Raw genomic sequence first — 222,339 nt, forward strand, 5'->3', positions numbered from 1 at the left:
GACAAAACTAGTTACTAATAAAAATATTGTACTGTTGCCAATAACACAAATCACTTTCAATTCAAGTTCACTGGCACCGTAGACTGCAATGACGTATCATAGGCTAGACAGTGTTCTGGGTTTGTTATGTCGGGACAGGAGGGGATAGTGTTAGCAAGCTTGTGAATCCTTGCAATTCATGTTTGTTTTATCAGTGCACTGCTGCTGCCAGTTGAATCCAATGTAACCAGATACAGAGAGGTTTTCCAAAGCATTGAATATATGGCCGTTTTTAATAAGGCTGGCAGGAATTTTAAATAAAGTGCTGGATATATGTATATTAATTTAGAGTATAAGATTCACCTGAATTTAAGGGGGAAATTTTAAAAGGAAAAAAGTGTGATTTATAGCCCATAAAATATGGTAGATATTCCGTTATCGTTCATTGTGTTCTTTCGATTGTTCCATTCGTTTGTGGACAGTACACAAAAGACTAAATCTTCTTGATTTCATAAATGATAAACCCTCTTTACAATGTCACTTAGAGTGTTTGGTTTCTTGGGCACTCAATAATACTGATGTTATTCTATAATTGCAAATTATTCTCTGTACGAAGACTCTCACTATTGTGTCCACATCCTGTTGTGCTATAAGCTCTGCTACAATAAATTTCATGTGGGCATTCTGAAACATTGGGATGTATCTATTCCCTTTCTCTGTTACCTGCTGCGGTCTGACTTTGTCGATATCACAACGAGCGACTACCTGATTACTTATTTTGGTCAGGACTAAGGGCATCTTCAGCTTATTCTGCATAGTCTTGTTCTTCTGACAGCTCTCAGAACTTTGAATGTACTCTCCTACAGCCCTCTTCAGACCCTCCATGATTAATACAGCCATATGTGTGACTGATTCCTTGGTGCTCCTGTATCGATGAATTATTTCCCCACCTCACTATTTGATGGCTGCTGGTTGTTTTATTCCTCCTCATTGACCACGTTCCTAATAACTGCAGCTGCGTCTCCTGGTATACACAACAGTTCATCTGCTGCTATGTTTTGCGATACGTATTTGTATATTCAATTCAAGTTCATGGACCTTGCCGTTGGTGGGGAGGCTTGCGTGCCTCAGCAATACAGATGGCCGTACCGTAGGTGCAACCACAACGGAGGGGTATCTGTTGAGAGGCCAGACAAACATGTGGTTCCTGAAGAGGGGCAGCAGCCTTTCCACTAATTGCAGGGGCAACAGTCTGGATGATTGACTGATCTGGCCTTGTAACATTAACCAAAACGGCCTTGCTGTGCTGGTACTGCGAACGGCTGAAAGCAAGGGGAAACTGCAGCCGTATTTTTTCCCGAGGACATGCAGCTTTACTGTATGATTAAATGATGATGGCGTCCTCTTGGGTAAAATATTCCGGAGGTAAAATATTCCCCCATTTGGATCTCCGGGCGGGGACTACTCAGGAGGATGTCGTTATCAGGAGAAAGAAAACTGGCGTTCTACAGATCGAAGCGTGGAATGTCAGATCCCTTAATCGGGCAGGTAGATTAGAAAATTTGAAGAGGGAAATGGATAGGTTAAAGTTAGATATAGAGGGAATTAGTGAAGTTCGGTGGCAGGAGGAACAAGACTTTTGGTCTGGTGATTACAGGGTTATAAATACAAAATCAAATAGGGGGAATGCAGGAGTAAGTTTAATAACGAATCAAAAAATAGGAGTCCGGGTTAGCTACTACAAACAGCATAGTGAACGCATTATTGTGGCCAAGTTGGACACGAAGCCCACGCCCACTACAGTAGTACAAGTTTATATGCCAACTAGCTCTGCAGATGATGAAGAAATAGATGAAATGTATGACGAGATAAAAGAAATTATTCAGGTAGTGAAGGGAGATGAAAATTTAATAGTCATGGGTGACTGGAATTCGTCAGTAGGAAAAGGGAGAGAAGGAAACATAGTAGGTGAATATGGATTGCGGGGAAGAAATGAAAGAGGAAGCCGCCTTGTAGAATTTTGCACAGAGCATAACTTAATCATAACTAACACTTGATTCAAGAATCATAAAAGAAGGTTGTATACCTGGAAGAATCCTGGAGATACTAAAAGGTATCAGATAGATTATATAATGGTAAGACAGAGATTTAGGAACCAGGTTTTAAATTGTAAGACATTTCCAGGGGCAGATGTGGATTCTGACCACAATCTATTGGTTATGAACTGCAGATTGAAACTGAAGAAACTGCAAAGAGGTGGGAATTTAAGGAGATGGGACCTGGATAAACTGAAAGAACCAGAGGTTGTAGAGAGTTTCAGGGAGAGCATAAGGGAACAATTGACAGGAATGGGGGAAAGAAATACAGTAGAAGAAGAATGGGTAGCTCTGAGGGATGAAGTAGTGAAGGCAGCAGACGATCAAGTAGGTAAAAAGACGAGGGCTAATAGAAATCCTTGGGTAACAAAAGAAATATTGAATTTAATTGATGAAAGGAGAAAATATAAAAATGCAGTAAATGAAGCAGGCAAAAAGGAATACAAACATCTCAAAAATGAGATCGACAGGAAGTGCAAAATGGCCAAGCAGGGATGGCTAGAGGACAATGTAAGGATGTAGAGGCTTGTCTCACTAGGGGTAAGATAGATACTGCCTACAGGAAAATTAAAGAGACCTTTGGAGAGAAGAGAACCACTTGTATGAATATCAAGAGCTCAGATGGCAACCCAGTTCTAAGCAAAGAAGGGAAGGCAGAAAGGTGGAAGGAGTATATAGAGGGCCTCTACAAGGGCAATGTACTTGAGGACAATATTATGGAAATGGAAGAAAATGTAGATGAAGACGAAATGGGAGATACGATACTGCGTGAAGAGTTTGACAGAGCACTGAAAGATCTGAGTCGAAACAAGGCCCCAGGAGTAGACAACCTTCCATTAGAACTACTGATGGCCTTGGGAGAGCCAGTCATGGCAAAACTCTACCATCTGGTGAGCAAGATGCATGAGACAGGCGAAATACCCTCAGACTTCAAGAAGAACATAATAATTCCAATCCCAAAGAAAGCAGGTGTTGACAGATGTGAAAATTACCGAACTATCAGTTTAATAAGTCACGGCTGCAAAATACTAACGCAAATTCTTTACAGACGAATGGAAAAACTGGTAGAAGCGGACCTCGGTGAAGATCAGTTTGGATTCCGTAGAAATGTTGGAACACGTGAGGCAATACTAACCTTACGACTTATCTTAGAAGAAAGATTAAGAAAAGGCAAACCTACGTTTCTAGCATTTGTAGAGTTAGAGAAAGCTTTTGACAATGTTAACTGGAATACTCTCTTTCAAATTCTGCAGGTGGCAGGGGTAAAATACAGGAAGTGAAAGGCTATTTACAATTTTTACGGGAACCAGATGGCAGTTATAAGAGTCGAGGGGCATGAAAGGGAAGCAGTGGTTGGGAAAGGAGTGAGACAGGGTTGTAGCCTCTCCCCGATGTTATTCAATCTGTATATTGAGCAAGCAGTAAAGGAAACAAAAGAAAAATTCAGAGTAGGTATTAAAATCCATGCAAAAGAAATAAAAACGTTGAGGTTCGCCGATGACATTGTAATTCTGTCAGAGACAGCAAAGGACTTGGAAGAGCAGTTGAACGGAATGGATAGCGTCTTGAAAGGAGGATATAAGTTGAACATCAACAAAAGCAAAACGAGGATAATGGAATGTAGTCGTATTAAGTCGGGAGATGCTGAGGGTATTAGATTAGGAAATGAGACACTTAAAGTGGTAAAGGAGTTTTGCTATTGGGGGAGCAAAATAACTGATGATGGTCGAAGTAGAGAGGATATAAAATGTAGACTGGCAATGGCAAGGAAATCGTTTCTGAAGAAGAAAAATTTGTTAACATCGAGTATAGATTTAAGTGTCAGGAAGTCGTTTCTGAAAGTATTTGTATGGAGTGTAGCCATGTATGGAAGTGAAACATGGACGATAAATAGTTCGGACAGGAGGAGAATAGAAGCTTTCGAAATGTGGTGCTACAGAAGAATGCTGAAGATTAGATGGGTAGATCACATAACTAATGAGGAGGTATTGAATAGGCTTGGGGAGAAGAGGAGTTTGTGGCACAACTTGATGAGAAGAAGGGACCGGTTGGTAGGACATGTTCTGAGGCATCAAGGGATCACAAATTTAGCATTGGAGGGCAGCGTGGAGGGTAAAAATCATAGAGGGAGACCAAGAGATGAATACACTAAGCAGATTCAGAAGGATGTAGGTTGCAGTAGGTACTGGGAGATGAAGAAGCTTGCACAGGATAGAGTAGCACGGAGAGCTGCATCAAACCAGTCTCAGGACTGAAGACCACAACAACAACATTATGTTTCCAGGAGAGTCAGCCAGCATATCGCTTCTTCCAACACGGTAGTGGTAACTGTACCATACACCATAAGATGGCATGTAGAGTAAAGATGTTGTTGTAGATATACTGGGAGATTTTTTGCAAGGTCTGCCCAGACTCCAGTTAACCCAAAATGTGACCCCCCCCCCCCCTCCGGCCGCCCTTGGGCATTCAGTTAAGTGCTTCATTTGTGCTCATCATTATCACCTCATCCCATCATATGTACAAATGTACAATGTTTATGTATGCAGAGAACAACAATGATCCTATCATACTTCCCTGGGGCACTTTTGATGATGCCCTCGTCTCTGATGAACGCTCACCAGGGCAACATACTGGGTCTGACACTTAAAAAGTCTTTGAGTCACTCACATATCTACACCTACATCTACCTCCACATCTACATCTACATCTGTACATTGCAAACCACTGCAAGGTACATGGCAGACAGTACATCCCACTGCACCAGTTATTAGGGTTTCTTTGCATTCCATTCACGTAAGGAGCATGGGAAGATGATTGTTTGAATACCTCTATGCTTGCAGTAATTATGTTAATCTTATCCTCACGATCCCTATGCGAGCGATATGTAAGGGATTGTAGTATATTCCTAACATCATCATTGAAAGCTAGCTATTGAAACTTTGTTAATAGACTTGCTCAGTATATTTTACATCTATCTTCAAAAGTCTGCCAATGGAGTTTCTTCAGTATCTCTGTGACAGTCTTCCACAGATCTAACAAACCTATGACTATTCATGTTGCCCTTCTCTGTATACATTCAATATCCCCTGTTAGTCCTATTTGGTACAGATCCCACACACTTAGCCAATACTCTACAACTAGTAGCATGAGTGATTTGTAGGCAATCTCCTTTGTAAACTGTTCACACTTCCCCAGTGTTCTACCAATAAATTGATGGCTACCACTTGCTTTACCCATGACTGAACATATGTGACCATTTCATTTCATATTCCTTGCAGAATGCTACACCCAGGTATTGGTATGAGTTGGCTGAGTCCAGCAATGACTTATTGGTGTTACCTGAGAACCTATTCCATATGCTTGGACCTTTATTAACAGTCTGCAGTAGGGAACTATGTCAAAAGTTTTCTGGAAATATAGGAATATGGAATTTGTCTGTTGCCCCTTAAAATGTAAGCAGCTTATGCTGGTACATTATGATTACTTAATTTGCTGAGTGGTGAAGAAGTGTTGGTGGTGTAACTCAGTTCAAATGCAGTTCCTCCATTTAAAATATTGACAGAGCTCAATTATTTTGTATTTACAGGCACTCTGTGACATGTTCACCAAAAAATAATGTAGTCAAAATGCATAAAATTACTTTTAAAATATGTTTATTACAGTACATCACAGACCAAACTGACATGGATTTACTGTTCGTAAAACTGATTCGAGACTGGTGCACTATGGCCTTTGCCACATGTGTATTTATACTTTACAGCTATGTCAACAGTTATTTTCAATATTATTAAAGCAATAGATAATTAAATATACAAATGGATTATATCAATTTTATTGCTTCTGATTACTGAATTTTTCTTTTATGTAATTTAGTAACAAGTTTGAAATAAGGCTGGAAGCTGAAGTAATGAATTAAAATTAATGTCAAGGCCGGGAGCTGAGCCCAAGCCTCCTTATTATTTGGCAGATAGGCTAACCACTACATCATCATGGAATGGTGGCTCACACAGCTGCACAAACTACCCTAGTATAATGCCCTTCCTAACACAAACTTCAGTTCACACCTTCAGCCCATTTCCACCTTCTCAAATCGTCAGTGTCACCGAGGCTCTCTGATATTGGAAACACCCCGGCTTTGTATATAATGGGGAAATCATACCTCTACATCGGGCATAGGTGATCTAGTGATCTGATGGAATTACATTTTCCCGGAGACATATGAGTCTCAACTTTATCTTTGATAATGACAGATGTTGGCACAAATTTTAATTCATTACCTCATTTCTATCTTTATTGAAGACAAAGTTGAGACTCATACACCTCCTGGAAAATGTAATTCCACAAGATCAAGTTTGAAATAATCAATCCAATCAAATAAATCAGTTTCCACATCGAAATTTTATAAAATATAGCCACTGTAAACAACTGAGTAATTACATTCCTTAATAGCTTTGTAATTACAGTATAACTTTTGATACTAAATCTTTTAGTGTTCTGACGGAGTATTATGATTATTACTACTGACTTTTTATATCCTACTGTCACAAATAATAATCTCATTGTATATTTACAGTTGGTCTAACATAATTTGAATTTACAGTGGAACGTTTGCATAAGTTAATTAAATTAGGACATTAAGTGCCTAATCTCATCACAAGCTTATCAACTATCATAGATACGGCAACTGTAGGACAGAACAATTAAAAGTTTTATACATATATAACATTGTGTAATGGTATCACAATCTCCAAAATATTTGGTATTGATCTGTTCGTTACGTGTTGACCCATTCTGCTACATTACATACCTCACTGACAGATTATTGCACATAGGAATTATGGGAAAGACTATACCACAGTATGCATCTACCAGGGCAGAAAAAGTAACCGTAGTTGTGTATCTCTTTGTGAGATGGAGTTGTAACAAATACTAATCTGTCAATCATATTACATATTATATGAAATATTAGTTTATTTAACACTAGTGCATGTATTCATTACAAATTAAACAATTCCTTAAGTTCATGTTGAAACACATTCTTGTTAATATAACTCCTCAAAGTCCAGACATAAAAATTTATTTTGCTTCACAGAAATGATTGAAATCTATTTTTCTTATAAATGTTTCATAAAATGTCCTTTCACTCAATGAACTGCCATACAAGTCTCAAATACAAGTATGTGAAGGACCACCATTCATTTTTTATGTGGATTGTAAGTGCATAGATGTATGGTGATTCGTTATGATTGCTTGGTAATTTCACCAAATAGTGTTCACAATATGATGGCACAAGTGGTGTCTCTATCTTTGATATGAATTTTCAGAATTATATTAAGTTAATATAAGAGATGGGAGGGACATTTTTATTAGAGCACATGCTTGTCTCAAAGATTAAGTCATGCATGTCTCAGTGCAAGTCACATTAAAGTGAAACTGTGAATGACTCATCCAGTCATTTATGGTTCCTTAAATTGTACCCATGTTACTTGAAAAAATAAAATCCATTAGTCTCTACTTCTTCATCCTCCATTCAATTCAGTGTATTGTTGTATTATCAGAATTTACAGGTTTCTCTCAACTTAGATTGCAAGTGATAAAAAAAGTATAAATTGTTTTCTTTTCCTCCTCACATTGAATGCCACAGAGTGGTAACCTCAGAAGTAATAATTACATAAATATTCAAAATCTTAGATACTCATTATACGATGTATTATTTAGCAATGATAAGAATTTTCTTCTTTGAACACAGTGCTTTGGAATATGATCTTAGACTTCAGGATTCTCTGTTGACATAATCTTTCTTTTTTCATTTTTAATAAACGTAAATTTTTAATAAATGTAAATAGTAAAGAGCATGGTACTTGATTCAAGCAACAACATTACATTAGGTTCAATATACATAGCTGATGCAGGTTAACATCCTTTAATAACAATCTCTTCTCATTATTTGTTGTGCAATTAGACTATATGACATAAATCACCTTCTTTAAATAGCCAAGCATGTGTACATGTAACTTTCCTATAAGTAGTGTGTAATCAATTCTGTTTCGTTAGGTTATGACATCTGTAAATTTTCGTTTTACAATAATATAACACTATGATGCTGACAATACATCTGCTTATGCTTCTTACAGTTTCATGAATGTAATGGTGTTGTTGAATATTAGCAAGGAGTACTTCAAGTTTATTTCATATGAGTATATTGGAATTGGCAAGGACTAACAAGGGAAAACTTCTACAGTACCCCTGACACACTAAGAAATGGCGTTTACTAACTGCCATTTTTTATTCTCAAGGACATTTGATGTAAGATACAATGCATTTGACAGTAAGTATGTACATTTATTAATGTGATTTGAAGTTATAATGATATAATTAGCATTGTTAACAGGACAAGTGGGATAATATTCGTTCTAACACTAGGTCGATATTTGTATAAAGATAGGAACAGCCAAGAAGACCAGAAATAACAAAAGACATCCCTTCTAAATAAGAATATCCATATTTGCTATACCTTTACACATAAAAAATTGATTCACACATAGGCCAATTCCCAGGCTGTGAAATCTATAGCTGAATAATCTTCTTGCATTCCGTATAAAAGTTGTCTTAAACAAATTGTCACTAGATAAATAGGATCTGTATGTATTTTCTCAACGTAACAGTGATATAGCAATTTGATAATAGTGTGTGTCATTCATAATGCAAACAATAAGTGTAGTGATGATCAAAGTATTAGTATAGCACATCATGTGATTACATATTTGCATACAAATCTGTATATTCAACTTCCATACATTTGTGTAACTGTAGGATATTAAATGGCAAAATACTAATAGTGTCATATGTGTTCCTACATGTGTTTACAGATAATGAGTATGGTTGTTAACTATGTATCCAGTTGATCTTTGCACAGCTTGAGGTATCTTTGTGTATTTGTTGTCATAAGGGGTACTTTATGATTTTAAATGTATTATACTTGTTTATGTAATGTTGATACCAAGACTACAAGTGTGTGTGTGTGTGTGTGTGTGTGTGTGTGTGTGTGTGTGTGTTCTCCAACAGTAGTAATGTGAACCATCTATGAGTAAGAAGAATAAATTCAAATTAAGTTCTTAAGGTCTAAGGTTTCTGTGCGCGCGCGCGCGCGCACACACACACACACACACACACACACACACACACACACACACACACACACACACACACACACACACTAGTCATTGAAGCATGTATTTGTAGTTTGCAATTTTATATCTTGAATGAAATGTAAGTTTAGTGTGATTCAGTATTTATTCTATACCTTGAATTGCTCAAACATGGTATCATCTCCATACTAGATCAGTATTTAATACCATGATAATGTGTTTGTACTTATGAGTTCGTTAAGTGTTCATTGCATACTCATATGTATGTATGTGGTTTAACATATGTGTATAGTAGTGATGTAATGATTGTATATACGAGTGAGTTTAGAGCACTATGCTGCAGTTAATTAGGTAACATTCATTTTTACTGGAAATTAGAATGACTGCTTCATTTAAGGTAGACATGTTTACAGGTTCTTGCTCAAATGGTACATGGCTGGACAAAAAATTTTTGACTGGTTACAAACTTTTACTTATTCAAGTAGTTTGACATGATAGTAGGTACAGTTTGATGTTTCATTCACAAAATAGAATATCATATTTAGCCCCAGTTAATATATCCATAAGTGTGAGACTTATGGATATACACTTATACATAATCAGCTGCCAGTTGCTGAATAATCTTGTGTTATGTTGATGGCTTCAGATACTGTTTTATTTTGTAGTAACTTCTGTATTTGTAGTTTTACTAATAAGCATTAATGCCTTTATTGTGAACATCCATTTTCTTGAAACTTCCTGGCAGATTAAAACTGTGTGCCCGACCGAGACTCGAACTCGGGACCTTTGCCTTTCGCGGGCAAGTGCTCTACCATCTGAGCTACCCAAGCACGACTCACGCCCCGTCCTCACAGCTTTACTTCTGCCAGTATCTCGTCTCCTACTTTCCAAACTTTACAGAAGCTCTCCTGCGAACCTTGCAGAACTAGCACTCGTGAAAGAAAGGATATTGCGGAGACATGGCTTACTCACAGCCTGGGGGATGTTTCCAGAATGAGATTTTCACTCTGCAGCAGGGTGTGTGCTGCTATGAAACTTCCTGGCAGATTAAAACTGTGTGCCCAACTGAGACTCGAACTCGGGACCTTTGCCTTTCGCGGGCAAGTGCTCTACCATCTGAGCCACCCAAGCACGACTCACGCCCCGTCCTCACAGCTTTACTTCTGCCTGTATCTCATCTCCTACCTTCCAAACTTTACAGAAGCTCTCCTGTGAACCTTGCAGAACTAGCACTCCTGAAAGAAAGGATATTGCAGAGACATGGCTTACCCACAGCCCGGGGGATGTTTCCAGAATGAGATTTTCACTCTGCAGTGGAGTGTGCTCTCATATGTAACTTCCTGGCAGATTAAAACTGTGTGCCCGACCAAGACTCAAACCCGGGACCTTTGCCTTTCGCAGGCAAGTGCTCTACCATCTGAGCTACCGAAGCATGACCCACGCCCGGTCCTCACAGCTTTACTTCTGCCAGTATCTCATCTCCTACCTTCCAAACTTTACAGAAGCTCTCCTGTGAACCTTGCAGAACTAGCACTCCTGAAAGAAAAGATATTGCGGAGACATGGCTTACCCACAGACTGGGGGATGTTTCCAGAATGAGATTTTCACTCTGCAGCAGAGTGTGTGCTGATATGAAACTTCCTGGCAGATTAAAACTGTGTGCCCGACTGAGACTCGAACTCGGGACCTTTGTCTTTCGCGGGCAAGTGCTCTACCATCTGAGCTACCGAAGCACGACTCACGCCTGGTCCTCACAGCTTTACTTCTGCCTGTATCTCATCTCCTACCTTCCAAACTTTACCGAAGCTCTCCTGCGAACCTTGCAGAACTAGCACTCCTGAAAGAAAGGATATTGCGGAGACATTGCTTACCCACAGCCTGGGGGATGTTTCCAGAATGAGATTTTCACTCTGCTGTGGAGTGTGCGCTGGAAGGTAGGAGACGAGATACTGGCAGAAGTAAAGGTGTGAGGATGGGCCGTGAGTCGTGTTTTGGTAGCTCGGATGGTAGAGCACTTGCCCGCAAAAGGCAAAGGTCCCGAGTTCGAGTCTTGGTTGGGCACACAGTTTTAATCTGCCAGGAAGTTTCATATCAGCGCACCCTCCGCTGCAAAGTGAAAATTTCATTCTGGATTCATTTTCTTGATGCTAATAGTTACAATGAGCATTATGTATCTCAGATAAGTGGCTTAGTAATGCTGAGCCTTGAAGACATGTTAAACAAACACATAGCATGATAATATGGTAATCCTATCACATTCAGCATGATATTACATTGACATTGCAATTCATAGCTACGTGTGTAAGGACAAGTAACATGTGTGCAATGTAATATAATGGAGAGTAACTAAGATTATTGGTTGTAATTGCAGTAGGCACAGACACATTTGCAAACAATAAATGGTAGGTAGTACATATGGTTTTCATTAAGTTGACTCCTTCACCATTTCCGCACTTATACATAATCAGCTGTTAGTAGCTGAATACTCTTTTTTTATGTTGATAGCTTCAAATACTGTTTTACTTTGTAGTAACTTCTGTATTTGTAGTTTTACTAATAAGCATTTATGCATTTATTCTGAACATTCCTTTTCTTGATGCTAATAGTTTCCACATATCATTGTAAGAGGGATTGAATTACGGTGCAATTATTCATATGAAATAAATACTTGAGTGTGACATAAGTCAAACAGATATTTTTGTGAATCAGAAAACAGATACATTTTAGAATATATGAGACACACTTCATAACACAATGTTATAATTACATTATTTCCTGTTCCATACATAATGTTGACGTAATGAAGTAAACCCAACATGACAAAGTGTATAATCACTGTATAAAGAATCTAAGAAGTGTGAACTGTACAGAATAGAATGAAAGATAAAGTAAAGAAGAATGTGGCTCTGGAAACTGAAATTCTTGAAATAATAACCACATGGCTAATGTTTGCCACAAGCTGGATGCATAAAGATGATGCCTCCTCCTGAAGGTATACTTTAATTCTAGAAAGGCACACAAAATTATTTGTATCTAATTAATATTAGTTTACCATACTTTTCAGGTTTGCCACAGGTTCTTGAAATCAGAGAAATCTGGGAATTTCAAACACATCAGGGAAATATCTATACTCTGCAAACAACTGTTAGGTGTATGACAGAGGGTACATCCCATTGTACCAGTTATTAGAGTTTCTTCCCGTTTCATTCCTAGAGGGAGCATGAGGAGAGTTTGAATGCCTCTCTGCGTGCAGCAATTATTTTAATCTTTTCCTCACAATCCTTGTGTGAGCATTACATAGTATATCCCTAGGGTCATCATTTAAAGTCAATTCTTGAAACTTTGTTAACAGACTTTCTTGGGATAGTTTGTGTGTGTCTTCAAGAGTCTGCCATTTCAGTTCCTTCAACATCTCTGTGACACTCTCCCATGGATTAAAGAAACTTGTGACTATTCTTGCTGCCGTTCTCTGTATACATTCAATATCCCCTGTTAGTCCTATCTGGTATTGGTTCCACATATTTGAGCAATATTCTAGAACTGGTTGAATGAGTGATTTTTAAGCAATCTCTTTTGCAGACTGATTGCACTTTCCCAGTATTCTACCAATAAACTGGAGTTTACCACCTTCTTCACCAATGACTGAACCTATGTGATCACTCCACTTCATATCCCTACAAAGTGTTACACCCAGGTACTTGTATGAGTTGGCAAATTCCAACAGTGACTCATTGATATCATAGTCATAGGACACTACTTTTTTTTCATTTTGTGAAATGCAAAATTTTACATTTCTCAACATTTAGACAAGTTGCCAATCCCTGCACCATGTTGAAATCTTATCAAGATCTCACTGAACATTTATACAACTTCTCTCAGATAGTACTTCATTATAGATAACTGCATCATCTGCAAAAATACTGATTTTACTATTAATATTGTCTACAATGTCATTAACATAAGCCAAACGGCAAGGCTCCCAACACACTTCCAGGGTGCACACCCGAAGTTACTTCTACATCTGACAAAGACTCTCCACCCAAGATAACAAGTTACGTCCTCACTATCAAAATGTCCTCAATCCACTCACAAATTTCATTTGATACCCCATATGATCATACTTTTGACAATAAGCATAGGTGAGGTAATGAGTCAAATGCTTTTCAAAAACCAGGAAACACTGCATCTACCTGCTTGCCTTGATCGAAAGCTTGTAGTATGTCATGTGAGAGAAGTGCAATCTATGTTTCACGTGATTAATGTTTCCAAAATCCATGCTGGTTGGCGCTGAGGAGGTCATTCTGTTCAAGATACCTCGTTATGTTTGAGCTCAGCATACGTTCATCAAAGATTCTACAACAAATCGATGTTAAGGATATTGGATGGTGGTTTTGTGGATCACTTCTACTAACCTACTTGTAGACGGGTGTGACCTGTGCCTTTTTCCAAGAACTGGGAATGGTTTTTTATTAAACAGATCTATGATACATGACAGTGAGAAAAGTGGCAAACTCAGTCACAAATTCAGTGTAGAATCTCACAGAGATTCCATTAGGGCCTGGAGCTTTGTTCAATTTTAACAATTTCAGCTGTTTCTCAACACCACTGACAATAATACGTATTTCATTCATCTTTTCAGTGGTACAAGGATTAAATTGGGGCAATTCTCCTGGATTTTCCTTTGTAAAGGAACATTTGAAAATGGAGCTAAGTATTTCAGCTTTTGCTTTGCTATCCTAAATTTCAGTTCCTGTGTCAGTTGCTAGGGACTGGACACTAACTTTGGAGCCACTGACACCCTTTACATATGACCAGAATTTCTTTGGATATTGTAAAATATCATTTGACAATATTCTGCTATGGTGAACATTGAAGGCATCACACATTGCTCTCTTCACAGCTGTCTATTTCTAACCCTACACTTTGTTTTACACTTATTATGCAGTAATCTCTGTTTCTATAGAAGTTTCTTTACAGTGACTGTATACCATGGAGGTTCAAGTGGCTCTGAGCACTATGGGACTTAACTGCTGTGGTCATCAGTCCCCTAGAACTTAGAACTACTTAAACCTAACCAACCTAAGGACATCACATACATCCATGCCTGAAGCAGGATTCGAACCTGCGACCGTAGCGGTCGCGCGGTTCCAGACTGTAGCGCCTAGAACCGCTCGGCCACCCCGGCCGGCCATGGAGGTTCCCTTGCATTATGAAATGTTCTACTGGGTACATATCTATCCAGTGCATGGTAAACTATTCTTTTAATCTTGATCCACAGTTCCTGTACATGCCTCTGCCCTGTGCTGAAAGTTTCAGGTTCCTCACTGAGATATGACACTACTGATATTTTATCCAGTTTACTGAATATATATATCTTTCTGCTTGCATTAGTTGTCCCTTGTACTTTGGTAATCACTGTTGCCACAACCACATCATGGTCACTGACAGTAATTTTGATGTGGACATACTCAAAGAGGTCAGGTCTATTTGTTGTCATTAAGTCCAATATACTTCCATCATGAGTCGTGTTCCTAACTATCTGTTCTAGGTAGTTAGTAATGTTTTATCACACCCACCACTAACAAAGCTGTAATTTTCCCAGTTAACTGTTGGATGACTAAAGTCTCCACTGATGATTACAATATGACAATGTGTGACTGAGGAAATGAGGTTTTCTCTAAAGTTATCGGTTACATCAGGAGATGAGTCTGGTGGGTGTTGTTGTTGTTGTTGTTGTTGTTGTTGTTGTTGTGGTCTTCAGTCCTGAGACTGGTTTGATGCAGCTCTCCGTGCTACTCTATCCTGTGCAAGCTTCTTCATCTCCCAGTACCTACTGCAACCTACATCCTTCTGAATCTGCTTAGTGTATTCATCTCTTGGTCTCCATCTAGGATTTTTACCCTCCACGCTGCCCTCCAATACTAAATTGGTGATCCCTTGATGCTTCAGAACAAGCCCTACCAATCGATCCCTTCTTCTAGTCAAGTTGTGCCACAAGCTCCTCTTCTCCCCAATCCTATTCAATACCTCCTTATTAGTTATGTGATCTACCCATCTAATCTTCAGCATTCTTCTATAGCACCACATTTCGAAAGCTTCTATTCTCTTCTTGTCTAAACTATTTATCATCCACGTTTCACTTCCATACATGGCTACACTCCATACAAATACTTTCAGAAATGACTTCCTGACACTTAAATCTATACTCGATGTTAACAAGTTTCTCTTCTTCAGAAACTCTTTCCTTGCCATTGCCAGTCTACATTTTATATCCTCTCTACTTCGACCATCATCAGTTATTTTGCTCCCCCAATAGCAAAACTCCTTTACCACTTTAAGTGTCTCATTTCCTAATCTAATACCCTCAGCATCTCCCGACTTAATACGACTACATTCCATTATCCTCGTTTTGCTTTTGTTGATGTTCAACTTATATCCTCCTTTCAAGACGCTATCCATTCCGTTCAACTGCTCTTCCAAGTCCTTTGCTGTCTCTGACAGAATTACAATGTCATTGGCGAACCTCAACGTTTTTATTTCTTTTCCATGGATTTTAATACCTACTCTGAATTTTTCTTTTGTTTCCTTCACTGCTTGCTCAATATACAGATTGAATAACATCGGGGAGAGGCTATAACCCTGTCTCACTCCCTTCCCAACCACTGCTTTCCTTTCATGCCCCTCACCTCTTATAACTGCCATTTGGTTTCTGTACAAATTGTAAATAGCCTTTTGCTCCCTGTATTTTACCCCTGCCACCTTCAGAATCTGAAAGAGAGTATTCCAGTCAACACTGTCAAAAGCTTTCTCTAAGTCTACAAATGTTAGAAATGTAGGTTTGCCTTTCCTTAATCTAACTTCCAAGATAAATCGTAGGGTCAGTATTGCCTCACATGTTCCAATATTTCTATGGAATCCAAACTGATCTTCCCCAAGGTCGGCTTCTACTAGTTTTTCCATTCATCCGTAAAGAATTCGCATTAGTATTTTGCAGCCGTGACTTATTAAACTGATAGTTCGGTAATTTTCACTTTTGTCAACACCTGCTTTCTTTGGGATTGGAATAATTATATTTTTCTTGAAGTCTGAGGGTATTTAACCTGTCTCATACATCTTGCTCACCAGATGGTAGAGTTCTGTCAGGACTGGCTCTCCCAAGGCCGTCAGTAGTTCTAATGGAATGTTATCTACTCCCGGGGCCTTGTTTCGACTCAGGTCTTTTGGTGCTCTGTCAAACTCTTCACGCAGTATCATATCTCCCATTTCATCTTCATCTACATTCTCTTCCACTTCCATAATATTTTCCTCAAGTACATCGCCCTTGTAGAGGCCGTCTATATACTCCTTCCACCTTTCTGCTTTCCCTTCTTTGCTTAGAACTGGGTTTCCATCTGAGCTCTTGATATTCATACAAGTGGTTCTCTTTTCTCCAAAGGTCTCTTTAATTTTCCTGTAGGCAGTATCTATCTTACCCCTAGTGAGATAAGCCTCTACATCCTTACATTTGTCCTCTAGCCATCCCTGCTTAGCCATTTTGCACTTCCTGTCGATCTCATTTTTGAGATGCTTGTATTCCCTTTTGCCTGCTTCATTTACTGCATTTTTATATTTTCTCCTTTCATCAATTAAATTCAGTATTTCTTCTGTTATCCAAGGATTTCTACTTGGCCTCGTCTTTGGGTGGCCCGGTGGGTGTTAGAAGGGTGCAATTATCATTTTACACCCGCCCCTGACACTGAGTCTTGCCCAAACAATCTCACCACGTTCACCTTAAATTTTTATCTCAGTGGATTTAAGTTTCTTGTCTACTGCGACAAATACACACCTCCATTTCCCATTATCCTATACTGTTGATATACACTTAAATTTTCCCCAAAAATCTCACTGCTATCAATTTCCAGTTTTAACCAGCTTTCTGTAAGAAGTATTATGTGAGCTTCACTGCTTTTCATGACTGCTTCAATTTCTGGCACTTTCATGTGAATGCTTTAGCAGTTTACCATTAGGATTTTAATGCCCTCACCTATGGGAGGCATTTCTTTCGATCTTACACTGACACTTCTGGGTTTCCTACAGCTATCATTACCTGGGTTGAATGGAGAGTTGCCTAACCTATAAAACCCTTGTGTGCACCTCACACAGTCAGCTATATGAGTAGCAGCCTCTGATTTGTAGTGCATTTATGGGATGCTGCAGCTCTCAACCCTATAGCACAAGTCCAGTAAGTCACAGCCTAGCTTATCACAGAACTTTCGAACTCTCTGGTTCAGTTGTTCCACTTGACTCAGAACCAAAGGGCCAAAGTCAGTTCTGGGGGCAATGCTGCAAATTGTGAGTTTCATTGAAACTCCATGCACAAGGCTGGTCTTCTCAACCTTCTCTGCCAGTCACTGGAATGATCCAAGAATGTCCTGGGAACCCAGATGACAGGCATCATTTGTTCCAACATGCACCACGATCTGCAGTTGGTTGCACCCTGTTTCCTCAATGGCTGCTGGAATAGCCTCTTCAACATGTTGAATGAGGCCCTCAGGCATAAACACTGAGTGAGCGTACCTGGTAGCAAATATGCAAATCATTCCTGATTATTCTGTTGTGATAGGGGAATAATTCAATTTTGCAGATTTAGAATGAGGGAGTCATGCAACTGAAACTGGTGCCAGATACAAGGATTCATGTGAGATCATTCTAAACGGCTTGTCTGAAAATAATTTTGAGCAGATAGATAGATCCACATTTTAGGCCACATAGTAGCTAAGGCATTTTGGAACAGTTAACATAGAGGCTGGGTGTTCTGGCACCAATGATAAGGCTTTACAAGGAATATTAAGAAAGATAGAAAGACATTTTTGCCTAGCAAGTGTGACAGGAAACAAACTGCAGAGTGTTTCAGTAGTGAATATCAAATATTCATTTCTGAGAATAGGATAAAATTTTAAAAAAAGTTCACAGTATGCCCTACACTATTATGTGCCCAACAAGGATGAGAGAAAAGGATGGGCACAGGGGTCACAGCTAACCTTTCCACTAATGACATCTGTGATGCCATAGTGGATATTTAGGATAAGGATTCAACGTCACTTCACTTTATAAATTCATCCCAAAAGAGAACAATCACTGAATGTGTGGAAGCTTCACTATATTGTCTACGCAGAACTGCAGGATAAATATACAGTTCAAACATGTGCTACGTGGACAAATGCAAGCATATTAAAGAAAACACAGCTAGTGTCTTCCAACTAAACAGTGAAGTCTTATGAATGGAAAAGATTAACTTTTCATATCCTGTCAGGAAAATGAAAAGGTAGATGAGATTTCAGCAGACTTGTTCTGCATATCATTTGGAAATCACTGAAACTGAATAGATACATCTTGATGGATACTAGCTACTATCGTACTACTGTAGAACCAATAAAAAGGAAGGGGCAGTGTCTAACATGCAAAAAGTGGAGTTAAATCCCAGGTTCCTCTGGTTAAAGACATGGTTTACTGAGATACCACACAAGAAGAGTTTTTGACATTTGGTACCAGAGGTAATGCTGACATCTGTTTGCAGCAGCAACATCATTGTGTGCAAATCAATCAAGTGCCCAGTGAGAATCATGCCTCTCTGGAGCGGCAGCACTACCAGGAAGAGAGACAAAATCTTAAATAACCATGCACAAGGAGAATATGTGAGCTGCAAGTTGAAAGCCCATCCAAGTTTTGCTAGGGAGCTCCTGTAGAATGTTTGTCATGTCCTCATGTTCAAGTCATTGAGTGAGATAGAAACAGTGGTTGATAGACAGTGGTTATTCTTCAGTAGAAACAGAACAATGAATAGAATTATCATGTATGGACAGACATCACCAGCCTAGAGATTTAACCAAGTGTTGTTAGCTTGGAACTGTTCTTCAAATCCACGCGCACGTGTGCACTGCCCTAGAACCTGTGCACCTATCCTACCAGAACATCTTTATTAGTGTTTTTCAGCAGCAGTGAAATTTTCATCAAATTGAATGCCACCAGTCCACAACAAAAGTACATTTTGTTGAACTGCTCTCTAAATGCTGAGTCACAATAGTGAATCAGGAAACACACAAGCTTGTAGTGCTGCCTGTTTACAGATCACTGGCAGGAAGTATTTTAAGGTTCACAAAGCAACTTGGAATGATTGTAATAGGATTATGTGGACTTAACTGGAAAATAATTGTTTGTGGAGGCTTTAACATTGACTTTCTGCCAGACAGTGCCAATCGAGGGTACCTACAGACGTAAAATTCCACTTTGTTTATTTTCCACAGTAACAGTCCCTCTGAGTACTGATGGAGACAGTGCAGAGCTGTTGGCAGTTTGTTTTTACACCCAAAAATCCATAGTGGTTTAGCTGGAAAAGCAGTAGTCAGTGGTTTATCAGACTACAGCAGTCAGATGGTAACAATGAACTTAACTGACCAGTTAAGTACAGATCATAGAAAAAAATAGAATCATGAACTATGACTCAATCACAGTGTTTGAAGATAAATTATCAGACAAAGACTGGAGAAAATGTATAGGGCAGTATTGATGGAAAATGAAACACACTCCTAAATATATTCCTACAACACTTTAGTCTTGTTTTCCCTTTAAAAAATTAATGGTAAGACTGAACAGAAGCAGGGATAAGAGTTGAATAATTCTTGGAATTAAAATATCTTGTGCTGGGAAGACAAAATTATATTTAATTCAGAGGACAGGCAGTAGTCAAGAATTGAAACTCCATTATCACCAGTGTTATTGACTCATCCACTTTGTCAATAAAAAAGCAAAACTCATCACCTATGTACAAAGAATAAAACACTTCATGAATAAGGCAACAACTATCTGGAACATAACTAAACAAGAAACAAACAAATATAATAAATCAAAAAATAACTCTGTCAGAAATGGTGACACTTCCAAATCAGTGGACACCAAATTCAGTGATTACTTCTTTGCAGTGGCTACAAAAATTGCACCCAGTAATCAACAACCAAGTACAGATGCATTAGATTTACTTTGCAGACACTGCATGCACTGCTAACAGACATTAGTTTCAAAAATGCAAAACCTCAAGGCAGTGTTCATCACACTGCAGCCTGTGGGTTGCATGTGGCTCATATCAAGTAATTGTGTCACCTGTGGTTCTCAGCCATATTTTATCAGATCATGCATCTAACACTTAACAAATGACTCCAAAAATGTCAGCTAACATTAAGAGCTTAAGGGTATAGTTTTGGAGGAACACGGAGGTGATTAGTGTTTAATGTCCCATCAACAACAAGGCCATTAGAGATGGAGCACAAGCTCAGATTAGGGGGAGGATGGCAAAGGAAATCAGCCATGCACTTTCAGACGAACTGTCCTTGCATATGCCTAAAGCAATTTAGGGAAATCTTGGAAAACCTAAATCAGGATAGCCAGACGTCGGTTTGAAGCATCGTCCTCCTGAATCAGAGTCAAGTGTGCTAACCTCTGTGCCACCTTACTCAGTAAAAGTGTCGTTCCTCTGCTTAAAAACAAGTAAAAAATACTTACATAGACAGTATAATTTTAAGAAGTGCCTAATTTTAATTGCCACTGCTGAATTTGCCCATGATTAAGTGGCTGCTTACCCTAGGAACAGATGGGTAAGTAGTAAGACCACTGCAGTGCTAGAATATGTGAGAAGGGGAATGTTTTATTGTTTACCTTCCCCTACTGACAACTCACAGGGAATGTGCAACTCATACCAATCAGCTGCTGTAGTATAAATTTTGACCTGGAAGTAATATGGAATCATAAATGTGCATTACAGAGATGGTCATTTTCAAATGTGGTACTTATTTGTAGGAAGGAATACGAAATTAAATTAAGGGTGTTCAAATACAATGTAATGAGTAGATAAAAAAATAACATTAGTACACATTTTTGGTCGTCTCATATTGCATAATTCATTTAAATATAAATATAGTTACTGTTTTAATCAATTAATCATCTGCGCACACAAACAACACATAACACTTTATCATGTAAGTACAGTGTCACAACTTTGAGGTCATTGAGGGTGGCAGCAATCAAAAACACGGTAGCCAATTTATTGCACCCCTTACTATAGCTAGTCCACTGGAGGCTCATAACATACTAATTTATGTAGGTTGTCAATTATTAAAAAGGTCGGTACATATGCGGCCCAAAGTGCAACCCCACAATGTGACTATTGGTTCTTGTGCACAAAAGTCTGATGACCACAACCCTAAGGAGATTACAAAACTCATCAGGCCACTGCAAATCAGTAATTCTGCTGGCTGTTACGGTGTTTTTGGCAGAATATTAAAATTTGTGCTGACTTGATATGAATACCCTTAAGTTGTCTTTGTAATCAACCAGTGAAGTGGGGTATATTCATTGACTGACTGAAATATGATGTAGTAACACCCATCGACAAAACTGAAGATATGTGAACCACCTCTAATTGCAGACCTATTTGACTATTTAAGACAGAGGCAGATGATAAAATACTGACTTATTTAATTGAGCAGAACTTGTTGACTGCCTCTCAGTTTCGTTTCTGGACTGGGTTCTTCACAGGGGAAGTAATACAAGATTTCATGAATGAAGTGCTAGCAGAGAAAAACAAGTATGAGTGCGGATCAAATATAAACGAGATTTTATTTTTTATTTAAATTCATTTATTTAAAAATGCAAGGCAATTATAATTTACTTTTCTGCATAGGCTCCTGCTTTGGAAATGCATTTGATCCAGCATATGAGTAGATTTTTTATGCCCTCATCATAAATAGAACTGAGTTGTGTCACCAGCCAATTACACACAAAGTCTTGCACACTCTCGTCATCTTCATATCGTCACCCTCTTTAAGCAGTCTGAATAAATGGAAATTGCAGGGCGATAAGTTTGGACTGTAAGTAGGATGATCAAGTGTAGTCCAGTACATTTCCTGTAACTTAGATACAGTTAGAGCTGCAGTTTGTGGTTGTGCATTGTCATTGAGGAGGATGACCTGTCGAATTGATTGGTCTCGTCTTTTGCGGTGATATGCAGCTCTCGCCTTGTCCAACAGTTTGCAGTAGTAAGTAGCATTGATTGTGCGTCACTCATACAAAAAAACAACCAGCAAAATGCCTCGCTGATCGAAAAAAATGGTTGAAAGTACCTTGCCAGCTGACAGTCGAATCTTGGCTTTCACTGGTGCTGCCTCCCCTTTCCTCCTCCACTCATTACCAGCTTGTTTGGATTCTGGAATGTAGTGGTGAACCCACATTTCGTTGCAGGTGAGCATCCAACTCAAAAATGCATCACCTTCATCCACAAATCTTGCTGTAAGCCTCTGACAGACTTCCAAACATCTCAACTTCAGATTTTCGATCAATAGTTTAAGGACCCATCTGGAACACACTTTATGGAACTGTAGGTCATTTGTGATGATTGCTTGACAGTTCCCATAACTGATTCCAACTTTTTGTGCAATTTCTGATACTATCGCCCATTGATCGTTGTCAATAAAGTCTTTAACCACACAAATGTTTTTGTCTGTAATGCTGGTCCAAGGATGGCTATCGTGTGACTGATTTTCCACATGTTCTTGTCCTTCCTTGAAGTTTTTATGCCAGGCAAACACACGTGTCCTTGACAATATTTTATCACTAAACTGTGCAGTCAATCTTCTTCAAATTTCTGCCACTGTAACTCCTTCACAAGCAAGAAATTTGATAATTATGCATTGGGCAATGGAGGGGTGCACCTGTTACTGAGACATCACGATCGTTACCGACAAAACAGTGGGAAATATCTAACAGCATACTCTCCTCACTTCTAACAGTCCTGCCTAAGCATAGTAGAAGTGCGGGGCCAGTCCTACCAACAAAAATCCCGTTTATATTTTATCCCCCCCCCTCATAAATTCTTCTGTTAATATATTACATGCCTTTTGATTGTGTGAATCGCAAAATTCTACTTAGCCAACTCAAGTGTTATGGCATTAATGGCATCTCTTTTGCACAGATGGAATTTCACCTCAATAACAGAAGGCAAAGGATCTCATTAGCAGACTGGATTGTGAGCATGTAAATAACCTCATAACAGGGGAACATAACATGTGAAGTACAATGGCAGTAAGTCTTATTTTCATATGAAGATTTTTTGCTTCAAGTGATTGTTCCCGTCACGTGCCTCAACATTTACCATTTCTCCTGGAAAAACACTAGCCCTGAGGAAGCAGTAGCTATTTTTTCCCCTCTTTTCATAGAAGCAGCGTCCTTACTAATTCACTTAATTAAACTCAGATGGCATGACCTTGAATAGATTTATACTGTATAGTAAAGAGTTTATTGGTAATACAGTATACAGATTAAGCTTCTATGATGACCCCATCTTACGTTATCAGATACCTGCAAAAAGCAGAAGTAAGTCCCATGCCATTCCGTTTAAAAAATATTGTGTTAAAGACTTCTTGATTGTTGTGCACAATAGTGGGGTTCACCAATGGTGCATTTGATATACCTCTCTCTCTCTCTCTCTCTCTCTCTCTCACTCACACACACACACACACACACACACACACAAATTGCAGCCCTAAATACTCACACTGAATTTATGACACCATTCAGTGGAAGTGATATTTGTAATCTCAAAACCAAAATTCTCATACTTTCCATAAGCAGAATGTTAATAGAAATAGCAGATATATTATTAAATTAAAATTGTAATTATGATTTGAAACTATTGTCATTATTCATATTTGTATAATTTACTCTGAAAAAAGCATTTGACCAGAAGTTGTTAATTGTATTGGAGTCTTTGGGTGTAAAGATCAATGTTGTGGTAACATTGCGCAGTTACATAGTGTTGTATCATGCGTGTCAATGCGTTTGTTTAGAAACAATTGTGCCATCAAACATTTTGTGTCAGCCACCAGACACACTGTGTTTTATACAATTGGAGGGTGTTCTGTTATTCTTTGATTACAATTTTTATTTTTATGCATCCACCATGCTGGTAGTTAGTTTATGCATAGTTATGAGATGGCTTTGATGTTTTGTTCCCTGCATGTTAAGTTATTTTCAATTGCAAGCATGGAGCCATCAAACAAGCCACATATTCTTTGTCCTCTCCTGTGGCTGTGATCAATAAAGCTAACTTAAATATTAATTGAGGGAGCTTTTGTGTAGAGTGGTTCCCTTGTATTAAGTGCACACAGGTTCTAATGCGAATGTGTGTGAAATCTTATGGGACGCAACTGTTAAGGTCATCAGTCCCTAAGCTTACACACTACTTAACCTAAATTATCCTTAGGACAAACACACACACCCATGCCCGAGGGAGGACTCGAACCTCTGCCGGGACCAGCCGCACAGTCCATGACTGCAGCACCTTAGACCGCTCGGCTAACCCCGCGCGGCCTGGTTCTAATGGTCAAGCAACAGTTTTCTCAGCTTGTACCAACAAAGTGGTGCCCTGACATGATTTACCTGCATAGTATAGTTGGATTAATGAGCTCTTACGGAAGTGATTTGCAAAATGAATTGTGTGAATTGTCTGTAAGACTACCACCTTTCTGGCCACACAATCCAGCTTTGTGGTTTCCACAAGTGGAGGCCAGTTTATTCTATTCTGGAATTTCGGCAGACACTACTAAGTTTGCACTGGTAGTAAGCCAATTAGACCACCAATACACTGTGTAAGTGCATGAAAGATATAACTACCTTGCCACCAGAGGCTAACTCCTATGACCGGCTGAAAGCAGAATTGATCCAGCAAGTGTCAACATCACAGGAAGAGTGAATCCATCAGGTTCTCACTTGGGAAGATACTGAAGACAGAAAGTCTTCGCAGTACTTGGAGCACCTAAGAAGCAAAGTAGACGTGGGAACCGTTCTGGACAGCTTACTGCACACAATATGGACCAGTCATTTGTCACTGCCAGTCAAAGCAATTATAGTGTCACAGTCTTACACACCCTTGTACATACATAGTAGTGGAGTTGACGGATACAATCCAGGACGCAATGACACTGGTTCCTGTCAGCGCAATCCCTGCGCAGTGCACTGTCAAGTGTTTCATGTGCAGATTACAATGCCTTGGCAGCCAAGGTAGATCTGTTGATGCAGAAGATTGGCAAACTGTCATCTCGACGTGATCCAAGCAATGACAGAAGCCCGAATCGATACTGCCAATACTCACACTGTAGGTCATCAATGGCCTCTTCTGCAACTGAGCCTGAGTGGCCAGGTATCTGCCGGTCTCACTGGAAATTCAGGGAGCAACCACACAGATGCACAATCGCGTGCACTTACCAAAATGGCAAATGCAGTCTTAAGTAGAACCCTCCTCCGACTGCCAATCAGTGTCTCCGCACCTGTTTGTTAGTGATCGGTGGTCCAGCTGAAGATATTTAATAGACACTGTGTCTGATTTGTTAATTTACCCATGGACTATGTTGCACAGAAAGTGACCACCCATGTATTCTGTCTGACCACTCAAACAACTCAGTCATAGCAATGTATAGCAAACTGCGCTTGGAACTAGATCTGGGTTTACAACAAGCCTTCGTATGAGATTTTACCATTGCTGACATTGTTGAACATATCACCAGAGCTGACTTCCTTGCCCATTATAATCTACTGTTGGACATGAGGACCCACGCCTAGTTGACAACACCAGGTTTAACGACATCTGGATTTCGGCAGAATACAACTATTCATACTACCAAAGTAATAAAGGTGGCAGACAGCAAGTACATGGAGCTGCTGAATGGACTTCCAGCTCTGACACGATCCCCTGGAGTGCCTAAGGAGGTAAGGCACAACACTGTCCACTACATAGAGATGACCGACGGTCCCCCTATGTCTTGCAGATGATGACGTTTGGCTCAAGATCATCCTAAAATTGTGAAAGCAGCATTCGAAACTATAATTTGTGTATGAGTAAGTGGTAATGCAGCCTTACAACTGCCTCTGGTCCTCACCGTTACATTTGGTCCCGAAAACGAAAGACGCACGATGGCCTTGTGGTGACTACAGAGTCCTGAATACCAGAAGAATACTGGACAGATACCCATTGCCATAGTTACAAGACTATAACAATGTGGGCTGAATGGTGCAGTTATTTTTAGCATCCTGAATGTTCCGTCAAGCATCAGCACACTGTTGGGAACGTTAGAGCAGAGAGGGCTGTAAAGAAGACATCAGCCAATTGCACGCAGACCGACTCCTCTCTAGGACAAGAGCCAGATGTCAGCGCCCTCAACACGGAGAGGACATATGCACTGCACTGCCTGACCGTGGCCCAGTTGAAGATTAACCAGCTCTATTAGTTCTACAGCAGCAAGTTCAAGAACAGCATCCAGACTAGCCATTCTGCTTCTGCTACGTAACATTATCTATACTGAAGAGATTTTTTATTTTATCTGTCGCCCTTTGCTTGTGATACATCTGTTAAACACAAAGTTAAGTATTGTAATCATTTTCTTTTGTAATAAACTTCATTAATACTTTTTGCTTGAATTTTTGTCTAGTGATCCGAGAAAGCAGGTTTCCTAGGCATCCCATATATGACGAGTAGGCAGGAAACAACATTGGTGACAAGGTGTAAAAACAACCCCAGAGCTTACAGCCTTTATCTTACATTCACTTTTCTTTGCAGGGATGTGTTTACTTGCTTTAATAGTGTCTCTTATAGTGCTTTTGCTAATCAGTGTTTTCAGGTGTGCATTGCAGAAATTTTCTTTGCTTTCCTACTTATTTTTATTGCTTGCCTTGTCTGTATATTGCCTTTGTATCTTCTGATAAGAGCAACCCACCTCACCCACCCCCTGCACAGGCACCTCAGCTGCATGTGATGAATGCAGCACAGCTAATGAAAATGTTTCAGTTTCAGAGCCAATGAATATCAACCCTGCTAAACACAGTGCAGCAGCTACTGGCCAATGCTGCATACTCGACAGAACAACAAACCACACCTACAGTGGCTCCGAGTGCCATACCGCCTTTTTGCCAGTTTCATGAAGAAGAAGAGGAATGGCTCGAGTGGTTGCAACAGTCTGAAGCCCACATAATTGCTCACAACGTTCCAGGTACTGTGAAAGTCCATTATTTTTTGTCCATGGAAGGAAGTGCAGTGTTTTGCCTCATTTGAAAACTCTTCCCTCATACCACTCCAAGTGAACTTTCCTATGAGCAGGTTGTAGATTCGCTAACTAACTATTATGACTAACAAGTGAATGTGGTAGCAGCTAGATACCAATTCTTTAATTGCAAAAAACGATCAGAACAAACTTATCGTGGGTGGGTAACAGATTTACAGGGTATGACAGGGAAATGCAAATTCAACTGTGCTTGTGCTGCTTTATATTCAGATGTTATGTTGTGTGATGCAATTGTGAACAATATAACTGATGTCAAAGTTAGAGAACAGATTTTGAAACAGTCTGATCCATCATTTCAGCATTAGTGCAAATACTGGATCAGTACAACTCAGCTGCCGTGTCGGCTGATAAATTTGAGCAGCCACAAATTTGTCAGGTTGAGTCGCCACCTGCTCGCGACCAGCCCATTAGTCAGCAGCAGCTTGCATGTACCATGCCATGTAAACAGTTCTCTATGCCACGTAAACAGCTCTCTAAACAGGTGGACACAATTAAGTCACATCCTCAGTGCTATTCATGGCACAAACACCAAGACTGCCTGTCCAGACAAGCACATCGTTATGCTTTTGGCATGAATGGTCATGTACAATCCGTATTTTTGCAACGGAACAAACATAAGAATTCTGTCCACTCACAAAAATCTAGTCTCAAGGCCAGTGTAATCAATGCAGTGTATTCAAAGCCTACTGCAGGCATTAGCAAAACTAGCAGGCGAACTGTTTCTTCAGTGCTATGGCCATCCAAAAAACTTTTTGTTAATTTACATATTATTGGAAAACATGAAATTTCAGTTAGACATGCGTACCTCTGTTATATTGCTGAATCATAACACATATCAACTGTTAGGCTCCCCAGGCCTGTCTAAAACTGGCACACACCTGATGGTTTATAAGAAATGAGACATTCCCATTCTCGGAACACGTACTTTGCCTGCGATGTATCACTCGCATATGTGAACTGTAGCTTTCACTGTGCTACAATCACATGATTGTGAGAACATATTTAGCCTTGTTTCGTTTAATTTGTTTGGCTTTAAAATTCAGGACACTGTGTTGTCAGTGTCTGCATTAAATGCAAGAAAGAATTCCTTGATTTTTTTCTGAAGGTTTAGGCAAAGCTAAAAATTTTGTTGCACATATTACTATGAAAGACAATGCTCAGCTGAAATTTTGCAGGGCCAGAATTGTTCCCATTGCATTCCAGGACAAAGTCGCTGCTTAACGTCAAGAATTGCAAGATAGCAGAGTTATTTTGCCCATAGCAGCTAGTCAATGGGCAAGTCCACTGCGTTTGCTCCCCAAAACTTCAGGTTGCATGCACCTCTGTGTTGACTTTATGTCTACAGTCAATCCACAGACTGTGATTAAGACTTATCCATTGCCACACCCAGAGGATCTCATGGACAGATTAGGCACTGCTCGTTACTTTTCAAAAATTGATTTGCGTGACGCACATCTTCAAATACCATTACATGAAGACTCTCAAAAAGTGTGTGTTGTAGGCTTGTTTAAATATCTGCATTTGCCTTTTGGCATTGCTTCTGCTCCCACAATTTTCCAACAGTATTTGGAAAAGCTGGCTACTCATGCACCAAACTGTTCAAACTGTTTGGACAATATTGTCATAGCAGGTCGTTCAACTGAAAAACACACTGCCAATTTGTGAGCTGTGTTTTCATATGTTATCTCATGCGGAACTAAAGTGTAGATTAGACAAGTGCAATTTAAAAAAAAAAAATTTGAGTTGCAGTATCTTGGTCATGTCATAAACAGTCAAGGTGTACGTACATCCTCTTCAGTCGCATTTGTTAGCCATATGTGACCTGCCCATTCCTTGCAATGTCACAGAATTGCAGTCAGTTTTAGGGAAAATGAACTATTGTATTTGGTTTATACTGAATGCAGCACAAATCGCAGCTCCATTGCATCGCTTGCAGTGCAAGAATGTCGCCTTTGTCTGGGCAGACGAGTGCCAAGAAGCTTTTCGAAAACTTAAACATGCATTGCTCAGTGATTGATGCTTGGTTCACTTTGATCCTGACAAACCAGTTGTGTTGCAAGTTGACACTTCCTCTTATGGAATCAGTGCAATGCTTTCACATTGATTTGGTGATAAAGACAGGCCTATTGCTTTTACATCAAAGATGTTGTCCAAAGCTCAGTGTAACTACTCAAAAATAGAGAACGAGGCGTTGCCTGTTATGTACAGTGTCACCAAATTCCACCACTATTTGTAGGGCAGAAAATTCTACTTACTAACAGATCACAAGCCATTGCAGTCCTTGTTTCATCCGCCAAAGCCAGTTCCGGTATGAACTGCCCAAGAATTGCAAACATGGGATTGGTTGTTGTCCCAATACCAATATGAGATTGTGTATTGTCTGATGGCTCAACATGGTAATTCAGATGCACTTTCACGTCTTCCGATCGCGCCTGATAGACCGCAATGCTTCTGTAGTATCTCGTTGTCACATTGATGCTCAGGATTCTGAATTGCTTCAATCCTTTCCTCTGAACTGTAGGAAAATTGCACAGGCTATGGAAGTGGATTCAAATTTGACCATTTTGCTAAAATACATGCACACATCTTGGCCTCGCGCTCATTGCTTAACATAAAGAACTCTGTAGTGCACCAATACTTTGCACGTTAGCAAAGCCTAGCTGCATAGAAAGGTGTGATTCTTGTTCAAAATGACAATGGACAGTCATGTGTGTTGATCACTAAAGTTTTGCAAAAAGAAGTGTTGCACTTACTTTACCAAGGACACTGGGGGATTGTTCATATGAAAGAGTTAGCGTGTCAACGCTGTACTTGGTAGAGAACAGACAACCAAATAGAACAGATGACGTCTCAGTGTCACGCATGTGCGGAAAATCAGTCTGTTCTGTCTACCAAAAATTCTCTGCTTGGCCTAAGTCACAATCACCATGGCAATTTGGAACATCCATTGGTTGATTGTGGTTGACTCATATAGCAAGTTTCCTTTGGCTATGTCAATGAATTTGACAATGTCATGTAGCACAATTCAGGTGTTGTCCTCTATTTTTTGCCTTGAAGGTGTGCCTGAAGTCATAGTGTCAGACAACAGCCCTCAGTTCACATCAGAGGAGTTAGAAATGTTCTGTGAATGCAATGGCATACAGCATCTAACTAGCGCACTGTTCCATACACAGTCAAATGGCGAAGCAGAGCATTTTTTCAGAATCTTCAAGCAGCATGTGATGAAGCAAGCTGGGATATTTTTACTTCCCCTCTTGTTTAAATTAGTTTTTTTTACTTTTAACTAATTACTATTAACATATGTGAGTATAATCTGCATTTTCATAAAAAGAGAGAGGTTGGCCTTCAGTTTTAAAGAATATAACACCAAATCTAATTTTGTGCTTAGTTTTATGTATGTAATTGATTTTCTAATTTATTTTGGTTATTCCTAGTTAGTATCTTTTGTTATAGGGTGAAATCAGTAATTGTTCTGCAACTTAAATTTTATTGTTGACTTATAAATAAATATAAATTCAGTACTAATTGTAAACATTTGGAGGAACAACTAATAGTATTATTAAAGGATCTATTTGGCTCTATTCGAAAACATGTTAGCAAAGCCAGCTCTTAATTAACTCCAAAGTAATTAACAGTTTTGTCAAAAGTATTGTTTGCCTAATGATACCTGTTAATTCCATCATTTAAACCAATAATTCGGCCTAACTCTTGTAGTAGAAGAAACTGTTAACAAGATGGAGTTTTTTGATGTATTCAGTAAATTTAATGAGTTAAGGTTTAATTGTAATTTCTGTAAATTAAACATCAAACAATGTGTAGTTTCAGTGCCTATTATTGTGAGGATATATAAGGGCCCGACAGTCAGTCCACGGCTGTGTTTCAGACAAGAAACCTGTGTTGGTTAGAACAACAACAATGCAATAAGTGTAACACAATTAGGCTGTGTGTTAAAAGAAAGATAACGTCTGTTCCAAATGTATCTTCTTATTCTTCAAGAACTGTGAACTATGTGGTTAGGCTTTTACTGCTCATAGACGTTCAACAGTAAACTATTGTAGCAGTATGTGGATGTTTGCGTGTAACCTATTAATGAGGCTTATCAAAAGTTAAACAATAGTGCACTGGCCATATAACTGTGTATTATTGGGGGGTTGTGAACAGTGAAAGTAAAGAACTGTAAAACACAACTGTGCACCTGTCAGCTACATCATTTAAAGTAGTCAGTGTTGGGCTTCACATCCCCCCTCCCCCCCCTTCCCCCCTCCCCCATTTTTCAGTCAGTATCACAACACAGTACATCGCCACTGAGGACAAAAAATGGCGAAATATAGCAGATGAACGTCACGAGTAGATAATCAAACTTCGCTCCGCACACACGAGGGATCGAGCATTGCACCTGTTTGTCATCTCCTATTGTTTGCATCCACAAGATGGACCATCGCCAGCCAAAGTGCTTCAAGGTCACCGCCATCAGACACTGCTCCATCCTTCTCAGCATCCAGCACCGAAGGAAGGCCGCAAGTATTGGTTTTTCACCACATGATATTGTATTTTTCAGGGTTTTTAGCAGCAGCAGACAGTGGGCGCGAGGCGAGATCCTTCATTGAATTGGTGTAGGCATGTATCTCATTTCAGGCCCCAACGAATTGCAGTGCCAACATCACAATCAAATTCGCCACTCTCATGTGCATGGTGATCCTTCTGTCTCTCTTGCCTCAGATTCACGGATCCCGAGGACAGCGTGGCCACAGCAGCTGCCAGGGGTTGTCATCACGACACCGCAGTACAACCCAATGGAGATGCAGCCTTCGTCTCCTCCGCCTCCTCTTGTACTACCAATGGAGTTGGACCCATCCACGTCACAGCACCCAACACATCCTACATCTGGTTATGGGTCTCAGGAAGTGGACGTACACCCTTCTGGTCGTTTTCCAGGGGTGTTTCTGCCAGAGCGAAGGCCGGATGGTGGGGTACAACCGGAAGCCTGACATCCCTTGCAACCACAGCTTCCGGTCCAGCACAGCATCCACAATCCTACCTCCCCTCCTGTTGTCGAGCTCCCTATATGACGACAGTCTGTCACTTGGGGGGGGGGGGGGGGGGGGAATGTTCTGGCGTAAAGTAAAGCGGGAATATTAGACCACAGAAGGCTGTGAAGAAGGCATCAGCCAATTGCACATGGACCGACCCCTCTATAGGACAACAGCCTGATGGCAGCGCCCTCAGCACGAAGAGGACGTAAGTGCCTCACCACCCGGCTGCAGCCCAGTTGAAGATTAGCCAGTTCTACGAGTTCTATGGCAGTGAGTTCAAGAATAGCATCCAGACTAGTCAGTTTGCTTCTGCTATGTAGCATTGTCTATACTGAAGAGATTTCTTATTTCTCTGTCACCCTTTGCTTACGACACATCTGTTTAATATGGAGTTAAGTATTGTAATCATTTTCTTTTGTAATAAACTTCATTGATACGATTTGCTCGAATTGTTGTCTAGCAATCTGGGAAAGCAGGTTTCTAGGCATACCATATTTAATGAGTAGGCAGGATACAACACTGGGCTGTGCAAAAGTGTACATGCAGATCCCTTAGCTGTACGAGACATTCCCAAGACAGCGATAATCACTCCTTCTGGCCTGTCTGACAGCAAATTTTTGACCTTTGGACGCAGGAATGCTGCTCAAACATGGCAACGCTTCATAAACTCTGTGCCAGAGTGCCTAACTTTTGCTTTCACTTACCTGGCCAATATTTTAACTTTTTCGCCATTGGCAGATCAACATCGGCAGCATTTAACAGAAGAGTTTAATTGGTTGGAGCACTATTAAGTCATTCTGAACACCACCAAAGGTGTCTTTGACAAGCCCCAAATTGATTTCCTAGGGCAGCATGATGGCTACCACAGCCAGAGAAGGTGGAAGCCGTCTTACGGATTTCACGTCCAAATACGACGAGAAATTGTGTCAGTTTCTAGGTATGTTACATTTTTATCGCCATCATGTGCCACACTCTGCTGAGTTCCAGAAACTGTTAATTGCAGTGCTCACAGGCCCAAAGAACAAGGGCAACTCGTCCATAACAAGGACTGACAGCATGTGTGTGGAGTTTGAAGTGGCCAAAAAGAGCATTGCAGACACCGCACTGCTGACACACCCTGAGTCTACTGCACCTTTGGTACTAGTGGTTGACGATAGCCTGATGGAAATCGGTGCAACACTGCAACAATGTAGTGAAACATGGCAATCACTCGTGTTTTTCTCGCGCAAGCTACCGCCCTCACAAAAGCTGTGGAGCACCTATGACATGCAACTTCTGGCTGTTAATGAGTCCATCAGATACTTAAGATCTCAGCTGGAAGCTAGAACTTTATTACCTATACCACCCACAAACTGCTAATTTACACCTTTTGCCAAAACACCTAGGCAACACAGTCAGCTAATGTTCATCTCACAATTCAGCATGGCCATTCAGTACATCTCTGGCATTGACAGTGTGGTAGCCGATCTTTGTCTCAGATCCGAAGCATTACTAGCACAATTAATTTTGCCAAACTCGCCACTGCTCAACAATCAAATCAAGTACTAAATAAATGTCATGTGACTAGGGCCTCCCGTTGGGTAGACCATAAGTACTACAAGGATTTTTGTCAGCTGTAACATCCGCATTGGATCTACAACTTATCCAAATTCCAGGGAGTGGTGTCAAGCTGTGTTGTGACATGACCACATCAAAATTGCGGCTGTCCTACCGACTGCTTTCAGAAGGTTGGTTGGTTTGGGGAAGGAGACCAGACAGCGTGGTCATCGGTCTCATCGGATTAGGGAAGGATTGGGAAGGAAGTCGGCCGTGCCCTTTCAGAGGAACCATCCCGGCATTTGCCTGGAGTGATTTAGGGAAATCACGGAAAACCTAAATCAGGATGGCCGGACGCGGGATTGAACCGTCGTCCTCCCGAATGCGAGTCCAGTGTCTAACCACTGCGCCACCCCGCTCGGTGCTTTCAGAAGGGACATCTTCAATTTGCTAGGTGACTTGTGCCACCCTGGAATTTGATCAACAACCCACATAGCGATGAATCATTACATGTGGATGGGTATACAGAAAGACTGGTGTGAATGCGTGAGGTGTTGTCTTAAAAGCCAACGCAACAAGATACACAGCCACATGAGTGCACCAAGAAGGAACTTTCTAACCACGATGGCCCATTCGAGTCATGTCCACATCAATGCAGCTGGTCCATTTTTATTGTCCGACATCCAACGTTACATACTTATGGTGACAAATTGTTACACCTGCTGGCCGGAAGCTGCACCGATGGACAACCTTACAGCAGAAGCCCTGGCTTTCACTTTCGTGTCATATTGGGTGCCACACTTTCACTGCCCATTGCACATCACAACAGACAGAGGACTACAATTTGAAACCGACCTGTTCACACAACTTGCAAAAGTTTGCGGCACAACTTACCACAAAATGATGAGCTACCATCCAGTCAGTAATGGGATGATTGAGAGATGGCATCATTCAATTAAGGCACCACTAATGTGCCATGATCCTGAGTGGACCAAGGCCCTTTCCATGGTACTACTCAGCCTCAGAAACACTTTCAAACCAGATCTAGAAGCTTCTTCGGCAGAACTGGTGTACGGCAAGATGTTGAGGTTTCCAGGAGAATTTGTGGGAACAAATGCTCTGTCACAACCAAGGGATGATCAACCAGAATTCCTACACCATCTGTGAGAACACATGGCCTGAATCCACCAACACAAGCCTCACAGACATGGTGCGGCTATCACCTTCATGCATCAATATTTGAAAACCTGTTTACGCACCATGTACGCACAGAAGGCATCAAACCATCACTGCATCCGCCATACTCAGAACCCTCCCTTGTATTTGCAAGGAGAGATGAGACAACTGACATTTCAGTTAGTGGAAAGGTGACCACTGTTTCTATAGATAGGGTTAAACTGAATTACGTCTTCCAAGAATGAACAATGCCAGAGTTTCAAACACTACAACCTCACACAACAGCCAGCTCACCATGACCTTCACAGCCACCAGCACAGATTATAACAGAATGGACCTACTAACAAGTACATCAAGATCCCATTGCCAAATCCACTTTTTAGTCTGCTATTTGGAATAATGCTCCACTTCCACCATGGGGGCTGATGTGGCGATAGTGCGCATTTATGTAGTGTTGTATCGCGTGCGTCATGTGCATGTGGACAGAAACAATTGTGCCATCAAGTATTTTGTGCCAGCTGCCAGAATCACTGTTTTTTGTATATGTGTGGTGTTTTTGTTTTGTTACTCTTTGATTATGCTTTTATTTTTTAGTATCTTCCATGCTGGTACTTAGTTCGTGCATGGTTACGGGATAACTCTGATTTTTATTCCCTGCGTGTTATTTTCAATTGCAAGCTCAGAACAATCGAACAAGCCATGTATTCTTTGCCATCTCCTGTGGCTGTTATCAATAAAGCTAACATTAATGTTGTTCAAGGGAGATTTTGTGCATATGGTTCTGTCGTGTTAAGTACACACAGGTTCTAATGGTTGAACGATAGTCTACCCACCTTGTGCTGACAATGTATTCAAATATCTCTGAGCTGCATGCTAGGGTGTCTTTGTTGCTGATTTTTTGTGTGTCTGTTAGTTATGGAGTATGCGGCAGTAGATGTTGCAAGGTGTCTGTGTAATAAGTCAGAAGTCTGGAATGGTGTGAGATGTTATAAAGTAACTATCATGAAATTGTGACATTGAAGAATGGAAAACCAAATTGTGACACTGCACTGAAACACGATATGAAGAAAATAAAAAGGATGGATAAAAATGCATTATGCAGCAAAGACTATTTGTCTAGAACTGAACTCATCATGCCTACTAAACAATGACTACTGAACAAGCCACAACTGCAATGAAGATCTACAAGAACCGGATGAGTACATTTTTTAGTTTTTAAGTGTTATTTTGAACTTCCTTCTCCCTTAAAATGGATGCACGCACTTAGCATTACTACACCTAAAAATGTCCATGAGAACAATTGATCACTTATTAGTAACAGAGGAGGCCTTCGTGATACAATAGTGGGGTCACCTAAGGTCTCTATGATATGCTATGTATACCAGCTGTTTACAAAGTCAGCTGTGAATGTGGATTACTTTGGATAGGAGAGATAAGAGGACCTATACCAACACTTCTACAATGGCATGTGCGTTACATGTGACATTTGGTTGTCCAAAGGAAGATACATAACCATTCAATGACAACTGAAGCAGAATCTTGTCAGAAGACCTCTCACAAAATTCTACTCATATTTGAAAACTAAAGACAGTTTCTTCTTTAATAAGAATAAACAGTATTGAAAAGAAAATCTCTTCTCGAGTATGGAAATAAGAGCAACATTTAACGGAAGACCTACAGCCTGAACGAAACAGTAATTTCTTGTTCTCGGTCGATGGAATGTGACTGCATTCGGCCCCTGGCGCAGGAAGCCCACTCGGGGTGAACTATTCGTTGTGGCTCGAGCACCAGCCTAAATAGACGATACCACCAGGATACTGTAAGAATTACTTTCAGTCATGTGGCTCACAGAGGAGAGTTGATCCATGGGGTCAGTGTTTTGAATCGGCGCCCAGGCTTCCATCCAGTGGGCAAACAGATTGTGGCCCTGTTGTAACAGTCTGAAGCCCACATAATTGCTCACAATGTTTCAGGTACTGTGAAAGTCCATTATTTTTTGTCCATGGAAGGAAGTGCAGTGTTTTGCCTCATTTGAAAACTCTTCCCTCATACCACTCCAAGTGAACTTTCCTATGAGCAGGTTGTAGATTCGCTAACTAACTATTATGACTAACAAGTGAATGTGGTAGCAGCTAGATACCAATTCTTTAATTGCAAAAAACGATCAGAACAAACTTATCGTGGGTGGGTAACAGATTTACAGGGTATGACAGGGAAATGCAAATTCAACTGTGCTTGTGCTGCTTTATATTCAGATGTTATGTTGTGTGATGCAATTGTGAACAATATAACTGATGTCAAAGTTAGAGAACAGATTTTGAAACAGTCTGATCCATCATTTCAGCATTAGTGCAAATACTGGATCAGTACAACTCAGCTGCCGTGTCGGCTGATAAATTTGAGCAGCCACAAATTTGTCAGGTTGAGTCGCCACCTGCTCGCGACCAGCCCATTAGTCAGCAGCAGCTTGCATGTACCATGCCATGTAAACAGTTCTCTATGCCACGTAAACAGCTCTCTAAACAGGTGGACACAATTAAGTCACATCCTCAGTGCTATTCATGGCACAAACACCAAGACTGCCTGTCCAGACAAGCACATCGTTATGCTTTTGGCATGAATGGTCATGTACAATCCGTATTTTTGCAACAGAACAAACATAAGAATTCTGTCCACTCACAAAAATCTAGTCTCAAGGCCAGTGTAATCAATGCAGTGTATTCAAAGCCTACTGCAGGCATTAGCAAAACTAGCAGGCGAACTGTTTCTTCAGTGCTATGGCCATCCAAAAAACTTTTTGTTAATTTACATATTATTGGAAAACATGAAATTTCAGTTAGACATGCGTACCTCTGTTATATTGCTGAATCATAACACATATCAACTGTTAGGCTCCCCAGGCCTGTCTAAAACTGGCACACACCTGATGGTTTATAAGAAATGAGACATTCCCATTCTCGGAACACGTACTTTGCCTGCGATGTATCACTCGCATATGTGAACTGTAGCTTTCACTGTGCTACAATCACATGATTGTGAGAACATATTTAGCCTTGTTTCGTTTAATTTGTTTGGCTTTAAAATTCAGGACACTGTGTTGTCAGTGTCTGCATTAAATGCAAGAAAGAATTCCTTGATTTTTTTCTGAAGGTTTAGGCAAAGCTAAAAATTTTGTTGCACATATTACTATGAAAGACAATGCTCAGCTGAAATTTTGCAGGGCCAGAATTGTTCCCATTGCATTCCAGGACAAAGTCGCTGCTTAACGTCAAGAATTGCAAGATAGCAGAGTTATTTTGCCCATAGCAGCTAGTCAATGGGCAAGTCCACTGCGTTTGCTCCCCAAAACTTCAGGTTGCATGCACCTCTGTGTTGACTTTATGTCTACAGTCAATCCACAGACTGTGATTAAGACTTATCCATTGCCACACCCAGAGGATCTCATGGACAGATTAGGCACTGCTCGTTACTTTTCAAAAATTGATTTGCGTGACGCACATCTTCAAATACCATTACATGAAGACTCTCAAAAAGTGTGTGTTGTAGGCTTGTTTAAATATCTGCATTTGCCTTTTGGCATTGCTTCTGCTCCCACAATTTTCCAACAGTATTTGGAAAAGCTGGCTACTCATGCACCAAACTGTTCAAACTGTTTGGACAATATTGTCATAGCAGGTCGTTCAACTGAAAAACACACTGCCAATTTGTGAGCTGTGTTTTCATATGTTATCTCATGCGGAACTAAAGTGTAGATTAGACAAGTGCAATTTAAAAAAAAAAAATTTGAGTTGCAGTATCTTGGTCATGTCATAAACAGTCAAGGTGTACGTACATCCTCTTCAGTCGCATTTGTTAGCCATATGTGACCTGCCCATTCCTTGCAATGTCACAGAATTGCAGTCAGTTTTAGGGAAAATGAACTATTGTATTTGGTTTATACTGAATGCAGCACAAATCGCAGCTCCATTGCATCGCTTGCAGTGCAAGAATGTCGCCTTTGTCTGGGCAGACGAGTGCCAAGAAGCTTTTCGAAAACTTAAACATGCATTGCTCAGTGATTGATGCTTGGTTCACTTTGATCCTGACAAACCAGTTGTGTTGCAAGTTGACACTTCCTCTTATGGAATCAGTGCAATGCTTTCACATTGATTTGGTGATAAAGACAGGCCTATTGCTTTTACATCAAAGATGTTGTCCAAAGCTCAGTGTAACTACTAAAAAATAGAGAACGAGGCGTTGCCTGTTATGTACAGTGTCACCAAATTCCACCACTATTTGTAGGGCAGAAAATTCTACTTACTAACAGATCACAAGCCATTGCAGTCCTTGTTTCATCCGCCAAAGCCAGTTCCGGTATGAACTGCCCAAGAATTGCAAACATGGGATTGGTTGTTGTCCCAATACCAATATGAGATTGTGTATTGTCTGATGGCTCAACATGGTAATTCAGATGCACTTTCACGTCTTCCGATCGCGCCTGATAGACCGCAATGCTTCTGTAGTATCTCGTTGTCACATTGATGCTCAGGATTCTGAATTGCTTCAATCCTTTCCTCTGAACTGTAGGAAAATTGCACAGGCTATGGAAGTGGATTCAAATTTGACCATTTTGCTAAAATACATGCACACATCTTGGCCTCGCGCTCATTGCTTAACATAAAGAACTCTGTAGTGCACCAATACTTTGCACGTTAGCAAAGCCTAGCTGCATAGAAAGGTGTGATTCTTGTTCAAAATGACAATGGACAGTCATGTGTGTTGATCACTAAAGTTTTGCAAAAAGAAGTGTTGCACTTACTTTACCAAGGACACTGGGGGATTGTTCATATGAAAGAGTTAGCGTGTCAACGCTGTACTTGGTAGAGAACAGACAACCAAATAGAACAGATGACGTCTCAGTGTCACGCATGTGCGGAAAATCAGTCTGTTCTGTCTACCAAAAATTCTCTGCTTGGCCTAAGTCACAATCACCATGGCAATTTGGAACATCCATTGGTTGATTGTGGTTGACTCATATAGCAAGTTTCCTTTGGCTATGTCAATGAATTTGACAATGTCATGTAGCACAATTCAGGTGTTGTCCTCTATTTTTTGCCTTGAAGGTGTGCCTGAAGTCATAGTGTCAGACAACAGCCCTCAGTTCACATCAGAGGAGTTAGAAATGTTCTGTGAATGCAATGGCATACAGCATCTAACTAGCGCACTGTTCCATACACAGTCAAATGGCGAAGCAGAGCATTTTTTCAGAATCTTCAAGCAGCATGTGATGAAGCAAGCTGGGATATTTTTACTTCCCCTCTTGTTTTGCCATCTCCCACCTTAAATTAGTTTTTTTTTTTACTTTTAACTAATTACTATTAACATATGTGAGTATAATCTGCATTTTCATAAAAAGAGAGAGGTTGGCCTTCAGTTTTAAAGAATATAACACCAAATCTAATTTTGTGCTTAGTTTTATGTATGTAATTGATTTTCTAATTTATTTTGGTTATTCCTAGTTAGTATCTTTTGTTGTAGGGTGAAATCAGTAATTGTTCTGCAACTTAAATTTTATTGTTGACTTATAAATAAATATAAATTCAGTACTAATTGTAAACATTTGGAGGAACAACTAATAGTATTATTAAAGGATCTATTTGGCTCTATTCGAAAACATGTTAGCAAAGCCAGCTCTTAATTAATTCCAAAGTAATTAACAGTTTTGTCAAAAGTATTGTTTGCCTAATGATACCTGTTAATTCCATCATTTAAACCAATAATTCGGCCTAACTCTTGTAGTAGAAGAAACTGTTAACAAGATGGAGTTTTTTGATGTATTCAGTAAATTTAATGAGTTAAGGTTTAATTGTAATTTCTGTAAATTAAACATCAAACAATGTGTAGTTTCAGTGCCTATTATTGTGAGGATATATAAGGGCCCGACAGTCAGTCCACGGCTGTGTTTCAGACAAGAAACCTGTGTTGGTTAGAACAACAACAATGCAATAAGTGTAACACAATTAGGCTGTGTGTTAAAAGAAAGATAACGTCTGTTCCAAATGTATCTTCTTATTCTTCAAGAACTGTGAACTATGTGGTTAGGCTTTTACTGCTCATAGACGTTCAACAGTAAACTATTGTAGCAGTATGTGGATGTTTGCGTGTAACCTATTAATGAGGCTTATCAAAAGTTAAACAATAGTGCACTGGCCATATAACTGTGTATTATTGGGGGGTTGTGAACAGTGAAAGTAAAGAACTGTAAAACACAACTGTGCACCTGTCAGCTACATCATTTAAAGTAGTCAGTGTTGGGCTTCACATCCCCCCTCCCCCCCCTTCCCCCCTCCCCCATTTTTCAGTCAGTATCACAACACAGTACATCGCCACTGAGGACAAAAAATGGCGAAATATAGCAGATGAACGTCACGAGTAGATAATCAAACTTCGCTCCGCACACACGAGGGATCGAGCATTGCACCTGTTTGTCATCTCCTATTGTTTGCATCCACAAGATGGACCATGTCTGCCTGAAGGCTGCACCTATGAGTTATGCAATTGCTTCCCTAGGATATATTGTCGGTTGCTGGTCGGGCACGTGCAAGGCCCACTCACAGCAAACAGCAACTTAAAGCTGCAGTACCTATATGGATCCATATTTGTATAGATGATACACTATTCAATTGTATTAAGTGATACTGCTGTCTACTGTAAGTAAAAGTAGGTATATTGATGTATTTGATACTTACAACTACATGAATTCTATGCATCGTATTTCATGTTACTTACCTTCAGACATGTTAAATGTTATCTAACAGTATTTAAAGTAATGTAATGACATATACCGGGTGATCAAAAAGTCAGTATAGATTTGAAAACTTAATAAACCACGGAATAATGTAGATAGAGAGGTAAAAATTGACACACGTGCCTGGAAAGACATGGGGTTTTATTAGAACAAAAAAAAAAAAAGGAAAAAAGGTATTGCTAGATGCAGGAAAGATCTCTTGCACGCATCGTTTGGTGATGATCGTGTGCTCAGCCGTCACTTTCATCATGCTTGGCCTCCCAGGTTCCCAGACCTCAGTCCGTGCGATTATTGGCTTTGGGGCTACCTGAAGTCGCAAGTGTATCGTGATCCATCGACAGCTCTAGGGATGTTGAAAGACAACATCTGACGCCAATGCCTCACCATTACAGTGCTGTTCACAACATTATTCCTCAACTACAGCTATTGTTGAGGAATGATGGTGGACATATTGAGCATTTCCTGTATAGAACATCATCTTTGCTTTGTCTTACTTTGTTATGCTAATTATTGCTATTCTGATCAGACATTTCTGATCGGACATTTTTTGAACTTTTGTATTATGTTTTGGTTCTAATAAAACCCCATGTCATTCCAAGCATGTGTGTCAATTTGTACCTCTCTATCTACATTATTCCATGATTCCATGATTTATTCAGTTTTCAAATTTATACTGAATTTTTGATCACCCGGTATTTAACAAAGTTCATCATCTCATTTCATATTCTGAATTATGCAAATGTAGAGATCAAAACTTCAGTTTGATTTATTTACTCATTTCTTATGCAACTCAGTTATTTAATATAGGTGTTTTGCTGACAATTAGTAAATTTGTATCCACAAACTTACTGGAAAGTAATATGAAACAAAATGGTCATTTGTCCAGTATTCAAACATTTCAAATGTTCCCAGAATGAGATTTTCACTCTGCAGAGGAGTGTGCACTGATATGAAACTTCCTGGCAAATTAAAACTGTGTGCCGGACCGAGACTCGAATTCAGGACCTTTGCCTTTCGCGGGCAAGTGCTCTACCAACTGAACTACCCAAGCACGACTCACGCCCCATCCTCACAGCTTTACTTCTGCCAGTACCTCGTCTCCTACCTTCCAAACTTTACAGAAGCTCTCCTGCGAACCTTGCAGAACTAGCACTCCTGAAAGAAAGGATATTGTGGTGACATGGCTTAGCCACAGCCTGGGGGATGTTTCAGAATGAGATTTTCACTCTGCAGTGGAGTGTGCGCTGATATGAAACTTCCTGGCAGATTAAAACTGTGTGCCGGAAAGGCAAAGCTCCCGAGTTCGAGTCTCTGTCCGGCACACAGTTTTAATCTGCCAGGAAGTTTCATATCAGCGCAAACTCCGCTGCAAAGTGAAAATCTCATTCTGGAAACATCCCCCAGGCTGTGGCTAAGCCATGTCTCTGCAATATCCTTTCTTTCAGGAGTGCTAGTTCTGCAAGGTTCGCAGGAGAGCTTCTGTAAAGTTTGGAAGGTAGGAGACAAGGTACTGGCAGAAGTAAAGCTGTGAGGACGGGGCGTGAGTGGTGCTTGGGTAGCTCAGTTGGTAGAGCACTTGCCCGCGAAAGGCAAAGGTCCCGAGTTCAAGTCTCGGTCGGGCACACAGTTTTAATCTGCCAGGAAGTTTCATTTCAAATGTTATCTACTTCTAACACAACTTCAAAAACATTTTTGCTTATGGAATAATAGTATTTCAACTTCCGATTGTGTATAAATGAAAGTTAATGGTGTACATTTGGATGCTCATTCCAGATGTTGTGTCCATTTTATGAACATTATTTCAACATCTGACCCATTCATCTTCTTTAAGTGCTGAGAGTTGTACTGTCATGTGAACTCACAGCACCAGAAGAAGTTCAGTCATCAAAATATTGTGCATAGTGGCAATAACTTGGATGAACATGAAAAAGTAAACAATTAACCAATCATAGTTAGAAAAGCTGAGATCACTTAAATGAAAGTAATTAAACCATTTGAGAATTTTATCTGTAAATTAACGTTTTGAGATCCATTGTTCACATACAAAATTTTACAGATTGTTGAGTAGGAAAAGATAATGTACAACAAATCTGTTATTTCAGAATTTTTCTTTATTTGAATAGAATATCTTAATTTTCCATTATAAATTTTTAAATGTAGCCATGACAATAATGGATGTTATATCAGTGATTATTGTTTTAATATTTAAGTGATAATGCTGTTTACACAAGTGACTAATTTACTTTGGGAAGTTTTGGACACTTAGTCATGTTGGTCTGTACACTGTTGTGGCTGTGTTACATTTGTGTGTGTAATAATTTGACAGTGTATATGTTAATATGATAGAACATTGGTGAAAGTACCTGGACCTGATACTGAAATGACCAAGCTAGTCTAAAATACAACAAAATAATTGTTTAAGATACAGACTACTACTTATTGTAACGTGATGTGTTACATAACTCTTTAAATGAAATTTGAAATAAAATTTTGAGCAATATATTTTATGACAGATGATTGAGGGTGGGGGGAGGAGAGGGGGGGGGGGGGGGGTTAAGTGATACCTAAAACTTATGGATGCACCAGGAACTGAAACTGAGGTTAGGGAAACAAAAGCAGAAATGAGATTTCCATTCAAATACTTCTTTACTAAAGAAGATCCACAAGTAATGACCCAGAGAAATTCTTTTATCACTACAAAAATAAGTAAATACAGGGTGGGGCAGAGTAAAAAAGAAAGACCTGTAAAAATTCAGTCAATTTTTTCAAAATGTATTTTTATCATCCTAAACTACATAAAAGGCATTTATGAAAATTCTATAAATGTAACTAAGTTTAAAATATAACTCCAATAAGATGACATCTGTTCTGGTGTAGGCATTCATCCGAGTAAGCCTTGGAGTTATCGATCACATTCCACAGCATTGCCCATGGGACTGAACCACCTCCTTTAGGATCCGTTCTTTCAGAGCTTCAGTTGTTCATGGTGGGCTTTCCTGAAGCACTTTAGTTTTCAGGTAAACTCACAAGAAAAAGTCACACATTGTTAAGTCCAGTGAATGGAAAGCCATGCTGTATCCCCATCTTGAGAGATCATGTAATTTGGAAATAAAGCATTAACAACATATTGCTTACTCTTTATGTGTGCTAGGTTGTTCTGTCTTGTTGAAGAAATTTATCCTTGTTTTCTTTGAACTGAGGAAATTGTGGAGTGATTAAGTTTTCTAACATGTATGTCTTTGTTTAGTCACTGTCACAGCGCTATCTAGATCATCTTAAAAAATGTAGGTCCCTGTAGTCTCTGATGATGACACAGCATAACAAATAGTAGCTTTTGTAAAATGGAGTGGTTACTGATGGTGAAGTCTAAGATAAACGCCATTCAAAAACCTAAGTCCTGCTTTTTACATAATTGGACAAATGAAAATGGGCCATGCCACTCACCACAGATTGTTTACAATGTCTTCATTAATTAAATTCCACATTTATTCACAGAACTATCTTTGACTCATGCAATATGTTTATTTAAGAGCCTAACTAATTTGAATCTTGTGGGAATGAGAGTGGACATCATTGTGTAATATCTGTCTAACCATTCTATAGGAAATATCAAATGTAGTACCATACTAGTGAGCTGAGCAACACAGGTTTCCTTCAATTGTAACTCTTACAAGATTGATGTTTACACCAGTACACACTGTCTTTGATTTCCCAGACTTCTTTAAAGTCATATACTAAGTCTTAAAATATATTAAACTACTTTTTAATTGTACAGTCGGCCAACAGCAGCTAATTTCTATTAATTTGAAAATCATTATTAAAAGCATGATACGCCTGCATGCAAGACTTTGACAGCACACACATGATATTAAGGTGTCCACCACTCCATTTCCTGTGAATGCTAACCTGTCAAGAACATGGCCAACTGCATCCCCAACACCTTCCATCAATTGAGAACAATTCCCACACTTTTCAGAGTCACTATTCACTCTGCCCCACTCTGTAGATATCAGTTTTGGTGGTGCAGGGAAACAGGTAAAATTGCTGATAAGGAAGAAGGGCCCAGGAGCCAATGCATTCGAGTCAGAGTCTATACACCCTTTGTGGCTTAGCTGTTCTTCTAACCATAATACACTATAGATCCCTTGAACAATATACCCTTTGTGGCTTAGCTGTTCTTCTAACCATAATACACTGTAGATCCCTTGAACAAGTAGTTGCAGGAAAGCACAAGTCCCACCTGTCTCCCAGATGGGTAGCAGAAGTGATCCACAAAACTATGGTCAAATATCATTGACATACATCTGTAATAGACTCTTAGAATATATTCTCAGCTCAAACATAATGAAGTATCTTGAATAGAAAACCAGCATGGAGTCCAGTAACATCTGCCATATAAAACCCAACTCGAGCTTTTATCACATAAGATACTGAAAGCCAAAACAGTGGATCACAGAAATCAGGAAAATGCAGAATTTCTTGGCTTGTGGATAGCCTTTGACTTAGCATCACACCAAAACTTATTAACAAAAGGCATGATCATTTGAAGTATCAAATGAAATTTACTGCAAGAGTGAGGATTCCTTGTTAGGAGAGATGAAGCTGGATGCAGAGTCATCAACAGATGTAAAATTAACTACAGGAGTGTCTAGCAGTAGTGTGTAGTGACCCTTGCTTTTCATGTTGTATGTTAATGAGCTGAAGTATTGACAGTAATCTCAGATTGTTTGCTGGTGGTGCAGTCATCTATAATAAGTTCTATCTGTAACAGCTGCAGAGTTATTCAATCACAACTTGATAAGATTTTAAAATGGTGCAACTATTAGCAACTTGCTTTAAATGTTCAGAAATGTAAAATGATGCACTTCACAAAGTGCGAAGTGTGGATCATCAGTATCTCGTGACAACAGAGTCATAACTGGAATCAGTCAAAACATACAAATACCTAGGTGTAAGAACATGTATAGATATGAAATGGAAAGATCACATAGGCTCATTCATAAGTAAAGCAGGTGGCAGACTTTGATTCATTAGTAGGATACTGGGAAACTGCATTAAAGTCTACAAAAGAGACTGCTTACAAAACACTTGTGTGAACCACCCTAGAAATTTACTCAAGTGTGGGGGGACCCATATCAAATAGGACTAACAGGAGCTACTGAATGTATACACAGAAGGGCAACACAAATAGTCACATTTGTTTCACTGATGAGAGAGCATCACAGAAATGCTGACAAACATGAACTGGTTGAAGAAACTCTTGAAGAAAGATGCTAACTGTCTCACAAAGTCTACTTACAAAGCACTGAGGCCAAATATTAAATGAAGAACCTAGGAGTACACTACAGACCATACATATAGTTCCCATACGAACCAAAAAGACAAGCGTAGATTAATTACAATGCACACAGAAGCATTTAAGCAGTAGTGTCCTGCAGCCCATACACATATAGAGTGGCACTATGAAAAGTGTCCTACACCCACACACTTTACAGAGGTCTGGAAAGTATAGGTTTAGTTGTAGAGGTCTTAGACAACATTATAAATCCATTTTGCCAGAACACCAAACTGATTACAGTAAACACACACACAGTGTAAGGAGGCTTGCATTCAATCTAGGCAACCACTTACAGGAGCAAGGTAGTTAACCAGACAGTGTCAACACATTTGATTGGTTCTCTGCTGACAGGATATTAAACCCTAATCGTGCCTCTGGTTACAGGCTTCCATGGTCTTGGATCCTAACATACGGACAGATTGCATTCAAGAGGCTGCTCCATCAGCTGTGGCCTTAGAAAAACCCGTCTTGACTCGTGTTAACCACTACCATACACTGTGGGAACAGCACTAAGCCACCAAAGCAGCTTCCTCCTGACTGGCTAATGTGGGCCAGTAAAATTCAATCTTTAAGTTCCACCAACAAAGGATATCACTTCACTTCAGCACCACTCTCAACATCCAATTACAAGCCAAATGTTATTTACACTCCTTTTAAGTAATTTTGGGGCAGCAATGAAAACTGTATGTTGGAGCTACATTGCCTCAATAGTACCATAAACACTGAAGAAGGCGACTTGCTATAGTGGCTGAAACACTGTACATATGTATGTGTGTATGTCCAGCATCTCTTCCTAAACCACTGGTCCAGTTTCAACCATATTTGGTACACGTACCACTTGCTATATGAGAATCAGCACTGCAGGAGTTAGAACCTCCTAGCTCCCATATGAGTGGAGATATGAGCAAAACGGTTTTATACCACTGGCATGTAGGCTGCCCTGCATAGCAGGTATGTTGTGTGGGTAGTATTGGATGCCTTTCAGGGGACACAAATACAGATAGCCAAACAGGAGGGTGGAAGGGATGGACAGACAGACAGAGGGGAGAATGATATGGGCAGAGAGAATGTGAAGGATATGGACAGAGAGGGGAAAAGGAGGTGGACAGAGTGTGGGGGCAAGGAGATGCACAGAGAGTGGAGGCAGAGGAGACAGACAGAAAGGGGGAAAGGAGATGGATAGAGAAAGGACACAGAGATAGAAAGAGAGAGGGGTGGGGAGGGGATGGACAGAGAGAGAGGGGAGGAGGGAATGGACAGAGAGAGGGGGGGAGAAGAGGATGGACAGAGAGAGGGGGGAGAAGAGGATGGACAGAGAGAGAGAGGGGGAGAAGAGGATGGACAGAGAGAGAGAGGGGGAGAAGAGGATGGACAGAGAGAGAGAGGGGGGGAGGAGATGGACGGGGAGAGGGGGGGAGGAGGAGATGGACGGGGAGAGGGGGGAGGAGGAGATGGACGGAGAGAGGGGGGAGGAGGAGATGGACGGAGAGAGGGGGGAGGAGGAGATGGACGGAGAGGGACATGAAAGAGGCCTGTGGAGGATGTGGTGGATAGTGGGCAGGTGGAAAAGGAAGAGGGAGAGGAGATGGACAGAGAGAGGAGGACGAGGAGACAGCTATGGACACAGGAAGGATGATATGGCTGGAGGGAAGACACAGATGAGATGAACCAAGCGGACAGGAGATGTGTGTCATACATGTGCTGAACGTGTATGCGCGTGAAGCCATGGGAGAAGAGGCTAATTTTATAATATAAGGCAGTCTACAACATAGTCAGTATTGTGATGAACTGTATAATGTAAATGGCTAGTCAGTTTACTTAATAATCTTCTCTATCTTACTACCTTATGAGTTAATAAGTTTACTTGTTTTTCTGTTTGTGTGTAATAGGTTGCACCAATGGTCCATCAATTGTGATCAAAACCTTCCAGCATAAGCAGTGGAGTTTCAGGGCACTGTTTTACCCTTGGGTTAAACTGACCTTAAATGGCAGAAGAATCAACAATAATCAGCAGCACGAGGATGCAGCAATGGAAACCACTGCACTGAAGACACATGATGTGTATTCACAAGACATCTGGCCTGTAACTGAAAAAGTGTCATGATGATCTCTCCAGTGGTAAAAGATTCCAGATTAGTCCCCCAGTTGGATCTCTAGGACGCAACTGCCAAGGGGAGGTGACCTTGAGAGAAAAACTGAACAACCAATGAAAGGACAACAGTCTACGAGTTGGGGAGTGCAATATCAGTAGTCTGAAAGTTGTAGGGAAGCTGGAAAATCTGAAAATGGAAAGACTTAGGCTCAATGTAGATACAGTGAGATTCAGTGAAGTGAAATGGTTAAGTAAATAAGATTTTTGGTCAGGTAAGTATAAAGTAACATAAACAGCAGCAGAAAATCATACGATGGGATTGGGATTAATTATGATTAGGAAGGTAGGGCAAAGAGTAAGTTTTGTAATATTTCAGCTACTAATGGTAAATACTCTGTTCAAGAATAACAAGAGGAGGACGTGCACTTGAGAAAGGCCAGGAGATACAGTAAGATTTAAGTTATATTACATCATGGTCAGGCCGAGATTCTGAAACTAGATTTTGGATTGTAAAGTATACCCAGGAGCAGATATAGATTCCAATCACAATTTAGAAATGGTAAAGAGCACACTTAAGTTTAAAGAGACTAGTCAGGAGGTACTATGGAATGAAGAGTACTATGGAATGAAGAGAGACGCTTGAAGCTCTACATGAAAGGTATCTGCAGTTGTGAATATGAACAACCATCAGCTGTATAATGGAATGACAACAATGAAAATTTGCACCAGACTGGGACCACATTTCCCACTTTATGTGAGCAGTCATCTTAACACCTCTGACTATCCATGCACGACTCATAGCCAGACGCAAACTTCCATATGTCATTGTTCCTGCTTCACAACCTGTAATTGTACATGCATTATTTAGTTCCCATACAAGGGACGGCATTTTAATTGAAAGTTGCTGTCTGGTATCAGCAGATAAATACGATGCGCATATGTCCAAAGGGACACTGCATCATTCTTCTTAGCAAATCAGGCACTGCAATATCATATTGCTTGAAGTTCTCTAAGGCTATAGATATTGTGATAATGAATAGCTCTCAAAGACTATAGATATTGCGATAATGGATAGCTTAGTAGCCAGTTCATTTGAAGCGGAATGGACATATCTGTAAAGGGCAATCACAGGATTTGGGAAGAAAACCATAAGTAGTGGGAAGATAACTGAAGAAACCATGGGTAACAGAAGAAATCAGTAACATTGATCACTTTTGGGTGTTTTTTACTGATATTTATCATGCCATTAAAACTATATTTACGTAATTTTTCATTTAAAATGTGTGACTCTTTCTTGTCTGTTCGATAATAATAGAAAACCAAAGCAGCAAGGAAATATACCACGAGTACAGGAAAGAGGGTGCTGATCAGTGACACCCCATGGTGTGGGGTAATTCCAATCAGGGGTTTATTTTGCTTGATTATTGGTGTCACACTTTTCCATACATTACAACAATCAAAATTTTATACTTTTAAAAATGAACGAACACTGCTGTCGCTACAAAATTAAAAAACAGGCCTACACATTTTAATATATGGACAAGAAAAATCAAAAATTTTAACACCCAACTCGACACTCAGATTTGAACACTTTTTTCATTACAGTCAGTCATACTCCAAAGTGCTAACATCACTGTCACAGAAAATGAACTTACCTCGTTTGCGCGATATTTGCTCCATCTCTGTGGTGATTTGTTCTTTTCCTATGTCCATTGGGAATGCAAAAAAAGGTTGTGGCTCCATTATTTCTTTTTCGCGTGAAATTAATTTCATAGTGTCCTGAACTTGTCTTTCTAATTATCTGTCCAATAAAATGTTGAATTCCTTTCTTTCCTGGTAATGTGACAAGAACAATGGCATCTCTCAGTAGCTACTGTTCCTTTCCTGTTTTGACAGAAGTTGAAGTGGTATCTCTGAGGGAGAAGTAACATGATTCTATCAACTCAGAACCTGAGGTACTTGTTTCCAGCATATTTTCATCTTCTTGTGACTCCACACTTTTCTCTCTATCCTCTGTATCAGTGGTGATCAATTCACAATGCCTTTCCGAGGAAGTACAGTTTGGCAATTTGAATGACAGACAGGTGTGCTTGTATTTTTGCCACCAACTTGGGCTTGCTGGACATGTTCTTCAAAGGATGCAGTCCAGGTCATTCTCATTTTGTGGAATCTGATGCAACACTTCTTCAAGCAGAAAGGCGCAATATCAAGTTTTTTTAAAAACTCTGATATTATATTGGTTGCAGAATTCACACCTATTTTCAACAGTTCAGGAAATACTGACTTCTCCATCATTCCTCTGTTGGATTTCTTTCATTCATCCAACATGCATTGTCAAGCCATCTTTAACGGGTGAAAGAATGCCATGTCACGAGGCTGGCAAAGGTGGGTTGTATTTGGAGGCAGGAGGACAAATCTTGATGACATTTATCAAGAGATGACTGGATAAGTTATTCCTGATCATAATCTTGGGTCCTTGCAATTTCTTGGCACAAGACAACAAAATTTTCGTGAATCATGATTCAAACATGTTTAGATTGAACCAACCATTCATATTCCTGTTGTAACCAGCCCCATCAATGCCTTTTGCAGTCCAAGCATCATACTGGTGCTTACTTTTGTCAACAGTTAATGGGGGTAACAATATTCCTCCTCTTTTGACAAGTACCTTCACCTGTCCTAGATCGTCAGAAAAATTTGTTTCATTGTAGTCAAATATCTTAGTCATGAACTCTATCCAATGTTTCCTTAAGAGTATTATAGTATTTCATTACGATCTCCTTAGAAGCAGCTGCTCTAACTCTTCTCATCTTCTCTCAGATTCTCATCGTCAGTTTGGAGATTCTTCTCAGAAATGCATGAACCCACTAAAATTCTGGCCAAGTCTCTTTAAATCTCTTTTCCATTTCCTCTGAGTGGTTAAGGTAACCCTGTACAATGTTACATATACCCATGCTTCTCATTGGAAAATCCCCACTTGGCACATATCAACAAACACACAGCAAGTGTTTTCTCCTCTTCTCTGCTTAAAGCTGTTGGTACGCCCACCTTGTGTCCATACTTATTCCATAACTTATCGTTAAGGGTTGTGTATTGTACAGCAAAATCGTCTGATGCTCATTTTCCTGATGCACAGCCTTGACTGCATTTTCCAGGAAAATGGAGTTGTATCTGCACATTCTGCTGGACTCAAGCTTCTTGACTTATGTCCTCACCATGATTGTTATTATCCCATAACAAGGCAACTTTCCATATAAAAGCCCTCTGTCTTCACAGAAGTAGTACTTACAAATTTATATAAATGTTCATAGGATACTTAACTAACTAAGGAATAGTTAACAATGTTAACTTACTCTATTTGTACAGCCTGCAAAGCTCTTCAACTAAAGTTTTCACTGTCAACATTTTTTACATGCAATAGACTGTTTCTCACAATATTTACTGACCGACTGTAGGTGGAAACAGCAAATTCTTGGCATTCAGCGAAGTAAACAATAATGTTATCTTTGATTATACATTGTGTGCCAGCTCCATTATTGTTGCTGTTTTGCAGGAGAGCTCAACTTTCAAGCTACAGGCCAAATAATCATTATTGTCCTGCTATATTGGTATTGCCCTATTCTATGACACCTCAGTTGACCAACGAAACAAGGAAGTACAAAAATGTTCAGGGAAATTCAGGGATCCAGGAGTATAAATCAATTACGAATGAAATAATTAGGAAGTTTGATGAAGCTGAGGTAAATGGCTGCATGGAAAATCTGAAGAAATCAAAAGAGAGATGAGTAATATATAAAAGTCAAAACAACTTTCGGTGGAAGTATAAGCAAGGGTAGTAACATTAAGAATGAAATGGGAATTCCACTGCTGAACGCTGAGGAGGGAGGAAAGGCCTCTACAGGGGAAAGGACATGTCAGATGATGTTAAAGAAAAAGAAACAGAAGTCGGCAGGGAATACAGAAGGGATCTAACATTAGAGTCAGAATTTAAAAGAGCTTTCGAAGACTTAAGATCAAATAAGGCAGAGGGGATAGTAACATCCCACCAGAATTTCTAAAATCACTGGGGGAAAATGGCAACAAAACGACTATTCACACTGGTGTGTAGACTTATGAGACTGGCGATATACCATCAGACATTTGGAAAAACATCATCTGCGTAATTTGGAAGAGTGCAAGGTCTGACAAGTGTGAGAGTTATTGTACAATTAGCTTAACAGCTCATGCATCCAAGTTGCTGACAAAAATAATATACAGAAGAATGAAACGGAAAACTGAGGATATAGTGTGTGGCCATCAGTTTGGCTTGACGAAAGATAAAGGTACCAGACAGGTAGTTATGATATTGCGGTTGATAATGGAAGTAAGACATGTTCATAGATTCTGTTGACCTGGAAAAAGCATCTGACAGTGTCAAATGGTGCAAGATGTTTGCAATTCTGGCAAAAATTGGGGTATGCTATAGGGAAAAACAGGTACTGTGCACTATGTACGAGAACCAAGAGGGAACAATAAGAATGGAAGACAGAGAATGAAGTGCTTGGATTAAAAAGGGTGTACGACAGAGATGTAGTCTTTTGCCCCTGTTGTTCAATGTAAACATCAAAGAAGAAATGACAGAAATAAATCACTGATGACATTGCTATCCTCAGTAAAAGTGAAGAAGAGTTACAGAATCTGTTGAACTAGATGAACAGCCTACTAAGTACAAAATATGGATTGAGAGTAATCAGGAAAAAGACAAAAGTGATGAGAAGTAACAGAAATGAGAATAGTGAGAAGATTTACATCAAAATTGGTGATTGTGAAATAGACAAAGTTATTTTGCTACCTTGGTACCAAAATACCCCATGATGGACAAAGAAAGGAAGACATAAAAGGCAGGCTAGCACAGGCAAAGAGGGCATTCCTGGCCAAGAGAAATCTATTACTATCACACATAAGCCTTAATATGAGGAAGAAATGTCTGAGAATGTGCATTTGGAGCAGAGCATTGTATGGTAGAGAAACATGAAGTGTGGGGAAACTGAAGAGGAAAGAATTGAACCATCTGGGATGTGGTGCTACAGAAGAATGTTGAAAATTAGGTGGATTGATAAGGTAAGGAATGAGGTGGTTCTCTGCAGAATCGGCAAAGAAAGGAATGTCTGGAAAACACTGACAAGAAGAAGGGACAGGATGACAGAAGGTGTTAAGACATATGGGAATAACTAGCATGGTACTAGAGGAAGATGTAGATATCAAAAAATTTATAGGAAGACAAATTTGAATACATCCAGCAAACAACATACGCCGTAGGTTGTAAGTGCTGCACTGAGATGAAAAGGTTGGCACAGGAGAGGAATTCTTGGTGAGTCACATGAAACCATAACTTAAAAAAAAAAAAAAAAAGCTAAGTTCACGTTTCAGAAATGCTGAAATATCTTTATTTATATTTTCATCTGGTATATCTGATGTTGGATGTGAAGCGAAAACTAATTACCTGTTCAAATAAAATAAAATGTAACTATGACTGTGAATTCTATGATTTAGACATCAGGTCACAAGAGTCTTCAAAAAGTCAAAGTGACCTCATTTTCTATAACAGCCAGCCAGTCTGCTTGGCACCTGTAGCACTCTTGGTCAGCAGGGTTATGTATTTTAATTAATCACATTATCTGCAGTGCAGGCTTGTGCATAGCCAATCCATATTTGCTTGCTATAAAGCTATCAACAAGAGTGTACCTTATTGGTACCAAGAGCTGCAGAGTGTGAATGTCCAGATTGGAAACTGAGATCTACTCTGGTTGATTAACTTACCATGTTGACTACTCCACAAATAATGGAGAAATATCTACAGTCAAGGCCAGGCACACAGCTTTAGGTCATGGCTCTGCTCTGGCAGTCACTGGCCACCTAACATCAGGTTTACAGTTCCGCTGTGGCTGCTGACCACCACATGGCAGTCAACATATTAATCTTCATGAAGATTTAATTGAGTGGTCTCCTTGCCTTCAGGATCATATGCAATTATGTGATCAATACAGTGCACTGGTTGGGAAGGCGAATATTTAGTGCTTTCAGTGAGCATGTGCTCACACCCATTAAGTGTGGCAATAGGTAAGCTTAAAATCAAATGTGGGCTCCAGAAAACTCAGTTTCTTTCAAATTACGGATAGTGTCCTTCAGCCTCAACTCAGTCTAGTTAAAAACAATGTGGACAGATAAAAAAGGATACACAGGTTTCACAATTGAAATCTTTCTGCTCTGTCATTCCTACAATCTTTCAATTGTCAGCTGCAATTGACAGCTGATGTTGCAAGTCTGGTTCACAAACAATAAACACTGAACAGGATTTTTTACTGCCAACATTATACTATTAGGGTCTACTTAGTGACACTTAAACCACTACCTTTAGGGACAATGTTCTATTGTTCAGTGAGTAGGGGGAGGACCATATAAGGTGACAATCTTGAAATCTCTATTAATGGAGCCATTCAAGGATTTTATGTACCCAAATAGGAACATACGCATTCTCAGTGTACAAAAATATGCTTATTTTGTGTTATCTTCGCAGTAATGCCCGTTTTATATGCACTTTCAGGAGTGTCAGGTTATAAACATTGGAATACCACCTTCTGGACTCACAACGAAAGTGACTAAGGAACTATCTGGAGACTTCTGTTTTGCATTACAGCAGCTGCTGGGCACCACAATTTCTTCTTCCTCTTCCTAATTATTCAAAGACAGTTCACTCTCAGTACCTGAAAGACTGTGAGGTTCTTTGCAGTTGGCTGACTCTTGAACTTACACAAAGTAGCTTCCCTACCAGATTGTGGAGTAGTGTTCATTCTTCCACCAGGTAGTAGGCAGTCTTTGCAGTTCACCAGGTGGTAGGCTGTCTGACAGTCGGCCAGAAGATTGTAGAATAATTACATCAGCAGTATGGAGCAGTGTTAGTAATATGATCCATTCATCTCTAAGAGTGGGTCAAATGTTAACAAGTTCATTGTACAGTGTCCGTTCTGTCTTACTGAGCACACATTGTGGCAACTTCCTTTTGGGCATTGCTCTGGCAAGTGAACCCAGACTGCAAAGTTGTCATTTATATGCAACTCGTCAACCTCTTTCTATTGAGCAGTGTGTGTGTAGGACTGGACAGCATATAAAGAATCAAGTAAATGACTCTGTCGTAGTGCTGAAGTGTGTGTTCTTCCCCCTATTTGATAGACATGTAACTGATAACAGTAAGATGCTCTCAACAGTTCAAGTTCTTGCGGAGATAGTTTGAATCCCATAGCACATTGTGAACATTAAAATCTACCAACAGGAGGGATGGCTGGGAGAGAGGAACAATGGTATTTTGTGTTGAGGCTGAAAGTATGAAGCACAGGGCTGTCAGAAGCTTTAAAATGTCTCTTGGAGAGACATACACATTGCCTTTCCTCGGCTAAAAGAGTAGTTCCCACTTGTGTGTCCTGAACCCATTGCTGTTGCACTCCAGTGTGGGAGCCATCTAAGGAACGAGGTTGCCCTCTGTCTTACCCCCATCATTCCTCGAAGCTGTGTAATTTGCAACAGTGGGGAGGGTTCCTTGAGGGAATTGCTGGTCCCCTACAACAGACACTGTTGTCTGAATAGTAATCATCTGATATGTTAGAAGGACCAATGTTGCTTGGTCTGATGATTCTGGACCAGATCTCTGGGATCTGAGAATCTAGGCACCTTGTTTGGATTTTAGGGATGTTATTGTGACTTTTTATCTAGACCAGGTTTTTCTTTCTCTGTCACGTGATTTTCCTCAGCAATGTACTTCTGCCACTATTGTTTCTGATACATGTGAACTTGGTTTAGTCTATGAAACAGATATGAAGCTACATTAACTGGTGCAATCTGTTCAACTTTCTTCAGCTGTCATTGACTGGGCACCAGTACCAGTCTGCTTCACTGTTCAAGCACATGTCTTTGTGAATGTAGGTGATTGGATAGCCTTAAATGCCTTTTTACATTGCAAAGGATGTGTTTGGTGATATGGTTTCCTATATCTTTTCCTCATCTAAGAAGACCAGGCATTCTGTGGTCCATGCAGGATGCTGCTGCAAGCAACCCACATACACAGGAGGAGTTTTACAGTGAGTATTACTTTTGTAAGCAGCTCAACCACATCTGATATATGTTCCCTGCAAATTGATTCCCATGATGGTGTGCTCAAAATGGGCCACTGCACAGGGTTAGGTACATAATGCCCAACCTTCAGGTGGTTGAAACATACTGCAACATACTCTGGTAGCTCTGGATCATTAAACGACAGTATAAAGGCTACAGTCTTTTGTATCTCACCGTTTACTCCATTCAAAATGTTTATGATTTCAGCCACACCTTCATTTCCCCATTCTTGTTTCAGTTCTTCATTGTCCAAGTACATTATATCCCTGCAGCTGACTATCCCTTTACAGTTTAGGATTATACATAACACTTTAATTATGTCATACTGTATGAGTAATTTAGCATCTAACAACTCACTTAATTTGACAGTTCTTGCTGTTCAATGTAGGGGAGTATCATTTAGCAACTTCTTAATTGATTTTAGTGATCCTGGAAGTCCTTATGCTTTATTCATGCAGAAATGCAACAGTTTTATAGATGTTCCTTCCTCTCTCTTAACAACAATAAATACATTGTTTACTACTGGACTGGTGACTTCTCTGGTGCACTAACCACACTACTTATTGGCAGTTTTCTGCTTCTTCTGCACCTACTATCCCTTTCTACCCTTGTCTTTCTTTCCCCCATTCATCCCCACCCCTCCTTCCACTGGGTCAATTCTGCATTTTATGTCTTTTAAATGTAGTCTTCTCTTACACTTTCACTTTCTCCACCTTTTCAGAACTTCAGAGCTTCTACTTCCATTCACTGCTTAACATTCCTTTCTATCAAACTGCAACACAAGGAACATTCACTTTCCCCCTACTATGAAGGAACATTCCAAGGCCAGACAAGCTGCAAGAAATACTTAACCAACTTCTTGTAACGTGTTGCCTAAAATGTCTAAGGTTATATATAAAGCAAAACAGGAACATGCAGAAAAGTCTGGAGTTTCTCATATTTCATGGTCACTATGCACATGTTGACAAATTTAAAGGTTGTAATAACACATGAGACTCGATGTACAGAAATACTATAATCAGTATCACAAAATATGATTTGTATTTTTATACAAAAGTTCTTAAACAGGAACAATATGATTTGCCTTTAGTGTGTCTATTTCCAAGGTAACGAATTATGACAAATTTATCTGCATGCTGCAAGTATGACTGATTTGCTTTCTAACTCAAGACAAGCACTAATTTTTTACTAAATTTTGTACAAATCATTTAATTGCATTTACAGGTACATACATACACTTGAGCAAAGAAATAATGTTATTTTACACACCTGCACATCAGAGAGGACTACCTTAAAAGAGTTCTCACTTATGTATGAGAGTAACATTGACTGCCTGTCATACAGAGTTAAAAGTATCAGACCACAGACTTTGCACTCAAAAATTGGATATTTTTTTATCTTCGGTCCCAAAAAATAATTTACAGATATATACAAGTACATGAACACAACAATTTTTGTATGTTAGTGAAACATCTGTGAAAAGTAATGAACCCAATAGGCCCACAGTATAAAGTAGTGGCATAACACAATATTTTAAATGCATGAGGATTCACTGAAAAAAAAAAAAAATGGAATCATATGATAAATGTTGATTATCTCCATTGTGAAAGAATAGTCGTATTCTATATTTCCCCAGCTCTACATCACAGAGTAGTATCAACTCAGTTTCATTATTTCTCTTCTTTATTACATTTTAAAGTATTGATTCTGCATTAACTCTCATGACCTGCCATATGATTTCTAAATTTGATCTGTGGTGCATCTTGTTGAGATTCATAAATGCTCTACATAAATTTTATATTAACAAGAACCAATCACAGAAAAACTGTATGGGTCAAATAATGTTTGCGGAAGCTATGAAACACAGCAAATCAAGAGAAACAGACTGATTTGTTCAATGTTCCAATTTTTTTATGGCATACCAAATTTTTCCAACTGGCACTAATATTTCACACCATAAATTTTCGGAATTGTGTGCAGGATGAAACCATTCCTTTAAGTGAAACAAGATATGTCATGTCAGTTTTCTGCAAAGAACTATATGCCTTTGAACACGATCAGATTCTGAACAGTCTGGTTATTCTGATAACACACATTCAGTAAATCACCTTTGCAAGGCCATGGAAATGTCACTTCACTGGATTATTATCGAGAGTGGCAGAATAATTACAAGATATCATTTGCAAGTACAAAACTGGCATATAACACATATTAATCCCTAATGGAATTGTGGCACTTTTCACTTAAACCCATATGTTACCTCCTGACAATTCATTTTTTGCTGTTTTACATTTTGAGATTTATCACTTTTCTTATTAATACACACAAAATTTCAATATCTCCTGACATCTCAGAAGCTTGACACATAACAACATGCTTGACTCTCTTCAATGTTGAGCCAAAAAATAGTGAAGTTTCCTGAAGTGATGAATCTGCTGTGCTGTATTGAACAGTGCATTCCTGAGTTAACAGTGATCCAGGAGTGAGTATATCCAAGCAGAATCTTGCTGAATTTGTTTACAAACTGTTACCAGAGAAAGCTACAACATTACATTTGCTGTCATAGAAAATATACTACATAGTAGAGGTAATTTTTCTGAAACTTTCTTCTTTCACACACTGTCAAGAAATGGGTATTATAAATTTTATAACTCATTTCACAAACTGTCATCCAAAAAAACTGGCCTTCACAGTCTAATTTATGTGTGCCATCAAATTAATACTAGAAACATGCACTTAAGGAGTTATCATAAATAGATACTATTTCAATACTTAAAAATAAGTAGCAACAATATGTCAAGTAAGGATAAACTGAAATTAATGTGACATTGGGAGCATAAGTAGAGGAAAAAAAATCAGCTCTGCTGTGTAAAATACTTAGTTACAATTTTTTTGTCAGTTTCGGCTCATGAGAGGACATAAAATCTAGATAACAATGCATATGCATTACTGCATAAAAATAAATAGTGACAAATCATCTTACCTAGAATTTACATTCTAAAGTGCAGTTTGCTAGTTAATCATTACTAAAAATATGTATACAGGTCAGAAACTACTTAATCACACAAATATTTCTAATTAAACGATATTCACATAAAACAAAGCACAAACAGTTTACAAAAGGACAATCAAACAACAAAAATTACAAAATAGGTAACCTGCATACATTTCAGGACCACTCAACAGATTTTCCGAGGGACAACACGTGTTATGAAACCGAGAGAACTTATTAGTCAATTCTCAAACAATAATAAAATGCCACTTGGGCAGCATTTGGCTCTTTTTTGTACTTAGATCCCAACTATCTGTCAGAAACTCACAGTTGCAAAATGTGTGTTCTTTATTAAATGAGAGATCGGTGGGCATTTATGTGTTCTAACTGATCCATGAACAGCCATGCATGACATGATTTACAGTAATCAATATAAGGGGATGACTAGATCACTCTTTATAGGTTTCTATACATGCGAAATGCCGCTCAAGGATGAGTGGAGAAAAATTGGTCATTTGATTTTACAATGAAGTTCAAACTTAGCAATATTTAATTGTTAGTAATCCTTTGCCAATTATATGTTACTTCATATGGGATAGAAATTGTCATTTACTTGCATTAAAGATCCCTGATAGGACTTAGGAATACCATTATCAAAAAGGTTATGAAGAAGTGCAAATATCACTGAGAAACTGCTGTTTTGGGTCTGTGAAGATTTATTTCTGAACTACTTGTGATTATAGGTGGAGAAGAACATTATAGTTGGTGATGCTATAGACCTTTAACATACAAAGTACTTTAATAACTGTGCATCCGACATTTAGGTGAGTGTGTGAATGTGTGTGTGTGTGTGTGTGTGTGTGTGTGTGTGTGTGTGTGTGTGTGTGTAAGAGAGAGAGAGAGAGAGAGAGAGAGAGAGAGAGAGAGAGAGAGAGAAGCCAGGGAAGTCATTTACATGTGTCATGAAGGCAAAGTGATCTGTAATTTGTTTCCCTTTAGTTTATGTGAATTTTACCCACCACCTACAGTACAGAATTTTTATTTACTACCACTGGATGATTAAAATATGAGCCTGAATCATTACGACTTTTACAACCATGAGGAGCAACTTCAATTTAAATGTAAAAAGCAATATGCACATGGAACAAAAGGACAGCACCGAAAATAAATTACAAATGCCCATAAATGCTCATAGTATAAATGACAACATGTAGTGTAATTACAACCTACAACTGAAATGCACTGTAAAATTGCTTTCTATAAATAATGTCTACACAACTATAAACCCAAACATCAATCACAGGCATATATCACGAGCTAAAAATTAGCAAGCTGTGTTCCTATTAAGACTGAAAAAATGCTGTAGAAAGTAACACCCTGATATTCTTTTACAAATAAAGATAATACTTTTGATAAATAATATGGCAGAATATTTTCTACCCCATTCACCTTCCTAACAAATGCATGGGCACAGAGGACTCCACTGTTTAATTCTTGCAGTCAGCTTCAGAAGTTTTTATGAGCTGATGATTATGTCCATTGCCTACCTGCTCAATTCCAATATTACATTACAGGTTATTATTTCAGGTATTCCCAGCAGTGGAAAATGTGTATTAGCAGAAATATATAATCTAATAAAATATGAAAACCTTTTTCGGCAAAGATGAGACCAAAATCCAGCTTGATTAAAAAAAAAAAAAAAATACAACTGAAACTGAGGACAAAAATGCCATAACTAACAGCATGCAAAACAACTGCTGGAGTCAAGTGAAAAAATGTAAAGAGGTTATTCTTCTGTTAAAAGAAGCAATGAGTTCCTGAATCACAGAAATATCTCTCTGCTCCCTTTTTCCTCCAGCAAATTAATTTCACAACTGACTCTTGTGCACAGTGTATCAGATTTGTATGTTTCATTGACCCTACATTATAAATTATTCAAATCTATATTGCAAACCCTGAGCCCGAAAACGAGATCTATAAGGATAAAATATTTTTCACAAAATGTGAGAGAACCAAATTTACTCTCTCTTTCCAGAAGTTTCTATCAATCAATCTTGTACACATAATTGAGATAGTAATGAAAATCTAGACAGTAATGTGCACACACAAAATAAACTTGGTCTTTCTGCACTTGCTCAGCCACCTCTTAATTATAATCCAGTAAATTAACAAAAATTTATGTTTCCAAGTAAGCAATGGAGAACAACATGATCCTAGAAAAGGTAAAATTTTTTAGTTCAATTGACTTGTTTTACCATTTCATGCCTTTCTTTGGCTAGCAATGAATTCTTTAAAAAAAAAAAAAAAAATACTGGGCACCAAGGCTACCTTATACAAAGATTTAAAAGCAGCAAGTGTTGCAAAGTCAGTGGGTTACTGATGTGCCATCTATCCTCCAGTGAGGCAGCAAAGAAAACTCTCCATGGTAAATATTCCAATTTGGCTTCACATAATTATAGCTGAGAACCTTAACTAAAACCAACAAAACAAAAAAGTAAATGAAGAATTAATGCAACTGTTTATTAATAACCTAACTGCAGTAAACTACTGATTCTGTTCATAAATAAGGAATGTACAAACTTTGATCTGTGGGTTTGTCACTGCGCCTACCACTTTGTCTTTACACTCTACGGTTCTCCTTAAAATGCAGATAAATAAGACTGCCGTATAAGTGGCTGTATCAATTAAGCTATCATCCAGTTTACATATTTTTTAGAATATATGTGCTGGCAAGGCTGACACATGGTATTGTCACAGAATGCACTGCAATGAAATTACTTTTATTGTATGTCTCATGGCACCAATAACTCTGGTCTTGGCTCATATCTTAATCATCCTCCTGCTGTCATTGTAATCCTATTTTCAAAACAGTGAATTGCTAATTGCTTCACTGTGAAAATCTTTTTAAGCAAGAATTTCCCCATTTTCATCTCGGTTTCAATATATTTAACACGTGTTGTCGGCTAATAGTCATTGACTGTGCTGCTTTATCTGGAAACAGTTGATCCTGAAGTGCCTGCACATCTGGCGAACCTATGGAGAGAAAAATGGTGCAAATGAAGAAGATGCAGATAATTCATCAAATATTTTTAAAAAGGTGACTTTTTAAAAAAATTCAGCTGTCATACGTTTCCAAGACAGAATTAGACCAGGTCAGAAACATCATGAACAGGAGGACACAGCACATTGCTAAACATGAGAATGACCCAAATTAATGCAATTCTCATATGACCAGAAGGAGGAGGAGGAGGAGAAGAATTAAGACAAAGAAGAAGCAAAATAAAACTGACTTAGTAATGAAGGATTGGTGTCATGCAGTTTGTGACTCTTATTGAAAAACGTTACAATGACATAAACAGTACTACGGAAAAATCAACCCCTCCCCATACGGAGCACTTGCTCTTATGCTAGAGATGGGCACTCTGCTCCTGAATTGATTCAAAGAGTCAGAGCTTTCTAAAGAGTGGATAATGGATGATTCGAAGAAAGTAATTGGTAGTTCATCTGATTTCAAAATGCGTTTCTGGTGGTCGTAATGAGCAGAAAGAAAATTCTGCGCTAGGCTGTTGCAATGGCATCCCATGTTACATCCTTAAGGAAACATTTCCCAAGCTACAAAAAAATGTATTACAGACAAAGTGCACATGTGGATTTGCAAATCTTATTAGTACATGAAGCTTTTCTCATCTATGAAAACAAAAAATAAAGAAAGCTCCATTTTTCCCAATTTATTTGCTGCGGGCAGTATCCATTCAGCCATTTCAATAGTAATGCTAATTATGACGACATGAAAGTAAGCACAACACAACACCCAGTCTGTGAGTGGATTTTTTTTATTATTATTATTTTACTGCGAATTGAACCTGGAAACCTTCGCTTCCCAATCCCCTGCACTGACCATGCAACTAACGAGGCAAACAAAAGCCGAGCTCTTTAGAATGATACATTAATGCAGAAAACACTTCCAGCATGTTCCTGTTTTTTATTTCAAAAGAATGTCTCAAATTTCAGAAGAACAATAAATGTTTATATGCTTTTGAGTGAGTTGTTATTTCTTCTCCTTTGTCTTAGCATCACACTCATAATGTGTTGACAGCGATCATAAAAGCTGTGGTCTCCGGCCACCACATGGTCGGAGCATGTCACAAAGCAATCCAGGCACCAAGCACCACTCCCCTTCCAATACCTCAGTGCTCCCTACCCCTCTCACTGATTAGGCCACAACCTGCCTCACTAGCTCACTGCTCTCTACCACTCTCAGGGATCAGATTACAAGGGAGATCACTAGCTCACTGGTCTCCACCATTCTTAAGGATCAGATTGCAAACTAGGTCACTGCTCCCCCCACCAACGCAACTAGCTCTTACAGATGAAATCGCATTGAGCAGACCACACTGCAACTTGAGGCTTCACTCTGTTCTCTGTGCTCTTGGCACAGTGAAACAGCTTGCAACTCGCTTTAATGCAGCACATCTCCATTTGAGTTCGGATATTAATTCTTTGTATCCTTATATGATTTGTTTTAATTGTCATCTTCTTGTGTTGTTGCTCTTCTGTTTTCCTGTTGTGTGAGTGGTGTTCTACGTCTGTTGCATTTATAGCTGCTTTTGTTGGCATGTCGATAGCCTTTATGTGCCTTTTAATTGCTTTGGGTGGGCAGGCTACTAAATGTAAAGGTCATTTTAACATACATGATAGTCCATTTATACAGGTTGTCTCAGGAGGAATGGTCAATATTCAGAGATATGACAGGAACAATCATCCGAAGCAAAAAATTAAGTATGGACATATGCCCTATTCCAAATAGTTTCTGAGACAAAACATATTTAAAATTACTTCATATGTTTTTCTCGAATTAACACAAAATCTGCGGCCTCTAGTGAAAACGTGTCACAGTAAAAAATTAAACTACAATAAATTCCCTTTAGAAGGGTCTTATTCATTTCTTCTCATAGACTTTTAGGGTGCGTGAAGAGAGTGAAAAATATGGGAACTGAGGTGTAGATAAGCCAGTTTGAGGTAGTTTTTTGACTTGATAGATCAGTGTCCAACATCAAATTATTCATCTCGAATCTGATTACACTACTATAGTACATCGTAAACAATGACAACGTACTGAATATTACAAAAAATAAATAACAATGTACATTAAATATGTTCTATCTTGGAAATCTTTCAGAAAAGTACGTATATCCACATGAAGTTTCTTGCTTCAAATAATCGTTCCTGTCATATGCCTGAATATTGACCATTCATCCTGGAACAACCTGTATATTATGTTTAATTTTTTATTTATAAATTTAACCTGAACAGATGAATGCCCTCAGGAGTCTTCTTCAGCACATCAGAGTTTTATATGTACTTACAAAACGTATTAAAACCACAGGTACTTAAAAAATCATAATATTTTTAATATGATCTCTCCCCTCCTCCTCTCTGCATGTAGTAGGCATTTGTCTGTTATCCCTTCTTGGTTGAAATTGTTGATTTTTCTTGGGCTTCCTACATATCTCATGCCCTCTGGGTAATAATTATCACCAATTTAGTTAATCTGTCATCTTCCATTTTTTTGAGATACATCTTCCAGTTGCTTCTGTCCTTTTTAATCTGTTCATTTAAGTTTTTCACTCCCAGTTCTTTTCTGATGTCTACATTCACTCTCCCCTACAACAGAATGTACCCAGCTTCTCTTCTTAGCAATCGATCTCTAGTGCTTGTATTCCGATGGGAACAAGTGTTTCTACTGTGATGTCCAGGAAAGAGCTTCAAGGTCTAGTGAGCAGTAGTTATTATGAGCAGTAGTCGATCAACAAATAAGCTTGAGTATTTGGACTGCGACGCCATCCTCTACAGTAAATGCTAAGCTGAAGGATTTTTTGACAACGTTGTCACCTCAAGAAAGAACTTTTCCCAACTACCGTATTTACCTCTGTGAAATAATCAGTAAGTCTATGTTTTGTTTATGGTTCAATCAAGATTATCGCTAAAGACAAGTACTGATTTACATCCTTGGTTGGGGCAATGGGATCAGCTGCAGCTTCTACTTTGCCTGCTCTTCCCAAGATCACACAAACTTTTCCATAGAGCATCTGGTCTTTATGTTTTAGATTAATGTATTGGCATGTCTTAATTATTGTTTCTCTCAGTTTGATTTCTGCATGGAACCAATTTTATTTTCAAAGGCAGGAGGTCGTTTGTGAGTCCGATTTGGAGCGTCTCCAACATTCATGGACTGTTTTGGCTCTTCCATTATCAAGGTGCAGGTTTTCCCTTCAGGTTTCTAATCTTTGGGGAGCATATTATTATGTAACAGAGTTAATTTGTAATGATGTTGTGAGCTGATATTCCAGGTACAGATTTCTTTGCTTGTGGATTTCGTGGCAAATGTATGTTTGGGGACATGGCTATAGGTTGCATTATGAGTAGATGCAAGATGAAATACATTTGCATTTGAAGAAGAAACTACACACTTGAATTTCACAGTGGAGAGGCGGAATATTTATGTTAGTGTTTCTAGCATCATTTGTATTATCTTACGTCAAATCGAATTTTGAAAGGTCAGTTCTGAAACGGGCTATCCCACCTACTTTTGGAGGTCTATAGAGGACACATATTAGGCAAATTTTTTTAAGGGGTTTTATTTTTAAGAACATGATAAAAAAACTGGAATGCACATAAGCTACTACAAACAGCATAATGAACACATTATTGTGGCCAAGATAGATATGAAACCCATGCCTACCACAGTAGTACAAGTTTATATGCCGTTAGCTCCGCAAATGACGAAAAGATTGATGAAATGTATGATGAGATGAAAGAAATTATTCAGATAGTGAAGGGAGACGAAAATTTAATAGTCATGAGTGACTGGAATTCAATAGTACGAAAAGGAAGAGAAGAAAACGTAGTAGGTGAATATGGAATGGGGGTAAGCAATGAAAGAGGAAGCTGCCTGGTAGAATTTAGCACAGAGCATAACTTAATCATAGCTAACACTTCGTACAAGGATCGTAAAAGAAGGTTGTATACATGGAATAAGCCTGGGGATACTGAAAGGTTTCAGATAGATTATTTAATAGTAAGACAGAGATTTAGGAACCAGGTTTTACATTATAAGTCATTACAAGGGGCAGATGTGGACTCTGACCACAATCTATTGGTTATGAACTGTAGATTAAAACTGAAGAAACTGCAAAAAGGTGGGAATTTAAGGAGATGGGACCTGGATAAGTTGACAGAACCAGAGGTTGTAGAGTGTTTCAGGGAGAGCATTAGGGAAGGACTGACAAGACTGGGGGAAAGAAAAACAGTAGAAGAATGGGTAGCTTTGAGAGATGAAATAATGAAGGCAGCAGAGGATCAAGTACGTGAAAAGACGAGGGCTAATAGAAATCCTGGGGTAACAGAACAGATACTGAATTTAATTGATGAAAGCAGAAAATACAAAAATGCAGTAAATGAAGCAGGCAAAAAGGAATACAAATGTCTCAAAAATGAAATGGAGGAAGTCCAAAATGGCTAAGCAGGGATGGCTAGAGTACAAATGTAAGGATGTAGAGGTGTATATCACAAGGGTAAGATAGACACTGCCTAGAAGAAAATTAAAGAGACCTTTGGAGAAAAGAGAACCACTTGCATGAATATCAAGAGCTCAGATGGAAACCCAGTTCTAAGTAAAGAAGGGAAAGCAGAAAGGTGGAAGGAGTATAGAGAGAGTTTATACAAGGGCGATGTTCTTGAGGACAATATTATGGAAATGGAAGAGGATGTAGATGAAGATTAAATGGGAGATATTATACTGCGTGAAGAGTTTGACAGAGCACTGAAAGACCTAAGGCAAAACAAGGCCCCGGGAGTAGACAACATTCCATTAGAACTACTGATAGCCTTGGGAGAGCCAGCCCTGACAAAACTCTACCATCTGGTGAGCAAGATGTATGAGACAGGCAAAATACCCTCAGATTTCAAAAAGAACATAATAATTCCAATCCTGGCTTCGGGGAAGATCACTTTGGATTTTGTAGAAATGTTGGAACATGTGAGGCAATACTGACCCTACGGCTTATCTTAGAAAATAGATTAAGGAAAGGCAAACCTAGATTTCTAGCATTTGTAGACTTAGAGAAAGCTTTTGACAATGTTGACTGGAATACTCTCTTTCAAATTCTGAGGGTGGCAGGGGTAAAATACAGGGAGCGAAAGGCTATTTACAATTTATACAGAAACCAGATGGCAGTTATAAGAGTCGAGGGGCATGAAAGGGAAGCAGTGGTTGGGAAGGGAGCGAGACAGGGTTGTAGCCTATCCCCGATGTTATTCAATCTGTATATTGAGCAAGCAGTGAAGGAAATAAAAGAAAAATTCGGAGTAGGAATTAAAATCCATGGAGAAGAAATAAAAACTTTGAGGCTTGTCAATGACATTGTAATTCTGTCAGAGACAGCAAAGAAGCTGGAAGAGCAACTGAATGGAATGGACAGTGTCTTGAAAGGAGAATATAAGATGAACATCAACAAAAGCAAAATGAGGATAATGGAATGTAGTCGAATTAAATTGACTGATGCTGAGGGTATTAGATTAGGAAATGAGACACTTAAAGTAGTAAATGAGTTTTGCTATTTGGGCAGCAAAATAACTGATGATGGTCGAAGTAGAGAGGATATAAAATGTAGACTGGCAAAGGCGATTTAAGTGTCAGGAAGTCTTTTCTGAAAGTATTTGCATTGAGTGTAGCCATGTATGGAAGTGAAACGTGGATGATAAATAGTTTAGACAAAAAGAGAACAGAAGCTTTCGAAATGTGGTGCTACAGAAGAATGCTGAAGATTAGATGGGTAGATCACATAACTAATGAGGAGGTATTGAATAGAATTGGGGAGAAGAGAAATTTGTGGTACAACTTTACTAGAAGAAGGGATCGGTTAGCAGGACATATTCTGAGGCATTAAGGGATCACCAATTTAGTATTGGAGGGCGGCGCAGAGGGTAAAAATCCTAGATGGAGACCAAGAGATGAATACACTAAACAGATTCAGAAGGATGCAGGTTGCAGTAGGTACTGGGAGATGAAGAAGCTTGCACACGATATAGAAGCATGGAGAGCTGCATCATATCAGTCTCTGGACTGAAGACCACAACAAAAACATGTCTTGTTTGTCTTCATTAGTACTGGATGTGAGTAACATGGTCAGTAATAAGTCAGAGTGTTTGTATGCCACTACTCGATCTCCTCATCTGTTACTTCTGTGATGTCTTAGGACAGAGGAGTCTATATTTGGGGAACTGGAGAGCACGCTTGGCTTGAGCCAGGTGTCCAAGTTTGTTAGAAGAAAGACATGGATGTCCATATCCTGAAATATGTGGTGGAGTTCATCGAAACGAGTTGAAAGTGATGGCTATCTATGTTCTACAGTAAAAATACATACACCCTGGTAGAAATAATGGCTGCATGAGTAGACAACTTCGTAGCTTTTAAAGCACAGACTTTAGAGTTTATTTGCACTGCTTTTTTCCAGCCTTTACCTGTACCATTATCTTGCCATCTCGTGAGTACATGCTATGTAGCCCAAATTCGGATATCACATTATTCAAAATTTTTATCTTTCAACAGAGAAATTCTCACATATTGTCAGGCTTGTCTTTGTGAGTTTCTTAATCACTATGACTGTTTCAGACCTTTTCGTATGATACAAATTTCATGATTGTGGCTTTAGGTTTCGCAGATCATAACTTCCTACATACTACTCTATAACTTCTGATTACACGATGTGCTGCATGTATATTTGTTCTCACTTTAAGCTTTTACAATGTAAAATGGCTATGTCAACAGTGTAATGTAATCGACTGATGGAAATAAGGTGAAGAAATAAAGCGAAGAGTATGCTATACCCATAGTAAAGAGTTGAAGTAATTTCATGACTGTATTATGTTCCCGGAAAACATGGTTAATTTATTAATTTAATTATGAATATGTTCTTTTGTAATAAATAATGAACTTCTTTAAGATGTTAAATGCTGTTAAGAAGTGCAAACTTACATTGCAAATAGTGTAGTTCGGATCAAAAAGTTTGAATAAACATAATCTTTAGCAAAAAGTATTTCCAACCCAGTGGAGTTTATTTAAACAGAAGAAAACCCAGGCCATGCTTGATGTTGGAATGATCATTTTGCAGATAAAGAAAATGAAGAAACTCCCTAGACAAACGAGATCTGCAATTATTGAGTGTGTAATCTTTCAGCAACTAGTAACAAATTCTTGCTGAAATTGTGCTGGGACTGGACTTATTATTTCCATTAAAATAGCCTATTGAATGGAAACCAATAACATGTGGTGAGAGTGCTGTCCTACCACACTATCCCGGGTAAAGTTATATAAACAATTCTTCAGTTATTTAAGAAACCAGTAAGACAACAACCAGTACAACAGCAAATGTTTTAATTCTACAAGTATGCTTTCAGTGCAGCAGAACAATATATTATCGACATTGCTTTCACCTAGAAGAATTACCAGCGATGTTCGGTTTTGCCTAGAAGAATTAAGAGTGATGTTTGATACCATTTAAAAAAAAAAAAACTGAAGAAAAACGAAAATGCTGCTACTGGTTTCCGGCTCATCATCAGACCTGAAGAGCCATCTAAAATCGAAGCATCCTATGGTTCCTGTGGAACAATGTGAGTCAGGTAGCCGATCAAGATCGCCATCAATTGATGCATAAATTTGAGAAATAATTTATCGTGAATTGTCAACACCAACATTTGCTTCCACCTTGGGCGAAGGTGTCCACCCATCAAGGCAAATTGAGTCTCATGCACTATCTAGCCCATCAGTGTCGTCAGGTTCTGGACCAAGTCCTGATTTATCTCCTTTATGGTGCTCTCACCTTCAACTGCTTCTCATTTACAACAACCAACAAGTAACTTTTTTAATATTATAAAGTCGTTTACATTAAGTAAATGTATTCCATTAGATGCACAGCTTTTAAAAATGATTTGCAGTAAAATTTAAAAATTTTTCAGCCACTGAAAAGGCAGTCTGTCATACGCCTGATGTGTGGATGAGTGTAAATAAAATTAGTTCAAGAGGAGTCAACTCAAGTCATACCTTCTAAAGTGCTCACAATTCGAAGGCAGACAGACTGCAGAAAACATGACAAACTGGGTAAAGTCTGTTATCCCAAATACAATATCAATTTTAAAATCATTTCGTTAAAAACAGAAAATGTGTCAAATACAAAATTAACTGCCATGCTTTTAAAACTTCCACATATCCCATGCTTTGCACATTCTTTAAACCCCACTGCACAACACACATTTCAGAAATCCATACAGAAAACTGTTGAGGAGTTTAAACGAGTTGTCGTTTCTTGAGGGAAAACCCTTTGCTTTAAGAAAACTTGCTGAAATGCAAGGGGGGCTACTTAAATTGAAACAAGATGTCCCAACCAGACTACTTACGAAATGTTGAAACGATTTACTTTAAATAAAGATCTCATATTTCTTACCTCTCTATTTTAGGTGGAAAATTGACCACCTTAAACTTAAAAGATACAGACTGGGATATAATGCAACAGGCTTTACAGATTTTGAAAGTTTTTGATGAGGTACCCGAAGGGGTGGCTTCACAGAAAACAGTCTCACTTTCAATAATGAAAATCTTGCCAAGATTAAGGGAATGGCAACTAAAACCTTCTAAAGACAAATGTAAAGAATATCCTCAGGAAACAAAGTCGCTGGTTGATAATTTGCTTAAAGGGTTATCGGAGTGGTTGGTGTTATTTCCATCAGCGAAATGATTAGTCACACAACATTACTGGACCCCCAATTCAAAGGCAAGGATTTTCGGTTGACAAAACATTTTAGGACTGCAAGACTGCTACGTGTGAAGGCTGTTGCAGAAATGAAACCATTGGTTGTTCAATAAGAAAAAAACAGAGCTCATGTCTCAACATCACCTCCGTTAAACATGAAACTTCTTCAGTCTGGTACGAGTTCAATTAAACTATTAGTCAACTTCTAGCACGTCACATTGGAGGGATATTTGCCTAGAAACAGTGATCCCTTAAACTGGTGGGAAAAAAAATTGCTGTGGCCAGCACTATATCAATTGGTTCTAAAAGTACTATGTACCACCACAACATCAGTAGTCTGTGAACGAATATTTTCAAAAGCAGGACAAAGAGACTCTCTTCAACTAAAGTGGGTCAAATTTTATTCATAAATGACAATATTTATTAATTTTTCTTTTATGGGAACATAGAGGGTGTTACAAAAAGGTATGGCCAAACTTTCAGGAAACATTCCTCACACACAAAGAAAGAAAATATGTTATGTGGACATGTGTCCGGAAATACTTACTTTCCATGTTAGAGCTCATTTTATTACTTCTCTTCAAATCACATTAATCATGGAATGGAAACACACAGCAACAGAACGTACCAGAGTGACTTCAAACACTTTGTTACAGGAAATGCTCAAAATGTCCTCCGTTAGCGAGGATACATGCATCCACCCTCTGTCGCATGGAATTCCTGATGCGCTGATGCAGCCCTGGAGAATGGTGTATTGTATCACAGCTGTCCACAATACGAGCACGAAGAGTCTCTGCATTTGGTACCGGGGTTGCATAGACAAGAGCTTTCAAATGCCCCCATAAATGAAAGTCAAGAGGGTTGAGGTCAGGAGAGCGTGGAGGCCATGGAATTGGTCCGCCTCTACCAACCCATCGGTCACCAAATCTGTTGTTGAGAAGCGTACGAACACTTTGACTGAAATGTGCAGGAACTCCATCGTGCATGAACCACATGTTGTGTCGTACTTGTAAAGGCACATGTTCTAGCAGCACAGGTAGAGTATCCCGTATGAAATCATGATAACATGCTCCATTGAGCGTAGATGGAAGAACATGGGGCCCAATCAAGACATCACCAACAGTGCCTGCCCAAACGTTCATGGAAAATCTGTGTTGATGACGTGATTGCACAATTGCGTGCAGATTCTCGTCAGCCCACACATGTTGATTGTGAAAATTTACAATTTGATCACGTTGGAATGAAGTGTCATCCATAAAGAGAAATGAGGATTGACACATTGTTGGATGAACCATTCGCAGAAGTGTACCCGTAGAGGCCAATCAGCTGCTGATAGTGCCTGCACACGCTGTACATGGTACGGAAACAACTGGTTCTCCTGTAGCACTCTCCATACAGTGACGTGGTCAACGTTATCTTTTACAGCAGCAACTTCTCTGATGCTGACATTAGGGTTATCATCAACTGCACGAAGAATTGCCTCGTCCATTGCAGGTGTCCTCGTCGCTCTAGGTCTTCCCTAGTCGTGAGTCATAGGCTGGAATGTTCCGTGCTCCCTAAGACGCCAATCAATTGCTTCGAACGTCTTCCTGTCGGGACACCTTCATTCTGGAACTCTGTCTCGATACAAACTTACCGTGCCACGGCTATTGCCCCGTGCTAATCCATACATCAAATGGGCATCTGTCAACTCTGCATTTGTAAACATTGCACTGACTGCAAAACCACGTTTGTGATGAACACTAACCTGTTGATGCGACGTACTGATGTGCTTGATGCTAGTACTGTAGAGCAATGAGTCGCATGTCAACACAAGTACCGAAGTCAACATTACCTTCCTTCAATTGGGCCAACTAGCGGTGAATCGAGGAAGTACAGTACATACTGACGAAACTAAAATGAGCTCTAACATGGAAATTAAGCATTTCTGGACACATGTCCACATAACATCTTTTCTTTATTTGTGTGTGAGGAATGTTTCCTGAAAGTTTGGCCGTACCTTTTTGTAACATCCTGTATATGAAATACTGACTGTAAATGATGACTGCAAATACACTTCAATTACAGTTGTTATAATTCTTATATTGTGTTTTTTCCAATAAAAATGTCAAAATATAATAAGAATCAGTCTTCGTTCCCAAAATTTTTCAACTTGATAAATATTTAGGATTTTGTTGTAATATTTATCAATTTTTCAGTAGACGAAATTTAAAACTTTTGTATCTGAAAATTACTAAGGATATAACACACAACTATTGCTCTTCTTCATATTTTCTATCAAAATAAGGCCAACTCAGATAAATATACAGGTTTAGTGACCTGAATTAAAAAGGCAGTGCACCTTCGTTCTAATTTTTTTGTGAATGAATGGTGAGTGGTGAGTCATGAAAAAGAGCTAGTTCATTCCAGTGGGTGACCAGTTCTGATCCAAAAAGAACTGTTTTGTCCATCTCTATCATATGCACACAGGTGCGATGCATGCACGCGTTCACCCACATGCTTCCACGTGCGCATCTCCCTGTGCATGTGCCCTTGTACTTTAAACATCTGATACATAATAATCGCACTGTATTAAGAATGTTGTACAGCACCTCACTGTGATATTCCAGGTTAAAGAGCAGCTCAATTGCTTCTATGCAAGTGTAACCATCAGCCAACAAGAGCCTCTGTGAACGTTCTTGGTTCTCAAATGCAGCATGTGCTTCTACTGCTGTCTACACTGTAATTTCTCCTAATCTCTTTCTCTTGTACATCTTGAAGCCTCCAAATCCCACTGTTTTCATATTAAGCATCTTCATTTTTTGTCAGGTATCCTTTCCCCCTTCCGTATCCCCCCCTCCCCCCCTTCTCTTGTTTAACAGAAGTTCTAATTCATTCATTCTCTTTTTTCCTTTGTTTGGATTTGTTATTCCTGCATTAGTATTTTATTAATTTATCAGTAATCCAAAAATTATTTGGTTGTATATTTTGTTTCATCACTAATCATAAAACTACTTTGTTCCCCTGTCAAAGAAGGTAGTCAATAAAGGCTTTTGGTTTTCTTAGTCAATGTCTCTTTCTCTAACTGGAGGGTGGGTATAAATGAATAGCTATAAAATCTGATGTGACAAATATTTTATGAAAGAAATGTAATATCTTGTGAAAATATAATTATTAATTTCAAAAAGCAGTACTTAGGGTAGAATTTATGGTTAATCCTGAGCTCTGTATGCACTGATCAGCGAGAACATTATGGTCCCCTACCTAATAGCTTGTATGTCCCCCTTAGGCATGGATAACAGCAGCAACACCTAGTGGGATCGAAGCAATAGGTCTTAGTAGGCCGCTGGAGGGAGTTGGCACCACTATCTGCACACACAAGTCACGTAATTGCCGTAAATTCCAGGAATGGCGGCGATGAGCTCTGACCCCACGTTCAATCACAACCCAAATGTGTTCGACCGAGTTCAGATCTAACGAGTTGGGGGACCAGCACATCACTTTGAACTCACCACTGTTTTCTTTGAAGCACTCCATCTCACTCCTGGCCTTATCACACGGTACATTATCTTGTTGAAAAATGCCACTACCTTCAGCAAACACGATCGTCATGAAGGGGTCTACAAGGTCTGCAACCAGTGTAGGTTATTCCTTGGCCATTGTGGTGCCTTGCACGAGCTCCACTGGACCTATGGATGCCCAGATGAATGTTCCCTGAAGCATAATGAAGCCATCGCCAACTTGTCTCCAACCCGCAGTACACGTGTCAAGCCGCTGTTCACCTGACAGATTCACGCGCTCACATCAGCACGATGATGAATGTATTGGGATTCATTAGGCTGTGCAACTCTCTGCCACTGCGCCAACATCCAGTGCTGATGGTCGTGTGGCCATTTCAGTCATAGTCACTGATGTCAAGGTGTTAACACTGGCACATGCATGGATCGTCAGCTGCAGAGGCCCATCATTAGGAATGTTTTGCGCAGTGAGTGTTCAGACAGACTTGTACTCTACCCAGCATTGAAGTCTAATGTTAGTTCTGCCACAGTTTGCTGTCTGTCCTGTTTTACCAGTCTGCCCAGCCTACTACATCTGACATCTGTAATGGGGGTAGCTGCCCAATTCCCCGACGCCTGGACATGGTTTCACTTCAGTTTTGCCATGTATTGAAGACACTCACCATAGAACTCCTTGAAAACCGGAGACCTGCACATTTCGAAATGCTCTTGCCGAACTTCCGGGCTATCACAATCTGCCCTTGGTCAAATTAGAAAGATTGCGCTCCTTCCCAATTCTACACACAGACAATACTCTCACTGATACTACATGCACTGTGGTTGTATCTGACAGGCAGTCATTCCTCACCAGGTGATCCTGCTATCGCCTGGACAGGTTTGTATCAATAGTAGGCAGATTGTCACATTTGGCTAATCAATGTACTTCACTTCAGTAGCGATCTTTAAGATAAAACACAACTATTAACAAATTCCACACAGACATATAAGCTTTCCATTCTTCCCATATTCTATCTGTAAATAGGAAGAAACATTAATATATGTCAAAATAGCAATGTGGCACTGAGAACCACCAGAGCCCAAAGCACAAACAAGAAGTTTTAACAAAAATAAATATTTGTGAAAACAAAATTTACAGGCAAACTGCCAGTCTTTTAGGTTCGACTTAAGTGTTGACAACCTATATTAATATTCAAGGCTTTATTATTAAGGTTAATTTACAAAACTTTCACATATAGGCCAGTGATAAGTGTATTTCTGGTAGCTGTACAGTTTGCTATTAAAAGTGAAAACAGAATCAAAACATGAGAAACACATACTGAATGTACAACATCCATTACTATGAATTATTCCAAAAATTCATTGTCCTCGTTATTTTCATAATGCACATTCCTTGACCTGAGGTTTAGATAACACCATCTGTCCACTTCAGCCATCAAATCTAGTAGTACTGTTTAGTCTTTGGGTTTCACAGTTCATATTTGCCTTCCACCTTTGTATTTGGGCACTATATGTTACAAGGCATTTACAAGCTGTGGGGAAATGACAAACTGCGTCTCCCTCAATGTGAAATGCAGAAAATGTTTGCCTCCAAAGACACCAGTGAAGAATGTTACTAAAAAGTGCCTGGCAACCAATTGAAAACTTCATCATTGTAAAATTTATGAAATGTACATTGTTACCATGTACAGCAACTTTTGGTTTGGTAGTGATGTCGGTAATGCTTATAAAGTTTCTGAAATCCTCAGTGTCCGTTTTACATACTATAATAGGTTTAGACAGCCTTGGTTTCTGTATAACTTGACACCACTCTACCTCTGATTACAAAGTACTACTTCATAGGTGATGTAGACACTAACTTATGTTGACATCCCTAGATAACAACCGAGCAGCACACAGCAACAAAACAGTGTGTTGTGCCCATATGGAAGTGAATATAACAGAAATCAGTGAGACAGCTCTTCACGAATGTTCACATATACAATGTGGGCCTACAGAACACACAAAGGTGGTCCACCATAAAATCTATATACAGGGGGTTATGGGTATAAGTGCACATATTTTCACTGATAACTGAGGACAGTGTACTGAACAACATTCCATCAGTATTTATGGTATTTACAAAATAATAATTATACCTATTAGAAGTATTATGTTTTTAGGTTGGTTCGTACCTCGAAGTGCATGTGGCAAGAGAAAGCCATTAATGCTTATTTTCCAATGAGAGGCATGTCAGTTCGTGGTAGACGCTTGGCCGCATAACAGTTAGTCTATACTGAAAGGCATAGTGTACTCTATGGTGCAGTTACAACTGTCCAGAAAACATCAGGTAGCAAACTATATGATGTGTCTGCGGGAAGACTGTTAAACACAGAGAAAATACAACTAACACACTGATGTCGGTACATATTAACGTACCAATGATCACAACATCTGCACTTACACCCCTAACACCTTCTACAACACGAGTATGCAGTCATGCTATTCAATATCGGCAACTGTGTGCTTTAGGTCCCTATGGTTCTCAACACCTGAAATATGTTCTGCCATACATTTTACGGTGAGTTGCAGAATATGAAGTATTTCCCTAGTTTGAAGACAGAAGACACTGTTAATATGAGTTGGTGTTAATACTCTGTGTCTCCATCCGTTAGATTACACTAAAACAAAAACGACACTGATCCAAAGGTCAATTTTGACTGTGCAGCATTTCAGTATTGTGCTATGTGGTTTTCGCTTGTTAGGAAAAATGTAGTATTATTTTTCTTTGGGGTGGGAAAATTTGTGGTGAGAAAAAGGTGAAATTTGGTAAAGTTTATATGGTCCCTTTACCATTAACAGCAGTACTTTATTAATTCAATGAATTTAAATGTAGTCCAACATCTGTTTTTTAAGAAGATTGCCCACGATGCCTAGCAGATGTGGTTACTGAAGAAATCATTGACTGAGTCCATGACATGAGTAGCACTGATTGTTTAAGTATGAATTAGCAGAGGCTGCTGGCATGATGACAGAGAAGCAAAGGGTCTGTAGTCATAGACTTCTTCCAAAATGGAAATAACAGTCACTGGGCAAAACTGCAGTGAGATACTGGACACTTAATAAGAAACTGAAGGTAACAATGAAAAAGAAAGTGTTGTGACACCTCAACAAAATATTTAACAGGCTCACCACAAAAATATCCAGCATCTTTATGCACGAGTTGTCATGGCAAGTTTGCATGAATTGCTGCTGCATCCCCTGTATTCATCTGAAACGGGTCTCTGTTATTTCTTCTTCTTCCAAAGCACAAACAAATTGTTCACAGATAAAAATTCTGCACAAAAGAGAATGTGTGCGCAAGAGATCAGATAGTTTGAAAATTCCCATTCTTTGGAGTTGTTAAAAATGGTGGGGATGTTCAGAATCCTACAGGGGAATTACATTAAAAATGAATAAATTGTTCTTGGGAATGACAGAGGTATATTGATGATTACAATGGGTATTTATTGAACCTCTGTCATAGATGTATAAGTAGACGTGTTATTCCATGAAGTACAGATGTTTTAGTTGCTTTAATGTGACTGAATAACTACTGATCTTAATCTTCCAGTTTCTATTATAACACTGCAGAAGAAGTGTACCTAATGTTGAGCAGAAGCACTTCAGTTTTTCTCCTAGCCAAAAGGTAACGAATCAAAATGTGTAAAAGAATGGCAGGTTGTACTTGTTTACAGGACAAGTAATGAGTTAAGCTAAAACCTAACTAAAACACTATTCACAAATTATAATGACAAACCACAATGTACATGGACAGAAGCTAATCTTACTACATGACTATTTCGAACTCCCTGCCAACTCCATAGTCTTCCAAAGTATTCTTCAAATTCTACTCACCACACAGGTTCCGTAATGGATATGTGCACATGTAGCAAGCACGGTGAGAGAGTACACCAAACCTAGTTCTACATTCAATGGGACAGACAGCACCAAAGTCAGTGCTACAACTGCTGATGCCGGCAGCAATAGCCAGTTGAATATTTCACATCTTGTTGAGGACATCTGAGCTACAATCAGCCGACACTGAAAGAACAACAAATTATCTGTATTATGTATTACAAGAAAAAAGCAAAGTAACAATATACACATTTCAAATTTAAGCTAAGACCAAATTCTGAACAATGTCACATGAATAACTGCACATAAATCAGTATTTTCAAATTTGTAAGAAACGACAATTAACAGCAAGTCTTGTGGGAATTCCCATATTGAAGTTCAAGAATATAGTTAGAAACTGTCAATCAAATTTATTGTAAAATTTACACATTTCTCATTGCACATAGCAAAAATCTTTGAAACACTACTTTTACACACAGTAATATAATATCACAGTTGGTGTTGTGGTGTAAAGCATGTGTAGGAACTGGAAGGTCAAGTTTGTTGTTAGCTGGTTTGACGGTTGCCATTCATGCTGATAGGCAGTTGGTCCGTTGTAAATGTACAAAACACAACACAGTAATTGCAATCCTGTTGGTATGTATGATGTAGCTGCTTTCACTTTTAGCTACTGTATTTATCAGATACATGATGAGTTTGACATGACTGCTGAGGTGTGCTGTGTGCAAGTCTTACATGACTGGTGGAATACTCTACGTGGAACAGATCGTGAGCAGAGCTGCATACAAATAGACTAGGAGATTGGATGGATTGAATGCATAATGGAATACCTATTATTATTATTATTATTGTTATTATTATTAAAACATATCACACATAATGAATGACATAAATCTTGACATCATCAAACTGAAAAAGCATAGTAAAAAAGGAAAATAAAGAGAAGGAAGTACAAGAATACAGCAGATAGTTGTGGCTGCCTGAATGCTGAAAAAAAGGATGAGCCGAGCCAACCACTCAGCAACAGACTAAAATCTCTTGCCTAAAAGCTTAGGCTTGAGTCCAGACACACCACAAAAATTTAAAACCTTCCTCACACTCATCTCATCATCAGCTGAAAATAGAGAGTAGACACCCCACTGTAATTTGCTTCTGCTCTCTCATACAACATAAAATGCACTCATTAAAAATATGGCATACAGGTGATGTGCACACCACAGGCCTAACAGACTGGGGTATCCTCTCACCGGAGTAGGAGGTTATGCGTTAGGGGACAGTGGCCAATTTGGAGAGGCGTCAAGGTGGCTTCGGAGTGACTGGCACGGGTTACACCTGGACTGGATAGTGGATAGCTGGCTACATCAGCAGCAGTTTATTGTCCCTCACTGGAACATATCCCCCTCCCCACAACAGCACGGATCTCTGACATAACAGGGAAATGACAAGTTGCAGGGGACTGGGACATTATATCATGTCATATTTCCCGCGAGCCTCGACAACTTGGCCTGCTTGTTCATCTCCTCAAATTCCCACAGTCCCAGTACCTAGCTGAATGATATCTGCTACCCCAACCATTGAAGGAAGTACAGCTGGTTATATATTAGCTGATCCAGATTCTCTGTTGAATACATGTGCTGCAATGGTTGTAGGACACTAATGAATTCAGAGCAGATGAAAAACTCTTTGTCCTAAAGATGTCTCATCTGTCCCATTGTCTTCAGGATTGCCTGGACCTCTGCAGAAAATACAGTATGTTCGCAGGAAAGACAAATCCTGAAGACAAAGTTGGAGAAAGATACTGAACAGCCAAGGGAGTCCCCTTCTTTGAAACCATCAATATACACAACTTTAAAACCCTGATGCTTATTTAAAAGCTAAAAAACAATAGAGGCTGAAAAGTAAAAACTGGAGTACAATCTTTCTTATAATGCATCAAATATCAAAAGGTTCCGTGTCTCTGTAGGAGCCATGGTGGCGATCTACTCCAACATTAGTGTAAAACTTTGAAACCAGCCACACCTATCTCTACAAGACAATCCCACAGGACCTCGTCGCCTATTGTTGATTATGAAAAAGCCTTTTAACTGATGACTGAGCAATGGTATGGCATGGACTGTGTTTTATTAGCCTGTCACACCATAAGGAGTTGTCAACTGATGTGAAGTGCCTCAATACTAAGTCTTGGTACAGGGCTGGTTCTAAAGGCTCTAGTGGTCAGCCAAATTCCCTCATGGTGCACCAAGGCCACCATTTTTAAATAAAATCTGCGACTCAGCATCTCCACTATATAGTGAGTAGCAACTTTTCTTTTCACAATTTTGTTATTTTTAAATAGAAGTGTCGTGAGGACCCATACACCATGCACCCATGATCAAGCCAAATTCGCACGAAGGGTCTGTAAAACTGGAACAGACACGATCAATCTGCTCCCCACGAATTGTTCGAGACATTTTAAAATACTCAGTGTTTTAGGGTCCATTTTTTCACATCCATAATGTGGGGCAACCATGTAAGTTTTCAGTCAATTTTGAGGCCCAGAAACCTCACCCTGTCTTTAAAATTGAGAACAGCTTAACCCATCTGTAACTCCCAAAAGTTAAAAATAGAATGTGATTGGTTAAAAAGAATGCACACAGACTTCTCGGTGAAGAAATTAAAATCCTTTTCCTCTGCCCATGCTCCCAACCATCGAATGGCTGCCAGTTGCAACTTGCAAGTTTTCATTATAAGGCTCTAAGAGGAACAAAGGACAGTAAGTCATCAACAGAGAACGCTGAGAGGATAATATGCTTCCTAGGTCATATTGTAGACCATCACAGTGTCAAAAAATATACCCATTAAGTGGTGCTGGCAAAGGAAGTCTGTTGCACAGCCACTTCCAGGAGAGAGAAGCTGAAAGTGACTAAGAACCTGCCTGGATTCTATGAGCCAGACAAAGCAGCAGTTGACCAAGCAGTTGACCATCTGGTCCTTTCACGCAGCTAGTGAGGGGAACACTGTGATAATTACTTGGATACGTGCAGTCTTTCCCAAGTTTTAAAAGCTGAATTAAAATTGTCTCTCGCCATCAATCGGGAAAGTATTCTGCTGCCTAAATGAGTTTAAAAAGGCAATGAGGAATTTCTTTGCTCCGTCTCATAACGTGCCGTGACGTACTATAATGGACCCATCATGATCATATAATGCATCACAAGCTGTAGAATGTGGACTCCAGCTCCCACGTGGAGAAAGCACAGTTTTATTCTTCATCTTTTGTGGAACTGAAGTCCCAACTCCCCTCTCAACAGCCACTCTGTAGTGTCACAAAAAGTTGAAACCTGACTGGCAGTGGTGGTAAGTACGGAAAACTAGGCCACCACAGTCTGGTCAATTTCACAAGGGTTGGTCTGGAGACTTCCAATCCCCAGTACAGCAGCCACTGGGTACCTCCCTCCTCATGCAAAAATCCTCCCTGACGTCTACAGTACAACTTCGTTGTTAGAAGACCTATTTGTGGTTATCAGGAACTGTTGGCATACCTTTTTCTGTCTCTAATAATTCGGCAACATTTCATTCTAATAAGTCAGCAACATTTCACATTTCATTCTCACTATCCAAAAGGCTACAAGATTCCACATTCAGTTAGTTGTAAAGTTCCCAGTCTGCCCTACTGGGCACCCATCACGGTGGCTTTCTTTCGGGTACCGCTCCTCCTACCAGGAGGAACCACACCAGGAAGGGATCAGTTGGGTGCAAGTCATTGACTATTTCCCTCTGAGTGGAGTGAGTGAGAGCCAAAGAGCATACCAAAATATTGACAGCCACAAATGATTCTGTTGCAGTGCTACAGCACATGCTCTGCCCCACATTCAAGAAACACGCACATGAGGGCATGAGAAGGCTCTCAATTGCTCTATCCCTGGGGCATGTGGTTGCAGAACCCCAAAGCACATTATGTGCATTAAAATCACCACAGAGTAGGTAGGGGCAGGAGAATTGAGCACGGAGGTTGCAGAGAGCCTCTTCATCTAGGTCGTGTGAGTACAGGTACAGGGAAGATGTGGCCAACCTATAATGTACGAGCTCTGATACAGCGACTTCTTGTAGGCTGGTTGTGAGGGAGAGAAGTGAGGAGTAGTAGGTGCTGTTTACAAAAATACCCACTCCTCCTTTTGCTCTCTCTGCACTAAAATTGTCCTTTTTGTGGAGAATGTAGCCATGTAGCTCAGGAGCATAAGATAATTTAAAATGACTGTCCAGAAAACATAAACACATTGGACTACACTCAGCTAATAAATGTAGTTCCTTCACATGTCCTGAACCCCTTCAAGTTCCAATGAAGCATGGAAGTCATCTTTAAGATGACGGTTTGCTCTTTTCCTCTGTCTTTCCTCTTTGGTGGGAAGACTGTAACAGTTAGGTGCGGGGTTACTTGCGGGACTCCCTCCGCCAGATGCTGACATCCATATCATCAATGGTATAGTCATCATCTGATCCATCAAATAGGGCCAAGGACACATGGTCTGATCGCTCTGGACCTGATTGTTTTGGTCTGAGGATTTTTGTCTCCCGCTTGGATTTTGGGAACAGTGGGAACGCAGTTTTAACAGAAATATGTTTTTGGTTCTCTCCTTCTGTCTGACATTAGAGTATGTTACCCCTTCTAATGCAAACTTCTGCTACCACATCACAACTTCTTTCCAATGTAGCCATTGCGCAGCACACTGTCGATAGCACATTCTCAAAGTAGTTTCACAACTTGTTTACTTGGGTAGCTTTCAGCACCACGATTAGGAGTGTGCCACTATGCAGCCTCTTGATAAATTTATGTTACAACACAAGTCCACTTACAGAGAGAATTTCCAAACAAACCTGCTACATGTTTAACAACAATAAATATGTTATTTATCATAGGATGTGATTCATTACTACCGTATATACTCGAATAATCCGCGCATGTTTTTTCCCCAATTTTAGGACGAAAAACTGGGGTGTGCAGATTACTCGAAACATTGTTGGTACTGCTCCACCTCGAACAATACATCCCATTATACTATTGCATTGTTGCAGCCTCAGTCTGTGATGCATGAGTAGCACGTTAGGAGTGAAGTATTACTCAGCAGAAAGAGTGAACATTCTTCCAATCTTAAGTGTAATTATACTGTTCCCTTGCCATGATAACGCTCCTTTATGACACTTAATACTCTGTGCCAATTACTCAGGTTGCACTGGACTGAAAATTGTGGAGTATTCTACTTATTATCCAGCTTTTAGTCACTCTGACTTATTAAAACTCTCTCTCTCTAGTAGCACGCAATACTGGCATAGCTTCATCTAATGTCATTTGCACTTTTGACACCTATGACAAATGGAAGCCAATGGCTGCCAGTATGCTCTATACAATTTTAGGCTCAGCACTTTTACATAATTTAAGCAATGATAGAAGCTTTTGTGCAGTATTGAAAATAAACTAATAAACTCACACATATATTAGAGAAAATGGTCCCAGTGACTAAATATACACTGCGTGGGTCAGTGTTAATAATGTCACCAGGCGATTTTAACACCCACAGCGTGCACAGTGTTAGGAAATAAAGAACAGGCACTAAAGGGCGAACAGCTTCAGTAAATGGTCTCATCTTTCCTGTTCCATCTCTGTACGACCTGTAACCACCAAATATTATTATTATTAAAAACAAAAAATAATTCTCTCTCTCTCTCTCTCTCTCTCTCTCTCTCTCTCACACACACACACACACACACACACACACACACACACACACACACACACACCCTACTAACTCATTACATTACATTTTATTTATGGTACCAATTATATTTAGTTTCTAATTTCTATACTTTTCCTGGTCATAATATATTAATTTTTAATTACAATTATTATCAATGAGTAATTACCATTACTCATTAATATTTGAGAGCATTTTTACCATATGTATGTCTGTCACTTTCTTTTTTTTAAATTGTTTCCCAAAGCTATGACATTAATTGAATTCTCCTAGAACAACAATATTGAAATAAAACACTTGTCTTGATATGCTTGACTTTTTTTTTTTTTTACTTTATTTACCTATTAACTGGCTTTTGGCATTTTGTGCCATCCTCAGACATCAAACATCTGACATGTTACCAACTATATGTGCTGGACTGGAGTAGGCCCTAAGTAGATGCTAATACAATCTTTAATGCAATAGTGTGTGCAATTTTACAACACCACATAACTAAGTCTCAAATACCTGCCCTCAGTATAACTTTGGTGAAAGGCCAAAAACTACCTTAGTTACTACATTATTCCAAGACACTTACGAATATACTGTGCACAAGGTCAGCTGTTTGTACCATTTCTTTTCTAGCTTTTGCACTATAAAAACAAAGAAGGAACTGTTACCACCAAGTAAATATGTAAAATCTAGTTGAGACACATATACAGGGTGTCTCTCCTCATGTGCATTTTCTCAGGTGTTTCAGCAATTTTGTTTTTGCAATGTGTAACTAAACTAAGCCCAAACAGATACTGCACACCATGTCTTTCATACAATGCCCAGACTCATAGGAAAGTATTGTTTTTTTTTCCCTTTACAAATGAAATGATTTGTAAATCAGAATTTTACATATTCAGTCAATAGTGTGGTCTCAAATTAGTCTAGTGCGATATCCGTTTTATTGCTCTGTATTAACAAGTACAGTAAAACACAAAGAATAATTAGTACTCTGGCAGTGACAGCTCCACCCTGGACCAGACTGACTGTCAATGCCAAGCAGCAGTGCTGTTGCTCAGTTGCTCCTCGAGTAATGGTTATTTTTTGTGTTTTAGTGTCCTGTTAATTCATATTGATAAAACAAATACCGCACTTGACTAATTTGGGGCCACTCTATCAAATGAGCACATAACAATCTGCTTTAAAAGAAATTTTGTTTATAATGGGAAACAAACCAATGTTTTCTGTTGACATTGGGTGGCATATAAAAGCTATGATGAGCTGTATTTGTTTGAGCTGCCTCCAGCTATACATTGCAAAAACTAATTTACAAATATCTGCGGAAACACCATAAAAAATTGGCCTGACAACTCTTGTGAGAAACATCCACTATAACCCAAGGATTTTCTTTTTAATTTCTTTGTTATTAAATTTATAGATCAAAACTGAGTAAAAAAGCATTTTCTTTCACATGAAGCACAGTTATCTGACTGGCACATGGAAAACTATGTATTTTCACCCATAGGCACATTTTGTTACAAACACAGAGTCACACCCAGAAAAAAAAAAAAACCATGAAGCATCTTAAATAAATTTTCTGATAAGAAGCACTGTAATGATTGTAACTTCCACACAACTGTTACACCAGCTATTATATTTGGTCATACACTCCTGGTTCTAGTTTGTAGTGGACAGCAATCATGTATAAATGCGTATAAATAAAAAAAGCATTGCAACAATTTCTATTTCATCACTTTAAAATCAACCACTATTAACAGGCGTGATAACAAGGAGCATAGATAACACCTAACAATAAATATTCAGATTTCTAACTGTCTCAGTATCTCTCAACATGGAAATTACACTCTAAATTCTGTGATCAGACCTACAGGACCATACGAGGCCGACCGGCTGCCGTGTCATCCTCTGCCATATGGCGTCACTCGGATGTAGTATGGAGAGGCATGGATCAGCACACTGCTCTTCTGGCCATTATTGATTTTCCAGACCTTGGAGCTACTATTTATTATTTAAGTAGCTTCTCAGTTGATATCATGAGGCTGAGTGGAACCTGTTCCAGTCCTCCCACTAAGGAAAAATCATTGGTAATACCAGGAATTGAACCCACGTCCTCCAATGGCACTCAGATGCACTGATCTTTTAGACACAATAGAGACATTTAAAATATTTAAACAAAACTGTACCCCAATATTTGTAACAGCTCTATTACATGCAAAGGCCTGGGAGACTGTGCCAAACAATAAAAGAAATGATGGATCTCAACCTTCAGGGCCAATGAATTTACAAATTAAAGCTAACAGAAACATCTGAAAGAAGAAAATGCATCGAGGGGAAGAGGGAGTGATCTGAGTGTGGCAAGTGCTGCCTCAACATACAACATGCAATGATATGGAGTAAGACAAAATGAAATTTCTCTTTTACTTATCTAGCTACGGTAAACTCTCGAGTACCCTGCCCACTTAATCTGATATATTTAATTAATATCACAATAATACTTCTCTGTGATAAAATGAGGATCAACTTATTGTACATACTATACTCTTTCAAAGATTTAGGAAGTTGGCACCAGCTACAATGTCAGTTGGCCTTTCTAATTGTTATGCGTCTCTGGTGCTTCTAGTGCACCTGGAATCACAATTATATGGTACATACAGTATTGTTAACATCAAATAAATTACCGGAACCACTCTTGAACAAATGTTCCTCAGTAGCCCTCTTCCAGTGCTCACAAACAACAATGAACATGCACAGGAGTAGCTCTTTTGGCAAGTCTGTGTTCTTTGTTCCTTCAGTTCCACATCAGATTTCCAAAGTGTGTGCATTATTAAACTATTGTTTTATGTGGTTCTTTGTGTTTTAATCAAACAATATGCAAATGCTTATAGTGACTATGGATCATAAACTACATGCTGTAACTGGATTCTGGGGTAGCAGCCAAAATTACTGTTTTGGACCTAAGGGTAGGAAAAAGTACTGTTAGACACTGGAAGAAAAATTGAGCAGAAATTGAAAAACAGTGTGCTTCCCTAGCTAGTGGACGTGGAATAAAAATAAGAAAGAGAATGTTGAAAGTTACACGAACATTTAAAGAGGAATGGGTCTGTTTGAAACTGGGGCAGTATTGCAAAAAAAAGTATTGCAATTTCAGTGGCAAATAGAAGGAGAAAATTCAGAATTTACTGTCAATCACAGACAATTGGATTAGTGAAAAAAAATGATTTGGTATTCGCCAGATTACCATAAGTGGAGAGGCTTTATCCGCTGACAAAGAGGCTGTGCCATTGTTTAAAGACTATGGTCTGAAGTTAACTGATGATGAAGGAATTTCTGGTGAACAGTTGTATGAGCACAACTGCGATGAGAGTGGTTTAAATTACAAGATGCTCCCTACAAAACACGTGCTTCAAAAATGGTAGCTATGGCATCTCAATACAAGAAACATAAGGAATGAGTTCGCATATTGGCTTGCAGTAATGCAACTGGCAACCGTAAAATTACAATTACATTAATACAGAAATCACAGAAACTAAGAGCTTTCAAGAACCTGAAAAATTGAGAATCACTGTCCCTTCATTACTCTCATAAAAAAAAGCATGGATGAATGCTTCCAAAATGAATTTTTGCGAACTGTAGAGAAATATTTAACTGACAACAATTTACTGAGGAACGCTCTGCTGCTCTTTGATAATGTGCCTTTGCATCCTGCAACTGACGAACTCACAAAATGAGAAATCAAAGCTTTTTTTTAACCATCAACCTCCATCATCTTAATTTGATGATTTCAGCAAATGACAATACTGAAAACTGTGTAACCATTCTCAAGAGGGTTGACTTGCTAGATGTCATAAGGTCATTGGCTTAAGCATGGGACGATATTCTGAACATATCACTTGGAAGGTCTTGCAATATTCTTTTCGGCCATGAAGTTGGACATTTTAATTTTGAATCGATGTGTGGAATCATAGTCAAACATGAAAATGATGATATCGTTTCACTATTCACAAATGTAATCGTTTCACTATTCACAAATGTAATCAGGCTGTGAGGATGTCCATGCAGAGGACATCGCAGACTGGATGGTGAATGATGAAGCTGATCAACAAACTGAAGAAATTGTGTGAATGGTGATGCAGGGGATGGGGAGTAATATGAGATGAGTAGATGAATTTAGATGATGAGAAAAATCTCAGTCTCACCTCTCATTTTGAAGGGTTTAAGATGATTGAGGCAGTGCTGCAGTACATTAATGAGCAGGAGGAAGGAACGTCAGCTGATATCATCTGTTTGTGTAAGTGGAGGGATGTTGCAGTATAGAAGAGGGCTAAAGGATGGATCCAGTCATCTACCAAACACTATCAAATAAATACAAAACACTATCAAATAAATACAAAACACTATCAAATAAACACAAAACACTATCAAATAAACACAAAACACTATCAAATAAACACAAAATACTATCAAATAAACACAAAACACTATCAAATAAACACAAAACACTATCAAATAAACACAAAACACTATCAAATAAACACAAAACACTATCAAATAAACACAAAATACTATCAAATCATCAATCTATCAAACCTGTAAGTTTCATCCTTTTTCTGAGAGCTGGCTTTTCACACATGTAATCATACTTTACAATGCAGACTGCTTTCTGTTTTTTGTAATAATTTTTGTAGGGTGCAGTATTTACATGAACACTTATAATTAGCATGTAATAGAAAATTCAGGATGAAATAATGACAAATTATGAACAGGATAGACTGCTACTCACCATATAGTGGAAATGTCAAGTCACAGACACGCACAACAAAAAGACTGCTAAACAAGTTAACTTTCGGCCAAAAAACTTTCTTCTAAATTAACACACACACACACACACACACACACACACACACACACGCACGCACGCACGCACGACCTATCTCTGGCTGCCGAGGCCAGACTGTGAGCAACTTTGCACGATGGGAGTAGTAGTCTGGGTGGTGGGGGTAAGGAGAAAGCTGGGGGCCACAAAGTGTTGTTTATGGGAGCACACAGGGACGAGGTGGAGAGAGGGTAGGGCAGCCATGTGCAGTGAGGGGGTTAGTTGGAGAGGGGTGGAAGGGAGGGAGGGAGACTGAAGGAAGTATGAACGCAGGGTGCATTTGTGAAATAGAAGGCAGTGCAGTGGGAAAAGGGAATGGGATACACGGGTAGGGGCAATGACTAACAAAGGTTGAAGCCAGGAGAGTTATGGGAACGTTGGATATATTGCAGGGACAGTTCCCACCTGCGCATTACAGAAAAGCTGTTGTTGGTGGGAAGGATCCAGATGGCATGGGCTGAGAAGCAGTCATTGCAATGAAGAACGACATGTTGGCCAGCATGCTCAGCAAGTGGGTGGTCCAACTGTTTTTTGGCCACAGTTTGTCACTGGCCATTCATGTGGACAGACATTGTTGGTTGCTACGCTCACGTAGAACACAGCACAGTGGTTGCAGCTTAGCTTGTAGATCAGATGACTGGCTTCACAGGTATCCTTGCCTTTGATAGGACAGGTGACACTTGAAATCTGACTGAAGTATGTTGTGGTGGGAGGATACATGGGACAGGTCTTGCATCTAGGTCTACAAGGATTTGAGCTATCAGGCAAGGGGTTCAGAGTAGGGGTTGTGTGGGGATAGACAAGGATACTGTGTAGGTTAAATGGGTGGCAGAATACTATTGTGGGAGGGATGGGAAGGATAGTGGGTAGGAAATTTCTCATTTCATGGCATGATGAGAGGAACTTGAAACCCTGGCAAAGAATGTGAGTCAGATGCTCCAGTCCTGGGTGGTACTATGTCACAAGGGGATTGCTCCCCTGTGGCCTGATAATAGGACTCTGGGAGGTGGGGGAGAGTGACTGGAGAGGTAAGGCACAGGAGATCTGTTTCTGTACAAGGATGGGAGAGTAATTACGATCTTTGAAGGCCTCAGTGAGACCCTTGGTATATTTCTAGAGGGACTGCTTGTCACTACAGTTGTGATGGCCATGGGCTGGCTAGGCAGTATGGAACACACTTCTTATTATGGAATGGGTGGCAGCTGTAGCAAGTGGATAGTGGCTGGTAGGTTTGATATGGATGGAGATACTGATGTAGCCGTCTTTGAGGTGGAAGTCAACACTGAGGACCAGATGAAGCGAATGAAGGAGAAGGTGTTGAGGTTCTAGAGGAATGTGGATAGTGTGTCCTCACACTCAATCTAGATCACAAAGATGCCATCAGTGAATATGAAACAGGTGATGGGTTTGGGATTCTGGGTGGTTAGGAAGGATTCCTCTAGATGACCCATAAATAGGTTGAGATATGATGGTGCTATGCACATATCCATTTCTCTATCCGGGATTTGTTTACAGGTTATGCCTTCAAAGGCCCCTGCTCCCAACCCGTTGCCTCATGGCTCAATCCCTGTAATACACCTAGATGCAAAACCTGTCCCATATATCATCACACCACCTCTATCTACTCCAGTCAAGTCACAGCATCAACTATCCCACCAAATGCAGGGCTAGCTGTGAAAACAGTTACGTGGTCGACAAAATAAGCTGCAATGAATGTGCTGTGTTCTACGTGGGCAAGACAACCAACAAGCTGACTGTCTGCATGAATGACCACTGATAAACAGTGGCCAAGAAACAGCTACACCACCCACTTGCTGTGCACACTGACCGACACGTTGTTCCTTATTTCAATGGCTGCTTCTCAGCCTATGCCATCTGGAACCTTTCTACCACCAGCTTCTCTGATCTGCGTAGGTGAGAACTCTCCCTGCAATACATCCTACATTCACATAACCCTTCTGGCCTCAACCTTCATTAGTTGTTGCCCTTACCCACCTATCCCATTCCCTATTCCCATTCCAGCACTACACAGCCTTCTATTTCACCAACTCAACCCCACTGCAGCCTCAGCAGCCAGAGACTGGTCATGTGTGTGAGAGTTGCATTTGCGTGAGTGAGACTGTGTGTGTGTGTGTGTGTGGGGGGGGGGGGGGGGGGGGGACTGTTTTGCCTAACCCAGAAGGCATTTTGGCTGAAAGCTTGCTTGTTTAACAGTCTCTTTGTTGTTTTGGTCTCTGACTCAACATTTCCACTATATGGTGAGTAGCAATCTATCCTTTTCATAATATTGTCATTATTATTAGAATACATTATGTAAGGAGTCAGAAAATGTTAATAAAATTGAGTTTTTGTATAAAAGAGGATGTTTTGAATGGTACAGCTGGAGTTGGAAGAGAAAATTTACAGAACTCCAGCCTATCTGGCTCCTTTGTTATCCAGCTTGATCTCTTGCCACAGTAGACTAGATAGTCGAGAGTCTACTATACTTGACAAAACAGTTCACAAATGGAATAAAATACTGACTGACAGGACAGTTCACCACAGAGTGGCGAGAAGTCGACAGGTACAACAAAATAAAATAATTACTGTTGTGCAGTCAAATATTTGATCAATTTTAGAAGAGGGAACTAAAATTTGAAAGTTCAGCAGTAACCACATATTTTTGTGTGACCTTCTGTATTATAACTTCATCTATTGGGAAAGTGGTGGTCTGTTCCTTCCAGTGCTTGAGGCTACAGTTTTGTGTCATGCCTCTTTGACTAATTGATTGTGTTCTTCTAGGTGTTCTGCTGAGTTGCTGGTGTTTTCTTTTACATGTGGGGAAATGCGAACATCACATTCACAACTCCACTGATTGAAAGGACAGTTCACCACAAAGTTATGAGAGGCCACCACTTACAATACAATAAAGTGATTATTGTTGTGCTGTCAAATGTCTGTTCCAGTTTAGAAAAGGGAACTAATTAAGAAAATTACACATTCTCTCAAAAATAAAAGCTCATACGGCTTTGATGGTGTTTCTGATAGAGTACCATACTAAAGATTTGTTCCATATAATAAGCCTGGTCTTCAGATGTGTAATGTATCACTGACTCAAGACGTTTCTCCAGAGAGATTGAAATATGTTGGTGTCAAACCCCTCTTTAGGAAAGGTGATAAGAGAGATGTTAATAACTACTGACCTGTTTCTCACTGCTGACGCCATTTTTCGAAATTTTTGAGGTGTACACGAAATAGTATCTAACCTTAGCAACAATCATATCCTCAGCAAATCAAAGTTTGGATTCCACAAGAGTTGCTCTACTGAGAATGCCATTTATATGTTCACTCACCAAATGTTACAAGCACAAACAGTGAAAGAGTGCCAGTTGGTATTTTGTGCGACCTGCCTAAAACACTTGACTCTGTGTATCACTGTATTCTCCTACATAAATGGAAGTGTTATGGGATCGATGCTAGAAACACTCAATGCATGATGCCATATCTAACCAAAAGAACACAGAAAGCCATACTTAGTAATTCAACCAATATTGTCTAGCAACATAATTCTGAGTGGGGAGGAATCACTAGTACTGCAGTCGATTCAAGCATTCATAAAGAAGCAGAAGAAATTGTAAACAATGTTCTTAAAAGTACCATTGGCTGGTTTTCTGCGAATGGCCTCACCCTGTTTTAAAAAGACACACATTAAGTTCTGGAGACCTAGGTGTACCGCACCAATGATAGGTGTAAACATAGTGAGGAAATAATAAATAGGGTGGAAACTTCAAAATTCTTAGGTATCTATAGTAATGAGAATTTCACCTGGAAAACACACATATCAGAACTTCTAAAACTGCTTAGTCCAGCCACATTTGCATGTAAAATCATGGCAAATCTTGGAGAAAGACAAATCACTAAGTTGACAACTTTAACATATTTTAATACAATAATGTAATATGGAATAATGTTCTGAGGTAACTCATCTTTAAGAAAGAAAGTCTTTGTTGCTGAATAATGTGCTGTAAGAATAATACGTGGTGCTCACCCACAATCATCTTGTGGACATTTGTTTAAGTAATTGGGCATTATGACTACTGCTTCACAGGATATTCATTTCCTCATTAAGTTTGTTGCTTTAATCCACTGCAGTTCAAAAGGAATAACAATGCATATAATTACAATAGCAGAAGGAAAAATGACATTTATTACTCCACATTAAGGTTCTCTTTGCACAAAAAGGGTGTACAATGCTGTAACAAAAATTTTTATCACTTACCCAGAGATATAAAATTTCTGACAGACAGCAAAATAAATTTGGAAACTAAACCGAATAAGTTTCTCACTGACAATGCCTTACATTCTGTAGAAGAATTTACATTACAGTAACGTGTAAAAGTTGGTGGGTAGGAATTACTAACTCACATCCATATATTTAAAACAAAACTTATAAATATTCAGCATGTTGCCATATTTACAGATTCACTGTGATGAGAATGTACAATGATCTATTTAACATGAAAGATATTAATGAACTAACTAACTGACTGACTAACTAACTTTGCTCACTGCCTCAGTCAATTGCAGCCCTGGGATATGAATATTATGGTTAGTCTTGATGTGATCTCCCTCTTTATGAGAGTCCCACTTTCTGATTCCTTGGAACTAATCACGGAAGAATTACAACACCTATGGATAGCATTCTGATCAAATTGGTACTTAGATTGTCAAATTGAATGGGCGGCGGTGTCAAAATCGAAAATGCCTGGAAAGAGGCTGAGATTGAGACAGAGGAAGAGAAGCAAAAAATGATTTATCTACTTTATATCAGACCAATAACTGGAAAGATTGGTAGACTAGTATGGAAACTTAGCACCTAATGTATTTTGGTCCCTTCAAGTAAGATAAAAAGTCTTCTCTGAAATGCTAAAGATGATCTATGCTACTAACAGCTGGGTGTGTACTATGTTACATGTGGATCTGTCATGTTGTACATGGGGCAGACTATCAGAACAGTCGAAAGAAGAAGGAATATTAAAGTTTAATGTCTGGATGACGTCAACGCCATTAGAGACAGAGCTCAAGCTTGAATCGTTTCAAGGATAGAGAAGGAAATTGGCTGTGCCATTTCAAAGGAACTATCCCGGTATCTGCCTGGAGCAATTTAGGGAAATCGTAGAATTGTAGAGAAACTAAATCAGGATCACTGGACACAGATTTGAACCGTCACCCTTCCAAATTTGAGTCCAGTGCTAATCACTGTGCCACCTCGCTCGCTCAGAACAGTTGAGGAGAGATGCAAGAAAAATCAGCAACACACCCGACTGAGTCAACCAATCAGCTGCTGCCAAGCACTGTCTTGAATATAATTATGAAATGAAATACAATAAGACCAATATTGTGGTACAAACACCAAGTTTCTGAGACACCACAATTAAGGAGTCTATCAACATAAATACATCAGAAAACTTAATAAACTGGAATAGGAGTCTAAATTTAAATGAGGCTTAATGTTTGGCACCTGATTTATTATAGTTTTGCCAGCTATCACATCTACCAGAACTGAAAAATGCTGAGAGAATTTGTGTTTCATGGAGTATCAATGCAGCTCCTGAAACACGAAAGAGCATCACAGTGTGCAGTGGGCATCAAGAACTAAACTCAATGAAAATAATTTATGAAAATATAATGTAATTGGGGAGATAAAAAATCTACGCACCAAGTGGCAGCAGGAGAACACACACATAAAGGTATTAAAGCTTGCAAGCTTTCATAGCCAGTGGCTCCATTTTCTGACAGAGGGGTTGAAGGGAGAGGAAGAGGTGTGAAGAAAAAGGACTGGTGTGGTTTAGGAAAAGGGGTAGAGTTTGGAAAAGTTGTCCAGAAACCTGGGTCAGGGGAAGACTTTCTGCAAGGGATGGGAAGGAAAGAATGATTGTTGGGGACTGCATTGGACGAGATTTGTAAACCTGAGAGCATAAAGGTGGAAGAGAGAGTAACATGCCAGACAGAGATTACTGCCAAAACATCATGCACAAGTTAATAAGAGTGCAAAGCTAATTGCATTGTATATGATAGAGACGGAAGTGGGGGAAAAAGAGAGAGAGAGAGAGAGAGAGAGAGAGAGAGAGAGAGAGAGAGAGAGAGAGAAAAGAAACAAATAGTTATTGTGGACATGTTTTGGCAGTAATACCTGACTTAAGTGTTCCCCAAACATCCACCTTCCTCTTATGTTTTCAAATCTGTCCAGTGTGGTCCCCAACAGTCAGGCTTCCTCCTGATCCCGTGTGGTATCCTGTGACCTGGGATTCTGGTTGACTTTTCCGAACTCTACCCTTTTTCCTAAACCTCATAAGTCCTTTTCCTTCACCCCTCTTCCCTCCCTTCTGCTAGAAGAAGGAGTCACTGGGTTTGAGAGCTTGCAAACTGTAATAGTTTCATTTGTGTGTTCTCTTGCCACCATTTGTTGAGTAAATGTTTAATCTATCCAATTACATTATATCTAAAAACAAAGATGATGTGACTTACCAAACGAAAGCACTGGCAGGTCGATAGACACACAAACAAACACAAACATATACAAAATTCTAGCTTTCGGAACCAACGGTTGCTTCATCAGGAAAGTGGGAAGGAGAGGGAAAGACGAAAGGATGTGGGTTTTAAGGGAGAGGGTAAGGAGTCATTCCAATCCCGGGAGCGGAAAGACTTACCTTAGGGGAAAAAAGGACAGGTATACACTCGCATACACACACATATCCATCCGCACATACACAGACACAAGCAGACATTTGTAAAGGCAAAGAGTTTGGGCAGAGATGTCAGTCGAGGCGGAAGTACATAGGCAAAGATGTTGTTGAATGAATGGTGAGGTATGAGCGGCGGCAACTTGAAATTAGCGGAGGTTGAGGCTTGGCGGGTAACGAAAAGATAGGATATACTGAAGAGCAAGTTCCCATCTCCGGAGTTCTGACAGGTTGGTGTTAGTGGGAAGTATCCAGATAACCCGGACGGTGTAACACTGTGCCAAGATGTGCTGGCCGTGCACCAAGGCATGTTTAGCCACAGGGTGATCCTCATTACCAACAAACACTGTCTGCCTGTGTCCATTCATGTGAATGGACAGTTTGTTGCTGGTTATTCCCACATAGAAAGCTTCACAGTGTAGGCAGGTCAGTTGGTAAATCACGTGGGTGCTTTCACACGTGGCTCTGCCTTTGATCGTGTACACCTTCCGGTTTACAGGACTGGAGTAGGTGGTGGTGGGAGGGTGCATGGGACAGGTTTTACACCGGGGGAGGTTACAACGGTAGGAGCCAGAGGGTAGGGAAGGTGGTTTGGGGATTTCATAGGGATGAACTAACAGGTTATGAAGGTTAGGTGGACAGCGGAAAGACACTCTTGGTGGAGTGGGGAGGATTTCATGAAGGATTTGAGAAAGTCGTATCCCTGCTCGAGAGCCACATTCAGAATCTGATCCAGTCCCAGAAAGTATCCTGTCACAAGTGGGGCACTCTTTGGGTTCTTCTGTGGGAGGTTCTGGGTTTGAGGGGATGAGGAAGTGGCTCTGGTTATTTGCTTCTGTACCATGTCGGGAGGGTAGTTGCGGGATGCGAAAGCTGTTTTCAAGTTGTTGGTGTAATGGTTCAGGACTTCCGGACTGGAGCAGATTCGTTTGCCACGAAGACCTAGGCTGTAGGGAAGGGACCGTTTGATGTGGAACGGGTGGCAGCTGTCATAATGGAGGTACTGTTGTTTGTTGGTGGGTTTGATGTGGACGGACGTGTGAAGCTGGCCATTGGACAGTTGGAGGTCAACGTCAAGGAAAGTGGCATGGGATTTGGAGTAGGACCAGGTGAATCTGATGGAACCAAAGGAGTTGAAGTTGGAGAGGAAATTCTGGAGTTCTTCTTCACTGTGGGTCCAGATCATGAAGATGTCATCAATAAATCTGTACCAAACTTTGGATTGGCAGGCTTGGGTAACCAAGAAGGCTTCCTCTAAGCGACCCATAAATAGGTTGGCGTACGAGAGGGCCATCCTGGTACCCATGGCTGTTCCCCTTAGTTGTTGGTATGTCTGGCCTTCGAAAGTGAAGAAGTTGTGGGTCTGGATGAAGCTGGCTAAGGTAATGAGGAAAGAGGTTTTAGGTAGGGTGGCAGGTGATCGGTGTGAAAGGAAGTGCTCCATCGCAGTGAGGCCCTGGACGTGCGGAATATTTGTGTATAGGGAAGTGGCATCAATGGTTACAAGGACGGTTTCTGGGGGTAACAGATTGGGTAAGGTTTCCAGGCATTCGAGAAAGTGGTTGGTGTCTTTGATGAAGGATGGGAGACTGCATGTAATGGGTTGAAGGTTACCCACGAGGTTACCCTCTCCCCTTAAAACCCACATCCTTTCGTCTTTCCCTCTCCTGCCCTCTTTCCTGATGAAGCAACCGTTGGTTGCGAAAGCTAGAATTTTGTGTGTATGTTTGTGTTTGTTTGCGTGTCTATCGACCTGCCAGTGCTTTCGTTTGGTAAGTAACATCATCTTTGTTTTTATATATATTTTTCCCACGTGGAATTTTTCCCTCTATTATATTCAATCATTAATTTGAACTCAATAATTACATTATATTTTCAAGAATGAAACTCAGCTATAAATAGCAGTGTGAAAGCAACAACAGTTCACAGTCTGGTTGGAGTCCAGACAGTGATTACACCCAACAGCATAACTCACAGCACATGATGGGGTGGCTGAGTTGGTCATTGAAATATTGTGCAATGAAACAACTTAGCAGAACATCTAGAAGTATACAATTAATCAATCATGTCAAGAAAACCTTAGATATCACTTGACTAATTAACTTTGTACAATATTTCAATAGTTAATCTAATTAAAGTTGGAATGTAGACCATCATTCAGAGAACTTAACGGACATGACTATCTCAGTTCTTAAAATATTGTACATATTGACACATTAAGTGTTCACCTTGAATTTGGATATATGTGTTCAAACAATCTAACTGGGAAAAATCTTAAAAACTACATCTCATTTGTTACCTCATGGAACTGATTTATAGTGGGATCCAAGACGTGTGCCAAATTTAAAAACTATGTTAATGACTATCAGCCAAGTGGAGCAATGTAAAATCTAAACCATCGTGGTGGTTTCTCCACACCTATCTAACAGAGGGTGTTGAAAACCTCACAACTCCTTATTTATTTATTTTTTCCAGAAGAGTCCCCCCACCCCACTGTGAGCCCTTATCTTAGTCCATTTTGCCAAGCCAGAAGAGTGTTAGATTTTAACAACCAAGCAAGACCATTTAAAGCTTCTTAAAAAAATTTAAAATTTAAAATGAAGTTAACCACTACTTGCTGAACAGAACATGCATATACAGTACACAGACACAATAAATTACTTGCTGAGCTTTTAGATCAAATTCTTCTTTAGAGGGTTAAAACTAGAGTTCATAATATCAATTTTAGTTTTAAATGATGTAGCCCAGTGCACAAAAGGAACTGATTCAAATTGACACTGGCCATGGAAGCAGAAGCCTTTGCACTTTTATCAGAAGTAGAAGCTTCTTGGAGTCTCTCCTTGTAGCCTCATACCCTATTCTCTCCATAGATGTCAACAGCTCTATTTTTTTTATGTCAGCTGCTCAACTTTTCCCCTATTCGGGGAATAGTGATATTTATAGTCCATGGTTTACTATAGCACCATTTTTAATTTCTTTTACTCCTCAATTCTGAGCTACTGAATGGTTCCAATATTCAAGGTAAAAGCGTACATAATATTTCCTCTCTGATTGGGGATTTTCAGGGACACTGGATAAACATGAGAGCAGGAGAACTGATGGCTGAAAGGGCAAAAAAGAGTAGCCCCCCCCCACCCCCAAAACACCCCCAAAAAGGAAACATTGTCTGTCTGTTTCCTCGTTGTCATATTCTCATTATAGTCTTCATCTGTCAGAAATCTGCAGACTTCATAATATGCCAGCCGACCTTGGCAACCGTACAAACTTGTTGCAAATTAGCAGCTGTGTGAATCAAGCAATGTATTGCCAGTGACAGGCATCTGTATGGTAATGGCTGCTTCTTCATGATGTTATTTGGATGGCGGCTACAGTCAACATACTGGGACAACAGTATACATTTAGTCAGAGGCCATGGAAAAGACATCTTATTTGCACTTACAGAAGTAAATAATAGGGATGGAACAACAGATGTTGTCATGGTGCATACATGGATAGAAACAGAATTAAACAGGAAATGAAAAAGAGTGGATCTCCGAATTCAGAAAATACAGCCCCTTAAAATGACAAAACACAGACCGAAAGACAGAAACTCACAGCACAGATTACTAACAGATATATTTCAGAGAATAGGAAAAAAAATTAAAATGGCATTTCTCATTAACTAGAATAAGTTGAAATTTACTTACTTGTAGACATTCCACAGACAAACAGGAAAATTTGAAACAAGAGCAGAAATGTAGAATGTCAGTTCAAAAGTCTGACCTGCTGAGATGTTATAAGGGAGATTGAAGTTCCATAGCTCATGGCCAAATATAGAAGTTATCATAAATATTACAATAGCTACCTGAAAGAAAAAGAAAACAAAACTCTTTAATTTGAAACTGTAATAGTAGAGCAATATTTGTGTTGTTATGTTGGCAACATGCAATTTTCACGTTTCTAGAAATGAGGTCTTACACTACTAAAATGTGAATGCAAAAACATTGTTCATATTTATTACATAGCACTTACAACTCAAAAATATTAAAACTGGAATACAGTTCACTATATTCAGCATTAAAAATAAACAAGGCAACTGCTTTTGTAAGCAAATGTTGTAAGGTCTCTACTAATATACTGACGACAGATCCAGTCATCATCTTCAGGTGCTGTGAGTTGCAATGTTGTGAGTATTAACTGTGTACATAGTATGGTTGGAGTCCAGGCAGCGAGTACACATAATAGCACAACATGTAGCACCTACAGAAGACAACTGGGGTGGTCATCAAAACATTGTGCAAAAATGGAAACAAGAACTCAGCTGCACACCTGAAAGTACAACATTAATCAGTCACGCCGAGAAAACCAGAGGGAACACTAATTCACAAATCGTTGGAGCACAACTTAAATACCACATAATTTTTCTAGAATTCTCCCTTCTTTGGCACAAAATGAAATAATTGTATAGCACTGCTGGCCAAGAAACCTCATCTGGTGAAAGTCTTTCTATTCGGCATCACTTTGGTGACTTGCATATCTTTATGATGAAGATGAGACGAAAGAATTAGGATAACACAAGCCTCCAGTCCCCTTGCAAAGAAAATCTCCGACCCAGCTGAGAATCTAACCTGGAACCACAATCTGAAGGCAGTGACACTAACCACTAGACTGTGAGTTGTGGACTTCTTTTGCATAGACGAGTCAACACTCTCAACATCCTATCTCACAGCTACCACTACCTCATTGCTGAAAACAACTGTTTTCTTTGCATAAGTAAAGGCAGCCTCATCAATATTTCACTTTTAATTGGTTCTAGTATTGTGATTGTAGAATGTGGTATGCAGATGGACTAGTATCATCTCAGCACTCATACATTCCATCACAAAGCATAAAATATGAGGGTAATTCAAAAAATTTGTCCATAAAATTATCCTAACTTATTACAACAATACAAAATTTACAACGAAATCTTTTTCAAAATAGTCAACATTCTATTCACTGCACTTGCTTCATCATTGTACAAGCTTTCAAATACCCCCAGAAAAAAGTTTCTCGACTGAGCAATATGCCACATATGCATCATTTCCTTCATCTTTTTACTGGAGATGAATTGCAGACCTGTTAAACCATCTTTAAGTGGACCAGTGAAACGGAAATCTGATTAGGCAAGTTCATGATACTACAACACCTCAAAAAGTGTACTCCTTAGGGTCTGAACAGTATGAGCAGCTATATGTGGATGCACATTGTCACAGGGGAAAATAATAAATAAATTGCAGTTTGACAATAAATCTTTGAAAGTGTTTTCAACTGAAAGCTTCAATTCATAGCAAATCGTTTTACAATAACAATGGCTGTTTACTACTGACCCTTTTTCCATGTAATGCTGCAGAATTGGACATTGTCTCCCAAAATATTGTGAGCATCACTTTCCTGGCAGAGATTGAATCTCCAATTTCTTTTTGGCTAGAGGTTTGGGTTGTTCCTATTCCACACACTGGTGTTTTCTCAACTGCTCAAAGTGATATACCCATGTTTTATCTTCACTGAATATCCTCTGTTCCTGTAACCCCCCTGGCCTCAACCTTCCTTAGTCCCTGTCCTTCACCAACCTATCCCCCTCCAACTCCCAATCCAGCACTACACAGCCTTCTACTCCAACAGTGCACCCACTAGTCTTTCGCACTCCTCTACTTCTCTCCTTCCCCTCCCCCCCCCCCCCCTCCAAACCTCCCGAAACTCCCACAAGCATCACTACAACTTACTCCACCACTACCCTCCTATCCCTCCCCCTCCCTGTCCAAGCCGCCGCCTCCTCCTCAGCCCCACCACCCACAGAGTGCTTTCCCATCAGGTGCAGTTGCCGTACACAGCCCAGCCTCAGCTGCCAGAGACAGTGGTTATGGTGTGTGTGTGTGTGTGTGTGTGTGTGTGTGTGTGTGTGTGTGATCTACTTTCCACGTTTCCCATTGTTTGAAGAAATGGATATCAGCTTTAAAACAGTTATGGTGTACTATCAATTAGGGCAGTAATCCAGAACTGGTGACGCAATAAAACAGAAGAAAGGATGGACAAGGAAGTTTATTATTTTCATTATTTTGGTCAAGGTTTAAAATAAACATAATTTAGTGCAACTGTGGGCTGTTTTTTATTTGAGATGACAAGGAAGTTATTTTTAGGAACTTTTGGCTCATGCAGAGTGATTGCCTTAGGACTAGATAGTTACTCTTTTAATCAAAATAAATATTTGTTTCACTCAAACAAATTCATCTACAAGTCATCTTTATACTTTTGACAAAATTAATTGCAAACTGTCCGTTTCTTGTTGATAAGTCCATGACAAGCTTGTTTCGGCATATGTGTCTTTATCAAGTGTTCCTGTTTGGTTTTGTTTTGCTTTACAGCACAAAAAACAACTGGGGTCATATGCACGCAAGTCAAAAATATAGAGCACAAAGACAGAGAGGAGTTAAAAAACGACTATATGTCAGTCCCAAGTGACATAAGAGCAGACAGCTAAAAACAGGGACATGGAGAAAGTGCTAAAAAACACACCATACGGAAAAGGAGGTCCAAAAGTAAAAATTAAATGGCCTTCGCCATATTTCTTTGGCAGATAAAAAGCAAAACGCGATCAACAGCCTGCGCGTCATTTGCTAAAACGGCTGATAACACTCACAGCAAACCCAAGTGGGAACATAAACAGTTAAAAAATGGGCGTTCCATCAGGAAGTGGTGGACGGTTAAAACTTGGGTGCAATGTGTACCAAGTGGTGTGGCAGTGCCACTTATTAAATGATGATGGCTAAAAAGGCAGTGCCCAATATGCAGTCTAGTTAAAATGACCTCCCGGCAGGAGGGCCAAGAGGAGGTCATCCAAGCCGCTGGGAGAGGTTTAATAAGCTGGAGCTTATTCCCGTGAAAGGAGGACCATTGTTGATGCCAAAGGGACACCACCACCTGACATGCAGCAACACAGAGATCATCAGAGGGAATATAGGAACTAGCGGCCTGAGGTACTGTAGTACTTCAAGAATTTCGGGGTAAATTCTAGAAACACTTGGCTCTCCACCACTCTGAACAACTGATATTTTAATGATGAGGGTGAGAGAACCTTTTTACTGTGCCACACATATCTGTGTGTGCAGGAGGGACAGCTGCCACGAGAAGCCAGGAGCTGCGTCAGACAAGCTGCCCCGACAACTGGTTACCAGCAGCGCCTTGGAATTTATATCAAAAAGTTAAAGAGTGTTTGTATAATGTTCCATGGTTTGTGGTGTCATGAGGATTGTTACAGAGACAGATGGAGCGTGTCTTGTATAGAGATTCTTACTTCACATCCTGGCTCTGCATGAGGCAGCACGTATGTAATTGTACGGGTGTTTTGTTGATTCTGACATTTATCTTGAAACCAGTTGGCTTGCTGGAGCTTGTGCAGAATAATTGTTGCTTTGGGGATGAGAGCTGAAAATATATTATTGTTGAACTGAAAAGATTCTACGAGTACATGATTTAATTCAAGAATAGAAAGTTGGTTAATATTATTCCCTTTAACCTGATACAGTCTTCAGAGAAGAATTAAACGGTGAGAGCGACGTAGCTGATGGCCCAAAGAACAGGATTGGCTGCACGCACAATGTATGAGTCAACTGGAAGAGACATGTGAGTTGTGCAACCCAACACAGCACTGTCTCTTGTCGTCCAAGAAATTAGGAAGCGAATGAAGGCCAAGGTTAACAAGAGCCGCTTCATGAACCCAAGGTTGTGAAGGGCTCACACCCATCAGGAAAGTTGCAGGTAGTGTGAAGTTAAGCCACCGTAGCAAGTGCCAAAAGCGAACACCAGGAGGTAACAGAGAAGAGGGACGTGCCCCATACTGGCGATCGAAGGAACCGCCGAAGAAGAAGGCACAGAATGGGTGGCCACGCATGGCAGACAAACGGCATGCATACCTGCTAAGGAGAAAGTCACAGCAGTAGAGGGTTTCCTATCGAGCATGAGCCCCATAAATTTCGTAGTTTCAACGAATGGAAGGGCAACAGGCCCAAGATGTATAGATGGTGGGAGAAACCAACTGCATCACCAGAAATTCATACAGATGGTTTTGTCAGTGGAAAAGCGAAAGCCATTGTCGATGCTGCAGGAGTAAAGATGATCAAGACATCGCTGAAGATGCTGCTCAATGAAATAAGTCCATGAAGAACAGCAATAGATGGCAAAATCATCACCAAAACGGGAGTCAGAGATGCCATCAGAAGACAGGCCATTACAGGGTTAATGGCGATAGCAAAGAGGACGATGATCAGGACGAAATCTTGAGGCACACATGTGAATGTAGTCTTTCCCGTTGTATACTGCTGATGAAATCTTCTTGGGCTTCCATTCGGGTAGCTGTGTCGAAAATCCGCGATGTTTCAATGAGTGTCATTCTCATCTCTTCTGGCGAAGATCTTCTTGGGCTTCCATTCAGGTAGCTGCATCGAAAATCCGCGATGTTTCAAAGAGCGTCATTCTCATCATCTTCGCCAGAAGAGGTGAGAATGACACTCATTGAAACGTTGCGGATTTTCGATGCAGCTACCTGGATGGAAGCCCGAGAAGATTTCATCACCTGAGGCACACAGTTTTTCTGGATAAAGGTGTCCGACAAGGCAGAGCCCACACACACCTTGAAAACTCGATCTTTTAAAAATTACTGAAGGAAACAGGGCAGGCGGCCACAGAAGCGCCACGTATAAAGAGCACGGAGGATACCAGTTCTGCAGAAGGTGTTGTAGGACTTCTCCAAATCGGAAAACACAGTCACAGTCTGGGATTTCTGCTGAAAACCATTCATGACACAGATGGACAAAGTGATGAGATGGTCAACTGCAGAACACTTTGCTCAAAATCCACACTATGCATTCATCAGTAAATTGCGAGACTGGAGCCACCATACCAGCCGAGCATGAACCATACATTCCATCACCTTGCAAACGCAGGTGGTGAGAGAGATGGGGCAGTAGCCAGAAGGAAGGTTTTTGTCCTTACCGGGCTTAAGTATGGGTATGATGGTGGCTTCACGCCAACGTCCGGGAAATGTACTCTCTGCCCAGATGTGGTTGTACGTGTTAAGCAGAAAGTGCTTGCCCGCAAGAGAAATGTGCTGCAACATCTGAATTTGGACAGCGTCTGGCCCTGGGGCGGAGGATTGGGGTGAAGTGAGAGCATGATCAATAGTGTTCTCTTGCACAATACAAAAGTTTCCTGTTGACATTACATTCATATATCACCTGATTCTATATGTATGTAATAGAATATGAGATTTCATCTTGTATTATACTTCCATCTAGATGGAATGACGTCTATGAACCATCTTCAAATGTAAGATCTTTTATGTACTTTGTTGTTAACATAGGTCACCAATTTACTTTCTGTACATAATAGTGAAATTTCATGTTTTTTTTTTGACAGCCGATAAAATGACAGATAGTTCCAATGATGATTTATGTTCACAAATAAATTATGCAAGCTGTGGGCGCAGCAGAGAAGAATTTATTCATCTACAAGTCTTCCCATTAAAACAATTCTCACTTTTTTCCATCACATCAACAGTCATCAAGGCCTGACATGAACAATGTGAGAAAACAATTGTCACTAATTTTATTAACTGCAATTTAGAGCCTTATTCTCTAAATATCTCAAAGACACAATTAACAGAGGAAAGACTATCTCACATTATGCAATGAACTCTTGCAACCAAATGCAGGTTTTTGGGAACAACAGACAAAACAATGGGGAAATGTTGATAACAAAATCCTGAGAAATTAATAAATTACTGTTACAATGAAGACAAAGTGAATACCAGTGATCGATGAGTAAAGTAGGCGTAGATGAGAAAAAAACAGAGGAGATGACTGCATGTAGAAATAACTGCTGGCATATGGCACCACTTATGGTGTAAACTTGTTTTCCAATGAGCATTGACTGGTACAAACATGCAACAGTAGTCCTCCTGACTGTTTCTGAACGATCCTCTGGCAGGACAAAGTAAAATATTTGGAACAAAATATACCATATACTCAGACTACATGCAATGTGTGATCTATGTCGAAAGTGGCTCTATGAGGCTGTTATATACATGACAAAAGGGTGCTGTCTGTGGTAGTGACATTCACTTCCTCGTATTAAGGTGTTTGATAATGTTCTGCCCTTTGTCCCACATCTTGTTTTACATCCAATCTATCAAGCTGTACAGTTACTCTGTGGTATGGGGAACTTCCTGGAGCCACTATTCACCTTGGCTGGCCTATGAAGCCTACAGATTTGATCTCAAGAAATGACGTATGTAACAATGTGGAAGAAACATATAATCATCACAGATGACATGTTCATAACCTGGCTGAAATGTGTATTTTGTTTCTCTTCAAAATGGCTGACAAATTTGCAGTGAGTACTTGACAAAAGCAACAACTTTTTTGATGGAGTGTATGTTGAGCAAATGCATGAAAACAGATGTCGACAGAAGTGTTAAAGACATTATATGTAATTTAACAGTTATTTGCAAGTGTTAAATGTGAACTAGTGTCGAAATAGTTATTGTCAACAAATACCAATGCAGTTACGGCCCTCCACAACCATTTAATACATTACTATAAAGCAGAAAATGGAATTACCTTCGGTTGGAGCAAAAGAACAAACAAATACAAAACTGACAATTCTTTCTAAAATGTGTCCACTGTAACTTAACACTTTTAATGGAGCTGCTGGAAGGACAAGGAAGAGTTACCTTCCTGCCTCAAGGAAAAGAAGCAGTTCAGAGGGAACAAGCCTTTCTCATAACATATATTTATGTCTCACACATCTCTGAAAGCAGAAGTAATGCATGGAGCTAATGAACTAATTTCCATACAACGACAATCAAATGGAATTGGTTTTTATTGTCAAGTTCAATAGTGCTGCAAATTGTGTAAAATAAAAATGAAACACAGCATTAAAATTTGATTACTAATAAAACAAAGCAACACTGTTTGATAACTAAGGGGGGAGTAACTGGCAAAAAGTCAATACTGGCTTGAACTCTTTAGACTTCTTCAGATTCCTGTCTTCAAGCAGCTCCCACTGGGTGTGTCAAGATACAATGCACACATGGTAAGGTAAGGAATAAAAAGAGAAGAACGCAGACAACAAACAAAATGACTAGAAACAGTAAAGATAGTAACATTGCTTTTTCTTATTACATAAAGTAACGATTTTTTGTTGTTAACACATCTCTTAATTTGTCTTGTCTTAAATGAATAGTTACCAGCATAGAAGCATCATATCCCCATGGAAGGAACAGAACTCCAGTGTTGTACTTCTCCCAGTGCGAAAGATGAAAATTTACGAAGACATTCCATAGACAATAATACATTCGTAGTGTAGAAATGCTGTACGTTGTGCGACCAAAAATTGAGTACATGCATGTTGGTATGAGAACTGCACTCCAAGAATCAAGACCGTGGTCAAACAGTTCTCCGAGTGGTCCACTTGTTTGAGTGCGTCGTGCTTGCTTGCCATCAATTCCATCTGTATTTTTAATATGAAACAATGTCACAATGAAAATTATATTACATCAATTTAATATTAACTAAAAAACACACAAATTAAAGCTCCAGCAGAACATACATTTCTTCAATTCCCTTCAGCATTAAGAAACTGTAACTACTGTGGCCCATTAACATTATATTGGATGGTGTCACAATATTTATGAGTTTCAGCATTATCACTTCAAAAGAAAAGTCTCAAACAGCAGAACCATATAGATGTATCATCTACTGGAAAACTAAGTGATGATGGCTACTTCAGGTAACACTACAATTCTTTGTAACATTCAGTAAGCCATAAACAAAAGATAATTACAATAGCAACATCTTGAACCACTGGAAAGTAGAAATAATACAAATAAATGAACAAATATTCCCTGAAACATGATAGAACAGAGTCAACAGGAATTGAAGAGGTGGCTTAATAGCACAAAAAGCACATGTTATGAGCCAATCATAAAGGTTGCTCCAATAATCAAGTTGAGTTGAGATGACTTATTTATAGACTTTTATGAGTAAGGGTCTATCTACTCCCAAAGAAATATTTCTAATGTAACACATCCGCAGGTCTGATTCACAAATTTACTTAAGCTCGCGTGTCACTCCATCACTGATGCGACAGCAGTGCTCATAATACATGAAGACAAACTTCTATCATAATGCATCAATATAAATGGCACCCTTTTTGCGACATAACACGCCAACAAATTATGCCTCATAACATGCATTTTTTGGAGTACATTCAATTTATGTTTACCCCACCTTCAGGTGTTTACATTTGTTTATGCATTCTTTCCTTATGACATTTTACAACAGCTGTCGCAAAAAATACAGTTAAAAAATTCTGCAGCACTTTGCTCTTCCCCTCTGACAAATTTCTTCCATGGGATGGACTGAAAAGGAAGGAAGGAGAAGGAAGGAATGAAGATTGGTTTTAACGTCTCATTGACCTTGAGGTCATTAGCGATAGAGCACAAGCTCAGATTGTGTCAAGTATGAGGAAGGACATCGGCCGTGCCCATTCAAAGGAACCCTCCCAGCATTTTCCTGGAGAAGTTTAGGGAAATCACGGAAAAACTAAGTCTGGATGACCAGATGTGGGTTTGAACCATCATCCTCCCAAATGCAAGACCATTATGCTAATCACTGTGCCACCTCGCTTGGTGGACAGCACTGAAAAACAACTGCGGGCCAAATCTGGCCTGCGAGCCATCTATTGCCCATTTCTGTTCTACAGAGTATGTCTGAAATTATAAATTCACACTGGTTACAAATCATGTGATCTTAGCCCACATGTGATTTAATATTTAGGTTGCTTTCTTTGCATTTGTGTGTGTGGCTTCTACTTTTACTGGTGTGCCAAGTACTGAATAAATGAAGCAAACAATAATGCAATACAAAAACTTGATACATTATGGAAGTGGCAGTGATATGTAAACATCACAGACTATGTTCATTGCAAAATTCAGCTGCTTACATTGAGGAAAAAAAATTACCAAAATTCAAAAGCCACCCACATGATTTAGTTGACTTATGGTAGCAAACGTATTTAAAAAAAAAAAAAAAAAAAAAAAAAAAAAAAAAAAAAATCATTTTATCTGAGCATCAGCATGACTGTCTCTTACTGCATACTTGCCGTTCGAACATATTTATCGCTATCTCGAGAAACATGAGCATCAATCATGGGCACTACTTGTACTGTTCTCCGTCCTAACTTTTAATTCCTTTGTATTAAATTGTGATCAGTTGTTTTATTCAATAAAAATTACACTACTCTATTGTTTCCAAACAATCATATCAAATTTGAATATTTGTCCAATATTTATACTTCTTGTTATAACAACACGGCAACTAAAAAGTAAATAACCAACCTTCTCTCAGTGTTTCACAATGATAGTGTAAAATGATAAAACAACAAACTGCATGCCATAAAGTTTATATTACATTAGTTCATCTAAATCTTTAATTTTCACCTGGGATACATTTATCAATTTTCCTTTTATTTATATTTTTTACTCCCTTACATAATTTACATCTGTTTATGATTATTATTTCATAAAAAATAAAGACAATAAACTCAACAATGAAAATAATGTTATCTTACCCAAAGTATAGGCTAAAAAAATGTTAATGGCTGCAGCTGCCCAAAGCCATCTTGGTATGGGAGCAACTTCTGGGTGATCATCACTTGACGCATAAAATTCATAGTCGTAATAAGAAAACAGAATGAAATTAAATACAGTAAACAAGAAACCAGCAAATGTCAGAACATTCGGGGCAATCCATTTTGGGCAAAACTGAAACAGAAAGACCATTACCCAATTACTTTCACTTACTTTGGAGGTGGAAAATTAAAAAATTAAAAATAACTAAGACATAAATTTGAAAAATAAAAAGAAAGAATATATTTATAATGTGTGTTTATAATTGTACAAAGAGCAACAATGCTATTAAATTTCCTAAACAGTTTCAACATTATTCAAATCTCTTATTGTTACAAGAATTTTAACCTCTGAAGCTGCATCGTGTGTTTCATTTCTGTCATAGCCTTTCCCATCATTTCATTCTCCATCCAACCACTCTGAATTATTTACCACTGTCCACACTGTTTTTGTATTTAATTAAAGTTATTCTTTAGTTTGATATCAACTTTACAAAATTTTTCCACTAACTAGCGGTTATTCAATCTACCACCAATTTTCAACATTCTTCTGTATCTGCACATCTCAATAGCTTTTGTTGTCTTCTGCTTATCCTCCATGTTTCACTTTAGTACAAGATAGATTCCATACATATATCTTCAGAAAGGACTGCTTCACACTTAAATTTGTATTTGATGTTTACAAATTTCTCTTTTCCAGAAACATTCTTCTTGCTGTTGCCAGTCTGCATTTTAAATCCTCTCTACCTTGGACATTGTGTCATTTTGCAGCCCAAATAGTGAAACTCATCATCTACTTTTGGTGTATCTAATTGTTAGTAGAAACTTTACTATACATTTTAAATCAGAGTGGAAAATAAGCCTTTTGAATATACTAGTCCACATTAATACGGATGGACAAGAATCAAAAAATGAAGCACTTACATACTATAGGGGCCACATGTTACGTTTATTTCAATTTCAGAGACAAAGGACAATGGAAAAAAGGCAGTAGAGCGAGATTTTGTAGGATACGATGCGGACGAGCACTATGGAAATTTTATACAGGGGAAAATAATGTTATCATCTCCAAAGATGAAATCCTTCACACAAAACCAGATGAATTACTTCTGCATAACACTGAGAAAATGAATCAAGAAGTCTTCCACAGAGGAAGAGGGAGACTCTCCTAAAGACTTGGAACATATAAATGATGAAGGTAGAAATGAAGAAGGCTTTCACAAATCACTCCACTCAAGACTAAAACACCATCATCACAGTTGGTAAACTGTCAAAGATAAGGAGGATCCTGAAGGTTACAAAAGAGTACAAATCATTAAATACAATATCAGGTGCAAACAGGCTATGGAGAATAAAATGAAGTTATAAGAAGATATCAGACTTGAAAGTTGACAAATTTACCAAAAAGATCAAGGGCCATACCTTATAAATGGGTTTTTCTGAATAAAATCCAAATATAATGGCAATGTAGGCAAATATAAGGTATGACTTGTCATTAAAGAGTTAATCACCATGGTGACATTGTTAACATAATAAAGGAATGTTTGTAATCAAAGTTAAACATAATTTATACAATGTTGCTGCAAATGAGAAAAATGTAAATTACAATGCCAAATGAACCTACTGCATTTTTATATGGAAAACTAGAAGAAATTAAACAGTGCAATAACAAGAATACTGATAAATTTTGAGACTCAAAAAGAGTTTGTACAGTCCCAAGTGAGCTCCAAAATGTTGGAACATTCATTCTGGAGCTTTTCTATAGTTAGCAGGACTCAAGACAAGTGATGCAGACTTATACTTACACACTAAGAACACCGAATATGAAAGAAATACTTATTGTGGCTCTTCATGTGGATGATGAATTTGTTTCTCCTTTAGATCCATAAGACACTGAAAATTTTATTAGAAAATGTATGAAGAGGTTATTCTTGCCTTAAAAAAGGGAGATGTGCACAACATATGGCCCACTCTTTTATATAAGGGGTGGGTGTGGGAGATGGAGGCTTAGAGTAACCTTGCTGATGGCTTTCTGATATGTCAGCTTCATACATCATAGAGATCAGGATGAGAAAATTTTAACTACGTATTAACTGCAGGAGCATTCTCGGTGAGGTCCCACCATTAGTCCCATTAATAATAATAATAATAATAATGTCCACATACTGCTAAGTAAGAGAAGGCTAGCTGAAACCAGAAACGGTCAAGCAGCAAAATCTAGATGCTAATCATGGTGGTGCAATAACTGAAATAAAGAACTCAATAGTTCCTAGTGAGATTATTATGGACTCTCAATATAAAAATAATTTGTGTAAAGGTAAGCACTGAAGGTGGGTCAAACATAGTAATTTCATGCTTTTACGGACAACATGCCTCAGGAGCTACCGTAGCAGAACACTTACGAGAAAACTCTGTGAATAACGCACGTAAATTTCTTATCCTGCTACTGTAATAAGAGGAGATTTCAACTTTCCAGCTCTAGAAAGGAAGTCATACAATTTGTATGAGTGACAAAGACAATGATTTGTTTGAGATTTTTCTGAATGTCTGCTCTGAAAGTTATTTAGAGCAGTTAGAAGAACTGACTTATGACAACAACCTCTTCGATCTTTTCATGTTTAACAGATCCGAGCTTTTCAAGTCAGTTGCTGCCAAGGAAGGAATCAGTGACCATAAGGCTGTTATGGCATCACTGATTACAGTTGTTAAAATGTATATTAATAAAGGCACCCAGATTGAGTGGTTAACATCTGACATCCGTCTCTGGGTACAAATATATGTATCACAAATGGATAAAATTCAAAAGCACTATACAATAGACTTCAAATTTGTATGAGGAAAGTAAGATTGTGAGGGATGGGTAAGACATAACATGTTTCAACAGTAGTGAATTAAACTCTTGTTAACAAACAAGAGTTTAATGAAGAAAAAATGTGAGGAAGAACAATTACACGAGAAGTATCGATAAATTCAAAAATAAATTTGTGCTGACCATTCTAACAAAAAATTCTGTATAGTTATGGTCTAACAAAAAGTCAGTAAAATAATTTACTGAGTCACTCAGAGACCATTCTGGCACCCAATTGGAAGATATCACACAGAAAACCAAAATACGAAATTTGGTCTTCCAAGATTGAAAGAATGTAATGTATGGTTCTCTCACTCATCCATACAATCACAACACAAATGTCAAAATGATTTTGAGATACGTAACAGGGGAATAAAAAAATCAACTAAAATTGTTAAGGCAACCAGGTGTTATGAGCTACCTGAACAAAAAACAACTCATTCTAGCAGCATTTTAGTGTAGATTGCAGGAGAAATGAATGAATTTAAGTAGCTGGAAAAAGGTGCATGGCGTTCCCGGTATCAAGAAAGATCATCGGAACAGTGCATCAATCTGTTTTAGCTTTGGAACATATTTTATGCTTATTAATTATGATCTTTCTGAAGAATGGAAACCACTTGTGTTGGAATCAGCATAGCTTCTGCAAATCCCAATCTTGTAAAACTCAATCAATTCAGTTTGTCCACAAGACACCCAAAAGGGCAGCAGATATAAAGGAACCCATGTTGATAATGAGTTTTTTTTAATTCTGGAAGGCATTCAACACAGTTTGACACAGCAGTTTTTTGATCAAAATATGAGTTAACACAATAGCAGGGATCGAGCTCAGAACTTTCTAGCAGGTAGAATATGACAAGTCATTCTTCAATGGTACAAAATCTTTAGATATAAAAGTAATTTCCAGAGCTCCAAGCAAGTCTGGCTATTTGTGGATGATGCTGGTGTAAATGGGAAAGTTCCAATGGCAGATAACTGTAGCAAACTGCATGAAGACCTGTAGAAAATTGTCACTTGATGCGGGGGTTAGTAAATAACACACAGTACAGATAAAAGAAACGTATTGTGCGTAAGCAGGTAGAAAGTTTCATTATTGTTCGACTACACAGTTGGCAGCCAATCATGGAAAATGTCCAGTAATAACCTTCCGGAGTATGCCAAAGTAGAAAAAGTACATAGAATTAGCTGCAAGAAAAGCAGATGCCAGAGTGAGATTAAGAAGAATAATTCAAAGGAAATATAATTAATCTCTGAAAGACGTATTGAAGTATCACATAAACTCCTTGGATGTATGATTCTGAGAACCGCTAATTAGTCTTGGACCCTTATCAGGTTGGACTAACAAGTGTTTTAGAGAAGCTACAAATAAGGATAAGAAATTTCACCAAGGGTATGTTTAATAAACATGAGAGATGAAGCTTATCTAACTACAGTGGCAGGCACTACAAGGGAGATGGTCTACGTCACAGAGAAATACACTGTTAAAATTACAAGAGCCTATGTTCAAAGAAGAGTCAGGCAATATACTATTTCCCCTTGCGATAATGACATGGGAAAAATTGGACAAATATAGACTCGTATGGTAACTTCATAGCAGTCATTTTTCCCATTTATCATTCACAACTGCAACACAGAAGCTGGTAAATCACGCTGGTACCAGACATACCTTCTTCTACACAGCAAAATGTGGCTTGCAGAGTACAGATGTAGAACTTGGCTTTAGCTAAAGCATGTTCTGATGATGGTGCAGTAAATGCAGACAAGTGCAGCGAAATTATTGCAAGTTCCAATACTCAAGAATGCACACCTGTTCGAACACCAAGAATAAAGGAAACAGAAGTTGAAGGTACAGAGAAAAGTTATTTCCACTTTCGCCAAGTACGAGGAGGAACGAGATGAAGACCTTAAAAGTGTAATTAAAAATCAACATTTCATGCCACTGTTCTGAAAGTCTGTGGTATTGTTATCAATGATTTACAGACAAGCAAAATGGGGCCAGCCACAACACCAGCTCAAAATAGCTACCCCACTTGCGAATGCACGAAGGAAATATAGCATACTCTCATAAGTTTCCTGAGCAGTGAAGGTACAAAACCTTTTGAAATGCATGGTGGTGAATATGTGAGTGGAGTAGAAAGTTTAGAAATGATGTGACTTCTGCGACAGATGCTCAGTGCCAGGCCAGGCACATAGTGTTGTGACACCTGAGTTTACTACACCATTTGAGGACAGTGTGATGGAAAATTGCCATGTGATGGCAGATGAAATAGCCGCAAATATGAATGTTAGTCATGGCTCAGCACATCACATCACATCATTCATGAAGTCCTTAAGTTCCACAAAGAATCTGCAAGATGGGTGCCATGGCAGCTCACTTCAGAACAAAAAGAGCAATGCGTTGACACCTGCAAAGAACTTTTTGTTGTGATTTAAAGCAGAAAGTGATGGCTTCTTCATGATAATCATTATGGGAGATGACACTTGGGTACACTACTATGAACCCAAAATGAAGAGAGCAAGTGAGGAATGGTGCCACTTCTCATCACCAAAACCCAAGAAGTTACAGTGCAGCCATCTGCAGGGAAGGTCCTGTGGACTCTCTTTTGGGATGTATGACACGCTGTCTTGAAACATTACACGACAAGGGAAACATTATCACCAGTGTGTCATATTCCAATACGTTAAAAAATATCAGATTCAACCTGCAATAAGAACCAAGCAATGTGGACTTACAACTACAGCTGTCATTTTGTAACATGAGAATGCTTGGCCTCATACAGTCTGTGCAACACTTGCAGCCTTCAATGACCTGTACTCTGATACTCTGTTCCATCTGCCATACTCACCAGATCTCACAACAGGTGATTCCCAAATGTTTGGACTATTCGAAGAGGTGATAGGAGGAAAGAAATTTTGTCCCGATGATGAGATGTAGCAGGCAGTGCACGAGTGGCTGCGCACACAAACAAAATGATTTCCTTTTCTTTTTTTCCAGAGAAATCTGTGCACTTTCTTGCGCTAGAGGAAGTGTGTTGAATGATGGGAAGACTATGTCACAAAATGATACACTTGGGTTCCACTTTTGTTCATTAAAAAGTATTTAACTTTTTCATTTGACTCCCCATAGTAACTGGCGTACTTATGCATCCAATGACTCAAAAAGAGTCCTAATAGTGCATATAATATAAGTTTCCTTTCAATATCACTTTATTCTGTTGCCTTACAATAGAGGTGAAACAAATATTCTGACAGACTCCTGGTACAACTGATTTGGTCAATGTTTATAGTCTAAGCAGGACCAGCAAAATACTTAAGAGCTATAATGATGCAGAAACTGGTGCATGTAACATGACTGTTCATCCTACAACAGGTGGTGTCATCATTCTCATTGGTGGAGCTCTTTTGCAAGTAACTATAAGGCAAGTTACCATCGTCAAGTCTAACATTAGGCACAGCACAAATTTCCAAATAATGACATAAAGATCATGTGACTGAGGGGCTCACTGAGACAGAAGTTATTCAGATTAAATCAAGCTACACTGAGACTGACACAAAATCTTCTATTTCAACATAACAATAAACATATTCAAATTAATTATTTCTTCATTCAAGAAAAGATAATAGAAAGAGAGCTAGGTGTTCCATACATTTCAACACAGGATCAATTCTACGACATCTTAAAATAACCTCTGACAAGACCATAATCATCGTTCTATGTAATGAATTGGAATTTTTTAATCTCCCAGTGTACTGAACAGTTAACGATGTTCAGGAGTGCAGTTTTCTACCCAGCACAATATTTCATACAGGAATCTGCCACATAACTGCAGGTGAGCCATCAAAGGCTGACATCAACTACCCAGGTCATAAAATTTATTAGCATGTTGTATGCATTTGTGCATGGATTATGAATGCAACTGCAAAACTGACCACATTGCCAGCGGGCAGTGCCCTCTATGTTTATTATTTTCTATCCACTTTATTTTACAGCAACACAGAGCAAATTTGCATATTACATAATCTTGTTTTTGACTGCATTATACCTTAAAATAACCATAGTCATTCTGGACAGTTTCAGTTCACAACTGAATTAGGCCTGTATGATGACAAAATAAAATGTCTTCTTGTTTCTTCGGCTTTCACATATATCTTTCCTTGCCTTATAATTCTAATACTTATAAATGTTATTGTAAAAGGTAGGTATTTTTGGCTTATAGAAGACCACTCCCCAAAAAGCAAAAGTGTTCAGTTGTCAATAGACGTACACAAAATGGAGAAAACTTGCTAGCTTTCAGAGTTATCCTTCGGAGGAAGATAGCTGGTTTGTCGGCTAGATTGTGGGAACGAGGGGTGGCAGGAATATGGGCTCAGTACGTAATGTACGATTGTAGGGGTCATTGGGGAGCATTCCTAGCTGGCGAACTGACCGTCTCCCTCCGAGCCTCTCGCCATTCAGCCCACCCTCTCGCTGCCTCCTCCTCTCTCTACTCAACCCACCCAACACTAATCTCACCACAGCTGATGCACCTGTCAAAATACAGCTTAGTCCAGTCACAACTATGTAGGGGCATAGGAATGTGTGCATGCATGCGAGCAAGTGTGCACGAGTGTGTGTATTTTCTGTGTGATTTTATTCTGGCTCATTAAGGGATAACCAGCTGACATCTCAATGCTCTTGCTTTTCAGTGAGTGGTCACCTTTGATCCAAAAGTAATTCTAATACTCATGTTTCATTTCTTAAAAAATAAATGAGTGTTGGGATTCTACACAATTAAAGAAGTGAGATGAGGTCTCCTATAGTGTATGGTAAAAACGTCTCTCACCTTGCAATGGAGAAGGTAAGTGATTACTGTTTTCTTTGATGTATGATTGTAGGGGCTGTTGAGGAGCATTCCTAGCTGGCAAACTGGCCACCTCCCTCCAATTTGATTACATATTGTGCACAAATTTTTAAATTTCCAATGCTTTGAATTCAGATATCATAATGCCTCTACTACACTAGAATAAGGGGAAAAATTCATGTCATTACCGCCCATTACGAATGCCATCAGCATACTAAATGTTGATGGGACCACAGCTTTGTACACATGGTCATAGCATACTGCATCAACAAATCATGATTTGCTTTACCCAGCTCCACCGCTGTGCTGTGCTCATCACTGAACACTGGTCGAATACACTGTTGTTCCACATCAGTGCACTGTGATGTTCATGGATTTAAATGAGCGGTATGATTCTGCCACATTATCTACCATGGACTGCTTATGAACTGGAGGCACAGAATTTTGTACAACATTCAGTGGTAGGTGAAGTGAAAGCGCAACACTCATTATTTAGAAAAACAGTGTAGGTGAAGTCGAACTGCAACTCTCATTATTTAAAAAAACAAAATCTGATACATTACTCCCTCTATCTTTAATATATTTTTATGTTGTCTAACTTTCATTTTTCACTATTCTTTTTGGTATTGTATTATTGTTGTCAGGTTAACTGTTTCTTTACCCCAGTTGAAAGAAACTTATGTTCTTAGCATCTGTGTAAAGTGGCAACTGAGTGGCTATGACAATGAAGAACAATAGCTGACAGACTATGTATCTGGAGAACCATGAATTAGTGTCGTTCTTTTGGGCACAAAATAAAAGTAGAAAAGAGAATGAAGCATAATAAATTGTAAATGTATGAAAACAATACATAACTAACAAGAGAGAAATTACAAGTTGCATATATCAATATGTTTAAACTTCCTGCTTGCGTGAGAACACAATTTCAAAACCCATGAAGTTGACTTTGCTCTTTATTTGCTACTCACTATTCACTCAGTTTTAAAGAAAATTTGCAGTATGCACATGTAAAAGTGAATTATTTCAATTTTTAAAATTTGAAACAACATAACTAACATTTTGAAAAAGGCCAAATAATTTTACCTCTACAACACGATTCCAGAATGGATGCATCACATAGATACTCAGTGGGCTAGTATCCAAAGCACTGTACTGCAAACAAAAAGAATAAACATTAATTACCTCAAATGTAACAGACATATTGTCAGTAAAAATTTCATGCTTTCCCTAAAATCTTACAAGAACTTTTTTCCCCAAAAGAAACAATATATTTTAAACATGTTGATGTGTATCAAACTAGCAAACAATATACATGTGTCAAAAACAAACCTTTCACTCTACTGTAGAGTAACAGCTTCTCAACACATTGAAAATTTTTCTATAATAAAAATAATGGACCGAGTACAGTGCAGGCACTGCAACGTGGCAGTTGGCACGGAGGATAAACATATGGCAACTTGGATCACCCAAGGGCAGAAGAGTAGTGCTGGGAACAAGCCCCACCTCCCTCTCACACGTCAAGCAACCAACACCCGTGTTTTGCGCTTCTGCCAAAGCAGAGCTGATAGACTGTCATAGGGGTCACTAATTGCGTTTGGTGTTCTGAGAGTCACACTGAAACCCCCTGATGGACCAGGCTTAGTTTCTTCACTCGCTTGAAAGGAAGACAAGAAAACAACAATCAATGCATAACACAAAGCAAAGTGGAATACACAAAGCATCCAGTAATGGCTACAGCGCAGATTTTCTTGTTGAGGCTGGCAATGTCTTGAAACATATGAGTTCAGGCCTGTCCACTACTGGTATCTTATCCAACAATCATCATAGTAGTAGTAGTAGTAGCAGCAGTAGTAGGGGAGAAAAAACGGCTACATTACAGTGTCCATGTAATGGTGGCAGACTCTGTGTGTGTGTGTGTGTGTGTGTGTGTGTGTGTGTGTGTGTTTGTTGAAAAGGGGGGGGGGGGGGGGTGAAATGTGGAACAAAGACTCAGATTTGGGAGGACTGACGTTCCAGCATTCATTTGGTCATCCAGATTTAGGTTTTCCATGGTTTCCCAACAACATTTAAGGCAATTGCTATGATGGTTGCTTTGAAAACAATAGTACCAATGAACTAATGCTCATCATCAAGGGGATGTTAAACTTTCTTAATCTTCCTTCTTTTGAGTCAGATTGTTAGTGAATTAAAACAGCTGTGTTATTGATGCCATAAGATGAATGTTTTGAGTTTACGGCTTGGTTCTCACCTACTCTTAAATTGTGGGAAATGGTCTGTATCCTGTCATTTCATATGGTTACTTTGCTCACTCACATAATCATGATTATGTTAATTTTAAGCTTCAATACTTTTTTACCATTTATCTTGTTTCCTGTTTTACAATTTAACGAATGTAGTTTAAATTCTCTCACATTACAGTTGATAATGCAATTATATTATTTAAATGTTATAACTGAAGAAACATATAACACTGGTGTCATATTCTACGGCATTTACTATATAAAATAATAAAAACTGTAGAATAGTGCACCAGTGTTATGTGTTTTTTGATTCATAATGTATAAAATATTCTACCAAGAACCAATGAAACAGCCAATTAATGTTATTTAAATGTATTTTTTATCTTGAAAAGCCATACAACAGAGAACAATCTAGCAAACATTCTAACCCTGATAATTACTTTTTAACAATATTATGGAATGGATACTTATTCTCACCAAATAGCGCTGAGTCGCAGATACGCACAACAAAAAACTGCCAGAAAATGAGCTTTTGGCCAACAAGACCTTTGTCAAAACCCCCCCCCCCCCCCCCACACACACACACACACACACAGTGACTCTAGCATCTCCGCTACACGGTGAGTGGAAACTACTGTCACATTTCATCCTGAATTTTCCATTGTTTGATTTTTCTGAGGTTTATTATGAGTTTTTTTTTTTATTTGTTGCTGGCACATACTCCTTGGGGCAGCAAGAATTGAAAGCTTAGTCACGTCAACCTGTTGCTAAAATTTGAAAGGGTTTACTTTCATTTAACAATCTCTTATGTTCTAAGATATTTAGTGATCATTGTATTTTATTCTGTGCTATCATGTGCAGTGCAAATAAATGTGATCCTTCAAACAACAAATGATGCAAGCATTGTGAACCCACCCTTCCATTGATTCTTTTCCTACCCCGACCTTTATCTTGAGGTTTCAATGGTAGCAGGGTTTCATTCTTACTGGGTAAAAAGGCGGAAGGAAGAGCTGTCTACTCCTTTAGCATCATTTGTCCTTTGGAACTTGAAATTTCCATACCAAACTCTTTCAACTGCTTCAGAGAGCCATATATGGGCATGGAACACAGAAGTTGTTTGAACATATCATATCTCAAACATGAGCATCCTGAATGTGAACTACAAGGTGGAATCATGGAGCTAGCAGCCAGATTACGCGCAGCATTGGCTAACCCTCTTCACATTTTCCCTGATACCACTGGCGCAGTAGGGGCCGCTCTTTCTATTGCTTCAATAGCTGTGGATGAAATGTCTCATAACATTCAATTTTTGGAAGTTAACAACCCATTCGAAGCCAACTGTGCAGGGTTCAGGTGCTGTTGTTTCACTGGAGTATTCGCCTTGCTGGTTTAAACAATCTTTAGCTTAGTGGATTGGCCAAAGGAGACTATTCAGCAATTGTTTGTTCAAGTGAAAGATTTACATGTTAGTACTGGTTCACTGGGTTTGGGTAATTAAGTGGATAATGTGGAAGAGGGCACTTCAGCCAGTAATCAGTCACAAGGTTTAGGACTGGTTGATACTCAAGGCTTTGGTAGGTCGGTTTCTGATTCATTTGCTGCTTTCTTTTCACAACTTTAAGATCATGTATTGGGCAACCTTAAATTTGGTAGCACATATAGTTATCTTGATGATGTCGATGTTTATAGTCACTCTTTTGATGAAAACCTTTCTCATGTTGTGTAGGTTTTGCTGAGGCTTCGTTCTGCAGGGCTAACAGTTAAGGCATCAAAACTCGCTAAGCAGCAGATTTCTTTCTTGGGTTGCCTGGTTTCCAGGGACAGTATTACGATTGATCAAGAGTGTACTTCTGATCTGAGGAAATTTCCTCCCCCGAAGAATAATTAAGGGGTGGCGAGATTCATTGATATGGACAATCGTTTTAGGAAGTTCATTACTAATTTTACTTAGCTTGCTGCCCCCTTAATAACCTTCATAAAAATTGGGAAAATTTTGTTTGTGGAGAGAGTAAGCAATCTGCCTTTGAACCATCAGAACTGCCCTCAGTAACCCTCTGGTACTGGCCAATCAGGATTTTGGGAAGACGTTCAGAGTTCAGAGTGATGCTTCACATGCCAGAGATGGCACTGTACTTTTGCAGGATGACTCAGGTGAAGGGCACCCTCTAGCTTTAGCCTCAATGAGGTTGGTAAACCTTGAGCTGAAATATTCGGTTTTTGAATGTGAGGTATTGGCTGTCTTATTTGCTCTAGAGAAATTAAATTTTATCTTGAGCACAGAAGCACAGCGATTTTGATTTGGAGGCCCACAACCACATCTTAAGTTAGTTTTCGGCGCATCACAGGAAAACTGGAAGGATTGCTAAGTGGGCCATTCACATATCCACCTTTTGTTTCCAAGTCCGTCATATTAAAGGCTCCAATAATCATGTTGCTAACGTGTTTAGTTGCATATTTGATGAAGGAGCTCGGGAATGTGAAGGGTGTTTTGTACTGGCCAGTTCTCCTGTTTACAAGGTCTTAACCGAGACTCCCCAGCTCTTTACTGATATCAAGGTTAAACAAGATCAGGATCCTTATTTTGGGCTATTAGGAAGCATCTGTTGGCTGGGGAGGTGGTTTCCAGATATTTGTTGAGAAAAGGTATACTGTATCATGGACTGGTAAATTAGCTCAAACTAAAATTTGTTTAACTATAGAATGTGTGCCTTCCATCTTTCATTATTTTGATGGTTCAGTGTTGGTTGGCCACTTTGGCCTTTATAAGACACTTGCTAAGGTGTGCTGCCACCTCACGTGGCCTTCATTATATACAGATATTTGCCATTTAGTCAGTGAGTGCGAACTGTGTAAAATCGGTACATCCAACATGCAAGGGGGTCTTACAATCTGAATGTGAACAACGCCCAATGGGTAAATTATTTATTTATTATGTGGATCTCCTTCCTATGCTAAAGTGGAAAATCGATATATATCGGTTGTTGCAGATGGTTTTTCCCGATTGGTTGATTCCCAGCAGAGAAGTCATGGCTCCTTTAACTATTTACTATGTAACTAAACTTTTTTCATGTTTTGGACCACTCAAGGCTCTTGATAGCAACAATGCACTGGCCTTTGTCCCTGGCAATTTTGAACAGTTTTGGTTTAGTAATGTTATTAAGCATATTACTATCATCCCTATTACCCTCAGCCTTCCTTCTCTGAGAGAGTTAATACGAATTTAAGATTCCTTTGATCATTTATCATGCCAAGGCTCAAACCAAATGGAATATTTCTCTCCAATGGATTAATTTTGCCTTTGATTCTGCACAGCTTGATGCCTGCATGGCAGTTCCGGTAGCCTTAATTCCCCTCTGGCTCATTTGTGGACCATAAAAGACCTCTGCATGAGCGTATTACTCCTGACATTATTAAGCAGAACTTGAACAGGGTTAGGAATAATATAGAGTTAGCCCATGGCAGTCAGGGGAGATGTTATAATCAAGAAAGAGAGAATCCTTAGGAGCCTGCATGGGGGGATAAGATTTTCATCCAAAATTTTAATGTTGATGGGGGACAGCATAATGGCATCACAAGGAAACTTGCCCCTCAATTTATAGGACCTTGTTCTATTCTCAGGGAGTCCTGTTAATTTGTTTGTTTGTAATAATGCCAAGGGATAATTCTTTAAGGTCCACATCAGTCAAGTGAAGCAGGCTAATTAGTTCCCCTTTGGTCTTCCATTTTTTTTTTTTTTTTTTTTTTGGGGGGGGGGGGGGGGGGCTGTCCCTTATCAAAATACAGTGATGGAAAAACAATTGCAATGCCAGAAAGTAATTAATGCAGAGTAATGAAATTTCAGGAATTTGTCTGAGCAACATATTTTGGTGATTAACATTGCAAGCCCACAGGTTCATCTATGTGTGAGGTAAGTCATTGGAAATTTGAAAAGCTGATACCATAACAACCGGTGCAATCACCAGAATATTGAATGCAAGCATGCATTGTGTTGCACAGGTGTCGGATGTCAGTTTGTGGGATGGAGTTCCATGCATGTTGCGCTTGATCAGTCGATACAGGGACACTTAATGCTGTTTATGGTTGGCGCTGTCCAATGATGTCTCATACGTGCTCAACTGGAGACAGATCTAATGGTTAAGCAGGCCAACTCAACATGTCAATGCTCTGTTGAGCGTGTTGGGTTACAACAGCGGTATGTGAGCAGGGCACATGTTATCTTGCTGGAAAACACCCCCTGAAATGCTGATCATGAATGGTAGCACAACAGGTTGAACCACCAGAATGACAGAATTTTGCAGTCAGGGTACATGAGATAACCACAAGAGTGTTCCGGCTATCATACAAAAAATGGTTCAAATGGCTCTGAGCACTATGGGACTTAACTTCAGAGGTCATCAGTCCCCTAGAACTTAGAACTACTTAAACTTAACTAACCTAAGGACATCACACACATCCATGCCCGAGGCAGGATTCGAATCTGCGACCGTAGCGGTCGCACGGCTCCCAAGACTATAACTCCAGGTGTAGGTTCAATGTGTGTATCACATATAAAGGCTCTAAAATGGCTTTCTAACCAACACACAGCCATCACTGGCACCACCTTTCATCAGAAAACACAACAGACCTCCAACCTGCACTCCAATAAACTCTCACTTGACACCACTGAAGTTGCAAAGGAGGTTTGGGGTCAGTGTTGCTTCAGGGTGTCTGGCTTAGAGCTGTCCTTGAGGTATCTGATTTGTATCAATTTGTTGAGTCACTGTGGCACCAACTGCTGCTCAAACAGCTGCTGTTGATGCAATATGATGCACCATAGCGATACACCAAACACGATGGTCTTCTCTCTTGGCAGTGCCACATGACCATCCAGGGTCCATTCTTTTTGTGACTGTACATTCGTATGATCACCACTGTCAGTAATCATGTCCAATGGCTACATTCCTGCCACGTCTTTCTGCTGTATCGGAGAAGGAGCACCCAGGCTTCCACAGCCCTATTACATAAACTCATTCAAACTCAGTGAGTTATTGATAATGGCATCTTTGTCACTTTAAAGGTATTCTTGACTAACATTAATTCACTACGTCTAAACACAAAGGTAACTAATGCACACAACCATTATAGTGTGTATTTAAAGCAAACCTGATTTATATCCTCATAGTGGTGCTGCTAGTACCACTCTTATGTGACTGACATGAAATTTGAATAGACATCTTTCAGAAATAGAAACACATCTAGCAAATTTTTTGTCACCCAACTCCTTCTCGGTGTTGCGACTTTTCTTTCCCATCAAGGTATATTTGTTTTGAAGTTCTCTACCTCCTGTATTAACTTGAACGAATAGTTTCACAAAACCCAGTATTTAGGAAGAACAGGTGTATAAAAAATTCATAACAAATGCAGGAGTCCTTGTCAGTTCCCAATATATTTTTTTCATGATGTGCACAAGTTATTTCACCAACATCCCATTCTACCTTTATTTCACTAGTGTCTAGATCTACTATGACCCTACAAGTCACAACACCTCTGCAACTGCTTCATACGTGGCTACGGACAAAGTCATCTTGCATTCTGCAGTAGTGTTGCTTAAAGTAAAGTAGGTGTTTCCAATAGCAGTGTCCCACTGCAAAGATTCTTGCTACATCATACAAAGCATTCTGAATACAGAAAGGTAACAACTTCTTCAATGTGGTTTCTCTCTTCCAAAATTAAAGCAACAAATGGAAATTTTGCTAGGTTGTGTTTATTTTGCCATGAAACAGTATAAACAGGTGATAGTAAAGCAGAAACAACGTAAAGAATGCAGAACATAAACAACTGCTATATGCATAACAGTAGACAAAACAGTTCTTCGTCTTTTCCGACTTAACAGATTTGCACACATATTCCGACAGGTGGTTAACGTGCTCAGCATGGGGTGTGACCACCTCTGGCAGCAAAACAGGCCCAACAATGTCAGGCCACGCTGTGAATGATGTCATCAGTCTCAAGTTGAGGCACTAACGCCCATTCTTCCTGCAGAGCTGCTCACAAATCTTGCAGAGTTGTTACTAGATGTTGACATGATGCAACCTGTCTCCCCAGTGCTTCCCAGACATGCTCTATGGGATTCAAATCAGGAAAGTGAGCAGGCCACACCATGCATGGAAGATCTTCTGTTTCCAAGAAAAAAAATCAGCCACCCATTCTCTAAAAGTTTGAGTATTATCGTCCATCAATATGAAGTCTGGATCCACAACACCTCGCAACAACTGCACATGTGGTCCCAACATCTAGTCACAATACCTGACAGCAGATAAACCTTGCCAGTTCACCCATACAATTTCATGAAGAGGTACTTGATTGGTCTATATAATCCATACCCACACCATTAGGGATCCTCCTCGATATCGGTCTCTTTCCACAATGTTTGGGTCCCAAAATCATGTTCCATGTTCCTTCCAGATGCAATGCTTGGAGAATCAATGTTCAGACCAAATCAGGACTCATCTGTGAAAAAGACATTGGCCCACTGTTCGACATCAGGTGGCATGTTGACGACTCCACTTTAAATGTTCCCTTATGTGAAAACGCACCATAGATACACATACAGCAGGTCTTCAACAATGTGGGGCACTCTGCCAAAGCCTTCTGTTAACCATTTACCTCGATACAACACATCCAGTAGATGGCACGAGGTCAGATGTCAGTTGCCCTTAGAGTCAAATAACACTCCACGCTTTCTGATATCACACACAGTCAGCCCTGCCCTAGTGTTCAGTGTACTCTTTCGATCTCTCTAAATTGTCGCCACATCCGAAAAACAACAGAATGATTCCCATTAAACCATAGGGACACAGCAGTTTGTGACTGTTCTGTTTCCATTCTCCTTATGGCCCTCCAGCGCAGACAGCCTGGCAGGCATCTTTATGCCATACTGCCACACCTGTGACTCTATCCACAGTGATTGTGGATGTGGGACTACCCAGAACAATAAAGGCCACTCTGATAAAGCCTTCTGTTATCGTTTGCCTCAATACAACACATCCAGTAGATGGCCCTTTGACAGGTGCCCTGACATCATCGTTGGCGTGGTTGTCCATTGACTGGAATGCCGCCTTCTGGGCAGAACATGTTTGTATGGACATCTGTGGACAGTTTGTATGATTATACTGTGATTTAAACATAAGATAGGTAAATAACAGTTTGTTGCTTTAATTTTGGACAGAGTGTACTTGAAAGCTCATTCTGGCAATTGATCTACTCATTCACAAGGGCTGGACTCAAAACTGCATCCTCCCTCCATGTTTGCAATCCCGGAAATTAGATCGAGACCCCCATTCACTGCAAGTTCCACTATATTGCCACATGGAAGTCACTGTAACATGTACGGAGCTTAAGATTACAACAAATTTGCAGCACTCACCAGATCACTGTTCAGAAACCCCAGATTTGTAAAACCTGTACAAAGCCAAAACTGGCTGAATTCCCTGAAGAACTTGGCATACAACATGATTGTGGAGACAAGCATAACTTCTCAAATGCCAGAGGCATGTCAAGAATCACCCCCCCCCCCCCCCCCAATATCAAATAAATGATTTTCTTGTGTTACACATGTTCTGTCTAGTTTCAGTTGACATTTCATGAAAATGTACTCTTGAATATGAGCAACACAGGATCCTTTATGGAATGTTCATCGAAGTCCGTGCAATCCATGAAGTTTTAGAATAATTAGCATGCTGCAATTCAGTCTTACAACGAGTTACATCAACACAGAAACAGTCCCACATTCCTCCATAATCAAATGTCTTGGATGCAGATGTGGCCCAGCTTGAAATGATTAACACAATTTGGTAGAGCCAACCAGAGTGCTCTTACTCTATGAGACAAAGGTTACCGATATCTCAGTTTCGCATCGCCACTGGGAGTATACTTTTCGGTATCTAGTGAGAGATGAGAAAAGAGGTTATGTATTACCAGTACCAAATCATTAGAAGTAACTTATGGTTTCCTTTACTTTTTACCACCACAGCTTCAAGATTCTTTTACAATGTACTTGTCTAGAGTTAAAATTATGTTGATGTACTGATTGATCTGTATGGTAACCTAAAGTCTTGGTTGGGTTGAAAGGTGACAATTTGATTGCAAACTGACAACGCCAATGAATTTTATATGACAAGAAGCAATTGACTGCAGTGAAATCTGTGGGGACAGACTGATCTGTAGCATAGTCTGAGGTCCTTGTTATTTTGAAAAGTGAGTTTTGATGCGAGTTTGTGGAGCCAATGAATGTGGTGCTATGGTAAGAAGCTTGACTGCATTTACCAAATAGTTCAAGCGTTTGATGAGAATACAGTCATTAGCACCATCATTTCAGCTATGTATCATGGGTTACAAATTTGTTTACATTGTTAGTGTGATCACCTTGTTACCTTCTGTGATTGCTTTCTTTTTAACTACAAGTTTGATATTTATACTGGCACAAGGTTTGATACAGTTTCTTCCACTCATTCTCTAACAATTTGATAGGCAACCTTCCCATCACTCTCATGGCAAAATTTTTGAAGTTCTTGTCTTGAAAATAAGACAATAAGAATGCAGGTAAGCTACTACTAACAGCATAGAGAACACATTATCATGACGAAGATAGACACAAAGCAATCACCCATCAAAGTATTACTAGTTTATATTTATATGTTATTAGCTCCACAAATAGTGAAGACACTGAAAGAATGTAACATGAGATGAAAGAAATTACTAGATAGTTAATGGACAGGAAAATTTAGTCATTGTGGGTGACTGTAATTCATTAGTAGGAAAAGGAAGATAAGGAACAGTAATAGCACAGTATGGAGTGGGAAGAGGAACGAAAGGGGAGACCGCTTGCTAGAATTTTGCACAGAGCATGAATTAATTATTGTTAACATTTGGTTTAAGAATCATGAAAAAAGGTTACAGATTGATTATATAACGACACAACAGGCATTTCTTACTGGTTATGAACTGTAGATTAAAACTGAAGAAATTGCAAAAAGTAGGAAATTAAGGAGATGGGATTGAAACAAACCTAAGGTTGTTGAGAGTTTCAGAGGAAGCATTAGACAACAACTGACTGCAACAGGGGAAAGGAATACTGTAGAAGATGAATAGGTACCTTTGAGAGATGAAATAGTGAAAGCAGCAGAGGATCAAACATGTAAAAAGACAAGACATAGTAGAAAACCTTGGATATCACAGGAGATATGAAATTTAATTGATCAAAGGACAAAATATAAAGATGCAACAAATGTATCTGGAAAAGGGGAATACATCGTCTAAAAAACTTAAGTTGACCAAAAGTGCAAAATGGCTATACGAAGTGTACTAGGTCTTAAGATATGCACTTCCGAGTTCGTGTTTATTGGACTTTTTCCTTGTTTTGGTCCCTACCACCTCACATCAAAATTTGGAAAGCAAATAGCTTGCAGCAGAAGAGATTTGTTTCACGTTATTGAAGATGCTCGTAGCTGTTAAGGTATGTGGTACCCAGGAATATATAGACGGACTATCAAGAGCTCTATGGAAAAACAGTACTAAGAAAAGAAGGGAAAATTGGATGTGGAAGGAATATACAGAGGGGCTATAAAAGGAAAATGACCTTTAACGCAATACTATAGAAAGGAAAGAGGAAGTAGATGAAGATGAGATGGAAGATATGATACTGCGAGAAGAATTTGACAGAGCACTGAAAGACCGAAGTGGAAACACGAACCCTGGAGTATATGAAACTCCCTCAGAACTATGGATAGCCTTCACAGAGCCAGGCATGACAAAATTACTCCATCTGCTATGTGAGATGTACAGGGTGTTTCAAAAATGACCGGTATATTTGAAACGGCAATAAAAACTAAACGAGCAGCGATAGAAATACACCGTTTGTTGCAATATGCTTGGGACAACAGTACATTTTCAGGCAGACAAACTTTCGAAATTACAGTAGTTACAATTTTCAACAACAGATGGCGCTGCAAGTGATGTGAAAGATATAGAAGACAACGCAGTCTGTGGGTGCGCCATTCTGTACGTCGTCTTTCTGCTGTAAGCGTGTGCTGTTCACAACGTGCAAGTGTGCTGTAGACAACATGGTTTATTCCTTAGAACAGAGGATTTTTCTGGTTGTTGGAATTCCACCACCTAGAACACAGTGTTGTTGCAACAAGACGAAGTTTTCAACGGAGGTTTAATGTAACCAAAGGACCGAAAAGCGATACAATAAAGGATCTGTTTGAAAAATTTCAACGGACTGGGAACGTGATGGATGAACTTGCTGGAAAGGTACGGCGACCGCGTACGGCAACCACAGAGGGCAACACGCAGCTAGTGCAGCAGGTGATCCAACAGCGGCCTCGGGTTTCCGTTCGCCGTGTTGCAGCTGCGGTCCAAATGACGCCACCGTCCACGTATCGTCTCATGCGCCAGAGTTTACACCTCTATCCATACAAAATTCAAACGCAGCAACCCCTCAGCGCCGCTACCATTGCTGCACGAGAGACATTCGCTAATGATATAGTGCACAGGATTGATGACGGCGATATGCATGTGGGCAGCATTTGGTTTACTGACGAAGCTTATTTTTACCTGGACGGCTTCGTCAATAAACAGAACTGGCGCATTTGGGGAACCGAAAAGCCCCATGTTGCAGTCCCATCGTCCCTGCATCCTCAAAAAGTACTGGTCTGGGCCGCCATTTCTTCCAAAGGAATCATTGGCCCATTTTTCAGATCCGAAACGATTACTGCATCACGCTATCTGGACATTCTTCGTGAATTTGTGGCGGTACAAACTGCCTTAGACGACACTGCGAACACCTTGTGGTTTATGCAAGATGGTGCCCGGCCTCACCGCACGGCCGACGCCTTTAATTTCCTGAATGAATATTTCGATGATCGTGTGATTACTTTGGGCTATCCGAAACATACAGGAGGCGGCGTGGATTGGCCTCCCTATTCGCCAGACATGAACCCCTGTGACTTCTTTCTGTGGGGACACTTGAAAGACCAGGTGTACCGCCAGAATCCAGAAACAATTGAACAGCTGAAACAGTACATCTCATCTGCATGTGAAGCCATTCCGCCAGACACGTTGTCAAAGGTTTCGGGTAATTTCATTCAGAGACTACGCCATATTATTGCTACGCATGGTGGATATGTGGAAAATATCGTACTATAGAGTTTCCCAGACCGCAGTGCCATCTGTTGTTGAAAATTGTAACTACTGTAATTTCGAAAGTTTGTCTGCCTGAAAATGTACTGTTGTCCCAAGCATATTGCAACAAACGGTGTATTTCTATCGCTGCTCGTTTAGTTTTTATTGCCGTTTCAAATATACCGGTCATTTTTGAAACACCCTGTATGAGACTAGTAAAATACCCTCAGACTTCAAGGAGAATGTAATAACTCCAATTCCAAGGAAAGTAGGTGTTAATCAGTGTGAATATTACTGAGCTAGTAGTTTAATAAGTCATGGCTGCAAAATACTGACAGGAATTATTTACAGAAGAAGCCAACCTTCAGGAAGATAACTTGATCTCTGGAGAAACATAGGAACATGCGAAGCAATACTGGCAATTTATCTTAGAAGATATGTTTAAAAAAGGCAAACCTATGTTTATTGCATTTGTAGACTTAGAGAAAGTTTTTGACAATGTTCACCTGAGCACAATTTTTAAAATGATGAGGGTAGCAAGAGTAAAATACATTATTTAGAACTTGTATGGAAACCAAATAGCAGCTACAAGAGTCAAAGGGTATGGAAAGGAAGTAGTAGTTGAGAAAGGAGTGAGACAGAGTTGTTGCCTATCTCCAATGTTATCCAGTATGCACACCAAGCAAGCAGGAAAGAAAACCAATGAAAAATTTGGAGAATTACCCAAAATTCAAGGAGAAGAAATAAAAAATCAGAAATTTGCCACTGACATTGTAATCCTGTCAGAGACAGTGAAGGACTTGGAAGACCAACTGAACAGAATTGACAGCATCTTGAAAGAGGATTGGTTGGTTGGTTGGTTTGGGGTATAAAGGGACCAAACTACAGGGTCATCAGCCCCTTTTTCCTGACGCAAGCAAAGCTCAAGGTACAAAACACCCAACACCACACCTAAAAAGAAAACGAATGGAATGAACAAAAAACAGGGAAAACATACGCCACAAAGAAAAGTGGAAGAAGGTATTAAAAACCATAAAGCATATGGTCTGGGCTGGCTGATCACAATAATAAAAGAGGATGAACCATCCACTCTGCAACACATTAAAATGTCCACCCCAAAACGACAAGGTGAGATGAACACATGTAGGGAAAAAGACAACCACCAAGACAAACAAATGCAAAGAAAGTGCGACAGAGTTAAAATGGAGGGAGGGTGGCGACCTCAGAGAGAAGACTAAATGCCCATCCTTAGATGGTACAATAAAAACCCCCTTTATGAATAAAACTTAAAACTAAATCTGCTGCTGAGGCATTGTCACCCAACACTGAAGGTAGGGAGCTGGGAAGATTAAAAGTCTGCCACAGAGTGGCCAAAAGTGGGTAGTCCAGCAAGATGTGGGCGACAGTTGTATGTGAGCCAGAGTGATACCAAGGTGGGTCCTGGCAACGGAGGAGGTAGCCTTGTATTAGCCACGTATGGCCAATGTGGAGCCAGCAGAGAACCACAGAGTCCCTGTGAGAGGCTGGCATTGAGGTCTTCCACACATTCATAGTCTCCTTAAGGGCACACAGTTTGTTGTGCGGACTGAGATTATGTCATTCCATCTCTCAAAGCTGAAAAACCTTGTGGCGTAATAATGATTGCAGGTCAGTTACAGGGATGCTGATCTCCAGAAGCGGTTTCCCTGTAGCCTGTTTAGCCAGCATGTCGGCAAGTTCATTTCCTGGGATTCCGACAGGGCCTGGGGTCCACACAAACACCACGAAATGAATGGACTGTTCCAGTACATAGATGGGCTCCTGGATGGTTGCCACCAAAGGATGGCAGGGATAGCACTGACCAACAGCTGGTAGGCTGCTCAAGGAGTCAGTACAGAGCAGAAACTGACTCACCAGGGCATGAGAAGATGCACTCAAGAGCATGAGAAATGGCTGCCACCTCTGCAGTGAAAACACTGCAGCAATCTGGCAAAGGGTGCTGTTCAATATGTCCTCCATGAACATACGTGAAGCCAACGTGACCATTAGCCATAGACTCGTCAGTGTAAACCAATTTGTGGTCCCAATACATGTCAAGAATCAAGAAGAAGTGACAGCAGAGAGATGCTAGGTTAAACTGAGTCCTTGGGGCCATGTGAAAGGTCAAGGCAAAGCATCCGCCTAGGTGTACACCATGGAGGTGTATGTGAATGGACCTCGAGTATAGGTGGTAAAGGCAAGGACTCCATTTCTGACAGAAGTGATCGGATGCGAACTGCAATCTTAAGCCCTGACCTGGGTCTCCGATATGGAAGATGAACCGCCGAGGATGGGAAAAGGAGACGGTAATTCAGATGCTCAGGAGAACTATGAATGTGTGCAACATAATTGGCAAGCAGTTGTGCACACCTAACCTTCAATGGACGGACTCCGGCCCCCACCAGGACGCTGGTCAGCGGACTCGTCCTAAAAGCTCCTGTTGCCAATCGAACACCACCATTGTGCACTAGGTCGAGTCAACACAATGCTGAGGGTGCCACCGAACCATAAACCAGACCCCCATAGTCAAGGCGGGATTAAACAAGGGCTCTGTATATCTGCAGCAGCATAGAGTGACCTCCACCCCCGTTGGTGTTGCTCAGGCAGCGGAGGGCACTGAGGTGCTGCCAGCACTTCCACTTCAGCTGACAAAGATGAGGAAGCCACGTCAACTGGGTGTTGAAAACCAGTCCTACAAATCGATATGTCTCCACTACAATGAGAGGATTGTCATTAAGGTAAGGTTCTGGTTCTGGATGAATGGTACGACGCTGACAGAAGTGCATGACACATGACTTCGCGCCTGAAAACTGGAAGCTGTGGGCTAGAGCCCATGACTGCGCCCTGTAGGCACTGCTCAGCAACACCATTACTGGAGGAGCAGTACAAAATGCAGAAGTCATCTGCGTACAGAGAAGGAGAGACCAGCGGTCTGACAGCTGCTGCTAGACTGTTAATGGTTACTAGAAATAGAGATACACTCAATAGAGAGCCCTGCAGACCCATTTTCCTGGATATGGGGGGAACTATGGGAAGCACCAACTTGGACACGGAAGGTATGGGGCGATAGGAAATTTTGGATACAAATTGGGAGTGGGCCCCAGAGACTCCACTCCTGTAATGTGGCAAGGATATGACGCTGCTAGGTCATGTCGTAAGCTTTTTGTACATCAAAAAAGACGGCAAGCAGGTGTTGGCATCTGGAAAAGACTGCTCGGATGGCAGACTGGAGGAATACTAGATTATCAATGGTAGAGCGACCCTGGCAGAAACCACCCTGACATGGGGGGGGGGGGGGGGGGGGGGGGGGAAGGGGAGGGGATGGTGCTTGGCAAGTGACAGGAAGATGAGAAAGTGGTCACTACTACACAAGTCATTGTGGGCTCTCCAGTGGATGGATGGGAGACGTCCTGGGCTGAAAATGGATAAATCAATGGCTGAGTAAGTGCTACGAGCCACACTGAAATGTGTGGGGGGGCTCAGTATTTAAGGGGCAGAGACTGACTTCAGACAGGAAAGTTTCAACATCTCTACCTCGGCCTGTAGGCACAGTGCCACCCCATGAGGCGTTATGGGTGTTAAAATCTCCCAAAACTAGGACAGGTTTAGGGAGTTGATGAATCAGTGCAGCCAATGCATTCAGGGGTACTGCACCATCTGGAGGATGATATATGATGCAAATAGTTATTTCCCGTGTCGTCCTTATTCTGACAGCTACAGCTTCCAGAGGGGTTTGAATGGGCACAGGTTCACTGCATACAGAGTTCAGGACGTAGACACTAACTCCACCTGACACTATTACAGTCACTACAATTCTTGTAATATGCCCTATAGCCACGAAGGGCAGGGGACCGCAATGCCAGGATCCAGGTTTCTTGGAGGGCATTGCAGAAGGCAGGTGTAAAGCTTAACAGTTGCCGTAGCTCAGCCAGGTGGTGGAAAAAACCGCAGCAATTCCACTGGAGGATGATGTTATCGTGAGGCTGGGAAGGCATGGAGCATGCAAGGAGGCTGGTTATGCCTCAGGGTCACCTGCTCCCACTGGTTGAGTATTTGTATCCATTCCTATTGTGGGTGAAGCATCAGTGAGATCCAGGTCCTCAGGGGATGCTGAGATCTCCACCTCATCCGCAGGTGCAGAATTGGTAGGGAGTGGTGGTATTGGGGCCACCAGAGGGCACCTTTTCTTAGCAGACTTCTTTGTTTGCTCGTCCTCTCGCTTCTCTTTAAGGGCTTGCTGGGAGGACTTCTCTGAAGTAGCTTCAGGCACGGAGGAATACTGTGAAGCTTTCGTCAAGCAGCTTCTGGCACCTTTAGCCACTGGCGAGTGGCTGTTGTGGCATTAGTGGAGACCTTGGGAGAGAGAGTCCCAAGGGACCACTTCCGCACAAGAGGAGCTGGAGGAGGCTGTTGCTTCTCCAGCTGGGGGGAGGGGACCGATTTCCTCTGCGTTTGGGGGGGGGGGGGGGGGGGAGGCGGCCTTGCTCCCGCAGTAGGTACTTTGGGAGCAACGGAAGGAGATTTTCCCGCTACCACCAAGGGGGCAGATATATTCTGGAGGCCCGGAGGGCCCACTGTTCGTGGCACAGAGAGTGGTACGACTGGTACTTGTGATGGTGATGGTAATGTAGCTGCAGTATATGTGGATGACAACCAAATGGGGTGTAACTGTTCAAATTTACATTCAGCCTCTTGGTAAGTAAACTGGTCCAGGGTCTTGTACTCCATGATTTTCCGCTCCTTTTGGAGTACTGTGCAGTCTGGCAAGCAGGGGGAATGGTGCTCTCCACAGTTGATACAAGTGGGAGGAGGTGCACAAGGAGTATCTGGATGCAGTGAACATCCACAGTCTCAACATATGGCATTGGAAGTGCAGTGGGAAAACATGTGCCTGAATTTCCAGCACTTAAAGCACCGCATAGGGGGAGGGATGCATGGTTTAACGTCACAGCGGTAAACCATCACCTTGACCTTTTCAGGCAATCAATCACCCTCAAATGCCAAGATGAAGGCAACGGCAGCAACCTTGTTGTCTTTGGGTCCCCTGTAAACGCGCCGGATGAAATGAACACCCCGCCATTCTAGTTTGGCATGGAGCTCGTCATCAGACTGCAAGAGGAGGTCACGATGGAAAATAATCCCCAGGACCATGTTGAGTCTTTTATGGGGAATGACAGAAACAGGAATATCACCCAGCTGGTCACAAGCGAGTAATGCCCAGGATTGGACTGGGGATGCTGTCTGAATCAAGACTGCACCGCTTCTCATCTTTGAAAGCGATGTCACTTCCCCAAACTCATCCTCAAGATGTTCAACAAAAAATTAAGGCTTCATAGGTAGAATGGAGTCCCCGTCCATTCTGCTACAGACTAAATACTGAAGAAAATATGGCTCTCTTCTTTCTGTAGGACTACGTTCCTCCCAAGGTGTAGCGAGGGAGGAAAATGATTTAGGGTCATATCTCTTAGCATTGTACTCGATCTTGCCCTTCTTAGAGACTGCTGGCAGTCACCAGCAAGAGACGACTTAGTCCATTTCATTTTGAGTCATCCGCCCTGATGCCACCCACTTTGATCAGGGGCTCTCCCAACGGGTGCCATCCAGTGACAGCAAAGGCCACCTGACATGATGGCCATTGCCGGGAGTCCTGATGCCTCAGGAAGACTGGCATCTACTCCTCGGCATATGTGGGGAGTTTACAGCTCAGGCATCAGCAGTGCGATCCCTGTGTTGTACGGGGGCTACCACCTAATGGGTATATGATGGCCACACCACAATGGACTGGCTACCATGCTGGATATTGGGGGCAGAGAAATCCAATACTGTCATGGGGGCAAAAGAGGACAGGAGACAACGAAAGAAGATGACATACCCTGGAAAGTGCCCTTGCCCAAATAGTTGAATAGCAAGTGGAGATGCAAAGCCATGACAAGAGGTTCAGGAGATTGAACCTAAGGGCACTATGGATAGCTCATGCACCACATAAGGTGTCCTTTCCCATTTGGCCCGCAATTCTGTAGAATTTGGAAAGTGACAAGTCAAACCATAAAATGGGGCCTGAACTTATAGGGCCAAAAAGTGAGAGACTCCTTTCAATCGCCTCTTACGACAGGCAGGGATACCTCGGGCCTATCCTAACCCCCAGACCTGCAGGAAGATTGAAAGAGGATTTAAGACTAACATCAATATATCCAAAACAAAGGTAACTGAATGTAACTGAATTTAATCAGGCCATGCTGAGAGAATTAGATTAGGAAAAGAGACACTAAAAATAGTACATGCTATTTTGGCATCCAAATAACTGATGATGGTTGAAATAGAGACGATATAAAATAAAGGCTAGATATATCAAGGAAAACATTTCCGAAAATGAGGAATTTGTTAACATTTAACATACATTTAAGTGTTAGGAAGTCTTTTCTGATGGTATCTGCCTGGAGTGTTGCCTTGAAGTGAAACATGGATGATAAGCAGTTCACACAAGAACAGAACAGGAGCTATATGGGAATGCAACCTTCCCCAACAAATTTTGGTGATTAAGTCTTCTAAAATTATCAGGCGAGTCAAGGCATCAATCTGCAGCAATGTTTCAACAAGTTTCCTACTCATCATATTCAGGCAAAGTGTCTGGTCTATGTCTAGTTCATATCTTCATAGATGCTAGACCATGGCCCCTTGCTTTCTCTGCAATGGTTGAGCCAGTGGCACACCTCAGAAAGATATATTGCGGACGGTAGTGGAGGGAATCACAGATGGTGGTGGAGGGAATCGCAGACGGTGGTGGAGGGAATCGCAGACGGTGGTGAAGCCGACTCCTGGCATGCTGGAGGGTCCTGATGTCGCGTCCTTGTGCTGCCTGTCTATTACATCTGCTGCCTGTGCTGCTTTCCCATCAGAGCGCTCTTAACATATTCATGCTAGCGCTACATCCCATGTTTTAAGGCACAAAAACAATTGGGGTCATACGTGCCTATGTCAGAACTGTAGAACTCTAAGAAAAGGAGGAGTTAAAAAGGACTACACCTGAAGCCTAATCGGTGGAAGGAAAGATAGCTAAAAACAGGGACTTGGAGAAAGATGCATAGAATATGCCCTACAGAAACGGAGATCCTAACTAAAGATTAAATGTCCTTCGTCATGCTGCTACAACGAATAAAAGTAAAACGCGGTCGACAGGCCACGCATCATTTGCTAAAGGACCAATAACTCAGATGGGCAACATAAATGAGAACATAAGTGGTTAAAAAAAGGGCATTCTCTCAGGAACTGGCGAACCGTCAGAGGTTGAGGGAAATGAGCACATAGTGGAGGGTGTGCACCATTTAAGAAATGCCGATGGCTAAAAGGACAATGCCCAATACACAACCTAACTAAAACGATCTCACGGCAAGAGGGCCTAGAAGAGGTCGTCCAAGCCAATGGGAGAGAGTTAAGTCCCCGGAGCTCGTTCGCATGAGGAGAGGATGAGTGCTGATGCCAAAGTGGCACCACCTGCTGACAGAGGGCAACAAAGAGATCATTGGAGGGAATGGAAGAACAAGCGGGCTGAGGTAAAAGGACTGCAGCCTTGGCAGCAGCGTCAGTGGCCTCGTTTCCCATCAGACTGACGTGGCCAGGAACCCACAGAAACAACATAGTGGCTTCATCAAGAGTAAGAAAGTGACAGCTCTCCTGGACACGTTGCACTAAGGGGTGGGTGGTGTACAGCACACTGAGGCTCTGAAGGGGACTGAGAGAGTCAGAGCAGATGATTCATTTGAAAAGCTTGTGTCACCAGATGTACCGCATGGCCTGATACTGGGTGAAGAGCTCTACTGTAAACACTGAGCAGCGGTCCAGAACCCAATATCGAAAAACATTGGTGCCAATGAAGAAGGCACATCTCTCATCATGGTCAGTCTGAGAGTCATCAGTGTACAAAATGGTACTGTCACGAAGTTCCGTGCGAAGGTCGTGAAACTGAGGGTGCCAGAGAGAGGTTGGAGTAGTATCTTTGGGAAGCCAATGAAGGCCAAGACGAAAGTGGGCTGCAGCACAAAGCCAAGGTGGTGAAGGGTTCACACACATCGGGACAGTGACAGGTAGCATGAAGGTAAACTGCCAGAATAAGTGACGAAAATGAGTTCCAGGAAGTAACAGAGAAGAGGGACGTGCCCCCATACTGGCAGACAAAGTAGTCATTGAAGAAAGAGGCACAGGATGGGTGTCCAGGCATGGCAGATGAAACAGTACACATATATGCTGAGAAAAAAGTCACGGCTGTATTATTGCGGCAGTTTGGCATCTTCGGCACACAGACTCTCAAACTGGGTAGTGTAAAAGGTGCCAGTGGCCGAAGAGATGCCACAATGGTGGATAGAATTGAGACAGCATACGAGCGACGGACGTGCAGATGCACAAACAAAACATCCATAGTCTAATTTTGAACAGACGAGACACTGATACAAATGGAGAAAGGTGGTCCGATCCGCCCCCCAGAAGGTACCGCTGAGGACACGCAGGACACTGAGGGACTCTGTACAGCGGGCATCCAGATAAGACATGTGGGAGGACCAAGAAAGTTTCCTATCGAGCATGAGCCCCAGAAATTTCGTAGTTTCAACAAACATAAGAGCAACAGGTCCAAGATGTAAATGCGATGTAAGAAACCAATTGTGCCACCAGAAATTCATACAAACAGTTTTGCCAGTGGAATAGTAAAAGCATTTGTTGATGCTACGTGAGTAAAGGCAATCGAGACATCACTGAAGAAGACACTCAAGGAGACAAGTCCATGGAGAACTGCAATAGATCGCAAAATCATCAACAAAAAGGGAGTCAGAGATGTCCGGCAGGAGACCGGCCATTATAGGGTTAACGGCGATAGTAGAGAGGATGACGCACAGGACAAAACCCCGAAGCACACCGTTTTCCTGGATAAAGGTGTCTGGGGCATGGCGGCTTGAAAGCCATATGTAAAGAGCATGGAGGATGCCAGTCCTCCAGCAAGTGTCAAAGGCTTTATCCAAATCAAAAAATGCAGCCACAGTCTGGTGTTTCTGCAGAAAACCATTCATGACATGGGTTGACATGGTGACAAGATGCGTCAACCGCAGAATGGCGTGCTCAAAATCCACACTGTGCAGTGGCCAGTAAATTGTGAGACTTGAGGCGCCATACAAGCCGTGCATGGATCATACGTTCCATCGCCTTACAAACATAGCTAGTAAAAGAAATGAGGTTCTTCCTAGGCTTGGGTATGAGTATAACTGGCTTCGCGTCAATATCTGGGAAATATGACCTATACCCAGATGAGACTGTGCGTATCAGTATGAAGGAGAAAGTGCTAGCCCGCAAGAGAAAGGTTCTGCAACATCTGAATGTGAACACTGTTCAGCCCTGGGGCGGAGGATTGGGATGAAGTGAGAGCATGATCTAGCTCCCTCATAGTAAAAGTGGCATTGTAGCACTCACGATTCTGAGAAGAGAAGGGTATCGCCTAAGTCTCCTCCACTCATTTCTAACGGAGGAAGGCAGTGTGATGGTGGAGCTTGAAATCTCCACAAAATAGCTGCCCAAGGTGTTCAAGATAACAGTAGGGTTCACTATGTCATCATCGTCTACTGTCAGGCCGGAAATTGGGGAATAGACCTTGGACCCAGGCAGCCGTTGGAGGGTGGCCCGCATGACGGAAGAGGGAGTGGAACTGTAAAAAGAACAAGTAAAGGAAATCCAGGTAGCTTTCCTGATATCCCGAAGAACGTGATGTGCATGCAACTATTTGTAACTTATGCAGTTTGCCATTGTAGGACTATGGTTAAACAAGCAGAGAGCACGTCTCCATGCACACCACAGTCCACCAAGGGACCTGGACATGGAATGGTAAAGAGGAAGTGCGAGGAATGGAACACTCTGCAGCAGTACAAATAACATTTGTAAGATATTGTACCTAGTCATTTAAAATGGGGAAACACTGTTCGTCATAGTTCACCAGGGAGGAGTAAGGTCTCCAGTCGGCCTTAGATAGCTCCAATTTGGGAGTGCACATAGGTGGGGTAAGAGTCAGCAATTGTACGGCACAAGGGAAATGGTTGCTCGAGTATGTGTCAGAGAGAAAAGACCACTCGAGATAATGGGCAAGTTGGGCAGTGCAGAAGGATAGGTCCAAATGGGAACAGGTGTGAGTGGAGTCTGAAAGTAAGAATTCTGTGTTTGATGGACCTCAACACAAACAGGAGAGCTGTGGAGGAGCCAAGCTACAAGCAGTTGATGTGTTTGAGAATCAGAGGGTAGGGTTGTTTGGGGAAGGAGACCAGACAGGGAGGTCATCGGTCTCATCGGAATAGGGAAGGACGGCGAAGGAAGTCGGCCGTGCCCTTGAAAAGGAACCATCCCGGCATTTGCCTGGGGAGATTTAGGGAAATCACAGAAAACCTTAATCAGGATGGCCGGATGCAGGATTGAACCGTCGTCCTCCTGTGAGAATCAGAAATAGTCTCCAAAACCAAAGTGCAATTTAGTAAATGATGAAATTGTGTCACCACCTTCCTGAATAATAAACAGATTTACCATAGCAAGGGACTGACCATCTTCAGTATGCGAAACAACAAGGAACTGTGGTGCAGCTGGGATGGTCTTTGAATCATTAGCCTCATTCCGTTTAGGTTTAGTAGACGTTGACAGTGAAAAAGACAATTGGCTCATTGTGAGAAAATCCTCCATGATTGCAGCACCTCTGACAGTGCACTCCTTCCAGCTGGGGGCATCCCACTCTCAGTAGGGGACGTACCCACCTTACGTGACTGTTCACACCTCAGGTCACTCCTCCCGAACACCTGACAGAGGGACCAATTGGCAATTTAGGAAGGTAGTAGCTCAGGCAATCGCCCCTCCCTGGACCTGGCCTTTACCGGGAGGAATCTGCGAACTCTACCTGTCAACCAGGGACTGGGAATTACACTTTACCCTGTCACCTGTTACGCATCAGACGTGTGGGCTGGCCTTCAGAAGCACACAGAGAGGAAGAAGAAAAAGGGGAACCTCAAATGCCGAAGCGAAGGAAAAGAGAGAGAGAGAGAGAGAGAGAGAGAGAGAGAGAGAGAGAGAGAGAGAGAGAGAGAGAGAGAGCAGGAACAAAAGACAGTGGAGAGATTGTTCTGATATCGGCGACTGATCCGACAACATCCCAGACATGTTCCCCAATGGAGGGGAAAAAGAATAGCAAGAGGACAGACATACAGCATGGAAGGGAAAAGATGCTGCAAAGGCTGGGACCCTTAGGTAGCCAAGCACGAACCCACCAAAGAGCGGCGAGCCCCTTGGGGGCAAGCAACATCCCATGCAGAGCTCAGCTGGAAACTGCTATCCCGGTTGACAAGATCATCATGAACCCATATTTCCACTACCTTTTTGATGGTAGAGTCCTACAACTCTTTTGTATGGCATGACACCTCTGTCTGTCCAAAATCAAACATATGAACTTTGTTGAGCCCGTGGTATGGTTCTGTGCTTTTGGACATGTCTGACATGACATATCATCTTCATATAGATAAGGCTTACCGGCCAATGATTTTCTTCAGTGCGGATGCACTCACATTGCCCGAAATCTTACGGGAATCAGTAGTCTGACTGCTGTGAGTAATGAGTATAGTGGGCAGGGGCACTACAAATGTAGTGTGTGGACAGCAAGTTGGGAATGTGGGTCTTACGGGGAGCATGTGTCAGAGAGCTTCTGTAAAGTTTGGAAGGTAGGAGATGAGATACTGGCAGAAGTAAAGCTGTGAGTAGCTCAGATGGTAGAGCACTTGCCCGCAAAAGGCAAAGGTCCCGAGTTCGAGTCTCGGTCGTGCACACAGTTTTAATCTGCCAGGAAGTTTCAAGAGAGTTATTGGTTGTGGGTTTGTTCTGCAGCAGTCTGGTTCTAAATTGTACAGAGAGTATGTCACCAGAAAAGAGAGATGAGGGGAATTGAAGAATATGATTTGGTCAAGTCAGTCACCTGACTTAAATACTATTGAACTCTTATGGGATGAATTTGACTGGAGGTCAGAAAACTGAGGTCATCTAATGTTGAAGATCTACGGAACATTTTACAGATTTGTTGGACTGCAACATTTGCAAAAAAATTACAAAATCTTATCTCGAAAATGTCAAGAGTTTGTGGATCAGCTCTGAGGGCAAACAGTGGATGCTTTGAAGAGGCTAAAATCTAAACCATATTGTATTCAGTGATAGAGAGAGAAAAGATTTATTTTGTTGGTCCATTTAGTTTGTAGGCTACAATGAAATGAACTATATAGTTTGTAACAGTGACTGAAAACTTTTGACCAGTAGTGTAAGTTAATGTGGATAGGTAGCACTAACAATCCTGAGCACCTCCAGTGGAAACTTACGTGAATGGTCTACCTCTGTTTACTGGGATAATTCTAGAACAGAATAGCTCATCCATAAAGAAGATCACATACAGAATACTTGTGTGGCACGTTCTTGAGTACTGCTCCAGTGTTTGGGATCCCCACCTGGTCATATTAAGGGAAAAATGGGATGAAGATTAGGATTTAGTGCCCCATCAAATTGACATCATTAGAGACGCAGCACAAGCTTGGATTGCTTCAACGACATGGAAGAAAATCGGTTGTGCCCTTTCAAAGAAACCATCACAGCTTTTGCCATGAACAATTTAGCGAAATCACAGAAAACCTAAATCAGAATGGCCAGAGGTGGATTAGAACTATTGTCATCATGAATGCGAGTCCAGTGCATTAACTAGTGCGCCACCTAGCTGTCATATTAAAAGAAGATATCGAAGCAATTGAGATATGTGCTGCTACATTACTGGTAGATTTGATCAACAGGCAAATATTAGGGCTATAGAAATGATCCATAAACTCACATGGAAACTCAAGTACGGAATAATACATTCTTTTCACAACACACTATTGAGAAAGTTTAGAAACCAGCATTTACAACAGACTGAACAACAATTCAACTTAGAGCTCATACAGAAGCATATAAACAACTGTTCTTTCCTCATTTGATTTGCAAGTGGTACAAGTAAAGGAATTACTAGCAGCAATACAAGGTATCCTCCACCATGTAATGTATGGTGGCTTGTGGAGTATGTATGCAGATGTAGGGATGAGGTTCACCTACCACACACTGTTAGACAACTTGTGAAATATAAATGTGCGTAGAAGCAGCCATCAACAATCATATGAAATGGTGAAGCAACTTCATTGCGTGAGTCAAGGATGCAGCATAGCATACATTATTAACCAATGTGGTGTTACCGCATATTACAACAATGCACAGTTAGAATGTGAAGAACAGTATTAATGCATAATGACAATGCCAGAACTGAGACAGTTTGATTCTGTATTAGCAGTATAGGTGAGACTCCTATTACAGCAGACTGCATAATGCAACAGCATGTATTGACAGTTGTTTACTTCTGTTTGCTGTCAGCATACACAACATATCTATGAAAAAAAAATGTGTTAGTGAATGAAGAGAGATCCTGGGATGAAGCATTTTAAGTTGCATACTATTATATAGAACTTAATAACCAATCTGCAGCACACACTTCCCACATAGCAGTGGTTAAATGAGTCATTTCAATTTGGCAGTTGGGTGAGGGTGAGCATACATTTCATAAACATGTAACAGTGCAGCGCTCATCTATCGCACTTAAAATATGACTTTTGCAACTCTGTAAAGATGTCAAGATCGGTGCGAATAAAATATTAGCTTCAGACCAGCAAGAATTATCTTGAGGGCAGACAGTTTACATTTACAGTGACACATTAACGTATGATAGTGTTAACTGTGGTTGACAGTTTAATTATTAGGAGGAAGGGGGCAGAGCTAGCGGAGAAGGGCAAAAATAAGGCAATATTTACATTTACTGACTGAAGATAGAAATGTCACTTTATGGACGGTAGGACCTGCCTGAGTGTACATAAACATATACTTAACAGGATATTAATTCTCTCGTATCTACAACGTGTCAAAGTTCCAGACTTACCTTGTATGTCTCGAATCCTTGCAAATGCTCTTGTGTTAAATACTGCATATCCATTTTTATACATTTCATTGTGATTCATACGCGGATGAGCAGTAACACTTAAATTTTTCAACGTAAACAAACCGGCAAATTTATTTTGCTATCGGAACTTCCGCCTGGCTGTCATCCTTTTCTTCAAGAAAACGTAATGCTTTGTCACCTTAACCCAATTACGCTAATTCATGTTTTCATGTGCTCTCCTGTACACATAAAAGAAAAAAACACCCTTCCCGCACTACTGCTCAAAGCACTTCAAAGGCGTAGCAAAACCTATGACGTAGCAGACGCCACATTCTTATCGAATTGTTAATCGTTCCAAGTGAACGTGAAATATCTCAGAATTGCTTTTCGAATAGGCCATTAAAGGGACACATTGCTGTTTTTTACAATATCATCGCACAAGGCGGAAATTACATATTATCATTTGCAGAGTTGCACTTCAATCTCTGACACGTCAACAGCAGACAAGAGTGTTATGTACACAACAGCGGGAAGTGGAGACAGTTCGTAATGGGTGGTGAGGCAGCAGAGAGTGTTCGGACTATTGACAAATACTCGATATTGCTACCAACGTACAATGAGCGGGAGAATTTACCAATTATTATCTGGTTGATTGTGCGGTTTATGGATAAAAGGTGAGACTTAATATAGCGGACATTATTCTTGGAAACGCATCAGAGTGCGCCACGTACACCGACTCAGAAACATTGGCGTAGGAGTCATTTCCAATGCCTAGATATTATCTAAGAAAGTATTATACCGTGAAACATTTTACGTTCCAGAAATTAATTATTGCTCTTTTCTAAAGACTTACGTCCAGTGTGAGGCTTTAGATAGAATACACAAACCGCATTCACTGAAAATCCCACGATCACTCACTCACTAGTGGGGTGAGAAAGAGGGGTGTGAATTCTATATAAATGAAACAGTTTTACTCACATTTCAGGGCTATGATTTTGCAACCCACTAACAGCAATAATGTTGGACTCTGGGATGTGTTCTTTGTCCTCTGTCTTGAGGCTAGATGCACAGTTCTTTTTGTTCAGTAGGGCATCCGTCTTATAATGTGTGAGATGGAAATCCATGTAATGGAGATATAGCTCTCAGTGTAAGCTACAGAATTTAATTTGAAAATGCTGAAGCTTGATTTACCATCAGTTTGACAGTTTTGCACTTGCATGCTCTCTTATTGATCTGAACGTTTGCAACTTATGTTATTAAAGTAGTCTGGAAATTTCAAATGTCATTGCATGCCACTTTATTGTTTTTATTTATTTTTTATTATTTTTTTTATTCTTTCATCATTTGACCAAATTTATTTATTTATTTATTTTTTAATATTGCGATTAGACATTGTTATGCTCTTCACTGAGAAGCCCGGTTCGATTCTATGCTCCCTGCTAGTTTATTATGTGCAAGTCTCTTTGTATCTTTCTAATGATTGCAACCTATAAACTCCATCTACTGTTTACATTATCCAAGCATCTCACTTTCAGTTTTTCCACCCATACTTACCTCCATTGCCAAATCCACTATTTCTTAATTGTTCAGACTAGTCCTGTTGATTAATCCCTTCTTTTAGCCACATTGTGCCATAAATTTCTCTTCTTGCCAATTTATTTCAATACCTCTTCATCAGTTATTTAATCTATGCATCTAATCTTTAGCTATACTTCTGTAGTGCCAAATGTCATAAGCATCTGTTCTCTTCTTGTCTGTACCCTGTATCACCCATAATGTAAATCTGCTTCTTAACACTTAAATTTGCATTAGATGTGAAAATAATTATCTTTTACAGAAACACTTTTCTTATTATAGTCAGTCTGCATTTTATATGCCCTCTGCTTAGGTCCATGTCTATTAAACTGTCCAGTCACATTAATGTGACCACCTATTAAAACCCTGAATAACCATCTTTTGCAGCGTGGACAACTGCAAAACCTGTAGGAAGAGTCAAGGAGGTTCTGGAAAGTACCAACAGGGATTTTGAGCCATGCTGATTTCAGTTGGGGCCAGATGTGCTAGGTTTCTTGGTTGATAACCTGTGGCATGAACAGCCCACCAAAGTGGTCCTCCAGATTCTTGATTAGGTTTAAATCTTTTGTTTTAACGTCTTCCATTAATCTGACCTGGTGCTTAAGCAGTACTCAAGAACAGGTCACAGTAGCACCCTGTATGAGGTCCTTTACGGGTGAACCACACTTACCTAAAACTCTCTCAATAAACTGAAGTCAACCATGCACCTTCCCTATAAAAATCCTCACATGCTCATTCCATTTCATTTCGCTTTGCAACATTATACTCAGATATTTAAATGATGTGACAGTGTTGAGCAGGACACTACTAATGCTGCATCTGAACATTACGGGTTTGTTTTTCTAACTCATTTTCATTAACTTATATTTTTCTACATTTAGAGCCATGTGCTACTCATCATACCAACTAGAAATTTTGTGTAAGTCATCTTGTATCATCCTACGGTACTCATCCTCAACACTGTCCAATACACCACAGCATCATCAGCAAACAACAACAGATTGCTGCCTACCTTGTCCACCGAATCATTTGTGTGTGTAGAGAATAATAGTGATCCTATCATACTTCCCTGTAGCACCTGACGATACTGTAGTCTCTGATGAACTCTCACTGTCAAACACAACCTACTGGTTTCTATTACTTAAGAAGTCTTTGAGTCACTCGCATATCTGGGAACCTATTCCATATAACCAACCCTTTGTTAAGTCTCCAGTGGCGTACCGTGTCAAATGCTTTTCGGAACTCTAGGAATGTGGGATCCACCAGGTGCCATTCACCCATAGTTCACAGTATATCATGTGAGAAAAGGGCAAGCTGAGTTTCACATGAGCAGTGCTTTCTAAAACAACACAGATTTGTAGGTATACTTTTTTGTGTCTCAAGCAAATATATCATATTCAAACTCAGAATATATTAAGGACATTGGTCTGTAATTTTGTGGGTCCGTTCAGAAATACAGAAGCGTCCGATTCCACGTGTCTGCTTTGACCCATGATGACATCACAAATATGGCGTAAATGACCGTAACTACGACTCCAAAATGGTGCCTATGACGTCATTACATAAACATGACCACAAACACGAAAATACATTGAAAAACCAACACACACACATTCCACAAAAAACCTAATGAAACTAATGGGACAAGTATGGGAAGTTGGGGGTTCTTGGGTGGGGACAAAGTAAATCTAAGCAAATTTAGACACACACCACCATACCAAACTACACAAAACAATGAAAAAGCGACAACACAAAACTCCCCAAATTCCACTAAACACAATATTCTCTGGATTCGGACACTTCCCTTGACCTGTATAGCTCAACAGCAGCTCCTGATCCCACAAATTGGAATCGAACACAGCTGGCCGGTGTGGTCGTGCGGTTCTAGGCGCTCCAGTCTGGAACCGCGTGACCGCTGTGGTCGCAGGTTCGAATCCTGCCTCGGGCGTGGATGTGTGTGACATCCTTAGGTTAGTTAGGTTTAAGTAGTTCTAGGGGACTGATGACCACAGATGTTAAGTTTCATAGTGCTCAGAGCCATTTTTGAATCAAACACATCCCTTGACCTATATAGCTCAACATCAGCTCCCGATCCCACAAATAACGCTTCCCTTGACCTATATAGCTCAACAGCAGCTCCCGATTCCACAAATTGGAATCGAACACTTCCCTTGACCTAAATAGGTCAACAGAAACTACCGATACCAAATCATAAAACCGAAAACTACAACCACGTCCACAATCATCACTACTTTAAAAAGCACTAAAAACCAACAAAATTGGAATCGAGCACTTCCCTTGACCTGTTATCCTTACATCTCCACATACAGCCGTACCTGGTCCGAGACGCCGGAACTTTAGTAAGCCTCATTTCTTCACGACATACTGAACGCTTCGCAACTTCATCCAAAAATCCGAATAGTTGAAGAAATTTTATTAGAGACAACACAGTGTCCCCCATCATCGCCGACAACCAAAAACTGTTGACCTTGTCAGTCATATCCATACCTACCAAAGACATAAAAAAAGCAATTTGCCAAAATTCACACGCGACGAACAGAAAAAAATTACAATAACGTTGAAATAACAAAACTAAAATTGTTAACTCACTGAAAAATATTCCGCTGAAAGCACAGTCCCGATACCACACGTGTGCAATGCTATCATGCAAATGAACTCCATGTTGTGACTTGGCAAGACAGCCAAGTCACTATGAGAAGAAGCCGAAAGGCACGCGCTTAAGCTCACGCAGGCTGGCACGAGGTCTGGAACAGTTAAGGGAATTAATAGTAGCAAATAAAGTACGTAGTTGATGTAATACTTAACTTTAATCCATAATTGGTGTACATCGCTCTTGTTGATACATCAATAATAATCTCAATACAAACTGGTAATGGCGCCTTGCTACGTCGTAGCAAATGACGTAGCTGAAGGCTATGCTAACTATCGTCTCGGCAAATGAGAGCGAATTTGTCAGTGAACCTTTCCTAGCAAAGTCAGCTGTACAACTGGGGCGAGTGCTAGGACGACCTCTAGACCTGCCGTGTGGTGGCACTCGGTCTGCAATCACTGACAGTGGCGACACGCGGGTCCGACGTATACTAATGGACCGCGGCCGATTTAAAGGCTACCACCTAGCAAGTGTGGTGTCTGGCGGTGACACCACATTCCTCCCCCGCAAATCGGCGTACGGTTGTGTTATAAGGCTTCCGCCCGCCATGGGGAGGACCCCATGTTGACGTATACAACGAGGTGGGGAGCCTAACAACAGGCGAGGCTGTGCCACCCGCACCCTGCCATTTGGTCCGAGGGGAGCTAGGAAACTCCTGAAAACCTAGTCCAGGGTGCACGCCAACATGCGGTGTATGCGCCCGTAGAGAGACAGGAGGGGCCGAAGGGTCGACCTCCATCAGAACAGGGCACCCGACGGGCGAAGACGACATCTGGTCCGGAGCGGGCAAGAGGTCCATGTCGGAGGACAGCTGGTCACGGGAAGCGATCGGCGGCGTGCGACCCAGGGAGGCGCCCGGCGGTTGCAGCGAAGCGTCCACTGCGGGCGTCGCCAGCAGGAGAACAGGCGGCGGCGGCGCGTCGCCATGGGGCAAAATGGAAGACAGCGTTGGTAACACCTGGGGATGAGGTCCCCAGGGCGCTGACCGGACGGCACCGTCGCTGAAAGCAGACGGGAAGCGGCAGAACCCGTGCGACGACAGAGGCGCAGCTGATTGAGATGCCGACGCATCTCACCAGAGGCCCCCAAAACCAGATACGTAGCGCGGCCGAGGCAGCGAAGAATGCGCCCTGCGAGCCAACGCTGTGAACCTCGATAGTTGCGATAGTATACAACGTCGCCTGGAGCAAAAGCAGGCGTCTGCCGCTGCACAGGAACCTGATGCAGCGGATGCAGCAAAGACATCAAGGTTCGATGAGGACGACCGTGCAACAACTCAGCCGGCGAGCGACCATCTCGGGGCTGAGAGCGATACGCGGACAAAAAGAGCAATAACGCGGCCTCCCGAGAATGCGACTCTTTCAACTTCAACATTTGTGACTTGAAAATCCGGACCAATCGTTCAGCGGCATCGTTTGACTGAGGCGAAAACGGCGCGGATGTCAGATGTTGAATACCATTGGCCTTGCAGAATGACTGAAATTCTGTGGACATGAATTGTGGGCCATTGTCAGAAACAAGTGTCTGCGGAAGACCTTCAATGCAAAAGATAGCAGATAACGCTTGGATGGTGGCAGATGACGTCGTGGAAGACATCCGGACAACAAAAGGAAAATTACTGAATAAATCTACCACAACCAACCATCGAGCATTCCAGAATGGACCAGCAAAATTGATGTGTATGCGTTGCCAAGGGGAAGTGGCTTTCGGCCATGCAAAGAATTTCCGCGGCGGTGCGGATTGTTGTTCGGCACACACCATGCAAGAAGAGCACATATTCGTAATCGCAGCATCGATTCCGAACCAAGTACAGTGCTGAAGAGCAAGTTGTTTCGTTCGCACTATACCCCAATGTCCTTGGTGGAGAAGCCGTAAGACAGAGGACTGTAATGAACGTGAGACCACGACCCGGGACTGATCATTATCAGAACGCAACAGCAAAACACCACGTCGAACAAAGTCTCTCCTTGTGAGCAAAAAATCGGCGAAGCAACGAATCTGCGATCCGTGACTTTGACAAGGGCCATTGCGTAGCAACAAAACGCAAAACGGTAGCAAGGACAGGGTCAGCAGCTGTGGCTGTAGCTACACGACGAAAATCAATCGGAAATGATTCGACCACGTCATCGGTTTCCGCATCAATGAACATGCAAGCAAGTTCGGAAGAATCGAATGCTCTATCCTCAGCAACAGGCAAATGGGACAACGCATCGGCGTTTCCGTGCTTAGCAGTGGACCGATACAAGATATCGTAGCGGTACTGCGAGAGGAAAATAGACCAGCGAATGAATTTCTGTGCTGTACGTGGAGGTACAGGCTTGTTCGGATGAAAAAGCGATGTCAAAGGTTTGTGGTCTGTGATGATGGTAAAGTGATGACCATACAGAAATCATGAAACTTAGTAACACCAAATACGAGAACCAATGCTTCTTTCTCTATCCGGGAAGAATTTCTTTGCGCAGACGAGAGCAATTTGGACGCAAAGGCAATAGGGTGATCATGCGATCCATCTTTGTGTGCAAGCACAGCACCGATCACAAATGCATCGACCATCAACAAAAGGGGTTTCTGGGGATCGAATGGCATAAGACAAGTATTGGAAAGCAACGCCGATTTCAACTGGCGAAAGGCGCGTTCGCATTCCGTCGTCCAGACGAACGGAACACCTTTATGGCGTAAGCGATGAAGCGGAACTGAAATGGAAGAGGCGTGGCGCACATGTCTGTTGTAATAATTAATTTTTCCCAGCACACTCTGTAGCTGCGTCAAATTCTGCAGCGAAGGCAAGTCTTGTATGGCACGGAGGTGCTCTGGACTGGGATGTGTGCCTTGGGCATTGATTACATGTCCCAGATAGGGTAAGTCGCGAGCAAAAAACAAACATTTGTTCTTCCGCAAGCGAAGATCATTTTGTCGCAAGACCTGAAATAATGTTCGGAGATTGGCTAGATGTTCTTCTTCTGTCTTTCCGGAGATCACAATATCGTCCAGATAGTTCGGTGCAGTAGGGACTGACGCACAAACAGTTTGCAGATATTGCTGAAACAATGCAGGGGCGGATGCGCACCCGAATGGCAGTCTTTTGAATCTATACAAACCAAGATGCGTGTTAACCACCAAAACTCGCTGAGATTCTTCGTCCACCGGTATTTGCAAGTACGCATCTGCTAGGTCCAACTTCGAAAAATATTTACCCGGGCATGACTTTAGCACTGCATTTGCTTGCTTGCACGGCAAACGTAGCGGAGAGCTTGGCGGCAGCTGCGCGGACGGGCGCGAGGGCTGTTTACCGTTCCGTGCAGCTCTCCCGGCGGGCCGGTTAATGTGATACACGGCTGGCGAAGTTTCAAATGATTCCTGAGCAAAGTCAGCTGTACAACTGGGGCGAGTGCTAGGACGTCTCTCTAGACCTGCCGTGTGGTGGCGCTCGGTCTGCAATCACTGACAGTGGCGACACGCGGGTCCGACGTATACTAATGGACTGCGGCCGACTTAAAGGCTACCACCTAGCAAGTGTGGTGTCTGGCAGTGACACCACACCCCATATGCCACGTAACACGCTACCCATAAACACACCACCAGAGAGAACCACCGACCGCAACAATACGCCACCTATAAACATGCAATGCATGCAAACTAAACCAAAAACATCACCTAACACACCACCAGAGAATACCACCGATCACATCAAAACGACACCTACAAACAAGCCACTCTCACAAACTAAAAAAATGGAAATGTCGTGTGGCTAGGGCCTCCCGTCGGGTAGACCGTTCGCCTGGTGCAGGTCTTTCGATTTGACGCCACTTCGGCGACCTGCGCGTCGATGGGGATGAAATGATGATGATTAGGACAACACAACACCCAGTCCCTGAGCGGAGAAAATCTCCGACCCAACCGGGAATCGAACCCGGGCCCTTAGGATTGACAGTCTGTCACGCTGACCACTCAGCTACCGGGGCGGACCTCACAAACTAAATTCCGCACCACCGTGACGTCACACACAACAACAGCATTATGTCACGGGTCAAAGCCGACGGTGGGATTTGGACACTTCGGTTGACCTGTCCGTTCTTTGCCCTTTCTATATACACGAGTCACCTGTGCTTTTTTCCAGTGGCTTGGGACTTGGGGCCAGACAAGAGATCCACAATAAGTGCAAGAGGCCAACATAGTTGTAGGCACAGGAGGATAGATGCGTGCTTGTGTTGATCTATTGTGACATACAGAATGACGAGATCGCCCAGGGAACGCCACAAAAACATTCCATAATGTCCCTGCTCTGGTCTGGACCCTTCAGATGATTGTTCCATGGTGTTTGCTTTCAGACTTTTCATGCTGTATAGGCCAACATCCTGATGAAACATAATAAGTGATTAATCTGAAAAGGCCAGTTTAGCACTCTGAAGACATTCAGTTGCGGTATTGACTCACAAATTCCAGTCTTGTGTGTTAATGCAATCTGGTAAGTGTCCCAGGCTGATGAGCAATACTCTAGAATCAGCTGAACATGTGTTTTGTAAGCCAGTTCTTTCGTTGATAAATTACATTTCTTTAAGATTTTTCCTGTGGATCTCCGCCTAGCATCTGCTTTTGCTGCTGTTTGTATTGTGTGGTCATTCCACTTTAGGTCACTCTGGATGATTACAGCTAGGTACTTTATGGTAATTTCCATCAGTCTGTCACCAGTAGTGTATCTGTGCAGTAGTGAATTTCTTCTTCTCTGTATGTGCAACATGTTACGTTTATTTATGTTCAGGGGTCAACTGCCACTTACTGCTCCATTGGTCAGTTCTTTGCAGTCCACTAGTCTTCTGGCATTCCTACCGTTTAATAGACAATAGCATCACCTGCAAATGTCCAGGGGGACCAGTCCTGAAATTACCTTTCCATCTTTCAGTTTTATTCCATTGTTGGCCAGCGTCAGCTGGCTTCCTGAAGTCAAGGGTCAAGAAACACGGCATCAACTCGCCAGGGGGCTTGCGCTTCTTTCGTGAGTTCACGCATGGCACACATGGGAACTCGAGCTATTGCAGCCCATTCTTCCGACCCGGGCTGTGTTTCCTTCACCGTCCCCCTCCCTCACCATCCTGGCTCCTTCCATGCTGTCCGCTCCTTCCCCTCTCTGTGTTTTTTATTTATGTCTACATCTACATACATATATATACTCCGCAATCCACCATACGGTGCGTGGTGGAGGGTACCTCGTACCACAACAAGCATCTTGTCTGCCTGTTCCACTCCCAAACAGAACGAGGGAAAAATGACTGCCTATATGCCTCTGTACGAGCCCTAATCTCCCTTATCTTATCTTTGTGGTCTTTCCGCGAAATATAAGTTGGCGGCAGTAAAATTGTACTGCAGTCAGCCTCAAATGCTGGTTCTCTAAATTTCCTCAGTAGCGATTCATGAAAAGAACGCCTCCTTTCCTCCAGAGACTCCCACCCGAGTTCCTGAAGCATTTCCGTAACACTCGCGTGATGATCAAACCTACCAGTAACAAATCTAGCAGCCCGCCTCTGAATTGCTTCTATGTCCTCCCTCAATCTGACCTGATAGGGATCCCAAACGCTCGAGCAGTACTCAAGAATAGGTCGTATTAATGTTTTATAAGTGTTCTCCTTTACAGATGAATCACATCTTCCCAAAATTCTACCAATGAACCAAAGACGACTATCCGTCTTCCCCACAACTGCCATTACATGCTTGTCCCACTTCATATCGCTCTGCAATGTTAGGCCCAAATATTTAAATGACGTGACTGTGTCAAGCGCAACACTACTAATGGAGTATTCAAACATTACGGGATTCTTTTTCCTATTCGTCTGCATTAATTTACATTTATCTATATTTAGAGTTAGCTGCCATTCTTTACACCAATCACAAATCCTGTCCAAGTCATCTTGTATCCTCCTACAGTCACTCGACGACGACACCTTCCTGTACACCACAGCATCATCAGCAAACAGCCACACATTGCTATCCACCCTATCCAAAAGATCATTTATGTAGATAGAAAACAACAGCGGACCTACCACACTTCCCTGGGGCATTCCAGATGATACCCTCACCTCCAATGAACACTCACCATTGAGGACAACGTACTGGGTTCTATTACTTAAGAAGTCTTGGAGCTACTCACATATTTGGGAACCAATCCCATATGCTCGTACCTTAGTTAGGAGTCTGCAGTGGGGCACCGAGTCAAACGCTTTCCGGAAGTCAAGGAATATGGCATCCGTCTCATACCTTTCATCCATGGTTTGCAAGATATCATGTGAAAAAAGGGCGAGTTGTGTTTTGCAGGAGCAATATTTTCTAAAGCCATGCTGATGCATGGGCAGCAACTTCTCTGTCGCAAGGAAATTCATTATATTCAAACTGAGAATATGTTCGAGAATCCTGCAACAAACCGATGTTAAGGATATTAGTCTGTAATTTTGAGGATCCGTCCTTCTACCCTTCTTATATACAGGCGTCAATTGCGCTTTTTTCCAGTCGCTTGGGACTTTACATTGGGCAAGAGATTTGCGTTAAATGCGAGCTAAGTAAGGAGCCAATACTCTCTGTAAAACCGAATTGGAATCCCATCAAGACCTGGTGATTTATTTATTTTCAACCCATTCAGCTGCTTCACAACCCCAGGGACGTCTATCACTAAGTCCTTCATACGGGAATCTGTACAAGACTCAAACGGCGGTATGTTTGTACGATCCTCCTGCGTGAAAAATTTCTCAAATGCTAAATTTAAAATTTCAGCTTTCGTTTTGCTGTCTTCCGTTGCCAGGCCAGACTGATCAGTGAGTGACTGGATGAAAGCCTTCGACCCGCTTACCGATTTTACGTAAGACCAGAATTTTCTTGGGTTTTCAGCAAGATCTTTTGCTAAGGTTTGACTGTGGCAGTGGTTGTATGCTTCACACATCGCTATTTTTACAGCAACATGAATCTCTACTAACTTTTGCCTATCCTCATTCTCCCGATCTTTCGTGTACCGCGAGTGCAACTGTCTTTGCTTCCTGAGCAACTACGTTATTCACTTTGTTCCCTGTATTCCTTGCGATTTTGCTCCTCTTGCCTGTTATTTGATCCTTTTCGCCATTTTTTTATTCACCCTTGGGGTTTGACCTCCACTTCTAAATTTTTGACTTTTGTGTGAGCCACTTCTAAATTTTTGACTTTTGTGTGAGCCATTTGGAGAACAACTCCCTCCCTAGCATTTATGGTGTGGATTCCCCTTTAGGTCACCAGCACGTGTAGCCAGTCTGTGTGGTGGGGCTGTTATGTACCCCTCTGGCTGAGGCTCCTAACAACACAGGGATCACACTACTGATACCTGAGGTGGTCCCTCCCCATGTATGCCAAGGAGTGGTTGCTTGTCACGCCGGAGCATCGGAACTCTCAGCAACAGCTGCCATGCCAGATGGCTGTTGCTGTGGTTGGGTGGTGCCCATGGGGAGAGTCCAATCTGAGTGGGTGGTAGCAGGGTGGATCCTTGGCACATGAAGTGTATCAAGCTGCAAAAATCTGACCTTTCTCAAATGTCTGGCTTCTTGAATGATAGTGAATCATTGAATGCTGTGTCATATGACCCTGCAGCCTTCCCTTCTCTGGCTACATCCTGGGATGAGGGAGGGCGGCTAGGCTCACTGTCTTGGACTTAAACACTTTCCCTGCTACCTGGTCTTACTAGGATAGATGGGGACACATTCACTGCCTCAAAGCCATTGTTTTCTATGGAGAATATTGAGGACATGTTTGGCGAAGTGGAATCCCTCAGTAAGATGTGGTTGGGTTTCCTGTTGATCAAAGCTGCTTCTTCTGCCCAGTCTGCAGCCCTTCATGCTTTTAATCGCCTTGGCGACATACCAGTATCAATTACCCCTCACTAGTCTCTGATTAAGGACCACGGAGTGATTTTTCACAGGGACCTGATTCTGCAAATTGATGAGGAACTCTGTGCTAATCTGGAGTGATGTGGCTACCCACTCCATGAGGGAAGCCCCTGTCGTCAGGTTACCACCGGTGCCTTCATCTTGACCTTTGAGGATGACACCGTACCCAAGAAGGTCCAGGAGGTGGTCTACTGCTGTGACATCAAGCCATATATCCCTCCCCCGATGGGGTGTTTTAAGTGCTGGAAGTTCGGCAGTATGTCTACCCACTGTACTTTCAGCATTTTATGTCGAGATTGTGGACGTCCATCATATCTCAATAATCCATGTGCCCCGACTCCCACCTGTGTCAACAGCAGAGAGCATAATTCACCTTGCTCGCCAGTCTGCAGGTTTTTACAGAAAGAGAGGTAAATTATGGAATACCACACCTTGGACCGACTGACCTACAGTGAGGCGAAGAGAAAATATGAGCGCCTACATCCTGTGGCTCTGAATTCCTCATATGCTGAAGCTATGAGAACAGTTGTAGCCCTGTGAATTCCTGTCGGCTCTCAGAGCCAGAAGACTGCACCTGTCCCCTTGATGGTGGGGGCACTTCCCCCTCTGTTGCTCCCGCACCACCTACCTTGGCAGCACTGCCCCCCTACCATCGGGGATATCAGTCCCCACTTCTGAGCTGGAGAAGTGTAAGTCTTCTTTGGCTCCTCTAGCTAGGAAAGGGTCCCTTGGTTCACTCCCTTCCCAGGTTTCTGCTAATGGGAAAGATAATGCCAGCCAGTGGTTGAAGTGCCCAAAAGCAGCTAGTTGTACGGCTTCACAATCATCTTCAGTCCCAGAGACTGAATCAGTGAAGCCCTCCCAGCCAGAGAAACCCAAGGAGCAGCGAGAAAAGTTGCAAAAGAAGACCCTTAGGAAATAGCAGTAGCACCCACTCCACCGCTGCTTACAAGCTTTGCGTCTGGGGATAAGGTGGAGGCTCTGGCATCCACTGAGGACCTAGATCTCGCTGGACCCTCAGACACAGTGGGTATAGACTGGCAATAAGTCGGTGGCAGCAGATGACCCTGAGGCATAACCTGCCTCATTGAATGTTCCATGCCTTCCCAGTCTCACGATGACGTCATCCTCCAGTGGAATTGTGGCAGTTTTTTCCATCACCTGGCTGAGCCACGGCAACTGTTAAGCTTTACACCTGCTTTCTGCATTGCCCTCCAAGGAACCTGGCTCCTGGCAATGCAGACCCTTGCCCTCTGCGGCTATAAACAATACTACAGGAACCGTAGTGACTATAATAGAGTTTCAGGCGGAGTTTGTGTTTATGTCCTATACGCAGGCTGTAGTGAAACTGTGCCCCTTCACACCCCTCTTGAATCTGTGGATGTCAGAATAAGGACAACACAGGAAATAACTGTCTGCAATGTATATCTTCCTCCAGATACCCTGAATGTATTAGCTGCACTGATTGATCAACTCCCTAAACCTTTCGTACTTTGGGAGATTTTAATGCCCATAACCCCTTGTGGGGTGCACTGTGCTTACTGGCCAAGGCAGAGATATCAAAACTTTACTGTCTCAGTTCGATGCTTGCCTCTTAAATAGTGGGGCCACCACATATTTCAGTGTGGTTTGTGGTAGTTACTCAGCCATTGATTTATCCATTTTCAGTCCAGGGCTTCTCCCATCTATTCACTGGAGAGCACATGGCGACCTGTGTGGTAGTGACCACATCCCCATCTTCCTGTCACTGCCCCAGTGTCAGGCCCACGGACGACTGTCCAGATGGTCTTTAAACAAGGCAGACTGGAAAACCTTCGCCTCTGCAGTCACTGTTTACTCTCCCCAACATGGTAACATAGATGTGATGGTTGAGCAGGTGACTACAACAATCATTACTGCAGCGGAAAACATGATTCCTCGCTCTTTAGGGTGGCCCCTGCGAAAGGCGGTCCCTTGGTGGTTGCCGGAAGTCACTGAGGCAATTAAGGACCATCGGCGAGCTCTACAGCAACATAAGTGGCAATATTCCCTGGAGCACCTCATGCCTTTAAGCAACTATGTGCCCGTGTTCTCTAACTTGTCAAAAGATGGAAGCAGGAGTGTTGTGAGAGATACATCTCGACCATTGGGTGCTATACGTCACCTTCCCAAGTCTGGATGATCAGACGTCTTTTTGGGTACCGGACCCCAACGTGTGTCCCTGTTGTGTCTACCGACACAAACGCAATTGCTGAGCACTATGCTCGACCCTCTGCTTTGGAGAACTGCCCCCCAGCCTTTCGCAACCTCAAACAGGGGATGGAAAGGAAAGTCCTCTCGTTCGCTACATGGCACAATGAACCCTATAACGTCCCATTTTCAGAGTGGGACCTCCTCAGTGTACTTGTACATTGACCCGACACAGCTCCTGGGCCAGATCAGATCCACAGTTGGATGTTAAACATATGTCATCTGACTACAAGCGACCTCTCCTCATCATCTTCAACCGGATCTGATGCGATGGCGCCTTTCCATCGCAATGGCGGGAGAGCACCATCATTCCAGTGCTTAAAACCCAATAAAAACTTGCTTGATGTGGATAGGTAACAGGCCATCAGCCTCTCCAACTTTCTTTGTAAGCTGCTGGAATGTGTGGTGTGTCAGCAGTTGGGTTGGGTCCTGGAGTCATGTGGCCTACTGGCTCCATGCCAGGGCGGCTTCTGCCAGGTCATTCTACCACTGATAATCTTGTGTCCCTCTAGTCTGCGATCCGAACAGCCTTTTCGAGATGTCAACACCTGGTTGCCGTCTTTTTTTATTTACGAAAAGAGTATGATCGACCTGGCGACATCATATCCTTGCCATGGTATGAGTGGAGTCTCTGAGCCCTGCTCCCCATTTTTATCCACATTTTCGTGTCACTTCGAACTTTCCGTGTCCAAGGTGGTGCCTCCCATAGTTCCCCCCATATCCAGGAGAATGGGTCCTGCTGGGCCCTGTATTGAGTGTATCTCTATTGTTAGTGGCCATTAGTGGTCTAGCTGCAGCTGTAGGGCCATCCGTCTCACCCTCTTTGTATGCAGATGACTTCTGCATTTTGTACTGCTCCACCAGTACTGGTGTTGCTGAGCAGCGCCCACAGGGAGCCATCCACAAGATGTAGTCATGGGTTCTATCCCACGGTTTCCAGTTTTCGGACCCAAAGATGTGTGTTATGCACTTCTGTCGGCATCCTACTGTTCATCCGAAACCAGAACTTTACCTTAATGGCGACCCACTCATTGTAGTGGAAACATATCTGTTTTTAAGATTGGTTTTAGAGACCCAGTTGACTTTACTTCCTCACCTTCGTCAGCTTAAGTGGAAGTGCTGGCAGCACCTCAATGTCCTCTGCTGCCTGAGCAACACCAACTGGGATGCAGATTGCTCTACACTGCTGCATCTGTACAGAGCCCTTGTTCAATGCCACCTTGACTATGAGAGTGTGGTTTATGGTTCAGTGACACCGTCAGTGTTGCGTTTACTCAACCCAGTGCATGACTGTGGCGTTCGACTAGCGACGGGAGATTATAGGACAAATCGGGTGACCATCGTCCTTGCAGAGGTCGGAGTTCCTCCATTGCAGGACAGGCATGAACAACTGCTCTCCAGTTATGTTGCACACATTTGTAGTTCTCCTGCTCATCCAAATTACCATCTCTTTTTTCCCACCCACGGCAGTCATCTCCCTCATCAACGGCCCAGGTCAGGGCTTACAATTGCAGGAGTCCTTGCCTTAACCACCTATACTTGAAGTTCATTCACGAACACCTCCATGGTGTACATCTAGGCCACAGCTTCATCTGGACCTTTCACGTGGCCCTAAGGACTCAGCTAACCCTGTGACTCTCCACTGTCACTTCCTCTCGATTCTTGACTTGTGCTGGGCCATGAACTAGTTTACATTGACGGCTAAATGGGTGGTGGTCACGTTGGCTTTGCGTATGTTCGTGGAGGACATATTGAACAGCACTCTTAGCCAGATGGCTGCAGTGTTTTCACTGCAGAGGTGGCGGCCATATCTCGTGCTCTTGAGCACATCCGTTCATGCCCAGGCGAGTCATTTCTCCTGTGTACTGACTCCTTGAGCAGCCTACAAGCTATTGACCAGTGCTACCCTCATCATCCTTTGGTAACGACTGTTCAGGAGTCCATCTATGCCCTGAAATGGTCCAGTTATTCAGTGGTGCTTGGCTGGACCCCAGGTCACATCAGAATACCAGGCAACAAATTTGTCAACAGGCTGGACAAACAGGCTACACAGAAACCACTTACGGAGACTGGCTTCTCTGCAACTGACCTCCGTTCAGTATTACCCGCACGGTTTTGCAGCTTTGGGAGACGGAATGGCATAACCTCAGTATGCACAACAAGCTGCGTCCCATTAAGGAAACTACGAATGTGTGGAAGACCTCCATGCGCGCCTCTTGCAGGGAGTCTGTGGTTCTCTGTCGGCTCCGCATTGGCCATACGTGGCAGACACATGGTTAGCTCCTCCGTTGCGAGGACCCACCTTGGTGTTGCTGTGGTTCACAAATGACGGTCATCCATCTCTTGCTGGACTGCCCACTCTTAGCTGCTCTGCGGCGGACTTCTAACTTTCCCAGCACCCTACCTTCGGTGTTGGGAGACAATGCCTCAACAGCAGCTTTAGTTTTATGTATGAGGGTGAGTTTTATCATTTGCTCTAAGTTTTAGCACATGTCCTAGTGCTTTCAGGGTGGAGGTTTTAATGTGTCACAGAGTGGCTGGCTTTTCCTTTTTATCCTCATTGTCAGCCAGCTATGGTAACCTGCTTTCTTGTTTACCCTCTTCTACCTGTTTCTTGCGTCTTTGTGGTTGTCTTGTCCCCTTTTGTCCATTTAAGTGTTTGTTGCTCTTTCATTCTATTTTGTGTTGTAAGTCTCATTGTCTTATTCTCATCCTTGTGGCATTGTTTCCTTCGGAACAAGGGACTGATTACCTCTTAGTTTGGTCCCTTCCCCCATCTTTTAAACCAACCAACCTGTGTTCAGCCACCTGTGTGTGTCAACTGTCGTGACCACCACTCTCCACGCTTGAAAGATTGCCTGGTTTACAAGAAATAAGAGAAGATCCAAGAGTACGAGCCCTGGATCATCTATCTTACGCTAATGCTCACAAAAAATACGGCTGACTCTACCCGGTGTCAAATTCTTCTACTTTTGCCTCCGTTACATCCTTTCCTCCTCCTACCTTTTCCTTACCTCAGTCCTGCCCCCCTCTTATTTCCACCTCCCCTGTGATCCCCACACCCTCCCCTCCAGGTGCCACTCCCCCTCGCTGGCTGAAGAAGTGCCCCCCTTCTTTGGTGCCTACCAGTGATGGGGCTCCCCCGGCGTGTCTCCATGAGGCGGTGTGCTACCACAACTCAGCCACGGGACACACCGCCTGTGCAACCCAAGGTTGCCTGCTCTCTTTAGGTTCTGGATCTTGTGGAAGCCTTCTCTCCCTCTGTACCCTGCCCCCCCCCCCCCCCCCCCCGCCCCACCCTCAACCTCCATAGGAGGAGGAGGAGGAGGAGGAGGAGGAGGAGGAGGAGAAGAAGAAGAAGAAGAAGAAGAAGAAGAAGAAGAAACATTAGTCTTGGACAACGGCTACTGTTTCTCCTTGAGGTGCCACCTCCCCCTTCACAACCCGAGTGACATCTTATTTACGGGTGTTACCCTACTCTAGTCAGTCGCAACCACTGACTGGGTAACATGACCACACCTTGGCTTCTTTATGTCTAACCTGGACTCTCGCCACACTTTAATAAAGTGGAATTGTAATGAGTATTACCATCACTTACCAGAAATACAACAACTTGTTTCCTGTTATTCTGCATCTGTCTTGCTTTCAAGAAATGCACTTCGATGATGACCAGTCTCCAACATTTCACGGTTATCAGGTGTTCTGTCGGAGCCGTGCCGACCTCAGGATAGCATGTGGAGGGGTCTGCACTTTGGTTCAGACTGGATCCCCCTTTGTACCAACCTGGAAGCGATAGTGGTATGAATGTGAAAGGCCCCAGCAATCACCATTTGCAACATCTACCTCCCTCCAAGTAGGCCACTTCCTTTTGCTGATACAACAACTCCCACCCCATAACTCCTCCTCAGGTACTACAGTGCACACTGTCCCTATGGGGGAGTGCCACTTCAATGGTTAGGGTTTTTCCTGTAGTTGACCAATTATTACAGACTTTGATTCGTGTCTCCCCAGTGATGGTTCCCCTGCCCGCTGCAGTGCCGCTCATGGCACCTTTTCTGCTATCGATCTCATGATATCCTCTCCTGCTCTCGTGGCTTCCTTAGATTGGCCTCCCCATGATGATCTTTGTGACAGTGAACACTTTCCAGTGAGTCTATCATTCCCCTGCCATCGCAAGGCAGACAGGCCCCCACATTGAGTCCTCTGCAGAGCCAGTTGGCCTTTATATATGTTCACTATGTACTTTGACATGTCTGCCTCAGATTGCATTGATGTGATCATGCAAGACGTCTCTGCCACTCTTTTTCGTGCCACTGGCACTGCTATCCGTACCCACAGCCACAGGTCTCACTTGTCATCAACCAATATCATAATGGACTAAGGATTTAGCAGTCACTATCCAGGACCGCTGATGGGTGCTGCAGCGATTTCAACGACACCCTTCACAGACTAACTTTATCACTTTTAAGCGTCTTCATACTAAGGTTTACTACCTTATTAAGCAGAGTAAAAGGAATGCTTTGAGCACTATGTTTCCTCCCTGGGGATGTATGCCCCTTTATCGCAGATTTGGTCCAAGCTCCATAAGCCTTCTGGGCCACCAGCAACAATCAACTGTCCAGGGTCTTACCTTAGAGGACGTTCTGTGTACTGATCCATCGGTCCTTGAAGAACACCTCGCAACACAATTTGTGACAGCATCGGTGTCCTCCTCCTATCCTGCTATGCTGAGTTGAACAAACCCCTCTCTGTTTCAGCTCCCATCAAGCTGAATCCTTAATGAACCTTTCACTGAATGGGAATTCTTGGAGGTTCTTACCTCTTCCCATGATGCAGCCCCAGGCCTGGATTCTATCCATAACCAGATGATCCAGCTCTTGGATGTTAACCAGAGGCAACATCTCCTAGGGTCTTCAACCGCATTTGGCTCACAGGTGCCTTCCCCTCACAATGGTGAGACAGCATATTTATCCATGTCTGTAAGCCCGAGAAGAACTCAACATCTCTCAACAGCTACCACCTGATTAGCCTGACCAACACAGGATTTTGTGTTAAGTGTCACACTCTTCCTCATCATCATCAAAGTGCTTGTAACCTCTCTTGGGCCTCTGGTTATCCGGGCATTATATGTTGACGATTTTTGTGTCTGGTGCAGCTCCCACTTGGTAGCATCTGCTGAATGCCAGCTCTGAGGTGCCACCAATCTGCTTCTGCATAGGCCGCCTCCCTTGCTTCCAATTTTTTCCTTCAAAAATGTGGGTTACACATTTTTGCCATGGTCCGACAGTACTATGCTATTCAGAACTTTATTTAGGCGAGCAGCACCCAGATGTTGTAGCACAGTCCTGTTTCTTGGGCCTTACTTTCGATAAACAGCTGATGTCGCTGCCCCATATTCACCACCTAAAGACTACCTGCATGCAGAAGCTTAATGCTCTCCACCTCCTGGCCCACACATCTTGGGGTGCAGACCGTGCTTCTCTTCTCCATCTTTACTGTGCTCTAGTTTTGTGCAGACTAGATTATGATTGCCAGGTTTATGGCTTGGCAGCCCCTTCCACTCTGAAACTATTGGACACTGTTCATCATTATGGGATGCATCTGGCTATTAGTGTCTTTTGCACTTGTCGTGTCAAAAGTCTCCTCACAGAAGTGCGAATTCCCACTCTGCAAATATGACAGACTCAACTCCTGGTTTCTTACACAATCGCCTTTCAATTATTCCCTGACCATCCCGTGTAACCCGTCCTCTTTGCAAATGAGGGATGTCTCCCTCCTGATACCTTCCCTCGGGTGTTAGAATTCCACTCACTTCCCTCTGTTGGGGTCTCCAGTCATTGGAAAGTGCCCCGTGTATTCCCCCCCTACCCCCCACCCCCACCCCCCAGCCCCAGATGGTGCCTCAGCCATGGATCAGGACTGATCTATTCCAGGATATTAAGGTCTCCATCGCACCTATGACATTCCAGGATCTTGTACGTTCCATCCTTGAAGTGTTCCAAGGTGCTACCATCTTGTGCACTGATGGTTCTGAAACAATAGAGAAGGCTGGATACGCCTTTAGTCTCCTACTCACATGGAATACCATTTACTGCTGGCATCATGTAGTGTGTTCGCAGCAGAACTGCTAGCCATTAACAGGCCCCTCCAATTTGTTTCTCAGGCCTCCTTCCTCAGTGTTTTAATATATACCGACTCAGTGAGTAAATGAGTAGCTTGCAGGCTACAGGCAGATGCTACTGTTGTCACCCTTTATTCTCTGCTATCCACGGCCTTCTCTGCGCACCTGACTATGCTGCCTGCTCCATGGTCTTCCTCTGTGTCCCAAGTCATGTGAGCATCCCAGGGAAAGAAGTGGCTGACTGTTTGGTTAGAGAGGTAGAACTTACCCCATTCGCTTTCATGATACCATGTGCAGATATGCGGATACACATCAAATCTCTCTTTGCTCGAAAGTGGAAATACATAAGGTACATTACTGCACTCAGTAATAACTCTGCACAGTCAAGGAGACTGCTGCATCTAGCGCTCTTCTTTCCACTCCTCTCGGAAGGAGTCCACTGTCTTATGCCATCTACGCATCGGTCATACTAGGGTCACTCACTGTTTTCTCTTGAGTAATGAGCCACCATCCATAGTGTGGCTGTGGAGCCAGACTGACAGTATCTCGTATATTGATGGAATTGCCCCTTCTTTTCAGTTATAACGTTTTCGGTTTTTAGTTTGAAGCAGAACCGATGGGGACTCTTTTCTACCGATGAAGCCTCAGTTTTTCATTGAACACCTCGAGGATAAGTTTGGAGAAGTGACAGCGCTGTCCAAGATGCGAAATGGCGCAGTCTTAATTCAGACACCATACCGAGCGTTAATCGCCTGTGACAAGCTGGGTGATATTCCTGTTTCCGTCACTCCCCATAAAAGTCTCAACATGGTCCAGATTATTTTCCATCGTGACCTCCTCTTGCAGTCTGACGATGAGCTACACGCCAATTTAGAACAGCGGGGTGTTTATTTCATCCGGCGCATTTACAGGGGACCCAAAGGCAACAGGATTGCTACCGGCACCTTCATCTTAGCCTTTGAGGGTGATTCATTGCCTGAAGAGGTCTAAGTGATGGTTTACCACTGTGACATAAAACTAAACATCCTTCCCCCTGTGTGGTGCTTTAACTGCTGGAAGTTCGGACCCATGTCTTCCTGCTATACTTCCAACACCACACGTTGAGACTGCAGACGTCCACTGCACCCAGGTACTCCATGAGCACCTTGCATCAACCATGGAGGGCACCACTCACCCTGCTCGTTAGACTGCCCAGTACTCCACAAGGATCAGAAAATTATGGAGTACAAGACCCTTGACCAGTTGCCTCACACAGAGGCTAAACATAAATGTGAGAGATTACACCCCATTCGGCTGATGTTGACATACACGGCAGCTACATCTCCGTCCCCATCCCAAGTGCCAGTGGTTCTTCACTCCATGCCACGTACAGTGGGCCCTCCTGGCCACCAGAATACATCTGCCCCCTTGGTGGTAGGGGGCAAATCTTCCTCCGTTGCTCCAAAAGCACCTACTTCAGGAGCATGGCCCCCCCAAACGCAAGGGACATTTGTCTCCTTCCCCCTGCCAGAGAAACAATAGTCTCGTTCGGCTCCTCTCATGGCGAAGGGATCCCTTAGGGCCCTATCTTCCAAAGTTTCCACTAATGCCATGGTGGACGCTCACCAGTGGCTCAAGGAGCAAAAACCTGCTGGATGAAGAGCTTCTCGGTCGTCCTTCGTGCCTGAAGCTGGTTTGGAGAAATCTTCCCAGGAAGCCCCTAAAGAGAAGTGAGAGAGCAAGCAAACTAAGAAGAAGTCTGCTAAGACCAACGCTCCCTATCAATGCTGCATCTGAAGATGCAGTGGAGACCTTAGAATCCCCTGCGGACTGGATCTCACTGATGCCTCATCCACCATAGGAATGGCTACAAATACTCAGTCGGAGGCAGCAGGTGACCCTGAGGCATAACCTGCCTCCTTGCGCGCTTCATGCCTTCCCTGTCTCATGATAACATCATCCTCCAGTGGAGCTGCTGCAGTTTTTTCCACCACCTGGCTGAGCTACGGCAACTGTTAAGCTTTACACCTCCTATTTGCATTGCCCTCTGCGGCTATAAGGGATATTACAGGAACCATAGCGACTATAATAGACTGTCAGGTGGAGTTTGCGTCTATGTCCTGAACTCAGTATGCAGTGAACCTGTGCCACTTCAAACCCCTCTTGAAGCTGTGGCTGTTGGGAAAAGGATGACACAGGAAATAACTATTAGCAACATATATCTTCCTCCAGATGGTGCAGTACCCCTGAACGCATTGGCTGCACTGATTGATCAACTCCCTAAACCTTTCCTACTTTTGGGAGAGTTTAACACTCATAACACCTTTAGAGGTGGCACAGGTCTTACTGGCCGAGGTAGAGATGTCGAAAATTTACTGTCACAACTCGACCTTTGCCTCCTAAATACTGGGGCCACCACACATTTCAGTGTGGCACATGGCACATATTCAGCCATTGATCTCTCGGTTTGCAGTCCTGGCCTTCCCCATTATCCACTGGAGAGCACATGACGACCTGTGTGGTGGTGACCACTTCCCCATTTTCATGTCACTGCCCCTGCGTCAGGCCCACCGACGCCTGCCCAGATGGGCTTTAAAAAAGGCGGACTGGGAAACTTTCACCTCTGCTGTCACCATTGAATCTACCCCACACGGTAACATCGATGTGGTGGTTCAGCAGGTAACTACAATGATCGTTCCTGCGGCTGAAAACGCGATCCCTCGTTCTTTAGGGTGCCCCTGGCGAAAGAGAGTCCCTTGGTGGTTGCCGGAAGTCACTGAGGGAATTAATGAGTGTCGGCAAGCTCTACAGCAGCATAAGCAGCACCCTTCCCTGGAGCACCTTATAGCCTTTAAAAGGCTCCGTGCCCAAGTTCGCCAGCTTATCAAAAGGCGGAAACAGGAGTGTTTGGAGAGGTACGTGTCGACCATTGGGTGCCATACATCACTTTCCCAAGTCTGGGCAAAGGTCAAATGAGTTTTTGGGTACCAGACCCCAACAGGTGTTCCTGGTGTTAACATAAATGGCGTGTTATCTACAGACATAAACGCGATTGCTGAGTACTTTGCTGAGCCCTATGCTCACGTCCCAGCATCGGAGAATTACCCCCCAGCCTTTCACGCTCTGAATTGGGGGATGGAAGAGAAAGTCCTCTCGTTCACTACACGCCACAGTGAGCCATATAACGCCCCATTTACAGAGAGGGAGCGTCTCAATGCCCTTGCACATTGCCCCGACACTGCTCCTGGGCCGGATCAGATCCACAGTCAGATGATTAAACACCTCTCATCTGACTATAAGCGACATCTCCTCATTGTCTTCAACCAGATCGGGTACAATGGCGTCTTTCCATCACAATGGCGGAAGAGCACCACCATTTTGGTGCTCAAACCCAGTAAAAACCCGCTTGATGTGGATAGCTAACAGCGTATCAGCATCACCAACATTCTTTGTAAGGAGTGTATGGTGTGTCGTCAGTGGGGTTGGGTCGTGGAGTCACGTGGCCTACAAGATCCATGTCAGGGCAGTTTCCGCCAGGGTCGCTCTACCACTGATAATCTTATGTCCCTCCAGTCTGCCATCTGAACAGCCCTTTCCAGACGCCAACACCTGGTTGCCATCTTTTTTGATTTACAAAAAGTGTGTAACATCACCTGGTAACATCATATTCTTGCCACATTATACGAGTGGGGTCACTGAGGCCCGCTCCTGATTTTTATCCAAAATTTCCTGTCGCTTCATACTTTCCATGTCCAAGTTGGTGGCTCCCATAGTTACCCCCATTTCCAGGAGATTGGGGTCCCGCAGGACTCTGTATTGAGTGTATCTCTCTTCTTAGTGGCTATTACGGTCTAGCAGCAGCTGTAGGACTGTCCGTGTCACCCTCTTTGTATGCAGACGACTTCTGCATTTTGTACTGCTCCACCAATACTGGTGTTGCTGAGCAGTGCCTACAGGGAGCGATACCAAAGGCACAGTCATTGGCTCTATCCCACAGTTTCCAGTTTTCGACCACAAAGTCGTGTGTTATGCACTTCTGTCGGCATCGTACCTTTCATCCAGAACTTTACCTTAATGACGATCCACTCACTGTAGTGGAGACATATCGATTCTGAGGACTGGTTTTCGATGTCCAATTGACTTGGTTTTGTCACCTTTGTCAGCTTAAGTGGAAGTGCTGGCAGCACCTCAATGGCCTCTGCTGCCTGAGCAGCATCAACTGGGGTCCAGATTGCACCACGCTGCTGCAGCTCTACAGAGCCCTTGTTCAATCCTGCCTTGACTATGGGAGTGTGGTTTATGGTTTGGTGGCACCCTCAGCGTTGCGTTTATCCGACCCAGTGCACCACTGTGGCATTCGCCTAGCGACAGGAGCTTTTAGGACGAGTCTGGTGACGAGCATCCTGGTGGAGGCCGGAGTCCCTCCAGTGCAGGTTAGGTGTGCACAACTGCTGGCCAGTTAAGTTGCATGCGTTTGTAGTTCTCCTGTGCATCCAAATCACCATCTCCTCTTTCCACCATGGCGGTTCATCTCTCGCATCGGCGGTCCTGATCAGGGCTTCCAATTGCAGTCTGTGTCCAATACCTTCTTTCCAAACTGGATTCCTTGCCTTTACCACCTATATTTGAGGTCCATTCACGTACACCTCCATGGTGTACACCTAGGCTGCGGCTTCGCCTGGACCTCTCGCATGACCCTAAGGACTCAGTTAACCTCGCGGCTCTCCACTGCCACTTCCTCTCAATTCTTGACATGTACCGAGGCCACAAAGTGGTTTACACCAACATCTTGATGGCTGACGGTCACGTCAGCTTCGCATATGTCCATGGAGGACATACTGAACAGCATTCCTTGCCCTATGGCTGCAGTGTTTTCACTGCTGAGCTGCTGGCTATATCTTGTGCTCTTGAGCACGTCTGTTCATGCCCTGTGGAGTTGTTTCTTCTGTCTACTAACTCCTTGAGCAGCCTACAAATTATTGACCAGTGCTATCCTCATCACCCTTTGGTAGCAAGCATCCAGGAGTTCATCTATGCCCTGGAATGGTCCAGTCGTTCAGTGGTGTTTGTCTGGATCCCAGGCCATGAACTTGCCAACAGGCTAGCCAAACAGGCTACGTGGAAACCGCTTATGGAGATCGGCTTCTCTGCAACTGACCTGTGTGCAGTACTATGCCATAAGGTTTTGCGTCTTTGGGAGACGAAATGGCATAACCTCAGCACACACAAAAAACTGTGTGCCATTAAGGACACTACGAATGTGTGGCAATCCCGCATGCGGGCTTCTTGCTGGATGGTTCTCTGCCAGCTCCGCATTGGCTACGCTTGGGTGACACACAGCTACCTCCTGTGCCTCCTCCGTCACGAGGACCCACCTCGATGTCGCTGTGGTTCACGAATGACAGTCATCCATGTCTTGCTGGACTGCCCACTTTCCGCCACTCTGCGGCAGACTTTTAACTGTCCAGCACCCTACCTTCGTTGTTGGGAGACAATGCCTCAACAGCAGCTTTAGTTTTATGTTTTATACATGATGGTGACTTTTATCATTCTGTATAAGTTTTAGCAGGTGCCCTTTGTCCCTTTGTGTTCTTCGCAATAATGCTTTTAGGGTGGATGTTTTAATGTGTAGCAGAGTGGCTGGCTTTTCCTTTTTATTCTAGTGTTCAGCCAGCCATGGTCATCTGCTCTCATGTTTTTACCCCTTCTACCGGTTTCTTGCTTCTCTCTGTGAATTTCTTTTCCTGTGTTGTCCATAGTCATGTTGGTTGTCCTTCTGTCATTCTTCTGGTTCTTCCTTTTTCCTGTTATTGTGTTGTATGTCTCCTTTCGTTTCTTCTTTCCCTTTTGTAATTATTTTACCAGGAACAAGGGACCGATGACCTCTCAGTTTGGTCCCTTCCTCTCCACCCCTCTTTTAAACCAACCAACCAACCATCATATGATTTGGTTTGTTTACACTCCATACCCTTGTTTTCTCTTTGTTGATGTTCATCTCTTTTCAAGATACTATCCAGTCCATTCAACTGATCTTCCCAGTCCTTCGCTGTCTGTGACAGAATCACAAAGTTATCAGCAAACTTTAAAGTTTTCATTATTTCTCCCTGAAATTTATTCCTCTTATGTAGTTCTTCTTGGTTTTACTTACTGCTTGCTCTGTGTATAGACTGAATAACATCAAGGATAGGTTAGAACCCTGTCTCAATCTGTAACCATTGCAGTCATAAATGAAAACAAAAAAATATTAGCACAGACTACTGATACGTGTTACACACGTAATTTACACATCACATACATTTCCTTATTTACATGAGATGAACGTGTAGATGTTTACAAGAGGAGTGAAAATGGTTCAGAAAGAGAGTAGGTACCGGTAATTAGGTATTTGAAGCAAACAGCTCTGCTCCTGACGCAACAGTCCCCACACCCCAAACCCTCCAGTATTTCTAGTTTATTCATAAACATGGTAAGTTTAAAGTACTCGGTACAGTACAACAAAAAATTAACACCACATAACATCTTAATTTCTCTTGGAATTTGATATTTCTATATATACTTCTAATACTGAATGGACATCTTTCATAAAATATCCTCGTAAGTTTTGAAGGCTCTCTGTGAGTTTTTATGGGTATGATAGCCACACTTTCATAGTACAGTGGTCACATTCATCTTTTGTTCCAGCAGGGCCAAAAATTTTAGTTACAGAAATATTATTGTGCCATGTATGTACACAACTGTATGTTCAGTTGTTCAAATGTGTTCCTAAGGGGATACTATAACATATTGCCCGTGCAACTAATTTCTTGCCCCTTTAGTTATAATCTGTATATGTTCAGATCAGGGTAAGAGTTAAATAGTGCTCCTGTTCTCCTCCCCTTTGGTCCTTCATAGGTAACATACTGCGTACACACGGAATATTCACCAAAAAGGCTCACCAGAAACAGTATTTCTGAATTTATCTTGGCATTTTTGTTATTTGTGAAAAAAATCCATTAAATATGAGATGTATGTTGGCTATTTCAGATTTGTACAGAAGTGAGAGATGGCTGGAACACCTTCGAACAAAGACTGTCATTGTGACGTGTTAAAACTGAGTAAATGTTGCCAATGAAAAACGTAGACTTCAGGTTATCTTACAGACCAGTCTGTAAGCATAAACTTTATTTCACATTCACATGTGTCAGCTCACAAACAGTTGACACCTTCTAACCTATCCTAGAACCCAGGGCTATGTTGCAGAACAGTTGGTAACCACCACCGAGTTTCTTGTGGGGGAAGGAGGAAGAGACACTATCACACTTGAAACCAAGTGGATAAATACAACCACAATTTTTTTAATAATTTATTAATTTGAACAGTTAAGGACAATGTGCCGTATGTTACTCATTTTTTTGTCTGCAAGTATTTCCTAAGTCATGTATTTATTACAAATTTCCAATGTAGCACGTGAGATGGCACAATACTAGGAAGTGCTAAACATGCGTTCAGGAGGAACTGGGTTTAAATCTCCTCATGGACATCCAGATTTTATTTTTTCATGATTTCCCAAAATAACTTATGGCAAAGACAAACATTGTTAATCTGAGAAGGTTATTGTCAACCTCCTGCCCTTTTGTTGTTCTTGTGCTAGTGCTCCATTTCAAATGACTTAGGTAAAGCACTTATCTTTTCCTTCATTCCTGAGAACCTTCTATGTAGAAGTTCTGTGGGATTTCAGTCCCCAGGTTTGATATATTGTTTTTATTTTCAGAATGAGATTTTCACTCTGCAGCGGAGTGTGCGCTGATATGAAACTTCCTGGCAGATTAAAACTGTGTGCCCGACCGAGACTCGAACTCGGGACCTTTGCCTTTCGCGGGCAAGTGCTCTACCAACTGAGCTACCGAAGCACGACTCACGCCCGGTATTCACAGCTTTACTTCTGCCAGTACCTCGTCTCCTACCTTCCAAAATTTACAGAAGCTCTCCTGCGAACCTTGCAGAACTAGCACTCCTGAAAGAAGAGTGAAAATCTCATTCCGGAAACATCCCCCAGGCTGTGGCTAAGCCATGTCTCCGCAATATCCTTTCTTTCAGGAGTGCTAGTTCTGCAAGGTTCGCAGGAGAGCTTCTGTAAAGTTTGGAAGGTAGGAGACAAGGTACTGGTAGAAGTAAAGCTGTGAGTACCGGGCGTGAGTCGTGCTTCGGTAGCTCAGTTGGTAGAGCACTTGCCCGCGAAAGGCAAAGGTCCCGAGTTCGAGTCTCGGTCGGGCACACAGTTTTAATCTGCCAGGAAGTTTCATATCAGCGCACACTCCGCTGCAGAGTGAAAATCTCATTCTGGAAACATCCCCCAGGCTGTGGCTAAGCCATGTCTCCGCAATATCCTTTCTTTCAGGAGTGCTAGTTCTGCAAGGTTCACAGGAGAGCTTCTGTAAAGTTTGGAAGGTAGGAGACGAGGTACTGGCAGAAGTAAAGCTGTGAGTACCGGGCGTGAGTCGTGCTTCGGTAGCTCAGTTGGTAGAGCACTTGCCCGCGAAAGGCAAAGGTCCCGAGTTCGAGTCTCGGTCGGGCACACAGTTTTAATCTGCCAGGAAGTTTCATATCAGCACACACTCCGCTGCAGAGTGAAAATCTCATCCTGGAAACATCCCCCAGGCTGTGGCTAAGCCATGTCTCCGCAATATCCTTTCTTTCAGGAGTGCTAGTTCTGCAAGGTTCGCAGGAGAGCTTCTGTAAAGTTTGGAAGGTAGGAGACGAGGTACTGGCAGAAGTAAAGCTGTGAGTACCGGGCGTGAGTTGTGCTTCGGTAGCTCAGTTGGTAGAGCACTTGCCCGCGAAAGGCAAAGGTCCCGAGTTCGAGTCTCGGTCGGGCACACAGTTTTAATCTGCCAGGAAGTTTCATATCAGCGCACACTCCGCTGCAGAGTGAAAATCTCATTCTGGAAACTTCCCCCAGGCTGTGGCTAAGCCATGTCTCCGCAATATCCTTTCTTTCAGGAGTGCTAGTTCTGCAAGGTTCGCAGGAGAGCTTCTGTAAAGTTTGGAAGGTAGGAGACGAGGTACTGGCAGAAGTAAAGCTGTGAGTACCGGGCGTGAGTCGTGCTTCGGTAGCTCAGTTGGTAGAGCACTTGCCCACGAAAGGCAAAGGTCCCGTGTTTTTATTTTATTTTGTTTGCTTATATTCTCATTAATATGTGTTTATTTAATTCCATGTGGTGACCAATTTTTTTCTTTTGCATGTTTTTAGTCACAGGACCATAAGTTATCAGAACTAAATCCCTTTTAGCCATGGTGACTGATGGTTATAAAAACCACATCAAAAGACTTGCAAAATACGTAATTTGAATTTGCAAACCGACAAAAATTGTGTGTAGCTGCTACAGTAAACATAATACCTCCTTAAAAAAATAACAAGATCATTGGAAAGCTTGTAGAGCTAAAGTGGAAATATGTGGATGTCAGCATCTAAAGTAACAATAGTAGTAGTAAGGTAAAACTTTAAACTGTGACAAAGTGCAGAACGGATTCCAGCAAGCTGTACACCATGTGGTTATAATTAAACTTTCCCTATTTAACACATTATAACATGGAAACTAATTACCGTACGAGTACCAAACACTGTAGCATCAATGTCCAGATTATGGGGTGCATGATTTCCATGCATCACAGCACCACCATCTAGTTCCAACTATGGCCACCAGGTGCCGTGATCAGTCATTGTGATTCGTAGCCTCACATCCCTAACCTGTCGCAGTGCACTTGTTGATGTGTCAACTTGAGCTTGGACAAAAGAAGCAGGGCATTATTGCTGAAACTCTTTTATCAAAATGAAGTAATGCTGCAACTGCACTTCAAGAATATCGCCGACTGAAAGGATTATGGTAGTATCCCCTTTCTCTACCTGCTGTATGGAGCATGCTGAAGAAGTTTGAATTAGCTGGAGAACTGGGTGTCACTCCGGGAAGAGGCCAACGACTGGTTGCATCACAGGTGGTTGACGAATTTACTGTTGCTACAGCAGACAATGCTGCGTGTAGTTCCCGATCGTCAGGCAATGTGCATGCTGTGTCATGACAGTGGGACATCCCCTGGTCCACTGTACCGAAGGTGCTTTGAACCATTCTCAAATGGTACCCATACAAGGTCCATATCGTACAGCATCTTACATCACAGCACGCACAACAATGTGTTGACTTTGCTCTTCACTTTCTCACAAGGATTGGAGTGGACGAGGACTGGCTCTGGACCATCCTGTGGACAGATGAAGTTCATTTTTCTCTGATAGGCGAGATGAACATACAGAATTGCTGAGTGTGGGGATCTTTACCTCCAGTCACTGTGTGTGAAGTTCCTCTTTATGGTGAACATGCCACCATATGGTGTGGCGTAATGACTATATTTATCATTGGCCCTCTTTTTGTTGAACAGGTTGGCACTCAAGGACCAAAGATGTGCAACGTAACTGGCCAGCGTTACTGCAATATGCTTTGCCATGTCATACCCGCCCTACAAGAGAGAGATGAATTGAACTTAACAGTTTTCATGCAAGACAGGGCCCCATCGCACATTGATCATGAAGTTCACCTGCTTCTCCGAAACACATTTGGAAATGATCGAACTATCAGCCGCTCATTTCCAAATGCTTGGCTGGCACGATCACCTGATCATGTTCCCCGTGATTTCTGGTTGTGGGGCTGCCTGAAGGATGGGGTTTACCAGGGGAACATTGACACATGTGCTGATCTGAAGCACAGCATATCAAGAGAGGCAGCCAGCATACCTATGGAGATGCTTCATTCTGCAGCGCAGAATGCAGTCCTGCACTTTCAGATTCTTCTGGATACTGATAGGAATCCCCCCTTTGTAGCAATAATGGTAACAGTATGCAATGGTATGATGTACCATAGCAACACACTTAAGTGTTTAGATTGATTTGATTCTGCATCATTTCACTTCCCAATTTCCTTTACATTAATGCTGCCAACTTTTGTCCTCATATGGTAATTACTTTCCTTGTTATAACGTGTTAAATAGGGAAAGTTTAATTATAACCACTTGGTATATTGCATGTAGTAGCTCCATACATGAGTACCATGATCGTTCCAGGGAACAATGCTTCAGATACAGTAATATGTGCACAGGAGATATTAAATAGGATGTAATCTTCTACACCTTTTGACACTCATATAGAGAACAATTCAATATGGAAAGAAACGCCACACATTCTGATGCTTTTTAAACAATGCAATCAATATTAGCAACTTGCGCCCTTTTTATTGTTGCAATCCTCCAGTACAAACAATTAAACATGGTCACACACTTCATCCCATTTCATTTGTCCAACAATCATCATTTTTTGTGTAAAAATTAACATTTTAACTAAATATTTCTGGTGAATATAATATCTAACAAATTTTTTACTCAGTGAGTCCATTAGAACTCGGAAGAAATAACAATATTAATTATTACAACACTGTATGAAAATAACCTTTATTACTTTTAGTTAAAAGTATAATCTGGCTTGAAATGAGAGTATGTTAAGTTAGGACAGTAAATTGCAGTAATTATCCCAGTTACATATAATTGTGGATAAAATAGTTCTTTTTATAAATAAGTTGAAAATGTTTCTTTTTGACATCTTCTTTTCCATTGAGCAAGAGGGCACAGTAATTCAAACAATGGACTCACTTTCAGGAGAACAGCAGTTCAAATCCCCATCCAGCCAAGAATTAGGTTCTATAATTTCCCCAAGCCACACCCAGCAAATGTCAGAACGGATCCTTTGTAAGGTCAAGACCAATTTTCTTTTCTGTCCTTCCTCAATTTAAGCTAGAGTTCTCTCAAAATAACCTCCTCATCATTGTAATATCAAATCTTAAGCTCCCTACCTTCTTTTTAACTTCTATTCCATTGACAAAATTGAAACTTGCAGCATATAAGTTTAAAAGCATAATATACTTCCTGCTGTCATTAAAGATGAGGTTTTTCACTATGATGCACACTAATCCCTGCATGATCACGGGTAGAAATGGATCTGTGGTTGCTCCTGCCAATTGTAAAAAAAGAAAACAATATTAGACCAGTTATTGCACTGACAGTGCAGCTCATTTTGGAACAGCTCTTAGGACTGGGCCCGATCTTTAATCCGGTCCAACATTTTCCAAATTAAATTACTTTCAGTTCCTGAACGACAATTGGCCTCCACTATTTTCTGGTTTTTACAATATTGTTGATCCATTCAGGAAAGGATATCCAACACAGCACATGCTAGTACACATCCACTGTTCAAGAAAGTCCTATGTGCCTCACTTTTGAGCGAACCTGCTCATGTAATTATAATCTAACCACATCGTTGTAATCCCATGACAATGCAGGGATCACACTGCTAACATTAAAGATGTAAGTATATGCTGGGAATATGTGCCTGTCGTGTCTAGATATGGATACTTCAATAAATGACTGCCATAATAGATAGCCATTGGTTTGATGATGTGGTATGTATGGGGAAAGCATCCAGTGGCATGCTCCACAACTAAAACAATCAAGCTTTGCCAAAATGGTGGCCACAAAAAATTGACCATCTCACTATACATAAACAAAAGCTTTAATACATATAACTTATATTTCCAGCCCCCTTGGCTACATTGTAGGAAGAGAATGAGACAAGGAGAAATGGAGGGAATCCATTCATCCCATATTTAAAGTGTTCCAGATTTAATGATAAATTGTTCATGACAGCAGACTTCCATTTTGTTGCTGAACATGTTGAAGACACATTCAGGCAAGTAATATCAATAGAGAAACTGAGGAATTGACCTGTACTGATTAAGACATTGAATGCTGGTAATTATAAGTCACTGGTGTTGCTATTTTATCATAAACTTGGACGCATACCTGTCAGAATTGCTGTCTGTAGAAGACTAAATGTGATATACAGTCAATTATTTGTTGGTTGAGGTAGATATTTGAAAAATTCTGTTTTTGAAGTCCCTTATTTGATATTAAGATAAAATGGTTATCCCATTTATCCCACCAATAGACCAATTGCAGTACAAAACTTAGTGCCCCTTATTGCCTCTTTAAAACCTTCTGGGGAACAGAAGTGTATGACCAACAGCACCATCTTCAATAGTTTTGTAGCCTCTTCTCACCACAGCTACGGAAGGCTGACAGCTGGATCATTATGAACAAATCTAGTTGACAGCCTTCTGGCAGAAGCAGGTATCCTACAACTGCACGTCAGGTGCCAACAACTCTTAATAAATTGGGATAACAATATGCTAGGTAACTGGACACCTAATTTATCTGCTTCTGTTTAATAATCAAGAGTTTTGACTATTAATGAATCATGCTAGTACAGGTGTACCAATTGAGGTATGCTTGGAAACTATAAGTAGGGAACTTCAACTCCTTCCGTTGGCTAGAACTACATCAGCCACTCCACTATGGTGTGAAATCTACTGGAGATAAGCATGGATCTGTTCTGAGAACTGGAGGAGGAGGAGGAGGAGGAGGAGGAGGAAAAAAAATACAGACTCCTCGATCTTCTGATGTTTGTTGGTTTCAGCCAGTCCCATGCAGATGTTTGCAGACAGGATGAAAGTTGAAGAATGAGTAGATATTTCTTTTTTGCATGTAGAGGGTCAAGAACAGCATGCCTTACCAAACATATGCCACAGTGGATAACTTCTGAACTATCCAGAAGAAATCAACCATACTATGTTGAAGACTTATTTTGCACATTAGACTGCCAGTATTTCATCATTCAGCGAGAGACCATCCCAGTATGTTTGTAGTGTCCGGTGATGATGGCTTATATTTTTGTTGAATATAGTGCTGTAAATGAATTGAGATGAAAATTAAAGTTAAGTGACTGAATAACTTCCGTACTCTCAGATGTCGCAGGAGCGCATTACAATCATTCTTAAGAAAGAGTAGTTTTATAATAAAATTAAATAGCTTCAATGGTTATGTTGACTAAGGGATGAGCATGTGAGAAAAGGCTGTCACTACACAATTGGCTGCCAGGGGCTTCACTGCACTCAGCCCTCATACTTAACCTACATAAATAAAGGTACAGCTATCATCAGCCTGAAGGTTTGAACACTACAGTGCTTTACTAGGTGTGGTCTTATTGGAGGTGGTATACTGTTGCCTTCCTCTGACTTTTGAAATGACTTGGCATATTTCACAGTGTCAAACATTAACAGAGGTGAAAGAAATGACGAGTCGTGGATAAAAATCCTTGGACTGACCAGAGATTGAACCCAAGGCCTTTGGATCCATAATCTGGCACTTTACCACTGAGCCACCAAGATGCACCACACCTACATAATCACCATAAATTGTTTTAGATCCTTTTAAGCATTTTTCTCACACATATATCTTATCAGCCTCATGTCTTAGACTTCTTAATTGTAATAAAGGCTAATTTTATCACAGCCTGTGCAGTGACGTGTGCACGAAGTTTCAAAAGGTTGCACATGTGGCAGTACTATGTTGTCTGCAGAGGGTGCTGCCTCTGTGTGTGTGTGTGTGTGTGTGTGTGTGTGTGTGTGTGTGTGTGTGTGTTGCTACAGCTCTTTGTGTACATAGTCGGTTCTTGCTCAATGTTACTTAAATACTGTGTTTAAGTTGTTAACACTTGTGTGGAATAAAATTGTGTTCAGTTTACTGGTCATGTTGTACTTATACCAATTACAAAAGCCTGATACAGAACTCTCCATGCTGCTGACAGTGGAGGGGAAGGCATGGAGGATGTGACACATCACATAGCACGATTGTGAGACGTGGTGGTTCAGCTTGACCCCCCCCCCCCCTCCCCTCCTCTCATTTTCCTATTTTTGTTAACTAGCATCCATCTTTTGATAAGAAGACTTGCCTGACTCTGGTATTGCCCTCTTTCGCCACAACCATGATGTCAGTGCCATGGGAGATGATCACTACTGTTCTCTTGTAAAGTTGCTGGCTACTTACCTGGTGTTTCTTGGTTACTTATTCTTGTGCCATTGCACTCCCACCACTGTGTTGCCAATAGGGACAAAATGTCATCAGGACTGTCACACAATCGGCCAGCAAACCGTGAATACCTTTGGACATAATATTAATACCAGTAATTTTCTGATCTCTCCCAGATCACTTGTTTCCACATCCAAGGAGCAGTTAAAGGCAAATCTCACTCTTTCCAGGTATTAGGTGGTATGTGTACAAATCTTGTCTGAAATTGCTCTTAACACTTCAGAACTATCCAAGAGAAAAAATACACACACACACACACACACACACACACACACACACACACACACACACACAAAAACATGTATGTACATACATATGTGTGGAGGAAGGGTGAGGGTGAGGGCAAGGTTCACATGCTTGATTGAGCTTGCAGGCTGCCTTCTCCCCTGACGCAACAGCAGCACACCTAGGGCATCAAATCAAAACTATAGTATCCATGGCGTTAATGTTTATGGGTAATGTACTGATATGAATGGCACCCCTTTCCCAACACCCCACACCAACAAATTATGCCTCAAAACATATTTTTTGAGAGTGCATTCAATGTACGCTCACTCCACTTTCACATGTTTACATTTATTTATGCATTGTGAACATTATCTCCTTACAGCTGTCTTAAAAACTTCTGTTGCAAAATTCTGCAACAATATTAATAAAGAAATAATATTCATGACATGTAAATAAATATAAACATTTGAAGACAGGACATCAGGTGTCTTGAAATGTCGTAGAAGAACATATGCTTATAAAAGCAACTGGCCTCGGCTGATTCATTATAAATTGTCCTCAGTTTCAAGAGTTGTAGTGTTCTAATACACCCACAATGAACCAGAATTATTTATTAATGTTCATACACGAATGGATAGAAAAACAAAATATGGCAGTGAGATATGCAGTTTGAGTCAACAAGCCATTAGAATTAACAATAATTTTCGGCTACAGGCAGCTCATTGGAGTGTTTGAAATTTAGTGTGTTAGTATCCAAAAATCATCATTAGCAAGCATATTTAAAATATTTTTCCGAAAAAGCTTATTATGTCTGATGGGATAGGCATGCATTATTTTTGTAATACTAAATAAAATGGGAGCACCTCACTCTTTCCCCCTTGAATTTATTGTGCAGGCTGTATTGAAACCAATTACAGGCCAGTTGCCTACCCATAGTTAAGCCCCTTAATTTCATACTCCATTCCTTTGTTTAGCTTAATAGTTTGTACCGACTTGTTTTACAGTATATTGTGCATATAATACATTAAACATTATGTACTCTGCAAAAACATTAAATTGTTGTACATTGAATTGCATTTGTTTTACTTTTTCAACAAAAAATCTCATTACAGTGGGTTCCCATACGAAATTATAGTTATTGATGATGGAAGCCCAGATGGAACTTTAGATGTTGCCAAAAAGCTTCAGGAGATTTATGGCAGTGAGAAAGTGGTGTTGAGACCACGGGAGAAGAAACTTGGTCTGGGAACAGCATACATACATGGAATTAAGCATGCAACTGGAAACTTCATAGTGATAATGGATGCAGACCTTTCACATCATGTGAGTGGCAAAGTTATTCATTACATTTATAAGAAATTATGTTTAATATTAGTCTGCATGTTATTTATAATATATTATTGTTGGTTGCAGCCCAAATTTATCCCCCAGTTCATAGAAAAACAAAAATTAGGGAATTATGATCTCGTATCAGGAACCCGTTATGCTGGATCCGGAGGAGTCTATGGATGGGACTTCAAACGGAAGCTTGTGAGCCGTACAGCTAATTTTCTGACACAGCTACTGTTAAGACCAGGAGCATCTGATCTTACAGGAAGTTTCAGGTACATGCAGTAATTGTCCTGTCATTGATTGTATAAAGTATGTTCTTACTGTTAGCAGAGGCAATATGAGTGACCCTGCTGTCCATCCTCTTGACAAGATAATAAAAAAAATAAAAAAAAAATAAAAAAAAGACAAAGATGGCTGAGCCAGGAATTAGAAAAATAATTTTTTCTGCAGGATAAAGTAGCTCTGGGGAAAATGAAATTGGTCACTTGAACACATTCTGTAAATATTTGGGAAAGGCAACAATAAAATAGAAGCATTGAGTCATCAATAAGAGCACAGAAAATATGAAAACCTTGCTAGCTATTGAAGGAATCCTTTGAGTTACACACACACACACACACACACACACACACACACAGATATAATATATATATAAGAAACATTCCACATGGGAAAAATATATATAAAAAACAAAGATGCTGTGACTTACCAAATGGGAAAGCGCTGGTAGATAGACACAATAAAAAACACACACACAAATTTCAAGCTTTCGCAACCCAAGGTTGCTTCATCAGGAAAGAGGGAAGGAGAGGGAAAGACAAAAGGATGTGGGTTTTAAGGGACAGGGTTAGGAGTCATTCCAATCCCGGGAACGGAAAGACTTACCTTAGGGGGGAAAAAAGGACACACACACACACACACACACACACACACACACACACACACACACACACACACTCATCCGCACATATACAGACACAAGCAGACATATTGATATATGTCTGCCTGTGTCTGTATATGTGCGGATGGATGCGTGTGTGTGTGTGTGTGTGTGTGTGTGTGTGTGTGCGTGTGTGTGTGCGTGCGTGTGCGCACGCGTGAGTGTAAACCTGTCCTTTTTTTCCCCCTTAGGTAAGTCTTTCCGCTCACGGGATTGGAATGACTCCTTACCCTCTCCCTTAAAACCCACATCCTTTTGTCTTTCCCTCTCCTTCCCTCTTTCCTGATGAAGCAACCTTGGGTTGCGAAAGCTTGAAATTTGTGTGTGTGTTTTTTATTGTGTCTATCTACCAGCACTTTCCCGTTTGGTAAGTCACAATATTTTCTGTGCAGCTACATTGTGCCCTATCTGAGAACAGTATCACATTATGGCAAAACTTTCCTCACATATTTACACTGCAAAGTGAGATACTATGCCAAAAAAGTGTTGTTATATACCAAACTACCCAGTTTGGGAAGTTCCTTTAGATTAATCAAAAAACTGACTCAGATGTTCTGCAGCAGATATAACAAAGAATTTACTTGCAGGTAATTATTTTAATCTGTAATAAAAGTATTTGAACATGATCAGATAGTCTCAGTGTAAAAGAGTAACAAAAACCTATTTATAGCAATATTGTCTGTTATTCAATCATGACTGTTTGTTAAAATTTATAAACAAGCTTTAATAATTCTTCATTTTCTTGCTTCAGTTATTTTAGTGCCACATCGTGTTTCGAGATACGGGATTGTCAGATAAGAATGGCAGTACAATAACATTAACATAAAGACATATTTCAGCATAAGATTTAGTTGCAAAGATATTTTTATTTTGCTTTGCCAGTTTTGACACATTAATTTGTTGTCTTCAGAAGCTTACAAAATTAAATTAAAAATTTTTCATATATCTTACAAGGACAACCAAATGAACCTGTTAGAAAAATTTGGAATATATAAACATTCCTACTTAAATCAAAAGATCTGTTGAATGATCAGCTTGCATTGAAAAACAGACACTATTTTGATTGTATAGCATCTCGTATAAAATGTGAAAATTAGCCCATTCCTTTAGATATTAGAACTATATGCCATGTTTTTTCAAATGTACTATATATAACTTTCATATATACCTTAGTTACACTTTTTGTATGCTGCTGACAGAACAGTTTGACTTCTTCATAAATGCAATTCATTTACTGTAAAATATCAATCAGTGTTACAATAATCACATACAATATGCACAATTGTGAACATATCATGGCATTATGCTTCTATGAAGATATGGACTTCTGCTAAATGAATACTAAGTAACTTTCTGTAACACACTTCTCATACTTTACATAAATGTATGGTCAAGGTCTAATTTTGTAGGCTTCTGAAGGTGACAGATTAATTTGTTGAAACCATTAAAGTGAAATAAAAATATCTAAGCAACTGATGACTGAATTTTATTATGAATTATACTCTACAGTTGCTAAAAAAGTAACAGCTACAAATAAAATGATTAAGACATACATTTAATGTAGTATTTCTTCAAATTGTGAGCTTCCAGTGAAAAAGAAAATGTTACAAATGTTTGAGAGTGCATTTAGTTATTTTCCTACTTTGTCATTAATGTGGAAATGTAAATAATGATTTTAATCAAAATTTCACTCACAGGCCAAAACATTATGGCTACCTGCTTAATAGTGTGTTTATCTACCTTTGCTATTAAACATAGCAGTGATTTTGCATGACGTGGATTTGACAAACCATTGGTGGGTTTCTCCAGTTATTTTGGCACCAGATGACTTCTCAAGAGTCACGCAGTTCATGTACCTTGCAGGCCAGTGGTTTGTGGGTGTTGAACTGGGACCCATTAGCATCCCAGATGTGTTCCATTGAGTACAGAAGGGTTTAATTTGGTAGCAAGACATCATTGCGAGTTTGCATACCACTACAGCACAGACAGTTATCTTGCTGGCAGATGCCATCAGAGTTGGGGAAGACATCAAGTAGGCCTATTAATGGATGCAGCTAGTCTGATATAATGATCATTCCATTCACAGCTGTCATTATGCCTTTTATTACTATCACAGTTCCCATTGAAGGCCAGGTGGGGATGCCCCTCATAGCATAACAGTACCCTCTCCAGTCTGCGTCTGTGGTGCAGTGCATGTTTCAAGCAGTCATTCTCTTACATGGGGGTGCACCCATGCACGATTGTGGACCTAATGTAACAAAAAAATGTGATTTGTCTGACCAAGCACATGTTCTTATTGATACACAGTCTAGTGTCAATAATCCCATGCCTTCTACAATCATAATTGATAATGCAGTTGTGTCAATGCACCAGCATTGTATTCTGTCAGCAGATGTATTTTATTTTATTTTTATTTTATTTACACGTCAAGCTCCATAGGACCAAATTGAGGAGCAAATCTCCAAGGTCATTGAACGTATCAGTACATGAAATTACAACCTAAAAGTAATAACAAATAAAAATAAAATGTTCATGAACCCACAAAAAGTCAAGCTATAAGTTAAGTCAACAATACAACAAGAATCAGCTTAATTTTTGAAGGAACTCCTTGACAGAATAGAAGGAGTGACTCATGAGGAAACTCTTCAGTTTTGATTTGAAAGCACCTTGATTACTGCTAAGATTTTTGAATTCTGGTGGTAGCTTATTGAAAATGGATGCAGCAGGATACTGCACAACTTTCTGCATAAGAGTTGAGGAAGTCCGATCCAAATGCAGGTTTGATTTCTGCCAAGTATTAACTGAGTGAAAGCTGCTTATTCTTGGGAATAAGCTAATATTGTTAACAAGAAATGACAGTAAGGAATATATATATATTGACAGGCCAATACCAAAATACCCAGACTCGTGAACAGGGGTCATCAAGAGATTTGTGAACTTACACCGCTAATTGCCCGAACTGCCCGTTTCTGAGTCAAAAATATCCTTTTAGAATGGGAAGAGTTACCCCAAAATATCATACCATATGACATAAGTTAATGAAAATAAGCAAAGTAGATTAATTTTCATGTCGAACGATCACTCATTTCAGATACCGTTCGAATAGTAAAAGTGGCAGCATTAAGTGTTTGAACAACATCCTGACGATGGGCTTTCCGCGACAGTTTACTATCTATCTTAACACCTGGAAACTTGAACTGTTCAGTTTCACTAATCATATGCCCATTCTGTGAAATTAAAATGTCAGGTTTTGTTGAATTGTGTGTTAAAAACTGAGTCTTAATGTGATTTAGTCTTAGCTTATTTTCTACAAGCCATGAACTTGTGTCATGAACTGCACTATTTGATACCAAGCCTATGTTGCACAACATCCTGTACTACCAAGCTAGAGTCATCACCAAATAGAAATATCTTAGAGTGATTCGTAATACTACAGGGCATATCATTAATATAAATAAGGAACAGGAGTGGCCCCAACACTGATCCCTGCCCCCCCCCCCCCCCCCGCCCCCACATCACAGCCATTCTCAACACTGTGAATAATGAGCTTTTGCTGTTTGTTGCTAAAGTAAGAGGTGAACCAATTGTGAGCTACTCCCTGTGTTCTGTAACGGTCCAACTTCTGGAGCAATATTTTGTGATCAACACAATCAAACGCCTTAGTTAAATCAAAGAATATGCCTAGCGTTCGAAATCTTTTGATTAACCCATCCAATACCTCACAGAGAAAAGAGAATACAGCATTTTCAGTTGTTAAACAACTTCTAAAGCCGAACTGTACATTTGATAGCAAATCGTGTGATACAAATGATCAATTATCCTTACATACACAGCCTTTTCAGTAACTTTAGCAAACACTGATGGCATAGAAACAGGTATAAAGTTGTCTACATTATTCCTGTTTCCCTTTTTATAAAATGGCTTTACTACTGAGTACTTTAATCGTTCAAGAAACTGTCCATTTCTAAAGGAAAAATTACAAATATGGCTAAACACAGGGCTAACATGTGCAGCACAGTACTTTAATATTCTGTTAGGCACTCCATCATATCCATGAGAGTCCTTAGTCTTCAGTGATTTAATTATTGACTCAATCTCGCCCTTGTCTGTTTCACAGAGGAGTATTTCAGATATCAATCTCAGAAAGGCATTTGCCAAGAGAGTTAAATGATTCCCCCTAGAAAGTAAATTTTTATTTAATTCACTGGCAATGCTCTAAAAATGATTGTTAATCACTGTACATGTATCTGATTTATCAGTAACAGAAATATTTTTACTATGAGCTGACTTTATATCGTCGATCTTGTGCTGCTGACCAGACACTTCCTTCACAACTGACCACATGGTTTTAATTTTATCCTGTGAATTAGCTATTCTATTTGCATACCACATACTCTTTACCTTCCTAATAACATTTTTAAGCATCTTACAGTACTGTTGGTAATGGGGCTACTGTAGCTTGATTATGACTACTTCTAACATTTTGATTTAATTTCTGCTTTGGTCTACATGATATCCTTATCCCTCTATTCAGCCATCCAGGCTGCCTTTTACTGCTAGCCATTTAGAACATTCTAATGGAAAGCAACTCTCAAAGAGAGTGAGAAATATGTTAAGGAAAGCATTATATCTGGCATTTATGTTTTGTCACTATAAACACCCTTCCACTGTTGATCCTCAACAAGGTTTTGAAAACACTCTATTGCTGTTGGATTAACTTTCCTACATAGTTTGTAATTATATGTGAAATTTGTTTGAGTACAAAAGCCTTACAGTGTTAAAATTTGTGCATCATGGTCTAAAAGGCCATTCACCCTTTACTAACAGAATGACCATCTAGCAATGAAGAATGTATAAAAATATTGTCTATGGCTGTGGTACTATTCCCCTGCACCCTAGTTGGAAAAAACACAATCTGCATCAGATCATATGAATTTAGGAGATCTACCAACATCCTTTTTCTTGCACCATCATATACAAAATTTATATTGAAGTCACCACATATAACTAATTTCTGGTACTTCCTATAAAGTAAATCAAGAACCCTCTCTATATTGAGCAGAAATGCTCTGAAGTCAGAGTTATGGGACCTATAAACAACAACAATTAGAAGTTTAGTTTCACTAAATTCAACTGCCCCTGCACAACATTCAAATATCTGTTCAGTGCAGCGCTGTGATACATCTAAGAACTCAAATGGAATACTGTTTTTTACATACATGTCCACTCCCCCACCCCACAAGGAACTCCTTGAAAAACAGCCCACTAATCTGTATCCTGGTAAAGGAGGCCTCTGAATTGTCAAATTATTTAGGTGGTGTTCTGATATACCAATAATTTCAGAGCCAACATCTATAAGCAGTTCACTAACTTTATCTCTAATACCTCATATATTTTGATGAAATATTATAATTCCTTCACTGCTTGGAAACATGGGAATTTTCCCATGAGTGGTCCCACCACGACCACCACCACCCCCTATACTGTCACCTATAAGATTTGCCAGTCTCTCCTTCCCATACCTATGAGTTGCAGGCCATGCCTAGTGAAACCTGATCTACACAGATCATTGGCTATCGGGCAAGCAACCGACCCCCAGGTTCTGTGATGAGGCATCAACATCCAACACCAGATTGCCTAATTGTAGTCTCAGCATCCTTCAGCCACTTTCCATGGATGCTCACAACAGTAGCATGTGAACAGCCTACCAGCTTTGCTGTTTTCTAGATGCTTACTCCCATTCTCCAGATCATAACAATCTGCCCTTTGTCAAAATTGCTTATGTCAGTACATTTACCCATCTTCTGCCTGTATAATTGCTGGAATAATTCCCATATGTCTCTGCTTGGCTTATACAGTATACTTTCATTATTGCATCATGGGCCTGCAGCACCACTAGGTGCTATTCGGTCTCGCAGCTTGCAGTGGTCATAATGTTTTAAATCATCAGGATAGTATCCTCTTGCAGTGTTTTCTCCTCCTTCTATCACTTTGGCAATTTGAATTTTAAAATTTGTTGTCCACAGTTAAAAAACTCATTAAATACACTTATATGAATTACACTTACAGTGAATGAAGCAGCAGATTTCAAGAACTCCCAGTTCTTCACCAACATGATGTTAAATTATAAATTCTGTTAAGATGTGGGTCTGTATTTTCAGTAATTACCTCTTGGTAATGTTAGAATCATTATATACCTATCCACATCTATATTCTATGAAGTGCATGGTAGAGGGTATTTCCTGTTTTACCACTTTATAGGGCTTATTCCTGTTCCATTCATATATGGAGTGGTGGAAGAAAGATGACTTACACACTTTTGTGTTGGCTGTAATTAAGATAATCTTGCCTTTGTAATTCCTCCAAGAGTGATACGTGGAAGTTGTAGTGTCTGCCAGTTCAGTTTCTTTTTCATAATCATCATGATGCTCTCCCATGGTTCAATCAAACCAGTGGCTGTTTGTGCTGTCCGCTGTAGATATGCTCAGTATCCCCTGTTATTCCTATTTGGTGTGAACCCCACACACTTGAACCATATTCTAGGATCAGTGGCAAGAGACTGCATTTTCCCAGTATTCCACCAATGAACTGAAGCCTGCCACCTGCTTTATGTATGGTTGAGCCTATGTGATTGTTCCATTTCATATCCCTAATCCCTACAAGTTGTTGGGGTCAAGTATTTATTATGAAGTGACTGATTACAGTTATGACTCATTGATTTTGCAGGCCCAGGATAGTGTGTGTGTGTGTGTGTGTGTGTGTGTGCACAATTTTTCCAGTTCTTAATCTCGCCAGTCTTTGTACAACTTTGTCAAAATCTAGCTTAGTATTTATGCAGCTTTTTTTCAGACAATTCTTCATTATAGATAGGGACCAGAAAAATTCGCATTTTTCGCCAAATGCTAAATAGATGCTAATTCTGCCTCAAAATGCAAAATTACTTAATAGACGCTGTTTCATAACGGATTGTATCCAAATTATCAGCTATTTATCAGACATAGTTTGGAATAGCTTTATTTTTTGCATACGATATCAAGAATATAGGCAGTTACTGGCACTAATACATCATCTGGCGAAGCCCAATTTGGAAAGATAATGTGCGCAAAATACTTGCAAAATAAAATGTATAAATGCAACGATGTATCAGTGTGCTAAATGATCTGGTGCCATGCCAGTTCTGAACGGTTGAATGGTCCGTTTAAGATACACGTCGCGTAATGCAACGTAGTACTTAGCCATGGGACGTAGCATTTTATAAGAAAGACATGTGTACGTTTGTTGGTTAGCTAAAGCTCAAAACATAGTATAATGCGGACATTTTAAACTGGCACATTAGGTGGCGGATGTTTTGAACTGTACTTGTAGTTGCATAGAGTGCGGCTAGAGGTTGGGCCTGAACTACATAGTCAACAGTAATCTTCTGACTCCAACAAACAATTGCATGGTAGGCGACCGCGAATGCTTTGTGTTGTGCGTTGCTTGATTTCCTTTCTTACTTTTTAAATAAGTGAAGCGGCTAATCCTGGTACATCATGGATTTTGATTACGACCCTTACAACACCAGAAGTAATCGGCGATCCCTGTGACAATGTCAGTAACACTGTAGGATGCTGCCCAGTGAAATGGTGGCAGAATTTGTTTCCCCGCACCACTCCTTCCCCTGTGGTGGCCAAAATTCTCGTCTGTTTATGACCGTGCCCTTAGCGACAATAGCCTACAGCACCCACCCTCTGCACTATAGCGATTGGAAAACAAAATCTGTAACATTTTTCGATGACGCCGAAATTCTTCTCCTGATGTCAAAATCGAGTTGTGCACTCGGTTCTACTACTACTACGCGAAGTGCCTTGTCAGTTCTATCTGTAGCTTGGTCCAGCATGGGTTGTAGGTCTAATAAACGCTCACAAAAGGTCGAAATTAGTAGTCTGCAGATTTTTTGATTTTCAGATTGGGCAGGAAAAGGACATACAATGTCCGTAAGCACCTAATATCAGAGAGGCATTCACTTAATGGGCGGGAAAATGCTGCTGTTTTTCGACAGTTGACAATCATTTTTGAAAGCTTAAATACAGCCAAACGAAGAAAACAAAGGCCATTTCAGAAGAAAAAGTTGTTGAAGTTAATAGAAAAGCAAACATTCCAGTCAAGAAGTTGCCAATCAGCACTTTTTAAGTCAACTTCAAAGAACTAATAATTTGTTTGCCTTCACTCATGTAGCGTGACAATCGTTCAAATTTGTGCAACTAATCATTTACAAAGAAAATAAATGCGAATTTTGACAAAAATAGATGCTGCATTTTCCAGTCCCTAATTATAGATAACTGCATCACCGATAAAAAGTCTACGGTCACTGTTTATATTATCTGTAAGGTCATTAATATACAGTATGGAGAGTAATGGCCCCAACATATTTCCGTGGGACACACTTAAAGTTACATCTACATCTGTCAATGACACTCTATCCAAGATAACAAGCTGCATCCTTTCCTTACCAGAAAATCTTCAATCCAATCACAAATTCCGTATGATACCTCATGTGAATGTACTTTAAATAGTAGTGTAGGTGTAGTGCTGAGTCAATACGTACTGCATCTATGTTACTCCTTTGATCCATGGGTTTCAGGATATTTGAGAAAGCATGTTGGGTTTCACATGGTTTTTTTTTTTTAAGCTAATGCTGGTTAACATGGAGGAGGTAATTATGTTTGAGATAAGTCATCACATAGCTTTTTGTTGGAGGGAGTTATGGTATTTTATGATTACAAGAGGGGCTAATTCAGCTGCAAATTCTGTATAGAATCTGAAAGAGATTTATTGGGTTATAATGAATAGTTTATATTCTCTCAGTTTTTTCAAATAACATCAAAAATGATCTGTCTGACTGTAAAGAAGACATTACAAGGTGACAGATATCACCAGGATCGACAATTGCTAGTAAAGTTGAACTAAGCTTTGTTTTGATCACCATCTTGATTCTAATGCACATCATTGTTGATTACAATAAACAGCATTTTGTTGCAGCAACATAATTCTGTCTTTACAAATAAACAGATAGTATTCTCAGCTGGAACACCCTGGAAATTTGGGCTTTCAGCTTAGTCAGTGTCATCTTGTAGCGTGCTGAATTGACAGTTTCTGTAGGTTCCAGGACATCCAAAAGAACCACAGCCAAAACTTAACACGTCAAATTGTCCTTCTGTGTTGCTAGAGAGCACCCCCCCCCCCCCCCCCCCAAAAAAAAAAAATTATTTTGTTTCAAAATGTATGTGTTATAATAATGTCCTTCAAAATGTGCATTATTAACATAATCACTTTCTGAAATGTATTTCAAATACAATTGCTGTATTTATAAATACTCTTAAATTGTGCAATATTTTTTGTTCAGAAAGAAATTTTAAGTATACTGTCTTTTTAGTTGCATCTTTCAGAGAACTCTATTAAGTCTTTTTTCCCATTTGCAGACTATACAAGAAGAATGTTTTGGAGAAACTGGTGGAATCATGTGTGTCCAAAGGTTATGTTTTCCAAATGGAAATGATAATAAGGGCTAGACAACTCGGATATAGTATCGGAGAAGTAAGTCTACCTTTAAAACATATGATGACTGCTGAATATAGTGTTAGAAATGCACTAACTGGAAAGGTGGTGGGCCGTGTAAATAGTTAAAGAATTAAAAATGTTCTTTGTTGTATTGTTATTGGATGGTACATAAAGGAAAACATTGTGTTTTACATAATATTATCAAGATGAAATCGTGGCATCAAATACCGTGACAACTTCACTAAAACTCCATGCCCAAGCAGCAATATTAATTTTGTTGTGTTCGTCTAACACCATGCAAGTGGTGAAGATGCTAACTTGGAGAACACATGTTAAAATTAACACCTATATACTGCAATTAAAAGTACTTTGTGATTGACATTTCAGTAAGCAGAGGGACAGGGACCAGCCACCATTCAATCATTGTTTTTCCTTGAGTGTTACATGCTTGTTTTGTTGCCTGTTTTGTTGGTACTTGCAGCACCTTGTGAAGTGTGGGTGGCTGCTTGCCGCCAACTTGGGCAACCCCAAAAATGCAATCTCACAAAGTAATTGTAGAGTTCTCAAACTTAATAGCATCATCACTTTTTATGTAAATGCAGTATTAACAGTTTGGAAAACAGTTATTTTAATTTTTCCAAATCATGCATTGAGTTTATTGCATCTTGTCTTGAAATGAATTTATTGGGCCAGCAGTATCTGTGTCTACATAAGTCTGCATTCATAGAAATTTTTTGTATCTAAGTAGGAAAAAGTTTCCATTGCTGATTCAGTTGATCCATTTTTAATCCCTTATGTGTGGATTAATGGTAAGACTTTGAAACTACAAGGCTCATTCTGAAAGTAATGCCTCCTATTTTTATTCATGTAAACTACAGGAGATACATAAATCACAACAGCACAGCTAAATAGAGCAATATTTCAGCTATTTTTCCAGAGTCACCACAATTTGTTACACACTTTTGCCAACAATGAACCTGAGCCTGCATACCTCACATGTAAAAATCGGAACCAGCTGAGGCTAACCACTTCCTTACATTTTTAATAACGGCATCCTAATCTTGAAAAATATTCCCCACATAGCCCATCTTTCAGAGTCCCAAAGTGATGGAAGTCTGAAGGCATTGAATCGGGAGTGTATGGTGGATGTGGTAAGACAGTCCAGCTTAATTTTGCAACAAGCTGTTTGGTCACAAAACTGGTGAGAGGCCTGGCGTTATGTTGCAGGTGAAAGTTGGTCTTCTTCTCTGGCCTTACCCTAGAAATTTGGGCTTTCAGCTTAGTCGGTGTCGTCTTGTAACGTGCTGAAGTGACAGTTTCTCCAGGTTCCAGGACATCCAAAAGAACCAAACCCTGGCTATCCCAGAAGACTGTGCACATTACTTAGCCTGCAGGCGGCTGTACCTTGTATTCCTTCTTTAACGAAGAATTCGCATGTCACCATTCCATGTACTGTCTTTTGGATTCCGACTTGACAACATGTCTCGTCTCTGGTGTTAATACTATTCAGAAAATTGTCACCTTCAGCTTCATATTGGTCCAGCAGGTATCGACAAATTTCCACTCGTTGAGTTTTTTGTTGTTCTGTAAGCATCCGCAGGACCCACTTTGCACAGACTTTGCGATAACTAAGATGTTCCACCATTGTTTCCAAGGCATTACAGCTGACATTCAGCCTTGCACACAATTTTATGGTCATCATCGGCCAATCAGCATGGATGAGTTGATTTAGATGCTCTTCATTGTGAGGGATGACAGCTGTGCACGGTCAACCAGACTGTGGCTTGCCGTACACTCCCTTTTCACCACCTTAAAAATACCATACCCATCGCCTCACATTGCTCTCATCTATTTTATCGTCCCAATATGCCTTTAGCAAGTGTCGGTGGATTTCACTTGGCGCAGTAAGAAATTCAATCACACATCACTGTTTTATACGTGCGTCCATATAGGACTCCATTTAGGAACGCTCCTGTGCTGGCACCAACTACTGCGGAACAAAGGAACCATTAGTAAATGAAAGAGGAAGGTTCAAGCATTAGCACATACATCCAAAGTCACCACAAAAAATAGGCGGCATAACTTTTGGAACAACCCTCATACATATGTCTTACTTAGAACAAAAAATCTAAGGTAGTGAAATTGTGAAGTAGAGATGAAATATTTAAGGACTGGTATTTCTCATAATAATTCCATTTCTTTTCTTTACTTACAGGTGCCTATCTCCTTTGTTGACAGAGTGTATGGAGAATCAAAACTTGGTGGTTCTGAAATATTTCAGTTTGCGAAATCTCTCTTGTACTTATTTGCTACTACATAATAAAATGTTGCTTTAAATAAAATAAGCGCTGTTCAGTTTATTTGCAGAAAATATAATGTCCTAACTGTATCATGAAATTAGATGATGGCTAGAAGGAAAAATACCAATTTCTCTATTTTTGTTAGAGAGAGAGAGGATAAAAGATTACAAATGTGGTGTTGAAATTTGTTAACTAATACAGCTGTACTGATAATGAGACACAACTATGAAGGGCAGAAGAGATTGCAGCAATGTGGAAGTAAATTGAAATTGAAATAAGGAGATATAACAAAATGGAAACTTTTTACAAGTGAGTTCTGAGGAAACTGATCTATTGTTTTGCCATTTCTTGGCTGGTCATCATCATCAACCTCCTTTATACAATGAAACATTTCAGTCATCACAAATTTTATGACTTTATGATATTATAAACTAGAAAATTTGACAATCGTAATCAAAAATTATTTCTGCTCATGTCAAATAACATGATTTAATTTTTGTCACCAGTGTCCCTGTGCTTTGGCTATATAGTTGCATTAAATTCTTCATCCCTTTGGATGCAACAACATGTATTTGGCCTTTAGACAGATCTAAATGCTGCACATGTTAATTAATGAGAGAAACATTATGACAAAGACCAAAAGGTACAAGACTAGCAAAGTGTTGTCAGTCCTACAAAGGTAACTGCTTACAAAACACTAATGTAACCCATCATTGAATATTGTTCAAGTGTGTAGGGTCCATATTTGAAGGTCTACAAAGAACAGCAGAATGAATGGTCACAAACTTGTTTGACTTGTGGGGGAGTGTCATGGAAATGCTGAAAAATCAGATGTGGCAGAGCTCAAAGATAGATATCAACTATTCCATGAAACACTGCTTACAAAGTTTTGAGGGCCTTCATTAAGAGAGGAGACTAGGAATATACTGGAGACGCTACATATCATTCTTGTTCAGATCTAAAGACAAGATTGCAGTATGCACAGATACGTTTAAATAGTATTCTGCCCGTGCTCCATATATCATGGAACAGAAAGAAAGCTTAATATATGGTAAATGGGAAGCACACTCCACCATGCACATGGCAATGGTTTGTGGAAAATTGATAAAGTGATTGAGCTTTTTCTTAAATGCAATAATGTAGTGAGTAGGATGTAGATTTCAGGGTAGCTTGTTCCAGAAGTGAAGAGAATCAGTTGTTGAGGCATTTGAGAAAATTTTTGTTTTGTGGATGGGTACAGCTATGACACTTATGAGATGAGATGAGATGAAAGGTACTTAATTTTGTTATGGGAGATGATGAGTGGTGTGCGTACTGAGAGGCTGATGAAGTAGACGCAGGGAAATATGGTCACGTAACCTGTTTCACTGCAATCGCGTTAAGTGGGATTGTGAGGTACTCATATTGTGTTAGATTACACATTCCAAAATTTCTGCAGAACAGAGAAGGCAGAGCTCTTATTGTATGTGACAACTGTGTTTTATGTGGATTTGAGGTTCTCCTTCAAATTACATTCAGATTCTGCTCCATTTCCTGATATTTTGTTTTGGTACCAGCAAAAAAAACAGGGGACAGCTTTATTTATTTACATTTTCTTTGTGTGGAGCCATCATAATGATGGCTTTTGCAAACGTCAGATTTAATACTATGGTTATATTTATACTTATAAAATACACTATATTCTGTAGCTGTTCCTTCTTATGTCTATTTTTTTACATTTATCACATTACAGCTCACATGCTAATGCCACATGTTACAATCACTATCTTAAAATTCATTGAAAGAATATAAACATTTTTCTATTAGAAAATATTTTAATTTAGTTTTAAAAACATTTCCCATGTACGTTCGTAGAGAGTTTGGTAGCTTGTTATACCAAATCAAACCACTGATATATGGACTTCTATCAGTCATTTTTAACGTTGTTCTGTTACGGAAATAGTTACTTTGTTCTAGTGTTGTGATCGTGTACTACACTGCCCTTGATAGCTTCTGTTGGTTGACTTATAAAAAATACAGCTATTTTGAAGATGTACAGAGAATATATTGTCAGATATTCGCACTGCACAAACACTTCACGACATGAATCTCTATGTCCCATCCCATGTATAAGTCTTATTGCTCTTTTCTGTAGTAGTAGTATTCTTTTTAAATGTACATCAGCTGCACAGCCCCATAGTTCAATTCCATAATTGAGAAAGGGGTAAAGTGTTCCATAATATACTAATTTCAGTGCTTGGCTAGGAACTATCTTTGCGAGCTGGCTGAGGAGATATATGGCACTACTGAAATACGAAATTAATGTGGTATGTCCACCGTAAATTTTCATCAACATATACACCCAGGAATTTACAGTTACCATTTTCTGTTGCAGAGATATTACACACACTACTCATATTGTTGTGATGAGAACTGCCTGTTTTAAATGTCAGTAGTTGAGATTTGGTGACATTCACCTTGAGTCCCTGATCATCGAAGTATTTTGTTGCTTCTGTTACACTACTAGAAGCAAGAGATTCTAGCTCTTTAGATTCGCTCCCATAGAATAAGATTGACGTGTTATCTGCATAGCTTACAATATGGGAGTTAATGGTTAGTGCAATGTCATTAATATATGTAAGGAAGAGAAAGGGTCCAAGGATTGAGCCCTGTGGTACACCTTGTATTACACGTTCACTGGTGGACTGGAAGTTCATGATTTTATTATCTAGTTTGTATGACAATTTAGTGCTTTGCTCAAGATTCAACAGGTACGTTGTTAGAAGATTCATGGCTTGATCCCCAATACTATAAGATTTTAGCTTTTTAAGAAGTACCCTATGGTTTACCGTATCAAATGCTCTTGTCAGGTCCAAAAATATACCTGCAGTCTGCATCTTCTGGTCCAACAGACTGTAAACTTCATGGATGAACTGTGTAACTGCTGTGGTTGTACTTAGCTCTTTTGTGAAGCCATGCTGCGAATCTACAAGCAGTTTATGTTTTGTGAAAAAGGCACTTAACTGAGAAAGGATAATGCTTTCGAATATCTTACTAAAAGTGGAAATTAATGATATTGGTCTATAGTTGGAGACTTCTTCCTTACTTCCCTTTTTATACAGTGGCTTCACTACACTCATTTTTAGAACCGTTGGATACATGTTTTCTGTAATGCTGCAATTAATAAGGTGAGTAAGAGGTTTAGAAATTTCTTTTAAGCATGCTTTAGTAATAGCACTGGATACGCCATCCCATCCAGATGAAAAATTTTTCTTTAGCATTTATATTGCCCTGCGAACCTCCTGCTCATTCACTTCCACAAATTCAAATTCGGTACACTGGGTGAGATGGCATTGGCTCTCTATCTGTGAATCTGTAACATGTGTTGATTGTTCACCAGAAATGTAGTAGTTATTAAAAATATTACATAACTGTGTCTGACAGTAAGATTAATTAATTTTTTCTGATGTTTTGGACTTTCTCATGAAGGATGGGCAACTGGCCCAAGAGCAAACTCTTAAAATAGGACAAATGAAACAACAGGAACTCCAGATTGGAATATCAACAGTGTTAGAAAAAGGATACATTTGCTACTCGCCATAAATACGACATATTAGTTGCAGACAGGCAAAACAAAGAGACTGTTACGCATTTAGCTTTCAGCCAAAGCATTCTTCAGAAAAACACACACACACGACCACTAACCCGGCAGCTCAGACCCGAATGCCACAAATGAAAAATGTTCAAAACTAGAAAGTAATTTATTGTTTGGAAAGAAATGTTGTATTATCCATGTACACACAGGAAATCTCATTTCAAAATAGAACATATTCTGTATGGAAAATATATCACTGTGTAGTACGTGCATACAGAATTATATAAATTCAATATTGCTGCAAGCTGTGCATTACCCACCTTAAGCTGTCAGCACGCAGACTATGCTGTCAAACATCAATGTTGAGCATGCAGAGTTTAACGTGCTGCTAAACGCTCAGGAACGATATGACTTGTGCTTGCAGTATGTGGGCCCCAATGTGGTATACGTGATCGCAACACACTCCAGCGGCAGTTGTGGGATGTTTCTAGTTCGTAAATCACACTGTTTACTCAATGGCATGTGTAAAATTCCCACATTAGCTCTATTAAAACCTTGCAGGGTTCGCAGGAGAGCTCTTGTGAAGTTTGGAAGGTAGGCGACAAGGTACTGACAGAATTGAAGCTGTGAGGATGGGTTGTGAGTCATGCTTGGGTAGCTCGGTTGGTAGAGCACTTGCCTGCGAAAGGCAGAGGTCCTGAGTTCGAGTCTCGAACCGGCACACACTTTTAATCTCTCAGGAAGTTTCATTTTTTTCTTGTTTTGGTCCATACTACCACTTCCCAAAATACGGAAAGCAAAGAGCTTGGATTGGAAGAGATTTGTTTCACAATATTGAAAATCAAGAATATCTTGTAGCTCTTAAGGTATTCATTTTAGAGCCCATGTTTACTCGACATTTGTGCCATCCTTTTTGATACACCCTGTATACTTACATTAAACTAATAATAAGTGAGTTTAAACTAATAATAAAGCACCAGAACCTATTGAATACACGAATGTTAGGAAAAATATATTTAGACTTGCCAAGATGCGAACCATCATCATTTCACATATCTAGTGTAGAATTATCAACACTACTCACTACTACTCAGTGACAACAATTCATTTATGGCCAATTCTAACATATTGCCACTTGCTAAGTGCTTTAATCGTAGCTCTGTTACTAACTGAAATTTAATTATAACAAATTATGCCAAGAACAATGTGTTTTTGGTAGATCCTCACTGTGTCACTACCTTCAAATGACATACTCTCATAATACGCCAGTTACAATAATTCTTCTGCCAGTCTCTCTTTGTTTTATTACAACAAATCACACAGTTAACAATGTGTTTTTGAGTGATCCTCAATTTGCTGGTGCTCAGAAATGGCATATATACATATAGGCTTGAACTGAATGCCTATATGGTGTCTCACAGCTCTGTGCTGAAGGGAGATGGTGTGCATGTGACGTAGATGGCGTTGTGCCATCTGATTGTTCAATTCTCAGGTGCATGTGCAGAATATCTGACATGCTAAATACTGCTCTGTACATTAAGAAAGACTCCCGGACATGCTATTCCGCACTATGACATCAGAAACTTGGCACGCTCAATGTTTGGATGCATGGTCCGTGTGCCAACAGCTTAAGTGTAGCAGTTATTGATGGCTGGCAACATGAGATTCACTGGTTCAAAACCTGCATTCTCCAATTATTTAGCATGTATTACTTGTGAAAGTTTCTGGTTATTACTGATTTATATCTCTAAGAAAAAGACAGTCAGGCTACAGTCCCATGGAGACCAGAACTTTCCATGTTGAAGTGAAGTGTAAAATCAAGAAGAAGAAGAAGAAGAAGAAGAAGAAGAAGAGCTTAAAAACATGCTTTACACTGCATGCCAGGATGGGATGTGCTAGCCTGGCCCACATCTAGCTGACCCAAGCCACAGTCATTGAATGTTAACACTGCAAGCTGGGCTGTGACAGCAAAAATACATTTCTATTATTTTGACGTAAAAGCTCTTTCAGTATACAACTTTATGAATTTATTTTTTCCTTAAAAGCTTGACTTTTCTCATGAAAAAAGAGAATACCTACTTTTTGTTTTGAATGACTTTTAGTTCTGTAACGTTTCTCAGTGTATTTTGAAGAAAGTATGCAGTTAAAAAAATCTGATTTTTGTACACATGGTAGTGTAGCATCTTAGGTTCTCAATAACTATTTAACTTTTCCTCAAAACTCCAAATGTATATGAATTTTCCCTTGGTGACAACTGATTATACTGGGTATGCTTTTATAACAGACTGCAGTTGACATTATAGAAGGTAAGAAATCATTTTTCAACATCCTACAACTAGTAGAAAATCCTTTTCCTATTTGGAAGGAGAATATAGGAATAAATAAAAGTGAAATTTTCCTGTGAATGGATTGTATTAAAAGCCTAAAATGCTCTACTTAATTGCTTTCCAGTTGAAGATGAAAAACAGCAGAGGCCAAAAAATAGAATTACACTTATATCAAATAATGGAAACTCCAGAAAGGAATGTCAACAATGTAGAAAAATACAGATTGCTACTTACCATACAGAAGACATGTCAAGTTGCAGACAGGTACAGTTAAGACACTCACATAAAGCTTTCAGCCACAGCCTTCATCACTAAGAGAGAAACACACACAAATGCAAGCAAGCACACCTCACACACACGACCGCAAACTCCAGCATCTTGGATCTTGAGGGTGCATTTGAGTCTGAGATGGTGGAGTTATGTGCTCGTGATGTGTGCTTGCTTCAGTAAAAGTCTCTCTCTTTTCTGATGGTTTGGTTTTGTTTTGATTTAGGGCGCAAAAACAACTGGGGTCATACATGCCCAAGTCAAAACTATAGAACACGAAGACAGAGAGGAGTTAAAAAACAACTATACGTCAGTCCCAATTGACATAAGAGAAGACAGCTAAAAACAGGGATGTGAAGAAAGGGCAAAAAAGACACCAAACAGAAATGGAGGTCCAAAACTAAAAATTAAATGGCCTTCGCCATATTGCTTTGGCAGATAAAAAGTAAAACGCAGTTGACAGCCCACGCATCATTTGCTAAAACAGCCAATAACTCGGACAGCAAATCCAAGTGGGAACATAAACTGTAAAAAAATGGGTATTCCATCGGGAAGTGGTGGACAGTTAAACTTTTGCGCAATGTGTGCAAAGTGGTGGGGTAGCACCACTTATCAAATGACGATGGCTAAATCATGACCATGTGTCACCTGATCTGATTCTAAAAAGTTTTTTTCTGTAACTAAGGTGTTTCTATGTGAATTTCACGATTTTAATTTGAATAACAATAAAGTATAAAAAGTACCTCTTTAGCCCCTGTTTTTACAAATGAATGAAAATTGATGGACTAAATAAATGTAGATGGACTAAGTAACTTGGTATGTATTGTTACAGTACTTGTTCTTCCTCAGTGATTGTGAAATGTGAAGGAGTTATCCCTTTCACAAAGAAGAAGAAGAAAAAGAAGAAGAAAACACTTGTACAGTGACACTTCTAATGAAGGTAGACGGGAGATGTCTGATGTGTGTACTGTAGAAGCTGAAACATAGCTTGCCGGCCCCCACCAGAAATGTTAAGCATTCAGGATCACACCAGCACAGTCCAGCTACTAGTGTGAACACCACAATGCAAAATTAATGGGTTTGATATCCTAGTGTGACTACGCAAATAAAATCCTCAAGTTTTTCATACTCCTCAAAGCCATTCCAGATCCATAAAATACAAGAACTTGTGGCCCTTTGTGTGGATCGGTTGTTACCCGTGCAGACTGCTATCCTGAACCTTGAAGAAACCTAAATTATTTTCAGTTTTCTGCAGTATAAGAACAACATGAGCCCAAGTTAAGTTTTTAATTAACTTTCATATAACACATTGTGGCAGGGGGAAAACTGGCTGTGAGGTGGTTTATCCCAATTGTGTATTCAAGAGCCATTGCATTCACTCAGTACTGAATGCCATGAAATATCTGGTCTGGCCTGAGTACATTGGAAACTATCCAGTGGATACAGCTGGTAAATAAAGAAGTCCAAACTTAAAGATGTGAGCAACTGGTTAGTTTGCATACTTTCATTACATTGTATAACACCATTAAATCCTGTGAAGTTCCTGCTAAAGTGAAAGTAATTATTTTCGGATGGGGAGCAATAAGGCTACAGTGCGAAGTAGGCAACCTTTTGCAAAGGGCTCAACAAAGAGCTTGCAATTCTTCTCTAAGGGATGCAGATTATTGTGGTAACTACCATTAGATTTGCAAATATATGATCATTGTAATGTGTGGATCAAGTAAAGGCTAAACTGGATACGAATTACTTTTGTCCGGAAAAACCTTTTTTAGAGCTTACAAATCACATTTCAAAACTGTTTCTTCTTTAATTCCATAAGTACGGCCTGGAAGATGTGGTGGCCTGGCCTCAGGTGCTGTAATATCATGCCGCTTACTGTGGTGAATACTTCTGAATGTAGAGTTCACCAAAGTAAGCTTTATTGTGTTATTATTTATCTGTGTGTTCATTGTAATTTAGCTTACTATTCCACTACACACTAAGTACCGTATTTACCCTACAAGAAGACGAGGCATAATATAAAATGTTTTAGTAACACTGTCTACCTAAAATGTTAACATTAAACCTATTTTAAAATTAGGTCTTTTATTAACTGTCTACGTTTTGGCAATATAAGAAGAAATAAAGTAAACAGAAATGGTTTATATTAATTTTTATGTTCACTGCCTTATTTGCTTGCTAAGTTTGTCGTCCGTGGTATCACTATTTTTAATCATCAGCATAATCCTAGTAGCACAGTTGTGAAACTTATGTCTTCATTGTCACAAACATTTCACTGTTTCTTCCAAATATGTTGTGACACCTGAGGTTGAGGTTGTGGTGGGTCTATTACAATGTTTCTAGCTTTAAACATATTGTCTGCCCGCCACACACTCATTGCATGTGCAGAACCAGTGCCACCGATGCCTATCTAGACTTTTAGTGTGGCCTGTGATTGTGTATTTGTCCAGTTTTAAAGTTAATTAAAATGGAAACTGCTGTTTACATGTGGTAGATGTTCATAAAAAGCTAAAGTATACATTTACACGGTTGGCATGGCAGCACAATGCAATTTTTTGCGTGCTCATTATTCCCATCCTTGACTCATCGTAGTTTTCAGCCAGGCCAGTATCACTGCTCACCCTCCAGCCCTTCCATAAGGCTGTGCTTGAGCGTTTACAGTGCAGGACATATGAAACAATACCAACAAACACATAGATGAATGAATGCATGCAATTACAGTTCAGTAAAATACTCAAACTTTCACTTGTCCTGCAATCTAGTGATGCTGTTGGTGCTATCTCCACAACAGGCCTTTCTGCTGTAATTTATACTTGTGATAACAATTAAAGTCAGTTTAATATGATTTATTTGTTTTTTAAACATTTGTTCTCAAGCTGATTAAAAGGTGGTATCATTTTTACCCACCATTCTAATATGTCAACCAGCAACCGAATTCCTAATTTGCAACCATGGTAAATCATACTCAAATAAAATATTGACTTGCATTCAGAATCAAGTAATGTTTTTTTGAAGGACAACATGTTTGCCTTTCAATGTTAATTTTACTTAAAAAGCACCATAAATGTTTATCATACAATATCCATCCATGTATGAGAACTTTCATTGAAAATCTGTTCAAATCAAACAATAATATGTAGGATGGTAGCATTAAATTCTATGTATTGCTGAGTTTCAAAAAACTGTCAAATTTTAAGCAGAGCAATAGAGTATTTATTGTTGTGGTTTGCCCATAGTTTGTTGTGCTAGCAATTCACAACTCAAATGTCACAAGACTATTTGAGAAAGGTTGATACTGTATAGAGCACTTCAATGCCTCAGGAAATCTCCAACCTGTTCAAGCATGAGTACCGTTTGCCTACCTACCCTTATGAATTCTTCAAAATAAATCTGCAAGTTATCTCAATAGTCCAAGTCTCCTCTGTAAATGTAAGATGGCCCCTATATCAATCTCAACACCAGCAGCAATAGTTTAATATGCAATAAAAGATGACTCCATAGTTTTCAAATGATGAATTTGGGAAAAAACTGTCTTATAATTGAGCAAATATGGTTATTACAGAAACAGACAAAATGTTGGCTTGGACTTTTCTTTTTTTTACCTCAGTTGCTTCTTTAAAACCAAGGACTTCCTGAGGAAACTGTAGTATGGAAGCAACTGGATAGACCAACAAAAAAATTTCTAGTGCCAAATGGAAGGAATGAAGAATTGAATTTAGTAGCCCATTGGAGTGAGGAAGGATAAAAACTGAAATCAGGTGTGAACTTTTAAGGGAAGCATACCAGCATTTGCCTTAAGCGATTCAGTGGAATTGCTGAAAACCTACAACCAGATGGGAGAACTGAGATTTGACCTGCCGTCGTCCAAAATATGAATCCAGTCTTATTACCATGCTACCTTGCTCAGTAAATCCATTATCAATTGTGCACCGGTCGTGTAATATTAACTCTCTATCAAGTCCCAATTTTTGTGACTGTTTGAAGGACAATCCAATAAGAACAGGCAATCTGCTACAAACATCAACAACCCAAGTCAAGTCTTCCCCTCCCTTTCCCAAAATAATGACATGACTGAAACTTGAGTTGATGTAAGGTGGAATTGGCAACATGTCTCATCTGATTTTCACCTACTCTGCCAGCATGTTTTTATATGCTCCTAAGACTGAAGCCAACAATTATATGAGATAATAATTGTACACGAGTTGCTCAGACATCAGTGTCAAGAATTTTTCACGAATGGAATTAGAAAGCTTACAGGGCAATAGCAACAATGCCTAAATTTTAGTGGAAATTACACTGAAAATTGTTAATGTGAAAAATTCAAACTTACTCTGTGGTTTGAAGTTCACATTGAACAGTATGTCCCCCTATAATAGGTTAGGTAAGCCCAAATTTTGGAGGATGAACCATATATGGTAGAGCAGTCTGATGATGGTACCATTCTCCGAGTTGATGATAGCTATGTTTTTATAGGAAAACAAAAATTGTCAATCGTAGCTTTCGATCTTTTTATTTTTATTCAACAGTAGAACATCAAAAATGTTTCTTTTCCTTTAATTTCTGTAGCTTAAAGCTTTTACTAATTTGTAAATATAATAAAATTCCATTCAGGTCATTAGCAATGAAGAATTACAATGGTGCAATGTCTGTGTATCTGTTGTAGATGCATGGTTGGGGTCTGGCAGTGAGTCGCGCACAAACAGCCATATGGTAAGGCGACCATTCGTGATAAGCGGGGAAATCTGAGTTCGAGTCCCGGTCGCCTGGTCGGGCACAAATTTTCGTTGTCATTCCATTCTACAGGTGATGGTTGACCAATTCGCATTTTTGAATATGTTTAATGAAAGAATTACAAGAGTAATTGCACCATTTAAGCGGTTTTTATTCACAGCCTATCTTAAGCTGATTATAATAATAATCCTGCCTGTTGGGAGTCGGACCATCTCTCCCTCAAGAGTCTCAAAGCACATAGTAAAAGCGACTAGCATCTCGAAAAAAGCAGTGCTGCAGCCTCCTGAGACTCGTTTGAATGTGTGTAGGTTCTTTAAATGGCCTACATATATAGATAAATAAATACCGTGGTGTGAGTTTTTTAGTAAGCTGACAGAGAATTGAAAGCTATACTATCAATATTTTTATGTACTTCAATTTCCGCCCCCCCCCCCCCCCCAATCAATCTCGGTGTCTGTCAGTCTTTTGAGCTGGTGTGATAAGGACATGTGTACTTGCACTCTCCCAATATTGTGTCAATTAAAAGTTATAATACACGGAAATCTCAAGTCTTCATTGACACTCAAGCTAATCTTCATGTCCCAATACAATGAGGAGTTGCATTTTTAAATGGACCTTTTCAGAGAAAAAATGTCAACATGAAGAGAGACTAGCAGACGCAGCCATGCCAGTAGTCTTGTACATCATTGGGAAGACGAGATAAATATCATGTCATACACAAAACTCAAAGGAATTAACCTTCAAATAATGTTCCAGTACTGTCACAATATTTCTTAACCTGCACGCATCCACACCTGCGTGTGTTTCTGGACTTACAATTTCTGGTGCAACTAAATGTACATTGGCATAACTATGTCAACTCTGAACAATTCACAATAACCGTCTCCCTAACCACTAGCATGACAGCATAATGCTAGTGCCTAAAATGCCTGCTCTATGCACACCAGTCAGGTTGCTTTAAACCATCACATTTGCTAGACACATGCCGTGACACACACAATACATTGCTTTCATTAATGTCAGTTGAACTAAACTGCTTTTTGAAAAGAAAGTACACTGGAATAAGTTATATGAAAAAGAAAGTAACAACGCATGTTGTCAAAAATGCATAGTAAAAATGTAATGTTGTAGAACATCCGGTTGAAGAACCATCAAAAGAACAAAGTAAAATAAATAAAGCTGAATGGTAACACAATTTAAGAAAGTAACACATTTAACATGAACTTACATGGCTATTGTTGTGGAAGTATACACACAGACTGGTGAAATGTGATGAGGCAGTGCCTTGGGTAGCGGAGGGGATGGACACATTACAGGGGTTGCTGCAAGGACATGGAAGGCAAATAAAGGGAAACAATAAGAATGACTTCAGTACAATCCTTCTGAAAGAAAACAAAATCTACAAATACAACATTTAAAAGACTTACATAGATACACACACAGGGGGGAGAGATTTTCATGAGGCACACACACTATGTAACAGTATGATAAATGACTGTACTACATTGATTTACATTGCAACACACTGAACACATTCTGGAAGTTCTATATTTCTCACTCGTCCAGAATGTCCATACAAGTACCCTTCTCAGTTTAATGCAAGGGTTTTTTGTTTGTTTGTTTTTTTCATCAAGATCAACTGCAATAAGTTTAATATACATTATGACAGCTGTTTTAGCTTTATTGCCACTCTCAAGTAACATCCAGTTTGATTTGATTTCTATATTGCATCCATAGTAAAGTGTCATTTCCTAATTCATAGTGATTATGTGCCATATAGTAATTATAAATGTATGAACTACATTTTGACACTTATTTGATAGTTTATTTACTATAAAGTATGATTTGACATTTACTTGACAGTTTGTTGATCATAATAAAAGAACTACCAAATTATACTTTATAGTAAATGAGCTACCAAATAAGTATCAAAACTCATTTCATACATTTATAATTACTACATGACACGTAATCACTATGAGTAAGATGATGATGGTTTACTATAGATGCAATATCAGCATCAAATCAAGCTAGACATTACTTGAGACAGTCAATAAACCCTCAACAGTCATCGTAAAGAGTATTAAACTCAATGCAGCTTGTCTAAAATTTCCTTTTCGATATATCATACTACTGTTGTGGTCATCAGTCCAGAGGCTTGTTTGATGCAGCTCTCCATTCTACCCTACCCTGTGCAAGCTGCTTCATCTCGAAGTACCTACTGCAACCTACATTCTTCTGAATCTGCTTAGTGTATTCATCTCTTTGGTCTCCTTCTATGATTTTTACCTCCAATACTAAACTGGTGATTCCTTGATACCTCAGAACATGTCCTACCAATTGATTCCTTCTTCTAGTCAAGTTGTACCACAAATTCCTCTTCCTCTCAATTCTATTCAGTACCTCCTCATTAGTTATGTGATCTATCCATCTAAACTTCAGCATTCTTCTGTAGCATCACATTTCGAAAGCATCTATTCTCTTCTTGCCTAACTATTTATCGTCAACGTTTCACTTCCATACATGGCTACATTCCATACAAATACTTACAGAAAAAGACTTCCTGACACTTAAATCAATACTTGATGTTAACAAATTTCTCTTCATCAGAAACGCTTTCCTTGCCATTGCCAGTCTACATTTTATATCCTCTCTACTTCGACCATCATCAGTTATTTTGCTCCCCAAATATCAAAACTCATCTTCTACTTTAAGTGTCTCATTTCCTAATCTAATTCCCTCAGCATCACCCAATTTAATTCGGCTACATTCCATTATCCTTGTTTTGCTTTTGTTGATGTTTGTCTTATATCCTTCTTCCAAAAGACTGTCCATCCATTCAACGGCTCTTCCAGATCCTTTGCTGTCAACAATGTCATCGGCAAACCTCAAAGTTTTAATTTCTTCTCCATGGATTTTAATTACAACTTCAATTTTTTCTTTTCTTTCCTTTACTGCTTGCTCAATATACGGATTGAATAACACTGGGGATAAGTTACAACCCTGCCTCACTCCCTTGTCAATCATTGCTTTCATTTCATGCCCCTCAACTCTTATAACTGTCATCTGGTTTCTGTACAAATTGTAAATAGCATTTCGTTCCCTGCTTTTTACACCTGCCAACTCCAGCATTTGAAAGAGAATATTTCAGTCAACATTGTCAAAAGCTTTCTCCTGGTCTACAAATGCTAGAAACGTAGGCTTGCCTTTCCTTAATCTATCTTCTAAGATAAGTCGTAGGGTCAGTATTGCCCCAACACGTTCCAACATTTCTACGAAATTCAAACTGATCTTCCCCAAGGTCGGCTTCTACCAGTTTTTCCATTCGTCTGTAAAGAATTCATGTTAGTATTTGTAGCCGTGACTTATTAAACTGATAGTTCAGTAATTTTCGTACCTGTCAACACCTGCTTTCTTTGGGATTGGAATTTCACTTGTCTCGTACATCTGGCTCATCAGATGGTAGAGTTTTGTCAGGGCTGGCTCTCCCAAGGCTATCCGTAGTTCTAATGGAATATTGTCTACTCCTGGGGCCGTGTTTCAACTCAGGTCTTTCAGTGCTCTGTCAAACTCACCACGCAGTATCATATCCCCCTTTTTATCTTCATCTACGTCTATTTCCATAATATTGCCCTCCAGTACATTGCCCTTGTACAGACCATCTATGTACTCCTTCCACATTTCAACTTCCCTTTCTCTGCTTAGAACTGGTTTTCAATCTGAGCTCTTGATATTCATACAAGTGGTTCTCTTTTCTCCAAAGGTCTCTAATTTTCCTGTAGGCAGTATCTAACTTACCCCTAGTGATACATGCCTCTACATTCCTACATTTGTCCTCTAGCCATCCCTGCTTAGCCATTGTGCACTTCCTGCTGATCTCATTTGTGAGACATTTGTATTCCCTTTTGCCTGCTCCATTACTGCATTTTTGTATTTTCTCCTTTCATCAATTAAATTCAATATCTCTTCCGTTACCCAAGGCTTTCTACTAGCACTCGTCTTTTTACCTATTTGATTCTCTGCTGCTTTCACTATTTCGTCTGTCAAAACTACCCATTCTTCTTCTACTGTATTTCTTTCCCCTGTTCTTGTCAATCATTCCCTAATGCTCTCTCTGAAACTCTCTACAACCTCTGGTTCTCTCAGTTTATCCAGGTCCCATTTCCTTACATTCCTACTTTTTGCCGTCTCTTCAGTTTTAGTCTACAGTTTATAACCAGTAATTTGTGGTCAGAGTCCACATCTGCCCCTGGAAATGTCTTACAATTTAAAACCTGGTTCCTAAATCTCTGTCTTACCATTATATAATCTGTCTGAAACCTCCCAGTGTCTCCAGGCCTCTTCCACGTATACAGCCTTCTTTCATGATTCTTAAACCAAGTGTTAGGTATGATTAAGTTATGCTCTGTGCAAAATTCTACCAGGCAGCTTCCTCTTGCATTCCTTACCCTCATCCCATATTCACCTACTACTTTTCCTTCTCTTCCTTTTCCTACTATTGAATTCCAGTCCCCCATGACTATTAAATTTTCGTCTCCCCTCACTATCTGCATGATTTCTTATATCTCATCATACATTTCTTCAGTCTCTTCATCATCTGCAGAGTTAATTGGCATATAAACTTGTACTGCTGTGGTAGGCGAAGGCTTCGTGTCTATCATAGCTACAATAATGCATTCACTATGCTGTTCATAGTAGCTTACCCACACTCCTGTTTTTCTATTCATTATTAAACCTACTCCTTCATTACCTATATTTGATTTTGTTCTTCCTGCCACTGAACTTCACTAATTCCCATCCGATCCGTAGAACGACAGTTTAGTTTCTCCTTATAATGACATCCTCTTGAGTATTCCCCGCCTGGAGAACTGAATGGGGGACTATTTTACCTCCGGAATATTTTACCCAAGAGGACGCCATCATCATTTAGCCATACAGTAAAGCTGCATGCCCTCGGGAAAAATTACGGCTGTAGTTTCCCCTTGCTTTTAGCCATTTGCATCATACTGTGATGTGTATCATGCTGTGGGTCAACTGAATGAAAAATTATGCAAAAATCATAAGATCATTGTCAACTGCTTCAAGGGCTGGAGGATCATGAAGGATCATGAATTTATATCAGAAAAGGAACACAGTTCAAATCAAGACATGGCTTCAGTACAGTAAGTGAAGACAAACACTTTAAAATATCAGCTATTGAATTAAAAGGGCTTGATATCATCAAGAAATTAATCATTTTGTGTGAGTATAGATATCCTAGTGGTAGTGTCGACACTTTTTTCGATAAATTAACAGAAGTTCCAGATAAAGTCCCAAGTACGAAGGTCAACATAATTCTGTGTGGGGGACATTAACATCAACACTAATATCATAAACAAATCCAAGCACCATCACAAATATCCTTCAAAGTTTTGGCATGTTCCTATTGGTCAATAGTGCAACAAGGGTTGCTACAATGACTGCATCAGTGATTGACCATGTGGCCACAAATATGGACAGGGAAAAATGTGATGTAGCTGTACAAGATCTCTGACTATCAGACCATCTCTGTCAAATAACAACAGTAAAATCAGGCATCGAATCATTCCCTAAACTACAAGTCTACAAATGACGTCTATCGGAAATAAAAATAAAAAATTTTTCAAAAGAACTAGCAGAACAAAGCTGGGATGAAGTGTAAAAGGAAACCAATGTGAATGTGAAATTCTCCAAATTATTTAAATTGAACTTGAAAAGGCATTTCCAAAAGTATGCATGTCTTTATAAGCATCTCACAAGAACAGATGGATGACAGCAGACATTAAGAAGTCCTCGCAAACACTTAAATACCCCAGTTCTATGAAAAAGAGTCGCAATGATCCAGAATTCTTAAATTTCTATCATAGATACAAAAGAATCTATAGGCAGCTGCTGATTGCTGCAAAAAGTCATTTAATGACAAAATAATATATAATGCAGAGAATAAAAGCAAAGCAGTCTGGGAAGTTATAAAAAAGGAAATGGGGAGAGGCAAACAAACATAGAATAAAATACTGCTAAGGGAGGGGGATAAGGTAATATGTAATCCAAAACACTAAGTAAACAAGCATTTTTCAAGTATTGCAGAGAAGTTACAGCAAAAATTCCCCAAAACAAATATAACAACTGCAAATAATGTTGCACTAAATACAATGACGTTACTTGCAACCACAGAGAATGATGCCAATAAAACTGTTCAAAAACTGAAAAATAAAGTGTCAGTAGGCTTAGATGAAGTACCAATGTGTGTACTGAAACAATGCACAGAGATTATACAAGGCCCCTTATCAAATATAATTAATAAATCCTTTAAATCAGGGACATTTCCAGAGCAGTTAAAACAGACAAGAGTTGTACCTTTGCTTAAGAAAGGTAATCCAGAAGACATAGAAAATTACCGGCCCATTTCACTGCTGTCACCATTCTCAAAAATAATAGAAGCCCATTCTCAAAAATAATAGAAGCAATTATGAAAGACAGATTGATGAAGTACCTGAATAAATATAATCTTTTAAGTGAATCACAGTTTGGTTTCTGAAGTGGCAAAAATATGGAGTCAGTCATAGTGGAATTCACAAAAGTTGTACTTGATGCTCTTGACAAAGATGAGTGTGTCATAGGCATATTTTTGGATCTTTCTGAGGCCTTTGGTACAGTCGATCACAAGATTCTATTAAATAAACTAAAAGCATTAAGAATAAGAGGGGTAGTTAATGACTGATTTCTATCATACCTAGCAGATAGGTACAGAGAGTAGAGATAACACATACTTCAAATAGACCTAAACATTTAATAAAACACTTATCAGAACCAAAATACATTACTACAGGGGTTCTGCAAGGTAGCAAATTAGGACCAATACTATTCCTGTTATACGTCAATGACTTTCTCAGTACTGTTACTCATGGTGAAAAAATTCTCTTCGCTGATGACAGCAACATTAGAGTCACTGAGAAAACAAGAGAACTCCTTGCAGAGAAAGCAAATGAAATTCTCAAGGAAGTTTACGATTGGTCAATAAGCAACAAGTGACACTGAACATAAAGGAAACTAATACCATGAATTTCAGTTTGAAGGGGGAAAATGACAACGTAAAATTAAATGTAGATGGCTCCTCTATACTGTGTAACAAATGCAAAATTTCTAGGAATGAATATTGATTCTCAGTTGAAGTAGTGTGAACACACAAAGGTACTTGCAAACAGAAAGTGATCAGCATGTTATGCCCTTAGAATCCTATCATCAGTGTGTAACATGCAGTGTCTCTTAGTTACATACTATTCATATGCACACTCGATTCTTAGCTATGGCATTCTTTTTTGGGGAACAAATCAACACAATTTTCAAACTCCAGAAAAGAGCCATAAGAATAATAAACAAAAGTTATAGTTGATCTCATTGTAAAGATCTGTTCAAAACATTGGGGATTTTAACTGTTCCATGAGAATACATTTACTAGTCAGTTGTACACATCAAAAATAACATTGGTAATTACTGCACAAACAGCTCTGTCCATGACCACGGAACAAGAGCTAGACTCTACTTACATTTACGAAGAAAAAATAATTATAAAACACAAAACAGCATTTTCTACCACGAATAAAACTTTACAAAAAATTACCAAAAGAAATTGCAAAAATACACATATTTATAAAGGCAGCTAAAAAGTATCTGTTATGCAATACATCTTATACATTGAAGGATTACTTAGATAAAACAGATTTGGGGCCTGGTAAATAGAAGTTATACAAATAAATAATAAAAATAATTATTATAAAATATCCAACATTCCACATCACACCTTCACACTATGTTTTTTTCCCCTTTTCTAGAAAAACTTTCCTCCAAGCTGTGCATAGCACAAAACCTCTTCCTCTTTCTGAGCTCAACATCGCACTTATTACAGAGGGATGCTGACTCAGTTTAACGGGATAGCAAATGGAAAGTTGCACTACAGAAAATGGCCTGGAGATCACCAGTGTGTGTGTGTGTGTGTGTGTGTGCGTGTGTGTGTGTGTGTGTGTGTAGTGAGTGAAATGATATGAAACTACATGTGTAGAGTGTGTGTGCAGTGACTGATAGTGCGACATGAATGAACAATGTGACATTACATTATTTAATAAGTATTGTATACCAGGAGTAAATCTAATGTTGTCTCTTAACTAGAAGTCAGTAAATGTATGTGTATATGAATTAGCTTATTTTTTAAATTGGTCTAAACTTGTAAATGCATTTCCTTTATCCTTGTAAAAATATATTTATGGATGAATAAAAAGCTACTACTACTACTACTACTACTGGGACTGATGACCTTAGATGTTAAGTTCCATAGTGCTTAGAGCCATTTGAACTACTGCTACTAATACTACTAATATTAGTCACACTGTGTCCTCCTGTGATTAGATGGGAAATGAAGGTGGATTTAGCTTCTGCATTTTCTCTTGATTCTTTGTATCTAGTTCTTGAATTTTATGCCTACCTGGACTATATAAAAAAGTTCACAGCCATTACAGCATACTTTATATATACCTGCAGCTGCAAACTTGTTGTTAGTGGTCTTGAAAGAAATTCTAACATTAAACCTCTGAACAATGCACTGAGCTTACATGAAACATTACCATAAAAGGGTAATGAGACAGATTTTAAGGAGTCTGCAGGATTATCACTATATTTGTTGGCTGTATTATGAAGAGCCTGTGATTTAGAATTGCGTGTATTATCAACTATTGAGTAGTGAAAGTCATTTTTGGATGCAATATAGCACATGGTATTAAATGCTTTTTTAGTTTCATTAGTACTTTGGTACACTTTGAGTATTCTGCAAGTCGTTGCCTGAAAGATGGCATTAATTCTGGCAAATAATTACATGTGTTGTAGTAGGCTTACGGTAAACATGGAAAGAATGAGTATGTTTAACAGAGATTTATCTAGTTAATAGACCTTTTGCTGATATTCTGCAGTAAAGTTAATATTAGGATGAAGTTTGTTCATCTTAAAGAGACTACGGATCAGTGTTATTGTATCCTTGATACAGCAGAATGTCATCTGCTTATCTTTTGTAATAAATTATAGTCTGTGCCTCTAGTAGATGTTTATAAAAAAATTGTTTTTAAGATAATTAATAAATATATTGGAAATAATGCCAATAAATAAAGAGCCCATGGCAGTTCTCTCTTCTGAATAAATTTTCTTATTATTAAAAGAGTAGTATTTACACTGAAGTACTATTGATAATAATTCAGTAAGTTTGACTATTGGACCCTGTGATAGGATGAGGAGCTAGCTTTTTAATTATTTCTAGGGTTTCATCTACAGGGATGTTGATATAAAGATCGGTAATATCAAGTGACAAGGATCTGATTTCATGTGTGCAGTGAGGGAGGTGGGGGGATGGGGGATGAGGGGGGGGGGGGGGGCGACGACTTGGAGGTGCTCAATGACAAAAATCACACTCACTCTCCCTTAGTCTCACCAATGATCACCCACCCATTCACAATAGCTCATATCATGGAAAATAGTGTTAAAACTGTTCAAATGTTCTAGTGCTGTTAAGTAAATCTAAGTAACAAGACGAAAGCTAAAATAGATTCACAGGAATATGTGGCTGGCTGATCACTTACAAAAATCCATTTAGCTAACTTGTAGCAATATTTGACACAGTAATTTATACGGATAATGAAAGATGATTGCAGCAGTGCATTTAATTTTCTACCACGTTTTTATCAAGTCATTTTCTTGCTTGTCCTTTCAGTACAAATTTTGCACTTGATTTTAAACTAACTTCCCAATGAGCTAGAGACTTGAAATTTAATTTACACATGGAACGGCTGACTGGATCAGGTACGGAGTCTCATATTGGTGTCGTTCAGTTGACTGTCAGTAGGTGGGGCTACACTAGGCACGGCGTTCACCTCAACAGGAAAGGAAAGGGAAGAAACTACCTGAGTTAACAGCAAATAACTTAAGGGGAATACTATCACATGTTGTAAAAGTACCAGTGGTTACAAGTAACATAACAGCAGTTTTTTTAGGGTAGGGAGGGTAGAAACGAAATATGTTCAGAGACTGGCCGAAAAGACATTCACATTAATAAAACAGGCAGTCAGAAAGCAAATTTTAATGTATACAATTCGCTCTAACAGCCCCCGATTGAAACTGGACGTGTTCAGAAATTGACAGAACAGTTATGTTCATTCAGTTGTAATTTAGTCAGTGCGCAAAATCAGTTATCCCTATTGCATCGGAATATCGAGGACTGTGAGGTAAGTTCAATGCATTGCTTATGTGTGTTGAAGAATTAGAGTTGAGCAGTTGATATAATCTGCCTCTCTGAGCATCATGTGACCACTGGTATAGATACTTAGGCCTGGCACGAAGTCGGAGTTCCAAAACATCCTAAAGGTGTTGTATAAGACTCAGGTCATGACTCTGTGCAGGTCAGTCCATAACAGGGATGTTATTGTCTTGTAACCACTTCGCCACAGGCCACCGTGCATTATGAACAGGTGCTCGATCATGTTGAAAGATGCAATCTCCATCCCCAAATTGCTCTTCAACAGTGGGAAGCAAGAATGTGCTTAAAAAAACATCAATGTTGGCCTGTGCTGTGATAGCGCCACACAAAACTACAAGGGCTGCAAGCCCCCTCCATGAATAACATGACTACACCATAACACCACCGCCTCCGAATTTTGCTTTGGCACAGCATACAATGACAGATGATGTTCACCGGGCATCTGTCATACCCACACTCTGCCATCGGGTTGCCACATTGTGTACTGTGATTCGTCACTCCATACAACATTTTTCCACTGTTCAATCATCCTGTGTTTATGCTCCTTACACCAAGCGAGGCATTGTTTGCCATTTACCGGCGTGATGTGTGGCTTATGAGGAGCCGCTTGAGCATGAAATCCAAGTTTTCTCACCTCCCGTCAAACTGTCATAGTACTTGCAGTGGATCCTGATGCAGTTTGGAATTCCTGTGTGATGGTCTGAATATATGTCTGCCTATTACACATTACGATCCTCTATAACCATCGGTGGTCTCTGTCAATCAACAGATGAGGTCGACCTGTACACTTTTGTGCTATACGTGGCCCTTCATGTTTCCACTTCACTAATATTGATGCTAATACATTTTGCTCAGACCCCAGCAATTAGAAGCTTGTGCAACAGTAGCAGTATTTCTTAATAAATTCTTTGTAATAGCAAACATATACAGAGAATCAACAGAATTTTATAATCTCACCACAAAAAAATTTGGAAGGTCTGTTTTATTAACCTTCTGAGTAAAGGAGGGTAATAAATCAGTCAAAAAGTGAGAAGTTTAGGAGATTGCTGAAAGACATGACTTGGATTGATGTTTATAATACATCTGGCTCAAATGGAAACTACAAAGCATTCATTAATGATGTTACTTCCTCATTTGAAAATTGTTATCTCCTAAAGGTAACTCAAATCAAACAGAAGTCTAAAAATAGACCATGGATTACACCTGGAACAAAGATATCATTTGGGACAAAGATATCATTTGGGACAAAGATATCATTTGGGACAAAGATATCATTTGGGACAAAAAGGAAACTGTATCTACTATCTAGGAACAGTTCTGATGTTAGCATTGTAAAGTATTACAAGAAATTCTGCAAAATATTGACACCAGTAATCCAGATATCTAAGCAGCTTTATTTATAATGAGAAAATGTTAATTACATCAGGCAACAACATAAAAACTATATGGGATATAATGAATACATACAGGTGAGGCCAGAAATGAAAAGGAACACATAGCTCTAAAAATAAATGAGACATTGGTAATAAGTGCATGTAGTGCTGGAAACCTCTTAAACAAGTACTTTATTTCTGCTACTGACTGCTTGGGGCTATCAGATTATGTAAACAGTGCAATGAAATATCCAAGACTAGTCTTTAAAAATAACTTCAATAAAATGGAATTGACACTCAGTTCTCTCAAAGAAGTAGCATTCATCATAAAATCCCTAAAACCAAATAGTCTACTGGTTATGATAATATAGCGGTAAAGTTAATCAAAGAGTTTTCATTTGAGTTGAGTTCTATCTTAAATTATTTGTGTAATCAATCTCTTACCAGCAGAACATTTACAGACTGGCTAAAATATGCTTAAGTTGAGCCTCTTTACAAAAAGGATGATAAAAATTACTCTCGAACTATTGACCACTTTTGCTGGCTTTTTCAAAAATATTGGAAAAGGTTGTGTGCAAGCACCTTCTTAAGCATGTGACTGCAAATAATATATAGTCCAAGTCACAGACTGGGTTCCTTAAGGGTTCCGATATAGAGAATGCAATATACTCTTACAGTGTGATTGCACTTAATTCATTAGATAACAAATTAGAGGCTATTGGCATTTTTGTGACCTGCCAAAAGCCTCTGGCTGTGTGAATTACAGCACTGTCTTAAGTAAATCAAAATACGAGGGTAATCCCAAAAGGAAGGTCTCCAATTTTTTTTATAAGTACAGAACTCCGTGTGGCAGTTGGTCACACTGTTATGAAGAGTGCTTCACGCGCTGTGTGTAAACATGCACACGCTGTGCTGGGGCACTCAGTCTTGGCTTGGCAGCGATTGAGAATGGAGCTCCCGTTGGATGTTACCGCCAAGTGTGAATTGTGCGCAGTTATTTGGTTGGCTGATAGAAATCCATCGCGAATTGATAAAAGTGAATGGTGAGTCGTGTCAAAAATGTTTGTAAGTGGTGTAGAGAGTTTGCAGCTGGTTGGACAGAAATTCACGATGAACAAAGGGGTGGGAGACTGTCAATTTCTGAGGAGACAGTGTTGAAGGTTGAGCAAAGCATGCGTGAAGATCTGCGGATCACCCTGGATGATCTCTGCACATTGGTTCCTGAGGTTTCCCAAAGCACCGCTCACAGAATTTTAATGGAAACAGTGAACTACCGGAAGGTGTGCACAAGATGGGTGCCACGCACGCTGACTGAGGACCACATGCGGCAACGAGTTGATGTTTCCTGCGCATTTCACCACCAGGTTGGAAGTGAACAGGACAACTTTCTGCACTCAATTGTCACGGGTGCGCGCGATCGCTACAGTCACAGATTCGAATCCTACCTTGGGCATGGATGCGTGTGATGTCCTTAGGTTAGTTAGGTTTAAGTAGTTCTAAGTTCTAGGGGACTGATGACCTCAGATGTTAAGTTCCATAGTGCTCAGAGCCATTTGAACCATTGTCATGGGTGACGAAACTTGGGCATACCACTTTACATCTGAGACCAAGCAATAATCATGCCTATGGCGGCATCCTCCTTCACCAAAGCCGCAGAAATTCAAACACACACAGTCTGTCAGTAAAGTCATGACAACCGTTTTTTGGGATTGGAAAGGGGTATTCTTGGTCAACTTTATGCCCACTGGGACCACAATTAACGCTGACAGGTACTGTGAGACTCTGAAAAAACTTAAACGAGCAATTCAGAACCGGAGAAGAGAAATGTTGAGCTAGGGCATACACATTCTCCATGACAACGCTCATCCACATATTGCTCGGCAAACTGTTGCTCTCCTGCAACAGTTTCAGTGGAACATATTTACCCACCCACCCTATAGTCCTGACCTGGAGCCCAGTGATTATCACCTGTACCCTAGGTTAAAAGAACATTTGGCCGGAATGACAAGGTGAAAGAATAGGTTCATAACATTCTGAACAGCATGGCGGCTAGCTAGTATGACATGGGCATACAAAAACTGCCACAGCGTCTACAAAAATGCATTAACAGAAATGGTGATTACGTTGAAAAATAGCTAAATGTTCAAGCTGTCAACTGATGTAAACCATCGTATAAATAAACATGTCTATGTACTTATATATATAAAAAAAGGAGACCTTACTTTTGGAATTACCCTCGTATTATGGTCTTATTGGCAGCATTGCAAAATGGTTCAGGTATTACGTCACTAACACCAAACAAAGGCTGTCATTGCGATATACCTGCAGAGTAATTAATCGGTCTTCATCTGATTGGGAATTAATTACATGTGGTGTTCCTCAAGGTTTTATCTTAGGTCCATTGCTTTTTCTTTTGTACATCATCTGTTACATTGCCAAATGCTAAATTTGTTTAGTTTGCAGCTGATACAAACATTGCAATAAGTAGCAAGTGAAGTACAGATTTATAAATGGCTGCTAATCAAATTTTCGCTGACATTAATAAGTGGTTTAAAGCTTATTCACTGTCATTAAACTTTGAAAAGACCCACTACATGCAGTTCAGAATCTGTAAGAGATTCCTTTCCAGCATGTATAACATATGATGATGTGCATATCGAAAAGGTTGACAGTATTAAATTTCTGGGATTACAACTCGATAATAAATTCAGTTCGGTAGGCATAACACAGAACTGCTGAAGTGCCTAAACAGGTCTGTATTTGCAATACAAATGATCTCAGATGTAGGAGATAAAAAAAAAAAAAAAAGACTTACATACTTCGCTTACTTACATTCTGTTATGTCATATGAGATCATACTTGGGATAACTTGAAAAACCAAACAAAAGTTTCTAGAGTGCAAAGGTGTGTAATAAGACTCCTTTGTGGTGTTAATTCAAGAATATCTTGTAGAAAGCTGTTCAAGAAACTGAGTATTGTGACCACTGTTTCTCAGTACATTTATTTCTTAACGAAATTCGTTGCAAATAATATGCCTCTTTTACCACCAATAGCTCAATATGTAGTGTCAATACTAGGAATAAGAACAACCTACATAGAGATCTAAAATCACTTATCTCGGTCCAAAAAGGGGTACAGTATTCAGGTACACACATTTTCAATAAATTGTCATCAACCAATAAAAACTTGGTTTCAGATAAAGGACAGTTAAAACAGAATTTGTAATACTTTTTGGAAGACAACTTCCCCAACTCTGAAGATGAATACTTAACAGGGACTTTTAGAACACCTTAAGTAAAAATGTCTGTTAAGAGTTGATTTTGATGGCACTGGATCACAACAGTTAAGCTTGAGTATTTTGTGTATGATAAATTTATTAAAAAAGTGCATAAATTTATGTTTCAATCTGACAGTGTATTAATTCTGTAAATGTTAGCAGTTCCAGTTTACTATAATGTATTCACATATTTTGACAATGTCCTGACAAATGATCAGGGAAGTGAGTATTATATTCAAATGTTCTAGGTTTTTTATGTTATACTTTCCCACATGTTCCATATCCATGAGGATCATCTCTTTTTGGGTCTACGGAACAAAAACTGAATCTAATCTAATCTAATCTCTCTACTCTAAACATAGCTCAAAATTGGATGACACCGTAATATTAACTCACTTTGTCTGGTGTGTAGCAGAGAAAAAAATGCAGAAGATAACCCCTCTTTACTTCCCATCTAATCGTGGAACACAGTGTTATTACTAATATTGACAATAATCTTACAATTTTGTGTAAAATAGAGAAGGGTACCCATACAGACATCCTGGAAGAGAGAAAAATTTTTTAACTATGTGCACCATGTGAATATTCTTAACAAAGAGAAAAAACTTGAAAAAGAACTAACATTGTTCTCCTTTATGCTTTTCAGAAGCAGTTTGATGTGTTGTAATGTAAATGAATCTAGCACAGTCACAGTTACACAGTATGCGTGCCTCACTTATTGTAACAGGCCATGTTCAGCAGCTCAGACTTCATTTCTGATGAACACCTTGTTTGCACCAAGAGATGCATTTGCAGAATCTACGTGTTTTTCATTGCTGGCTTTCCAAACTGCGATCTTTCTCACCAGCCTATGTACTCCCCATGTAAGTTCACGTTGTATATATTACTTTCTTAAATTGTGAAT

At 40.4% G+C, this 222,339-nt stretch overlaps 2 protein-coding genes across 2 annotated transcripts; one reads left to right on the forward strand and one right to left on the reverse strand.

Moving 5' to 3' along the window:
* Positions 1-58,492: 58,492 nt before the first annotated feature.
* LOC126416811 (ethanolaminephosphotransferase 1-like) lies at positions 58,493-146,062 on the reverse strand. The gene is made up of 8 exons (XM_050084693.1): positions 145,765-146,062; positions 119,425-119,493; positions 110,599-110,791; positions 108,215-108,477; positions 100,638-100,795; positions 85,102-85,282; positions 79,640-79,825; positions 58,493-63,495 (listed from the first exon to the last, which is right to left on the reverse strand). Exons 1-8 carry the CDS (start codon positions 145,831-145,833, stop codon positions 63,433-63,435), a joined length of 1,182 nt encoding a protein of 393 aa, XP_049940650.1. The 5' UTR covers positions 145,834-146,062; the 3' UTR covers positions 58,493-63,432.
* Positions 146,063-146,102: 40 nt separating this feature from the next.
* Positions 146,103-195,619, forward strand: LOC126416812 (dolichol-phosphate mannosyltransferase subunit 1). Its single transcript, XM_050084694.1, has 5 exons — positions 146,103-146,438; positions 182,575-182,785; positions 182,876-183,066; positions 193,196-193,310; positions 195,490-195,619. Exons 1-5 carry the CDS (start codon positions 146,314-146,316, stop codon positions 195,592-195,594), a joined length of 747 nt encoding a protein of 248 aa, XP_049940651.1. The 5' UTR covers positions 146,103-146,313; the 3' UTR covers positions 195,595-195,619.
* Positions 195,620-222,339: the final 26,720 nt, after the last annotated feature.

This window comes from Schistocerca serialis, chromosome 8 (assembly GCF_023864345.2).
Source record: "Schistocerca serialis cubense isolate TAMUIC-IGC-003099 chromosome 8, iqSchSeri2.2, whole genome shotgun sequence".
Classification (NCBI taxonomy): Eukaryota; Metazoa; Arthropoda; class Insecta; order Orthoptera; family Acrididae; genus Schistocerca; species Schistocerca serialis.

What these genes read in the sequence shown, in the direction of transcription:
- LOC126416811 (XM_050084693.1), bottom strand. Translation starts at nt 145,833, where the DNA reads ATGAAATGTATAAAAATGGATATGCAGTATTTAACACAAGAGCATTTG. An exon ending in TTTTTTAGCCTATACTTTGG is followed by an intron (nt 108,478 to 110,598) that starts GTAAGATAACAT and finishes TTAAAAATACAG; the next exon opens with ATGGAATTGATGGCAAGCAA. An exon ending in GATATGATGCTTCTATGCTG is followed by an intron (nt 100,796 to 108,214) that starts GTAACTATTCAT and finishes TTTTTCTTTCAG; the next exon opens with GTAGCTATTGTAATATTTAT.
- LOC126416812 (XM_050084694.1), top strand. Translation starts at nt 146,314, where the DNA reads ATGGGTGGTGAGGCAGCAGAGAGTGTTCGGACTATTGACAAATACTCG. An exon ending in GTGCGGTTTATGGATAAAAG is followed by an intron (nt 146,439 to 182,574) that starts GTGAGACTTAAT and finishes ATCTCATTACAG; the next exon opens with TGGGTTCCCATACGAAATTA. An exon ending in ATGCAGACCTTTCACATCAT is followed by an intron (nt 182,786 to 182,875) that starts GTGAGTGGCAAA and finishes TGTTGGTTGCAG; the next exon opens with CCCAAATTTATCCCCCAGTT.